This window comes from Poecile atricapillus, chromosome 1, assembly GCF_030490865.1.
Source record: "Poecile atricapillus isolate bPoeAtr1 chromosome 1, bPoeAtr1.hap1, whole genome shotgun sequence".
NCBI lineage: Eukaryota > Metazoa > Chordata > Aves > Passeriformes > Paridae > Poecile > Poecile atricapillus.
In genome coordinates this window covers 116,159,892-116,448,249 of record NC_081249.1, presented here as the reverse complement: position 1 = coordinate 116,448,249, position 288,358 = coordinate 116,159,892, and the positions used below count along the sequence as shown (strand labels likewise).

At 44.5% G+C, this 288,358-nt stretch overlaps 5 protein-coding genes and 1 long non-coding RNA gene across 20 annotated transcripts; 2 read left to right on the top strand and 4 right to left on the bottom strand.

The window, feature by feature from the left end:
* Window positions 1–116,119: 116,119 nt before the first annotated feature.
* MIS18A (MIS18 kinetochore protein A) lies at window positions 116,120–120,043 on the bottom strand. The gene is made up of 5 exons (XM_058844878.1): window positions 119,288–120,043; window positions 119,144–119,210; window positions 118,378–118,500; window positions 117,161–117,254; window positions 116,120–116,434 (listed from the first exon to the last, which is right to left on the bottom strand). The coding sequence occupies exons 1-5, from the start codon at window positions 119,532–119,534 to the stop codon at window positions 116,354–116,356; spliced, it is 612 nt and encodes a 203-aa protein (XP_058700861.1). The 5' UTR covers window positions 119,535–120,043; the 3' UTR covers window positions 116,120–116,353.
* Window positions 120,044–120,395: 352 nt separating this feature from the next.
* Window positions 120,396–128,204, top strand: LOC131582093 (uncharacterized). 3 transcript variants are annotated; one of them, XR_009278273.1, is made up of 3 exons: window positions 120,396–120,614; window positions 123,764–123,863; window positions 127,786–128,204. It is a non-coding gene; the product is annotated as an uncharacterized LOC131582093 (long non-coding RNA). The 3 variants fall into 3 exon arrangements; XR_009278272.1 differs by having other exon boundaries at window positions 120,399–120,614; window positions 127,781–128,204; XR_009278270.1 differs by having other exon boundaries at window positions 120,411–120,614; window positions 127,930–128,204.
* Window positions 128,205–129,285: 1,081 nt separating this feature from the next.
* Window positions 129,286–170,493, bottom strand: URB1 (URB1 ribosome biogenesis homolog). Its single transcript, XM_058844851.1, has 39 exons — window positions 170,347–170,493; window positions 169,986–170,125; window positions 168,630–168,781; window positions 166,983–167,115; window positions 165,458–165,554; window positions 164,234–164,319; window positions 162,981–163,106; window positions 162,164–162,294; window positions 161,675–161,870; window positions 161,087–161,224; window positions 160,515–160,688; window positions 159,811–159,958; window positions 157,379–157,495; window positions 154,551–154,663; window positions 153,584–153,703; window positions 151,238–151,354; window positions 150,454–150,592; window positions 149,591–149,761; window positions 148,457–148,653; window positions 147,690–147,914; window positions 146,977–147,156; window positions 145,467–146,328; window positions 144,361–144,562; window positions 143,993–144,170; window positions 142,801–142,859; window positions 142,463–142,656; window positions 140,647–140,757; window positions 140,494–140,557; window positions 139,518–139,689; window positions 138,892–138,994; window positions 136,107–136,267; window positions 135,624–135,735; window positions 135,223–135,329; window positions 134,530–134,673; window positions 133,790–133,899; window positions 133,030–133,206; window positions 132,460–132,701; window positions 131,029–131,625; window positions 129,286–130,439 (listed from the first exon to the last, which is right to left on the bottom strand). Exons 1-39 carry the CDS (start codon window positions 170,483–170,485, stop codon window positions 130,228–130,230), a joined length of 6,846 nt encoding a protein of 2,281 aa, XP_058700834.1. The 5' UTR covers window positions 170,486–170,493; the 3' UTR covers window positions 129,286–130,227.
* A 53-nt stretch (window positions 170,494–170,546) lies between these two features.
* Window positions 170,547–212,174, top strand: EVA1C (eva-1 homolog C). 7 transcript variants are annotated; one of them, XM_058825955.1, is made up of 10 exons: window positions 170,547–170,739; window positions 170,954–171,063; window positions 192,542–192,738; window positions 195,131–195,292; window positions 196,083–196,206; window positions 199,196–199,348; window positions 206,592–206,735; window positions 210,030–210,101; window positions 210,741–210,833; window positions 211,661–212,174. In XM_058825955.1, the coding sequence occupies exons 1-10, from the start codon at window positions 170,672–170,674 to the stop codon at window positions 212,053–212,055; spliced, it is 1,518 nt and encodes a 505-aa protein (XP_058681938.1). In that variant the 5' UTR covers window positions 170,547–170,671; the 3' UTR covers window positions 212,056–212,174. The 7 variants fall into 7 exon arrangements, with proteins under 7 accessions (XP_058681938.1, XP_058681964.1, XP_058681955.1 ...); XM_058826008.1 differs by lacking the exons at window positions 170,547–170,739; window positions 170,954–171,063 and adding exons at window positions 177,728–177,810; window positions 178,604–179,160 and having other exon boundaries at window positions 211,661–212,168; XM_058825981.1 differs by lacking the exon at window positions 195,131–195,292 and having other exon boundaries at window positions 211,661–212,168.
* A 4,320-nt stretch (window positions 212,175–216,494) lies between these two features.
* CFAP298 (cilia and flagella associated protein 298) lies at window positions 216,495–224,155 on the bottom strand. Of its 2 annotated transcripts, none has more exons than XM_058826050.1 (7): window positions 223,110–224,155; window positions 221,821–221,988; window positions 220,600–220,703; window positions 218,933–219,091; window positions 218,385–218,516; window positions 216,986–217,081; window positions 216,495–216,896 (listed from the first exon to the last, which is right to left on the bottom strand). In XM_058826050.1, exons 1-7 carry the CDS (start codon window positions 223,246–223,248, stop codon window positions 216,783–216,785), a joined length of 912 nt encoding a protein of 303 aa, XP_058682033.1. In that variant the 5' UTR covers window positions 223,249–224,155; the 3' UTR covers window positions 216,495–216,782. The 2 variants fall into 2 exon arrangements, with proteins under 2 accessions (XP_058682033.1, XP_058682115.1); XM_058826132.1 differs by having other exon boundaries at window positions 220,600–220,667; window positions 223,110–224,152.
* Window positions 224,156–224,511: 356 nt separating this feature from the next.
* Window positions 224,512–275,588, bottom strand: SYNJ1 (synaptojanin 1). 6 transcript variants are annotated; one of them, XM_058865203.1, is made up of 31 exons: window positions 275,461–275,588; window positions 272,937–273,082; window positions 266,284–266,370; window positions 265,621–265,891; window positions 263,193–263,418; window positions 261,923–262,006; window positions 261,292–261,353; window positions 260,920–261,016; window positions 259,487–259,656; window positions 257,368–257,449; window positions 255,983–256,135; window positions 252,791–252,956; window positions 248,375–248,566; window positions 247,896–247,980; window positions 246,733–246,873; window positions 246,200–246,392; window positions 244,816–244,974; window positions 242,835–242,991; window positions 242,382–242,499; window positions 242,058–242,273; window positions 241,354–241,432; window positions 240,180–240,342; window positions 239,362–239,568; window positions 238,604–238,732; window positions 237,983–238,021; window positions 235,209–235,256; window positions 233,637–233,675; window positions 233,504–233,544; window positions 230,879–230,987; window positions 229,735–229,946; window positions 224,512–226,629 (listed from the first exon to the last, which is right to left on the bottom strand). In XM_058865203.1, exons 2-31 carry the CDS (start codon window positions 273,058–273,060, stop codon window positions 225,778–225,780), a joined length of 4,701 nt encoding a protein of 1,566 aa, XP_058721186.1. In that variant the 5' UTR covers window positions 273,061–273,082; window positions 275,461–275,588; the 3' UTR covers window positions 224,512–225,777. The 6 variants fall into 6 exon arrangements, with proteins under 6 accessions (XP_058721186.1, XP_058721357.1, XP_058721271.1 ...); XM_058865374.1 differs by lacking the exon at window positions 235,209–235,256; XM_058865288.1 differs by lacking the exon at window positions 237,983–238,021.
* Between the last annotated feature and the right edge of the window lie 12,770 nt (window positions 275,589–288,358).

Genomic DNA, 288,358 nt, shown 5'->3' with positions numbered 1-288,358 from the left:
TGGTTCCTCTCTGCTGAGCAGCCAGAGCAGGCGGAGTGCAATCCCAGAACACAAAGAGAGGGAGGCACCGTGCATCTCCCTGTCAGAGGGAAAAGGCACTGAGACCCTGAGTTGGAGGGGCAAGAGACCAGGACTGATTCACAGAGATCTGGTCTTTCCTCACCACACTGGAGGGGATGGGGGTGCTTTGGGGGGAGGCACCTTCTGGGCACCCTCAGCCAGCATTTTCCAGTCTGCTTGGCCATCCCTCAGTGATGAGGCCCTCTGTCCCAGGACCACAGGGACTGTGTGAGGCACCCCAAGCACAGGGCACAATTTCAGAGGCAGTGGGGAGAAGTGAGGCTCACCTGGCCAGCTGACCCACAGCATAGTGCTGGGTGTCAGCACAGAGCAGCGTGTCCCAGCCACACTTGCATCGCATTTCCATGACCACATTGTCACACCGCAGTCGGCAGAGCAGAGCCTTCATGGCCTGCACTGCAAACCTGTGTGCAGAGCAAAGCCCAGGTCACACTAGGAGCGCTGGTGCTGGTCACAAAGGCATTGGAAGGACAGGAGGACTGGCACCTGTTGGGTTTTCTGGGAAGGCAGTATTCCTCCTGGCATGCTCTCCAGAAGCTGTCAACTTCCACTGGTGGCGTCTGCTGGGTGGTGATGACAACATGGAACAGCAGAGCCAGAAACAGGCGGGCGGAATAAAGGATGATTGCCTCGTGGCATTCAGGCACTTGGATAATCAGCCAGAGCACCAGAGTTGCCTGCAAAAGAAGCACCCAAAGACAGCGCTCAGTGCCAAGGTGTCCATGGGGCAGGGCCCGAGGGGAGACACAGGGGAAGCAGCAGGCCTGGTGTCCCCTGAGCCTGCTCCTAGCCCAGGTTTCAGCTCAAGAACTGAAGCAGGGAGAGGATGGAGAGCTGCTGGAGAAGCAACGTCTGGGTGATCAAAGGCCAGCTCCAGGAACTCACAGCCAGAGCAAAAACATCCTTGTTGTCTCCGTCAGAGGTGCAGATGCTGTGCAGAGGCCAATCCTCCATCACACAGAGCAGTGTTGGCAGCACTTTCTCTACTGTTGGTCCCGACGAGGCTATGGCTTGCCACATCATTGCAGCAGCTCTGTGGGATCAGAGCTCTGTGTCAGGGGTGTCTCAGTCACAGTGCCATGCCCTGTGCAGCTGTGGGGTCCCAGGTGACAGAGCCCCAGTGCCCTGAGGGGCAGGGAGGGAGCATTGGCAGCAGCCTCAGGAAACAGAGGGGCCCGAGGCTCCTGGATCTCTCTGCCTGTTGGGCAGAGCCCATTGGACAGGCTGTGCAGGGCGATGGGCCCTAAAGGCTGGTGAGCCCTGAGCTCTCAAGGCACGTGGGCCCCATACCTGTCACATGATGGGGCGCAGCGCAGGAGGGTCAGCACCACATCAGCAGGGTGTTCTTCAGCCAGCCTTATAATGTCAATTTGCTGCCTGGCATCCGCAGTGACATGGGACAGCAGACTCTGGTAAATATTCCTTACAATAGCTGGCACCTGGAGGAGGCATGGGGAAGACTTGGAGTGCTGTCCAAGGCAGCAACTTCCCCAGCTTTCCCCAAGAAGTGCTTCCCTTCCCACCACACTGTGCTGGCCTCAAAGGCTGAGGGGGCCATGTGGATGTGGCTGGAGGGGGCACAGAATCCTGGAAGGTCTCCAGTTCTGGCCCCTGGCTGGGTACCTGCTGCTCAGAAGAAACACAGTTGTCCTTGAAACTGTCCATTATGAGTTCCTGACTCAGAGCAGGAGCAGGTGTGATGTCAGCATCTGCAATGCCCTGAGACTCTCCAGTGTCATCGTTTGGAATGGCCACATCTTCAGTCACTGCCTTGTCAGAGTTTGCCCTCTCATCATTCCCTGCAGCGTCAGAGTCTTTTGAGCGCTCAGCTGAATCTGGGCTGACATCAGGCTCTGCCTGGAGCTCAGTCAGCCCGCAGTCAGGTTCAGCTGCGCCCTCAGTTGCTGCTATGGTGGCGTTCTTTCTACGCCGAATATGCAGAAACTTCCGGAACCTCTGTGCAAGGAGAACAAAGGACAGGGAAGAGAGGCATGTTCCATGCAGTGCTCCAAGCTCCACTGCTGGGCTGAGCAGTGACAGCAGGCCCAGCCCAGGTGGGGATGGCTGCAGGTACCTGCGCTGCTCTTCGGAAGCGGCTACGGGCGGGCTCCTGCTCTTGTGTCTGGGCCATGGCTGCATCTGGCAAAGAGCAGCCAGAGCTGAGGGGCTGCGGGAGAGGCCGGAGAACACAGCCCAGCCCTGCACTCCCCAGGCAGGGACAGCCCTGGGGTGGCTCAGGGGATGGAGCACGGCCACTGCCAGGGGTCAGCCCCAGCCACTATTCTGTCTTGTCCATGGGCATGTCCACAGGGATGGGATGGGATGGGATGGGATGGGATGGGATGGGATGGGATGGGATGGGATGGGATGGGATGGGATGGGATGGGATGGGATGGGATGGGATGGGATGGGATGGGATGGGATGGGATGGGATGGGATGGGATGGGATGGGATGGGATGGGATGGGATGGGATGGGATGGGATGGGATGGGATGGGATGGGGCCTAGCTGGCTGCAGCCATCAGCCCTGCGGCCCAGCCCTGCCACTCACCATCCTGCAGTGGCTGGAACTGCTCCGGCTCTTCAGGAAGTTGTGCTGCTCCAGGGTCTGTGTTTCTGTTCCCCCTGAACACATTGAACAGCCTGAAGAATCTGCCTGCCATGACAAAATCTGGCCTTGAGGGCACCTTCTAGAGAGATGCCTTGGGAAATCTCTGAGTCACAAAGTCGTGCAGTTGTGCCCTGATGGCACCTGCGACAGAGAAGGCTCAGAAAGGCTACAGGACAGCAAGTCCTGCAGTCTGGTCTCGAGGGCTCCTGCCACAATGACGGGAGACTCCTCTTAAATGATACAGATGACCAAATACCACAAACTGGCCTGGATGGCACAGGCCACAGGGACAGGAGATGCCTCGGGAAAGCCACGGGTCACCAAGGCCCGCAGTCTTGCCACGAGGTCACCTGTACGAGTAACGCCTTGGAAAAGCTCCGGGTCAGACACAAACGAGAGCGCTGTGCGGGGGCTCCTCACAGCACCGCTCTGGCGCGTCCTGTCCCGTCGCGTGCGCTGGGCACTGTGGTGTGGCCCTGTCACCACCAGCTCCTATGTCACCATATGTCACAAAGGGCCCTCTGACACCCTGTCCATTTCCATCCCATGGTGACCATGTGTCACAAAGGGCCCTTGCACACACTGCCACCTGCCCTTGGGCTGCCCCCATCCCCCCCAGAGTAGCCCAGGTTGGAAGGAATCCCTTGCCCAGAGTGTCTAAGACAGCCTGACAGGATCTTTAGGAGCGTGTCAAACCATCAGCAAACGCTGCCCTGCTCTGCAGGCTCAGGGCAGCAGAAGGAGCCCCCAGGGCTGCTGATGCAGCCACAGCAGGAAGGGCACAGGGCCTTGTACAGAAGCTGGCACAGAAGCTCTCAAAGAATCAAAGTCCACTCAGTATTACAAAAGTAGTCCAAACAATTGAGTAGATTGTAAAAAGGCTAATTCTCCCCCTTGTACAGATACCTAAGTGGCCAGTAAAGTAAAGCTCTCCCCTCTTCTTTTTTGCATGAGAACCAGGACCACTAACAGGAAAAGTCACAGATGTTCCTTATGTCCTCCATAACCAAAGCGGTGTCAAACCATGGATGCTGCCGTCAAACTGACTCAAATTCCAGCCTAGACCTCTCACTTCCACACAACTCCTTCCCCAACACGCCCACCAACACAAACAGCCCCAAAACACGCTCACATAACTCCTCAACACCCCACCAGGACTCCCAGCTGTTCCTATCCCTCCACAGAGCTTTCCCGCCCTCCAGCAGCCCCCCTGGTTCCCTGCACATGCCATGGGATGGCACTCAGGAGGATCTGCTCCAAGGCCTTCCACAGCAGCAAGCTCAGGCTGCCAGGGCAATGGTTCTTGGATCATCCTTCCCACTGACCCTTCCTGTGCACAGCTGTTACATTTACACATTTGAGCTCAGCTTGGACTTCTCCCCTTAACCAGACCTTCTGGTAAAGGATCCAGAGCAGCCTGGCAAGCTCTTTCTCCAGCTCCCTCTTTACTCTTGGGGCAGCTAGAACATTGCACAGGAAACCAACTGGTGCCACAAGGAGTGGGCGACCTCAGGGGAGATCACTCAGGACTGCTAAATCCTGAGGGAACACTGCTGGGCTTGACCTTTGGGTACCTGCACAAACTTCAAGTCAGCTGCCTTAGTTTCCAGGACAGCCCTGTGTTGGCCAGCATGCTGACGTGGATGCAGGACTGCTGCAAGGCGCTGCTGGGACCCAGCAGGACAGGACTGGCTGTCTTGTTTACATGTTGAAAATGAGTTACATGATATTTAGCTAGAGATTAGTGATCCCTGAATTTGATAAGGAGCTGTGCTATTATAAGCTAAGAATTTTTTTTGGATTCTGTATTTTAGCTATTTCTTAGCATTTAATTTTATCTCAATACTGCAAAGTAGAGGTGCTTCTTTTGCTTTGGATTCTTTAGGGAATTTTTTCCCATCTAGAAGAGACTCTGTGAAGGGAGCGGTTGTCCAGGGGCAAAATACAGGTCATGAAGAAACAAGACGTGGTTGAGACCTCTTACATCCCACACTAAGGAGTCAGCCAAGGGAAAGGAGCATTTGGGAGTCATGCCTGGGGGAGGAGGGACAGGTGGTGGGGTTGTGGCTGTCTCTTAGCTGGGGGACACGGCTCAAAGGGCAAATGGTTGAGGTTTTGGCGTTGGACTGCTGCTGCCCAGAGGAACCACTGCTATTGTGGAACTTTTCCATCACTGTGTCTGTTTAGTGTGGGTGAGCCTCTGCTCACAAGTGTAGCCATGTAACTGGGTCCTTTCAATACCCAGTCACTCTGGGAGGGATCCTCACCATCTGCTTGGGTGCCTCAGGGGAAAACCAGGACCCCGACCACCTTTGAAAGGGAGCGTCTCATGGCTGCTTGTGGGAGCCCAGCAGCTGCTGCTGTTGCCAGGGCATTACATGGATGACACCCAGGGGACACCCGAAACAATCTCCCCCTCCACCTTCTTTCTCCTTCCAGGGCTGCCCAGCCCCTGCTGTTTCTGCTGCCAATGCGGATTTTTATTCCACCTTTAGCTCCACATCTCTGGGACTGCCCAGCCCCATGCTGCTCCTGCCACAGCTTCGGGCTCATTGCTAAACTGTTTGCCACCCCAGGCCTGCGTTCCTCTGCTGTTCCAGCCCGGCCCCTCGAGGTTCCTGCTATAGTCCATTTCACCAACTTTATATCGCCCCACATTCAGGTGCCAAAATGACTGTAGTGGGTCGACCCTGGCTGGGTGCCAGGTGCCCACTCTGTCACTCTCTTTCCCACTGGGACAGGGAAGAGGATAAGACAGAGAACGGCCAGCAGGGTGAGAGAAAGCACTTTTATTACAGTAAAATAAAGAAATAAGCAGAGATCTGTGCCTGCGTGTGATGAAGAGCTCCCGCCCTGTGGCTGAGGGGAGCGGCTGGGGGGGGCCGCCCGCGCCTGGGCGGGAAACGCCCCCTGCGGCCGGGAGCGGCGGCGGCGGCGGCGGCTGCGCAGTGGGGACGCGCCCGCCCCTCCCGTATCCCTCAGGGAGCGCCCACGTCCCCTCAGCGGCCCTCGGGTACCTTCAGGGAGCGGCATGTCTGCTCAGCCACACGCGGCATGCCCGTCTCCCCCTGAAGTGATGCCCACGTTCCCTCAGTGACTCCGATGTACCCTGAGGGACTCGACAGACACCCACCTCTGCACAGTGACCCCCATGTCACCTCAGTGGGATCCTGAGCACCTGCCACCCTCAGTGACCCTCATGGCCCCAGAGTGTCCTGCATGCCTTTCAGAGACCTTCATGACACCTCAGCAACACACGGGGCATCTGCCTTCCCTCAGTGATGCATGAGGCACTTACGTCAGGAAAATTAATCCACAAACACCAGAGGTTTATATCCAAAAAGAAGACACAGAAGTCTTGTTACTTTATTTGAATAAAGGGAAAGGCCATGGGGCATTCCCCTGGGGTCTCTCAAATTTTTAGTGGACGCAGACTCCTTTTTTTCCTAATTTCCTGGCCTCATTTCCCACTCTCTTTACCCATTGGTGGAGGTATTTGAGAGGTACAGGCTTCCCAAATCACCTAATACAGCCCCCCTTCTAATGTATACCCCCCATTTTTCTTATCCTATGGATCTGATGGTTCCACGCATTGCTTCTTCCATCTCTCAGTACCTAGCTTTACCCACAGTTTGTTTGTAAAGAGAAATCTCTCTCATTCCTTTCAACTGGATATCTCTTCTGAGAACCTGGTATCAGCTCAGTGACTCACATGTCCCCTCAGCATCACTTGCAGCACTCACCTTTCCCTCAGTAACCCACACGTCCCATCAGCAAATCCAGGGGCACCAGCCATCCCCTCAGTAACTCACTCACCCTGAGGACAGCCCCAGGGGCCAGCAGCAGGCAGAAAGCCACAGGGGCTGGGGAAAAAGCTCTGCCCTGCTTACAGTGTGGACTGAGGGCCAGGAAAGCTGCATGAGGGCCAGGAAAGCTGCATTTCCACCCAGAGGTTTTAGAGACAGGGGCTTTCACCCTCCTTATAGGGCTGCCCCTCTCTTCAGACAGCCAAAGGAGCACAATGGCAAAAGGCCAGCAACAGCAAAGCAGAGACCCAGCCCTGCACACAGGGAGGTCACCCAGCACAAACCAGCCGTGGCATCCTGAAGTTGCCCACTGCACTCTCATGTATCCCTGCCCTGGGAATGCCAGGAATATGCTTTGCCCAGAGGGCCTTACTGTGGCTCCTCTTGGGCTTGAAGTTGCTGCTCTTCTCACTCACTCGTGCCTAAAGCCACAGAGCTTGGTGTCCCGCATTGCAAGAAGAACAAGACTCAACAACCAGGCAGTTGAACTCACGGCCAAGCAGCCAGATGAGGCCTTTTCCCTCTCTGGGAGGCCTTGCCTTCCCAGTCCCCAGCCAGCCCAGCCTGGGCACCTCGGGCTGCCCCACCATCCTGGTGAAGCCCAGCCTCGATGGCTTCTGCCGCAGGCCGGGCAGACGCTTTGGAAAAGAGCCAGATCAGCCAGGTGTCAGGAACAAGGTGGCTGTCTGGGGGCTGCTAATGGCCTCTGACACCCAGTTCCTCAGGGCTTCTTATTGCCCCAGCCCCTCAGGGGCCTCCTGACCCTTGGAGCCTCCAGCCTCCACACATCCCCCACATACCTTCCCACTGCCTTGTCCCATCAGAGCCTCTGCCGCCCCTCACCCCTTCACGGCCTCCAACCACCCCATCCCCTCAGGGTCTCCTCCAGCTTGGCCTGGCAGCAGAAGTGCAGCCCCACAGAAGCTCCAGAGGAGCTGCATCAAGAGGCACCTGGGAGCCCTCAGCAATCCAGGCAGCAACACACAGTCAAGAGGACACAGATGGTGCTTCCTGGCTGGGACAGGGCTTGTGGCTTCAGCAAAACTACCAAAGGCCAAGAGGCTTCTGGCCATTTTCCCCGCACCAATGCACGCCTCGGCAGCTTGCAGAGCATGACCACCTTTCCCCTCTCTTTCCCTATGCCCTGTACACCATGGGCAGCAAAAGAAAGGTCTTGGGAGACTGCCTATTATAACGTATGCTATATTTATATACATAAGGAAAACAAAAATAAAGGAACAATGCTGGAGGAAAGGAAAATCCCTGCTGTCTCATGTGGCCCCAGCAGACAGAGCCTGCCAGATCAGCTCTCTGCAGAGCTCCAGCAGCACAGCCAGCCTAGGCCCGACAGACGAGGCCGTGTCCTCCATGCCCTGCGGAGCTGATCTTGCAGGTTCTCAAAGATGGAATATCGAGCCCTCTCAATTGCCTGTAGGATGTACAGTGTTTGAACTGCCAGGTTTACAATGGCAGGGCTGCTGTCATCCACCATGTTCACAAGGGCTGGAAGAGAGACGAACAGAGCCACGGTCAGATCCCAGACCTGCAGGGGCCCATGGAGAGCCTCCTGCCAGGGCCATCCCAGCCGGCTCTTGCCGTGGCCAGCAGGGAGCAGGGACCAAGGGGATCAGCCCAAAGCTGCTGGCCACAAATACCCCACGTGCCCCGGAAATCTCGCTGTGCTCTGCCCACGCTGCCCCTCATCGGCACAGGGAGCAGAGCCCTCCACAGCCAGGCCAGGACTTGCAGCTCCCCCCGCCAGCCCCGCTGACAGCCCGCTGCCGTCACTCACATTGGTAAATGAGCTGCAGCTCTTTCTTCTGCCCCCTCAGGAGCCGCCCGGCTATCCCTGGGAACACAGAGCCTGTCAGCGCCCCAGCGGCACAGCTCCCTGCCAGCGGCGCTGCCAGCCCTGTGGCCACACGGCCTCCTGCCCCGGCAGGGCTCAGCCCGGGCCCTTGCCGCATCCTGACTCAGCCCAAGGGCACGGCTGCCAGAGGCCGGCAGCAGCAGCCCCGAGGGCAGCCGGGGCTCCAGGGCGCCGGGCCCGGGTGCCGCTGCCGGGGCAGCAGCCGGGGCTGGGGCCGAGCCGCGGCGGGGCGGGGAGGGAGCCCGGGTTCGTGGCTCACCGATGAACCTGATGGCCGCCGCTCGCAGGGGCTCCTGTGGGCTCTGCAGGTACGGCAGGGCTCGGCGCAGGTGCTCGGCCGCTCGCCTCTCGTCCTGTCCCAGCTGGAGAGAGCGGCAGGAGGGAAGGGTTGGCGTGGGCTCTGCCCCTTGGCCGGGCGCTGCCTGCGGCCAGCCCCGGCCTCCCGTGCCCGCCCAGCCCTGAGGCACCGGGCAGCAGCCGCTGGCACCGGGCTCTGGAGGGGGCAGAGGGCCGGCTGCTGCCCGGGGAGCCGCAGTGTCGCCCCTGCCCGGTAGCCCCAGTTGCTCGGGGCTCCATCGGCAGCCGGCTCGGGGCCACAGGAGCCTGGAGAAGAAGCCGTGCGGCCCCTGGGTGCGGCACTGCGCGGGGCGCAGCTGCCAGCCCCACACACCGAGCGCCGGGGACAGGGGGCTTCTCCAGGCTGAGGCTGGGCCTTCCAAGCCATCCTTACCAGGCACTCGGTGATCATCCACAGCTTCTTCTTCTTCACTGGTCTTTCAAGATCTCTCCTCTTCAGGAACTCAGCTGCACAAAGCAGCGTTGCCCAAGAAGCCTGGAGAGCAGCAGAGACCCGCAGATGGTCCCACAAGCCAGGACACAGGACCCGCCTCTTGTGCCAAGGCCTGGAGGAGGCTGCAGTCGGCAAGGTGCCAGGGCAAGAGGCAGCCAAGCCCCCTCCCCGGGTGACAGCAGCAGCCCGGGAGTCCTCACCTCTGCCACCTGCTGGTTCTCGTCATGGCAGTGGAAGAAGAGTGGCAGCAGGCTCTGGTGCATGTGTGACTTCAGGGCCCTTTTTTCCTTTTCCATTAGAACAGTCATCAGGGATCGGAAGAATAATATGGACACCAGCTGCACCTGGCTATTATCCTATATGAAAGGAAGGAAAAAAGATCTCAGCCCTGTCTGCATGGGGCTCAGCAGGGCGCAGGCCTGTGAATCCCCAGGGCACCAAGTGTTTGGGCAGCACCCAGTGGCCTTGGCTGGGGGCACAGAGCCTTACATGGTCAAAGAGTGGCAGGAGCGCCTCAGCCAGCTGCAGGGCAATGGGGCTGGGTATCAGCATGTCCTTGTCCAAAACTATAAAGCTGAGCACCATGATTGTCTTCCTAACTATCTCTCCATCTGTGTCCCACAGGAGCTCCACAAGACTTTCAGTCAGGCTCTGCATTTTTTCAGCCTGTGTGGAAGACAAGTCTGTGAAACCCCACCCTGCTGCCCCAGGGCCAAGAGGCCAAAGGCCTGTCCCAAAGCACTCAGGCAGCTGAAGCGGGAGGCAGGAGAGCTCGGAGCAGCTGCCTCGGTGCCCGAAGCCCAGCCGAGCCCAAGTGACTGCATTCCCTGGCGCAGCTTCAGCCACTGCCCACTTCTCACCATCGAGGGATCATCAATCAACTTGAAAAGGGCCCTGAGCGCCAGGTGACGCTTGTCCCTGCTCTCGCTCTGCAGGTGCCTTGAGAAGATTTCCAGGACTCCGTTAGCACTGTGTTCACTCAAGTCCAGGTAGTCCAGGATCTGAAAGGCACAGGGCAGTGACAGGGGAGCCAGCCAGCAGGAGCCTGGAACCAACACAGGGCTGGGCCCGGGCAGCAGCGCAGGGCATGGGCACCGTCCCAGGCAGCTGCAGCTATGAGAGGGCAGAGGTGGCAGGCAGCTCTTCAGGGAGGCACTTTTGGCCATCAGGCTCACCTCCACAAGGAATGCTAAGGCAGGCAGATCCCAGCGTGCCTCCTGTGTGCTGAGCAGCTGGAGCAGGTAGGGAACGATGTGGGAACACAAGGGGATAGAGGCAGACGACATCTCCCTGCCAGGGTGAAAAAGTAGCCAAGACTGTGAGCCAGGGGGACAAACATCTCCCAGGACTGATTCACAGAGTTCTGATCTTTGACCAACATCCTGCAAGGGGACCTGGGCCCTTTGGGAGGTGACTCCTTGTGGGCACCCTCCTCTCCCAGCCTTTTCCAGTCTCCTTAGCCATCCCTCGGTGACGAGGCCCTCTGGCCCATGACAGTGGGGACTGTGTTGGGAAACTTCAGCACGGGGCACAAATGCCAGAGGCAATGGGGAGAAGGGGGTCTCACCTGGCCAGCAGACCCACGGCATAGTGGTGGGTGTCAGCACAGAGCAGCGTGTCCCAGCCACGCTTGTGTTCCATTGCCACCACCACTTCCTCACAATGCATTTGGCAGAGCAGGGACTTCAGCGCCTGCACTGCAAAGCTGTGTGCACAAAAAAGCCCAGGTCACGCTGGGAGCACTGGGGACATGGCAGGGACAGGAGGAGTGGGATGGAGCACCTATTGGGGCTGATGGCAAGGCCGTGTTGCTCCTGGCATCCCTTCCAGAAGGCATTGAGATCCTGTGGCATCTCCAAAGTGCTGAAGAACACTTGGAAGAGCAGATGCACAAAGAGGCGGGGGAAATGCACTGTCACTACATGTGGGACACAGGGCATCTGAAGGATCTTCCACATCAGCACTGTTGCCTGCAGAGGACAGAGAGCCCAGAGACAGCGCTCAGTGCCGAGGTTTCCAGGTGGCAGGGCCTGAGTGTGGCAGGGAAAGGTCAGGGGAAACCCTTGGGGAGCTCCACGCCTGGTGCCCCTGAAGCTGCCCCTTGGCCAGGTTTCAGCCCAGTGCCAGAGGCAGGGAGATGCAGTGGGGGAAGGAGGAAACAGCAGCTGGAGAGGCAGCTGGCCATGGGGTGAGCAAAGGCCAGTTGCAGAAACTCACAGCCAGGGCAAAGACAGCCGTGTTGTCCCCATCGGAGGTGCACGTGCTGTGCTCTGGCCAGTTCCCCAGCACATCGAGGACCATCAGGTATGCCTGCTCCGCTGTCCTGGGCGAGCACAAGATCGTCTTCCACATGGTCATAGCAGCTCTGTGGGGCGACAGCTCTGTCTCACGGGGGTCTCAGACACATCCCCGTGGCCTGGGCAGCAGTGGGGGGAAGCTGAGCTGGCTGCCAGCTCTGCCTCTGCCCACTGCCCCTCGCCAGCAGCAGCACCCAGGCAACCCAGCCCTGTGGGGACAGGGCCCAGAGGGCCATGGCATGGCAGCAGGCTCGGGGGCTGTTGTAGCAGGGCTGGGAAGGGTCCCAGGTACACAGGACCCTGGAAGTCTCTGTTGGTCAGACACCTGGGCCAGGCTGTGCAGGCTGATGGGCTGGGGAGCCCTGAGCCCTCTGGGCACGTGGGTCCCGTACCTGTCACATGTTGGGGCCACACGCAGGAGAGCGATGACCACGTCAGCGGGCTGTGCCTCGCTCAGATCCAGCAGGGTCCTGTTCAGCCTGTGCTCAGAGAACTGATTGGCCATGAGCCACTGGTGGATGTACCTCACCATGGCAGGCACCTGGAGGAGGCACAAGGGGAGACTTGGAAAGTTGCCAGAGGGAGTCAGGAATGTCCCCAGCTTCCCCAGAGAAGTGCTTCCCTTGTCACCACGCTGCAATGGCCTCAAAGGCTTAGAGTGATCAGCAGGTGTGGCTTGGGAGGCCAAGCGATCCCTGGAGGATCAAACCCTGGCCACAGGCTGCTTACTTGCTTTTGACTGTAAAAACCCTCCTCTACAAGCATATCCAGCAGGGCAGCAGTGGCCTTGGTGTTGAAGATGTACGAATATGGTCTGACCCCAGTGGCCATGGCGCTGGTCCCTTCTTCCCGAATTCTCTTGATGAAGTTGCAAACCAGCTGTAGGAGAAGGGCAGGAGACAGAAACATTGGGGATGTTCCACGGAGTGCTCCAAGCATGGTGCTGGGCTGAGCAGTGCCAGCAGGCCCAGCCCAGGTGGGAATGGCTGCAAGTACCTGCGCTGTTCTGCGGAAGAGGCCACCGCCAAGGTCATGCTCTTGTGTCTGGGCCATGGCTGCATCTGGCAAAGATCAGCCAGAGCTGAGGGGCTGTGGGAGAGGCCGGAGAACACAGCCCAGCCCTGCACTCCCCAGGCAGGGACAGCCCCAGGGATGCCCCAGGGGATGGAGTGTGGCCACTGCTGGGGGGGCAGCCGCAGCCCCTATTTTATCCTGTCCATGGGTGTGTCTCCAGAGGATAGGGTGGGATGGGATGAGATGGGATGCAATGGGATGGGATGGGGCCAAGATGGCCGCAGGCACCAGCCCTGTGGCCTAGCTCTGCCACTCACCCTCCTCCAGCGGCTGAAACTGCTGCACCTCTTCAGTCTCTGGTGCTGGGGCAGCTCCAGGGCCTTCTTCCTCTTCCTCCTCCTCCTCCTCCTCCTCCTCCACCCAGGCCAGCTTGGGCACTCTTGGGGGTCGCTGCTCCATATTTTCTTCAAGACTCTCCCATCCTTTCCATAGGAACAGCACCAGGGGATGGCATGGCATGCAATGGGATGGGGCCAAGCTGGCAACAGGCACTAGCCCTAAGGCCGAGCTCTGCAACTCACCCTCCTGTGGTGCCTGGAACTCCTGCACCTCTTCAGTCTCCTGTGCCAGGACAGCTCCAGGGCCTTCTTCTTCCTCCTCCTCAACCCAGGCCAACTTGGGCACTCCTGGGGGTCGCTGCTCCATGGCAGGGACTGGATTTGTGGTACTTGCAGGAGAGATGCCTCAGAAAAGCTCGAGTCAGCAAGTCCTGCAGTCGTGCCTGGAAGGCACCTGCAAGACTGAAGTCCTGGCAAGACTGCAGGACAGCAAGTCCTGCACTCGGGTCTTGAGGGCTCCTGCCACAAGGACAGGAGGTTCCTCGTCAAGGATTGTGGTCTGGTCTCAAGGGCAGTGACTGCAGGGATGGACAATGCCTTGGAAAAGCTCCGGGTCACCAAGTCCAACAGTCTGCCCTCAAGAGAACCTTAAGAAAAGAACCCTCGGCAAGGCCACGGGTCAGCAAGTCCTGTGGTCTGGCCTCGAGGTCACCTGTAGGAATGATGGCTCAGAAAAGCTCCGGGTCCGACACAAACGAGTGCGCTGTGCGGGCGCTCCTCACAGCACTGCTCTGGCGCGTCCTGTCCCGTCGCGTGCACTGAGCACTGTGGTGTGGCACTGTCACCACCAGCTCCTATGTCACCATATGTCACAAAGGGCCCTCTGACACCCTGTCCATTTCCATCCCATGGTGACCATGTGTCACAAAGGGCCCTTGCACACACTGCCACCTGCCCTTGGGCTGCCCCCATCCCCCCCAGAGTGGCCCAGGTTGGAAGGAATCCCTTGCCCAGAGTGTCTAAGACAGCCTGACAGGATCTTTAGGAGCGTGTCAAACCATCAGCAAACGCTGCCCTGCTCTGCAGGCTCAGGGCAGCAGAAGGAGCCCCCAGGGCTGCTGATGCAGCCACAGCAGGAAGGGCACAGGGCCTTGTACAGAAGCTGGCACGGCCTTCTTGGGACACGGCCCAGCTGGTGGCCATTCTAAACTCACAGGTGTGACACAGACAAGGAACATCTGGTCCAAGGCATGAAGAGTCCACTAAAATGTATTTTAGCACGTTAGAAAGACTTGGGAGGAATCCCAGAGGGTCATTTTTTGAAGCAAAGTGATCTGATTAAATACTGTAACCAACGGTAGGCTTGGTAAAAATTAGAAAGTGGTAAAAATGGACTGCCTAATGGAACTTTAAATGATCATCCACTGTTACAGTTGATGTTATTTTTAAGAAAAAAAGACAAATGAGACCAAGTGATATGTGCAGACACATTTTTTTACCCTGAAGAATAAACCTGAGTGGCACAAAGAATATGGCTTTGATTTGGACCCCCAGGAGACTTTGGTCCTTCCTTTGGAAAGAGATAACAGGTGGAAAATAAAGAGATGTTGTTCAGCATGTAGTTTAGGGCAGAGATGTTTGAAATTGGCAAAAGAATGCGAGGAAGACACTGTTATAGATGTCCAAGATTCACAGCCGAGTTATTCCAGGCCAGCTCTACCTTCCCCCTCAAGCAACCAGTCCTCTCCCTCAATTAAATGAAAGTGAGAATGAGATGAATAATCCTGGTGAGGGGACAAGTTTGGGGATGCCAGTGACAACATGTACAAGGAATAAAACCAAGAAAGCTTTGCCTTCAGTCACCCCCTTAAGGCAAGTAGTGGGTCCCACAGGAGAAGCTGTGTGGGTGAAGATCCCCTTTTCTACTGGTGACCTGAATAACTGGCAGGAAGAAGTTCATAATTATAGAGAAAACCCTAGCAAAGTGGCAAAAAGATTGGAGTTAATAGTCAAGAACTGAGACCCAGACTGAGGTGATTTCATGATGACAGCGCTAAGAAAAACAGATAAAGAGTTGGTGAAGAAGATGGTCAGAGCACATGTGCAGGGAGAAATTGCTAGTGGACCAGTTGTTTCCTATTGTAAACCCTTTGTTGGACCCGAATGATGCAAAGAACTGTGCAATGTTAACTAGATACTGGGAACTGTGGGGGCTGAGGAAGCAGCCAATACTGTAGCCACTCTCCCCTGGAGGAAGAGCCCATAGTAGGCTTTCACTTACCACTCTCCCCCAGAGGCTAAAGGCCTCGATGGGAAGCTTTTATTTTTACAGCCACATGTTAAGTGGTTCCAAACATGTCTTTCCCGCTGTATGCATATTATTTTTACCCTGTTGGCCCTTCCCCTTGTTCCGCCCCTGAATCCTCAGACCATTGTCCCTGTTGCTCCACCCTGCCCCCTGCTTTTCCTATATAATCCCTGCTCTCACTGAGCCCAGGCCAGTTGTTGTCTTTGGGACCCTTCGGGAGAGATGAATAAAGACTTCCTTGGAACCCCACACAGTGCCTCCCGTCTCTTTTCTTTGGCAGCACCTGAGGAACAGCGGCCATTCCAAAAGCCCTTTGAAGGGCTCGCAGCTGAATCACGGGGGCAAGGCAAGCGTGCCTGTGTGCCCAGGGGAAGTACCACAGGAGACACTTCCCTGGGAAGGTCGCGGCACCTTGACCACCTCCGCTCGCCGCGACAAGCGGGGCCCCAACAGGGAGCTCTGCCAGCGGTTCCCTGGAGAAACATCTCCTGCAACACCAGCTGCAGAAAGCAAGTCGCTCTCGGGTCTGTCACTTCCCTGGGGAAACCCCCTTGCGTTTTAGCAAGGGCTATCCAAGGGGTGACTGGGACCCTCCTAGGACCATCTGGGGAGCGAGGAGAAGATTTCCCCAAGGACCAGTCGGTGGGTGACACTGCGCCCAGCAGTTGTTGTTCGCCCAGTGGAGGTGGAAAAATCTGCTAAAATCAGGATTTGGCCTTTCTGGGAGCGTTTTGGAGCCAGTTTTATTCCCACGGGGAACAAAATCCTTCCTAGTTTTAACCAATCCCTTTGGAATGCTGCACATGGCTCACCTGGGCTGGGAAAACCTGGGAAAATCCTGGAACACACACCTGAAGGAGGGGTTTGTTAATCCTGGCTCATCCCAGGAACTTCCATTCCTCAATCCAGAAAGGATGGATTAGGGAGTCCCCCAGTCTGGGAGTGCCTATGACACCTCCTAAAAAAGTGTTTCCTTGCTTTTCCAATTCTAGGAAGGAAATTCCTGGATTATTTTCCATCAGGAAATGGGGTTAATTAAAGTGCAGGCTTTTCCACCAGCATTCCAGTCCTTGTCATCCTGGCAGTTCCACCAGTCTCTCCCAGGTGCGATTCAGAGGGTTGGGATTTCCTGGTTCTGAGCAGCAACATCTGCAGTGGCACAGGAAACTCACAGCTCATGGGAACAAACTTTCTGTGTGACTTCAGAGGCCACGACAAACCTGAGTGGTTTCCCTCTCATCCCCCAGCCCTTCCTGGCCCCAGGGGCTGATGGCATTTGTGCTCCCTCAGGTTCATCTCCCCACAGCAGCACCATGGGGGTGCTGACGCCTGCTCTGGGCAGTGCAAACAGGGGCTCCTGAGCCAGTGCTGCCGTGTCTGTGCCTGCAAGGATGCGGCACCTCTCTGAGCTGGGGAAGAGGCCAGGGCTGCACAGAGGGGGGATGTTGTTGGCAGCTCCATGAGGATGCTCTGGGATGCTTCCCTGGGGTGTCCAGAGCAGTGGGGATGGATCAGCCCCTGCTCTGCTGCTCCTTCCCGTCTCCCCCAGGGACCTTGCAGAGCCCCAGCCCTGCTGTTTGCCCCCAGCCTGCCCACGGCCACCCTGGGGCTGCTCATGGGGGTTTTCTGTGCTGACCTTTGGCCTGGGCGTGTTCTTGAGAGAGCCTGGGCAAGGAGCCTGGAGCCCCCAGGCCCTGCCCTGAGGCGTCAGCACTGCCCCAGCAGTGCCCATGGCCTGTCCCTGCTGCAGCCCCGGCACTGCCACCCCCAGGGCTGTGCCCGGCCCCGAGAGCACTCAGGCCCTGCAGCAACACCAGGGGCAGGAGGGCAGTGGGGCAGTGGCACAGGAGCAGCACTGGCAACACCAAGTGCTGCTGCTCCTGGGCACAGCTGCTGTGCCAGCACTGATCTGCCCCCAGCTCTGCACACAGACACTGCTGCTGCAGCTCCAGAGAAGGGAACAAAAGGGGGATCTCTGGAGAAAACTTTGCTCGGAGATCCTTTATTTCATTTAAAGTCAACAAGAGCACAGCTCCTCACTGATATAGGGAAGGTGGAGAGAAACAAAATAAGAAATGGCACAAACAATGACAGTTTTTTGTAAAAAATTTAAAGAGGTAAAACAAAGAAAAAGAACCTCCAAAATGGAACCAACAAGAAGTATGAAAGGTGACTTTTATTACAAGTGATTTGCAGAAATTGGCCAGCAGTTTAATGCTTCTGAAACCATCCAGTCATCAGTGTGCACACTGCAGCCTTGATCTCCTGGTTCCTCAGGCTGTAGATGAGGGGGTTCAGGGCTGGAGGGACCACTGAGTACAAAACTGACAGGGCCATATCCAGGGATGGGGAGGAGATGGAGGGAGGCTTCAGGTGAGCAAATGCTGCAGTGCTGAGGAACAGGGAGAGCACGGCCAGGTGAGGGAGGCAGGTGGAAAAGGCTTTGTGCTGTCCCTGCTCAGAGGGGATCCTCAGCACAGCCCTGAAGATCTGCACATAGGAGAAAACAATGAACACAAAACAGTCAAGTACTAAAGAGATACTAACAGCAAGAAGCCCAAGTTCCCTGAGGTAGGATTTGGAGCAGGACAGTTTGAGGATCTGTGGGATTTCACAGAAGAACTGGCCCAGGGCATTGCCATGGCACAGGGGCAGGGAAAATGTACTGGCCGTGTGCAGCAGTGAATAGAGAAAGCCACTGGCCCAGGCAGCTGCTGCCATGTGGGCACAAGCTCTGCTGCCCAGGAGGGTCTCATAGTGCAGGGGTTTGCAGATGGACACGTAGCGGTCATAGCACATGATGGTCAGCAGGGAAAACTCTGCTGAAATGAAGAACACAGAAAAAAAAGTTGGATTACACATCCTGTGTAGGAGATGTCTCTGGTGTCCCAGAGGGAATTGTGCATGGCTTTGGGCACAGTGGTGCAGATGGAGCCCAGGTCAGTGAGGGCCAGGTTGAGCAGGAAGAAGAACATGGGGCTGTGCAGGTGGTGGCTGCAGGCTACGGCGCTGATGATGAGGCCGTTGCCCAGGAGGGCAGCCAGGGAGATGGCCAGGAAGAGGCAGAAGTGCAGGAGCTGCAGCTGCCAAGTTTCTGCCAATGCCAGCAGGAGGAAGTGGCTGATGGAGCTGCTGTTGAACATTTTCTGCTTCTGGACACGAGGATCTGTAAAAAAAGTAAACCTGGAATAGTTAGGTTTGGAGAGGAATTTAGACATTCCAGCACAGCTTTGTGGCACTTTCCCCCCACTGCCTGCCCAGGGCTCTGCTGCCTGGAGCTGTCCCTGCCAGCAGCTGCTGCCCTGTGCCCAGGGCTGGGCCCTGCCAGTGGTGCCCCAGCCCAGCCCAGCCCTGGGAGCTCAGCTCTGCCCTGCAGAGCCCTCCCAGCTCAGGGCACTGCCCAGGAGAAGCTCTGTCTTTGTAGGCTGTGATGGGAATGTCAGAGCAACCCTGAGGAGGCAGGAAAAGTGACACTGATGCTGTCTGTGAGGGGCCCTGTGCTGATTTCTGTCACTGCCTGGTTAAGTGTTGGAGTCTGGCATACAGAGTGTGTGCCCTTGTTTCTGATACTTAACTCTAAGATCCAGAAAAACACTGAATTTCATAAGCATGTTTTCATGGTGATACATGAAAACAACTGTTAAAGTGAGATAGAAAAAGATAAAAGTGCAAGTGTGTAGATTAGAGAGTTTTCTTCAGTCACTGGGTGAAAAAGTTAGTTTAGAGAACAGAAGACAAGATGGAGGATTTAGGGTGTTGTCTCTTGTCCTTTTTCTTTCTTCTTCATGTTCTTCCTCTAGAGGTTTTGGGTGATAGTAAGTGATTGGATAGAAAATGCCACAGTGCAGCATACAGATGGTCATTGGGTTATTAACAAAAATAATATACATGTCTATTGTTAATTGGGTAAGAATAAGTATAAAGATAAAAGAACTGTGTATTTCGAGGCCATTTTGTGCTTTCAAACACAAAGTGAGCCACAAGGCCATTGTGTACCATCAGAAGAAAGAAAAATACCAGATTGAAGTGATTCAAACTTGTGCAGCCAGTCTGGACAGACCTGCCAAGTTTTGTAATGACCTTCCAATAAACACAAGATACAAGATTCTAACCAGCTCAGGAGTTTTCTTCAAACCAGACAACAGAGATAAGCTGGACTCCCCACGAGGGAGGATCTGAAAGGAGTTCAGCTCAGAGGAGACTGAGAAATCCAGGAAGAGAAAGAAAAATACAAAAGAAGTATAGAAGAGAGAGAAAAAAAAAGAATAAGAAAAGTTACAGTTAAGATCTGAGAATTTTGGGTTTTTTATTTATCTCAACCTGTCATCAGAGGTTGAATAGAGAAATGAAATGAGAGCTCAATATCAATGTGCAATTTCCCATCCAGGCAACCCAGAGCACTAGACTAATAAAGCAGGATCTTCCCTTTTATGCAGCCCCTGACATGCCATGCTCCCTGTATAATTTACATGGTGCAGTCCATGGGCAGAGTGGCTGAAAGCACATTAGGAATCTCCTGTAAACCTACTGATCACTAAAAATAACAGTTCAGCTATCTCAGGCATTGACAAAATTCATAATACCTTTAATTTTATCCCCCCTCCCTGCCATTCTCCAATAGCAGGAAACTGAATACAAAGTCTTAGAAAATGTCCTCATTTTTATTAAATCCTTGTCTTGGAAATATTCTATGATTGATCAGAAACCCTCAGCATGTCAGAGCTTCATGAGCATTCACCTCCCCTCCACCAGAAATACTCAGAGTTGTACTCAGAGTCTGTAGGCACTGGCATGTTCCAGCTTTAGGAGATGCCTGCAGGAGCTGCAGCTGCATTGTCCTGCAGCCAGAGGTTTCCTGTGTCAAGGGCTGGCAGTGATTCTGCCCCAGGCACTTCTCAGCACCTTCCCAGCCCTGACTGATTGAAGTTCTCTGTGCCTCTGGGCTGTGCCCAGGGTGGCTGCAGGCAGTGCCCCAGCCCTGCTGGGCTGGCAGAAGAACTGCTCAGCAAGAGAAATGTGCTTCTGAAGTTCTTCTTGGTTTCCAGGAGCTGCCTCTGTGCCAGGAGCCCGGCCCGGCTCAGCAGCACAGACACAGCAGCAGGACTTTAATGAGCCTCTTGGGGCTTTGTGCTGAGGCCCTGAACATCAGTCCCTGAGAGGGAGGAGAAGAAAGCTCTCAAGAACTCCAAGTCAGAATCCAACTCCAAAGTTTCTTTTCCTTTTAATGGGTCTCACTGAGGGATGTGACTGAGAAAGTGTCCCCAGGCCCCAGGCAGAGCAGAGAACTGGAGGCACTGATGACAGCTGGGGACAAAGAGAAGCCAAATCTCGGTGCTCTGGGCCACAGCAGCCAATGCTGTGCCACCAAGGGCTGTGAGGAGACACCTTGTCCTGGGGCCCTGGGGCCTCCTGGCACAGCCCCAGCAAGGCTGGCCACTGTCACCCCCTTGGCCTGCCCTCAGCACCCCCCGTAGCCCACATGCCAGTGGCCTCAGGGATCTGCTGGAAGGAGTCCCTGGGGAGCCTTGCTCAGGAGTGGCCCTGGGAGGCTCCTTCATGCTCCCAGCAACTGCAGCTTCTTCAAAGGACTTTGGCTTTTGTCTTGGAGTCTTTGAGAGCTTTGTGCAATCCTGGCCTCCAATTATCTGCTGTAATTAGTCCCTTGAGAGGCTTTGTCAGCAACAGCACTCAGTGGGGCTCATTAATGCTTCAAGGTACTTCAATTATTTTAAGATACTTGCTATCTCCTTTTGATACAGACTCTAAGAGAAGTTTGTGCAATCATGGCCCCAATTATCTGCTTTAACGAGTCCCTTGGGAGCTTTGCATTGACACTCAGTGGGGCTCATCGATACTTTCAGATACACAGGGGTTTTTCAGCTACTTTGGATTTTCCTTTCCACACTGAGTCTCTGGGAGGTTTCTGTGCAATCCTGGCCTCCAGTTCTCTCCTCCAAGGAGTCCATGAGGAGCCTGTGTTGGGAATGGACCTCAGTGGCACCCATTATTGCTTGGAGACACTTTGAGTTTTTTCTCTGACTTGGACTCCTGGAAAAGTTTTTGCAATCTCCTCTCAGGCCCTGAGGTTCAAGGGCTCAGCTGCAAATGCACCACAGGGCTCGTTAGGATCAAACAAATCCTAACAATCCATGGCTCTGCCTTGATTTCCCTCTGGTCTGGTGCAGTTCTTAGGAAAGTTTCCTACAATAGTTATGGAGAAGTAGTTCAAAGAGCTTCTAAGAAATATGTATTCCTGTTTAAAAGGGTATCTTTTATTTCTGTTCTCTTTAGAGCAGAGGTGATTGCAGCATTCAGTGATGGATATTGATCCAGGGTCTCTCCTAAGGAGGTCTGGCCAGGTCAGAGAAGCTGTGCCTTGAGGTCTGACCCAGTGGGGACAACCTTGCTCCACATTCCCCAGCCCCATCCTGTCTCTCCTCACTCCCCTGGGACCTGCTTTGCTCACAGAACTGGCTGTACTCCGGCAAAGAGGGGTTTTCCTTATTTTATTGTAGCAATCTAAAACTCCTGAGTTGCCCCATGGAAAACAGACACCCTCCGCAAGTGTGTGCCAAGCCCAAAGTGCCACCAAGGTTCCCCTTCCCCAAGGCAGAACCACACAAGGAATGTTTCAGACACACAGGGAGTTCTACAATAAACACAACCCCAGAGTTGGCTGAAGGCAGAATTAGAGCAGCTGCAGAGGGACAGAGAAGCTTTGAACTCCTTGCAGCTGAAAGCACCAAGTGTGTTGTTGGGAGGTGTGTGAGTGAGGCAAGAGTGAGGGAAGGGAAATGCAGAGAGCCCTGGGCCAGCTGTGAGGGTGGATTATCATCCCAACCTGCACTGGGCCATTGCAAGGGGCTGTTGCCATGGACACTGCACTGACCCCACTGCTGGGTTTGGGTGCCACTGCAGCCCTCATCAGATTTGAAAACTTAAATTATTTCCAGAGGTTTGGCTTGTTAAGGTGTTCTGAATGTTAGTGAGCCCTGGGACACTGAATTTCTGACCTGAAGAGCTGAAGGCTGAACAAGCCTCTGGAGAAGTAAAACTCAGCAGCAGCAGCAGCCTCCAAGTTGCTGAGGATGTCAGCAGCCCCCACTGAGGCCATCCCTGCCCAGAGACCATGGGGGGAGTGGACAGACAACGAGAGCGTCCCTGGGGCTGGGGAAGCAGAACTCAGAGGCACCAGGGGCTCCAGATGGGAAATGGAGTGTGGAATGGGGCTGTGAAAGCCCTGCCTGGGTTGTGCCAAGCAGGACAGACAAGCCCTGACCCCCATCCCCCAAAAAACTCTCTCAAGAACATATTTAAAAGGAATTGCATTTGTTTGTGTCCTCTGAGTTGGATGCACTGGAGAAATACTGATAAGAGATCTTGAAGAGGTCAAAACCAGAAAACCACCTTTACCGGCAACTTCAGAAAATCAGAGAAAGTTTGACAAATGGTTTAATACGACATTCAATCAACAAAAAACACTTCTCAAAGCATTAACTTGGCCCATTCAACTTCATGAACTATAAACCCATTCAATTTTAAGTTAGTCAAAATTTGCAAGAGGACAGAAATAGAAGACACAGAAAGGAAGACAAAGATGATACAAAGAAGCACATACAGAACTACCAACTCCTGGATTCCAGCAGTGTTGAGGTAGAAATCCAAAGAGGTAGGGTCAAGATGTGTGCTTGCCTTGTGGTCAGCCTTAAATACCTCTTGGTCTTCCTGGGCCCTTCCCCCAGGTGGGATTTCTGATCATTTGGTCACTCAGGGGCTGGGCTGGGGGCTCCAGAGGTGAGTGTGGAGCATTGCCTTTGGTGTGCCAGGGACTGGCAGATGGTGCTGGGCTGGGATAGAGGCTCTGGTGGGATTGGGGTTACAGGGCAGTGCAGTGCTGGGGTTACAGGGCAGGGCAAGGCTGGACCTGCCCCTTCCTCCCCTTTGAAACACAAAATGTTTCCAGCCAACAATCTCCTCCAGTCTCTCACAACAGGCAATGTTGGAGGTGGAATCTCAATTTTGGTCATGGGCACCTGGCTGAGGACAGTTCTTTTCCATAGGAAGGAAAGCACAGAGGCCCAGGGTTTGGAAAGCAGGTGAGAGCTGGACATCAGGAGGCCAAGGCCAGCCCGACTTGTCAGTAATGGCAGAATTTGTCTGGGAGCAGTCTTTGGATGTAGGGAATGTTGGAGTTGGAATCCAAATTTTGGCCATGGATGCTTGGAGAAGCAGGACAGTTCTTTCCCATAGGAAGGAATTCACAGTGCCTTAGTGAATTTAGTGTTTTACTAGCAGATGAGAAGAGACCCTCAACATGTCAAGGTCAGTTGGACCAGTCAGGAGGCCCCTGGGAGGCCAAAACAGCCAGACCTGTTCTGTGTTCCCTTGATTTTGTGGGGCCCCATAGAGTCAAAATGGACCCTTACTTCCATGGGGCCCTGCAATGTCATAATGATGCTGTGATTCCATGGGATCCTGCAGTGTCATAGTGGAGCGCTGATTATAAGAAGACCTGTGGTGTCACAGTGGACTCTTGAGTCCATGGAGTACCACAGTGTCACAATGGCCTCAGGATCCATCAGGCCATGCAGTGTCACAATGGTCCCAGCGATTCCATGTGGCCTTGCAGTGTCACAATGGTCTCTGTGGTTCCACAGGCCCCTCAATATCACGTTCCATGCAGCCTGAAATGTCACAATGGACCTTAGTTTGCAGCGTCACAAAGGTCTCCTTTGGCTCCACAGTGTCACCATGGACCACTGATAACAGGAGGCCCCTCTGTGTCATCCTGGACCTTTGGTTCCATGCAGCCCTGCAGTGTCACAAAGGCCTCTTGGTTTCACGAGGCCCCACAGTATCACAATGGTCCTCTTGGTTCTGTGGGGACCACAATGGTCTCACTGGTTCCATGAGGCCTCACAATGTCACAATGCTTTGTTTATTTCATGGTGCCCCACAATGTCACAGATGTCCCTTGGTTCCATGGGGCCCTGTGCTGGTGCATTCCCCCCTCCCCTTCTCAGGCCGCCCTGCCAGCTGAGAAATGCTCCTTGGGCCTGGGCCTTGGCCAACAGCCCCTGGGCTCAGCTCCTGTGCAGCTCATCAGAAACACTGTCTGCTCCCAGGCACTGCTGCTGCCAACCAGCTCCTGCTTGCTTCAGGAGCAGCCCTGGGAACTGTTTCTGTTCCCTGCATGGCACAACATCCCTGTTCTCAGCCTTGAAAGAAAGCTGTTGATGCCAAGTACGGCCAGGATGAAACATTGCTGTGCCTGAAGCCCCTCTCTTGGGGCCCTACAAACAGCACTCCAAAAGGAGCCCCTTGCATCTCTCCTAGGCCAGCCACCTCCCTCTGAGTGGGGCCTCTGCGAGCCGGGAACTCTCCCGTTTGCTGCACTTGGGGCATCCCAGAACAACGATGGAGCCTGGGCCAATCCCCCCACTTCTCCAGACTCAGCCCTTTGCCCGCTGGGGAGATGCCAAAGCATCCGCAGGGAGCATTTCCCTGCCCTGCAGGGGAATTTCTCACAGCTGCCTTGCACTGCTTCTTTGTGTCTGTGTGCACACACCAGCGCTGTGCCCTGGCAAATGTGGCAGAAATGCTGCTCTCGGAGGGGTTGGAGTGCCTTGGAGATCTGAGTTAGTCAGGCCTGTGAGTGAGGATAAGTCACGAGGTATAAGCTAAGTTAAATGCTGCCTAGTGTTCTTCTTTTGCTCCACTGTTATGTTTAATATAAATTATAAGCTAATTTAAATACTGTTTAGTATTATTTCTCTGTTAATTTGCTAAGTCATAGGTTATAAGTTAGGTTAAATACAGTAAATGCTGTTGTTTTGCTAAATTGTGACATTTGAGGTTTCAGTTAAGGTTAAGGTATAACTGAAGTCCTGTTAAGTTTGAGCTCTGTTTACTGAGCCAACTCTGGGACGTTATCATGTGTTGTCATACAGCTGTACTGTGATGTCACAGAAGACTATGATGTCAAAAATTCAACCTGTGTGTTGTAGTCTAGGGCATAGCGGAGCGGAAGACACCGGGATGTAACAGAAAGATAGCAGACCCCCTCTCTGTTAGGATAGTAAAGTCTTCTGCAATTAGCCAATAGCACCTAGGTGTGACGTATGTACATGGGAGTAACACAATGACCCAGGCTATAAAATGTTAAGTTTCCCTGCAATAAATCGCCATTATACGCCATCCATCACATTGATGTTGTGGGATATGGCCCGCGCGGCTGAGAGTGACCGTCATGCTAGAGCTGATCAGGGTGCTTTTCTTGCTTAAAACCCAACACCTGTGATGTCACAGTCTGTTCTGTGATGTCACATCCTGGTCTGTGATGTCACAGAGCCACCCTCTATGATGGCAGTCTCTGCTCAATGGCCACACAGCGTCCTTTATGATGTCACAGTCAGCTCCGTGATGTCATAACCCCATCAGTGATGTCACACAACCATCTCTGTGATGTCATACAGATACCCTGTAATGTCACAGCACACACTTTGACCTCAAAACCAGGTCTATGGTGTCATACAGCCATGCCATGATGTCACAGCCTTCTCTGTGATGTCAGACAGTCCCCTCTATGATGCCGTAGCTGCTCAGTGACATCACACAACAAACTCTGTGATGTCACAGTCCCATCTGTGACCTCACACAACCCACTCGGGGCTGTCACACAGCCCCTTTCTGACATCCCAGCTGCTCTGGGGCTCCAGGACACAGCCACAGAGGTGCCACTGTCACACAGCCCCCTCTGGGACATCCTGCAGCCCCTGCCAGTGCTGAGCCCCTGGGAGCTCTGTCTGGGCCTGCTCGTGTCCCTGAGATGCCCTGGCAGGGCCCCAGACCTGCTGGGCTGTGCTCAGGAGCTGCTCCTGGCCAGAGCTGTCTCTCTGCTGTGGTCTGTTCCCATGGCAACATCTGCCCCATTGTTATGGTCTGTTTCCATGACAACCATCACAGCCCCTGTTGCTATGGTCAGTCCCTTAACAGCTCCATGGAGACCCCATGCCAGGGGTGGTTGCCATGGACACCAGCTCAGGCCTGGAGCCAGAGTCCATTGCCATGGCAACCATTTGCAGTCCCATTCCCAAGCTCATGGGATCATAGAGCCACAGAATTGGCTGAGTTGGGAGTGAGCCATGGGGATCCTCCAGTCCAACTGCTGGCCCTGCACAGGACACCCCAACAATCCCAGCCTGGGCCTGGCAGCGCTGGCCAAACGCTGCTGGAGCTCAGACAGCCCTGGAGCTGGGAGCCTTCCCTGGAGAGCCTGTTCAGTGACCCAGGAGCCTCGGGGGAAAAACTTTTTCCTCACATGCAGCCTAAACCTGCCTGCCTCAGCTCCAGCCACTCCCTCCACTCCTGTCCCTGGACACCAGAGGGAAGAGATTCCCACAGCCCCCAGCCAGGGACCCGCTCCCAAGGTTGCTGCCATGGCAAGCAGGCCTGGCACCAGCTGGGATGCTCGGTTTCCACGGGCTGGGCTTCAGGAATGGCATTCCCCAATTTCCTGCTCTGGCTGAAACCGCGCTGCCTCTCGCTTCCCTCCCACCTCGCATGGAAAGCACAAAAGGCAAAGATCCCAGGCTGGGATAAGAACAATTTATTGAGAACAGCAACGGCATAAGGAACAAACAGACACAGAAATAATTTTGGTAACAGAAGGGATAAGACAAACCATTCACAGGGAAAACTAAAACACCACCGACAGGCTCATCCTGGCCACACATTTCCTCCTGCCTGCAAAGGACACTCTTCTCCTCTGGTGACAGAGAGGGAGTCCTTTTCCTGCCCCTGGACATGACCAGAGATAGGATTGAATATAATGACAGGGCCATGATCAGACTCTCACATTCTTTAATCCGACATCATGACATTGCCATGGACAGGAAAAGTGACAGGTGTCTTCCCAGCATGGATCACAGGGAACATGGATCACCAGGCCTCTTCCCAAAGTTGGTCCTTTAAGGGGGGATGAAGCTGGAGCAGTGCACAAAACTCTTCCTGCACTTCGGGGCATTTGCAGAGCTTCCCTTACCGATGCCTCCGTTGGTGTTTGGTCAAGTGAGAGCTCTGGGTGAAGCTCTTCCCACACTGGGGACACTCGTAGGGCCTCTCCCCAGTGTGGATGCGCCGGTGCCTGACGAGGGCGGAGTTTCTCTTGAAGCCGTTCCCTGCACTCGGGGCAGCGGAAGGGCCTCTCATCCGTGTGAATACGCTGGTGCACAAGGAGAGTGGAGCTGGTCTGAAACCTCTTCCCACACTCAGGACACTCGTAGGGCCTCTCCCCTGTGTGGCTGCGCTGGTGGGTGACGAGCTGGGAGTTGCAACTGAAGCCCTTCCCACATTCCCCACACTCATAGGCCCATTCCCCAGTGTGGATCATCTGGTGGCAGATCAGGCTGTTGCTCTGGCTGAAGCTCTTCCCACACTCCAAACACTTGCAGCGCTTCTCCCCATCCTGAAGCTGCTCATGGACCACCAGCTCAGAGCCCCGGCTGGATCTCCAGCCACCTTCTCGGCACAGGGTGGGTCTTTCCTCCTCAGAGCACCCTGGGATGGGTTTGGAGCCCCTCCTCCTGCATGATCTCTGCAGCTTTTCCTCCCCGTTCGATTCCTGTGCCGTGGAGCTGCTCAAAATGTCCTCTTCCACGAGGTTCTGCTGTGGGGATTTGTCCTCCCTGGTCTCCATCCTCAGCTCCTTGTCTGGGGGAGGAAGGACAAGGAGAGGATGGGATTTGCCTCCGTGCCAGAGGGAAGGGGAAGGAGATCCCCCCAGTGCGTTCCCAGCAGGACGGTGTCGGCAGTGGGGTTGTCCTGCAGCCGGGGGCCATGCTGGGCTGGGAGATGGAGCAGGAGAGAGGGGGAAAGGGGCACTGACTTGCTCCTCACCTGCCTTGGTGTCCTGGTGCATCTTCCTCTTCCTCACAGCCTCCTTCTCCATCTGGCCAAGGTTTGGAAATGGGAAATCCTGTTTTGGGGAAATACAAGTGATGAACACATTGAGTTTGAAGGTCCCTCTGTCCAAGTCCATCTCTAGAAGTCACCCGGGCATCTGGGATGTCTTGGTTTGAAAGGAAAGGTGTTTGCTAAGGAAAGCAGAAGCCTCCATTGAAATTGATAAAAATGTAAGCAACAGCCCCCTCCAAATTATTATAATCTTGCTATCAAAGTGATCTCAGATAAAGATACAGGAATAACAGTTCTTTACTAAAGAAAAGAAAATGAAAATTCAGCAGTACAAAAAATAAAACAAAAACCCACCAAAAAACAACTTGCTGACAGAGTCAGAGTACAACCTTACACCCTGTTGGTCAGGGTTTTGAAAGTAGTCCAATTAAATGGTGGCTGCAGTCCTCCTGGAGTGACAGATGTGGTTCTGATGAAGCAATGATCCCATAGAAGGGTGTACCTTACCTCTCAAGTTCCGGTGCTGTAGATGGGTCTGGTCTCTCCTCTGGGAATCCAGTGGAGAATGGCTGCCTGTGGTGTTCTGATTCTCAGTTTATATCCATGCAGAAATGCTTGGCTCCTCCCCCTGGGTGGAGCATCTCACAATGGGATGATGTTATTTTATCAGTCATGCAGTGAGACTCAATGGCGTATTAACAGAAGATATCCCCCTGGAGGGAGGATGGGTGGTGGAAGAGATAAAGAACACTGCCCCACCTGGTTTTAATGGCTGTCCCATTAACAGAAGATGTCCCCCAGTTATGAGGGATGGGTCATGAAAGAGATAAAGAAAACTGCCCCAGCAGGTTTTAACAGATGGTGATAGAATACATAGTTTTCGTTACATTTTGCATTGCAACCCAAGACATGGGGTCCATTTTACATCACCAAAATTTGGCCCTGAAAATGCTTTCCAGGACTTCCCATTTCTGTTCTCTCCTTTTTGGTGTTCAAGGTTTCCCCCCTGTCCCAGCTCCTGAGGGTCACGTGTATATGGGGGTCCCCCATCTACTCAGTCCCTGCCCTGCCTAGGCTGCTGGGAGTGCCAGGAATCTGAAAAGGTTCCCCCATTTCCATCTCTCCACTTAGGAATGCTGGAAGTTCTTGGGGTCCCGGGGTTCCTGCTCCCCTTATTCTCTTCTTGGGGGTCCAGGGAGTCCATGGAGACCCCCCTACCCCACTCCAGGCAATTGAGGGTCCCGTGATTTGTGTCACTCCCCCTCTCTGGGTTCCCCACTTTGGGGTCCTGGGGGACACAGGGCTCTGCTCCTCCAGGCTGCCTCTGCCAGCAGCTGCCACTGGGAACCCCCAATGTCCCCCCAAAGGGCATTTTCTTCTCAGCTTTGGAGTTCTTCATTCTTCAATTATCACCCCCAAAAACCCAACCCAGGACCCCCGCAGGATATCTGGGCCGAGCTCCCCCTTCCCGGTCACCTGTGGGATGGGGGGGGTGATGATCCCACGGATGGGGGCTGTGAATTCAGGGACTGAATCCCAGCTCGACTGGGATATACTGGGCCTGAGATCATAGTGGAAAACAAGCACTTGACTAGGATTGCTAAGAGTTTCTGGGAATGACCCTGGACATGCTGAAGGCAGCTGGGATATACTGGGAGTGTCTGTGACCATACTGGGGGTGACTGGGAACACACTGGGAACAATGGGAACTGTGCAAGGGACAACTGGGACCTCATGCTGGAGACAACTGGGAACAACTGGGAGTGACTGGGTCTGCACTGGGGGCAACTGGGCATGACTGGGACCATGCTAGGAGGGGCTGGGATCATCTGGGCAGGGACTGGGACTATACTAGGGGCAACTAGGTGCAACTGGAATCACACTGGGAGGAACAGGGAGTACCTGGAACTATGATGAGGGCAATTGGCATCCTACTGGGATCACAGTGGGAGCAGCTGGGCCATGCTGGGCAAGACTGGGACCATACTGGCAGCAACTGGGACTGCCCTCAGGGTGACTGGGAGTGGCTGGGAGCAACTGGGATCAGCCTGGAAGCACCTGAGGAGTGACTAGGAGCAACTGGGATAGACTGGGAGAGACTGAAACCACAGTGTAGGTAAATGGGAGCAACTGGAAGCACACTGGATAATCCTGGGAGCAGCTGTGCCCATGCTGGGGTCATACTGGGATCCTACAGGAACAAGCTGGTATCATACTGGGAGTGACTGAAAAGGTGCTGGCTGTGACTGGAACCATGGTGGAGGTGACTGGGAGCAACTGGGCCCATCCTGGGAGTGCCAGGGAGTCACTCTGGCCATGACTGGAACTATACTGGGAGGATCTGGGAGTGACTGGAACCATACTAGGGGTGATTGGGTGCAACAGTACATACTGGGAGTGACTGAGATTGTAGTGGGAGACTGGGATCATCCTGAAAGTATCTTTCTGTAGATTTTTAACCTCTCTGGTCTCTTTTTCTTCTCCTTCTTATCCTACGTACCTGTAACATTTTTGGATATCTTAATGTTACCCAAAATCTTAAGGGTTAACACTTTTTAGGTTAAGTCAGCTTAGTTTGCAAAGTTAATGCTATGGTAAGAGTTTTATGTTCAATTGGATGTTGTATTAAAATCTTTGTCATAATTCCTTAAAGGTCTATATTTTGCCAGCTAAATTTTGTGCCATTTTGAACTCTTAGCTAAGTTGGTCAGAGCATGGTGCCAGCATCACCGAGGTTGTGGGTTCAATCCTTGTGGGGCCATTCACTTAAGAGTTGGACTTGATGGTCCGTGTGGGTCCCTTCCTACCAAGACTATTCTTTACATCTGTCCATGTTGAGAAGGTCTGGTTGGTGTTTCTCCTGTGCACCAAACTCAAGCACAGGAACCTTTGGTTACCATCAGCACTGAAGTGTTCTGGGGTATTACAGCTCTGCAGGCTCACAGTGGCCACTTGTTTCCATGAGGCCCCAGAGTGTCCCAATGGTCCCTTGGTTCCATGGGCCCAAAAGTGCCACAATGATCCCCTTGGTCCCTTGGTTTCACAACTGCCCCTTGGTTCCATAAGGATCTGGAGTGTCACACAGGTTTATGGCATTTGTCCTTGCTGCCCCTCACATCCCACTGCCCCACAAAGAGCCCCGAGCCACCCACGAGGGACAGGCCCTGCTGTGCCAGGCCTGGGCTCAGGGCTTGGCCTTTCTGCTTCCTCCAACCCAGCCAGGGCTTGCTCAGCATTGCAGTTCCCTGCTCAGAGCCTTTGGCTCCCAGCAATCCTGGCCTCCACGATCTGCTCTCACTGGTCCCTGGGGAGCATTTGGCAGTCCCTGCCCTCAGTGGGGCCGATTGAAGCTCCAAGAGACTTGGAGTTTTGCTTCTGACTCCTGGAGCTGCTTCTTCAGCCTCAAGGAAGGACAAAGGAGGACCAGGGAAAGGAGAAGGAAGCATGCTGTCAAGCACTCCCTGAATTCACAGGCCCCCACCTGTGGAATCATCACCCCCCATCCCACAGGTGACCAAGGAGGGGGAGCTTGGCCTACATATCCTGAGGGGTTGGGTTTTTTGGGGGGGATGTTTGGAGAATGAGGAACTCCAAAGCTGAGTGGAAAATGCCCCTTGGGGGAATACTCGGGGGTCCCAACATCCCTAAGTGGGGAGATGGAATTGGGGGAAACTTTTTAGATTTCTGGTCTCCATGGACCCCCTGCACACCCAAGAAGGGAATAAGGGGAGCAGGGACCCTGGGACCCCAAAAACTTCCAGCATCCCTAAGTGGAGAGATGGAAATGGGGGAAACTTTTCAGATTCCTGGGACTCCCAGCAGCCTAGGCAGAGCAGGGACTGAGTAGATGGGGGACCCCCAGTACAAGCATGATCCCCAGGAGCTAGGACAGGGGGAAAACCCTGAACAGCAAAAGGGAGAGATCAGACATGGGGAACTCCTGGAAGGCATTTTCAGGGTCAAATTCTGTTGATGTAAAATAGACCCCATGTCTTGGGTTGCAATGCAAAATGTAACGAAAACTATGTATTCTATCACCATCTGTTAAAACCTGCTGGGGCAGTTTTCTTTATCTCTTTCATGACCCATCCCTCATAACTGGGGGACATCTTCTGTTAATGGGACAGCCATTAAAACCAGGTGGGGCAGTGTTCTTTATCTCTTCCACCACCCATCCTCCCTCCAGGGGGATATCTTCTGTTAATACGCCATTGAGTCTCACTGCATGACTGATAAAATAACATCATCCCATTGTGAGATGCTCCACCCAGGGGGAGGAGCCAAGCATTCCTGCATGGATATAATCTGAGAATCAGAACACCACAGGCAGCCATTCACCACTGGATTCCCAGAGGAGAGACCAGACCCATCTACAGCACCGGAACTTGAGAGGTAAGGTACACCCTTCTATGGGATCATTGCTTCATCAGAACCACATCTGTCACTCCAGGAAGACTGCAGCCACCATTTAATCAGACTGCTGCCAGCACCCTGACCAACAGGGTGTCAGGTTGCATTTTGACTCTCTCAGCGAGGTGGTGTTTTTTTTGCTGTTTTTTTTTCTTTTATACTGCTGAATTTTCATTTTCCTTTCTTTAGTAAAGAACTGTTATTCCTGTATCTTTATCTGAGATCACTTTGATAGCAAGATTATAATAATTTGGAGGGGGCTGTTGCTTACATTTTTATCAATTTCAATGGAGGCTTCTGCTTTCCTTAGCAAACACCTTTCCTTTCAAACCAAGACATCCCAGATGCCCGGGTGACTTCTAGAGATGGACTTGGACAGAGGGACCTTCAAACTCAATGTGTTCATCACTTGTATTTCCCCAAAACAGGATTTCCCATTTCCAAACCTTGGCCAGATGGAGAAGGAGGCTGTGAGGAAGAAGAAGATGCCCCAGGACACCCAGGCAGGTGAGGAGCAAGTCAGTGCTCCTTTCCCCCTCTCTCCTGCTCCATCTCCCAGCCCAGCATGGCCCCCGGCTGCAGGACAACCCCACTGCCGACGCCGTCCTGCCAGGGATGCACTGGGGGGATCTCCTTCCCCTTCCCTCTGGCATGGAGGCAAATCCCATCCTCTCCTTGTCCTTCCTCCCCCAGACAAGGAGCTGAGGATGGAGACCAGGGAGGACAAATCCCCATGGCAGACCCTCATGGAAGAGGACATTTTGAGCAGCTCCACAGCTCAGGAATCCAATGGGGAGGAAAATCTGCAAAGATCCCACAGGAGGAGGGGCTCCAAACCCATCCCAGGGTGCTCTGAGGAGGAAAGACCCACCCTGTGCTGGGAAGGCAGCCAGAGATCCGGCCAGGGCTCTGAGCTGGTGGTCCATGAGCAGCTTCAGGATGGGGAGAAGCGCTACAAGTGCTTGGAGTGTGGGAAGAGCTTCAGCCAGAGCAACAGCCTGATCTGCCACCAGATGATCCACACTGGGGAATGGGCCTATGAGTGTGGGGAATGTGGGAAGGGCTTCAGCTGCAGCTCCCACCTCATCACCCACCAGCGCAGCCACACAGGGGAGAGGCCCTACGAGTGTCCCGAGTGTGGGAAGAGGTTTCATACCAGCTCCCATCTCCTCAGGCACCAGCGTATTCACACGGATGAGAGGCCCTTCCGCTGCCCTGACTGCGGGGAGGGCTTCAAGCACAACTTCACCCTCGTCAGGCACCGGCGCATCCACACTGGGGAGAGGCCCTATGAATGTCCCCAGTGTGGGAAGAGCTTCACCCAGAGCTCTCACTTGACCAAACACCAACGGAGGCATCGGTAAGGGAAGCCCTGTAAATGCCCCAAGTTCAGGAAGAGTTTTGTGCACTGCTCCAGCTTCATCCTTTATCAGAGGACCGACACTGGGAAGAGACCCGGTGATCCATGTTCCCTGTGATCCATGCTGGGAAGACACCTGTCACTTTTCCTGTCCATGGCAATGTCATGATGTCAGATTAAAGAACGTGAGAGTCTGACCATGTCCCTGTCATTATATTCAATCCTATCTCTGGTCATCTCCAGGGGCAGGAAAAGGACTCCCTCTCTGTCACCAGAGGAGAAGAGTGTCCTTTGCAGGCAGGAGGAAATACGTGGGCAGGATGAGCCAGTCTGTGGTGTTTTATTTTTCCCTATAATAGATTTTCTTATCTATTCTGTTACCAAAATTATTTCTGTGTCTGTTTGTTCCTTATCCCGTTGCTGTTCTCAATAAATTGTTCTTATCCCAGCATGGGATCTTTGCCTTTTGTGCTTTCCATGCGAGGTGGGAGGGAAGCGAGTGGCCGTGCAGTTTTAGTGGGAGCAGGAAATTGGGGAATGCTATTCCTGAAGCCCAGCCCGTGGAAACCGAGCATCCCAGCTGGTGCCAGGCCTGCTTGCCATGGCAGCAACCTTGGGAGCGGGTCCCTGGCAGGGGGCTGTGGGAACCTCTTCCCTCTGGTGTCCAGGGACAGGAGTGGAGGGAGTGGCTGGAGCTGAGGCGGGCAGGTTTAGGCTGCATGTGAGGAAAAGGTTTTACCCCCGAGGTTCCTGGGGCACTGAACAGGCTCCCCAGGGAAGGCTCCCAGCTCCAGGGCTGTCCGAGCTCCAGCAGCGTTTGGCCAGCGCTGCCAGGCCCAGGCTGGGATTGTTGGGGTGTCCTGTGTAGGGCCAGCAGTTGGACTGGAGGATCCCCATGGCTCACTCCCAACTCAGCCAATTCTGTGGCACTGTGATCCCTTGAGCCTGGGAATGGGAACTGCAAATGGTTGCCATGGCAATGGACTCTGTCTCCAGGCCTGAGCTGGTGTCCATGGCAACCACCCCTGCCATGGGGCCATAGCAACAGGGGCTGTGATGGTGTCGTGGTTTTAAAGCAGTAACTAAAAAATTACTTCATGCTGTGAGATATAGATTAGAACAAGAACAAAACAGGCTTAAAACTTGAAAGCAAATAAAGAAAATTTATTAACAGAACTACAAGAATAAGAACACCAGAATAAACTTCCAGAAAACCCTTTTATCTCCCACTACCCACAATTCCCTTGTTCACATGACAATATAGAGACAAAAAAACTTTGGAACTTTGGTGTTTAGAATAGTCTCAATTCCTGCTAGAGTCTTTTCATCTGCCTTTGTAGAGAAACAGAAATCTTCTGCTAATCTATGGAGTTTCTCACAAGAAAACTATTTCTGTTATAGCTTTCTATTTCTCTGATGCCAGCTGCCCGGAAATCCTGCCATCAGTTCACTCCTCCCATTTCACATCACTCTGAGGTGTGTATGGGTCAATGAGTCTTGGGATATCATTTTTTAAGGATGAGTTATTCAAAGGCAAAAGTCCTCTTCATCTGTCTCTGTGAGCTTCGCTGAAAAGTTTTCTCATTGCCCTCAAGGCCTCAAATCTTCGCCTCACTCTGTTTCAGCACTTCAATGTATCACAATTAGTCTACTTTTTGCTCAGAATTCACACTTTGAACACTCCATTCCTCCCAATATATTCTGTCATGAATTAAAGGGGTTTTTTTCAAAACACTATTGTCCATCTCCATAGCTTTAACAGATAAATGTTTCAGCTTATAAAGCATCTCCTTATTTTCTCTTCCCCATCTAAAACTTAACTCTTTTCTTCACTGTCATCTTCATGTTGATTGTCTCTCTCTGGGAAAAAGGAGTAATCTGTATGTTTCATCCAGATAGTAAAAGAATTAAAGTCTTGGAAAAGCTGCAGATATTCATGGTGTCAAGTTTCAGTCCAGCAGCAGAAACTATAAACTAAGCCAAGCTGGCCGGCTCCGTTTCTCTTCCCCCCACCCCCTCACCGCCCTCTGCGGCCTTGTCCGGCCTGGAGAGGGGGGTGGGGGGGGGGAAGGCCGAGACAGAGCCTTGTTACCTTTCCAGAAGCCGGAAACCAAAAAGTGAACAAGAGAACTCTGGTTGTACATCTTAAGGTGGTGTTCACAAGTTGATCTCACTTTTCAATGGTCAAAACTGCTGTCAATTCTTAGAAATGACCGATAATTGGTCAGGAGAAAAGACTCCCATCAGCCACCAGCAGCTTCAACTTCCTTAGCTCTCAAAACTATCTTAAAGTCACCCCATGACACGGTCTCAGTCCCGGTCCCGGAGCGATGCCGGTCTCGGCGCCGGTGCCAGATTCAGTCCCAGTCTCAGGCCCAGCCTAGGTCTCAGTCTCGGTCTCAGTCTCGATCTCAGTCCCCCTCCCAGTCCCGGTGCCGGTTGAACCGAGCCCTTTTTGGGTGATTTCAGGTCCCTTTTGGGCGTTTCAGGCCAGGTTGGGTGATGTTGGGGCCCTTTGGGTGATTTGAAGCAAAACCAGCGACTTTCAGGGTGGATCTTGCACCCATTTGGGAGATCCAAGGTGATTTTAGGCCATTTGGAGTGGGTTTGACACCAGTTTGGGCATTTTTATGCCCTTTTGTTTGCACTTTGGACCCCTTGGAATGATTTTAACCTCATTTGGCTGATGTTAGGCCAAACCATGCGGATTTAGCGCGGAGTTAAGGTCCCTTAAGGCAATTTTCGTTTTCACCATTATTTACCGAAATTTCAGCAATTTTCCCCCTTTTATTTTCCTGTTTTTTTCATCAAAATCTTCATAAAAATTACCCCAAAAGCACTCAAAATCACACAAAGTTCCAGAAAACATCCAAAAAATTTGACAAAAATAAAAAAAGTTTCCCTAAATCTTCGGAAAATCCCACCAAATTACAGTAACATCCCACAATATCTTCACAAATTTCCACATTCCACAAAATCCCACAAAATTCTTCAAGTCTCCTAAAAATCCCACAACATACCAGAAAATTCAATAACATTACAAAAAAAAATCCCACATAATTCATTCCCAGAAACATCCCACCAAATCTCCACAAATTATCATAAAATCTAAGAAAAATCCCACAAAATTTTTCAAGTCTCAACAAAATCCATCAAGCTTCCAGAAAAAAAGCCCACAAAATTCCCTAAATCTTCCCCAAACCCTACCAAATTCCAATAACGTCCCACTAAATCCCCACAAATTTCAACAAAATTTAAGAAAAATCCCTCACAATTCTTCACGTCTCCACAAAATCCCACAAAATTCCAGAAAAATCCCACAAAACTGCAGAAATCTTCTCAAAACCCTACCAAATTCCAGTAACATCCCAAAAATAGCCACAAATTTCCACAAAATCTAAGAAAAATTCCTCACAATTCTTCAAGTCTCCACATAATCTCCCAAAATCAAGAAAAATCCCACAAAATTCCAGAAATATTCCAAAAAAATAAAAAAAAATCCCACAAAATTGCAGCAAAATCTCACAAAATTCCCCAAATCTTCCCAAAACCCAACCAAATTCCAGAAACAACCCACCAAATCTCCACAAAATCTAAGAACAATCCCTCAAAATTTTTCAAGCCTCCACAAAATCCCACAAAATTCCTGAAAAATCTCACAAAATTGCAGAAATCTTCTCAAAAACCCAACAAATTCCAGAAACATCCCACCAAATCTCCACAAAATTCCACAAAATCTAAGAATAATCCCTCACATTTCTTCAAGTCTCCTCAATATCCTTCAAAATTCAAGAAGAATTTCACCAAATTCTAGAAAAATGCCACAAAATTCAACAAATCTCCTGAAAATCCCACAAAATTCCAGAAAAAAATCCCACAAAATCTCCTCAGAAATCTTCTCAAAATCCCTTAAAATTCCACAAAACTCCCACCAGATCTCCTGAATATCCTTCAAAATTCAAGAAAAATCTCACCAAATTCTAGAAAAATGCCACAAAATTCAACAAGTCTCCTGAAAATCCCACAAAATTCCAGAAAAACATCCCACAAAATTGCAGAAATCTCCTCAAAACCCTACCAAATTCCAGAAACGTCTCACAAAATCTCCTCAATATCCCACAAAAATCAAGAAAAATCTCACAAAATTCTAGGAAAATCCTACAAAATTGCAGAAATCTTCCCAAAACTCCACCACATTCCAGAAACATCCCACCAAATCTCCACAAATTACCACAAAATCTAAGAAAAATCCCACAAAATTCTTCAAGTCTCATCAAAATGCATCAAGCTTCCAGAAAAAATCCCCCCAAATTCCCTAAATCTTCCCCAAACCCTACCAAATTCCAGTAACGTCCCACTAAATCCCCACAAATTTCAACAAAATTTCAGAAAAATCCCTCACAATTCTTCACGTCTCCACAAAATCCCACAAAATTCCAGAAAAATCCCACAAAACTGCAGAAATCTTCTCAAAACCCTACCAAATTCCAGTAACGTCCCACCAAATTGCCACAAATTTCCACAAAATCTAAGAAAAATTCCTCACAATTCTTCAAGTCTCCACATAATCTCCCAAAATTGCAGAAAAATCCCACAAAATTCCAGAAATATTCCATAAAAATCAAGAAAAATCCCACAAAATTCCTGAAAAATCTCACAAAATTGCAGAAATCTTCTCAAAACCCCAACAAATTCCAGAAACATCCCACCAAATCTCCACAAAATTCCACAAAATCTAAGAATAATCCCTCACATTTCTTCAAGTCTCCTCAATATCCTTCAAAATTCAAGAAGAATCTCACCAAATTCTAGAAAAATGCCACAAAATTCAACAAATCTCCTGAAAATCCCACAAAATTCCAGAAAAAAATCCCACAAAATCTCCTCAGAAATCTTCTCAAAATCCCTTAAAATTCCACAAAACTCCCACCAGATCTCCTGAATATCCTTCAAAATTCAAGAAAAATCTCACCAAATTCCAGAAAAATGCCACAAAATTCAACAAATCTCCTGAAAATCCCACAAAATTCCAGAAAAAAATCCCACAAAATCTCCTCAGAAATCTTCTCAAAATCCCTTAAAATTCTACAAAACTTCAATCAGATCTCCTGAATATCCTTCAAAATTCCAGAAAAACATCCCACAAAATTGCAGAAATCTCCTCAAAACCCTACCAAATTCCAGAAACATCTCACAATATCTCCTCAATATCCCACAAAAATCAAGAAAAATCTCACAAAATTCTAGGAAAATCCTACAAAATTGCAGAAATCTTCCCAAAACTCCACCACATTCCAGAAACATCCCACCAAATCTCCACAAATTACCACAAAATCTAAGAAAAATCCCACAAAATTCTTCAAGTCTCATCAAAATGCATCAAGCTTCCAGAAAAAATCCCCCCAAATTCCCTAAATCTTCCCCAAACCCTACCAAATTCCAGTAACGTCCCACTAAATCCCCACAAATTTCAACAAACTTTCAGAAAAATCCCTTACAATTCTTCACGTCTCCACAAAATCCCACAAAATTCCAGAAAAATCCCACAAAACTGCAGAAATCTTCTCAAAACCCTACCAAATTCCAGTAACGTCCCACCAAATTGCCACAAATTTCCACAAAATCTAAGAAAAATTCCTCACAATTCTTCAAGTCTCCACATAATCTCCCAAAATTGCAGAAAAATCCCACAAAATTCCAGAAATATTCCATAAAAATCAAGAAAAATCCCACAAAATTCCTGAAAAATCTCACAAAATTGCAGAAATCTTCTCAAAAACCCAACAAATTCCAGAAACATCCAACCAAATCTCCACAAAATTCCACAAAATCTAAGAATAATCCCTCACATTTCTTCAAGTCTCCTCAATATCCTTCAAAATTCAAGAAGAATCTCACCAAATTCTAGAAAAATGCCACAAAATTCAACAAATCTCCTGAAAATCCCACAAAATTCCAGAAAAAAATCCCACAAAATCTCCTCAGAAATCTCCTCAAAACCCTACCATATTCCAGAAACATCTCACAAAATCTATTCAATATCCCACAAAAATCAAGAAAAATCTCACCAAATTCTAGAAAAATGCCACAAAATTCAACAAATCTCCTGAAAATCCCACAAAATTCCAGAAAAAAATCCCACAAAATCTCCTCAGAAATCTTCTCAAAATCCCTTAAAATTCCACAAAACTTCCACCAGATCTCCTGAATATCCTTCAAAATTCAAGAAAAATCTCACCAAATTCTAGAAAAATGCCACAAAATTCAACAAGTCTCCTGAAAATCCCACAAAATTCCAGAAAAACATCCCACAAAATTGCAGAAATCTCCTCAAAACCCTACCAAATTCCAGAAACGTCTCACAAAATCTCCTCAATATCCCACAAAAATCAAGAAAAATCTCACAAAATTCTAGGAAAATCCTACAAAATTGCAGAAATCTTCCCAAAACTCCACCACATTCCAGAAACATCCCACCAAATCTCCACAAATTACCACAAAATCTAAGAAAAATCCCACAAAATTCTTCAAGTCTCATCAAAATGCATCAAGCTTCCAGAAAAAATCCCCCCAAATTCCCTAAATCTTCCCCAAACCCTACCAAATTCCAGTAACGTCCCACTAAATCCCCACAAATTTCAACAAAATTTCAGAAAAATCCCTCACAATTCTTCACGTCTCCACAAAATCCCACAAAATTCCAGAAAAATCCCACAAAACTGCAGAAATCTTCTCAAAACCCTACCAAATTCCAGTAACGTCCCACCAAATTGCCACAAATTTCCACAAAATCTAAGAAAAATTCCTCACAATTCTTCAAGTCTCCACATAATCTCCCAAAATTGCAGAAAAATCCCACAAAATTCCAGAAATATTCCATAAAAATAAAAAAAAATCCCACAAAATTCCTGAAAAATCTCACAAAATTGCAGAAATCTTCTCAAAACCCCAACAAATTCCAGAAACATCCCACCAAATCTCCACAAAATTCCACAAAATCTAAGAATAATCCCTCACATTTCTTCAAGTCTCCTCAATATCCTTCAAAATTCAAGAAGAATCTCACCAAATTCTAGAAAAATGCCACAAAATTCAACAAATCTCCTGAAAATCCCACAAAATTCCAGAAAAAAATCCCACAAAATCTCCTCAGAAATCTTCTCAAAATCCCTTAAAATTCCACAAAACTCCCACCAGATCTCCTGAATATCCTTCAAAATTCAAGAAAAATCTCACCAAATTCCAGAAAAATGCCACAAAATTCAACAAATCTCCTGAAAATCCCACAAAATTCCAGAAAAAAATCCCACAAAATCTCCTCAGAAATCTTCTCAAAATCCCTTAAAATTCCACAAAACTTCCACCAGATCTCCTGAATATCCTTCAAAATTCAAGAAAAATCTCACCAAATTCTAGAAAAATGCCACAAAATTCAACAAGTCTCCTGAAAATCCCACAAAATTCCAGAAAAACATCCCACAAAATTGCAGAAATCTCCTCAAAACCCTACCAAATTCCAGAAACGTCTCACAAAATCTCCTCAATATCCCACAAAAATCAAGAAAAATCTCACAAAATTCTAGGAAAATCCTACAAAATTGCAGAAATCTTCACAAAACTCCACCACATTCCAGAAACATCCCACCAAATCTCCACAAATTACCACAAAATCTAAGAAAAATCCCACAAAATTCTTCAAGTCTCATCAAAATGCATCAAGCTTCCAGAAAAAATCCCCCCAAATTCCCTAAATCTTCCCCAAACCCTACCAAATTCCAGTAACGTCCCACTAAATCCCCACAAATTTCAACAAAATTTCAGAAAAATCCCTCACAATTCTTCACGTCTCCACAAAATCCCACAAAATTCCAGAAAAATCCCACAAAACTGCAGAAATCTTCTCAAAACCCTACCAAATTCCAGTAACGTCCCACCAAATTGCCACAAATTTCCACAAAATCTAAGAAAAATTCCTCACAATTCTTCAAGTCTCCACATAATCTCCCAAAATTGCAGAAAAATCCCACAAAATTCCAGAAATATTCCATAAAAATCAAGAAAAATCCCACAAAATTCCTGAAAAATCTCACAAAATTGCAGAAATCTTCTCAAAACCCCAACAAATTCCAGAAACATCCCACCAAATCTCCACAAAATTCCACAAAATCTAAGAATAATCCCTCACATTTCTTCAAGTCTCCTCAATATCCTTCAAAATTCAAGAAAAATCTCACCAAATTCTAGAAAAATGCCACAAAATTCAACAAATCTCCTGAAAATCCCACAAAATTCCAGAAAAAAATCCCACAAAATCTCCTCAGAAATCTTCTCAAAATCCCTTAAAATTCCACAAAACTCCCACCAGATCTCCTGAATATCCTTCAAAATTCAAGAAAAATCTCACCAAATTCCAGAAAAATGCCACAAAATTCAACAAATCTCCTGAAAATCCCACAAAATTCCAGAAAAAAATCCCACAAAATCTCCTCAGAAATCTTCTCAAAATCCCTTAAAATTCTACAAAACTTCAATCAGATCTCCTGAATATCCTTCAAAATTCCAGAAAAACATCCCACAAAATTGCAGAAATCTCCTCAAAACCCTACCAAATTCCAGAAACATCTCACAAAATCTCCTCAATATCCCACAAAAATCAAGAAAAATCCCAAAAAATTCCAGAAAAATCCCACAAAACTGCAGAAATCTTCTCAAAACCCTACCAAATTCCAGTAACGTCCCACCAAATTGCCACAAATTTCCACAAAATCTAAGAAAAATTCCTCACAATTCTTCAAGTCTCCACATAATCTCCCAAAATTGCAGAAAAATCCCACAAAATTCCAGAAATATTCCATAAAAATCAAGAAAAATGCCACAAAATTCCTGAAAAATCTCACAAAATTGCAGAAATCTTCTCAAAAACCCAACAAATTCCAGAAACATCCCACCAAATCTCCACAAAATTCCACAAAATCTAAGAATAATCCCTCACATTTCTTCAAGTCTCCTCAATATCCTTCAAAATTCAAGAAGAATCTCACCAAATTCTAGAAAAATGCCACAAAATTCAACAAATCTCCTGAAAATCCCACAAAATTCCAGAAAAAAATCCCACAAAATCTCCTCAGAAATCTTCTCAAAATCCCTTAAAATTCCACAAAACTTCCACCAGATCTCCTGAATATCCTTCAAAATTCAAGAAAAATCTCACCAAATTCTAGAAAAATGCCACAAAATTCAACAAGTCTCCTGAAAATCCCACAAAATTCCAGAAAAACATCCCACAAAATTGCAGAAATCTCCTCAAAACCCTACCAAATTCCAGAAACATCTCACAAAATCTCCTCAATATCCCACAAAAATCAAGAAAAATCTCACAAAATTCTAGGAAAATCCTACAAAATTGCAGAAATCTTCCCAAAACTCCACCACATTCCAGAAACATCCCACCAAATCTCCACAAATTACCACAAAATCTAAGAAAAATCCCACAAAATTCTTCAAGTCTCATCAAAATGCATCAAGCTTCCAGAAAAAATCCCCCCAAATTCCCTAAATCTTCCCCAAACCCTACCAAATTCCAGTAACGTCCCACTAAATCCCCACAAATTTCAACAAACTTTCAGAAAAATCCCTTACAATTCTTCACGTCTCCACAAAATCCCACAAAATTCCAGAAAAATCCCACAAAACTGCAGAAATCTTCTCAAAACCCTACCAAATTCCAGTAACGTCCCACCAAATTGCCACAAATTTCCACAAAATCTAAGAAAAATTCCTCACAATTCTTCAAGTCTCCACATAATCTCCCAAAATTGCAGAAAAATCCCACAAAATTCCAGAAATATTCCATAAAAATCAAGAAAAATCCCACAAAATTCCTGAAAAATCTCACAAAATTGCAGAAATCTTCTCAAAAACCCAACAAATTCCAGAAACATCCCACCAAATCTCCACAAAATTCCACAAAATCTAAGAATAATCCCTCACATTTCTTCAAGTCTCCTCAATATCCTTCAAAATTCAAGAAAAATCTCACCAAATTCTAGAAAAATGCCACAAAATTCAACAAATCTCCTGAAAATCCCACAAAATTCCAGAAAAAAATCCCACAAAATCTCCTCAGAAATCTTCTCAAAATCCCTTAAAATTCCACAAAACTCCCACCAGATCTCCTGAATATCCTTCAAAATTCAAGAAAAATCTCACATAATTCCAGAAAAATGCCACAAAATTCAACAAATCTCCTGAAAATCCCACAAAATTCCAGAAAAAAATCCCACAAAATCTCCTCAGAAATCTTCTCAAAATCCCTTAAAATTCTACAAAACTTCAATCAGATCTCCTGAATATCCTTCAAAATTCCAGAAAAACATCCCACAAAATTGCAGAAATCTCCTCAAAACCCTACCAAATTCCAGAAACATCTCACAAAATCTCCTCAATATCCCACAAAAATCAAGAAAAATCCCAAAAAATTCCAGAAAAATCCCACAAAACTGCAGAAATCTTCTCAAAACCCTACCAAATTCCAGTAACGTCCCACCAAATTGCCACAAATTTCCACAAAATCTAAGAAAAATTCCTCACAATTCTTCAAGTCTCCACATAATCTCCCAAAATTGCAGAAAAATCCCACAAAATTCCAGAAATATTCCATAAAAATCAAGAAAAATGCCACAAAATTCCTGAAAAATCTCACAAAATTGCAGAAATCTTCTCAAAAACCCAACAAATTCCAGAAACATCCCACCAAATCTCCACAAAATTCCACAAAATCTAAGAATAATCCCTCACATTTCTTCAAGTCTCCTCAATATCCTTCAAAATTCAAGAAGAATCTCACCAAATTCTAGAAAAATGCCACAAAATTCAACAAATCTCCTGAAAATCCCACAAAATTCCAGAAAAAAATCCCACAAAATCTCCTCAGAAATCTTCTCAAAATCCCTTAAAATTCCACAAAACTTCCACCAGATCTCCTGAATATCCTTCAAAATTCAAGAAAAATCTCACCAAATTCTAGAAAAATGCCACAAAATTCAACAAGTCTCCTGAAAATCCCACAAAATTCCAGAAAAACATCCCACAAAATTGCAGAAATCTCCTCAAAACCCTACCAAATTCCAGAAACGTCTCACAAAATCTCCTCAATATCCCACAAAAATCAAGAAAAATCTCACAAAATTCTAGGAAAATCCTACAAAATTGCAGAAATCTTCCCAAAACTCCACCACATTCCAGAAACATCCCACCAAATCTCCACAAATTACCACAAAATCTAAGAAAAATCCCACAAAATTCTTCAAGTCTCATCAAAATGCATCAAGCTTCCAGAAAAAATCCCCCCAAATTCCCTAAATCTTCCCCAAACCCTACCAAATTCCAGTAACGTCCCACTAAATCCCCACAAATTTCAACAAAATTTCAGAAAAATCCCTCACAATTCTTCACGTCTCCACAAAATCCCACAAAATTCCAGAAAAATCCCACAAAACTGCAGAAATCTTCTCAAAACCCTACCAAATTCCAGTAACGTCCCACCAAATTGCCACAAATTTCCACAAAATCTAAGAAAAATTCCTCACAATTCTTCAAGTCTCCACATAATCTCCCAAAATTGCAGAAAAATCCCACAAAATTCCAGAAATATTCCATAAAAATCAAGAAAAATCCCACAAAATTCCTGAAAAATCTCACAAAATTGCAGAAATCTTCTCAAAAACCCAACAAATTCCAGAAACATCCCACCAAATCTCCACAAAATTCCACAAAATCTAAGAATAATCCCTCACATTTCTTCAAGTCTCCTCAATATCCTTCAAAATTCAAGAAGAATCTCACCAAATTCTAGAAAAATGCCACAAAATTCAACAAATCTCCTGAAAATCCCACAAAATTCCAGAAAAAAATCCCACAAAATCTCCTCAGAAATCTCCTCAAAACCCTACCATATTCCAGAAACATCTCACAAAATCTATTCAATATCCCACAAAAATCAAGAAAAATCTCACCAAATTCTAGAAAAATGCCACAAAATTCAACAAATCTCCTGAAAATCCCACAAAATTCCAGAAAAAAATCCCACAAAATCTCCTCAGAAATCTTCTCAAAATCCCTTAAAATTCCACAAAACTTCCACCAGATCTCCTGAATATCCTTCAAAATTCAAGAAAAATCTCACCAAATTCTAGAAAAATGCCACAAAATTCAACAAGTCTGCTCAAAATCCCACAAAATTCCAGAAAATATCCCACAAAATTGCAAAAATCTTCTCAAAATCCCTCAAAATTCCACAAAACTCCCACAAAATCTCCTCAAAATCCGACCAAATTCCAGAAAAATCTCACAAAATTTTTCAAGCCTCCACAAAATCCCACAAAATTCCAGAAAAATCTCACAAAATTGCAGAAATCGTCTTAAAAACCCAACAAATTCCGGAAACATCCCACCAAATCTCCACAAAATTCCACAAAATCTAAGAATAATCCCTCACATTTCTTCAAGTCGCCTCAATATCCTTCAAAATTCAAGAAAAATCTCACCAAATTCTAGAAAAATGCCACAAAATTCAACAAGTCTCCTCAAAATCCCACAAAATTCCTGAAAAACATCCCACAAAATTGCAGAAATCTTCTCAAAATCCCTCAAAATTCCACAAAACTCCCACAAAATCTCCTCAATATCCTACCAAATTCAAGAAAAATCCCACAAAATTGCAGAAAAATCCCACACAATTCCCTAAATGTTCTCAAAACACTACCACATTCCAGAAACATCCCACCAAATCCCCACAAATTTCTACAAAATCTAAGAAAATCCCTCAAAATTCTTCATGTCTCCTCAAAATCCCTCAAAATTCCACAAAACTCCCACAAAATCTCCTCAAAATCCTACCAAATTCCAGAAAAATCCCTCAAAATTTTTCAAGCCTCCACAAAATCCCACAAAATTCCTGAAAAATCTCACAAAATTGCAGAAATCTTCTCAAAAACCCAACAAATTCCAGAAACATCCCACCAAATCTCCACAAAATTCCACAAAATCTAAGAATAATCCCTCACATTTCTTCAAGTCTCCTCAATATCCTTCAAAATTCAAGAAAAATCTCACCAAATTCTAGAAAAATGCCACAAAATTCAACAAGTCTCCTGAAAATCCCACAAAATTCCAGAAAATATCCCACAAAATTGCAGAAATCTTCTCAAAATCCCTTAAAACTCCACAAAACTCCCACCAGATCTCCTCAATATCCTTCAAAATTCAAGAAGAATCTCACCAAATTCTAGAAAAATGCCACAAAATTCAACAAATCTCCTCAAAATCCCACAAAATTCCAGAAAAAAATCCCACAAAATCTTTTCAGAAATCTTCTCAAAATCCCTTAAAATTCCACAAAACTCCCACCAGATCTCCTGAATATCCTTCAAAATTCAAGAAAAATCTCACCAAATTCTAGAAAAATGCCACAAAATTCAACAAGTCTCCTCAAAATCCCACAAAATTCCCGAAAAAAATCCCACAAAATCTCCTCAAAATCCTACCAAATTCCAGAAAAATCCCACAAAATTGCAGAAAAATCCCACACAATTCCCTAAATGTTCTCAAAACACTACCACATTCCAGAAACATCCCACCAAATCCCCACAAATTTCTACAAAATCTAAGAAAAATCCCACAAAATTCTTCAAGCCTCCACAAAATCCATCAAGATTCCAGAAAAAAAATCCCACAAAATTCCCTAAATGTTCTGAAAACCCTACCAAATTCCAGAAACATCTGTCTTGGTTCTAGAAGACAGGTGTCTGCTAGGGAGAGCAGGAGCCTCCCTTGGGATGAAAGAATGTAGACCCCCTCCCTCCGAATTATTATAATTTTGAAATCAAGGGGGTTTTCAGGCAGAGATCTGGGGATAGGAATAACAGTTCTTTACTAGTATAACCAGGTAAACAAACAAACAGTAACTACAGCAATAACAAGAAAACAGAACCAGGGACCCCGGGACAGCTTTCTCGGCTGAGACGGGATGGAGGAGAGGCTTTGTTTTCACAAACCCCTCGGGCAGTCAGTCCCGGTGCTCCTGCAGGGCTCCGAGGAAACAGTCAGCTGGAACAGCAGGGACGAGCTGCGATCCTGGGCTGGTGGATGAGGTGTATCAGCAGCTCCACGGCGATGCCTGGCAGGACAGCGGGTGCGAGGCCACCAACCAAGAGGGGAGAAGGAGAAGAAGCAGCTCCGTGACCCAGCGCACGAACGTCCTTCTTCCCCGAAGCCGAGGAAAAAACCAGCTAAAAACTGTCCCCACCCTTCTTTTTCTGCCCCCTTCCCCGCCACCCTGGGCCCGGCTATTCTTTGTCCTTTGTGAGCACCCTTAAGTACCGGTAGTTAGGTTTCCCAGCACATAATGGGTAAAAATTCCCACCTAACCCTCAACACTATCCACCCCGAATTTTTTCCCATACCAAAATGTTACATCAAATATTAAACCTTTAAATTATACACTAACACATACTACTTTAACTATATACATATGTACATGCAGATACAGATACAAGCACAGTGTCATGGGTAGTTCACCCTAAAACCAGGTCCCCTTGAGGTATGCACCGGGTCTCTCCATCTTTTTGCATCACCCACCAAGTGCAACCCGGTCCTTGAGCAAAGACAACCCCACGGATTGGATTGTCTTTGCTGGAGGCAGAATTAACCCAAACAGTTTTTCCCAGCATACCTCTCATATGTACCACTGGAACCTTATCTCCATCTGTCGTTCTAAAGGGCTCAGATTGGGCAGGGCCTGCTCGGTTAGTGGAACCTCAGGTGTTCACTAACCATGTGGCTTTTGCTAAATTAATCTCCCAGTTCTTGAAAGTTCCCCCACCCAGCGCCTTCAAGCTGGTTTTAAGCAGGCCATTGCACCGTTCAACTTTTCCAGCAGCGGGTGCATGGTAGGGGATATGATACACCCACTCAATGCCATGTTCCCTAGCCCAGCTGTTTATAAGGCTGTTCTTGAAATGAGTCCCATTGTCTGACTAAATCCTCTCAGGGGTGCCATGCCTCCAAAGGACCTGCTTTTCAAGTCCCAGGATGGTGTTCCGGGCAGTGGCATGAGGCACAGGGTAGGTTTCCAACCATCCAGTGGTGGCTTCTACCATGGTGAGCACGTAGCGCTTTCCTTGGCGGGTTTGGGGCAGTGTGATGTAGTCAATCTGCCAGGCCTCCCCATACTTGTATCTGGACCACCGCCCACCGTACCAGAGGGGCTTCAACCGCTTGGCCTGCTTGATCGTGGCACACGTCTCACAGTCATGGATAACCTGAGAAATACTGTCCATGGTTAGATCCACCCCTCGGTCTCGTGCCCACTTATAGGTGGCATCTCTACCCTGATGACCTGAGGCGTCATGGGCCCATCGAGCTAGGAACAACTCTCCCTTGTGTTGCCAATCTAAGTCTGTCTTTGACACCTCTATCTTTGCAGCCTGATCCACCTGCTCATTGTTTCGGTGCTCTTCATTAGCCCTACTCTTGGGGACATGGGCATCTACATGACGGACCCTCACAGACAGTTTCTCTACCCTGGTGGCGATGTCTTTCCACTCATCAGCAGCCCAGATTGGCTTTCCTCTGCGTTGCCAGTTGGCCTTTTTCCACCTTTCCAACCATCCCCACAGAGCATTGGCTACCATCCATGAATCAGTGTAGAGGTAGAGCTTTGGCCACCTCTCTCTTTCAGCAATGTCCAGGGCCAGTTGAACAGCTTTGAGTTCAGCAAGTTGGCTTGATCCACCTTCTCCTTCAGTGGCCTCTGCGACTTGTCGTGTGGGGCTCCATACGGCTGCTTTCCACTTCCGGTTCATCCCTACGATGCGACAGGAACCATCAGTGAACAGAGCGTAGCGTGTTTCTTCTGCTGGCAGCTGGTTATACGGTGGAGCTTCTTCAGCCCGTGTCACTTGTTCCTGCTCCTCTTCATCAGTGAGACCAAAGTTTTCACCTTCTGGCCAGTTTGTAATTATCTCCAAAATCCCAGGGCGATTTGGGTTTCCAATACGGGCGCGCTGCGTGATGAGGGCGATCCACTTGCTCCATGTAGCATCAGTGGCGTGGTGGGTAGCAGGAACCTTTCCTTTAAACATCCACCCCAGCACTGGCAGTCGGGGTGCCAGGAGGAGTTGTGCTTCTGTGCCAATCACTTCTGAGGCGGCTTGGACTCCTTCATAGGCAGCTAAGATTTCCTTCTCTGTGGGAGTGTAGTTGGCTTCGGACCCTCTGTAGCTTCGGCTCCAGAATCCCAGTGGTCGGCCTCGAGTCTCCCCAGGCACTTTCTGCCAAAGGCTCCAGGACAAACCATTGTTCCCAGCTGCAGAGTAGAGCACGTTCTTCACGTCTGGTCCTGTCCTGACTGGGCCAAGGGCTACTGCATGAGCAATCTCCTGTTTGATCTGAGCAAAGGCTTGCTGCTGTTCAGGGCCCCAGTGGAAATCATTCTTTTTTCGGGTAACCAGGTAGAGAGGGCTCACGATCTGGCTGTACTCAGGAATGTGCATCCTCCAAAAACCTATGGCACCTAGGAAAGCTTGTGTTTCCTTCTTGTTGGCTGGTGGAGACATTGCAGTGATCTTATTGACGACCTCAGTGGGAATCTGACGCCGCCCATCTTGCCACTTTACTCCCAGGAACTGGATCTCTCGAGCAGGTCCTTTGACTTTGTTCTTCTTGATGGCAAAGCCGGCTTCTAGCAGAATCTGGATGATCTTTTCTCCTTTCTCAAATACTTCCACTGCTGTGTTCCCCCACACAATGATGTCATCAATGTACTGCAGATGTTCTGGAGCCTCACCCTTTTCCAATGCAGCCTGGATCAGTCCATGGCAGATGGTGGGGCTGTGCTTCCACCCCTGGGGCAGTCGGTTCCAGGTGTACTGCACTCCCCTCCACGTGAAGGCAAACTGAGGCCTGCATTCTGCTGCCAAGGGAATGGAGAAAAATGCATTAGCAATGTCGATAGTGGCGTACCACTTCGCTGCTTTGGACTCCAGCTCATACTGGAGCTCCAGCATGTCCGGCACGGCAGCGCTCAGCGGTGGAGTCACTTCATTCAATGCACGATAGTCCACAGTCAATCTCCATTCTCTGTCAGACTTGCACACAGGCCAAATGGGGCTGTTGAAGGGTGAGTGGGTTTTGCTGACCACTCCTTGGCTCTCCAGTTCTCGGATCATCTTGTGGATGGGGATCACAGCATCTCGATTTGTCCTATACTGTCGGCGGTGCACCGTCGAGGTGGCAATTGGCACTCGCTGTTCTTCCACCTTCAGGAGTCCTACTGCAGATGGGTTCTCTGATAGTCCAGGCAAGGTGTTCAATTGCTTAATGTCCTCTGCCTCCACAGCAGCTATTCCAAAAGCCCACCTGAGTCCCTTTGGGTCTTTGTAATAGCCATTTCGAAGGAAGTCCATGCCCAGAATACACGGGGCCTCTGGGCCAGTCACAATGGGATGTTTCTGCCACTCCTTCCCAGTCAGGCTCACCTCAGCTTCCAACAGAGTCAACTGCTGCGATCCCCCCGTCACCCCAGCAATGGAAACAGGTTCTGCCCCCACATGTCCTGATGGCATTAGGGTACACTGTGCACCAGTATCAACTAAAGCTTCGTATTTTTGTGGCTCTGATGTGCCAGGCCATCGGATCCACACCATCCAAAAGACCCGGTTTTCCCGTGCCTCTTCCTGGCTAGAGGCAGGGCCCCTCTAGCACTGGTCATCCTCTCCTCCCTGGGCATACATGCTAGAGGTTCCTTCAAGGGGATCATCCTCTTTTCTGTAATATCTGGCAGTTTCGTCACGGGAGGCTGAGGCTACCTTCACTTTAGTGGAACCTTTCTGGTTACTGGTTCCCTGCCTGAGTTGACGCACTCGTGCTGCCAGGGCAGAAGTGGGTTTCCCATCCCACTTTCCCATGTCTTCCCCATGGTCACGTAGAGAGAACCACAGCTCAGTTCGTGAGGTGTACCCTCTCTCTCTAGCTGGGGGATGTGGGGCTTGGAGTTTTGGGCTTGTGACCCGCACTGGTGCCATATGGGAACTGCTCTTCCTCATCTCTTCCCTCATTTCCCTCATCTCCTCTTTGAGTTCCTTAATCACAGCAGAAATCTTAGCCTGATGTGGGCCATGGACCATACTGTCATAATTTCTAAGCCTGGTGGCAACAGAACCCACCGTCTCTCGGCCGTTATCGGCATTAATCGTTGCAATATAGGTGGTGTAGTCACGTGGCCCTAGATTTGCCAGACTCCACAACATCTGCCCAGTGCACCTGACTTTGTCGGGGTCATTATCATGCTGTCCACCCCTTCCAAAAAGGACCTCTAATATCGCCACTTCTCTCAGCTGTTGGATCCCTTCCTCAATGGTTTTCCATTCCCTTCTATGATAGTGCTCCTCCATTCTCTCTCTATGGACAAACCTTTCTCTTACACTCATCAAAAGCCGCTCCCAGAGGGAAAGGGGCCCTTGCTCCCTGACGAATATCTGATTCACACCTGAGTCCTGCGTCAAGGGTCCCACATTCCTTGCCTCACCACCATCCAGCTGCACGCCTGTACCCATAAGGTCCCAGACCCGAAGTAACCAGGTGGTATAAGGCTCACGCCCCCGCCTCACAATGTCTTTTTGTAACTTACGGAGACTGTCATATGTCAGAGACTCAGTAATGATTTCAACTTCTGGCTCCCCTGTGGGTTGTGAGGACCCTCCTTTCTTATCCTTATCAGCAGGGTGCTGTGATTTCATCTTAGACTTCCTCGTTTCCACAGGGGCAACAGCTGCTGGCTGTGACTGCCCTTGTGGTTCAGCTGGAACCTGGACGGTTGTAACATCTGTGGGTTCCACTGCTGCACCATCAGACTCTCCCTCTTTGGGGCAGGGGAAGGGTTTCCCAGCAGCTGAGTAAATGCACTCCTTTAGCATCTGGCCCATCTCATGCATCTCCTTCACCAGCACCCCCACCCACCCTGGGTGGTTCATTTCTGAGATGGGCTGTGGGGCAGGGGCAGGCTCTGGAGCAGCACTCCCTGGGGCAGGGGCAGGCTCTGGAGCAGCACTCCCTGTCTCTGGGGCAGGGGCAGGCTCTGGGGCAGCACTCCCTGTATCTGGGGTTGTGCCAGGCTCTGGAGCAGCACCCCCTCGCTCTGGGGCTGTGCCAGGCTCTGGAGCAGCACCTCCGGTCTCTTTCCCTTTGTCTCTGAAGGCTAAGTAGAACAGGCCTATCAGCAACACCAGCCACTGTATGATGTCATTAGCATCCAGAGATTTTAGCCCTTTGAAAACTGGCGGGGTAGGCCCAAGGAACTGGGTGAAAGGTTGGGAGAAAATTTCCCCAGCTGTCTTTTTCTCCCAGTAGGTACCATTATTAAAGTAACCTGAAAACCATCCAGTTAGTGTGTGACAGCTCTGAATCCATGAGCCCGCCATCCAGAGGACGTTAAACATCCACGAATTCCTCACCTTATCAACCCACAAAACAAGCTGGATAATAGCCACAGTAGCCTTAGTTATAGGACCCATATTTAGGTAAGGTGCAGCAAATGGGAGAAATATAGCTGTGACCACATGGCCCACGAACCTGGGTAAGCTAAACAACATGGTTCTACCTAACAAGGTTTCTAAATCCAGCACACAAAAGTTAGGTTATTTAAGAACTGTTATTCCTTTTTTGCCCTTTTTCTCTCAGTGCCCCACGATGGGCGGCCAAAATCTGTCTTGGTTCTAGAAGACAGGTGTCTGCTAGGGAGAGCAGGAGCCTCCCTTGGGATGAAAGAATGTAGACCCCCTCCCTCCGAATTATTATAATTTTGAAATCAAGGGGCTTTCAGGCAGAGATCTGGGGATAGGAATAACAGTTCTTTACTAGTATAACCAGGTAAACAAACAAACAGTAACTACAGCAATAACAAGAAAACAGAACCAGGGACCCCGGGACAGCTTTCTCGGCTGAGACGGGATGGAGGAGAGGCTTTGTTTTCACAAACCCCTCGGGCAGTCAGTCCCGGTGCTCCTGCAGGGCTCCGAGGAAACAGTCAGCTGGAACAGCAGGGACGAGCTGCGATCCTGGGCTGGTGGATGAGGTGTATCAGCAGCTCCACGGCGATGCCTGGCAGGACAGCGGGTGCGAGGCCACCAACCAAGAGGGGAGAAGGAGAAGAAGCAGCTCCGCGACCCAGCGCACGAACGTCCTTCTTCCCCGAAGCCGAGGAAAAAACCAGCTAAAAACTGTCCCCACCCTTCTTTTTCTGCCCCCTTCCCCGCCACCCTGGGCCCGGCTATTCTTTGTCCTTTGTGAGCACCCTTAAGTACCGGTAGTTAGGTTTCCCAGCACATAATGGGTAAAAATTCCCACCTAACCCTCAACAACATCCCACCAAATCTCCACAAAATTCCACAAAATCTAAGAATAATCCCTCACATTTCTTCAAGTCTCCTCAATATCCTTCAAAATTCAAGAAGAATCTCACCAAATTCTAGAAAAATGCCACAAAATTCAACAAGTCTCCTCAAAATCCCACAAAATTCCAGAAAATATCCCACAAAATTGCAGAAATCTTCTCAAAATCCCTTAAAATTCCACAAAACTCCCACCAGATCTCCTGAATATCCTTCAAAATTCAAGAAAAATCTCACCAAATTCTAGAAAAATGCCACAAAATTTAACAAGTCTCCTCAAAATCCGACAAAATTCCAGAAAAAAATCCCACAAAATTGCAGAAATCTTCTCAAAATCCCTTAAAATTCCACAAAACTCCCACAAAATCTCCTCAAAATCCTACCAAATTCCAGAAAAATCCCTCAAAATTTTTCAAGCCTCCACAAAATCCCACAAAATTCCAGAAAAATCTCACAAAATTGCAGAAATCTTCTCAAAAACCCAACAAATTCCAGAAACATCCCACCAAATCTCCACAAAATTCCACAAAATCTAAGAATAATCCCTCACCTTTCTTCAAGTCACCTCAATATCCTTCAAAATTCAAGAAAAATCTCACCAAATTCTAGAAAAATGCCACAAAATTCAACAAGTCTCCTCAAAATCCCACAAAATTCCAGAAAAAAATCCCACAAAATCTCCTCAGAAATCTTCTCAAAATCCCTCAAAATTCCACAAAACTCCCACAAAATTTCCTCTATATCCTACCAAATTCAAGAAAAATCTCACCAAATTCTAGAAAAATGCCACAAAATTTAACAAGTCTCCTCAAAATCCCACAAAATTCCTGAAAAATCCCACAAAATTGCAGAAATCTTCTCAAAAACCCAACAAATTCCAGAAACATCCCACCAAATCTCCACAAAATTCCACAAAATCTAAGAATAATCCCTCACATTTCTTCAAGTCTCCTCAATATCCTTCAAAATTCAAGAAGAATCTCACCAAATTCTAGAAAAATGCCACAAAATTCAACAAATCTCCTGAAAATCCCACAAAATTCCAGAAAAATATCCCACAAAATTGCAGAAATCTTCTCAAAATCCCTTAAAATTCCACAAAACTCCCACCAGATCTCCTGAATATCCTTCAAAATTCAAGAAAAATCTCACCAAATTCTAGAAAAATGCCACAAAATTCAACAAGTCTCCTGAAAATCCCACAAAATTCAAGAAAAAAATCCTACAAAATTGCAGAAATCTTCTCAAAATCCCTTAAAATTCCACAAAACTCCCACCAGATCTCCTGAATATCCTTCAAAATTCAAGAAAAATCTCACCAAATTCTAGAAAAATGCCACAAAATTCAACAAGTCTCCTGAAAATCCCACAAAATTCAAGAAAAAAATCCTACAAAATTGCAGAAATCTTCTCAAAATCCCTCAAAATTCCACAAAACTCCCACAAAATCTCCTCAAAATCCTACCAAATTCCAGAAAAATCCCTCAAAATTTTTCAAGTCTCCTCAAAATCCCACAAAATTCCTGAAAAATCCCACAAAATTGCAGAAATCTTCTCAAAAACCCAACAAATTCCAGAAACATCCCACCAAATCTCCACAAAATTCCACAAAATCTAAGAATAATCCCTCACATTTCTTCAAGTCTCCTCAATATCCTTCAAAATTCAAGAAGAATCTCACCAAATTCTAGAAAAATGCCACAAAATTCAACAAGTCTCCTCAAAATCCCACAAAATTCCAGAAAATATCCCACAAAATTGCAGAAATCTTCTCAAAATCCCTTAAAATTCCACAAAACTCCCACCAGATCTCCTGAATATCCTTCAAAATTCAAGAAAAATCTCACCAAATTCTAGAAAAATGCCACAAAATTTAACAAGTCTCCTCAAAATCCGACAAAATTCCAGAAAAAAATCCCACAAAATTGCAGAAATCTTCTCAAAATCCCTTAAAATTCCACAAAACTCCCACAAAATCTCCTCAAAATCCTACCAAATTCCAGAAAAATCCCTCAAAATTTTTCAAGCCTCCACAAAATCCCACAAAATTCCAGAAAAATCTCACAAAATTGCAGAAATCTTCTCAAAAACCCAACAAATTCCAGAAACATCCCACTAAATCTCCACAAAATTCCACAAAATCTAAGAATAATCCCTCACCTTTCTTCAAGTCACCTCAATATCCTTCAAAATTCAAGAAAAATCTCACCAAATTCTAGAAAAATGCCACAAAATTCAACAAGTCTCCTCAAAATCCCACAAAATTCCAGAAAAAAATCCCACAAAATCTCCTCAGAAATCTTCTCAAAATCCCTCAAAATTCCACAAAACTCCCACAAAATTTCCTCTATATCCTACCAAATTCAAGAAAAATCTCACCAAATTCTAGAAAAATGCCACAAAATTTAACAAGTCTCCTCAAAATCCCACAAAATTCCTGAAAAATCCCACAAAATTGCAGAAATCTTCTCAAAAACCCAACAAATTCCAGAAACATCCCACCAAATCTCCACAAAATTCCACAAAATCTAAGAATAATCCCTCACATTTCTTCAAGTCTCCTCAATATCCTTCAAAATTCAAGAAGAATCTCACCAAATTCTAGAAAAATGCCACAAAATTCAACAAATCTCCTGAAAATCCCACAAAATTCCAGAAAAATATCCCACAAAATTGCAGAAATCTTCTCAAAATCCCTTAAAATTCCACAAAACTCCCACCAGATCTCCTGAATATCCTTCAAAATTCAAGAAAAATCTCACCAAATTCTAGAAAAATGCCACAAAATTCAACAAGTCTCCTGAAAATCCCACAAAATTCCAGAAAAAAATCCTACAAAATTGCAGAAATCTTCTAAAAATCCCTCAAAATTCCACAAAACTCCCACAAAATCTCCTCAAAATCCTTCCAAATTCCAGAAAAATCCCTCAAAATTTTTCAAGTATCCTCAAAATCCCACAAAATTCCTGAAAAATCCCACAAAATTGCAGAAATCTTCTCAAAAACCCAACAAATTCCAGAAACATCCCACCAAATCTCCACAAAATTCCACAAAATCTAAGAATAATCCCTCACATTTCTTCAAGTCTCCTCAATATCCTTCAAAATTCAAGAATCTCACCAAATTCTAGAAAAATGCCACAAAATTCAACAAATCTCCTGAAAATCCCACAAAATTCCAGAAAAATATCCCACAAAATTGCAGAAATCTTCTCAAAATCCCTTAAAATTCCACAAAACTCCCACCAGATCTCCTGAATATCCTTCAAAATTCAAGAAAAATCTCACCAAATTCTAGAAAAATGCCACAAAATTCAACAAGTCTCCTCAAAATCCCACAAAATTCCAGAAAAAATCCCACAAAATTGCAGAAATCTTCTCAAAATGCCTCAAAATTCCACAAAACTCCCACAAAATCTCCTCAAAATCCTACCAAATTCCAGAAAAATCCCTCAAAATTTTTCAAGCCTCCACAAAATCCCACAAAATTCCAGAAAAATCTCACAAAATTGCAGAAATCTTCCCAAAACTCCACCACATTCCAGAAACATCCCACCACATCTCCACAAATTACCACAAAATCTAAGAAAAATCCCACAAAATTCTTCAAGCCTTCACAAATTCCATCAAGATTCTAGAAAAAAAATCCCACAAAATTCCCTAAATGTTCTGAAAACCCTACCAAATTCCAGAAACATCCCACCAAATCTCCACAAAATTCCACAAAATCTAAGAATAATGCCTCACATTTCTTCAAGTCTCCTCAATATCCTTCAAAATTCAAGAAAAATCTCACCAAATTCTAGAAAAATGCCACAAAATTCAACAAGTCTCCTCAAAATCCCACAAAATTCCAGAAAAAAATCCCACAAAATCTCCTCAGAAATCTTCTCAAAATCCCTTAAAATTCCACAAAACTCCCACCAGATCTCCTGAATATCCTTCAAAATTCAAGAAAAATCTCACCAAATTCTAGAAAAATGCCACAAAATTCTACAAGTCTCCTCAAAATCCCACAAAATTCCAGAAAAACATCCCACAAAATTGCAGAAATCTCCTCAAAACCCTACCAAATTCCAGAAACATCTCACAAAATCTCCTCAATATCCCACAAAAATCAAGAAAAATCTCACAAAATTCCAGAAAAATCTCACAAAATTGCAGAAATCTTCCCAAAACTCCACCACATTCCAGAAACATCCCACCAAATCTCCACAAATTACCACAAAATCTAAGAAAAATCCCACAAAATTCTTCAAGTCTCATCAAAATACATCAAGCTTCCAGAAAAAATCCCCCCAAATTCCCTAAATCTTCCCCAAACCCTACCAAATTCCAGTAACGTCCCACTAAATCCCCACAAATTTCAACAAACTTTCAGAAAAATCCCTTACAATTCTTCACGTCTCCACAAAATCCCACAAAATTCCAGAAAAATCCCACAAAACTGCAGAAATCTTCTCAAAACCCTACCAAATTCCAGTAACGTCCCACCAAATTGCCACAAATTTCCACAAAATCTAAGAAAAATTCCTCACAATTCTTCAAGTCTCCACATAATCTCCCAAAATTGCAGAAAAATCCCACAAAATTCCAGAAATATTCCATAAAAATCAAGAAAAATCCCACAAAATTCCTGAAGAATCTCACAAAATTGCAGAAATCTTCTCAAAAACCCAACAAATTCCGGAAACATCCCACCAAATCTCCACAAAATTCCACAAAATCTAAGAATAATCCCTCACATTTCTTCAAGTCTCCTCAATATCCTTCAAAATTCAAGAAGAATCTCACCAAATTCTAGAAAAATGCCACAAAATTCAACAAGTCTCCTCAAAATCCCACAAAATTCCAGAAAATATCCCACAAAATCTCCTCAGAAATCTTCTCAAAATCCCTTAAAATTCCACAAAACTCCCACCAGATCTCCTGAATATCCTTCAAAATTCAAGAAAAATCTCACCAAATTCTAGAAAAATGCCACAAAATTTAACAAGTCACCTCAAAATCCCACAAAATTCCTGAAAAATCCCACAAAAGAAGAAGTGGAAGAAGCTGTTTATTTAATGGAAATTGAATAATATTAAATAATAAAACCTCTTGCTGTTTGATGAGATGGTAAATCTAGGAAGAAAAGTCCTTTTCATGTGGTGTAGCTCGGCTTGCTCAGGTTCTTATCAGTCCCTCTGGCGCTGGAAAGTGCCGAGGCCCAGGCCCCGGAGGGCCACAGGCGTGAGCTCCTGGGGTTTGGCTGGGTGTTCAGTCCGGAGCAGGCTTGCACAGATCCAAGAAAAAAAGGAAAAAAACAAAGGTCCAGGGAACTCTTCTGCCTCAGCTAGCTAAAACTAACTAAAAACCAGAGAGAAGCTTTGTCCCGCTGTCTGTCTGTGCTGCAGACACCACAGTCCAGGAGCGAGATGTGTGGGAGTGATGTTTTTCTTTAACACAAACTGCGCGCTTCTTCTTCCCCCTCTCTTGCTCTCAAAGCCAGTCTTAAAGGTGCAGAACTTAATATATAACATAAACCAGATGATTGGGGATACCAGTATCATAAAGTCACCCCAGGACATTCCACCCCTTATCTCCATATCGTCAACTTATTATTAAAATTAATATATATATATTTTAACTCTACAACACATACATTATATATAGATAAGGGAATTAATTCATGATTTTCACTCAACTATCAGATTTTCCTGAGGTATACATTGTGTTGTTCTATCTTTCCACATTATCTACTTGTCATAAAGTTCCTTTACCTTTAAGAAAGTTAAAGTTGCTGGGGTCTCCTGGGAGTCTTTTCTCTTGACCAATTATCGGTCATTGCTGAGAATTGACAGCAGTTTTAGCCATTGAAAAGTAGAATCAACTCGTGAACCCCACCTTAAAGTGTACACCCAGAGGTCTGTGGTGCTCCTTTGTTTTCCTGACTGTAAAGCGTGGCGGAGCTCCGGCTGGCCTCCGGTTCCCTGCCCAAGCCATGTGGCCGGGCAGGGGCCGGGCCGGGGCCGAGCCGGGCCCGCCGCGTCTCTCGTCTCCCGGCCGGGAGATGAGGCTTGCCCCGAGCTAGGTCGGGCTGGGCCGGGCTCGGCCCGATCTCTGGTTCAGCTGGAGGTTTTGCTGTAACTACATTCACTAGAAAACTGCTGAGTGAAAGAGGAAAGGAACTCTGAGCCTGCAGCAAGCAAAGACAGAGACCACGCTCTCTAAAAGCAGCTATGAAGAACTTTCCAGCGCAGACGGCTCTAGCTCCTGTTCAGCAGAGATCACCGAACCATCTACAAAAGCTTGGGCAAGATTTTAACTCTTTCTTATCCAGATGAGACTTGCGGATTAATCTTTTCATCCAGAGAGAGAAAAGGAGAGTGATCAACATGAAAAGAGACTTTATAAACTACTAGTGGCAAGAAAGAAAAGAGACTTCAAGAAAGGTAGAGAATTAAGGAGATGCTTTAATTAAGCTGAAATATCTTTCTGTTAAAACTATGGAAATGGACAATGAAGTCTTGAGAAAAACCCCTTTAATTCATAATAGAGTATGGAGAGGAATAAGGTGTTCAAAGTGTAAATTTAAGTAATAAGTGAAGTAATTGTGGTATAGTGAAGTGCTGAGAAATTTGAAGCCTTGAGAGGCAATGAGAAAAACTGTTTCTTAGTGAAGCTCACAGAAGCAGATGAAGAATACTTTTTTTGCCTTTGACTAACTTATCCTTAAAAATGCTATCTTCAAACTCATGACCCATAACACATTTTCAGAGTGATGTGGAATGGGAGGGGTGGGCTTTAATAACAGTAGCTCTGAGCAGCTGATATCAGAGAAACGAGAAACTATAACAAAAATAGTTTTCTTGGGACAAACTCCATAAATTAACAGAAAGGAACTTCTGTTTCTCTACAGAAACTGAGGAAAAGACTATGGAAAGAATTAGAACTGTTTAAACCATCAAAATTATACAGTTTTTGTCTCTGTTGTCATGTAAACAAAAGAATAGTGAGCAGTGAGAAATGAAAAGGTTTTTCTAAAAGTTTATTCTGGTGTTCTTATTCTTGTAGTTTGTCAATAAACTCTTCTTTATTCCTTTTAAGTTTTATGCCTGGTTTGCTCTTATTTTAATCCATATCTCACAGCAAGAAATAAATAATTCCTTTTTTCCCCTTTTTGTTAATTACTGGTTTAAAACCACGACACTACTATGTGCAACCCGGTCTCTGAGCAAAAACAACTCCACAAATGGGTTTGTCCGCACTCAAAGTAGAATTGATCCAAACTGTCTTTCCTAACAAACTTCTGAGATGTACCGCTGGGACTTTGTCTCCGTCTACTATATGCAGGGTCTCGGATTGGGCTGGGCCTGCTCGGTTGGTGGAACCTCGGGTGTTAACTATCCAGGTGGCCTTTGCTAGATGCTGCTCTTAATTTTTGAAAGATCCCCCACCCAACGCTTTCAAGGTAGTCTTTAACAGTCCATTGTACTTCTCTACTTTTCTCGCAGCAGGTGTATGGTAGGGGATATGATACACTCACTCAATGCCATGTTCTCTAGCCCAGGTGTTTATAAGGTTATTCTTGAAATGAGTTCCATTGTCTGACTCAATCTTCTCAGGGGTGCTATGCCTCCAAAGGACCTGCTTTTCAAGTCTCAGGATGGTGTTACAGGCTGTAGCATGAGGCACAGGGTAGGTTTCCAACCATCCAGTGGTGGCTTCTACCATCATGAGCACATAGCGCTTGCCTTGGTGGGTTTGGGGCAGTGTGATGTAGTTAATCTGCCAGGCTTCCTCATACTTATATTTGGACTAACGCTCACCGTACTATAGCGGCTTCAACCGCTTGGTCTGCTTGATCGTGGCACATGTCTCATAGTCATGAATAACCTGAGAAATACTGTCTATGGATAGGTCTACTCTTCGGTCTCGTGCCCACTTATAGGTGGCATCTCTACCCTGATGGCCTGAGGCATCATGGGCTCATCGAGCTAGGAACAACTTTCCCTTGTGTTGCCAATTTAAGTCTATCTTTGACACCTCTATCTTTGCAGCCTGATCCACCTGTTCGTTGTTTCGGTGCTCTTTATTAGCCCTACTCTTGGGGACATGGGCATTTACATGACTGACCTTCACAGACAGTTTCTTTACTCTGGTGGCGATGTCTTTCCACTCATCAGCAGCCCAGATGGGCTTTCTTCTGCATTGCCAGTTGGCCCTTTTTTACCTTTCCAGCTATCCTCACAGAGCATTGGCTACTATCCATGAATCAGTGTAGAGGTAGAGTTTTGGCCACTTCTCTCTTTCAGCAATATCTAGGGCCAGTTGAACAGCTTTGAGTTCAGCAAGTTGGCTTGATCCACCTTCTCTTTCAGTGGTTTCTGCGACCTGTCGTGTGGGGCTCCATACGGCTGCTTTTCACTTCCGGTTCATCCCTACGATGCGACAGGAACCATCAGTGAACAGAGCGTAGCGTGTTTCTTCTGCTGGCAGTTGGTTGTACGGTGGAGCTTCTTCAGCCCGTGTCACTTGTTCCTGCTCCTCTTCATCAGTGAGACCAAAGTTTTCACCTTCCTGCCAGTTTGTAATTATCTCCAAAATCCCAGGGCGATTTGGGTTTCCAATACGGGCGCGCTGCGTGATGAGGGCGATCTACTTGCTCCATGTAGCATTGGTGGCGTGGTGGGTAGAGGGAACCTTTGCTTTGAACATCTACCCCACGTTGAGGGCCAAAAACTGTATTTGTCCTAGTTTAGGGCAAATTAGGAAGGAAAACTCCAAATGGGGATTTCCCCAGGGAAATGCCCCCTCCCCACCAACTGGTCCGAGAAAAGGAAAAAAAATTCCTTGGAGAGAAGTGGAAAAAGCTGTTTATTTAATGGAAATTGAATAATATTAAATAATAAAACCTCTTGCTGTTCGATGAGATGGTAAATCTAGGAAGAAAAATCCTTTTCATGTGGTGTAGCTCGGCTCGCTCAGGTTCTTATCAGTCCCTCTGGCGCTGGTCCCTCTGGCCTAGGCCCCGGAGGGCCACAGGCGTGAGCTCCTGGGGTTTGGCTGGGTGTTCAGTCCGGAGCAGGCTTGCACAGATCCAAGAAAAAAAGGAAAAAAACAAAGGTCCAGGGAACTCTTCTGCCTCAGCTAGCTAAAACTAACTAAAAACCAGAGAGAAGCTTTGTCCCGCTGTCTGTCTGTGCTGCAGACACCACAGTCCAGGAGCGAGATGTGTGGGAGTGATGTTTTTCTTTAACACAAACTGCGCGCTTCTTCTTCCCCCTCTCTTGCTCTCAAAGCCAGTCTTAAAGGTGCAGAACTTAATATATAACATAAACCAGATGACTGGGGATACCAGTATCATAAAGTCACCCCAGGACACCCACAAACTGGGTTTTAAGGAGGGCTTGTCCCACAGGTGTAGTAGAATCAATGCCTGAGTATAATTGCACACATTTTTGGAGACATTCCAACCAGTCTGTTGGGGTCTCATCCTTCTTTTGCTCCTCCTTAAATGCTTTATTAATGTTTTGTCCTCTCGGGACAGATTCCTTTACTCCTTGGATTATTATGTCTGTTGAATCAGCCATGTTATTACGCCCTGCCAGTTCTTGATGATTCCAATGAGGATTTTGCATGGGCCATTTGGTGTCCGCGGCAGGTCCGGCCTAATGTGTTAGATCCCAAACCAGTGTCCCTGCCCTTCGTATCGTGTCTTGCTCCTCGGCCATAAATAATATGGCAAGGATGGACAGGTGTATATGTTGGGACCCAAAAACTGATCTAATCGTTCAGCTACCCCTAAAGGATCCTCCAGTAGGTTACCCATTTCCTTCTTGAAGTCCCTGGCATCCTCAGTATTAAGGGGGACTGACATATACCCAATTCCCTGGTTGTTCCTGCCAGGCATTGGCACCTCCCTCAAGGGATACAGGTTCTACCTATCCTGACTCCGAGTAGCTGGTCTGTGTGGTTTGTGTGGTAATGGTGCTTGTGCTTGTACTTCTCCTTGCCCTCCCTTATCTTCTTCCTCGGGGGGGGGGGGGGGGGGATAGGGAGGTGGGTATAAAAATTCATTGCTCCCCCCTTTTCTTTTTTCCTTATCTTTTAGAGGATACAAGGAGACACTTTTACTGGTCTCGTGTGCATCCCTAGGGAGCCAAAGGGAAGCATACTCACTTTCCATTGGGTTCACGGGGGTCTTACTATTTACCCAGAGGTTCAGATCCTGTTGGACCCATTCATCAAATTCATCAGAGCCAAATGGGGGTCATGTTACTCCTGGCCCATGAATTGCTTTTCCTCCCCACACCTCAATACTATAATAAGTCATCTTTTCTCTACTCTTTCCTCTTCTCTGGGGTTACTTGTCCCAATATTTCAACATTAGCCCTAACGGGCTATCAGGGGGGATCCTCAGCAACTTCCCCTTGTCCTCTCCCATGGGCTCAGAAGGCTTGCTCTTCTTCTGTCCCATCTTCCAGAGTCCCCTCATTCACTCACACACTCGCTCCCCTTGTTTGTGGCCCAGGTCCTCGCAGACGGAAGGAAACACACTATTTAAGGGCCCACACTTGCTTGGTCTCCAGGAGACCTCTCAGACACCAAACTCTGGGATCACCAACCCCAACCAAATGATTCCCAGTTCTATACTTACCCCATCCAGGGTCCTTGCTTGGTCTTTGTGCACAAAATTTAAGGGGTTACGTGGGTTTCTTTCCTTGCTCATCAAATTTGAGCAGGGTCGGGAATACCAGGTCTGGGGATAGAAACCTTCCACACCAGGGCTATCCGAAGGTAGGGTGCCTCCCTGGCGGGGGTGGTTTGGAACCACAGATACATGGATCCAAGTCACTGCACCAAGATTTTCATAAATTGTAGTGACAAGATCAATGAGCCAAATTAAAGGATCATTAATGAAAATCAAATTATTAATTCAGCAAGCGGTTGAGCAAGCAAACAAGTCCTGGGGTGGCCAGGGAGTCTCCGCTCCACCAATGGAGTGCGCCTTAGCTGACAAAGCTCCCCCTTTATATACAGTTCATATTTCCTATATACATGTCTTCATTACTCTTCCTTGGTTGCATCTGCGCTTGTGCTGCTAGTTGCTAGGTGGTCGTAATCTCCCTCCTGGTGGCTGTGGGACGAAGGCTTGTAGTCTTCCTCGGTCAGGAATTCATTCTTGATGTGAGCGCACAGGCATTGGTTCTCTACCCATTATGCAACTTACAGTATATATCTACTAATAAGGAGATGTTCTAGTTCCTGTTTGTACAGTCGGATGCTGCGGTTTGGCCTTCTGCAGTTTCAGCAACCACATTGTAGTAAATTTGATTAACAAGGCGTATCAGTGTTCTAGGATCCTACCCCAGAAACCGTTGCCCAAACCTAGTGACCGTAGTACTACACAACTCTTGGGGTACATACTGTCAAAATGACCGGGGTTGGGACCGAAAAGCTTGGCCCAGAGTGTTAACTGGAACAATTGGTGAAGAAATTAAGGTAGGATGCAGAAAAGTGGAAAAATCTCCTTATGAGAAAGCTTCCACAATTGCAATCACTGGAAATTTTCTAGAATCAGATGTGACAAGCAATTTGCACCCCAACATCGTGGTGAAACTCTGCCCCACAGCAGTGTGGTCATGTAACAAACAATTCCCACTCCTACTGTGTTGTCATCAGAAAAATGTCGGTAACTATACCCTGGACCCCAGTACCAACAATGTGGAAATTACGAAGCTTTGTAAAAACCAATCTACTGACTGTTGGTACAATTTCACTTGAACCAAATCAACCTATGTAACACGTAATTGGCAAAATGACCTGACAGATCAGTCAGTTCTGAAAGGTCTAATTTATAGATTCAAAATCTATAAAATTAAAAAGCAATTAAAATTAAAATGGCAAAACCCATGCTGAGTGCAGTAATCACATACGATGGTGTAAGCATCCCCCTAGTGTTGGATGACAAATGTAATGTTTTCCCTCCCTTTATGGGAATGCAAGGTGATGATGTGACAATAACCTGAAAATTAATTGCTGAATCCTCATTGAACCTGTATACAGTTATGGCACAGGACCTCATGGCCATGTTCTATTTTGTGAAATTCAAAATCAGAATTGTTGGCTAAAGCTAACTGACGTACAATTTTCCCATAAAATCATGTGTGGTAAAAAACAATACAAAATACTGGGGAGAACTTGATGTTAACGTTGTAACACTGACACCTGCCACCACCCAACCACTGGTTATACTGAGCTCGAGAATTTTTGAAATCGGGCCATATATCATCAGGAAAACTGGCCAACAACAAATATTGTTTAATCCAGTGTGGTCTCTTAAACAAGTCAAATTGCTAATGCAAAACAATGTCTCAGAAGTTCAGCCAGCTTGTTCACCTTTTTTGCAAACTTCTTTTGAGAGGTGGACAACCTGTTTGTGAAAGCGTGGTCCTTCTAAGGAACGAATGACAAGAGTCGTAACCGGTGTTGTGGGAACAGGATTGGGAATTTTGAATAGTATTGATTCAGAAGTGCTGATGAACAAATTGGCTACCACAACTGGGGATGTAACCAAATTACAGCAACCACTGCAGTCATCCTTATCGGCTTTGGGAACCCAACAGTGGTTACTATCAAACATGTTATCAAATTGGGAAAAGGCAAATGTAAATGATCACAAATTGATAATTGACACACTTGGTGCTACACAAAATAACATCTCTTTGGCTCTTCTTAGCTGCATTCAGGCTCAATTGTGGATGCAGTCAGTTACTGCCTCAATTATAAAAGAAGGCAAAGAAGGCACTTTTCTGACTCAAAGTCAAAAAATAATTTGCAACAATGCCACTGATTTTGAAAAAGAATTCCAGTCCTGGTGGAACCTAGTAAATTTTACCTGTGACCCCAGCACAAACACAGCCACAGCCTTTGTATTGACTACACGGAATGCTTCAGTGCATTCAATATTCCCTATCATTGCATTAGGGCTGAAACATGATGGAGCTGTTCTCTATCCTTTTGAGCATAGGGAACAGGCCCGTCAAATTGGTGAGAAGCTGCAAACTGTTAATTCGGAAATTTGTATTGTCTGGGAACAACAAGGGTTTATCTGTGAAAGTAATGCAATCAGAGCTCAAGATATTTGTTTGGACACACAACAAAATATCTGCAACTTTAAAATACATCCTACCGAGACTTCTGAAACAGTACTAGTGCATATAGGCCGTGGATGTGCATGTTTGAGCACTGGTTGTGATAGTGTACTTATAGAAAACTTAATAGTGAATACAAAAAAATCATTCAAATTTTTGTGTTTGTAATTTTACTAAGATTGCAGGATGTGATTTTTCTTATGTAGTCCCAGTTATTTCTTATCACCTCTTACAGTCCAATTACACACTGATCCACCATTTATTGCCTACCCCCATTAGGATGAACCTCACTCTGGTAAAGCAATTGTTGCTTCACCAGGATTGAATTGAAATTTTGGAAAAGTAAAACTAGGAAATTGGCCCTCGTGATAAAGAAATTGCCTGAAATTGTTTATTTGGATTGCATTGGATTAATTGAAATTGCTTATTCTTTGTAATAACAAGTTGAATGCATATTTTAATTGAAAATTGATTCTTTGCACTTGTTTTTCCTTTTTTCTTTCCTTTATCTTTTTCCTATCTTTCTTTTTCTATCTGATTTTCTGTCTCTGTTTTCCGGGGTATGCTACCAACCTTTGACGAGACCTGAAGACTTCATAACAACACTACAGAGGACCCCTCCTGATGATGATGGTGAGTCACGGGGAGGTGTAAGAGATGGTCTGAAGTTTCCCTCATTTACCTCATGACCATCGCAAGAACAGAAACCGAGAACCTGAAGAGCCCAGGGGACTTTGTGCAGGGGTTCTGGCCTGGTTGAGGTGGATGCTTGCTAAGCGATTGTTTGAAGGTGTGCTCGACCTACACCACAAGAGTGATTGTTTGCAAGTGTTTGCCGTGCTGCCACCGTACACTGCCTTCATTCCTGCTGCTGAGCAGGGACTTGTAAGGAGCGGCCTGTTCAGTACCTCACACCTGTTTCTCAGAGCAACAGGTCACACCACAATAGCCTATACATCTCCCCACCTTTTGGCCAACTGCCCCTCGCCTTCAAACAGACTATAAAGGTGACTTTCCTAAGTTGCTTTGGGAGAGAGAGAGAGCTCCCCATGGAAGAAGACACTGGCAACCCCATCTCATCCATTGGTAGCTATAACCCCCACCCCCCATTTTTCTCTCTTTGCCTCTTTATTTCTCTCTCTCTCTCTCTCTCTCTCTCTCTCTCTCTCTCTCTCTCTCTCTTTCTCTCCTTCTCATCCATCGCATAACCTATGATGCTGGCACAAAAAAAGAGGTGAATTATTGCTGTTGTGATTTAAACTGAAATCCCTTGGTATTCTTTTTGCACTCTGAGATCAAACGAACCTCTCACGACTCCTGCCTGTGTTAGCAGATTGTGACACATGTGTACTTCAGTGTGTGCACAAAATGATGAAAAAGACAATTTCTAGCATCTATGTTGTTCATCAGGCCGGAGGAGATGTTAGGAAGAATGAGAATTTAACAGGGAAGTTTTACAGATATGAATGCTTACCAGAAGGTTCTCTAGAAATGAAAGCAAGCTTGGATATATAAAAAGATGTTTTTAGGGCCAGTTATTGCTGAAACCACTGAGAGAACAAAGGTTTAGTCAAGTTGGATGGTTTAGAACAAAGGTTTAGTCAGTTAGAAGGAGGTTTTATGGCTGAAGTCCAACAGCTTTAAGTGGTCTTCAAACAAAGCATGTTTTCTACCAAGTAAAAAAGCATAGGCAGACAGAAAGAAGATTTTACCAAAGCAAAAAGAATTTTCCACTGCAAAACAAGTTTCACAGTTTAACATGTAATTACTAACTCAAATGATTAGCTGGTCACTAACGTAGTATGGTAATTTTAGCAGTTTTGATAGGATGTATGTACATGTAAAGGTATTGTGTATGATGATGATTGGTTGTTATGTAATGATACACACAGCAAAAGAGATATAATGCACTGTAACCAGAACTAAGTGGGCTTCAGGACACAGGGCTTGCCTATAGCCAACAGCTGTAGGCTGACCCACGACCCCCTGCTGTAATCTAGTCTATAGAATAAACAGCATTATAAGGGAGAGCCATGTGAAGTCCCCATCTCTCTGCTGGCTCTAACAGTTCTGCCCTCCTCCTGATCCTGTACAGGGATGGAGCACTGTTGTGCTTTCAAGAAGATATTCTAGAAAGCTTCAGGCATTCCAAGCTCCTTTACCCTCTGTGGATGTTTGCCACAGAATCCCTCACAGCCGAGTTCAGGACATACTCAGCTTGGCTCTTCCAAAATCCAAAGCCTTCAAGGTGCTCAGTTAAACCTTTAACTCCACAATGCTGTGGAAGGACCTTTCCAGTCTGATCTGCACTCGTTCCTCTGCATCTCTGCACAAAACATGGCGCAGGAGAGAACGGCAGGAGGGGCCAATGTGTCAGCTCCACAGAGATGCGGGTTAAGTGAAAAAGCCAAACTGTTTATTGATGGGGTGTGAAGCAAAGGGATGAGCTGAGGGGCAAAAAAGGCGATGGGCATGGTCTGAGGGCTGGAGGGAGGGAGCTGTCAAAAGGGAGGGAGAGTGGAGGGAAAAAGAAGGCATGGACAGTGACTGAGGGCAGCAGGAAGGGAGCTATCGAAAGGGAGGGAGAGTGGAGGGAAAAAGAAGGGATGGGCAGTTTCTGAGGGCTGCAGGGATGGAGCTATCTAGAAGGAGGGAGAGGGCTGAATCCATGCGAGCTTCCCACAGGCTCAGCTGTGCCAGTTGTCAGCAGTGCCTGGAGCTCCAGCTGGTCTCTTCTGGTCTCAGCGTAGTCTCATCTTCCATGGCATCTTAAACGAAGACTGGATTTCTAAGCCAGCAGATGAGCATACCTCTGCAGCTCTTTCAGTTAATATCTCTTGAAGAACTGTGTTTTTCTGAGAAGGGTTGTCATCTCTTCTCAGGGCTTGAAGTGTTAGAAGAGAGGGGAACAGAGCCACAATCAGAGCCTGGATCTGTGGGAATCCTGGAAGAACGTCCTGCCAGAACCATCCCAACCTGCTCTTGCTGTAGCCACAAGAGGGGAGGGGCCAACAGGACCAGCTGCAAGGTCCTGGTCACGAATCCACACCTCACCCAAATCCCCGCCCCGCGTCCCTGAAATCTCTCTGTGATACTCCCACACCAGCCCTTGTCCACACAGGGAGAGACGCCCTCTGCAATTGGGCCCGGGATTGGATCTCCCTTGTCCGGGCATTGCAGCTCCCCCAGGGCCAGCCCCTCACTGCCAGCCCTCACTCACCCTCGATGAGGGCCTGCAGCTCTTCCTGCTGCCCCCTCAGGTGCTTCCTGGCCATCCCTGGGAACACAGAGCCTGTCAGGGCTCCGGCTGCCAGCCTTGGGGCCACACGCCCTCCCGCCCCGGCAGGGCTCAGCCCGGGCCCTTGCCGCACCCTGACTCAGCCCAAGGGCACGGCTGCCAGAGGCCGGCAGCAGCAGCCCCGAGGGCAGCCGGGGCTCCAGGGTGCTGGGCCCGGGTGCCGCTGCCGGGGCGGCGGCCGGGGCCGGGGCCGGGGCCGGGGCCGGGGCCAAGCTGCGGCGGGGCGGGGAGGGACTTCGGGCTCGTGGCTCACCGATGAACCTGATGGCCGCCTCTTGCAGGGTCTCCTGTGGGCTCTGCAGGTACGGCAGGGCCCGGCGCAGGTGCTCGGCCGCTCGGCTCCTGTCGTGGGCCAGCTGGAGAGAGCGGCAGGAGGGAAGGGTTGCCGCGGGCTCTGCCCCTCGGCCGGGCGCTGCCTGCGGCCAGCCCCGGCCTCCTCTGCCCGCCCAGCCCTGAGGCCCGCAGCCGCTGGCTCCGGGCTCTGGAGGGGGCAGAGGGCCGGCTGCTGCCCGGGGAGCCGCGGTGTCGCCCCGGTCCGCAGCCCCGCTGGGCCGGGGCTCCATCGGCAGCCGGCTCGGGGCCACAGGAGCCTGGAGAAGAAGCCGTGCGGCCCAGGAAGGGAGCGGCGTGTGGGGCGCAGGCTGGAACCCCTGGGTGCAGCACTGCGCAGGGGCCACAGCTGCCAGACCAACACATTGAGCGTCCGGGGCTGGGGGGCTTCTCAAAGTTAAGCCTTCTCCAGGCCGTCCTTACCAGACACTCGGCAAACTTCGACAGCTGCTCCTTCCTCACAAGTTGCTTTAGATTTCTCCTCTTCAGGAACTCAGCCACACGAATCAGCGTTTCCCGAGAGGCCTGGAGAGCAGCAGAGATGCAGAGATGGCACTGCAGCCGAGGGCACAGGACTCTTGTCTGGGTGACAGAGCCCAGAGGAAGCTGCAGCCTTGGAAGTTCCAGGGCAGCTGGAAGCCGATGCCCCTCCCAGGGATGCACCAGCATCACACAAAATGACCTTCGCCACGTGCCGGTTCTCATCATGGCAGTGGAAGAAGAGTGGAAGCAGGCTCTGGCTCAAAATCCTCTCCAGGGGCTTCTTTCCCTCATTCACTACCAAATCCATCACCTTGAAGAAGAGGTCAAGGGAGAGCACCTGCACATGACTGTGGTCCTGGAGGAAAAGAAGAGAAAAAGACTTTAATACCAATTACTCCAGGCTCACCTGGGCAAAGGCCCAGAAATCTGTAAGACACAAAGTTTCTGGGCAGCAGCCGGTGCCCGTGGCTGGGGGCACAGAGCCTTACGTGGTCAAAGAGAAGCAGGAGTGCTTGAGCCAGCTTCGGGGCAGTGGTGCTGGATATCATGATTTCTTTATTCTTGAGCATGTTAATGAACACACGGAGGGTCATGCCAACCACATCTCCATCTGCATCACCCAGCAGCTGCAGAAGGCTTCGAGACAGGCTGCACATTCTTATGGTCTGTGTGGAACACAAGGCTGTGCTGGGAAGCCATCAATGGCTGCAGTGCCAATTACCGCCCTGGCACTGCACCAGGGCACCCTGGTGCTGCTGGGCCCAGAGGTCAAAGGCCTGTCCCAAAGCACTCAGGCAGGTGAGGTAGGAGAGCTGGGAGCATCTGCCTCAGCTCCTGAAACCCAGCCAGCCCAAGGGGCTGCTTTCCCCAGCACAGCTTCAGCTGCTGCCCCGTTCTCAGCATCGAGGGATCCTTGCTGAGCACCTCGAGGCCTCTAAGTGCCAGGCGACGCCTCTGCCTGCACTTGCTCTGCAGGTGCCTTGACGCGATCTCAAGGACACTGTCACCGTATTTAGTCAAGTCTAAGCACTCGAGGACCTGAAAGGCACAGGGCAGTGACAGGGGACCCAGCCAGCAGGAGCCTGGAACTGAACAAGGCTGGGCCCAGGCAGCAGCACGGGGCACGGGCACCGTCCCAGGCAGCTGGGGCTAGGCATGGGGACAGGGCTGGCAGGCAGCTTAGCGAGGTAGTGCTGGCCATCAGGCTTACCTCCACAAGGAATGCCAGGAAGGACAGATCACAGCATGGCTCTTCCCTGCTGAGTGACTTGAGCAGGTGGAGTGCAATGCGGGAACAGAAGGGGATCAAGACATGGCGCATCTCCCTGTCATGGGGGGAAACGGCACCAAGACCCTGAGGTGTGGGGAGGCAAACCTCTCCCAGGGATGACTCACAGAGATCTGGCCTTTCCCCAGCATCCCTGGAGGGACCGTGGGCACTTTGGGAGGTGGCTCCTTTTGGGCACCCTCCCCTCTCAGCCTTTTCCAGTCTGCTTGGCCATCCCTCAGTGATGAGGCCCTCTGGCCAGGACCACAGGGACTGTGTGGGGCACCCCAGGCACAGGGCACAAGTTTCAGAGGCAGTTGGGAGAAGTGAGGCTCACCTGGCCAGCAGACCCACAGCATAGTGCTGGGTGTCAGCACAGAGCAGTGTGTCCCAGCCACGCTTGCGTCCCATTTCCATGACCACATTGTCACACCGCAGTTGGCAGAGCAGAGCCTTCATGGCCTGCACTGCAAACCTGTGTGCAGAGCAAAGCCCACGTCACACTGGGTGCACTGGTGCTGGCCACAAGGGCATGGGAAGGACAGGAGGACTGGGACCTGTTGGGGTTTCTGGGAAGGCGGTGTTGCTCCCGGCATGCTCTCCAGAAGCTGTCAACTTCCACTGGTGGCATCTGCTGGGTGGTGATGATGATGTGGAACAGCAGAGCCGCAAACAGGCGGGCGGAATAAATGATCATTGCCTCGTGGCATTCAGGCACTTGGACAATCACCCAGGCCACCAGAGTTGCCTGCAAAAGAAGCACCCAAAGACAGCGCTCAGTGCCGAGGTGTCCATGGGGCAGGGCCCGGGGGGAGAGGCAGAGGGAGCAGCGGGCCCGGTGTCCCCTGAGCCTGCTCCTAGCCCAGATTTCAGCCCAGCGCCTGAGGCAGGGAGAGGATGGAGAGCTCCTGGGGAAGCAACCTCCAGGTGATCAATGGCCAGCTCCAGAAACTCACAGTCAGGGGAAAAACGTCCTTGTTGTCCCCATCAGAGGTGCAGGTGCTGCAAAGTGGCCAGTTTTCCATCACACAGAGCAGTATTGGCAGCACTTTCTCAACTGTTGGTCCTGACGAGCCTATGGCTTGCCACATCATTGCAGCAGCTCTGTGGGATCAGAGCTCTGTGTCAGGGGTGTCTCAGTCACAGTGCCATGCCCTGTGCAGCTGTGGGGCCCCAGGTGACAGAGCCCCAGTGCCCTGAGGGGCAGGGAGCACTGGCAGCAGCCTCAGGAAACAGAGGGGCCCAAGGCTCCTGGACCTCTCTGCCTGTTGGGCAGAGCCCATTGGACAGGCTGTGCAGGGCGATGGGCCCTAAAGGCTGGTGAGCCCTGAGCTCTCAAGGCACGTGGGCCCCATACCTGTCACATGATGGGGCGCAGCACAGGAGGGTGAGCACCACATCGGCTGGGTGTTCTTCAGCCAGCCTTATAATGTCAATTTGCTGCCTGACATTCACTGTGATATGGGACATGAGACTCTGGTAAATGTTCCTCACAGTAGATGGCACCTGGAGGAGGCATGGGGAAGACTTTGAGCGCTGTCCAAGGCAGCAACTTCCCCAGCTTCCCCCAAGAAGTGCTTCCCTTCCTGCTACACTGTGCTGGTCACAAAGGCTGAGGGAGCCCTGTGGATGTGGCTGGAGGGGGCACATGATCCTAGGAGACCTCTAGTTCTGGTGCCAGGCTGGGTACCTGCTGGTCAGAAGAAACACCAATCTTCTCAACAAAATCCGAAGAAACACACGGGTCCTTGAAACAGCCCATTATGAGTTCCTGGCTTATAGTGGGAGTGAGTGTGGTGTCAGCATTTGCAATGCCCTGAGCCAGCAGATGAGCATAGTTCTGCAAGCTTAGGGCTTGAAGGGCTGGAAGAGAAAGGAACAGAGCCACAATCAGAGCCCAGATCTGTGGGAATCCTAGGGGAAAGTCCTGCCAGGGTCATCCCAGCCTGCTCTTGCCATGGCCACAAGAGGGGAGGAGCCAACAGGATCAGCTGCAAGGTCCTAGTCACGAATCCTCCCCCCGGCCCCTGGCATCCCTTAAAGGAATGTCATGGGTCACCCCCCCTTACCCAGGTAATATTTGATCCCCTAGACCTTCCCTCCCATCCCCTCCTATGAACCCCTCCATTTTGGGTTTCTAGTTCAGATGGGATTCCCCCTTATGAACCCCATTCTTTGGGGTTCCTGGCTCAGGGATTTGGGTTCTAGGTTAGGCCAAATCTTCCACACGACCATCCTTATAGGAGGATGGGAGCCTAAGCGAGTAGGGGCAGTGTAAGGGTAAAGTACTGTCCGTCTCCCACTAGCTCCCTACAAATCCCCTAAAGTGGATTTTTAACTTGGGAGTTTAGGGGTCCCTAGGTGTCCACTCACTGAAATCCCAATTGTTTCCCTCTTTTCCCGGCCAGCCGCCCTCATGGGAGTCTGGAAACGTGGTCCTAGGAGGTCCACACTTGTTTCTGGGGTCTGTATTAACAGCCCCCGTCTCACTCACACTCACACTCGCTTTGCACCCCCCTTTACCTTAAACTCCACCCACAACACCTACCTGTGTGCCATGGGCCTCGCTCCCTCTTGAGGGGGGGTCCTCACTGTCTGAGTTGCTGTGAGGAAAAAGACACAACTTTGGGGGTTCAAATAAACAAGGGTGTTTATTAAGGGAAAAGAACAAAGGGGAGGAAGGGATAATGGGTGAGGGAGAAAAAAAAAGAAAAGAAATTTTAAAAAGTCCCGGGTCTGAGGATTAAGGAATCCTCTTGCCAAAACAGCGTTTGGGTCCCAAAGCAAGAACTCAGCGGCACTGCAGTGAATGCAGCTAATCTGCACTCAAATTTCTATAAAAAAGTCTCTAAAAGAGATGTAGACCGAAGTCTGCAGTGTCGGGTCCTCAGCTGCAGCTAATCCACAGTTAAAGGGCAGTTCTTCAAATGTCACAGGTCCTTTTATAATCTCTGTCCCTCGGCTTGTTGCTGGCAGTCCAACCCCTATAGTTGTTGTTGATTGGTGCTGGTAACATCTTCTCCTCCAACAGTTTGCTGTCATTGGGGTAACTGAGGTTTTGGAAGGAAAGTTCCTCATTAGTATTCACCGTTGCCGTGGTGTCAAGTTACAAGTCTTCTGGGGCAGGTTAAAAATTCTTTGTAAGATGCTGCTGGTGAGGGGACTTGCTTTGAAAACCTCGAAAGTAACAAACTTAAAAGGGATTATTAAACTTACAAACAATGCATCAATAGCAACAAACAAATGAGTAAGGGACTACAAAAATAAGGATAATGCTTATGACAATTAAAGATTCAATTGGAACACACAAAAAACACAACCAGTACAATTCTACAATGAACACTTCTAAACAACAACAACAAACAACTCCACATGCAAAAGCCAATCTAAGGTTTTATAGATGTGTCAGGTTTTTTAGATGTGTTGCCATGCCTTCACCAGTCTTTGGGAATAATCAGCAATCCTTTCCATGATTCCGACGTAGTCCAGGGGCCAATAAAAAAAAATAGGCGCATTTTCCCAAATCTGTCCTATGCCGGGACCGCTTTCAGGCGTGACTATCCCAGACAAGTTCCCAAAAATTGTTATAAATGAAGCTGGACGTTTTGGTTAAAAACAAAAGTCAACTCGTTTATTGAAAAAACAAAACAGCACCAACGAAGGCGGGTGCAGCCCAGGAGAAGCCCGAGCCCCACTCGGCAAGTCGAACACCAACAGCCGTACAGTATGCTTAGTGCGTCTCCCTCACGAGTCAGAGTACATATTCCAAGTGTCTCACTGGAGGTGATCAAATTCGACTGAGAGAACAGGAATCCAGTGGGTACTGGGGACATGAAGTATTTTTAACAACAAGAGACATACATAACCCATGGTCCCTAACTCAGCACGCAGCTTATTGGGCAGAGGGGCTTAACCCCTTGGAAAGGGGGGACTTTATTGCTATAGTTTGTACCCCCAACCAACTACTGAAAAATATTCAGAAAGCTGCCTGCTTACAAATGATACACAAAAGAAAATTAATTGTTGGTTATGAATCACCAATGTTGTTACCTGTGAAAACGGAAATTATGGACCTGTAAAAAATCCCAGAAGGAAAAAATCAGAGAAAGCAAAGGGTGTTAGATACATTGGTTCTCTTAATGAAAGCCCAAGAAAAAGAGAAAACAAATCTCTAATTGCCAGTATTGGTGGTCACTAGAGATAAAGAAAGGGGTCTCGAAAAACATAATGGGTGGCTTATCACTTAAAAGTTGAGTAAAGTAGTTTCTAATTGGCACTGTCCTAGGTTCATTGTATCGAATGCCCCATTGTATAACCCAGCACACCTCCACAGGCTCTGGGCTGTGAGCCAAAGCAGTCTCCTTCTCAGCTTCTGGGAGTGGAGCCCAAACAGCTTTAGAATCAGGGAAACTGGTTAACTCTGCCTCTCATGGGTGAGCAGAGAGGGGGAAGTTAGTTGTATTTAAAATGCTCACTAGAAATAACAAAACTGGAGACATACTGATTACAGCAATAGTAAGTCCTAAACGTGCACCTATTGCTTCTGTAGTTAACAGTAGAGCCCAAATTTTTGTGTTGACCAATACAGACTAGTATAGGATTTGACAGCAATAACAGAATAACTAAAGATATTTACCCAGTGGTAGCTAATCCTTGCACATTGTTAACATCCGTAAAAGAGAAATAGAAATGGTTTACTGTAATCGATTTAAAAGATGCCTTTTTCTGCATACCCCTTGACAAAGAAAGTAGGAAACTGTTTGCCTCTGAATGGGAAAATCCAGAAAATGGAAGGAAAACTCAGCTCACCTGGACACGACTCCCACAAAGATACAAGAACAGTCCAACACTATTTGGAAGTCAGCTGGCGAAGGAGCTGGAGATTTGGACCGAGAATGGGCAAGTACCGAGAGAACAATACCTGCTGTTACAGTATGTTGATGATATGTTGACAGCTACAGAGGAAAAGACAACCTGCATAAAGGTAACAATTGAAAATTTTAAATCAGCTAGGAATGGGAGGATATAAGGTGTCTAAAGAAAAGGTACAAATTGCCCAACAGACTGTGATTTACCTGGGGTGTGAAATCTCACAAGGGCAATGAAAGCTGGGTACTAATTGTATTCAAGCTATTTGTGCCATTCCAGAACCCTAGAACCTACATGAGATACAAGTTTTCCTTGGGATGACAGTGTGGTGCCGTGGATCATGGACTATGGACTAATTGCAAAACCCCTGTGTGAAGCCCAGAAGACACAGCTGTTTTCCTGGAGCAAACCATAGAAGGAGGCCTACCCCAAACTAAGGGAGTCATTGGCAACTGCTCTGGCGTTAAGACTGCCTGATTCATCCAAGGATTTTCACCTGTTTGTGCATGAAAGACTACACCTAGCACTGGGAGTACTGACCCAATGTTTGGGAAGCAGGAAAAGGCCGGTAGGCTGCTTTTCCAAACAACTTGACAACGTGAGTGCTGGATGGTCTTCATGCCAGCGGGCAGTTGCAGCCACTGTGATGCTGATCCAAGAAGCTAGAAAACTCACGATGGGTAGACACATAAATGTCTACATGCCACATATAGTAACCACTGTTTTAGAACAAAAGGGGGGCCATTGGCTATCTCCAAGCAAGATGATAAAATTCCAGGTAGTCCTGACTGGGCAGGATGATGTCACACTAAAGACAACTAACCTTTTGAATCAGCTTTGTTCCTAGGTACCACAACTGAAGAAGGCCCATTAGAGCACAACTGTGTAGAAGTAATAAAGTGCACCTATTCAGCAAGAGAAGACCTGAAAGACATCCCACTAGAGCAACCAGAGTTGGAGCTATTCACAGATGGAAGCAGCTTCACGGAGAATGGGACCAGATACACTGGATATGTGGTAACAACAGTCAGTACAGTAGTGGAGGCAAAAGCATTATCACCAAATACATCTGCCCGGAAGGCAGAACTGGTTGCCTTAACCAGAGCACTAAAATTGAGTAAAGGGAGAAAGGGTAAACATATGGACTGACTCAAAGCATGCTTTTGGAGTAGTACATGTACACGGAGCACTGTAGAAAGAAAGAAGACTACTGTCTTCTCAAGGTATGCACATTAAACATCAAGATGCAGTCCTGCAATTAATAAAAGCAGTATAAAAACCTAAACAGGTAGCAATTATACACTGTAGAGCACACCAATCAAGAAACTCCAAAATTTGTGAGGAAAATCGAAAAGCAGACTGGACAGCCCGACAAGCTGCTCGAGAAGTGCAAACAACAATGGCATTGATACCTTTGAAAGTTAATGTATTTCAATTTAATTTGCCTCCAAAACCAAAATATTCAATAGAAGATGAGAAATTGGGACATTTGCTAAATGCACAAAAGGATTCAGAAGAGTGGTATGTAACTGCACAAAGACAAATAGTATTAACCCCCTTGATAATGAGAGAAGTTCTACAAATTAAACAGAACAAATGTCATTGGGGTGCAGAGGCATTGGTAAAATTGCTAAAGCAAAAATTAATCTCCGTATGGATGCTAACAATGGCAAAATCAACGCAGTGGCTAGACACAGGCACAGCTAGGAAGGATTAAGATAGGAATAGAATCAAGATAACACTTGGCAAGAACCTTCTAGTAGAGTAGAATTTGGATGGGCCCTAGAGCAGATAGCAAACTATCAGAATGGAGAAACAGGTCAGGTAGATAGACTAGCAAGAGTCACCCGGGAAAGATTTAAAGAACTAAATGTACAATTACAACTTATTACTCCTGAAAGAGCATGGAGTGTGTGAGTTTTTTTAAGGGGACGGATTGATCATTGCTGCATCCACATCCCAAATGTGACTGCAGATGTAGAATATGACATCAATTAGTTGCAACAAATAGAGCATGGAGCACAGGAAGAGCAAAAGGATTTGACTATAAATTGGTTATGCAAAATCTTCAAAGGGTTAGGGTAGAATGTGAGTTTATGGATTAAATCTATCATTGAGAGTGTGATAATCTTACTAGTTGTATTCTTAGCAATTTGGTTAGTTTACAGCATCTTAAAAGGAGAAATACAGAAGAAAACGTCCTGGAACCAGAAAATAATAAAGGCACTGACGCGAGATCCACACCTGTCGCCCTGAAAACTCAGCTTCTGAGCTTGCTAACATAGTTTAATAAACTCTGCTCTTCTCTTCACCACACCTCGACCTGTGTCCGTGTGATCTATTCATCTTCAGCGGCAACACACACCCACCGTCTTCTGGTTCTCCAGTTCCTGACAGCATCCAGGACAACGTTTACATCAATCAAGGATTCGAAGAACACCAAGTACCAACTCAGAAACAAAGGACTGTATCGAGTGAAAACATTTGCACTTACAATGAAGTGAAAATGCTTTCAAAGGGGGGAATGATAGTAAAAGGTTCTGAAATCTTAGAAAATTTGGAGACTTAGAAAGAAAGTTAGGTTTAGAAAGCCCTGGGAAAAGTAGGCCCTGAGAAATGTTAGGCCTTGTGCTTGCTAAAGATCAGGTCAAACTGTACCTGTGTAGTCAGTATATGATAAATGATACAATTGTTAGATGTGATTAGATATAATTATTGTTTAAAGAACATGAGGAACAATGTTAGGGGGCTAGGGGGGATCACGAGAAATTCATGCTTGGGTAAAAACCATGCTTACAATAAAACAATGTAAGTTTAATAATTAATATGTAAGTTGCATAACGATAGAGTATAAAATATGTTCAACTCAAAACCAAATTGGGTCAGATTTGGGTATGTGTACCCCTGACACCCAGAGCTCTTCAATAAAGCACCTTCGTATGATCATTCGTGATTATGTGTGTTCTGAACGCTAACAGCCCGAGTGGCAGCCCCCGGTGCTCACTGTCTGGAGCTGGCAACTTTGCCTTTATATCCCTCTTTCTGTCCGTGCTAAGTCCATTCTTGATCCTCTTCCTGATTATCTCATTTCTAGGGTTCTCATTGGTCCTTATCAAGGTGCATTCCAGACCAATCGTTTCTCCTGGGCGTCAAGTGATTGGTTAACCCTTTCACCAATTGCTGTCCGAGGTATTGATGTCACTCCTATGAAGTCATGTTCTGGAATGTTCCCTCGGTTTACTGAATCCTCCATGACATTAAACAGCATCCCGTTTACTTTAAGTTAACCTTGATTCCATTAACGCATACCCACACTGTAAGAAATACGTACACACAAGCTGTTGTTTAATCAGAGTTGTTCACTGTTGCTCAGAATTGATCTTTGCTTGCTGTTGTTGTTGAAGTTCTTGTACATTGTCTATGCCCTTGGTCACTTTCTCCCTGCCTTGTACCTATATCCCCTTCATGTCAGGTATCGCCTCCACTGCTCCCCAAAATGGCACACGGGATTGCGCGTGAGACTACATGCAAATGAAGAGGCATTAAGTACTGCTAAGAGACAAGAACCCCTAAGAACAATGAGCCAACATGTAAATAGAAGAGCGAAAAGATACATCTCAGCAGTCAAGAAGAAAGACTACCTTCCTACACGTGAATTATAACTTCAAAATAACCTAGACAGAACTGGGTCAGAGTGACACCCCTGGACCATCAGCCAGCTAAACAGGCTTTCCTGCAGACTTACACAAGGACGGAAGCCCCAGCTTTACCGCTTGGAAAAGCTGCTCATCTCCTACGCATCGCAGTGGCAGTGTGCACGACCCATTGGGTTCCCCACCTGAAGCTGTCCTAATAAAGGCATCAAACAGGAGTCCGTCTCCTGGTCCTTATTTTTAACAACACCGAATACTAGACTTCACCCCCTTCCCCACAGAGCCAGGAACCCACTAACAATAGATACTAACAATTAATTAGGAACATGTATTAATTAACAGTCACCTTATAATTAAACATTAACAATTAATCAACTTGTTTTAACCATTGATTTACAGATAACACTGTGTTTCTCTGGGAAGGGTTGTCATCTCTCCTTAGGGCTTGAAGGTCTGGAAGAGAGGGGAACAGAGCCACAATCAGAGCCTGGATCTGTGGGAATCCTGGAAGAACGTCCTGCCAGAACCATCCCAACCTGCTCTTGCTGTAGCCACATGAGTGAAGGGGCCAATGGGATCGGCCGCAAGTCACAAATCCACACCTCCCCAAACCCCCCCACTCCACATCCCTGAAATCTCTCTGTGATACTCCCACACCAGCCCTTGTCCACACAGGGAGAGACGCCCTCTGCAGTCGGGCCCGGGATTGCATCTCCCTTGCCCGGGCATTGCAGCTCCCCCAGGGCCAGCCCCTCACTGCCAGCCCTCACTCACCCTCGATGAGGGCCTGCAGCTCTTCCTGCTGCCCCCTCAGGTGCTTCCTGGCCATCCTTGGGAACACAGAGCCTGTCAGGACCCCGGCGGCACAGCTCCCTGCCAGCGGCGCTGCCAGCCCTACGGCCACACACCCTCCCGCCCCGGCAGGGCTCAGCCCGGGTCCTTGCCGCATCCTGAGTCAGCCCAAGGGCACGGCTGCCAGAGGCCGGCAGCAGCCCCGAGGGCAGCCGGGGCTCCAGGGCGCTGGGCCCAGATGCCGTTGCTGGGACAACAGCCGGGGCCGGGGCCGAGCTGCGGTGGGGCGGGGAGGGACCCTGGGTTCGTGGCTCACCGATGAACCTGACGGTGTCCACCCATGTAACAATCTGTTCAGTCCTTCACAAGCAACATGGCTGCAGGCCTGTAATAAATCCATTGGCCTTTCTTTTTTTTTCTCCCTCACCCATTATCCCTTCCTCCCCTTTGTTCTTTTCCCTTAATAAACACCCTTGTTTATTTGAACCCCCAAAGTTGTGTCTTTTTCCTCACAGCAACTCAGACAGTGAGGACCCCCCCTCAAGAGGGAGCGAGGCCCATGGCACACAGGTAGGTGTTGTGGGTGGAGTTTAAGGTAAAGGGGGGTGCAAAGCGAGTGTGAGTGTGAGTGAGACGGGGGCTGTTAATACAGACCCCAGAAACAAGTGTGGACCTCCTAGGACCACGTTTCCAGACTCCCATGAGGGCGGCTGGCCGGGAAAAGAGGGAAACAATTGGGATTTCAGTGAGTGGACACCTAGGGACCCCTAAACTCCCAAGTTAAAAATCCACTTTAGGGGATTTGTAGGGAGCTAGTGGGAGACGGACAGTACTTTACCCTTACACTGCCCCTACTCGCTTAGGCTCCCATCCTCCTATAAGGATGGTCGTGTGGAAGATTTGGCCTAACCTAGAACCCAAATCCCTGAGCCAGGAACCCCAAAGAATGGGGTTCATAAGGGGGAATCCCATCTGAACTAGAAACCCAAAATGGAGGGGTTCATAGGAGGGGATGGGAGGGAAGGTCTAGGGGATCAAATATTACCTGGGTAAGGGGGGGTGACCCATGACATTCCTTTAAGGGATGCCAGGGGCCGGGGGGAGGATTCGTGACTAGGACCTTGCAGCTGATCCTGTTGGCTCCTCCCCTCTTGTGGCCATGGCAAGAGCAGGCTGGGATGACCCTGGCAGGACTTTCCCCTAGGATTCCCACAGATCTGGGCTCTGATTGTGGCTCTGTTCCTTTCTCTTCCAGCCCTTCAAGCCCTAAGCTTGCAGAACTATGCTCATCTGCTGGCTCAGGGCATTGCAAATGCTGACACCACACTCACTCCCACTATAAGCCAGGAACTCATAATGGGCTGTTTCAAGGACCCGTGTGTTTCTTCGGATTTTGTTGAGAAGATTGGTGTTTCTTCTGACCAGCAGGTACCCAGCCTGGCACCAGAACTAGAGGTCTCCTAGGATCATGTGCCCCCTCCAGCCACATCCACAGGGCTCCCTCAGCCTTTGTGACCAGCACAGTGTAGCAGGAAGGGAAGCACTTCTTGGGGGAAGCTGGGGAAGTTGCTGCCTTGGACAGCGCTCAAAGTCTTCCCCATGCCTCCTCCAGGTGCCATCTACTGTGAGGAACATTTACCAGAGTCTCATGTCCCATATCACAGTGAATGTCAGGCAGCAAATTGACATTATAAGGCTGGCTGAAGAACACCCAGCCGATGTGGTGCTCACCCTCCTGTGCTGCGCCCCATCATGTGACAGGTATGGGGCCCACGTGCCTTGAGAGCTCAGGGCTCACCAGCCTTTAGGGCCCATCGCCCTGCACAGCCTGTCCAATGGGCTCTGCCCAACAGGCAGAGAGGTCCAGGAGCCTTGGGCCCCTCTGTTTCCTGAGGCTGCTGCCAGTGCTCCCTGCCCCTCAGGGCACTGGGGCTCTGTCACCTGGGGCCCCACAGCTGCACAGGGCATGGCACTGTGACTGAGACACCCCTGACACAGAGCTCTGATCCCACAGAGCTGCTGCAATGATGTGGCAAGCCATAGGCTCGTCAGGACCAACAGTTGAGAAAGTGCTGCCAATACTGCTCTGTGTGATGGAAAACTGGCCACTTTGCAGCACCTGCACCTCTGATGGGGACAACAAGGACGTTTTTCCCCTGACTGTGAGTTTCTGGAGCTGGCCATTGATCACCTGGAGGTTGCTTCCCCAGGAGCTCTCCATCCTCTCCCTGCCTCAGGCGCTGGGCTGAAATCTGGGCTAGGAGCAGGCTCAGGGGACACCGGGCCCGCTGCTCCCTCTGCCTCTCCCCCCGGGCCCTGCCCCATGGACACCTCGGCACTGAGCGCTGTCTTTGGGTGCTTCTTTTGCAGGCAACTCTGGTGGCCTGGGTGATTGTCCAAGTGCCTGAATGCCACGAGGCAATGATCATTTATTCCGCCCGCCTGTTTGCGGCTCTGCTGTTCCACATCATCATCACCACCCAGCAGATGCCACCAGTGGAAGTTGACAGCTTCTGGAGAGCATGCCGGGAGCAACACCGCCTTCCCAGAAACCCCAACAGGTCCCAGTCCTCCTGTCCTTCCCATGCCCTTGTGGCCAGCACCAGTGCACCCAGTGTGACGTGGGCTTTGCTCTGCACACAGGTTTGCAGTGCAGGCCATGAAGGCTCTGCTCTGCCAACTGCGGTGTGACAATGTGGTCATGGAAATGGGACGCAAGCGTGGCTGGGACACACTGCTCTGTGCTGACACCCAGCACTATGCTGTGGGTCTGCTGGCCAGGTGAGCCTCACTTCTCCCAACTGCCTCTGAAACTTGTGCCCTGTGCCTGGGGTGCCCCACACAGTCCCTGTGGTCCTGGCCAGAGGGCCTCATCACTGAGGGATGGCCAAGCAGACTGGAAAAGGCTGAGAGGGGAGGGTGCCCAAAAGGAGCCACCTCCCAAAGTGCCCACGGTCCCTCCAGGGATGCTGGGGAAAGGCCAGATCTCTGTGAGTCATCCCTGGGAGAGGTTTGCCTCCCCACACCTCAGGGTCTTGGTGCCGTTTCCCCCCATGACAGGGAGATGCGCCATGTCTTGATCCCCTTCTGTTCCCGCATTGCACTCCACCTGCTCAAGTCACTCAGCAGGGAAGAGCCATGCTGTGATCTGTCCTTCCTGGCATTCCTTGTGGAGGTAAGCCTGATGGCCAGCACTACCTCGCTAAGCTGCCTGCCAGCCCTGTCCCCATGCCTAGCCCCAGCTGCCTGGGACGGTGCCCGTGCCCCGTGCTGCTGCCTGGGCCCAGCCTTGTTCAGTTCCAGGCTCCTGCTGGCTGGGTCCCCTGTCACTGCCCTGTGCCTTTCAGGTCCTCGAGTGCTTAGACTTGACTAAATACGGTGACAGTGTCCTTGAGATCGCGTCAAGGCACCTGCAGAGCAAGTGCAGGCAGAGGCGTCGCCTGGCACTTAGAGGCCTCGAGGTGCTCAGCAAGGATCCCTCGATGCTGAGAACGGGGCAGCAGCTGAAGCTGTGCTGGGGAAAGCAGCCCCTTGGGCTGGCTGGGTTTCAGGAGCTGAGGCAGATGCTCCCAGCTCTCCTACCTCACCTGCCTGAGTGCTTTGGGACAGGCCTTTGACCTCTGGGCCCAGCAGCACCAGGGTGCCCTGGTGCAGTGCCAGGGCGGTAATTGGCACTGCAGCCATTGATGGCTTCCCAGCACAGCCTTGTGTTCCACACAGACCATAAGAATGTGCAGCCTGTCTCGAAGCCTTCTGCAGCTGCTGGGTGATGCAGATGGAGATGTGGTTGGCATGACCCTCCGTGTGTTCATTAACATGCTCAAGAATAAAGAAATCATGATATCCAGCACCACTGCCCCGAAGCTGGCTCAAGCACTCCTGCTTCTCTTTGACCACGTAAGGCTCTGTGCCCCCAGCCACGGGCACCGGCTGCTGCCCAGAAACTTTGTGTCTTACAGATTTCTGGGCCTTTGCCCAGGTGAGCCTGGAGTAATTGGTATTAAAGTCTTTTTCTCTTCTTTTCCTCCAGGACCACAGTCATGTGCAGGTGCTCTCCCTTGACCTCTTCTTCAAGGTGATGGATTTGGTAGTGAATGAGGGAAAGAAGCCCCTGGAGAGGATTTTGAGCCAGAGCCTGCTTCCACTCTTCTTCCACTGCCATGATGAGAACCGGCACGTGGCGAAGGTCATTTTGTGTGATGCTGGTGCATCCCTGGGAGGGGCATCGGCTTCCAGCTGCCCTGGAACTTCCAAGGCTGCAGCTTCCTCTGGGCTCTGTCACCCAGACAAGAGTCCTGTGCCCTCGGCTGCAGTGCCATCTCTGCATCTCTGCTGCTCTCCAGGCCTCTCGGGAAACGCTGATTCGTGTGGCTGAGTTCCTGAAGAGGAGAAATCTAAAGCAACTTGTGAGGAAGGAGCAGCTGTCGAAGTTTGCCGAGTGTCTGGTAAGGACGGCCTGGAGAAGGCTTAACTTTGAGAAGCCCCCCAGCCCCGGACGCTCAATGTGTTGGTCTGGCAGCTGTGGCCCCTGCGCAGTGCTGCACCCAGGGGTTCCAGCCTGCGCCCCACACGCCGCTCCCTTCCTGGGCCGCACGGCTTCTTCTCCAGGCTCCTGTGGCCCCGAGCCGGCTGCCGATGGAGCCCCGGCCCAGCGGGGCTGCGGACCGGGGCGACACCGCGGCTCCCCGGGCAGCAGCCGGCCCTCTGCCCCCTCCAGAGCCCGGAGCCAGCGGCTGCGGGCCTCAGGGCTGGGCGGGCAGAGGAGGCCGGGGCTGGCCGCAGGCAGCGCCCGGCCGAGGGGCAGAGCCCGCGGCAACCCTTCCCTCCTGCCGCTCTCTCCAGCTGGCCCACGACAGGAGCCGAGCGGCCGAGCACCTGCGCCGGGCCCTGCCGTACCTGCAGAGCCCACAGGAGACCCTGCAAGAGGCGGCCATCAGGTTCATCGGTGAGCCACGAGCCCGAAGTCCCTCCCCGCCCCGCCGCAGCTTGGCCCCGGCCCCGGCCCCGGCCCCGGCCGCCGCCCCGGCAGCGGCACCCGGGCCCAGCACCCTGGAGCCCCGGCTGCCCTCGGGGCTGCTGCTGCCGGCCTCTGGCAGCCGTGCCCTTGGGCTGAGTCAGGGTGCGGCAAGGGCCCGGGCTGAGCCCTGCCGGGGCGGGAGGGCGTGTGGCCCCAAGGCTGGCAGCCGGAGCCCTGACAGGCTCTGTGTTCCCAGGGATGGCCAGGAAGCACCTGAGGGGGCAGCAGGAAGAGCTGCAGGCCCTCATCGAGGGTGAGTGAGGGCTGGCAGTGAGGGGCTGGCCCTGGGGGAGCTGCAATGCCCGGACAAGGGAGATCCAATCCCGGGCCCAATTGCAGAGGGCGTCTCTCCCTGTGTGGACAAGGGCTGGTGTGGGAGTATCACAGAGAGATTTCAGGGACGCGGGGCGGGGATTTGGGTGAGGTGTGGATTCGTGACCAGGACCTTGCAGCTGGTCCTGTTGGCCCCTCCCCTCTTGTGGCTACAGCAAGAGCAGGTTGGGATGGTTCTGGCAGGACGTTCTTCCAGGATTCCCACAGATCCAGGCTCTGATTGTGGCTCTGTTCCCCTCTCTTCTAACACTTCAAGCCCTGAGAAGAGATGACAACCCTTCTCAGAAAAACACAGTTCTTCAAGAGATATTAACTGAAAGAGCTGCAGAGGTATGCTCATCTGCTGGCTTAGAAATCCAGTCTTCGTTTAAGATGCCATGGAAGATGAGACTACGCTGAGACCAGAAGAGACCAGCTGGAGCTCCAGGCACTGCTGACAACTGGCACAGCTGAGCCTGTGGGAAGCTCGCATGGATTCAGCCCTCTCCCTCCTTCTAGATAGCTCCATCCCTGCAGCCCTCAGAAACTGCCCATCCCTTCTTTTTCCCTCCACTCTCCCTCCCTTTCGATAGCTCCCTTCCTGCTGCCCTCAGTCACTGTCCATGCCTTCTTTTTCCCTCCACTCTCCCTCCCTTTTGACAGCTCCCTCCCTCCAGCCCTCAGACCATGCCCATCGCCTTTTTTGCCCCTCAGCTCATCCCTTTGCTTCACACCCCATCAATAAACAGTTTGGCTTTTTCACTTAACCCGCATCTCTGTGGAGCTGACACATTGGCCCCTCCTGCCGTTCTCTCCTGCGCCATGTTTTGTGCAGAGATGCAGAGGAACGAGTGCAGATCAGACTGGAAAGGTCCTTCCACAGCATTGTGGAGTTAAAGGTTTAACTGAGCACCTTGAAGGCTTTGGATTTTGGAAGAGCCAAGCTGAGTATGTCCTGAACTCGGCTGTGAGGGATTCTGTGGCAAACATCCACAGAGGGTAAAGGAGCTTGGAATGCCTGAAGCTTTCTAGAATATCTTCTTGAAAGCACAACAGTGCTCCATCCCTGTACAGGATCAGGAGGAGGGCAGAACTGTTAGAGCCAGCAGAGAGATGGGGACTTCACATGGCTCTCCCTTATAATGCTGTTTATTCTATAGACTAGATTACAGCAGGGGGTCGTGGGTCAGCCTACAGCTGTTGGCTATAGGCAAGCCCTGTGTCCTGAAGCCCACTTAGTTCTGGTTACAGTGCATTATATCTCTTTTGCTGTGTGTATCATTACATAACAACCAATCATCATCATACACAATACCTTTACATGTACATACATCCTATCAAAACTGCTAAAATTACCATACTACGTTAGTGACCAGCTAATCATTTGAGTTAGTAATTACATGTTAAACTGTGAAACTTGTTTTGCAGTGGAAAATTCTTTTTGCTTTGGTAAAATCTTCTTTCTGTCTGCCTATGCTTTTTTACTTGGTAGAAAACATGCTTTGTTTGAAGACCACTTAAAGCTGTTGGACTTCAGCCATAAAACCTCCTTCTAACTGACTAAACCTTTGTTCTAAACCATCCAACTTGACTAAACCTTTGTTCTCTCAGTGGTTTCAGCAATAACTGGCCCTAAAAACATCTTTTTATATATCCAAGCTTGCTTTCATTTCTAGAGAACCTTCTGGTAAGCATTCATATCTGTAAAACTTCCCTGTTAAATTCTCATTCTTCCTAACATCTCCTCCGGCCTGATGAACAACATAGATGCTAGAAATTGTCTTTTTCATCATTTTGTGCACACACTGAAGTACACATGTGTCACAATCTGCTAACACAGGCAGGAGTCGTGAGAGGTTCGTTTGATCTCAGAGTGCAAAAAGAATACCAAGGGATTTCAGTTTAAATCACAACAGCAATAATTCACCTCTTTTTTTGTGCCAGCATCATAGGTTATGCGATGGATGAGAAGGAGAGAAAGAGAGAGAGAGAGAGAGAGAGAGAGAGAGAGAGAGAGAGAGAGAGAGAAATAAAGAGGCAAAGAGAGAAAAATGGGGGGTGGGGGTTATAGCTACCAATGGATGAGATGGGGTTGCCAGTGTCTTCTTCCATGGGGAGCTCTCTCTCTCTCCCAAAGCAACTTAGGAAAGTCACCTTTATAGTCTGTTTGAAGGCGAGGGGCAGTTGGCCAAAAGGTGGGGAGATGTATAGGCTATTGTGGTGTGACCTGTTGCTCTGAGAAACAGGTGTGAGGTACTGAACAGGCCGCTCCTTACAAGTCCCTGCTCAGCAGCAGGAATGAAGGCAGTGTACGGTGGCAGCACGGCAAACACTTGCAAACAATCACTCTTGTGGTGTAGGTCGAGCACACCTTCAAACAATCGCTTAGCAAGCATCCACCTCAACCAGGCCAGAACCCCTGCACAAAGTCCCCTGGGCTCTTCAGGTTCTCGGTTTCTGTTCTTGCGATGGTCATGAGGTAAATGAGGGAAACTTCAGACCATCTCTTACACCTCCCCGTGACTCACCATCATCATCAGGAGGGGTCCTCTGTAGTGTTGTTATGAAGTCTTCAGGTCTCGTCAAAGGTTGGTAGCATACCCCGGAAAACAGAGACAGAAAATCAGATAGAAAAAGAAAGATAGGAAAAAGATAAAGGAAAGAAAAAAGGAAAAACAAGTGCAAAGAATCAATTTTCAATTAAAATATGCATTCAACTTGTTATTACAAAGAATAAGCAATTTCAATTAATCCAATGCAATCCAAATAAACAATTTCAGGCAATTTCTTTATCACGAGGGCCAATTTCCTAGTTTTACTTTTCCAAAATTTCAATTCAATCCTGGTGAAGCAACAATTGCTTTACCAGAGTGAGGTTCATCCTAATGGGGGTAGGCAATAAATGGTGGATCAGTGTGTAATTGGACTGTAAGAGGTGATAAGAAATAACTGGGACTACATAAGAAAAATCACATCCTGCAATCTTAGTAAAATTACAAACACAAAAATTTGAATGATTTTTTTGTATTCACTATTAAGTTTTCTATAAGTACACTATCACAACCAGTGCTCAAACATGCACATCCACGGCCTATATGCACTAGTACTGTTTCAGAAGTCTCGGTAGGATGTATTTTAAAGTTGCAGATATTTTGTTGTGTGTCCAAACAAATATCTTGAGCTCTGATTGCATTACTTTCACAGATAAACCCTTGTTGTTCCCAGACAATACAAATTTCCGAATTAACAGTTTGCAGCTTCTCACCAATTTGACGGGCCTGTTCCCTATGCTCAAAAGGATAGAGAACAGCTCCATCATGTTTCAGCCCTAATGCAATGATAGGGAATATTGAATGCACTGAAGCATTCCGTGTAGTCAATACAAAGGCTGTGGCTGTGTTTGTGCTGGGGTCACAGGTAAAATTTACTAGGTTCCACCAGGACTGGAATTCTTTTTCAAAATCAGTGGCATTGTTGCAAATTATTTTTTGACTTTGAGTCAGAAAAGTGCCTTCTTTGCCTTCTTTTATAATTGAGGCAGTAACTGACTGCATCCACAATTGAGCCTGAATGCAGCTAAGAAGAGCCAAAGAGATGTTATTTTGTGTAGCACCAAGTGTGTCAATTATCAATTTGTGATCATTTACATTTGCCTTTTCCCAATTTGATAACATGTTTGATAGTAACCACTGTTGGGTTCCCAAAGCCGATAAGGATGACTGCAGTGGTTGCTGTAATTTGGTTACATCCCCAGTTGTGGTAGCCAATTTGTTCATCAGCACTTCTGAATCAATACTATTCAAAATTCCCAATCCTGTTCCCACAACACCGGTTACGACTCTTGTCATTCGTTCCTTAGAAGGACCACGCTTTCACAAACAGGTTGTCCACCTCTCAAAAGAAGTTTGCAAAAAAGGTGAACAAGCTGGCTGAACTTCTGAGACATTGTTTTGCATTAGCAATTTGACTTGTTTAAGAGACCACACTGGATTAAACAATATTTGTTGTTGGCCAGTTTTCCTGATGATATATGGCCCGATTTCAAAAATTCTCGAGCTCAGTATAACCAGTGGTTGGGTGGTGGCAGGTGTCAGTGTTACAACGTTAACATCAAGTTCTCCCCAGTATTTTGTATTGTTTTTTACCACACATGATTTTATGGGAAAATTGTACGTCAGTTAGCTTTAGCCAACAATTCTGATTTTGAATTTCACAAAATAGAACATGGCCATGAGGTCCTGTGCCATAACTGTATACAGGTTCAATGAGGATTCAGCAATTAATTTTCAGGTTATTGTCACATCATCACCTTGCATTCCCATAAAGGGAGGGAAAACATTACATTTGTCATCCAACACTAGGGGGATGCTTACACCATCGTATGTGATTACTGCACTCAGCATGGGTTTTGCCATTTTAATTTTAATTGCTTTTTAATTTTATAGATTTTGAATCTATAAATTAGACCTTTCAGAACTGACTGATCTGTCAGGTCATTTTGCCAATTACGTGTTACATAGGTTGATTTGGTTCAAGTGAAATTGTACCAACAGTCAGTAGATTGGTTTTTACAAAGCTTCGTAATTTCCACATTGTTGGTACTGGGGTCCAGGGTATAGTTACCGACATTTTTCTGATGACAACACAGTAGGAGTGGGAATTGTTTGTTACATGACCACACTGCTGTGGGGCAGAGTTTCACCACGATGTTGGGGTGCAAATTGCTTGTCACATCTGATTCTAGAAAATTTCCAGTGATTGCAATTGTGGAAGCTTTCTCATAAGGAGATTTTTCCACTTTTCTGCATCCTACCTTAATTTCTTCACCAATTGTTCCAGTTAACACTCTGGGCCAAGCTTTTCGGTCCCAACCCCGGTCATTTTGACAGTATGTACCCCAAGAGTTGTGTAGTACTACGGTCACTAGGTTTGGGCAACGGTTTCTGGGGTAGGATCCTAGAACACTGATACGCCTTGTTAATCAAATTTACTACAATGTGGTTGCTGAAACTGCAGAAGGCCAAACCGCAGCATCCGACTGTACAAACAGGAACTAGAACATCTCCTTATTAGTAGATATATACTGTAAGTTGCATAATGGGTAGAGAACCAATGCCTGTGCGCTCACATCAAGAATGAATTCCTGACCGAGGAAGACTACAAGCCTTCGTCCCACAGCCACCAGGAGGGAGATTACGACCACCTAGCAACTAGCAGCACAAGCGCAGATGCAACCAAGGAAGAGTAATGAAGACATGTATATAGGAAATATGAACTGTATATAAAGGGGGAGCTTTGTCAGCTAAGGCGCACTCCATTGGTGGAGCGGAGACTCCCTGGCCACCCCAGGACTTGTTTGCTTGCTCAACCGCTTGCTGAATTAATAATTTGATTTTCATTAATGATCCTTTAATTTGGCTCATTGATCTTGTCACTACAATTTATGAAAATCTTGGTGCAGTGACTTGGATCCATGTATCTGTGGTTCCAAACCACCCCCGCCAGGGAGGCACCCTACCTTCGGATAGCCCTGGTGTGGAAGGTTTCTATCCCCAGACCTGGTATTCCCGACCCTGCTCAAATTTGATGAGCAAGGAAAGAAACCCACGTAACCCCTTAAATTTTGTGCACAAAGACCAAGCAAGGACCCTGGATGGGGTAAGTATAGAACTGGGAATCATTTGGTTGGGGTTGGTGATCCCAGAGTTTGGTGTCTGAGAGGTCTCCTGGAGACCAAGCAAGTGTGGGCCCTTAAATAGTGTGTTTCCTTCCGTCTGCGAGGACCTGGGCCACAAACAAGGGGAGCGAGTGTGTGAGTGAATGAGGGGACTCTGGAAGATGGGACAGAAGAAGAGCAAGCCTTCTGAGCCCATGGGAGAGGACAAGGGGAAGTTGCTGAGGATCCCCCCTGATAGCCCGTTAGGGCTAATGTTGAAATATTGGGACAAGTAACCCCAGAGAAGAGGAAAGAGTAGAGAAAAGATGACTTATTATAGTATTGAGGTGTGGGGAGGAAAAGCAATTCATGGGCCAGGAGTAACATGACCCCCATTTGGCTCTGATGAATTTGATGAATGGGTCCAACAGGATCTGAACCTCTGGGTAAATAGTAAGACCCCCGTGAACCCAATGGAAAGTGAGTATGCTTCCCTTTGGCTCCCTAGGGATGCACACGAGACCAGTAAAAGTGTCTCCTTGTATCCTCTAAAAGATAAGGAAAAAAGAAAAGGGGGGAGCAATGAATTTTTATACCCACCTCCCTATCCCCCCCCCCCCCCCCCCGAGGAAGAAGATAAGGGAGGGCAAGGAGAAGTACAAGCACAAGCACCATTACCACACAAACCACACAGACCAGCTACTCGGAGTCAGGATAGGTAGAACCTGTATCCCTTGAGGGAGGTGCCAATGCCTGGCAGGAACAACCAGGGAATTGGGTATATGTCAGTCCCCCTTAATACTGAGGATGCCAGGGACTTCAAGAAGGAAATGGGTAACCTACTGGAGGATCCTTTAGGGGTAGCTGAACGATTAGATCAGTTTTTGGGTCCCAACATATACACCTGTCCATCCTTGCCATATTATTTATGGCCGAGGAGCAAGACACGATACGAAGGGCAGGGACACTGGTTTGGGATCTAACACATTAGGCCGGACCTGCCGCGGACACCAAATGGCCCATGCAAAATCCTCATTGGAATCATCAAGAACTGGCAGGGCGTAATAACATGGCTGATTCAACAGACATAATAATCCAAGGAGTAAAGGAATCTGTCCCGAGAGGACAAAACATTAATAAAGCATTTAAGGAGGAGCAAAAGAAGGATGAGACCCCAACAGACTGGTTGGAATGTCTCCAAAAATGTGTGCAATTATACTCAGGCATTGATTCTACTACACCTGTGGGACAAGCCCTCCTTAAAACCCAGTTTGTGGGTGTCCTGGGGTGACTTTATGATACTGGTATCCCCAGTCATCTGGTTTATGTTATATATTAAGTTCTGCACCTTTAAGACTGGCTTTGAGAGCAAGAGAGGGGGAAGAAGAAGCGCGCAGTTTGTGTTAAAGAAAAACATCACTCCCACACATCTCGCTCCTGGACTGTGGTGTCTGCAGCACAGACAGACAGCGGGACAAAGCTTCTCTCTGGTTTTTAGTTAGTTTTAGCTAGCTGAGGCAGAAGAGTTCCCTGGACCTTTGTTTTTTTCCTTTTTTTCTTGGATCTGTGCAAGCCTGCTCCGGACTGAACACCCAGCCAAACCCCAGGAGCTCACGCCTGTGGCCCTCCGGGGCCTAGGCCAGAGGGACCAGCGCCAGAGGGACTGATAAGAACCTGAGCGAGCCGAGCTACACCACATGAAAAGGATTTTTCTTCCTAGATTTACCATCTCATCGAACAGCAAGAGGTTTTATTATTTAATATTATTCAATTTCCATTAAATAAACAGCTTTTTCCACTTCTCTCCAAGGAATTTTTTTTCCTTTTCTCGGACCAGTTGGTGGGGAGGGGGCATTTCCCTGGGGAAATCCCCATTTGGAGTTTTCCTTCCTAATTTGCCCTAAACTAGGACAAATACAGTTTTTGGCCCTCAACGTGGGGTAGATGTTCAAAGCAAAGGTTCCCTCTACCCACCACGCCACCAATGCTACATGGAGCAAGTAGATCGCCCTCATCACGCAGCGCGCCCGTATTGGAAACCCAAATCGCCCTGGGATTTTGGAGATAATTACAAACTGGCAGGAAGGTGAAAACTTTGGTCTCACTGATGAAGAGGAGCAGGAACAAGTGACACGGGCTGAAGAAGCTCCACCGTACAACCAACTGCCAGCAGAAGAAACACGCTACGCTCTGTTCACTGATGGTTCCTGTCGCATCGTAGGGATGAACCGGAAGTGAAAAGCAGCCGTATGGAGCCCCACACGACAGGTCGCAGAAACCACTGAAAGAGAAGGTGGATCAAGCCAACTTGCTGAACTCAAAGCTGTTCAACTGGCCCTAGATATTGCTGAAAGAGAGAAGTGGCCAAAACTCTACCTCTACACTGATTCATGGATAGTAGCCAATGCTCTGTGAGGATAGCTGGAAAGGTAAAAAAGGGCCAACTGGCAATGCAGAAGAAAGCCCATCTGGGCTGCTGATGAGTGGAAAGACATCGCCACCAGAGTAAAGAAACTGTCTGTGAAGGTCAGTCATGTAAATGCCCATGTCCCCAAGAGTAGGGCTAATAAAGAGCACCGAAACAACGAACAGGTGGATCAGGCTGCAAAGATAGAGGTGTCAAAGATAGACTTAAATTGGCAACACAAGGGAAAGTTGTTCCTAGCTCGATGAGCCCATGATGCCTCAGGCCATCAGGGTAGAGATGCCACCTATAAGTGGGCACGAGACCGAAGAGTAGACCTATCCATAGACAGTATTTCTCAGGTTATTCATGACTATGAGACATGTGCCACGATCAAGCAGACCAAGCGGTTGAAGCCGCTATAGTACGGTGAGCGTTAGTCCAAATATAAGTATGAGGAAGCCTGGCAGATTAACTACATCACACTGCCCCAAACCCACCAAGGCAAGCGCTATGTGCTCATGATGGTAGAAGCCACCACTGGATGGTTGGAAACCTACCCTGTGCCTCATGCTACAGCCTGTAACACCATCCTGAGACTTGAAAAGCAGGTCCTTTGGAGGCATAGCACCCCTGAGAAGATTGAGTCAGACAATGGAACTCATTTCAAGAATAACCTTATAAACACCTGGGCTAGAGAACATGGCATTGAGTGAGTGTATCATATCCCCTACCATACACCTGCTGCGAGAAAAGTAGAGAAGTACAATGGACTGTTAAAGACTACCTTGAAAGCGTTGGGTGGGGGATCTTTCAAAAATTAAGAGCAGCATCTAGCAAAGGCCACCTGGATAGTTAACACCCGAGGTTCCACCAACCGAGCAGGCCCAGCCCAATCCGAGACCCTGCATATAGTAGACGGAGACAAAGTCCCAGCGGTACATCTCAGAAGTTTGTTAGGAAAGACAGTTTGGATCAATTCTACTTTGAGTGCGGACAAACCCATTTGTGGAGTTGTTTTTGCTCAGAGACCGGGTTGCACATAGTAGATAATGTGGAAAGATAGAACAACACAATGTATACCTCAGGAAAATCTGATAGTTGAGTGAAAATCATGAATTAATTCCCTTATCTATATATAATGTATGTGTTGTAGAGTTAAAATATATATATATTAATTTTAATAATAAGTTGACGATATGGAGATAAGGGGTGGAATGTCCTGGGGTGACTTTATGATACTGGTATCCCCAGTCATCTGGTTTATGTTATATATTAAGTTCTGCACCTTTAAGACTGGCTTTGAGAGCAAGAGAGGGGGAAGAAGAAGCGCGCAGTTTGTGTTAAAGAAAAACATCACTCCCACACATCTCGCTCCTGGACTGTGGTGTCTGCAGCACAGACAGACAGCGGGACAAAGCTTCTCTCTGGTTTTTAGTTAGTTTTAGCTAGCTGAGGCAGAAGAGTTCCCTGGACCTTTGTTTTTTTCCTTTTTTTCTTGGATCTGTGCAAGCCTGCTCCGGACTGAACACCCAGCCAAACCCCAGGAGCTCACGCCTGTGGCCCTCCGGGGCCTGGGCCTCGGCACTTTCCAGCGCCAGAGGGACTGATAAGAACCTGAGCGAGCCGAGCTACACCACATGAAAAGGACTTTTCTTCCTAGATTTACCATCTCATCGAACAGCAAGAGGTTTTATTATTTAATATTATTCAATTTCTGTTAAATAAACAGCTTTTTCCACTTCTCTCCAAGGAATTTTTTTTCCCTTTCCCGGACCAGTTGGTGGGGAGGGGGGGCATTTCCCTGGGGAAATCCCCATTTGGAGTTTTCCTCCCTAATTTGCCCTAAACTAGGACAGTGGGTAAATCTTGGCCGGATATAAGAAAGAAATTAGAAAAAACAGAAGATTGGCAAGAAAGACCCCTGGATGAGTTGTTGAGAGAGGCTCAGAAAGTGTATGTAAGGAGAGAGGAGGAGTCCCAGAAAAGGCAGACTAGGTTGCTGGTGGCTGCAGTACGGGAGGTGGTCAGTAAACCGGGAATAAGAGGGTTTACTAAAGGACCCCAAAGGCCTAGAAAACCCGTTGGAAGAAGATTGGAGTGAGGTTGAATGTTTTTACTGTCACAAGAAAGGGCATTTGAAGAAGGATTGTATAAAGAGGATTCAAGAAGAGAAGATATTTGAACAGGATTAAGAGGGGTCAGGGGCTGTATTTGCTGGGGATCCATAGAAAATCATCAGAGCCCTTGATAAAGTTGTAAGTGGGTCCTCAGCAAGAAGTACTCGAATTTTTAGTAGATTCTGGGGCAGAACGGTCCACTGTCCAACAAGTGCCTAAAGGATGTACACCTTCATCGAAACACATCCAAGAAGTAGGGGCAAGTGGAGAACCATTTTTGACCCCCATAATATAGAATGTACAATTAGAGTCAGAATGTAAATTTGGAGTTGGATCGTTGTTATTAGTTCCAGAAGCAGTTTATAATGTGTTGGGATGGGATTTAATGATAGAATTAAATATAAGTTTGGAAATAAAAGATAAGCAATTAGCAGTAAAATTATGTCCTTTAAGGACAAAAGATGAAGAGAAAATTAATCCAGAAGTATGGTATACTCCTGAAACCGTAGGAAAATTGAATACTGAACCTTTTGAAATAGTAATTAAGAATCCTGAAATCCCTGTAAGAATAAAACAGTACCCCATTTCCCAAGAAGGGAGAAGAGGGTAGAAACCTGAAATCTAGAGGCTGCTGCAAAAACGTCTCTTGGAACCTTGCATGTCCCCGTACAATACCCCGATTTTACCAGTCAAAAAGACAGATGGCAACTATAGATTGGTGCATGATTTGCGGGAAATAAATACACAAACTGTGTCCCGCTTCCCTGTGGTTGCAAATCCACATACACTGTTAAGTCAACTAAACCCAGAATATCAGTGGTACTTGCTTATAGACTTAAAAGATGCATTTTGGTCATGTCCTCTTAAAGAAGAGTGTAGAGACTATTTTGCCTTTGAGTGGGAGGATCCTGATACCTATAGGAAACAGCAGTTAAGATGGACTGTACTCCCTCAAGGATTTACTGAGTAACCTAATTTGTTTGGTCAAGCTTTGGAACAAATTCTTCGGGATTACGAATTAGGCATGGGGGTAGTTTTACTACAATATGTAGACGATTTATTAATTGCAGGGGAAAATGAAGAAAGTTAAAGCAGAAAGTATTAAATTGTTAAACTTTCTGAGTTTATAGGGACTTAAAGTATCCAGATCAAAATTGCAATTTGTGGAAGAGGAAGTGAGATATTTAGGACATTGGATTACAAAAGGGTGTAAGAAATTAGATCCCAAACGGGTAAAAGGTATTTTAGCATTGGAACTCCCCAAAAGTAAGAGGCAAATCAGACAAATGTTGGGGTTGTTGGGATATTGTAGACAATGGATTGAAGACTTTAGCACAAAAGTTAAATTTTTGTATCAGAAGTTAGTGGGAGAAGGAGCGATAAAATGGAGCCAAGAGGATTGTCAGGCTTTTAAGAACCTGAAAGGAGATTTAATCCAGGCTCCAGTGCCTCCTGACATTAGAAGACCTTTCTATTTGTTTGTGGATAGTCAGGAAGGGACTGCTTATGGAGTATTGACCCAGGTATGGGCAGAGAAAAAAAGCCTGTAGGATATATCTCCAAATTGTTAGACCCCGTAAGCCGAGGACGACGCTCATGCTTACAAGCAATTGTGGCTGTAGCCTTGTTAGTAGAAGAAGCCAACAAACTTACTTTTGGGGATAAGCTGAAGGTATTAACTCCACATAATGTCAGGGGAATTTTACAACAAAAAGCTGAAAAATGGATTACAGATGTACAGTTATTAAAGTATGAAGGAATCTTAATTCAATCCCCCATCTTGGAAATAGAAACAACCTCTACAAAATCCAGCACAAATTTTGTATGGGTAATCTGAAAAAGACATATCTCATGATTGTATCCAGTGCATAGAACAACAGGCCAAAATTAGAGAAAATTTAGAAGATAGTGCGCTGGAAGAGGGGGAGAAAATTTTTGTAAATGAGTCTTTAGAATAGTAAATGGGGAAAGGAGGTCAGAATATGCATTAGTTAATGGAGAGACCCTTGAAGTGATTGAATCAGGTTCGTTAAGTCGGGCCTGGTCTGCACAGGCATGTGAATTATATGCAGCACTACGGGCATTAAAACTATTGAAAGGGAAGAAGGGAACTATATGCACAGACTCAAAATATGCTTTTGGGGTGGTACATACATTTGGAAAAATTTGGGAAGAGAAAGGTCTTTTCAACTCCCAAGGGAAAGGATTGGTGCATGGAGAGTTAATAAGGCAAACTTTAAAGGCCTTAAGAGGACCCGTGGCAATTGCAGTGGTCCATATGAGAGGACACCAGAGGGGAGTAACCACTGAAATTAGAGGTAATAATTTGGAAGATGAAGAAGAAAAAAGGGCGGCAATACTGTTTTTCAAACTGCAAGAAAATAAAAATAGATCCTTAAATAGGAACACTTATCCATTTAAATTATCCTTTACTAAACAGGATGTTGATATATTTTATATATTAGCAAAGGCCTGTCTGCACAAATCAGTCTTTGAAATAAGTCATGATATTAAAGGCTAAAGTTCTTGAAATCTTCCTGCAGAAGAGAGAGTAAAGTAAAACAATATCCTTGTGTATAAGAGAAAGAATGTAAACCTGTGTGTATTAGCCAATAGTAACTTGCTTAGCCAGTGGACCCTGTAGAACCCTATAAAAGGTGTGTTAATAATAGAAATAAACGGTGTTCATGTTTACTTCTGTGAAGGCTGGTGAATAGCTAGCGGACTCTCAGTAACAGGAGGAAGAAATATTTAAGAAAGAAGGATTTATTAAAAGGAGAAGTCAGTGGTTCCTCACAGATGGTAAAGAAGTCCTCCCAAAAGGGCTCACTTGGAAAATACTCAAAGATATTTATCATAAAACACACGCCCATTGGTCGGTAAGAGCATTAGTGGATCAGTTTACCAATAAATACATGTGTACGGGTATTTATAATTTGGCAAAACAATTAGTAGGGGCTTGTATGACATGCTAAGAAGTGAATAAACAGCACCTAAGAGACAAAGTGCCGGAAGGACAAGAGCTAGCAATCAGACCCTTTGCCCGAGTACAGGTAGATTTCACCAAACTCCCCAAAGTGGGAAGATAACGCTGTTAGTCATAGTTGACCATCTCACCCACTATGTAGAAGCAGTTCCCACGGTCCGTGCGACTGCACAGACAGTAATAAAAGCCTTTTTAGAGCAGATAATTCTCCGATATGGGATAGTAGAAGTTATAGATTCAGACCGGGGACCACATTTTACTTCAAAAATAATAAAACAGACTCTGGAACCTTTAGGCATAAAATGGGATTATCATATTCCTTATCATCCCCAAAGTTCCAGGATGGTAGAGAGAATGAATGAAGAAATGAAGAAGCAGCTAACTAAGCTGATGCTAGAAACCTGACTGTCCTGGGTAAGATGCATGCCGTTGGCCCTTTTAAACATCTGCACTCAGCCCAGGACAGATATGGGAATTTCACCCTTTGAAATGACATGTGACATACCATAGGACATGGAGATACCTCCAGACCATCCAGTATTAGAAAACCAGCTGCTAATTGAATATGTTTTAAGTCTAATGAAAAGAAGGAATGAACTGAGAAAACAAGGACTGATTACCCAGAGATCTCCCCTGAATGCACCTATTCACTGTGTACAACCTGGAGACTCTGTCCTCATTAAAACTTGGAAGGAAACCTCTCTCACCCCTAAATGGGAAGGTCCTTTTCTTGTTTTGCTTACCACAGATACAGCTGTACGGACTGCCAAAAGAGGATGGACACACGCCAGCCGGATCAAGGGTCCAGTCACTGATGTGTGGGAAGTTGTTCTTCAACCTGATGAACTGAAAGTCCAGTTAAAACGTAAAACTAATGAGTGACGTGTTTTGCCCTGAGCTTGATTGTATTTGATACCCTTTTATTTTAGGTTTTAGGTGTAAGTTGTGTAAGGATAATTGGTGGGGACATTGTAGAACAGGGTATCCCCCTAGAAAACTTTGTGGAGAATGTTACAACTATGAAAGGTTATTAACTTCAACCTTTTTAGAGCGAGTAGTGAACATTGGGCAGCTTAAAAAGGGGTCCCCTGAGTGGTAGAAAATACACGCACACGGAATCCATCCAGGAAAAGAGTGTGTACATCCTAATTCATCTGAAAGTGCACCTAGTAAATTAGGGGAATTGGAAACCATCGAGGTGGTGTGCAGGAAACGCATACCCTGGGTACTGTGCTTAGCACCGCAGGTAAAAAATAAAAGTTGGGAAGCGTATGTGGCCCAGTACCAAGCCAAAGGGAGAGCCCCTGAAGAATACGACTGCTGCCAAGAAGATGGGATACCTTGCTGCTCCAAGCAAAGGAGTAGGCAGAGGAGGCAGAGATGTACAGAAACTGTGAGGAACCAGCACTCCCAAGGCAGTGATCCAGGAAGCTCCCAAACCTGTGTCATACATGTGTCCCTCTAAAATACTACCTCAAATCCCTATTGCAGAGGTAAAACACCTCATTATTGCTCTCCGCTGGTACCCACCAATTCTCCTGGAATATATTTTGTGGATTTATTGTCTAGCAGTTGTAATCGCTCAACATGCCCACCAGCCTTTTAAATGGTCTCTTATTAGATGGAATGATGAAACTGTGCTCCAAAGCTATGTAGCAGCGGGACCTCCCTCCTTCACACCACAGTTGTGCCAGCTACTGCCTACGGAGATGTGCTGGAATCAAAAGAGTTTTTACATGTGTCCTGGCACTGGGCCTTCTTATTGTAATTATCCCAGGCATTACTATTGTGCCTACTGGGGGTGTGAGACTATAGCATCTAATTGGAAAACAGTAGCAGATAAATTTCTAACTGTGGGGTGGGGGCCAGCTGGATGCAAGCCTCCCCGGCCAGATCCCTCCAGGGGCATGCAATTGGGCTGCCAGCAAGTGGTATTTCCGGATGGAACTTGCACACACCTTTATCTCAATGTAACAAATCCTGAGGACGGAGAATGGATTGTGGGAAAAACATGGGGAATGAGATACTGGGAATCAGGAACAGACAGAGGAGGCCTCTTTCTTATCAAAAAGGAACCTGCTTTAGAAGACCCCCAGCCAGTGGGTCCCAATCCTGTGATTAGAAGCAGCTCCAATCCTGTTATCAAACCGGTTATCAAAACCAATCCCAATTCTGTTACCAAGAACAAGCCCTGCAAAAGAAAAAAGCTGACACCAACCGAGGGGTCCCCTAGAACTATGACACCTCCAGCATACTGGACAGAAGCCCTGACTCCAGAGCAAGGCTTTATAGGTCCTTTATGGAAAATTATGCAGGCTAGCTATGCCTTTTTAAATGCTACTGTCCTGGGGTTACTTTACCTTAAAGAAAGTTATAGTTGCTGGGGACTGCCTGAAGTCTTTTCTCATGACCAATTATCGGTCATTGCTGAGAACTGACAGCAGTTTTAGCCATTAAAAAGTGGGATCAACTTGTGAACCCCACCTTAAAGTATAAAACCAGAACTCTCTTGTGCTCTTTGTTTCCTGACTGTGAAGGGTGGCAGAGCTCCAGGCCTCCCGTTCCCTGCCCAGGCCATGCAGCCGGGCGGGGGCCGGGCTGGGCCTGCCGTTCTCCCAGCCGGGAGATGGGGCCTGCGGGGGCTTGCCCCGGGCCAGGTCGGGCTGGGCCGGGCCCGGCCCGATCTCTGGCTCGGCTGCAGGTTTTGCTGTAACTACATTCACTAGAAAACTGCCGAGTGAAGAAGGAGAGGGGCTCTGGGCCTGCTGCAAGCAGAGACGGTGACCACGCTCTCCAGAGCAGCTATGAGGAACTTTCCATCGCAGACGGCTCCAGCTCCTGTTCAGCAGAGATCACCGAACCATCTACAAAAGCTTGGGCAGGATTTTAACTCTTTCTTATCCAGATGAGACTTGCGGATTAATCTTTTTATCCAGAAAGAGAAAAGGAGAGTGATCAACATGAAAAGAGGCTTTATAAACTACCAGTGACAAGAAAGAAAAGAAGCTTCAAGAAAGGTAGAGAATTAAGAAGATGCTTTAATTAAGCTGAAATATCTTTCTGTTAAAACTATGGGGATGGACAATGAAGTCCTGAAAAGAACTCCTTTAATTCATGACGGAGTATGGGGAGGAATAGAGTGTTCAAAGTGTAAATTTGAGTAAAAAGTAGAGTAATTATGGTATAGTGAAGTGCTGGGAGATTTGAAGCCTTGAGAGGCAATGAGAAAACTGTTTTCTAGTGAAGCTCACAGAAACAGATGAAGAATACTTTTTGCCTTTGAATAACTTATCCTTAAAAATGCTATCCCTAAACATCATGATCCATAACACACCTCAGGGTGATGTGAGATGGGAGGAGTGGGCTCTGATAACAGCAGCTCTAGGCAGCTGATATCAGGGAAACGGAAAACTATAACAAAAATAGTTTTCTTGTGAGAAACTCCATAAATTAACAGAAAGAAACTTATGTTTCTCTACAGAGACTGATGAAAAGACTGTAGAAGGAATTGGGACTGTTTAAACCATCAGAGTTCTAAAGTTTTTGTCTCTGTTGTCATGTGAACAAAAGAAATGAAAGGGGGGCAGTAAGAAATGAAAAGGTTTTTTCTGGAAGTTTATTCTGGTGTTCTTATTATTGTAGTTTGTCAATAAACTTTCTTTATTCCTTTTAAGTTTTATGCCTGGTTTGCTCTTGTTTTAATCCATATCTCACAGCAAGAAATAAGTAATTTTTTTTCCCCTTTTGTTAATTACTGGTTTAAAACCACGACAGCTACCCATTCTGAGCTGGCCCAGCACTGTTGGTTATGCTATGATGTCAAGCCTCTTTACTATGAAGCCATCGGGACCCCAGAACCATTTAATCGAAGCAATGCAAGCAATCCAACACAATGCAATTGGAGAGACTGGAAGGTCGGACTTACTTTACAAAATGTAAAGGGAGCAGGAACATGTGTAGGAAACATACCAAAAAGAATAAAAGGATTGTGTAAAAACACTCTAAAGGAACCTGAAAAGGCCTAAGGGAAATGGCTTATTCCTGTCAGCGGAGCAAAGTGGATCTGCTCTCGCGTAGGCCTTACACCCTTTTTATCTTTGGATGCATTTAATGGTTCCAGGGAATATTGCTTACAGGTAATAATAATGCCATGAGTACTATACCACCCAGAGAGAGAGGTCCTTGACAGAATTGAAAACAACAATCATAGAATACAAAAAAGGGAACCCTTGATAGCAATTACAATCACCACACTTTTTGGGGTTGGAGCAGTAGGGGCAGGAACTGAGATTGCATCCTTAGTGAATCAACAACAAGGGTTAACTAGCCTTTGGGCAGCAGTAGACAAGGATTTAGAAAGAACTGAAAAGTCTACTTCAGCCTTAGAAAGATCTCTTACATCATTATCTGAAGTAGCACTCCAAAATCAAAGAGGAATGGATTTGTTGTTCCTACAAGGAGGATTATGTGTAGCCCTTGGGGAGGAAAGTTGTGTTCATGTGGACCACATGGGAGTAGTAAGAGATACTATGACAAAACTGTGAGAAAGATTAGAAAAAAGATGCAAAGAAAGGGAACAGCAACGAAGCTGGTATGAGTCTTGGTTTTCTCAGTCACCCTGGTTAACAACTCTGCTATCCACTTTGATGGGTCCAGTAATTGTAGTACTGCTAAGCCTCACTCTTGGCCCTTGTATAATCAATCGGGTAATATCAATAGTGAAAGGAAGATTGGAAGCAGCCCATCTGTTACTAATTCACCAACAATCCGAAAGGGAAGAGCCTGAAAGTGAGGTAATGTTAAATAGAGCAAGAGAGGTGTTAAAGAAATTTGATAAACAAAATGGAAAATAGAAAAGGGGGGATTGTAATAGATTGCTATTGTTTGTTAATCAAATTTAATATGATTGCTAAATATAATATGATTGCTGAAGCTGCTTTAGGAGCTAACACTGGAAGCTAACCACAATAACTACAATATCCGGCTGTAAAAGCAAGAAGCTGAAGCTGCAGAATGGTATTCAGTTGCACGAACAAGAATTAAAACATCTCCTTATCAGGAGAAGGGTTGCCTAATTGTTATAAGACCAATGCCCAATCAAGGACCGAGGAAGACTACAAGCCTTCACCCCACAACCATCAGGAAGCAGAAGAAGACCCCCTAGCAACAGGTGGTGCGGGTGCTGACGCGATCCAGGAAGATACAGATGCAGAAACTATATAAAGGAAAACCTCCTCAGCTAAAGCGCCCGCCGTGGGTGGAGATGCTGAGCTGAGTGGAGCAGTGTCCCCCGTCTCACCCCAGCTAGCTGGATTTTGCTTGTTTTACCACTTGCTAAATTAATAAAATTGTTTTTTATGAATGATAATTTAAATTGTCCCCTTTTATTCAGTCATGACAATTTATAACAGAAGCCTTCGCCAAAAGACCACCAAAAGAAGACTGAAGACCCCCTAACAACAAGAGAGGCATGTGCCGTGAAGAAAAGTGATGTAAAGTCAGAAAAATCGGAAATAGGAGGAAACTTATGGGAAACATTAATGAATATGTATAAGCATACAGTATGTAAGTTTAGCTTGAAGTGCTTGTTTTGTATGTGAGGTGGGGTGAGAAGCCCCCCCGCCCCGTACCCCAGCCGGTTTTGCTTATGCCTTAACCATTTGTAACCACTGGCCAATTATATTCACATATATATATATAGAGCTATATCTGAATATAATTACTTAATTGTACCTTTTTTTACTAAATTGTATTCCTTTTATGTTATATTGTTATTTACTATTTTTTTTGTATCCAATTTATCCAATTTATTAAAGTGTACTATCAGTTAATTAGACTTGGTTGTCTGAAATTTGAAAGTCATTTATAACAATTTGGTGCTGAAACCCAGGAACTCCAATCTAGCAGAAGAACGGCTAATCACGGGAAGGAGCTCCTCACCAATCTTTTAAGGTGGTTCCAAGGTTAGTTCGTACTCTCTTGGAAATAGGAGTTCCAATTAGGATAAAGCATAAGCAAAAGAAACTAACAGTGAGAAGCGAGCAGAAGAGCTCCCGTAGAGTGCCGGCCAGAGATAAAGGCACCTGTAAAAACATCTTGTGCACAAGAACTGCGTGGGAAAACGAACTGTGTGAGTACCACGGGGTTGGGCAGGGGGGCAGCTGTGTGCCTGTGTGTGTGTGGAGTGTCTGAGACAGGGGCTGGGTAACTCGGACCGCCAAAGCGAGTGCGGACCACTGACCGTACCGTGTTTTCGGCTCTCCGCAAGGGGACCAACCAGGAAAGGACGGAAGTAAAAGAGAAGAACGAGTGAAAATCCCCAGGAGGGAGAGTCCCAGTCTTAAAACTCACAGGAAAGTCCTTGGGGAGAAGGGAGCGATCTGATTGCTGAGTAAAGTGACACAGGAGGAGAGTGATTGAGTCAGGTGCAACTTTCTTTAAAAAGAAAAAATAGTTGGCAACTTTAGCACGTAGTTAAGAGGAATTGTGAAGGGAAGTAGCCAGAAAGAAGTGGTCGAGGTGGGGGAAACAAATTGAGAAAGAGAGGATGAATTAGGTGAGAGGCAAATAGTTGGCAAAAGACAGAATAGTGCAACAGAATAATATTGAGGGAGGGGGGAAGTTGAACCACGGAATGAGTGGGATCAAGATTCTCCTGGTACCAGAGATTTCTTGGTTAGTTGCTGCCAGAAAAGGGTTCAAGGGAGAGTAAGTCCTTGAACCCAGGGGCTGCGAATTATAAAGGGAATTTGCAAGAGCCCAGAATATCTGAGAACCGTGAGGGGGTTTCTCAGGAGGAGAGCCTTCCTCAGGACAGTCCACTGGGGATGATGTTATGATTTTGAGATACAGGGGAATCCCGGAGAGGAAAAACTAAACAGAAAATGATTAATTATTGCATGTTTAAGTGGACAAAATAAATGATCCGAAAAGATAATTTATATTGGCCGAAGTTCGGGTCATTTGAAGATTGGATTTGTCAAGCTTTAAATCAGTATGTAAATTCAGAAGAACCTTTTAATCAGGAAGAGAGTGATTATGCTGCCCTGTGGCTTCCCTGGGGGAAGGATGAATTGATTACTAGGAAGCGAGGGTTATCTGTTGTATCCTTTACAACCTAAAGGGCAAGTAGCCAAAAAAGATAGACAGGAACCATGGGACCAGTTAGATCACCTTACAAGCAACCTGATCAGCCCATTCAGCCCCAAGCCCCCGAAATTCCTCCTGTAAATGCAAATGCACCCCCCCATTCAGGAGGAGCCAGTAGCACACAGAACTAGGGGTAGAGCAGGAGGGGGAGAAGAAAGGGATGAGGGAGACAGGGAGACAGAAAGGGAAGATGGGCAAGTTGTTAGAGGACCCTACTGGAGTGGCAGAGAGGTTAGATCAGTTCTTGGGGCCGAACATATACACCTGGGTAGAACTGCAGTCTGTTCTAGGAATCCTATTTACAGTGGAAGAGAGAGAGATGATTAGACATTCGGGAATGCGAGTTTGGGATAGGGAACCTCAGGGGCCAGACCAGGGAGACCAGATATGGCCTATGCAAGATCCAAACTGGAATAATCAGGGCGCGAGTGATAGACAGAATATGAGTGATCATTGGTGGATGATTATCAGGGGAATCTGGGAGGCGATGCCTAGGGGACAAAATATAGGGAAAGCTTTGAATGAGCATCAAGGAAAGGATAAATCCCCGGCAGACTGGTTGGCGAGACTGAGAAAAACCTGCAATTATATTCAGGCATAGACCCTGATACTGCAGCAGGGCAGGTCCTTTTGAAGACACAATTTGTAGCTAAGTCCTGGGGGGACATTAGAAAGAAGCTGGAGAAATTAGAAGATTGGCAGGAGAGGGGGCTTCAGGAATTGTTAAGGGAAGCACAGAAAGTGTATGTAAGAAGGGATGAGGAAAAGCAAAAGAAGAAATCATGGATTTTGATAGCAGTAGTTAAGGAAACACAGGCAACTATGAAAACAGGGAAGCTCACAGAAAAGTTTAAACAACAGAAAAAGGTGGGTTCCACTTCTGGAGACACAAGACCAGTATGTTTTTCCTGTCAGCAAAAAGGACACTTGCAAAATTCCTGTCCTGCCTCAGGGGGTACAGGACCCACCTGTTTTTATTGTCACAAAAAGGGACACCTGCAGAAATCCTGTAAAAAGAGACAACAGGATGAAAAAATGTTTCAGGAGAACTAGGGGAGTCAGTGGCTCTATTTAGTGAGGATTGAAACATCAGAAGAGCCCTTGGTAAAATTAAAAATAGGTCCTCATAGTGAAGAAATTACATTTTTATTTGGGACAGAAGCTTCTAGGTCTACAGCAAATGATAACCACAGGGATGTGAATTAAGTCATGAACGCATCCCGGTAATTGGTGTTAAAGGAGAAGCTTTTCAAGTTCCTGTAATTAAGAATGTGCAAATAGAAACATATAAAAAGGTTGAGTTGAATGATTTGTTGTTGATACCTGAGGCTGATAGCAATTTATTAAGAAGGGATATAATAATAGCCTTAGGGATTAAAATAAAACCCTATGAAGGAAAACTTCGAATCTAGTCTCTAACCGAAGAAGATAAATTGGAGATTAGCGACAACATGTGGTATTCTGGTGAAATAGGAAAGCTGAACATTCAGCCCATCAAAATTGAAATACGGAACCTGAAAATTTCTATTCGAGTAAAACAATACCCAATATCATTAGAAAGTCGGAAGGGATTGAAACCGGTAATAGAGAATTTAGTTAATCAAGGGGTTTTAAAACCTTGTATGTCACCACATAATACCCCCATTTTGCCTGTAAAGAAGCCCGACGGTAGCTACCAACTATTTCAGGATCTCCGAGCAGTAAATCAAAGAACCATCACACACACTTTCCGGTAGTAGCCAATCTATGGATGCTAGCTTTGGAGCAGGGAGCCTGCAGACATGGCAGGCCCCATAGCTTTCTCAAGTCCAGCCTGAGAAAGTAGCCTGGGAAGTTTTAAGGAGGAATCAAAACAATTCTCAGAGACAGAAAACAGCCTTCCAGGTGCTGTTTGTCTGCCCAGTGTTTTCTTGGCAAGAGAAGGTCAGAGGGTGTTATACACCACTGACCAATGATGGTGATGTAGTGATTTACTAACCAATAAGAGTTTTCTTTCTGTACTTTCCACGTACCTGTCTATAAAACTAGCCTGAAGCAATAAACTAAAGGTTTTCTCCTGTTCTGACTCCATGAGAGTCTGTGTCGCCTCTTTCCAGCTGTTCCTTAATAGAGTGACAGCCAATCCATACGGTACTTTGGTTATTTGATTTGTAAGGGGAAGAAAAAACTAGACCCCAAAAGAGTTTCAGAGATACTAAACACGGGACCCCCGAAGTCAAAAAGAGAAATAAGACAGTTCCTGGGTCTTTTGGGGTACTGTAGACAGTGGATAGAAGGGTTTAGTGGAAAAGTGAAATTTTTATATGAAAAATTAACAACAAATCACTTAAAATGGACTAAAAAAGACCAGGAAAGCTTTGAGCAAGTTAAAGAAGCCTTATTGCAAGCCCCTGTACTAAGACTTCCCGATTTAGACAAGCCTTTCCAATTAATATAACTGATCAAATGGCTTATGGAATATTGACTCATATTGGGTATATGGGAATATTGGGCAGGAAGCTGAAAACCTGTGGGATATTACTCCAAGTTATTAGATACAGTTAGTAAGGGTTGGCCAACATGCTTACAAGCTCTGGTAGCAACTGCTATGTTAGTGGAAGAAGCCTGAAAGGTAACCTTTGGAGCACCGCTAGAAGTATACACCCCCCACAACACAACATTAGGGGAATTCTTGCTCAGAAAGCTGAAAAATGGTTGACTGATAGCCAAATATTAAAACATGAAGCTATTTTGATAACTTCCCCAGAACTGGAACTAAAAGTGATAAATGTACAAAGCCCCACTCAGTTTCTATACAGAGACCGAGGGGAGGCATTAATACATGACTGCATAGAAGTTATAGAATTACAAACAAAAATATGCCCAGACTTAAGAGAACAAGAATTACAAACAGGAGATAAATTATTTATAGACGGATCATCTTGAATAATAGACGGAAGAAGAAAATCTGGGTATGCTATATTTAGTGGACAAAAACTGGAAGTAAAAGAATCTGGTCCTTTTAGCCCCTCTTGGTCAGCACAAGCCTGTGAGCTCTACGCACTATTACGTGCATTGCAGTTATTAAGAGATCGGGAAGGGACTATTTATACAGACTCGAAATATGCCTTTGGAGTAGTGCATACTTTTGGAAAAATCTGGAAAGAAAGAGGACTTATAAATACTTATTAAGGATTAATAATTCAGATACTCGAAGCTTTGAAGGGTCCAAAAAAGATAGCAGTAGTTCACGTAAAAGGCCACCAGAGGGGGAGAGATATTGAGACACGAGGAAATAATTTGACTGATGAAGAGGCAAAGAAAGTAGCCCTGAAGGAAAACAAAAGTGTAATTATGACTTTTCAGGAAGCAGAAATACAAAATGAAACACTGTATTTTTCTGGGGCAGAAGTAGAAGCCACGAAGAAACTAGGAGCCACTCTTAAGGAAGGAAAATGGATTCTTCCTGATGGTAGGAATATGATACCAAAGCCTCTGGCCCAACAGACCCTTGACAATTTATATCAATGAACTCACTGGGGAACAAGGGCACTTTGTGATCAATTCCTAAGATTTTATGGGTGTACTGGAATATTTGAGATCAGAAAACAAGTAACTCGGGGATGCATAACTTGCCAAAAAGTGAATAAAAGGGTGTTAAGGAGTCGTTTTCTGGAGGCTGTCAGACGGCCTACAGGTCTTTTGAAAAGATTCAAGTTGATTTTATGGAACTACCCAGAGTGGGCCGATGGAAATATCTATTAGTTATAGTAGATCAATTAACTCAGTGGGTGGAAGCATATCCTGCAGCTCCAGCTCAAACAGTAGCAAAAATTTTGTCGGAACATATTCCAAGATTTGGATTAGTACAAGCTATTGATTCAGATCAGGGTACGCACTTCACCTCAGGGGTAATCAAAAGTTTAAGTCAAGCATTAGGAATTACTTAGGAATATCATACCCCGTGGCATCCTGAAAGTTCAGGAAGAGTTGAAAGGATGAATCAAACTATTAAACAGCAACTAACGAAATTAATGATAGAAACCAAATTGCCGTGGACCAGGTGTCTTCCCTTAGCCCTGTTAAATATTAGAACCAAAGCCCCACTCTGAAACAGGGATTTCACCATATGAGATGTTATATGGACTGCCTTATCCTCAAGGAATGATGATGAATCCCTCACTAGTCGCTAGTCGGGGACAAAACTATCCAGGGATACATTACAACCATTGCCAGAAATTTGAGAAAGTTGAGAGAAAAAGGCATTTTAGTTCAGAAAACTCCCCTCGACTTTCCGATACATTCTATTCGACCAGGACAATGTGTGTTGATAAAACACTGAAAAGTCTAGAACCTCAGTTCATTCATTCATTCAGGACCATTTCTTGTTCTTTTAACCACAGAAACCACAGTTCAAATGGCAGAAAAAGGCTGGACTCATGCTTCATGAGTAAAAGGACCTATACCAAATAAAGACTGGAAATTATTTTGACACCAGGAGACCTAAAAGTAAACTTGAAAAAGAGTTAAAGTAGATTGAATCACTTTAATAAAGTCTGAAAACAGTCTAAAATGAACTTGTAATTGATCAACGCATGGCTGAGGAGAGTGCTTGGTGCCCACCGACCATAGGTCATATGGAAAATCGTTTTTGGCTATGGATTTCACATAATCCTGCAGTATGTTCAGCATGCCATCCGCATGTAGGAAGAAAAACACAGCCCCAGGATATCCAAGATATCCTTAGTACAGAAAGGTCAGAAAGTGTCATCCCACAGAGAGTGGTTTCTTTATTTCAACAGGGTTGCAGCAAACACGGTCATCGGTGTGCCCCTGTGGGGAAAGCTGGAGGTCCGGCAGCGTCGGGCGGTGTTTTAACCTGTATGGGGACAGCGGCCGAGAGGGCCAGTCCCCGTGTGGGGCCTTGCGGGGAGACTGGGGGGCGCCAGGCTCCGGCACTGTGGCCTTCACCCTCCGGCGCCCCAAGCCCCGCGCTACGGGGGCAAGAAGGAGAGGGGAGGACGGGAATAGAGGAGGGATAGCAGGGTATGAGGTGGAGTAGGGAGGGGTGTTGGGGTGTGGAGGGAATCGGGAGGGGAAGAGAAAGGATGGGTGGGGAGGAAGAAGGAGGGTGGACGGAGGAGGGGGAGACGAGAAATAGAAGGCGGTAGCGGGGTAGGGACAAGACAGCAAGGAGCGTGGGTTTGGGGGGAAGAGGAGGAGAGGCTTCTGGGGAGAAAGAACCGGAATACTGGGAGGAGGAAGGGTTCAGGAGGAGACAGCAGGGGAGGCCAAAAGGGGAGGGAAAGAGGTCGACTTCGGTGAGGAGAGGGGAAGGGGGAAAGGGAGAGAAAGAGTAGGAATACGGGGAGGAGGAAGGAAGCGTAGAGGGTGGGTAGAGGAGGGGAAGCCAAAGCCCGACCTGTCCCAGGCTGCGGGGCCCGGAAAGGAGGGACCCCGTCTGCACCGTGCTCGCAGTGAGCAAATAGCGGCCGAGGCGATTGGCGGGAATTACATCACCTCTGCCCTGCACCGCGCAGCCGCCCTGGGGCCCGAGCACCTCAGCCAGCCCCGCTCCCTGACACCGCCCGGTCCCGCCCCCGGGCCCCGCCTGACAGAGCCCCGGCTCCGCCCCGGCGCCCCGCCCTGTCTGGGGTGGGGGCGGGACCAGCGCTCGTGGCCCCGCCCCTCACACCTGGGCCGGTCCCGCCCCTCACTCCCTGGGCCGAACCGGGGCTGCTCCCGGCCCCGCGCGGAGCCCGGGGCGCTGGGGCGGGGCCGGGAATGGCACCGGGGGCTCCGGTTCGGGTCCTGTCGGTGTCCGCTGGGGTCTCGAGCGGTGCCGCCTCGCCCCCGGCGGGATGCGGGATTCGGGTCTCAGGGCTGTGCCGGAGCCGGGATCGGGAGCGGCATCGCCGCGGGCGGCGGGAGTCGCTCCGGGATGCGCCCCGGGGCCGAGCCCGGCGCTGCCACTCCCGCTCCGGCTGCAGCCGGCGCTCCGGGCACGGCCCCGCTGCGGGGAGCCCCCGTGCAGGACCCAGGAGCCCCCAAACCTCGCCGTTCCCTGCGGCGCCCGGGAACTTTTGTTCCTGCGTAGGCAGAAAATTCTTTATGAGAAAACTCAGAACTCAAGGATACGGGATCTGAGGGGGGAGGAGAGATTCTGGTATAAATTCAAAACGCATTGGGAAAAATAAATCTATGGAACAGCTCATTTCCTCTCCCAAACTGGTGTCTGTGTGATCGTCTGTGATTCCAGCTGTTCCGATGGGGTTTTCAACCTGCGGGGTTATAATGACCTGCCAGGTGCTAAGCACGACAGAAAAGAATGGGAAAACTCTCTGCATCAGGCAGTGGAGCCTCTCAGTAGTGTCCCAAAGGTCTAGCAGGGCCCAGCATGTCTGGATGGAATTTGAGGGGTCCCTGCACAGCCCCTCCGTATTGTTCCTCTGGAGCTGACACTTCCCAGCATCCCTGACCAGGCTTTGGGGGCCCCAGCACAGGCCCCCTGGTACATCCCACTGCTTCTTCAAGTCCCCTTTAAGCACGATTATTTTTTGGGGGGCAGGAGCACCCAAAACCAGCAGAACTGGTCTTAACTATTTTTGGGGGTATCTCTCCTCTTTCTTCTTCACCAAACTCCCACCATGAAAACCCAGTCTAAGGCTCAGCTCCCCATCCCCTCAATCTCTCCAATGAATTGGGCTTGGATTTCCCAATAAAGCAGGGCAGAAATGCTGTTATATATTTTGTTATATATATATATATGTTGATATCCTTATCATGTATCCTAATTGCAGTGATTGGTGAAGAAACAATTGAAAGAAGTTAAAGGAATGAGGAGAAATTGAATAAGAGCTGCCAGCTCCAACCAAGGGATGTTCAAACCCCCTATCAATTATTTGCTTTAATTAACCAACTCCAACAAAGTCATTAGCACCATATTGATGCAGTAGGATTCTTTTTAATTGAGTTATAGATAAATATTGCAGAATGTTAAAACCTTTCTAAACCCAGAAACTCTTTTAAGAGATATACAGGGCACAGCTGCAGAGAGAGTCTTGGCATTCAGGGCAAAAATCCCAAAGTTTTCAGTCTTTAGCATCTTCCACTATGTCATCACTGACAGCAAACACAGCTTCAGCCTCAGGAAGACACAGTTGGAGATCTTGGTCTCACCTCAGCCTTTCAGCAGGCACAGTCCTCAGGGAGAGAGAAGAAAATGGGTCAGAATAGGCAGCCTAGTTCCAGAAAATCAGCATTAATTCATAAAGCATTAAGTAGAGCTGTAAGAACTTCCCCAAAGGTTAATTTCCCTGCAGACTGAGGGCTCCAAGTTGAAGCACAGGCTGGACCTGCCATGGACAGACTACAGAAACCTTTGAAGTAAAAGCTATTCAGCCAATTCCATAAAACATTCGAAAATCAGGCTCCCGGGATGCAACCAGCTCTTCTCTCACCTTCAGACATACAGAATGAAGTCTATTGCTCTTAAGCAGCATTTGGAAACTTGTTAGAGCAGAAACTGCCCCACAAATGGCACTGCAGTAATGAATGGAAACCTCTGGCAGGTCTGTCAGTAACAAAACATTGAACAGAAAACGATGTGACCCATCACAACAGGCTGAACTGGAGCACGACTTCAAAACAGGGCAGTGAAGGTGGAAGGTAGAAGCTTTTCCAAGAGAAGCAGCGCCTACCAATGGGATAGAATGGGGAAATTCACTCGCAGTTTTTGGAGAAAACTTTAAAGCTCACAGTTGTAAAGCCAAGTAGTGATGGGTAACAAAGAAAAAAAACCCAAAAACAAAATCCAAACCACTTTTTGAGATTATTCTTGCTTTATACCACAACTGCTTGCTCTTACTGAAAAACACTAGGTGGAACACTCATACTGTATGAGAAGCACTGACAATTAGTCAAATGCCGAGAAAACCAAACACAACCGAAATACCAGCATTAACACAACAAAACTGCTGAATTACTTGCTCAAATATATAGCAAACCTTGCTTAAAGGAGTGTCACCATCAGCCTGGTTTGGCTTCCTCCCTTTGGAGATGTAAAACAACTTACCTTCAACACCTCATGGAAAAGCATTTATCTAATGGTGCAAAAAAAGCTTTTCATCATATTTTAGCCCTGAACTTGCAACAAACCCCCACCAAACTAACAATTCACCACATACAGTTTATTGAGTCATTCCTGCTTTTGAGCACAAATCAAGCTAAAGCTATGGAGACAAGAAAAAGAAAAGTGACTTCATGCTGTTCTTTTGGAAATTACAGAATTACAGGGAGGTTTTTGATTTGCTTAGGAAAATGCATACCCAGTTCAGCAGATACTGAATAGCAGGGAAGTCAGGAGATAAACGCTTTGCTTTCAGAGACAAAAATTTAAATAAACCACAAGTCTACAGGTTGACTGGTCAGAAGTCTTTATTAAGAAGAAAACCCCTGGTGTATCATCTTCAAGGATAGAAGAGGAACTCCTTGGCTGGGACACAGTCTCAGTCAGCACTGCTCCCCCACAGGACATGCCACCCATGGCTTTCAGCTCTCTCACAGCCTTTGCAATGTTCCCACAGATCCCAGAGGATTACAGGGCCAAGTTTCACATTTGCCATTCTCCTACAGTTCAAGATGTATTTCCTCTCAGACCTGCCTGTGCAGAGTAGCCACACGGGACTCAATCACGGTCAGTCTTGTCTCCAGGGCATTCAGTATTGTATCGACCTGCAAAAGAACCAGGGAAAGGTACTTGGTTACACACAGAATTTGACAACACAAAGAGCATGTGTGGATGTCAGAAAGGGCTCAAATCTGATCTCACATCACCAATTCTTTTCATATGATCCTTTCCCTGCTACTTCCATCCTTTTAAAGCTGACCCAACTCTAACATTCACTGTGTCCACACAGTAACTTTTGCCAGCCTTGGTAAACGTCAAAGCCAAACACTCAGCTTTTGTTGGACAACCTTCAACTTCCACAGTCAACTTCCTGCCCCTATTTGCTCCCAACTCTTCCTACCTGCAGTCACAAGATTTTAGGAGAGTAAAACATCAACTTGGTTTATGATGTAGTATTTCAAGACAAAGTTACAGCAAAAGCATTAAGTCCATTTGCACAAAAGGCAGAAGAAACATGACTAAAAGTGAACTGAAGATCTGGAGAAGTGAATCAGAACTAGCTAGAAACAATATATCAAATTACTGAGACATAAATAGGAACCTAATGCTGTGCTTGATAAACAGAAAATGCTAATTACCATGGAAACTGACGGAAAAGTTACTGAAAATCTTGCATAACACAAGACACCAGTGACATGAAGCAGTCCACGACATGTTACAATGCACTGAATTGCTCTGGGTGAAATAAGTTGTTCTGCAGAAACTATTGAAGCATATTAAAGTTTCACAGAGGCAATTTAAACAAAAAATGATATAAGGTTAAATCTCACCTTCTGCAGCACCTCTTGCAAGACAGCTCGACTTTCAAGAGTAAGCGGTTCCTCGTGAAGATCAGCTTGCTTCTCTAGGTTTCCTAGAATATAGCTATAGAATATATATAGAATATAGCTACAGAATATATAGAATATACCTGAGATGCCACAGTTTAGATCATGCACTTGCTACTCTGAAGCTAAAAATCCAAACATGGGACTCCTCCAGTACCCTGAGAGACACCAATGGACTCTGGGGCTACAGAATACAGTGAAAAATTGCACAGAGAACACTGTAGTGCTGGCTGGGAGAAGCAGCATTACTCTCCAAGAAAGTGCTATAGGCTGCAACCAGGTTAGTGCTTTAGAGGATTTTACTACCATGGAAAAAACAAAGTATCATAGCTGTGGAATGAAAAAAAAAACCCCAAAACCACTGTCCAGAGCGCGACGGTGAACATTCACAGCAATACAACAAAATTAATGGGAACTTCAAAAAAACCTGAGAAGACATTAAAAAAAAGACATTAAAACTAGTCCAGATGAACAATCACTGTGTATTAGAACAATGCTTGCATAAAAGAACTCTGGCATGAAGCCTTAATTCAGGATATAGCTATTGAAGAATACTTTAAGACCACTTTTAAGTACTATAAACCAACTAAACCCAAGCATGCTTTCATTTTCTAGACAGATTTTAAGATAGCTGAGTGAGAGTCTCAAGCACAGACTCAGCTGTCAGATTTGCCTTTGCCCACCTTAGCAAAGACAGAGCAGATGTGGCCAGTACAGGTCAGAGACACCCCGAGTTCTGCCTGAGCCACTCTGGCCACACTTCCTGCTGATAATGCTGACTCCTAACAGGCTCCAGCCAGGCCTACTTGGCGCTTGGTTTCTCTGCTCTTCCGATCAAATGAGAAGGAATCCTCCTGTACCCTGGACCTGGTGATATTTCCTTGGCTGGAATGTAATTTCTCACACAAAAGGCAGGCCTGGTTGTTTTGTTTTGCTTTTTTTTTTTTTTTTTTTCCCTAGGATTTTCCTTACACAGGTGATTTTCTTCACAATTGAGCACTATGATAACAACAGCAGCAGTACAGAAAACCACTCTGGGACAGAGCAGAGGAAAAAAACTACCTCTAGACTTGCCAGAGATATAACAGGAGCAGCCTGAGTGCGATGCCTGGTGAGTGAAGTGGAGCTGGCAGACTGACTCATAAACATTCTGCATTTACCTTTCAATAGAGTCAATACTGAAACAGAACAAATCTCTCTTGTAGTCGAGATGCCTTGGGGTGCACCTGTAGATGCTGCCAAGTGTTCTTGAGCAGCCAGAGCAGAATAAGGTTTCTACCACGCTGTAAGTAAGAAATAACATTTCTTCAGAAGAAAATAATAGGAAGCACCTCTCTCCATCCATTTTCTAAAAATAATCATGCATTACAATTTTTTTAAGCATACATTCTGGCTTTGCGCAGTGTGAATTATGAGTACTCATCTTTCAGCCTGAGTTTGCAACAGCCCCTCAGGCTGACTGACCTCAGCAAGACCATCAGAATCACTAAACTGGGGAAGGGACCTTAAAGCTCATCCCATTCCACCCCCTGCCATGGGCAGGAACACCTCCCACTGTCCCAGGTTGCTCCAAACCCTGTTCAACTCAGCCTTGAACACTTCCAGAGATCCACGGGCAGCCACAGATTCTCTGGGCAACCTGTGCCAGGGCCTCTGCACCCTCACAGGGAAGGATTTCTTCCTGATATTTCACCTAAACTCTCCTTCCTTCATCTTAAGGCCATTCCCCTTGTCCATCACATGTCCTTGTGAGAAATCCCTCTCCCTTAGGCTGTAAGCCGCTTGCATAGACCACCCCAAAGAACTGTTCCAGGCGCTCTCGGAGGCACACGAGCACTCCGGGCCCTTCACCGGCCTTATCCTCAGCGCCTTTCCCGGGAACCCCCAACTCCCCCGGGACTGTGCCCAGCCAGTACCGGCGCTCACCATCCGCTCTCGCCGGGGAGCTTGGAGACCTTCCGCTCCGGGTCCACGGCCACGCTGCCGGCCGCACCTGCAGCGGGAGGGAAGGAAGGAGGGATGGCGGCAGTGACCGCGGGGACGCGCCGGGGTGGCAGGGCTGGCACTCACTGCGCAGCAGGATGCAGCCGCTCTCCTCGTCATTGACAACCCAGCTCGAGGTGTCGCCCACGGGCCGCCTGCAACCGGAGCACATGAACACCATAGGCATGAAGGCCGCGCCCGCCCGCCGCTCTCGCTGCTGCTGCTCGGGGAGGCCGCCGCCCGGCTCCAGCAGCGACAGCGAGTTCTCCAGCTCCGGGCACAGCTCCATCGTGTCCCGCCTGCCCGACGTGGGACCGGCATCGGCCTCCGACATCGCCTTCGAATCGCCCGCCGAGGAAGCGGCAGTGACGCCGGGAACCGTCCGGGGAGCGCCCCGGAACTGCCCGCCCGCCCCGCCTTTGAGGTCCCCCGCACCGCCCGGGGGGCGTTTCGAGATTGTAAGGTCATGGAATCGAAGCAAAGGATATGGTTATTCCAGTACATCCTTTTCATATGAAGCGTTTTATCAGGTCACGCCTAATTCAGAGAGTCCAGGGTAGCCCCTGTCCCTGCCCAGACCCCCCAACAACCCCACCCTCGGCATCCCTGGCAGCGCTGTCCAAAGGCTCCCGGAGCTCTGGCAGCCTCGGGGCCGTGCCCATTCCCTGGGGAGCCTGGGCCGTGCCAGCACTCTCTGGGGGAAGAACCTTTCGCTGACCTCCGACATAAACACCCCCTGGCAGAGCTCCAGCCCTTCCGTGGCTGCTGTCCCAGGGAGCATAGACTGGAGCTGCCCCTCGGGAGGAGCTGCAGCCGCCCGTGAGCTCTTCCCTCAGTCTCCTCCAGGCTGAATAGGCCAAGTGCCCTCAGCCACTCCTGGTGCGGCCCCTCCAGACCCCAGCCCTTTCCATCCAGATACATTCAGGAATGTTTCTCAGCCCAGCTGTGCTCAGGAGCTCTCAGGAATAGTGCGCTGCTCCGAGAGAAAGGTTTCTGACCCAGCTGGCACTTGTCCACCCTGTCCCTAGGTTATGGGACACCCATCTCACTTGAAAACACCCTGAGGAATAACATGAGTGTCTGCAAAGAAGTGAGAACTGCATTTTCAGGGTTGCTCTTACATCTCTGCCACACATTAATGCTCATTGCCACTATCTTTTTTCAGTCCTGAGGCAGTCCTTGAGCTGCAGGACCCCAGAGTGATTGGCACAGGCATCAGTTGTGCAATTCTCTTTCCGAGGGCACTGAAGAACAGTGAAGCAAAGTAGTGGGTCGGAGTTCTGAGCTGGCTTAAAAGGCACCACTGACATGGCTAACAGAACAAACTCCTCTGAGTATTTCTGGTCTTACGAATATTACTGGGATTACATAGATCCAATTCCAGTAGATGGAAGCAAGTTGAAGATTAATAAATGTAAGTACTGTGGAGGAGTAGCTGCTAATCTATCTAGCACAGGGAAATTGTTACATAGTTTGCGTCACTGACCTGGTTCTGTTTCCTTGCAATAGAGTCCATGCCAGGGCATGGTTTGGGTGAATGGGTGTCTGACTCTGGGCTTTATCTTAAAGTATTTGAAGCTTTAAGACTGCTGACACTAATTCTTGTTTACAAGGACAGATTTTTTTGGAGTCATTTGCTAAGGGAAAATTTGATGACTTGTGAATCTGTAGTGTGGGATGCTAGTTACCTGTGTATTACTGTCACCAAAGTTCACTGAAAGAGCAGAGGTTTTCATAAAAATATTGTGTTTTCATCTTGGGACAAGGCTGACATTGCAACTGGTAAACATTCAGACTTTTTGTAAAGGAAATGTATGTTTTCACTAGCCAGGAACAATAAGCTGCAAACATATTCTTTGACCATTCCTCCTTTGATTTAGTGCTGCTGAACTAATAAAGTAATAAAGCACCACACCTTAAAGAAAGTGGTGTGAATATCCACATCCTTCCATACAGAAACTCTTGCTCTCTAATGCTGTAGAGCACCATTTGGTGCTGCTGGGACCAGGTGAGTTATGAGCTGCTCTTCTGATTCTCTTAAAGTTAGGGCAGATTATTACCCCCAAATTCCACCAGGGAAACCACAAACTGCTTAGCTAAGCTAGATGTAAGTCCCTGGCACATGGCTGGTGTAGCAAACCCCAAAAATCAGGAAGAAACTTTTCCCCTATTTTCTCCTTAATAAGATTTTCCTGACATTTGGATCACCTGGTGCATAACAGAGGTGGCATTTGTGTTATAGCCCTTCCTTCCCTGGCAATTGATAGGGCATTTCTTTTTCTTCAGCTGCCTGTTTTCTTGAAATTTGAAGAAACAGTGCTTATGAGACAAGATGCTCTCCCTCTGTTAAATTTAATTTAAATTTGTTGACAGTTTTTCAGAGGAAATTACCCCATGTGTGCTTATGAGTGATCTCAGCAGCCTTATTTCCATTAAAAATCAGGGTAAACTGATCTTGCGTTGACTTTTTTGTCCCATTTTTATATTCTAAGGAGATGAAAATAGACATTTTTCCATGTCAGCAGCCCAGGAGGAATAGAGGCTGCATCCTCTTGGTACTATTATTCTTCTCCAAATATCAGGGGGAGAACAGTGGGTTACAAGTTCTAATGAAAACACCAAGGGAAACAATTCCACAAGTGGTTAGTTTTTTTTTTCTTGTTTTGACTAAAAGCACCAGTCAAGCAATGCAATACTTTGCAGGTTTTCCTGTCTTTGCATAATATTTATATTCTTACACCTCAAGAAGCTGCTGCTGGGATTATTTGCTTTGTGTGCTCAGGGCCATTGCTGGGACAGCCCAAGGGAATTAAAACAGTCGCCATAACCCTGGGATGGGATTGCAGCTCCCTAATTCAGCTTTTTACCCTGCTAGGTTTTTTGATTTTTTTTAATGTGAAACAGAGGCCTGAATCTCTGCACTTCTTTTCTTCTGTTAGGTGGCTGGTCCCTGAAACTTTGTGAGACTGAATTTGTCGCATGAAAATGAGTCTAAACCCAGATAAAAAGCTATGGTCTTGCTTTCTATTTGTAATGTTGTGCATCTCTCTCCATTTTGTACGAAAATAATGAAAAACCTTAATTGGCCCATGAACTAGTAGGCTATTTAAAAACAAAAATAGGCAATTGAAAAATGTGCACAAAAGGTGATGGTAAAATTTAGCAATAGGAAAGCTTTTTATAGATTGGTAAAATACAAAAATATTTTATTCCAGTTTTAAAAAAAAATAAAAATACTAATTGCAGAATTTAAACCCAGGACATTTTGTTTCAAGCTCTACCTGAGCCCTGGAGCCAATTTATTTGGCTTAAGTGAATTCCATGAAATGTATTAAAACTGTTTCTAAAAGATGAAGCCAAAATAGCTCTGATAGGGAATTCTATAAATGCAAACTCTTAAATTTCTGTCCCAATGGTGTAGAACACTTCAAAACTTTGGGCTTTTCCAAATGATGTCCCTGGGCAAAGGAAGAATAAAATAAGCTGCCCCTCCCCACTGATATTTCTCAGTAGCCCAGCCGAAACTCAGGTTTCTGATAAGGGTACAGCTGGGCCAGCTCCAGTTTTGGGTTGAAAAGGAGCTGGGCTAATTCCCTTAATTCTCTCCTTGTGGCTTTGATGCCAACACATACTGAACTTTTTCACAGGGGAAACAATCAAACATACTGGACCCGTTTCAAAGAACACAATGTTTTCTGTACTTTCAGAGGGAAGATTTATTTTATCTTGGTCAATATTTGTCTCTGGAGTCAGTGACCCTTCTTTTTCCACCTCCTCTAAAGCCAGTCACCGGCTGTGAATCCAGGGCAGAGCACCCAAACTTCCCAAGGCCACCACCACAGTGATCCCAGGAAGGAGTATTTTTGAAAGAGTGGTCAGATGTAGTGTGGGGGCGGGAGCAGATTCATCCCCTCCCTCAGTAAGCCCAAGGCTCAGGCAATAATTGGCACAGAACTGTAGCCTTCATGAAAGAGCAGCTCCCTTTGCTCTCCCAGCCAACTCACCCTCCCAGCCTCTTGTTCCTTAAATAAACCATTTGCTCCTGGCAAAGCAGGCAACATCTTGCACTATTTTATGGTGGTTGCAGGGGCACTGCAGCTGAATAGGACAAGGGGCACAATCCCTTCACTGCACTGATGTGCTGGGAGGGTCTTGGGACACTTTGCAATAAACTTCCCTTGCTATTTCTCTTGGTATAGAACGCTTTCAAGGCTGGAATTCCCTTCCTGAGAGCCTCTCCATAAAGATCCTGCAGGACTGGGCAGTAACCACTCAAGCTTCCTGCACCGTGGTAGTGTGAAAAGAGCCACAGTCAAATATCTACATAGTTCTAGTCACCAGAACACTCTCTGGAGGCTTTTCCCAACCCCTCCCTCATTCCTGTTGCCATACACTGTTAGGAGGCTCCCAAGACCTTTAACAAATTGGCACTTAGATTCCTCTCTCTAAAAGAAGAAACTGAATCAAATGGCACACCTTTACTAGAGATGATAAATCTTTTTGCTGTGTTTTATTTTTGCCATGCAAAATGCATGTGACAGAATTACCATGCTGTGTCCACAGACTCCATCGTCATTGCCTTTTGGGTTGGCCTTGCTGCGTTTGTGACGTTTCTTTTCCTTATTTTACTGTGTATGTCCTGCTCTGGATCAACGCCAGCAAAGTAAGTATAACTAGAGCAAAAGTAAGTTAGATACTGGTGTGAAAAAATAACCTGCAGGAAATATTCACTGCCTCAAGTGATCCAGTGTTTAGAAACAGAATGTTTATCACTGCACAGAAGCAATACTTGCTCTGTCATTATTTAGTTGGAGTGCCTCTTGACCCACTAATATTCTCATTTATTGGCACCCTAGGGCCTCTGGCATGCTCACAAGAGGTAACAAAAACAATAAAAAAACCACCATGCAGTTTACTCAAATAAACCACAAAGCAGGAGGTGGAGTAACAACACAACAGACATGGAAATGGATATGAAATTGCAGGGTAGCAGAGGCATGTTACCAAAAATTTCCTGTTCCTAAAAAAGTGTCAGGAGAAGTGGGTGTACATGAAAATCTCAGAGTGTTTGGAAGACTTAAACAAAGTATTGATTTTTAAAGTTTTTCACTTCTACATCATGTTACTGAGCAAAACACTTGGGTGAAAAATACACATATTTATCCCTCATGTATTTCAATTTTTCTGAAGTGCCCAGAAATCATCAATTAAAAACAGCATTTGATTAGATTTGTTTAGGCTTTGAAACCATCTGATCTTATAATTTTTCTAGGCGCGAAACATACTGTAAGAAAACCATTTTAGGACTGAAGAAACTGTTAAACCCAGTCACACACAAAACTTGTCCTTTTCGGTTGAGTTCTGTTTGTTTTTTAAGCCCCACTTCAAGTCCACTTCTCCCAGTTCCAGCACTGAAACCCAGAAAGTGCCAGAAAGAAGCCAATGGTGTAAATTTCCACGCCCCTGCCCTGTCATCCTCTCTGCTCTGTCACCCGCCCACTACCCTTGGCATGACAATCATCCCGTATCTGTATGGAAACCTCATGTCTCTTTTCTTATGATAATCCCGACACACCCACCCAACAAATGCACGCTCACGTCAAGGCTGGAGAACTTTTACCTTCGTCATTTCTGTGCTCCAGATCCATCTCTGCCAAGCCCAGGGACATGCAGGACATTGTGTGCTCTCTGAGCTCGGCTGTGTCCTGGTGAGAGGTGGCAGCTTCTCTGGGCAGCCTGTGCCAGGGCCTCTCCACCCTCACAGCCAAGAATTCCTCCCCAATATCCAATCCAACCCTGCCCTCTGGCAGTAGGAAGCCATTCCCTGTGTCCTGTCCCTCCATGCCTTGTCCCCAGTCCCTCTCCAGCTCTGCTGGAGCCCCTTCAGGCCCTGCAAGGGGCTCTGAGCTCTCCCTGGAGCCTTCTCCTCTCCAGGTGAGCACCCCCAGCTCTCCCAGCCTGGCTCCAGAGCAGAGAAGCTCTATCCTTCAGAGCATCTCCACGGCCTTGGCTGCCTCTGCACTTGTTCCAACAGCTCCAAATATTTCTTGTGCTGGACCCCAGGGCTCGGGCAGCTCTGCAGGTGGGCTCTTGCCTGAGCAGGGGAGAGGAGCAGAATCTCCCCTCTACCTCTGCTGGTGCATTGTTGATGCAATTTTGGCTCTGCATGACACCCATATCTTCCCCCACTGTGAAATAGCAAGGGTTAATTCTCTTGGCAAGGGCACACTGCCCTCCTCAGCAGAGTGCCTTGTTCTTACCTGCACATCTGCACAGAAACAAGTGTCTTCTAAAAGGCATATGCAACAGCTCTGTTTACTCATGCCACAGCTTAATCCTTAGATACTGGAATCATGGAATCCAGTCATGATTCTGGACCAGGAATCATGGTCCAGATTCCTGGACCTGAATCCATGATCTGGTTGCACCACACACTTCTCTGCAGTACCGAATGGTTTGGTGCCAATTTTGATGGGTGAGTTCGGGAAAGGGGGGAAGGCTGATGCCTGTACAAGCCCCGCAGTGAGGTGTCTGTGTCCCAGTCCCTTTTGTCAGCACTGCACTATCCCACAGAAACACGACAAAAGGTCTGGAGCATGGGACTATCAGGAAAATTAATCCACAAACACCAGAGGTTTATGTCCAAAAAGGAGACAGAGGAGTCCTTCTTCTTTATTCGAATAAAGGGAGAGGCCATGGGGCATTCCCCTGGGGTCTCTCAAATTTTTGAGGGCGCAGCCTCCTTTTTATCCTAATTCCTGGCCGCTTGTCCCTTCTCTCTTTCCCCATAGGCTGAGGTACTTGAGAGGTACAGGCTTCCCGGAACGCCTGATACTGCAATACCTTCCCCCCCCCCCGCCCCCGCCCCCCCCCCCCCCCCCCCCCCCCCCCCCCCGGCGCCCATGCATTATCCCTTCTTAAATCTTAACTTTTGTGGAATTCATGGTGCTCTTTCAGTGCCTCTTTGATCTTTCAGTGGAATCCATCCCATTGTTTCTGTTGTCTCTCACTAATAGCTGCATCTTATCAGCAGACCCACAGCTTGTTTGTAAAGACAAACCCATCATTCCTCTCAGGACCAAGGAATTCAAACCCATTTGCCTGCCAAGGCAGCTGATGATCACACTGCTGGGATGCAGAGCATTAACAATCGCTTCAATTATCTGTATTAACATCCAAAATTACACAGAAAAATAAAGGTTAGTGGCTGGAGATAGTTCCTGGCCAAGGCTGGAAATTCATGCCATGGAAAGAGGACAGGGCGAGCTCCTTCCAGGTCTCCCATGCATTTCACTGGAGGCTGTGAAATCTTCTAGCTATCACTTTCCTACCAGACGGTGTAATGTTGGAGAGAAACCCAAGCTGCATGCCCAGGGTGTTGGAAGATCTGTGTGTTTCATCCCTCATCTGTGTTTCTTGCTCTTGGAGATGCTCAATCCAGGGCCTCGGGGCTTCCTGCTGGCTCCAGGCAGATCTCTTGCACTAAGAAACTCCATTCAGTATTTGGATGTGGTGCATGACCACCCTCACACTAAATCACAGATGTACAGCTGCCTTTACCCTTCAAATCACACTTCCCTCAAAAATGACATCAGATATTGCCACTGCACTTTTGTCCAAACACAGTCTGGAATTAGCTTCCCTGTCCTTTGAAAGACTTTTTCAGTTGTATCTTAGCTTAAGTTCTGTGATTCTGCCTGTGCCGAGGCCAGTCGCAGCACTGCCTAAGAGTGATCTGGCTTGACCAGGTCAGTCTCTTTGGGTATTGGGACACTGGAATTCTTCCAGCCTCCTCCAACCTCTCTGATGTTCCAGGGGTGCTTAACAATTAACAGAGCTGGCCAGAGTTCTCCTCAGACAGTCCCCAGGTGTTGGGGATGCAAGTTCTCCAGCTGATTTTAAAATATGGATAGCTAGGTGGTGGTATTCAGCTAGTTGACAGACTGGAAAGAAAACATCCCGTTTGGTAAGATTTTTTTTTTTTTTTTTTTTTGGTCTTGCACCTGTCACAGAGGAAAGATATCTTGAATACACCTGCAGAATAGCAAAGGAAAGGCCAAACCTGCCTACCTGTGCTGGGCCGGCTGCTGAGACTCTGGGAGCTTGTTTCTGCTTTTTAATTACTCGGCTCGGTTCGGGGGAGCTCGGCTCGGTTCCGCCGAACTCGGAGCCGCCCTCTGCACTCCCCGGAGCTCGGCTCCCTAAGGGCGGCGCGTTAAAGGCGCCCAGCTCGGGGTTTTCCTGCTGCTGCGTCCCACGGGCGGCCCGGCCACCGCACGGACAGGAAAACTGATCCACGAACACCAGAGGTTTATGTCCAAAAAGGAAACTGGGGAGTACTGTAATTTTATTCGAATAAAGGGAGAGGCCATGGGCATTTCCTATGGGTCTCTCAGGTTGTTGGGAGGACGCAGTCTGCTTTTTATCCTCATTTCCCGACCGCATTTCCCTCTCTCTTCCCCACTGGTTGAGGTACTTGAGAGGTACAAACTTCCCGAATCGCCTAATACAGATCCCCTTTCAATGTGCATCCCCTCCAGCCCCTTGTTTTTCTTTGTGTCTCTGTTCTTTTCCTCTAAGTCCAGGAATTTAGCACGGCCTTGGGTGAGCAACGGAATTCCTCTGGAATTTATAGTTCCATTCATTACTTCTTTCAAGTGTCGGTATCTAAGTTTATCTACCAGCAGGCCCACAGTTTCTTTGTAAAGACATCTTCTCATTCCTTTCAGCACGTCTGCGAACGGGAGAGCGGGGTCGGGCAGGAGTTCATTAGGCAGTGACAGCACTCGTGCTAATTAATGGGCACGAGAGCACCCAGAGCAGCTCCCGGGACGGAGCGCTTGCCACCCCAATGTTTTGGAATCACTGTTCGATCCCAGCGGTTTGAAGTTTGGGAATGCTGTGGGACACGTCCAGGGTGTCAGTAATGTTTTTTTTAAAGAAAGCCTCCAAGGAGCGGTGGAAGAAAACAATAAATAATATTGCCTACCTACTGTCCGTGTCCTTGCCTTTTGTGATGTTGGCCCCTTCCAAGGCATAAATTAACCTCACGTGGAGCTTTTGCTGCTGTTGTTGCCCGTATGCTGGAATTCAGCAGAGTCTTTGTCACTTTACACATCGGGAAATAGTTCAGCAGAATTTCAGTTCGGTTGAGCTTGGAACTGCCGACTGCATTACCCGGACCTCGGCTCGGTTCGGCCGAACTCGGAGCCGCCCTCTGCGCTCCCCGGAGCTCGGCTCGGCTCCCTGAGGGCGGCGCGGGCCGGGCCGAGGCGCCGCGCGGGAAAGCGGGGCCGCCTCACATTAAAGGCGCCCAGCTCGGGGTTTTCCTGCTGCCGCGTCCCACGGGCGGCCCGGCCACCGCACGGACACGAACGGGAGAGCGGGGTCGGGCAGGAGCTGACGAGGCAGTGACAGCACTCGCGCTAATTAACGGCCACGAGAGCCGGAGGCTGGGTTCGGCAGAACTCGGTTAGATTCGGCCGAGCTCATAACGTTTGCGGTTCGGCCAAACTCGAGGGATTCGGTTGATCTCGCTTCGGTTCGGCCGACGTCGTAAGGTTGGCCGTGGTTCGGCCGAGCTCGGCTCGGTTCGGTTGAACGCGGCTCATTTCGTCTGAACCCAGCTACGTTCGGATGTATTTAAATGAACTCGGCTAAAGCCGGCTAAACTCGACTGGGTTCGGTAAATCTCGGGCAGTTTCGGCTCTTCGGCTAAACTCGTCAATCATCGGATGCACTCGGCTATTATCGTCTGTTCGAGTAACCTCGGCAATTATCGATAGACCTCGACCATTATCGGCTGTTCGGCTAATATCGGCTATTACCGGCAGATGTCGCCCCACTTCGGGACAGCTCGGCTCGCTTCGGCCGAGCTCGGCTGCACTGAGCTCAGCTAGGCTACATGCGGCTGAGCCAGATTCGGCTCACAGATTCCCTGATGTCAGCCCCTAGGAATTCTGCATGACAGAAAATGGAGCCACTAAAGGGCTTGCGGGTTTTTAAAAAAATAGAATTTTTAACTCCAGTCTTGGTACAGAGCTGATGACTCCTTTAGGACAAGAATGTAGTAGCAATGCCCTCATTTTAATCTCATTCTTATTTAACCCCCCCAAAATTCAATACATATCACAAGGAATGTACAGTTCTGGTTTTTCCCTGTACAGTATTTGGACAAGGGACCTGGGGACAGCATGCAGTTGTGAGTCCATTGAATAAATTCTGATTTACACGTCAAAAGCTCTCATTCTGGCGCTGCATGTTCACCTACCCTCTTGGCCACATTTGAGAACAATGTTATCAGATTTCACAGGGAATTCCCAAGAAAACTCACCTATAATCAATGAGCAGAAAATCTTTTGGGGTTTATTCCCATCTCTCACCTGTTCCAAGTGGAGGGAAGATGGACCTTTGTCGCACACCGTGGCAGCAGTGATGGATCAGGGTGCTTTTATTTTTTTTAATTAGAAACATAAGGGTAATAAAAATAAACCAGGTCTGATATAAATGTCTTTAAAAGCCACTAAAGCTTTTTAAACTAAACCCAAGAAGACCATCATGATTTCCAAATTCAGGCTCCTATTCATACTGGTTGCGGTATGATGAAATCAACCAGGCTCTTCAAGAAACAGGAAATCATCATGACCAAACCTCTGACTGGCTCCTTGTTATTTGCACTTACACCCCACTGGAGGAAGCTCTGCATCCTTTTTTTCCCATCCTATATTGGTGTGAGGATGGGTATTAATGACACACACATGCACATACAGACTTTCTGGTTCTTCAAAAAGTTAAAAATGCCAGTAATGAAAACAACAGAAATAATACTGTGTTTCAGAGTGTTCAAGAAAAGGGAATTAGAACTTTAATGTCCCACTGAGAGATGCTGAATAAAGTCTTCCCCCTGAGTTTGCACACAGTAATAAAATACTGTTTTTTTTGACCAAACAAGTTAAGTCTGTATGAGAACAGCTCAGGAGGCTTTCATGGCTCACAGTGATGACGGCAGAGCGCAGAATGTTCAAGTGTTAGTTCCCCAAATTAATGCCCTGGTGTAGCCAAATTTTTTTGCAAAAAGACATAATAGTTTCCTCTTCTTGTTTCCGAGTTCCCAAGTCATCCTGTAATTCATAACCTGGACTAGTGCAGACCAATCTGACATGGGTAAGTAACATATCCGGCTTCTGTGCTCCAAGCCACATGTCCCCAATGTAAACGGAAGTCAGGAATACAGAAATAGCTGTGGAAGATGAGAGAAAAATCAGAACAGATATTCTTCTATTTCCACACAGCAATACCAAGCCAAGCTGTTTACCTCCAGGACTATGTTTTAAAATAGTTCCCCAACTCTTTTCCTAGATGGAAAATCTGGAGTGCCTTTGCCCATACAAAGCCAATGATCCTACTCTCAAGAAGGAACAAACCAGTTTCCTGTTAAATCTGGAAATCAGTTGGAAATCTGATCTGCCAGATGCTACCCTTGACCAGCAATAGGGATCAGCAGCCAGGCCCATGTGGACTTGTTTTTTGCAGACTATTCTCCCTCTTGGAATTATATTTTTTTATACCTTTTATTCCATTTTAGCCCTTGAAAGGGAAGTTTCTTAGAGGGAGTGTGAGTGTTGTAGTGTCAGAAAACCTCAGTGTGACCATGCTCTGTGCTGCCCACCCCTGCCGACATCCCACCAAAGACACAGCTTCTGTTTTGGGAAGCCATGAGCCTGGGCGGATATGGAAAAACTAGTTAAATGGATTCAAAAAGCCCTGGAATTTCCTAGTTCCTCCCACCACTGCCTTGTAACATGAGTGACAAGAACGAGACAAGTCACCTGTCTTGTCCGCATCCTCTTCCGTTGTCGCTGACAGGCACAGGGATTTCACAAGCTCGTGGAAGGTGCTGGACAGGCCCTGTTCCTCCATGAGCTGGAGCATGATGGAGCTGAGCACACCAAGCTCCCTGGAGAGCCCAGCTGAGGTGCTGCTGGCCTGGCAGAGCCTGCTGTAAAGCTTGAAGAGGTTGTTCCTTGCTGTCTCATCCCTGAGCATCTCCTGCGTGGCTGCCAGGTGCGGTACGACGCGGTTCTGCAGCCACCTCAACACTGGTGACACATCCTGCTCCCTGAGGAGGCTCTGCCCAGCCAGGGACCTCAGCAGCCACTTCGTGACAACATGAATGGATGCACAGGTGACAGCCACGGCCTCAGCCACAGGTTCACTGGGTCTGAGGGTCTCCCCTCCTTGTGTGGAGGGTGATGCTGGGAAAACAGGGTCCCAATGGGCAAGTATGGAATTCAGATGTTCTCTGCATTTCTCCAGCTTAGACACTTCCACGTCTGCAGTACTGTCATCTTCCACCTCGTTCTTTTTCCGAGTATGACGATACACATTAGATGAGGCTTGAGGTCTGTTCTTGTCTCTAATATTTTCTGTAAGAAGAAAACCACCACCAAGACAAAGGTCAGATACCCCAAAGGATTCTGCTGTTACAAAACCGTGCAAGTAAAGTGCTCTCCTGCCTTGATTCAGTTGTTACAATTGCAAGCACGAGCCTCCTTTGGCAGCCTCCCAGAGCCTGCCCTGTTCCAAGGGGCTCCTGGAGCTCCCAGGCACTCCAGGCTGGAACCCTATTCCAAACTGGATCACCCAGCCTGGAGATGAGAGAAGCTCCTGAAGCCTGGAGCACACAACCCACACAAGACAGTAAGTTCCAAAAACTCTCCTCATGTCTTTCTGAGGAGTTTTAAAGGGTGAGAAAAACTTTAGAAAAGTTCCCCAGGTCCTGATCTTACTTTTCCTTTCTTCAAAACTGATGACAAGAAGAATCAACTATTTAATTTTCACTTGCTTTATTTATTTATTTTTTTTTACTTACACATTGCTTCAGACCCCCATCCACACTCAGAATGATTCAAACCTTTGAGCACAAGCCTCCAGCACTTTTCCTTTTACTGTTTCATTAAAGAACACCATTTTTCAAAGCCTGATACGAGCTTTGCAACTAAGTTTAATTTTAAAACTCTTTCCCTTTTTAAACTGTGTTTCTCCAAAGCTTCCAAACTGTTAAGATTAGAAAGGTTAGAAATCACTTTAGGATTAGGAAAGGAAGATCTGAAAAACACCTTTCCATTTCCTTTCCTCCTCCCTGAAGCTGTCTGACAGAAGGCATTAGTACTGTCTCCAGAGAAGTTTGCCTCACTTGTACTGTTGGTCTGTAACAGCTGCCACAAAAGATGCTTTCCTTGAAGTATTTTAGCACTTACTGAGCAATTCTTTGTTTTGGTACTTCTGAGCCAGGGCCTGCAGATCCTCCTGTAGCTGCAGGTCTTTGCTGACAAGGCTCCACTTGTGCAGCAGCAGCAGCAGCTCCCTGCTGGAGAGGATGCTGTTGTTGACTGTGAAACGCCCCATCTCCCTAAAAGCCTCAACAACAACAGCACGGTATTCCAGCACGGAGCTGAGGGTGCTGAAGAACTCAGTCAGCTTGTCCAGATCAACATTAGTCCTGTCAAAAGAAAACACAACTGCCATGTATTTTCCTGCACACTAATTAATAAGTGCAGGTTTTAATCCTTACTGTCAGAACGGCCAGGAATTAAGGACTTGACAGCAACAGTACATCAAATTTTACTTTATTCCCCATGTATTCAAACACCTAAATACTCCTGTCAAAGAAATCTCATCCAAATTCACTACACAACACACAAACTGAAGGTGAAAAAAGGCATTTATCTGCCAGAGATAAAGAAATCCTCCTGGCCTTAATAAAGTTCAAACTGGACAGAGGATGAAATGCAAACCCACTAAAGCAAAAAATAAAACAAAGGACTTACCTAATATGTTTGATTAACGTGACCAAAACATACAGAAATTCATTTACAAACTGAATAGGAAGAAGTTTCCTGTTCTCCTGGGACTGATTCTTGTTTTCTCTCTTGTCTCCTAAATTTGTTAGCCAAAGAGTATGGAGTAAAGAAATAATTCTATTTATCACCTTGTTTTCCAGAAACCTGAAAAACAAAACAAAACAAACAAACAAAACAAAAATCAAACCAACCAAACAAACAAAAAGACGAAATCCACATTTGGAAGGCAGATTCTCACCAGCAGCTCGTCCATCACCCACAGGGGACCATATTTTAGGGCACTTCTGGTGCACTTGCCTGAACCTGTTAGGACACTCTATGCAGAAGAGATTTTCTGTGTATGTGCTTAACATGTGAGGGAGAGGCAAGGGGAGGAGGCATGTTCCAGACAGCTCAGATCCATTACTGTGCCACTTCCTGTGCAGCAGGTCCTGTGACAGGATGTGAACGGAGGGGGCTTGAAATTTAAAAGGTAAAGACACCAACACAAGGTGCCATTTTGCTTTCTCAGTTTTTCAAGGAAATGTTTTTGAAATCCTTCCTACCACAACTTGAAAGGTTGATTCTGTTTTCAAAACCACGAGGGACCCCTCAGAGTTCAGCAAGTTCTGCCAGTACAGCTCTTGGTGTCCCCCTGTCTGTCACCTTTTCTTTCATACTCAGCCACACAATTATTCTAATATGGACAGTAAAATTGTTCCCATTTCTCCTGTACTTCTCTGGTTACCTTTTCTCTAAGCTTTGCAGGACCCACGTGAGGAGGCTATGATCCTGTATCAGCTCATAGGCAGCTCTGGTGACACGGGCAGCACTTTGCAATATCTCCAGAATACGACTCTGAAACAGAAAATAGAACTTGTTCTTTTACAGTCAGGATCTAATTATCTAACACAGAATTAGCAACTTGACTGGTATCTGATCAACTTCAAGGTAAAATGCACACCACCTGTTCTCAAAAACTCCAGGAAAGGAAAGACATTCTCTGTTCAAAGCTTCATACCATAGGTGCTACTCTTAGAAGAAGTCTTCAGGTAGCAAGACAATTTTATCTTTCTGTCCAAGGTTTTGATACCTGAAATACTCAGGGTGGATGCTCCCAAACCTGAGAGCTCCTGGCATGTGAGTTTCCCTTCTGCTGAAGCACCGCTCAGGTAACAAATGTGCTGCTCGGGGAATAGAGACCCCCAAAAAACAAAAGACCCTGACTGCAGGAGCAAAACCACAGTACCCACATGAGGCTCCATGATGGCAGGAACCTGGTCCAATTTCAGGGGATAAGGATGTGACTGGTTTAGACAGAAGCAATTATTTCCCCCTCCACACATACACAACATAAACAAGGAACAAATTTTCAAGAGGGCAAAGGCAGAGTCAGCTGCTCCTTTCTGTTTTGTACTTGTGATGTCAAAGCTGTGCAAACATCTGTGGTTTGGGGATTTTTTTTGTGCTTTCATTTGATATTCTTACCTGGGAGCCCTCATCACACAAAGGACTGTTGAAAAAGGAAAGAATGATCTGGAAAATCCTCTGGTAGTCATAAAGCTCATAGCAATGTCTGTCACGTAGCCCTTGCCCAAGAAATCTGAGGATCCACACACGCTCTGTTTTGTACTGGAAGCCATAAAGAAAAATACCACCATCAGACATTTAGACAATTCCAAATATTACCTGCTCCTAAGAGCACAAAAGCCTGGTTCCTTGTGAGTGCCAGCTCAGGGCTTACCATAGCTTGTTCTGGACTTCTCAATTTCCACTCCTATCAAATTTAATCACTAACATCCACCAGGAACAGTCAGTCTGCAGCCCAAACATGCAGTGAAAATGGAACTTTATAAGTTGCTGTTCCTAAAACACTTCAGTTGAACTCAACGTTACTAATCTAAGCTCAAAGATGAATGTAAGCTAGTTGGGGAAGAATATTTTGTTTATTGTGCTCAAAGAGCAAACACAGCACAACTCATTGTGTGTTATTAAGAAACACATTAAGTATTAAGGAAACAACAAAAACCCCACAGAAATAACATTTTTAATTCCAGCATGAAACAAAAGAAACATGCTTCTAATTAACCACCTCCAGGAGAATAAGATTTCATTGTATTTTTATGGCTTTTTTCTATAAATTTCTGAAGAAGTAGTGGATACCTAAAATGGGACTCTTACCTCCAAATCAAAGCTGTAGAAAAGCTGGAAAAATCCTGGTACTTTCCTCAGGTCCAAATACTGGTGTGACAGAAGGAATCTGTTTACCTTTATGTACATGTGCTCTTCTGTGAAGAGAAAAAACCGGCATTGTGGAGGAGGACAACATTCCCAATCCACAACCACGGACAAGAATAAATGGAAGCTGTACTGTGCAGTGTTCCAAGCTGGGAGAACAGCCCAGAAACTGCAGAAGGCCTTCGCTCTGAGGTTCATTATGTTGCTGGCCATCCCTCCCCTTCTCTTCCCCAGAATGAAAAGCTCAGTCAAGAGTGCATGAGCACAAAGCAGGCGAGGAGATCAACATTCCCCAAGGCCCTGTTTTTCAACCCAGCAGTGACACACACAGGAAGTTCCAGTACCTGGCTTCAGGATCTGCTGTGCCACACGAGCGATGTAGAGGCTCAGGGAGAAGGTGAACCTGAGGTTTGGCTGCCCGATTCCATTCTGCACAGCATCCAAGAGATACAACAACTGCAAGAGCCCAGGGAGAGAAGCCTGAACCACAGCCCAAATGACCACAACAGGAGCATGAATACATAAATCAGCTTCTGGGACATTTCATAGACCATACAGGTCAAATATCAATTCCACCAGGATTTCCATCCCTACAAACAAAATTCTCAAGAATTTCTAAAACACATTTCCCACTTTCTCTGTCCACTGATTGTAACAGGAGGAAACACAAAGCAGTAAGGTAGAAACAATGGGAGGTAGGATAAAAAGCTTCTTTTAGCTCTCTCACAACATGCATGTAGGTGGATGAGCAAGGCACTATCTCTCCCACACATGCCTATGACCTACAAGGTCTCACCTGCCAAACTGGCAATGGAGCTGAGTCTTACCTGGCTCTTCTCTCGAAAGCGAGCCCCTTCCAGATGGGAGCGGAAGGAAGCCAAGACAAAATATGCAGCCGCTCTCATGCTGGAGTCGTAGCTGCTCAGGGCAGCCACTGTGAGACCCAGGGCATTGACTTCCACAAACTTGTGACATGCCACCACACACTCTGTGAGGGGAAAAGAAACAGAAAGCACCTGCTGTGTCCCAGGGTGTGTAACAGCACTATAGTCCTTAACATTTCTGGTCATGAGCACCCATTTCTGGCTCTACCCCCATAAACAATGACCTCAGTGCATGAAGGCTCCTCCAGCTGACAAAGGGCTTCAGCAAGTCACTCTGAACAGGAATTCTTTACCTGAGCTGAAATTCACAGGGCTGTTCTCATTTATGTGAGACAAAGATGATCCTGCCCACTAGGCCATGCAAAGTTAGGGGTAAATTCTGTAAAGACATCTTGTACCTCACTCTTTCAGGAAAGTTTGAATACAAAGAACAACAAGAGAGAAAATTCATCTCTCCTAAACATTTTTGGATGCCTGAAAGACCAGCACTAAAGAACTTTTGTAACAGAAAGGGCACGAGAACAACAACATAAATAGCCCATAAACCACAGCACTTGTCCCTGTGTAGGCACAAGTGACTCTGCTGGTAAGGCCTGCTCTGAGCCAAGTACTCAGCTGTACCCCTGAGCCCTTCTGGGTAAAACAAAATCCAGCAACGACCAGAAATCAGCCTAACAGAAAACAGGAAACACACCCTTCAATGTAGCATTTCTCTTCCACAGCATTGTGCCATCAGGATTTGGAGTTTCTCCTTGAAGGTCTTCTGTTCTGTGTGCTTTGAAGGGTTGCTGCCATTTCTACCCACCGATGGCTAGAAGTGACATGCCAACCTTCCACCATCTCCAGAAATGGAGCACAGTGATACCTCAGTGGTATTTACCAGCTACAAATATACTGTGAGTTTAGCGATAATATTCATGTATTTTCTTGTCATTCACACTGAAGGTCAAGAGGAGGTTTCTAGAAACAAATATTCCTATTTAAGAAGGGGCTGCAATCTTACTGCCAACTACCTACATTTGGTCCACTAATTTCCTCCCCTATGACTGCCCACGCAAAATTGTGTGTGTGTGTGTGAATATATAGTTATGTTTAAAAAATCACAGATTATTTCTGTCCCAGAGCCACCACTCTGCTCTCCTTCAGGCTGCAGCTCTGGGGAACTGCTGATGTGCACTAACCATTCACACTGTGGAGAAGTGCCACAGAGTGAAATCCAAGGTTCTCACTTCAGCAGCCCACAAGAAGATTTATTTGGAAAACCTTTCTTCACTGAAAACATGCAGTGGTAATATTTTCCATCCTGCTGAACCTAGAGAGTGTGTTCAACAACTAACATAAAACAACAAGCTCTTATTAGAAAAGCATCCCAATTTAATTCTATGTCTGACATACAGCTTGTTTAAAGGACCTTGAGAATCATGATGGAAAAGCTGATCCACAAGATGCGTATCAGAGCTAAAGATAGATAGAACTTGCTATCTGCCCAACCCCAGACCTTTTCCTCAGCAAGCATTAAACACTGTGCAAATCCATGTTTATGTGTTTTGATGGCACTGTGCAGTCAGGACAAAGAGCAAATAAATAAAGAACTGAGAATTCCAAGAGCAGCCGACATGGTTTAAAAGCACTGTGGGACCAGGACTCATAAATCACTTGGGCCCTTTAAAAATGCCCCTCTTAGGACAGACTCTCACACTGTGTGGAGAAGCAAAGAGGGCTATTTCCTCCTCTCCAGGTTCAGATTTAGGACAGCCACCATCTCTACAGCTCCACAAGAACATGATGTACAGCCATTCCCTCAACCTTGGTGCTTCCCACATCAGCAGCCACTGACTGGCTGCAGTGCTGCTGGGGCTGCCACAGACACCAAATCCCTCCCTCCACGGGGTGGGTGGTGCTGGAAGAGTGTCCTTTTTCCAGCTATCAACACTAGGTTCCAAAGACACCAACCATCCATGCTTTTCATCCCTGTGAACCTCAAAGGCCCAGCATTAACTGGATTGTCTAAGATCCTTCCAACTGCAAAATGCCAAGTAGTTCTGGTACCTTTTCTCCTCAGAGGACTTAAGGACAGCTCATTTCCTGCCGCCAGGATTACACAGAGCAATTCAAACCATAGCTGATGGCAGGCTAAGCACATTCAAACAGGTGCTGAACTTGCAGGGGTCTGGGTAAACAAAGGACTGTGAGTGTGATTTCACTGACAGACACTAACAGCCTGCCAACTGCTTCTAACATTATTGCTGTGGAAAGCCAAATCTAGCTGTAACTACAGCTTAACCATGCTTAACCATGTGCTTAACCATAACCAGTGTAGGGAGAGAGCTGCTCAGGAAAGTCCTTAGGCTTCTTGTCTCCCTTTGACCTCTGACGGCTCTCTCTATGGACAGTGTGTCCATGAAGCACAGCAGGGATGTGCACATGCAAAGCCGAGTCATGTCAGACAAGAAACTTGCTGACAGTTCAGAGCACCAGCCTATTTGTGAAACACACTGGCCTCACGTCCAGCTCTCTGGTGGAAAATGAGTTGGCTGAAAAACATTGTCCTGTTCTATAACCACAGTCTAGATCTCCAACCAGTTCAGTCACACTTTTACTCAGCGTAAAAGTTAGGCACAAATTCCTTGCAGTATTAGCTCCTGGATCAGGGATAACAGAGCTCCAGGTGCAGCTCCTGCAGCAGAGCAACCTGACACTAAATACCAAAGAGAAACACTCATTTTACCTGGTCTGGTCAGTTCACTGAAGAGCTGAAGTAGAAAACAAGGATCATAGAAGTCATCAAGGCTCTTGACTGTTTCATCTTTATATAGTGACTCTTGTATCCCCTGAAACCAAATCCAAACCAGTATTTGTATGAAACAACACCAATTTCAAGCTTGGTTTCAACTTCCACAACCACCTCACCCCACTATAAACCATTTGATAGTACACATGTAAAATATGACGCAACGCAGGGCAAGACATGCTTGTGTTTAAACACGGCTTTCACTATGAGAATATATCAACAACTATCTCCCCTGACCAACAGCTACAGAAGCAGGTCAGCAAAGTGTAAGAAAGGCTGGAAAGCCCATTGCCAGTGGATCCCTGGGCTGTCCAATCCTGGTCGCACATATGTGACAACCTCTGCAATGCACAATCACCCCTGCTGACAAGATGTGGCCCGTATCTTGCAATTAATTTGGGAAGGGCTCCTAAAGAACTAATTCCAGCCTTCCTATGAATTGAAATTACTCTCCTGATGGAAACAAACTGCAGTGTATTATATGGACACAAGAAATGAATGGCTCAAGGCTCTTTCTGTATATCCAAAGAAGGGTAACCATGGACAGGCTAAACCAAAAGCACCTCTGATGGCAGCAGCCGGCGATGCTGAGGGAACGACAGAATCGTTTTCATCATCTTCTCTCGATCCAGCAGACACAGAATCTCCTCCATGCTTGGCTGCTGCCACAGGGACTTCCCCAGACTCTTGCAAGTCTTGTGATGCTCCACAGCAGCTGGACCCCACAGCAAGATCCTTAAACATTGTTAAAGGTAAAAGCATTAGGCAACAGAGCCAAAAGAAATTACAGAGGAGATAAATCAGTACTGAAGTTTTGTCTTCAATTGCAGTTATTACCCTGTAGGACTTGAAACTAGAACTCATTTCCCTGGCAACACCTTTTCCATCCATTGCAAAGCTTTTCAAATTTAGTCTGAGGGATTTAGTCTGAAGGTATCTCATTCACCCAAAGAGAGAGAGAGACTCTGCTCGCCCCTGTCCATCCAAGTCAGAATGTACTCATTTAGAGGCACCTATGGATTTAACCTGTAAGTGCAGGTAAGAATGACAGCAGCTGCATGACAGGGGTCCAGACCTGACTCAGCTGCCTGAGCCAGTGCTCTTGCACTGCTAATGGTATTTCTGCTCCTACCTCCAGGACAGAAAAAAGCTTGGGAGGAAGGCAGACTGACCCACAACTGTTGGCAACAGACTTTCCTGTGTATTGCTTGGGCACAGGAAAGGGAAAAGTCCACTACTGACTTATGTTTCAGCCTCCCATCTATGAAGAGACCCCTATAGTGAGTCCAAATGATGGAGAGTGAGTGACTCCAGAAATGAGTCACCCCATCTAACCCACAGAGACACAGACGTCTGGGCAGCATAAGAGAATTACATTAAGAATAGGCAATACATAGTAAAAATGTTTACAAAAGCAACATTCACCTTTAGGTTTGGCCTTGTTCATTGTTTCCTTCATTTCAAAATAAGACCCTGGAAAAATATCAGTTGTTGAGACTGTTGTGTAGTTTGCCCAACAAAGTAATGTGTTCAGCTTACCTGGAGTTTATCAGACTTTGATTATTCTTCTCATACAACTGAAGCAACAGCAGTATCTTCTGATCTAAAACCCAAGATTGAACCCACAGTTAGTGACCTGTGGAGACAAGAACGAGATGCAGAAGGAAGTGCCTTTGCCAGGCTGACACTCACCCACGGTGCTCAGTGTGGCCCCATAGGCTCCCAGCAGCACTGGGAGGTGACTGCTCCCACAGAGAGAGGGGCTGAGCTGCACAGCTGTCAGCAGAATGTCCACCAGCGCCTCTGGAACAAACACAGTTTGAGCTCTGCAGCTCTGTCACATAGGGCACAAATTAACACCCCAAGACCCACTCTAAGTGGATGCACACAGCACCGGACATTTTACATCAGCACCTATCTCCAGAGACACCACAGCCCACTTCCCCAATGCACTAAAGGGTGATTATGAAGCATTTCATTCAAGGGAACACCTTAAAACAGTATTCCCAAGCTGAACGCACAAGTCATTCAGCCAGGTGAGGTCCCCAGTGTGGAACACACTACTCTGCAGAAGCTTTCCATGCTTACACACCCGCTCTCTGGTGAAAAAGGAGTGCTGTAGCCTATCTTGCCATAGCTCCACTCCTTCCTCCCCCAAGAGGGCATCTGGAATGTGCTCAGGAGTTGCACAGAGAAAGGCAGACATGTCAGCAACCTCCCCAAGGACTTGAGAATTCACAGCAAAAACTTCTAAGTCTGCATCCCAGCTGCAGTAAATATCAAAATGCTTCAGCACTGTGTGTTCCAGCAGGGCTCAGCACTGCAGGTGGTTTGTGAGCCACAGGAACTCTGTCCTGTGGGGTACAGAAACTATCCACCTTTGCTCTGTAACCAACTGAGAAGCAGAAAATAGAAGTGCTTGGATTCCTCAAAAGCCAACAGGTTGTCTACAGCACACTCAAGACTCGACTCGATTTCTCTACTCCTAGTATCTGAAAAGGCCTGGGCTTTGACCCTAGTTGTGTGCAGGAATATAAAATGCATGTCAAAACTAAAGAGCTCCTAAAGTACCAGCCTGAGTGAACGCACTCATGACACCAAGCTTCTGCAATACTGCAGCTGGTCTCAAAGAATTCATCCTGCTGACCTACAGAAATACACTCAAAAAGTAAGACACATACATACAGTAAGCAGCAAAATCTATTCCTTACTTTTAATTTCACTAAATCGGTGATTTCACAAGAGCTTTTTTTTTTCTCTTTTCAGGTGTTTTAAAACTCAAAAGCTTGTTTACATGTTGCTCATCAATAAATACAAAACTTGTTATCAACATGCTGGCCTGAGAATTTCCCCCCTTTTTCTTACACAGCTCCTTCAATCACTGCATCTCAAACCCCTTTACAGTGGAGAAAAGCTGAGGTCTATGTAGATTAAATGTGGTTCAAGGTCAGGCAGGATTTCAGTTGCCAGTGAAGAAGATACAAAGCCAATCCTACACATGAACTAGCATCCAATTTATATTCCTCTGGAAGGGTATTCCTCATGAAAGATTGCAATATGAAATACACATAATTTGTGATTTTTGATAAAACTTGCAAAATCAACTTTAAACCTCCTTTATCAACCTATTTTAAAACAGGTTTAAACATCACAGGACCTATGTGCTTCAGTGATCTTACACTAACTGCTTTACAGAATCCACGACTTCAACTGGGTTAAAAATACCAGAAAAACAAACACAACCACAAACCAAAATAAAAACCCAAACCCATCTTTCCAGTAGTTTTAAAAACAGTTTTGAAACAAGTGTTTCAAACCAGCATAAAATGATTGTAACATTTGGATCTAAGCACAGATACAATTTAAATGCCAATATTCTGGAACTGTTAATACTGTTAATAACTCTGCAAATATGAGTGGGTGTGTGTTACTGGATGGAGAGAATACAATGCAAGAAAGACAAGATTAACTGTATCTAGTACTAGGGAAAAATATGATTAAAAAATACCTCTTGTCTGGATGTTCGTGCCATCATCTTCTCTTGATCTCAGGATGCTTGACAGAAATAGAGAGTGCTGTGTGACCATCATGTGAAGTTTGGAGAGCTTGATTAAGCGCTCACTAAGTGAGGATTCTTTCTTGTACAGTAACAGGATGGCAAAGTTCAGGACCTTCAGAAATGTTTCATCTCTGTAACGGTACCTTTGGGAGAAGGATCACAGAGAAGTTAGATCCCAACCAAACCCAAGGAAACCTGCTTGAAATTAAAAGCTGTTTAAGAAATAAGAACTTTGCAAAGAAAATTAACTTAGTAAAAGCAAACCAAATTCAAATGGAAACACTTACTTGAGTCCTGTCTTCACAAGGCTGCACCAGTCATCTGGGTCCACTCCTTCAACCAAACACTGTGTGCAGCAAGTAAAAACAGGTGCCGGTTTACATTTGGCACAAGGAGCTTCTACAGCAATTTTTGTTCACGGGACACACTAAGAACATGCAAGCCAAACACTCACATGGCATGATCAGAGGATAACAGGGAAAAAAAAGCTCTTGGATACAACAATCCTAACTTCTGGTTCAAAGAAAACTGCAAGTGTTTTGTTGGTCTGGGAGCAGGGGAACATATGGGCTGTATGGAATTAAAAAGCAAACTGGGCATAGGTTCCAAAAACTCAGTGTCTCAAAACTCCTCAAACTCCTTAAGTGCGGAAGGAATCACAACTTGACAAGTCAAAGCCAGAGACTGGGTACCAAGTATCTTGTGGGTTAGCTAAGCAAGCTTTGCACGTGGCACAAGGGATGGCTGGGTGTACGTGTTCCTTACAACTGATGTGCCCTGAGGAGCTGGGAACTACAACAAACCTTGGTCTGGAGAAGACTGACAGCTGAACACAGCAACAGTCCTGGGAATGCAGGTGCCAACCTCGCCAGGCTGGAAACATCCTCAGGATGGGATGGACACTGTGAGGTGGCCCCAGGGCCTGCAGAGTTAGCCAGGTCCTACATGGAAGTCTCAGCAAAAGCCAGTGAGAGGGCAAAGGCATTCAGTGCTCAGAGACCTTCAGTGTTATGTGTCACAGGGATCTGTGTTTAATGTACTCAAACCAAGGGAACAGTACAGAGGGAGTGATCAAGTAGTGTTCTTCAAGATCAAAATCTGGATTTCTATTTACGATCAACCACATTTTTGCCCCAGACTTCAGATGGCATGGCAGGTGGGTCTTGGCAGAAGTATCTCTTATCACTCTTTTTTAATTTAAAAAAAATAATAATAAAAAAATCCACCGTTAACCTTTGATTTCTTACTCCTAAATACCTCAAACTCCTATCTTCAAAGGGAATTCTTACCAGAAAGTCATCATCAAGAACATAAAACTGCTTTATATAAAGCATTATCAGGACTAAGTTAACTCTGCAAAAGCTATTAAAGATTCCATAAAACAGGAAATCAAGCCCAATCTATATTTACAAAATCTCCTGCTGCCCTATCATGCATATACATATAGTCCACTGTGGCAAAGCAGATAAGAAGTCTCACCAATAATTCCTCTAGCCTCAGCAGCATGGATCTCTCCACTTCTTGCTTGCTTTCATCTTTATTGCTGCTGTACATGGAAACTAACCCCTTCATGCAGGCTGACAAGAGACATCTTCTCCAGGAATGCAGCTCCTCTGAGTTTTCCAGCACTCTGGATATGGCATCTGCCAAGGCCCAACTGCAGAGAGATAGTTATTGATTTTTTTATTGCTATTTTCACTTGTTTTTGTATATGTTAAAGATGTCTTGCTGACAAAGTGCAAAGCAACGTATCCTCTCAGGAGAGGGTGCTGTTACTGCTCCCATTCCTATCCCACAACTTCCCAGGACAAACTGAGCCCTGAGGGAGGTGCACACACACTGCCCACCTCTCTTCATTCCCTGCTCTCTCCAGAGCAGCAGGAAGCTGGTCCATTAGGTTGTGCAGCCCTTTGCTTTCTGAAGGTGGCAACAACTTGGAAAGAATCTGTAGTTTCACAGCGGCCTCGTGCGACACTCTGGTGTCCTGAATCCCAGTGCAGAGCTCCTTCCACAGGGCTTTCCTCAAGACAGGTGTGACAGCTGAGACAACTGTTGGCAGAGCAGAGGGCACAGGTTCCACCACCTGCAGGTGTTAAACAACACCACACTAATCCCAAATCACTTTCTAATCCAGGCCCAAATGACTCTGTTTCTAGGAAATGATGCTACAGCAGCTGCTCATCTGTTACAGAGAGGTGCTACAGAGAGGCTCGCTTCTTTACCCACCCTCTACTTCCCAGGGTGTTGACAAGGTCTTATCTTACTGCTTGACCTTGCAGGTAGAGCTACAGCCCCAGTCAGCCTGTCTCCTCTGCTATTTACATGTCTGGGCAATAAGAGAAATGAAATGAAAGTGATCCTGTTCTATCCAGTTGAATCCTAACTCATAGTTTTGCTGGTAGAGAATTTAATGCATTTGTCCATACATGTAACGCTGCTGTGGGCTTGGAAAGTTCTCTGGACTGCCATCTTAGGAGGCATTACTGTGAGCCAGCCCACAGCTGGAGGTTTGTTTTAGAAGAAATTTTTTGGACTCCGTGAAAGCTCAGATTCTGCAAAAACCATCTGGCTGTGGCATTGCACACTTCAGACACTTCTATCTATCTGTGCCCTAGAAAAAGATTTTACCTCCTGGACTAAACCAAGAGAAGCACAATGACAGATTTTCACATGCACTAAGCATTAAAAAGAGCTTCCAAAGAGAAATCTGGGCAGCAGGAATTGTAAGAGCAGTTCAGTCTAACAGCTGGCTTCAGTCTAACAGCCAAGCCTCAGAACAGCTCTTCACCTTTAGTGCTGCAGAGGTACTTTTTAAGACAGTCATTAGAAGTCAGACATCTAAGTTTTATCACCCTTATCTATTGTGTGAAGATTCCAAGACCTTAAGGCCAGCAGACCCTGAACAGGGAATGAGGCCTCCTGAATCACAAGCAGGACTCAGCAGTGCCTTTACCTGTGGAAGGTCGGCTGAAATCATACTGGTCTCTGCATTGCAAATACACATTAACGAGTGGAAGAAAGCTCTCCATGTGTTTCCTGAGGTACTTCCCAGTGGCACTGCTCAGACACCAGAGCTCAAACTGTAGCAGATGAGTCCTGGAGTGCTGGATCAGCATGGCCACAATGGCCAGGGAGGAATGTGAGCACTGGGCAAGGCAGTGAGCCTGCACCTCGACACCAACTGTGAGAGCAAGGACTGGCTCACTTTGGAGAGCCTGAAGGAAAACTTTCTCCAAATCTTCGCTGGCCGATGCTGACATCAATATCCCCAAAGCTTTCATGTGTTCTCTGGATAGCAGGAGCTCTCCTTGCTGGGGGTGCCTTTGGTAGCTCTCTGTAAGGAGCTGCACCAAAATTTGTCCATAGAAGCTTAACTGTTTCTCTTTTTTAGGGGAGTTCTCAGATTTCTGAGCAGTCAAGCTCATCTCAGGAAGTTGCAGCATGGTTAAAGTGATCTCCTTCAGCTGAGCTGAAGTCATGTACATGTGCAGCTCCTCCAGAGCCTGCAGCTGGTGAGACTTCCTGGGACAGACCTGGGTTCTGTCCTTCCCCACAGTCTCCAGCTCTTCCAGGACACTTTTGGTGATAGTTTCGAAATACTTGGACAACATGTGTCTGTGATCCCTTGTTATGCTCTGCAGGATGGGGGCACCTGTTTTCAGCAGCTGGAGCACCCCGGAATTGAGGTGAGCTGACAGGAGCTTCACAGTGACAGGGTTCAAACCAGGCTGAGGAATACAGCGCAGTTCCAAGGCCAGGAACCAGCTCTCCAGTGTAGGATGTCTGAAGATCAAGGTGAATGTATCCTCCAGTGTCTGTAACAAAAAGAGGTAACAGTATCACTGAACAGATAATCACAATGCAGGGTCAAAAGTAAACTCATTAATCTGCTTATTTTCCACAGCTTGTCAATTACAATTATAGAATATGAAATTGTCTGTTAGCTGGCTAGAGGATAAAAAATATTAATGACTTACAAGCACATCAACATCTTTCTCCCAACATTTATCCTGTGGGATTTATGCTGTTATACTGAACATTCTAGACATGTCTCAGCTCATCTCCAGAGGAAAACTGAATATTCTGGGGTTCATCAACACATTCTAATCTCCACAACATCACAGAACAGATGAAAGAGGAGGAAAAATTCACTCCTCAACTACTTAATTTTCACAACAAGGCTTTACACAGAGCTGAGGGAATACATTTCTTTCTGCAAAGGTGATCTCTTTCAGGACCTCTCATGACTGTGTTCCAGCTCAGGGGGTGAGACTGCAGGTGAGGTAGCTGGGTCGCATCTCCAGACAGTAGTTTTGCAACTGCTGGACCACATGCTCTATGTTCCTAAGTTCTCCTCCAAGACCTTAATAACACCTCTGTGTTCAGCAAAACTACTCCCTAGAGAATCAATCAAATTTTATCAATTTTATCAACAGGTGCCTCTGTATCAAGGGATTTGGTACCTTGTCATCTGAAGACACTTCTGTCATCAGAGACTCCACATCCACAAAGAGATCCAACTCAGCATGATGATCTTCCCGTTTCTGCTGATGATCCAGCCTTATTTGACTGCTCCGGCACAACAAGATGTTCAGCATGTCCACATAGAGGTCAACAAGTTGAGGACCCAAAGTTTTACCAAGCTATGAAAATAAAGACATCTTGGAAGTGAAGAAAGGAGAAGGATGGGAGCAGAAGGGTAATTATCCAACAGGAAGAGGACTTAACTAAGAACTACTTAGATTACAACCTCTTCTAGGGGAAGGAACCGCTTCCCTATGTAGAAACCTGATTTCAAGAGAAGTCACAGGCTGCCAAATAAATATTGATAGATTTTCATTTATACTGGGACATTTGGAGTTACACAGGCCAGTGAATTTCATTCTCTGGAAAGGCTTCCTAGGAAGATCCAGGAGCTAGATTAAAATTTGAAGTTTATTTGCACTCACAGCTATCAGTAAGGTAACCCATGCAAAGTAAATCCAAGACTCCTCAATAATCAGAAGAACTGACATTTGTTTACAAATTAGGTGCAGTTTTGTATGGTGCTGTGTAGCCTCAGAGCCAAATACAGAAAAAAGAGCTGGAACCTAAGTTTTAACAGCCAAGTCATTTGCACCTTCTACATTAAGATAAACAGAATATAACCATAATATTATTACAATATTGCTCTTACACTGCTGAAGTTCTCCACTGTGGATTTCAGGTATAGTAGCACTTGCTTTACTCCCAACACAAGCTGGTCAGGTGGGAGCCAGGAAGCGAAGTCTCTCAATTTTGTCTGAACACCATCTTCCAGTAAGGTATTGCTTCCTCTCTCATAGGCTCTCTTTAGCAAAGTAGCAAATACAGAATCCAGTGTCACCATAGGTTCTTCCCTTACCTCCTTGTGGTTTTTAAACTGTTTAAAGTGGAAAAAAAGCAAAAGAGAAAAACCATAATGAGTACGAAATAAAAATCTCTTCAGCCACCTTTGTTTTGAGATGAGCTGAGCTGAACCAGGACCAAAGCTCCAGGAGCACAAGTGTGCAGTCCTGCTAGAACTGAGCTGTCCAGTAGTGTCCCCGGGGGAATCTGTAGTGTTCACTGCTGGCCTTGCAGAAAAAGTCACCAAACCCAGCCCAGGGGGTCTGTGATCCCAAACCCACCTGGGGGAACTCCAGGCACTGTGAACTGAGGCCACAGCATGCACCAGGCTCAGCTGTGCCTGGTGAGGAGTCTGTGTACGAACCCTGAGCCCTGGTATCACCTCCCAAACACCACAAACATCTTGTGTCGTCAGAGAAAAGCCCTGGAGCAAATTTGCCTCCCAAAGTTTTCAACAAGAAATATACAATTAGCTCAATAAAAATGCTCTTTCTGATGGAAATGTAACCTCTATAAACTGTGAGATTTTTATAGGAATACTGGCTCAAGAATTCAGTGACTTCAGGCATTCCATACCACAGCTTCCTGAGATTGCTTGGGTATCCAGAGTTTATAGTATCGGTTAAACCGGTAGAGCTGAGGATACTTAGCAACTTGCAGGGACTTGAGATCCTTATCATAGAGCTGGAACATCAAGCAGAGGGCAAGGGGTTCTCTCTGAGAGTGCAGAAGATCAGTGAAAACAGCAACAAGGTACTCCACGATGTGGGCTCCTAGAAAAGCAAAAATAAATTGAACTGTTGCCATGAGCAGACACTGGGGCAACCCTCCTTAACTTTGGGCCTTGGCAGCAGCCCACAGAGCATCACTCAGAAAAGTACTGAATAAGATCAAAAAGTGTTTGTAGTGACCTAGACAAGTGTTCCTGACCACTGAGGTACATGAAAAATCCTCCACACTTGCTGAAGTCAATAATCCACCTTCATTGTGCTGTGCTAGACATGCCTGCACTTTAACAGAAAAAGAGCCCTGCCAAGCACCACCTCAGAGAAGAACTGATTTGTACTGGGGGGACACACCCTGGTTAACGTGTACAAGTTAAATTGAATTTTCTTTCAGAACTGGGACTTTCAGTCCACCCCAGGTGCTACTCAACCATCAAATACACACAGAGGACTTAGTGAGGTGCTGTGGGGTTGGCAAATCCTGCTCCAAGCCCACCTGATTCCTCTGCAACTCCAACACTTTCCTCAAGGAGATGGCAGAACTTTCCAATATTTGACATCAGAGCTTCATTCCTGAAGAAGTTTTCTTTGGATAATGCATCCATTTCCTACTTAACAGTGCAGTCCTCTCTCCCTCATCTTGCAAGAAGCTGCTGACAGCCATGGAAATCACTTCTCCTGATCTCCACACTACACCCTTAAAACACTGTAACTGAAACCAACTACTTCAGACCAAGATTGTTCATGCAGGGACAGTGTCTCTTCTCTTTAGGGTCAGGGAAAAAGGGCAGAAGCACCTACAGAGCTTCAATGCCTCTTTTGAGTGGGAAACACCATGGATCTGCACCTCCTGCTTGCAGAGAAGATAATAAAATGTCTCAAGGTAAAAAATTATAAATGGTAAAAAAATATTAAAAATGGGTAAAAATGATGCCACTTTCACTCCACTGGTAGAAACAACACATAAAACCAAAAAAATCTGTACCTGTTCCATTTTCAGACTGAAGCAACAGTATATTCCTGGCTTCTAACGCAGCAGGGACAACAGCACTGAAGGGAAATGTTTGGATAATCATGTCCTCATTTAAAGAGAGGCCAATTTCTTCATCTAAGCCATCACTACCCTCGATCAGGACATCCACCATATCCAGGACATCTAATAAGTGAAGAAAAAAATCTAAGCAGAGGATCCAGACTAACTGGAAAAACAACAGAGGTAGAATGCAACACTCCAGGAATACAAGGCATCTTTTTAATTCCTCCAAAAATAATCACTAAAAGGACGAAACCGACATTTGTCACACAATACAATGCTAACACAACACAAAAATCACAGCTGAACTTCACTCTGCCTTTCAATGCTGCTGTCCAGCATAGGGTGCTCAGAGAAGCTGTGGCTGCCCCTGGATCCCTGCAAGTGTCCAAAGACAGTCTGGACAGGGCTTGGAGCACTCTGGGCTACTGAAAGGTGTACCTACTCATGACAGGGGTGGAACTGGATGAGCTTTAAGGTGCTTTCCCACCCAAAGCATTCTGGGATTCCATGGCTCTGTGAACAGCACCAGGCAGAAGGACTACATTTCCATTTTAGTTTGAAAATGCTGCTGCAACAGCATGAAGACAGATTTCAAATACTGTTAAAGTGGCACAACCACATCAGAAATTACTTCTGGTGATGAAGTGGTAACTGCAATTCTGACTTCTGATACCAAGTACATGTGGAAGGCTAAATCCTGGAGGTTCTTACTTAACAGGATTTCTATAGTTTTCCATCCCCAGTTTGCTCATTAGGGCTAGAACATGTAGCCCCACGTCATTGAATTCTGTTGCTGAGGGGTTACCACATACCATCTATGTGAGAGACAGGGATGCTGATGTTATCAGAGTCCTGTTTAAACATAGTGACCTGGAGCACGCTGGCTTCCTGAAGCAGGTCTGCTGCCTTGTCAGTGTAGGGATAGGGGTTTGTCACCAGCTTCAGCAGGATCTGTCAGCAAAGGTGGAGAGAAAGGTAAGTGCACTGGCTGTCAAGGGTAGGGGAACCATATGTTGTTAAGACCATGTGCTAAAAGTGGTTGGAAGCTGGGCAGGTTTTAGGAGGACAACTTCCATATTGCTTCTGCAGGATTCTGTCTATGGTTCCTGCTCTACAGAGGACACTGATGGGAAAAAAAAAAAAAATGTCCACTGCAATTTGGCATCTAGATTGCTACCACAGACTGGGTCCCTGGGGAGACCACACTGGAAATGAAGCACTGGGCATTCAACATACTGAAGAGTAAACAGGAAGTGTCAGCCTTCCTTGTTAAAAATCGCAGTTTACTGAGGTTTGATAACTTTGGCACCTAAAGAGGAGATAAAAGCTACCCCCACATACAACACTCTACCCTTACAGCAACAATGCTGTAGTAACAACTGATCTTTTTGGATTTCATTTTCCTACAAATCATTTTGATGTCCTCCCATTCAAGACAAGAACGATGCCATCTCTGTATAAAGAATCCCAAACAAGACTTTTCTCAGAATTTATTCACTGGTCCTTGACAGGTTTCTCAACAATAGCAACAAAATCTCTAGTTTCCACTAGCACTATTCTTTGCATTGTTTATCCAGCTAATTTGAACACTGTTACCCTTTCCAAAAACCGAATCACTGCTTCCTTTTGGTCTTCTTTCGTATTATCCAAGTGTTCCAGCCAAATTGAAAGTTCCTTCCATGTGTACTCAAACACTCCACTGTCACGTAAAACCTGTCCAGGAAACAAAGGGGGAGGTGTGTAAGTAAACCTCAAAACACCTTAGATACAAAATCCCAAGAGATACAGATCTTTTTGTATAATATCTTAATGATTTCTTCTTTTGGGAAAGAAAAGAAGAGCAGGTAGATGAACAGAAGTATCTGTCACCCTCCTCACCCCCTCAGTTCAAGAGGATTCCCACCCACTAGGGGGACTCCAACTGCATAGTGGACAATAAAAATCTTACTTCTATAATTTCTGGAAAGCAGGTTATACTGCTTTCAGAGGGTTGTACAGCTTTGTATCATCACAGGCAGAAAAAAACAAAGTGCTTTAAAAATAGCCTGCAGGGGAGTTTTAGAAAACTACTGATCTAACATAAAAGACTTAGTTTGTATTACTAAGTTAAACCTAAATCAGGCTACTTGTAACTAAAACAATTAAGCAGATGGATAAACAGTCACATAAATGAGCAGTGGGTTGTGACCACAGCAAAGTCCAGAGATAAGTGCAAGTTGCTGGGAGCAGTGAGGTAGACCCAGATACACCACAAACAAGAGACAGGCTTTGACATATCTAGAAATTTCCCCCCACTTTCCTGCTCTCTAAATTCAGACCCTGACCTCAGGCACCCAAACTAGGAACTTGGTGCTCCAGCTCTAAGCAAGAAAGCAGGAAGGAGAAGAGGAAGGAATCGGAGTGACACCACGGATAAACTCCCTGCCCCTAACTCTCAACAAGAGAGGAAACCTTGCCCAGCTTCCTGACTGGCACCTACATTAAATGACTGCAATTACGCAGGATGAATCTGTGCCTTTGCTCCTCTCTACACATAAAAGGAAGCTATAGCAACTCATTTGTTCTACATTTATTCTGTGTACAACACCAGCAACTCTAAAAATAACTGCTGCTTACATGAATCTGACAGGGGAATTCATTTAAATAAAAATAAGGAAAAAGGATTCATTTTAATATAACTGACTATTTTTGGCAGAGTCTTGAAGTAGAAATGCAGCTCTCACAAAAACAGGCAGGAACAGAATGTCAAATCCAAAAACAAGCGTTCAGTTACACGGCACTGTGTAGAAAAAGAAGTCCTTACCATCTATTCTTAGCAGCCTTTTGCTGACATAACTGCACTAACTTCCCTGTTCCTGCATTCCCTTCAGAGAAAATGCAATGGACTGAAGTGGAAAGTGGACACAAGAACAAGTCAGGCAGTCCATGTTCCCACTTGGCAAAAGAAATCCAAAACTACCAGAAAAATGGCACAATTTGAGCAGCTTTTGGTTGAGACATTCATTACTGGAAGACCAAGTGAACCTGCCTTTAATCCCTTGCAATGATCAAGGGCAACTAAACCCTAATTCAATCACTGTAACTTTGGTCTGATGGGCTGAATATTATCATAGCACTCTGTGATTGGACCTAAATGCAAAAATTCAATGCACAAAGCTGGGAACAAACTTGTGTGCCATGAAGACTGCAGGACATGGCATGAGGAGCCTTATTCAGGGCCAGCAGAGCTTCCTGGATTTCCCTTGGCAGTTTGGTTGTATTTATCCCTAATGTAAATCTCTACCCCTACTTAGATAACTGAGAGATGTCTTCGTTTAATAAAATGCTAAAAACAACAGCCTCTGGTGTCTTGCAGACTTGGAGTTGACCAGTTTTTCAGAGAAGTTAAATAACTAATTTAAATGTACAGAAGGGGATTTTAATTAATTTTTTAAGACAAAAAGTACTCCTTGCATCAAAGCTTGCATCAGACAGTAACGCAGAGAACTATTCTGCAGGGCCAGAGCAAACCAGCAAAGGCTTACGCAAGGCTGGAGTGCTGAAGTACAGATTAAATAAACAATGATAAAAAATAAAAATCAAAAATAGTATCTTCTTGATCGATGTCAAGACCTTTGCAGGCACAAACTACATTGATTTATTACAGTGCCAGAATTAATTCAGCCTTGGGGCATGGGCAAACATTAAAGACATTTTCCTTACTCTTTCATCAACTGCTGCAGGAAAGTCAGTTCACATCATTTATTGCCATAAAATATTTAGTTAATGGCCAGTTATCTGACAGCAAATTTCAACCACAGTCACAGGAAACAGGAAAGGAGACTCTGTTGACTACACAGCCATGCAGTAAAGGCATCTGCTTTAAGAAAAAATTTTACAATCCTGAAATTTCAGACCAGTGGGATATAGTGAATATCCTGATATTTCAATTCAAATGCTTACCTTGATGATTAATTTTTTGGTGGAAATTTTCAGTTGAGGATGGGTACTTGTAACAAACATTTTCATCAGTAAATAGAAGACTGATTTTTCACCATGAATCTTCTCTGTCTCAGAGATGTCCTACAAGAAAAATATATTAAAATTTCTCTGCTACTGCAAGACTGTACAGGACTATGTTGCACTGAGACTCATATGTAAGGTAAGTATGTTATTTTATAGACCTGCCCAAAAATCCCAAGGCCACAAATGAATGGGATGATTTACACTGCTTTGCATTCAATGAGCCAGGATCATTGTACCCACCTGTAAAATGCTTTCCTGGAAAGTAAGCGCTTTTCCTGGAAAACTAGTAAGAGAAACCCCAACTACTACAAGGACCCAAGACAAAGCCACCTCCTTCATCAATCGTATTTTACTTCCCAATCATTCCACATCTATCCCTACTACCACACCCCACGGGTGTCTCTGCTTCTCCTCAAAGCCAGGTCCACTCCTTTCTCCTGACATGACAAGTAAACCCTTGACAGTTCTTATTTTACAAGACTGCAGTAAAAAAGAGAGCTGGGGCCCTGATGGTTTCCACTAATTATGGAGAGCATTAAAAAATGTTGGAATTTTTCTTGGGAAGGGGTGGGACAGCTCCCATCAGTGGCTCATTTCCCTGGTTTGCAATTTCAGGCTTTCCAGACAAGTGGAAAACAGCACATTCTCACTTGTGCTCCTCTCCAGAGACACAAAGAGCTACAGGAACCTTCTATGCTCATCATAAATGAGAAAAAAATGTTGTCCTTGTAAAAAACCTTTCAGCTCAAATGGGATTTTTCACTATTGCTAAGACTGTAATTCCTGCTGGTTTTACAAAAGGGTCACCTCCTAAAATGATTGGAGTAATGTAAAACTAGGCCATACCAAATGGAAAGATTTGAGGACAACAGACCAAGGAAACAAATTTGCATCAGCCTCTTACCTGTACTCTGAACCAGGCAAATTTGTTTGCAGGAAGTTCCAAAGCCACTTTCAGGATATGGTGCTGCAGAAGAGGAGGGACCTCCTCCCGCAGGCCCTTTTCAGTGACTATGCCTGAGGTGTGAAAGCAAGAAACCAACTTCAGTTTGGTCCATCTTCATGAGACTAACATGTTTTAGGGTTTAAAATAACTGTGAGACAAGCTGGCAATTCACAGATCTTCATATCATGGCATCCCCAGACACACTGCAACTAAGGTTGGCCTACCCAGAGGGAGATTCCATCACCTGACTCCAGCAGAAACCATTGGTCATACATGGGAATATAAAATCTCTTTGATCAGTCTTAGCAACCCTGAAAAGCTGTAACCTACAGGCAGTACAAAGGATAGATAACTCAAAAGTAAAATACAGAATTTAAGTCAACAGGAAATCTTAATGCTTACACTACGACAATATTTGCTCCAGACAATGGAACTTCACACTCATGTCTCTCCCTGCATCACTGTTATCACCAGCTCAGGCATAACCTCACTTATTCTGTCACAGGGCAAGGAGCTCTGGCAGTGCGACCAAAACTTGAACTTGAGCTGCCCACAACTGACCTGCAGGTAAGTTACATAGAGATATCAGCTGCACAAAGCACTGGTGCCCAAGCTTCTCAGAGCCTGTGTAGGATCTTCGTGGTTCACATTAGAGAAAAAACATTACATTTTAAACAGTCAACACCAAGGCAATCCAACAGTAAGACCATACAATAAAACTCCACCAGCTATTTAAAGAACATACTGCTACAAGCTAGAAAAACATGGTGCCTCTGGTGTCCAGGTTTCCATCAGGGTGATCAGAAGGAGCAACAGAACTCCCACACTGACACATCTGAGAAAACAAAATCTTATGATTCTTTTACACCATCATTATCTCTCTTCAAAATCAATATCCAGACTCATTTCATTACATTTGTTTGAGAATGACACTTTGTTTTCCAGCCTGTTTGACTTTATTATTTCATAATGTACCCAACAGACCCACAAAGAGATTTCTGCCTCACAAAAACGTGTCCTGCTTTTTGTCCAGTTTGAAGTAAGCAGGCCAGTGAAAGAAATAAAGGGATAAACAGGGTTTATGTGATCTGGTGAGTCACCAAAAATCGATTAAACGTGCTTAGACAGACGGAGGAAAAACCTCATGCATGAGACAGTTGATTTAGAGAGGGATTTTGTTTAAAGTCCCTTCTTCTCCGACAGGTTAATTAAGGCATTTATGTAAGTCACATCCTTACACATCCCAGGCCCTGCCTAACACAGAGATAGTTGATCGAGCTGGGTGGTCCACAGAGAGCAGTGATGCCAAATCAACCCTTTGCTTTCTCCCTCAGTCTCAGCTGTACATGGCTGTATCGATTGCACAAGCAGTACTGGAGGACTTTCCCAAATTTGTCAGGCATGATTTGCCCTTAGTGAAGTGTTGGTTGTCACCAACCACCTCTGTGTTTTCCATATTCCTTAGCAGAGTTTCTAGGAGAATCTGCTCTGTGACCTTGCCCAGCACAGAAGTGAGACTGACTCGTCTGTAGCTCCTTGGGTCTTCCATTTTCTCCTTTCTAAAAATGAGGGCTGTGTATCCAGTGGGAACTTAACCAGACTGCCACAAATTCCCAAGTATGATAGGTAGTGGATTAACCACTTCCTCTGTCAGTTCCCTCAGGGCCTGTGGATGTATCTAATCAGATCCCATGGACCTGAGCACATTCAGGTTCCTAAGCTTGGATTGAACCTGATCCTCTCTGACAGTGGGCTCAGGATCTTCAGTCTCCCAGTCCTGGCATTTGCCTTTCCCAACATGGGAAGCTTGGCTAGAGAACTTGCCATTGAAGGCTGAGACACAGAAATCATTGAGAACCTCAGCCTTCCTCATGTCCAGGGTAGTCAGCTTACCTGTTTCCTTCTGGAGAGGGCCCACATCATCCCTGGGCTTTCATTTGTTGGCAATATACCTATCGAAGCCCTTCCCGTTGTCTTTGACATCCCTGGCCAGACTCAGCTCTAACTGAGCCTTAGCATTCCAAACCCTGTCTCTAGCTTCCCATACAACTTCCCTACATTCCTCCCTCCCAGGCCACCTGTCCTCACTTCTACCTCCTCAAAGCATTTTTTTTCTTTCCCTCTGATTTTGCTCATCAGCTCCTTATCCATCCATGGAAACCTCCTGGCATCTTTTCCCCAATTTCTTCCTCTTGAGAACTTGCAGCTTGGAGGCAGTGGTCCTTGGATATCAGAGAGCATTTTAAGGCCTCTCTGCCCTCCAGGGCTCTGTCCTATTGGACTCTACCAAGCCCAAATCTCTATTACAAGATCTTTCAGAGGACACTGGCAGACTGGAAGGTGCTGCTCCTCACCCCCACCCCAAACTTTCTGTGAACTATCCTGTTCAAAAAACTCTTTACTGCTGCAGCTAGTAAGAGTTTGGAAATAACTTACTGACAGTGGACTGTTGGTAGAGGGCTAGAAGAAACCTCATTAAGAGCTGGACATAAGCCTTCCTCAGAAAAATTAGAGCTCAAACCCCATGAAGGCCAAACACTTCCAAGAATATGACACACAGAGAGGAAGACAGGAGTACAGCTGAGTGTGGCAAAGCAGCTATGGAATTTAACAGTGCCAGAGCACTGCAGAAACAGCAACAATAAATGCCAACACAATGGAGAAACTAAAATGGGCTACTTTTAGAAAACAGCTCTTTATCTCCACAGAAAAGCAAACATTCCTGTTTGCTGTGGACTTGGCAGACAGAGAAAACAGTGGAGGCAATACAAATACCCATCACATACCTTTCAGCAGCTTGCTGAAATCGAAGTTGCTCTGTGCTACCAAGTGGGGCACAACTTTCTGATAAAGACATATGACCTGAAGCAGTGCAGCTTTCAGAAGCAGCGTCTCAGCATCATCTGAACCAAAACAAATTGTTTCCACAATTAGCTTCTTCTTCCTTCATAGTAAGAGTGCACAGTGTCACACCCTCCACTACCCAGCATGAGAATTAATAACTGTATTTCCAGCAGTTTCATTTTGCTTAGAAAATGACCTGCTATCTTCCCAACAAGAACACCCATAGAATTTCCAATTTCCTTCCCCAGCATTCCTATATAAATACTTTAAAACTAAATCCACTTATTCAGTGCTTAGATTGATAGCTGCTGTTTCTAATTCAACTCAGAAGTGCTCACATGTATAAAACACAATCTGCACATCTGAATACTCACTGTAAGTTTCCCACCAGTCCCGCTGATGTTTAATTAAAGGCTGAACAACAAGAAAATGTGAAGGAAATTATATGCTGCTGATTTCTGGGGACACTACTTTTAGGTAATATCAGGTAGGCTTGGCTGGGGAAGTGCAGGAGACAGTACGCTACAGTTTGTTGCAAATTTATTATTTCAGTTAAAAACTTCTTTCTCTCCCTCTCCCCTTTCAAAATCATACTTTCTCAGTATGCTCTTGACAAAAGGCAGACAACAAATACATGTATGAAAGAAACACCAATAGCACTTAAGACAACTGTTTACTTCCTAGGAAAAGCCATCTCAAATTACAGTTGTAACATGAGGAGGCATAAAGGCTACTTTTTATCCAGTCATTAAGGAAAGGAAGCAAAGTACATAGGCCAAAACATTTAACACCTGATTTTTTCCTGTTAACTTGGTCTCCCTCAGGGAGTTAGGAAGAACTGGATGAATGCCATGGATGAATTTTGTTTGCCTGAGTCTCAGCTGCCATTAGAAAAGAATTCTCATGTGGCCACAATGCAAATAAAGCTGTAAAAGGTGAACTGGGAGTAAGTGACACAGCATTACCACCCCAGAATGCTGAGGAACTACAGCTACAGTCCTACAGAAATTAGCTGCTCCACTGGCTTCCAAACCTTGGATTGTCAGTGCCTACAACATTTTGCTGCCCAAAGGGAGGCACAGAAGGATGTCCACTGAAAAGCCTTTTGTTCCAGCAAGTCTCTCTTTGGAATATGCCCTGTGAAGGGTAAAACTGTTGCAGATTTAACTCTAGCTTAACAAGGAAAAATTCACAGGCCATTGGCCAAGATGCAGACAATTCTGAAACTTCCTGTTCCCTGCAATGGGACTGAGGAAGCAAACCCGTCAGGAGGGACACTGGGTTTCAGAGAGGAAAACTGAAGGCTTCACTCCCTTCCTCTCCCCCTCGTCCAATACTCATAACTCCACTACTGTGTTACATCAATACAAGCACTTGTGTAGCCACAGTAACTAACTGCTAAAAAAAAAATGACCCCTTGCTAGAAGAACTTGAACAAAAATCTCTCCAAACATTATTTTTCAGGCGTATCAGTCTCCCTGCCAGTTTTATTTTGTGACTGTGAAACAACTGCTAGCATGGAAAGGTCAAGGGCAGGAAGGCTTAGTTCAGAGGAACAGCACTGCCCTGTGCCTGAGAAGGAGCAGCCCCATTTACCACTACATCCTGGGAGCCACCCAAGCAGAGAACAGGTTGCCAGGGAAGGATCCAAAGGCCTCAGTGTCCTGGTCCCTGGAAGCTGCTCCTTCCCCTCATCTCAGAACTGGGGAGGCCAAATCAGGCCTGGACTCCCCACAACACAGACACACTGGAGAGAGTCCAGCAAAGGCTCACAAAAACGGTGAAGGGACTAGAACATCTCTCCTGTGAAAAATGGCTGGGAGAGCTGGGACTGCTCAGACTGAAGAGAAGGCTTAGGGGCATCTCAGCAATGCGTACGAACACCTGAAGTGGGAGGGCAAAGAGGATGGGGCCAGGCTCATCCCAGAAGCACTCCTGTGCCAGAAGGTGAAACACAGGAACACTCTGAGCCTCGGGAAACACTTTTAGACTATGAGGGTGATCAAACACTCACACAGGTTGCACAAAGAGATCCTTGGAAATGTTCAAAAGATGTGTGAACACGGACCTGGGTTACCAGCTTTAGACAGAGATATCAGGCAAAATGATTTATAGAGACCCCTTCCATCCTCAATCATTCTGTGATCCTGGGACAGCGAAGTCAAACTGCTTAACCTTCTAGTAGCAGTGGCAGCCTGTATGTTAAACTGTGTTCTCAGGCAATTCTAACAGCCTGAAGAACTGAACAAAGCAAAGGTGAGTAGCAAATACACAAGTGAGATCTGGATTCTGCTGAAATTAAGGGTGGGATGAGGGTTTCACAACACCCATTCCCATAGAGATAAGAAGCTTTAACTCCACCTGCTTTACCTACCATGCTGCTCAGCAACTTTCGTCTTGGTCACTGCCTTCACAGTGGAGACATCACCCTCCTTCTTCTCTGCTGGGATGTCATTGTGCTCTCTCTCTTGCTTCAGAAGGGACTGCCAGACAGCCACTATATTATTCATGTCTGGTAAAACCTTAAAGCAAAAAGGGTAAATTGTAATAGCTCTCCTTTTTAAGACAAACCTCCTGTGATAAATACATTCCCAAACACCAAACAGGGAGATCTGCTGCTTTTCACAAAGGTTGGAATTGATCTTGTGTGCAATCAAGCACCATACTTCCACTTCTGCAGAATGTAAGTACTGGAAAGAACATTTTATTGAAAAGATTTCCTGTGAAAAATTTGTTTGGTTCCTCTTCCTTATGGTATATTTTTAACTCAAGTGCTCTCCTGTCTAGTAACTGCTGATTAACGTCTGCTGGCTACATTGACTTGAACCAGGAAGAGAACTTGCTTCCTGCTCTTGGAAGCCATTTGCAACACACAGAATGTTACAAATCTGTCTCACCACAGAATTTTATTTGCATTCCCACCGAACACAAATGGTTCCTACCTCACCATTTAATCCTCCCCCAGGATACCATCTCCTGGCTCCTGGGCTGCAATCACTTGAGGAGAAAGTATAGAGGAAAGGAGTTGTCTGCTGCCTGCAAAATGCCTCCTGTCAGCCCCCAATAGTTTCTTTCTACCTTGCTGACAGCTTCTCTGTAGAGCTGCACAAACTCCTGCATTGCCGGCAGCGTGTAAATTTGTGACCTTTGCCAGGTTTCTTCAGACAAACAGTGCTCAATGTTCCTCAGGGCTCTTCTCAGCACCATGGATACCAGTGACAGGATGCTGTGCTTCACCACTGTGCTGGGCAGCTAAAAGAAGGAGGTGAATTAATGACATTTCAGTGATTCCTGTTATGCTTTGCACAGAATCTGGTACTCCGAATCTGTGTTAAAATTTGTCAGCGAATTAATTCCTTTCTAGATCTTGGCTATCAGTAAAGAATCATTAGATTTTCAGATTCCCAGCCTAAACGCAGAACTGGTGCTTGTGAAGGCACCTGGAATCAATATTAGTGGTTTTAATTCATTTCCCAGTGCTTCTCCAAGCCAGAATGATGCTGGGACAGACAATACAAAACACAAGTAATTAACCAACTTAAGGAATTTCTTGAATGATCACACACTAAAATCAAACAGTACTAACTGCGACAGAAAAGTCACTGAAATTCTGAAGTAATACTAATGCCATGAAATAATAATGCTCTTACCTTTAACCCTTGGCTGAACATCATTTTATTGCACACTGCAGGCACTGTTGTTACCATCACCATAGAAAGCAATCTGGGAAGAGGAATAAATTCTGAAGTCTTGAAAGAATTGGAGATCTCTGGTTGAGCCTCATAGATCTGAAAGAAAAGAAAAATTTAAGCCCCACTGATACAGTCCCAGAGATGGCTGCTTCTGGGGACCATTTTACAGGAGGATTTTGACTTTCCTGAAGTAATGGCAATATTAAATGTCAATTTTCATGCAAAAATGCTACAGAGCATCCTCCAGACTCCTACTCAACTAAATGGACCCTCTGTATGCAAACAGCATCCCTGCTAAAGGCCATCCTCTTTCAAGAGATTGCAGATCCCCCTTGCCCATTTTAAAACAAAGAGGCAGTGGAACATTCACAAAGGACAAAAGGTTTTTCTAGCTCAGCTTTGATGTTGCTGCATCTCAAAAAATACATCACTGACTTGATGTTTTCCACTGTTTCTTACACCAATTCCTTCTTTCCCAGTTTAGTTTAAATGTTTATAGAGCCGCCTGCTCCGAGTATGGTTTTTTACCAACATCCATACTCTTACCTTCTTGAGTAACTTTATGTTGTCCATCCAAGCAGACTTCACTCTAGGAACAAAGGAATACTGGGTCTCCTTGAAGTATCTAGTCAATAAATCTGGGCATACTTTGAGAATATTCACCATGAGATCAGCAACCATTTCATCTTCTGTTGCAGTTTTTAAACCAAGCAGGAAGTGCAGAAGTACCAAATTTCCTCCCCTGTTGAAGACAAAAAAAAATATTTTAAATAAGAAATCCTTATTTTAATACTTTATATGGAACGTGAACTCTGCAGCTTCTCTAACTGTTAATTGAAGGCAAGACCTCTCACCCTCCTGGCATAATTTCTGAGTTTATACTCAGAGAAGTAAGCAATTAATTTATCTCCACGTTTTCTGCATGACAAACAGTCAACTAATAACACACATTTCAGGGCAGACACAATAATTAATGAGGTGTCTTTCGCTTCTAACAAAAAATCCGCGTCCAATTCCAGCTGTCCAGTGACTTACTTGCCAGAAATTCCAAGACTCGGATCATGGAACGTTATGCCATGTTTCAGAGAGCAGCAGAGGTCCATTAAGAAACTATGCACAAGTTGTCGTACCATTGCTTTTCCCACCTCTTCAGAACCCTGAGCCACCTATAAAAACCAAAAAGGAGTAAAAAAGTCATGTGAAATCTAGCATCACATATATCAACTACACTCTACATTTTATATGGCTCCTCTTAGAGAAATACTGAAAGCAAGTTTGGCTTTTGTTCAGATTAAGAAGAGAAGCTTCAGGACTAGAAGGTCCCTTCCAACCCAAGCCATTCTGTGATTCTATGGTTCCATTAACCTTCTAAATCTGGAACAACTCAAGATGCCTATGGGCGAGAAGACTTGACAACTGTCAAGGCTGGGAAAGCATGAATCATATGATTTACAGGTTCTGCCAGGAATTGTAAGAACATAAAATTATTCAGAACTGAAATGCATGCTTATGAATGGGCTCAGAGACTTGTACAGATCCAAGCAGACACCTATGAGAAACAGATCTCCTCCAAAGGGTGTTGACAGTATATCAGGGTCAGAGTGGCAGGGTCATAAGCATCTGGTAGAGGAATACAAGAGGACAGACATAAAGGTGAAAAATCTGTAGCCAAAACCCAGTGAGAAGAAGCAGAAATTTGGGGGTTCTTTCAAAATAGGCTCATTAGGTTCCTCTTTTTGATCTCATCAATCTCAGAGCAATTGCAAGGTGTTTCAAAAGCTGTGGGCTGAGAGATGAGGGGGAATAAAGGCAGCATGAGGACTAAGAGTAACAAAGAAATAAATGACCAGACCTTCAAATCCTCAGAGCTGACATCAGTAATCCCATTCCAACAGTACAGTGAAGCGATGCGAAGCAACACGTCCGCAGTGAAAAAGCGTACCTTCTGCGTTTTGCTGACATTTTTGTTATGAACCACCTGAAAATGAGAAAAAAGCAAACTCTTCTATTTATTGCAAGTTATCACAAAATCATGGCAAAATAGCAACACACTTCATTCTTCCAGTACACACAGAGCTGGCTCTCCTCACCAGGGCAGAGGAAACATTCTGCCTGTCCTGCTAACACTTCTCTCACATGCTCCTCCCTGACCCTACACCAACCTCTGCAAACCCTGCACATGCTGGAACAGGATAGATGTTCACGTTCAACTAAAGAGCACACATCATGTTTAGAGCATCACAGCCACTGACTAGAACCATGGGAACCTGGGCATAGACATGGCAGAGCCTACTACAAATCAAGTTTGAATGAAATAGCAGAGGAAGTTCCTCAGTTCTTCTGCTGCATTTTACTGCTTAGCAGTGTTTTAATTCTCATTTTTCTTGCTAAGGTGAAAGAGTTGCACAGTGTGCAGGGGTCCACCAACAATGTAACAGTTCATGATGTGGGATTCCCACATCGGAAAAGCTTCATTTGAAAAACAAAGTTTTAAGGAGGTTTCTTTTACATTTAATTAGTAGCTTCTTTATTCTCCTTCTTTTTTGTGATATTGCAACAGCAAAATAAAAGAATTAAAGTAGTTTTTTGGCTTTAATCGGCCAGTTGTGAAAAGCCCGAATCTGAGGCAGGCTCTTAAGGCTACACTCTAAATTTTACACTATTTTCTCTTCATTCTCTCAACTGTTCATCCAGTAGCTTATGCAACATTGCTACAGTAGTTCAGAATAGATATTAAAAAGTCATAGACACTGGAGCTAAAATAATTTTTAAAGAAATAAGATACATCTCAGGTGCAGCTGCTCTACAAGCAACAAGTGCATCCCATGGCAGAGGCTCAGAAGGTGACAGAGCACAGGAAAGGCAGCCACCACTGAACAAACTCTCATGACTTTCAGCCATTCCAGCTTCCCTTTATTTTCAATCCTGAGACAGTAACACAGCCAAGCTACCAACCTCTAACACATATCAGTCACAGACACTGCAGCACCACATTGCCAGCAGCCCTAAGAACTGAACATTGTGTGAGAAATCACTGCAGAATGGTTTCCGGCAGTGAGGAAAATAGAAAACATGAGACAACACAGTTTCAAGGGTGTATCATACCTTAGTTCTCAGTGTGGAAAGTAGAAGATTGACAGTAGAAACTCTGTCTTCCTTGATTTCAGAACGAAGAATATCTGGAATGAAATCTAAGAGAACATTTCAAATGTTAAGTCAAAATGTGAAACCTCTCTTCATCCTAAAATGCTTCAGGGAATTCATACCTATTCCTCTTCCATGTCACATTATTTATCTTGCTGTTATATTCCAGGATGAACCAAAAGACAGCAATCAGAGTCCAGAAAGATGATGCGTCTGTGACTATGGTGATAAGCAAGTGATGCTGCCAAACTCACTCTCATCTTGATTGGCTAATTTGACAACTTGCTAATTAACACTGGTACAGCATCTGTCAACTTTAAATACATTTTGGGCCCTAAAATGCCATACTAAAATTCAAGCAAATTCATATTCTTCCCATTGAAGCATGTGTAATTGTTTCACTGAGTGATTCTCAAAGGTCTGGAGGTTCCATCTCCAAGCACATGCATCATCTTTTGACTCACCTGTGCATCCCAAAGTTAGACAACTTCAGTTTATAGAGAACTTGGGGCTCTTACAGGGGAATGACAGCCAGCTGTACTGACTGGACCGAGGTGTGCAATCCCCAGCCTGAAAGAACTGAACAACTGCCAGCAACTAAAGGAAATCAGCAGCCCCGGGTTAGCAGGAGCAGGAGAAGTAAATAATTACAGCTAGTTCTCAGTCTCCAGCCACAGGAGAAATGACCTGCTGCCAGCTAATGGCTTAAGGACTTCTTTTTAAATAGTATATCTAGATCCCTTCTGAATTCTCTCATAACTTCACCAAGGGTCACAATTAACAGGGCAGAAAGGCAACTGAAGTATACCCTTTTCAAAAGAAAATTAACACAGCATAACCACTGTTACTGTCTTAGAAGAAAGACTGGAGACCATGAATTTTTTTTATCTTTATTGACTCTATATCCTCAAAGTTCTATATTAGATTTACTTTTTTTTAATCTGTGTCACCAAAGGCTTTCTATTTTTGCAAAGTTTTAGCAGACAGCATATTGTTCTCAAGCAGAAGAGGCTTATTTACTATATTACCAAAGAAGTTTAAAGCTTTTCAGTTAATAAGATTAAAATACATATATTTTGCTTCTTATTAGTGCTCTCTACCTGGTTCACATTTTTAATTAGGTCATATTTATTATCACCTATAAATGACTGAGCCTTAAAAACCCAACAAGCAATTATGAAGTACCTTTTAATTCCAGCACCTGTGCCAAGATTGCATTGTCACCCGCAATGAGAAAAGACAGAGCAAACTGAATATAGGCCATGCGGACATCTGCTCTCCCCTGGAAATATAAAAATGTAAATATAGGAGAAAAAAATGTTGTTAGCACACAGATTGTACCCAACTGCAGAATCAATACTGCTACTGCTGATTATCCCTAAAAGTGCCATAAACAGGTAAATGAAGCAACTTCTTTAAACGTTGCATGCAGCCATAGACATACATTTACATGAAACACATCCACAGTGTGTTCAGCTAAAAAACTTCTTGCATTAAGCAGATCACTTTTACATAAAAAGGAAAATGTACTAGTTCACACACTTTTGAATTCTCAGTATATGAGACCAGGCCACAGATTTAAAGAAAAAGGAAACATTAACAGCAGTTTCATGCCAAACCCTGCATCACTGAACTTAGACACCTTCCACTATCCCAGGTTGCTCCAAGCCCTATTCAACCTGCCCTTGGACACTTCCAGGGATGGGGCAGTGACAGCTTCTCTAGGCAACCTGTGCTGGACAGCATCTCATCACCATCATGGCCAAGAATCTCCTCCCAATATCTAATGGAAATATACTCTCTTTCAAAAAAACTCACCCCTCGTCCTATCACTACATTCCCTGACAGAGTCCCACCATGATTTACAATTTTTTTTTAAACTGCTGTGCAAAATTAAGCTGCTTGTAAAGAAGCCTGAAAGAAGATTCTGAATAGGCAAAAGATAAGGCAGCAAGGACTCATGAAATGGTTGAAAGAAAAAATAAGGAGAAACAAACAAGATTTTTCTGTAAGCTTTGAGCCTGGTATTTTTGCATTAAAAACTCACCTCTGATAGCCAGCTGTGACATAATTTTACTGAAAGCTGTACAAGAGTAAGACCTTTTAGATGCCTGTTTCCTTTTATCTTACACATTTAAGCAGCTTGTGGTCAAAAGACTACACCCAAGCATTTAAAATTAAGGGTGGAGGTACTCCAACAGACAACTCCTGCAGTGAGGTCAAAACCCATGGAATCTGACAATTCCAGAACTATAAAAGGTGGTTCCAGGGAAAAAGGGATGTGTTTGGTTTTTTGCCTTCCACTTGATTGCTTTATAAAGAAAAAGTCTGAATTTTCATCTCAGATAACACAAATCCAACACAAATGTACACATTCACTCTGCAAGTAATTTCTAAAATCCAGAAACAATATGTCAACATTGCAAACAATATTGGATTTGTTATACACTTGCATTTGAAATGGCACATAAATATTATTGTTCTAAAGCACTGTTTTGGATAAATCCTGACTATTTTTAGCAAACACGTGTCTGCAAACGTGTTAGGCCCAATCAAGGACCTCAGCCTGACACAGGAAAAGAAGGGAGAGTTATGCTCTTGCAGATAAAAATACAGGAAACATTGGCAACAGCTTTGTTCTAAATAGTTAGCTAAAAAAGCCGGTGGAGCCATGGCATAGCATTCCATGGCATGCAGCACCTTAATTTACCTGCTTACAGCTCTTTTTCAACAATCCAGGCAGGTATTTGTTATTGAAATCAAAATGACTATACACATCCCTTGCTGAATCTGGGCCCTGGGCCACCATTGCCGACAACAGCGTAAGGCATCCCCGGCTCATCCTAAAAAACAAAGCAGAGGTAAACCCGCAGGTTATTTCCAGGATGATGGTTATACAAAACACCAAACCAAGAGATTAAAACTTAAAAGAGAAAACAGAAGGGAAGATAAACAACGAAAATAATTATTTTAGGCAGTAATAACAGCAGCTGGAAAAGAGGGGCGAGGGAAGAAGGGAGAAGGAAATGCCTTTTTATATTCTTCCCCAAAATTAAGCTGTAATGTGAGGCTGGATATTCCCTTTATAAAGTAGTTTAAAAGGGAGAAAGTGTCAAAATTAATAACTTGAAGATGACCTGTTTATGGCAGTGGGGTTGGACTAAACAACCCTTCATTATTCTATAGTTCTATGGACTCTTCAATTTATAGAGGTTTGCCATTTATTTCAGTGGGAATATGTCAGGGCCACTGCACACGAGACTGCAGACCTCCACCATCTGATCATAACACCACTACCATGAACAGATTTATAACCTGTCCATCTTGTTTCTGTCATGAACAATGTGTAAAAAGTCATGTGATTCAAGGAGAGATCTCATCTAGACATACAGTAAAGAAAATCCCTCTGTACATCAAAGTGGCTGCACAGAAAATGCAGAGCATCTCCCATCAGGAATCTGCAAGCCTCCTCTGTGCAGGTTCAAGAAGGATATCTCCAGAACCTACAATCTTTAAACACTTAATCAGAAGTGCAGATTGTGCACAGCTTCAAAATTTGTTTCTGGTACACCTACTTAAGATTCTTTGTCCAGTTAAAATGCCTGCTGCAATAAGATCAACTGTGCAGTGCGGGAAGCACTGTCTATGAACTGGGAAAGCAGAGAAAGCTTTTCCAGTTCTGCTCAAAGACTGAAAGATGAGTCATTTGGCTTGGACAAGCAAATTTCAGTCTGTTTCTTTCTCCACTTTCCTATTCCTCCAAGGTTTGCACTGAAACGTCTCTGGCATTTGCAACTTCTTTCCCCTTTCCACATAAGCATGAAAAATGGTTTGTTCTGGACTAGACAACACAGTTATTCAACAATCTAAAACTACCTCAGATTTAAGAGACTGAAAAAAATTACAAAAGAAAAGCCAGTCTGAAAGACATTATAAACATGGAAATCTGACTCCAAAAAATACAGGGAAATAAAGCACTCAAGAGCAGCTCTTTTTGCCATCACAGAAAGACTGCCCAGCCCTGTTCTCAACAGTACATTTTACCCCACAAATCAAGTAGCATTAAAATAACAGGACTCAAGGTACCACGCATGCTAGCTCTCACCAGGACAGGCCCAACTGATGGAAACTACAGCTTCAGGAAAGTATCCTACAGCACTGGATTGTTTGACATATCAGAGCTTCCACTTTGCAAAGACTTCCACAAGCATTCTTTTATGACAAGTGGTAAAGGATTATTAAATAAAGGTGGATTATTAGCAATAACATTATTAGCAAGATGAATTTTGCAAGGTCTAGTACAGTCCCTCCAGATCAATTGACAGAGATTCTCCACCACAGCACCAAGAAGACTTACCTGTGATTTTCAGAATACAAAGCAGCATAGACCAGTTTCATATAGGAATGAATCAACTTTTTGACAATATTCATTCCAACAACAGAAAAATGTGAGAGGTCACTGGCTGTCCTCAGTAAAATGGCTTCTAGAGCTTGAAAGATTAACAGCATCTGCAGGATAAAAAAGTATGTTAATATCTGATAGTATCAGGTAAGACTTGAAATTATTAGCTGAGCACACAGTAATAAAAGCCAAGCACCATTAATAAAAAGAGTAACCCCACACCAAGAGGAAAGCTTCTACACATGAAAGTGATGTTAACTTCTAGATTCTCTCTCAAATTAATGCCTCCTCTTTGAAAAGATAACTTCTGAGAGCATGCAGTTTGAAGGAATCAATGTTTCAAGAGACAATTGCTCCTAAGTGGATGGCGAAAAATGAAATATGCTGGAGAAAAACATCGTGGCTCTTCCAGTCTTGCAATTAATTCCTTCCAGAAGAATCCAGAAGCCATACTGCACTGGGGCTGTGCCCATTACAAACAGCACACTCCATTAGCAATGGGATATTGAGGAAAGACAGTCACCAAACACAACACAGGTTGTCATTACACAGATAGAAATGATACTGAAAGGCAAAGAACAGCCAAATGATGGTTAAAAAGCCACACAATATAATACTACATTGCAAGTGGATAGCAGTGCTGCACCAGCATTCACAGTGAAGTTATTGAACTCTTTGCTTATTCATCATATTCTGATGAAGATAAATTGCCCAGCTGAAATATGAAAAATGAGGTCAACTTTACCAGTGGCTTCCTAGAAATACTGATGTATCAGGCAGCTATCTAAAAACATTTACTTTCACTAGACTACTTTTGTTTTGCTTTCTTAACTGCTTCTATTGATCCCCCTAGTCTTTTGATAACATTTAAAGAACCTTAACAGCTTGATTTGGACAGGACTATTGGTTGTGTGTGTCCTTAAATCCAGGAACATCTATGAACTGAAAAGAGTGTCTCCCACTTGGTAGGTCCTTCTGCCACTGGTACTTCCAGAAAAAAACCAAAACAAACTAAAACTGTATTAAATTATCAGAGTTATTTACATCACAAAGCACTTATTCAATAGAACCACAGAATAACCTTAATTGGAAGGGACCCACAAGGATCGTCCAGTCCAACTCCTGCTCCTGCACGGACACCCGAACAATCCCAGTCTGTGGCTGAGAGCGTTGTCCAAACGCTCCTGGAGTTCTGGCAGCCTTAGGGGCTGTGACTGTTCCTCGCCGACCTTTTGTTGGTTCTTCTTCAGGGTGGGATTGCTGGGATTGTAGCAGCCAGTCCCTGAATTACAAACCCCATGTCCAACTTACTTCATTTTCAGGCTTCCTTTCTCCATCGAGAAGTTTGAATATCTCAGCACACTCCATGGAAATTTTCACGTATCCCTCCACAACATCGTACACGTGGGGGGATGGCAGCGTTTTGGCGACGGACACGAAGGTCTCCAGCCCTGCAAAGCCACAGCGTCACCCGGGGCACCAGCGCCACGTGTGGGGGCCGCTCCGAGCCGCCCGCGGGCGGGACTCTGAGGGGCCGGGCCGTGCCCATGTGCGCCATCCCCACCAGCAGCATCGGTGCCACCCCCACGACGTCTCCCGGGCCGGCCGCCGGGGCCGCCTCACCCCGGGGCCGCCTCAGCCCCCGCCTTTCCCGCCCTGCAGAGCCCCTCACCCTTGGCGGCGGTCGCGGGGTCCCGCAGCAGCGCCTTGAAGCGGACGCCATTGAACTCCTCGTCCCGCGAGCCACAGGCGCGCTTGGCCGCAGGCTCCCCGCTCCGCTCTCCGACCTCGCTGCTCCGCTTCCCGGCCATGCCCGACTCGGCCCCACCCCGGAACCGCCGCCGCTCCCGCAGGAAGGGGCGGGTGGAGGGGGCCCAGCTCGGGGCCGTCCTGCTCCCGGGAGGTGGGGTGCTGATGCGGCCCCCGGCCCGGCCGAGCGGGAGGGCTTTCCCCGGGAGCAGTGCCCAGGTGGGCAAAAAGAGTTAAAAGTAGTTACCATGGAGCGGTTTGGAAGGGACCGTAACGATCATCTCGTTCCACCATCCATTCCCACTCCCTGCCATGGGTAGGGACACCTTCCACTAACCCAGGTTGCTGCAAGCCCCATCCAGCCTGGCCTTGGACATTCCCAGGGATCCAGGGGCAGCCACAGCTGTTCTGAGCGCCCTGTGCCAGGGCCTCCCCACCCTCACAGGGAGGAATTCCTTCCCAATACCCCATCTGCAGCAGTTTCTTATCCATCGCTGCTTGCAAGGCCAAGGAGGTTTTTGTCATCCCAGTTTCCCAGGACTGCAGCCCGCTGTGATCCTAAACCATCACGGCTTAAACTTCGGAGTAGAAGGGGAAAGCACGGAATGCCGGGAAGCAGGGAGAGGAGACAACTTCTCAGGTACTCCTCTCTTTCCGGGAAAGGGAGAGGCTTCGGGGTGACCTAACTGTGGCTTTCCAGTACCTGAACGGGCCCATGGGAAAGACAGAGAGGGACTATTTACAAGGGAAGGAGTAATAGAACAAGGGGGAATGGCTTCCCACTGCCAGAGGGCAGGCTTAGATTAATTAAAATCTAAACTCTTGCCTTCCTTTCAGCAAGAGTTATTCCAGGACAAGCACAGTGATAAGGAGGAATGGAAAAAGCCTTGTTCTAATAAACTTGTACATATGGAATGACAATTGAAGCAGTAGTGGAAGATAAGGAGATCATTTCAGTAAGAAAAAAATGAAGGTAAAAGATCTATCCAAATCCAAACCGAATTTTTTTTCATATGTGCAAGTAATAAAGGCAACATAAGTATCTGCACGGGCTTTTTCAAACTCGGTTTGTTGGGGTTTTTAGCAAAATACTGTAAAAAAAAAGTGATCCAGAAGAGGGCAACATTCACAGCCATTCTAAGACTTAGGATGCATAGGAACAAATGCTTTCATATAAATGGAAGATGCTGCGATGATTTGAGAACAGAAGGTAGAACAAAATAAAAGAAGGTGAAGTTAGAAGACAGAAAAGGATAAAATGAGTACATGAGACTGGGGAAAAAAAATGAAATGGGAAAATATTAATTGCTAGACACTAGGTACAAGAGCTTTTTACAAATAGTTTATAAGAACAAAGCTAAAAACATATGCTAGTGATATCATGCTCCAAGCTCTGCAAATAATTCCTATTTCTAGGAATACTTAAACTTAACTCACTACATTCCAACTATTTTTCTGCTCGTTTAGATGGCAGTTCCGTTTGGAACTCACCTCAGTACAGCAAATTCTATGCAAAGATACAGAGTTTTCAGTTCTTCCATTAAACATTTTTGGTGGTTCTTCTGGATGATGGGAATCCTTCGTTTCAGCCTTACAGTTTTCTTGAAGCTTAAATTTATGCAGGTATCCAAATACATTTGCAATTGCAGAAATTGATAGGCACATAATATGAAAAGTAAATAACATTCTCAAGAGGAACTTGCTTTGCTATTGAAGGGATTAAAAGGAAGGCTAGAGCTAGTAGAACTAGGAAAAATATTTGATTTAACACAGTTTTAAAAGGCTCAAAGTACCCATACTGAGATCTTCAAGGTAAAAGTCCTTGTTACCAGACTTACAAGCCTGATAGCTATCAGCACACCATATTTCATAGATCTAGTATTTTAAAAAGTACTGCAGAATTCCACCAAAAATTATTTTTATTTTAACTTGAAATTCAATTATTTGCTCCCTCACTGCCTGTGTAGCAGTTAGAGGCTTCAAGGAGGCTGGGGAAGAAGACTGCTGGTTTCATTTCCAGCCAGGTCACTTCCATGTTGTGCTGGAATGCACTTAGAAGCTCGTGTCCTTTTCTTTCTCTATTATATCTGACAACTTTCCTCCCCCAAGTCTGTTTTTTGGCAAGCAGCATTTATGGAGGGCCAGTCCGTAAATGTCTCAGGCTCAGACAAAATTCATCTGCTCTGTTGTGCTTAGGTGTCCAACAGATGGGAGCAGCAAATGAGTCAAGTAGTAGCTTCTGGGCTGCCCAGTTTTTCAGTAAATCAAAATAGTCTTCTGTGATTCTTGTCAGATGTACGTATCATCACGTCCAAATTACACACTGCCCCTCTGGCATTTTCAAGTCTGAAAAACAATTCCTGGTCCCTTGCATGAAGCTCAGCTCTTCGCCTTGTTCAAGGAACAGGTCTAGATACAAGACTAATTGAGCCAAGTGACTCTTTCCTGCCTCAGTTACGACCTCTGAAGCCTTTACTGCCCCAGTGTGTAAACAGCCAAGCCCCAGCCCTGCCGTCCTGCCTAACTTGCCTTTGCCTCCCAATCCTGAACCTTTTCCTGCGCTGTGGGATCCTCACTCATGCAATCCTGAAGACAAAAATCTAGTTTGACAGATGAGGCCATTTCTAATGCAAAAGCTTCACCAAGGTTCCTCTCCTGTCCTTCTCAGCCATTCCCTATCTCCAGCCTTTAGCTATAGATACATGCTGTTCTATAGCTAATACTTGCCACCCCTCAAGATTAAGTTTTTTGATATGCATTTACACCACTCCCTAACCAGGTCCTCGCAATCTTTCCCAAACTCAGCCTGATCTCCAGGCCTTCAACCTCTCCCTACAGATGAGGGACTGTCTCTGAGTAGGACTGCTAACAGACCTGTGCATGAGCCCAGCTATATAGCCCATGCTAATCCCAGCCCAAATCTGTCCTTTAAAGCCACTGGTGTTTGGGTACTGGAGCCCCAGTTACAGTAATCCCTGTGGTGGTTTCACTTCAAGGCTGCCCATGAGTTGTGATCCCCTATCCTACACTACTTTAGTAAGAAATGCATTTGTTTCTTAAAATAATTTTTTCATTTTATGTAGAAATTAACTATAGAAAGCATTCAGAGGGAATGGATTGAATCCAAAATTACGTCTTTAAAACTGTAGTTCTCAATGTTTGCTCTAAGTTTACTCAATTATTCTGCAGAAAAGTTTCCTTCATTTTTTCCCAAAATTTCAAGTGTGACATAGAGCTCTTTGTCAAATCTTCCTGCTTTCCAGCCTTTGACACCCTGAGCCATGGGATAACGGAGAGAGGATGGATGCTGCCAAGACATGGGCTATCAGTACCAGTTCCTCAGCACAGCCTCCCGAGAAGGGAACATTCCCAATCTCTGTCCTCGCATGTCTGAATGCCCTGTACCCCACACTCCCATAATCCTTGCTTGGATCAGCCCAGTGCTAACTCATACACTTGGAGACACAGTCATTTCAGAGCTTGAATTCCTGAAGTTTGGCATTGAGGAGTCCAGGTGATGTGCAAGGTCAGTGTATGGATCCAGGAGAAGAGTGGGCTAGCAAGGCTGAAGTAAAACCACAACTTTTTTTACTCTAGATGCTGTAAAACAAAATCACCTCTCCTCCTCTTCCCTCTCCTCCTCCAATCCCACAGTTATTCCAGCTGGAGTGCAGGGAATGCATTTTAAGAGTGACTGATGGCAATTTACCTTCCTCCCATGAGAATATTAGAGCCTGTCGATATGGAAGGATCTGCCAACAAGGCATTATGAGCATCAGGGGTTTGAGTCAGAGCATGGTGTGAATCTAGAACTGGACTGTATGCTCAGGTGCTGAAGATGGGTGGAAACACCAGAAAAGAGGGGAAGAGGACAGGAAAGTGGGGAGGTCAATGAGCAGGCCGTGAAGAGCTAGAGGAGGAATATGCTGAAAGCACCTCTGAATATCTACTGCGATACTCAGGATATCTTCTGTGTATTGAAATCCTTCCCATGTTCTACACATGGAATAATCTTCAAGCATCATCCAGTCTGAGTTAGTTTGACACAGTCACTGAGTCACAGAATTTACCAGGGAACCCTTACAGTCCTGATGGGAAAAGCAGGCATTTACAAACACTGCAATATTATTTTCAAATGTTGTTATTTGCTTCTAATTTCACAGTGCTCAGGTCAAATTAGTCTAAAGTCTGGATCTCCAAACTATTAAGTCTCACTGATTTCACAGATATTGATATGGGCTACTCTTTTCTGAAACACTACGCGTTTTCCATGCCTTTGCATACCTGACTTGAGAGATGTTGAAGCCTGATTTTTTCAAGGCTCTTGGAAAAGCCACAGTTTTTTCTGTTTTGACATTGATTGTGTGGCTTTAAAAAGCTTCAGTCTTGAATTTCAAATACATAATCATTAGTCATTTTGGAAAATCTTAGCTCAAATACTCATTAAAGGGGAACAGTGACAACAACCCATCAAAGGCAGGCTCATATAACTGTAATAAAGCACTTTCACAAGGAGGTTGATTTCCAAGACCATGGTCCACCCAGCAACTCTGTCCTAACGTCCTTCCTAAACTGAGGCAAGACACGTGGTGTCTCTCCCAGTGTGTCTTTGAAGCATCATGTCAGGAAGTGACCAGGGACAACTTGGGTGCTTTAAGAGGGCAATAACAACAAAGCCAGAGCCTTTTCCTTGGTGCATTTGTTCTGCCTCCACCTTAGGTCATGTTTTCTCTTGTTTCCAGCAGTAAGCTCTGTCAGATGGGACATGCCTCTTACTTCATGTCTATACAAGTGCCAGGTGCACTGCTAGGAAAAAAATAATCTGTGTACAGGACTAGTGCCAGCAAGACCGGCAGCATTCGGGAGGGTGAGGAGTGGGGACTTTCTGCTGCATCTGGGGAGGAAATGGAGTGAGGTTTCTTTCCAAATGAAATGTGAGAAGATTGGCTTTACAGACTTCATGGGTCACATCTTCTGTCCTGTGAAGCGGTCAGGGTCTCTATGATGTTATCACAAATTTGGCCAAGGAGCAGCTCATGACCACAAAACTTAAACCTTGTTTAGTTGAGTTTGCATGCTCTGAAGCGAGTCAAAAAATAGCAGAAAACAAATATTTCCAGAAAATATTTCCAAGAAATATTTCCACTCCTTCTAAACCTGCTGGGTGGAATACTGCACTCAGTATTCATTCAAATTTCTATTTACACACACGAGAATGTTTCCTAACTCACAGAATTGGTCTTCTCAAGTTCAAATTGCAGCACACTTGAAGGTCTTGTTAGATCTTATTATCAGTAGTACCTTGTGAGAACTTAGAGCATCCGAAAAACATTTAGTTAGGAAAAACTATGGAAAAGGCTTCTCTACAACTATTTTCAGTTTGTATCCATAGAAATAGAGGTTGGATTGGGAAAAATGTGCTCTGTTATTTTAAATAATCACCATATAGTGATTACTGTAAAGTATGTGCTTTGTTTTAAATGGCCTGACACTCATTTCCATAGAAACAGAGAGAGGATAGCAACCCACTTGTTTGAACTGTCCTGTAGATTCTGTCTGTGTCAGAATGCAGGAATATAAAGCTTTTAAAAATGTGGGAAAAGCCTGGGGGTTTGTTTTCAAATTTTTTTTTTTTTTTTTTTTTTTTTTTGTTTTTTGTTTTTTGTTTTAATCCTCAAAAGCCAAAAAGAACATTAGGGAACTTATTGGAAACTTTATTCTGGGAGAATAGAATGAAAATTATGAATATCGGCTCTTAAAAACTTATAGGGGAGAAAGCAGGAAGAAAAAGCAGTAGCAGGTATAGTGGGGAGAAGTGTACACACACAGATGTGTGTGTGTGTGTGTGTGTGTGAAGAAGTATTTCTGTCATATTTTTCTGACAATTTTTTGTTATTGTACAATAGATCTAGTGATTTTTTTCACTAATAGAAAATCTAAGGCTGTCTAACTCAACCATCTATTTTATTTCACATTCTTTTTTTTCACATTCACTTTTATTTCACATTGTTTACTTCTTAACTGATGTACTAATTTTATTGGAATTTCCATAGACTAAGCCATGATATGAGTTTATTGGCAGTTTGGCTGAAGTTCAGGGAAAAATGAATAATATGGAGAAAAAGAAGTTAAGTACTCAGATTTTGGCTTTGCTTTTGCAAAGCTTCCATTTAACAACACAATTCCTGTATTTCTGGCACTGTGAAATAATTTATTTTCCCCCCAGGTTCAAAAGAGAAACTGTCTGAAGCAGATGTGATATCTCTTCTGGATATTCCAACTTCTGGACTTTCATGTGATTTTTTTTCTTTGGGAAAAAAAGGGAATCTAATTCCTGTTGCTCGTGAGGAAAGGACAAGGCTGAGATTCTGTAATTCTACATGCTGAACATGTCTGGATTAGTTGTATTGTCTTCCAGCAACTGAGCAATGCCAGCTTGTAGGAGCTGCTTTCAAGGCTGCTGCAAGGAGACACATTTTACACATCATGATTAACACTTTCCCCCTTCTTGCCTTTGTGTTTTACACTATCGTCCCCAAGTTTACTATTGAAGCACTACCCATCACAGGGAATAGCAGAGATTTGCAAAAACACTTTATATATTTTAGGTTACTTGGTTTTAGGTGAATGTTGAATAGCAAAGTAGCCCAAATTCAGAGGGGAAAGAAAGAAAAAAAAGTATATCTATATAAAAAAATATCAATGCCATTCTACTGAAAGCATGTCCTCAGTCTGTCAGCCACAGTGTCCAGAAGTTTTCCTTCTCCATAGGAAGGCTTCCCTTGAAGGCAGATGTCTACAAGCAGAACCACCCAGCTGCCTCTTTTGCTGTCATTCCACTCTCACTGCTTCACCTCCCTGGAGGTTACCTGCATTTCAAACTTCTCCTAGTTCAGCCATTCCACTTGGAAACAGCCTTTGGGTTATAACTGCACAGTGCCAAAAGCATACCAGGCCCAATTCCTGCGCTTGGGATGGTCTTTTGCTTACAGTACCACCAGGCTAGAAAAAGCTGTGTTATCTCACTGGGAAGAGAAGATTCACAAGTGCGCTCAGGCAACAGCCCTGTCAGGAATTCAAAGCCTTTCAAGCACAAGTATGGGATATTTCCCAGTTATTTTTGATGCTTATAAATTGTTCTGCATTGATTGTGTACTTGTCACAGATCCACTGCCTACCCAGTCACTCACAACAGACTGGTAATTATTGACATTAACGTTACAGGGATTAAAGAGCAGATGTGGGAGAAGGAGGTGAAACACTTCCTGTTCGAGCTGTAGCAGGTGGCCTGAATATGAGATATCTCTCCATTGGCTGTATAGAGAGTGGAGGTTTGGCATCCTGAAGCCAGAAATGGTCTGACTGCACTCACATGAAGTTATGGCAGGTATGTAGTTATGGCAACTAGGAAGCTGGGATAGACAGGTAAGTTCACCCTAATCATCTAAACACCTTTCTAGAGGATCCAAGTACAGTCTCCAAATGCTTTCTTTGTAAAAATCTGTGCTACATGTTCCCCAGCGTTCATTTCTGCCTTTGGTGGGACTGACCTGAGACAGCAAGTGTCAGGTTGAATGGTCAGGTAAGGGAAGGTCTAGGGGGAAAAGGAGGGGAGTGGGGGAGATTCCCACAAGTCTCCTTCCAGTTCCCCACCTGGAAGGCAGAGGGTAACTGGCTCAGTTCAGAGGCAAACACTGTCCTTATCTGAAGCAGCCAGAAGCCAGGGCTTCACCTGTAGAGCTACTGTTCTCTCCCTGTCTGTGTTTGCGGTTGCAGATGTTTCAGAGTGATTTTATACTGTTACTTCGGAACCTTTGATGCCATTTGTCTGAGTTCAGTAACACTTGATGGAATGTCCCTGACCTCGGACAGGTTCATGTGAAACCTGTTTTGCTCTTATCTGCCCAAGACTAAGGAAGCATAGTCTAATAAATGTGTTAGCCTGTCGTTTTTCTGTGTGTGAAGAGGGAGAGGGTGAGGAACAAAAATGGATTCAGATTCAAATGTGAAGATCAAGTTGGTCAAAGTTCAGTGTAACCTCTGAAAAGAGGTGCCAAATGTTAGAAATTCAAATCTGGATGTGTTCCAACTTCGGTTGGAACAGGAGGAGAGGAATAGATTTAACACAATTCGTTTGGTTCCATTATCTTTCACCTACTCACTTGTGTGGTTTTTTTCAGGAGAAAGATCAGTGTGAACATGCTTGGCAGGATGTGAACAGCTGGATATTCATGTTTACACACTTTACACCCCAGCACAGCCCCAGGAAAAAAGATGCTTTCATGCCCCATTTCCCAGTGTTGGTTCTAAGCTCTCTTTCCTGAGGACAGCTCTTACAGGAACTGGGAAATGAGTATCCTGATTTATTCCCTTGAGTCCCTCATATCTTAAAAAAGCACCAAATTACATTTGAAGGTAGTTTAGCAGGTAGTAATGACAATTTGTTTGAACTTCTCGTTGGTTCACTTTTCTGTATCACAAAAGATTTCAGGGAACAACTTGAACTCTCTCAAAGTAACTTCAAGATGTTTCCTCACTTTGCAGTGAAAACTTTAAGGCAAGCCTACACACTTCAAACTCAAGGCACGCTGAACTAGAGTCGTAAAGCTGCGGGGCTGTGAGAAGGTCCTTTTGCTACGTGGAAGAGTCGGTGCTGTTTACCTACTGAAATCCCTCATCCAGAGATCCTGCCAGGCGTAGGTCCCAGCTGTGTTCCCTCAGAGACCCGTGAGCCGAGGTATAAAGGCAGGAGTGGGGCTGCAGCAGCAGACTGGCAGAGTCTAGCACGAGGGCCGAGGGCATCTGGAGTAGGGAAAGCAGGGAAGCTGGGCTGCGGGGGACGGGGAGTGATGGGGCAGCACCTTGCACCTGTCTCGGGAAAAACACAAGCGGGGAAATGTGGTCACGAGTGGCGGTGTGTGTGTGTAAGTCAGTGACAGTCCTCCAGCCGTTGCCAAACGAGAATGAGGGGCGAGACGGTGAAATCGAGCAGCTCGACCGGGAAGGAGGCGCGGTCTGCTCGGGGAGGGGTGGGGAGAGCCGGGGAGGGCGGGCGAGGTGCGGCCGGGTCTGAGTCAGCCCGGCCGCACGATGCGCGCCGAGGGCAGTGCCCGGCGCGGCGCCGCCGGGAGCCCGCGTCCCTTCCCGTCCCTTCCCCACCGCCCCCGCGTCCCGAGTGTCCGAGCCGGCTGGAGCCGCTCCCGCCGCGGCCGCTGGCAGGGCTGCTCCGCCCTCGCCCTCCTTCTCCCCCTTCTCCTCTTCCTCCTCCTTCTCCCGCGCGGGGCAGGGGCAACCCCGAGGGCGCCCGGCGGCCCGGGGGGGCCGCACCGCCAGCCGGGACCGGCTGCACCATGTGAAGCGGCGGGGCTGCCCCCCGCCCCGAGCCGCCCTCTCCCGCACCATGAGGGACGGGGATGCGGGGCAGCACCCACGCCGCGCACAGGTAGAGCCCGGGCAGCTCCTCCGCCTCCTGTCCTGCGTGGTCCTTGTGTGCGGAGCGGAGGTCGCGGCTCTCGCCGACTTCTCAGGTACGGAGCGCGCTCCGAGTGACGGGCCCCCGGGTGCGGGGGGCTGCGGAGCTCCAAGGGGCCGGGCGGAGGCGGGCACGCCGCGGGCAGGCTCTGGCGGGGGCTGTCAGCCCCCCGCAATGCCCCGGGAGGACCCAGCACAGCCAGGGCGCGGGCCGCGGGCTCCCGGCCGGAGCGCCGCACGGAGCCGCGCGGTCTCCGAGGCGCTCGGCGTTCCGTAACCCCTCGGCGGGGCCGTGTCCCGGGCCTGCACCCCGGGGAGCGCGGCTCCGATGGGCCGTGGAGAAGGCAGGAAGGAGGCGAGGGTTTAAGGGCTTCCAGAGGGGCCAGGTGGGAAGGGACACTAGGAGCTGAGCTGTCGCTGCGCGGTGGGAACGCTGTGCGTGGATCGGTCAGGGCCTCACCAAAAGTGCGTGGAAGTCCCTGGAAAGGTTCCCACTTTCTCCTGGAGACTTGGAGTCGGGCCCTGAGAGAGCGAGCAAGTGCCGCACTTCTCTCTGCTAGGAGGGAAGCCTCGTAGCACCGGGACCAGGGGAGTCCCTTCCCAGGGAGCAGAGGCACCGGCTGTCACCCAGAAATCACAGACGTGATCCCTGGGAGGGTGTTGCATCACTGCAAAGTAACTGCAAGAACTGGGAAAATATCCTTGTTTCCATCAAGATGAGTTAGCAGTCTCTATTCTTTGTTTGTGAAAACTGCACTCTTGTACGTTTTCTACTGCTCCGTGACATCCCACTGCTTTTAGAAAGTTATTTAGAAGAGCTGTTTTCTCTCCTTTCTATGTGTCACAGTGAGCACAGCATATTCCTGGCAGTTGGAAGCTTAAGGAACTGCCTCTAGGGCAGAAAGCAAACCTTACCCATATGGAACAGAGCAGAACTTCCCAAAAGCCAGTCGAGAGCACTGGAACAAAGTTAATATATAATTAATAGCCAAAATGTGTTGTTATGCATTTTAATATAGTTTGTGTTGATGCAGTTCAAAATGCTGGTCATTATTCTGTAGAAACTATTTCCTCAGCTACAGAAAAATACAATTTGTAATTTTTTAAAATTGTGTCCGGCTCCACATGCCTGAATATTTCTAAGCATGTAGCCATGAAATATAAAAAACAGAATTATGTATTTCGATAAGCTACATTTCTCATATTAAATTCCTTTCACGTGTAAAAGGCTTTTAAGTGCTTGCTGTCTCATTCCTGGATGGTTTTTGTTGGTTTTTTGTTTGTGTTTTTTTTTTCTTAAATGTTGGTTTGGGATGTTAGTTTTGGAATCACATGGTGGTTCTCCACAATAACATAAAACAAATGTTCAAATTTTCCCTTTCAACTAGCCACTGAGTTAAAAATTATCCCTTTATGTAGGAAAGTTCCTTTCACAGAAGTCTGTTCATTTTTCAAATGATGTTATTTAGATAACGTTATCCAAGATTAATTTCAGGAGTACAGCTGTCTTCAGTATTCATTGTGCACTGTGCTTTCCAAACAGGTAGAATGACCATAGAAAAAGCTATCTCACCCCAGAGATCATTATTAAACATGATATGCAGACATTTCAGTAAGTAAGATGGAGAAAAGGAAAGTGGATTCCAGAATTCCTACCAGACTGGGAAGTTCCCAGGCCTGAACAAATTCTGCTCATGTTTTACTTTTAACATGGAGATCTAATCCAAAACGACAGAAAAGACCAAAATGTTACTGTATCCTTTTTTAAAAATGTATGCAGAGTATAGGGAGAAGTTTTTAGCTGCTTCAAAAGCAGGAGCTGTGGACCAGGAGCTGCCAGAGGTGAGACGACACCCTGCAGTGCCATCCCCAGGCTGTTTAACATTGTTAAAGAATTACAAGCTCCTTAACAGAAGTTTCAAGATGAGTTTGTGAAGTTGCTGATTTCCCTCATTTGCTCCCTCCCCCGGCAGGAACAACAACTCTATTTTCCTAAACTGCTGAATATACATGGCTACAAACCTGGCCCGTTTAAAGTGCCTTGCAGCTGCCAAGTGCAATGAGGCCTTTACCCCAACAGCCCAAACTCTTTTCCTCTCTCCTCCTTTCCCCACCATTCTGACAGCTTTCCAAAGTTCCTTCCCAGACTGCTGCCAGGTTCCAATACCTGCCCACGTAATCTCTGTTGTTCCCTTAATGCAAGTGTTAAATTGTGCCAGCAGTTCCACCCTGCCAGAGCCCATTTGTTCACCACCAGACCTCACTGTTTGCTTGTAACAACCCAAAGATGCTCCCTTGTAGGATCTGTTTGATGTTCTGGAAAGGGGAGCAGGGAGCAGTATATAGTGAAGGGTTATTATAACTATTCATAAGTTTGATTTGTATTTGTGGTCTGTGTCCTTTCTACTACCTAGAGCTGCAGGTTCTTGCTCTCATCTGTCTAGCTTTTAACTATGAGAAAAAAAAATATTGGTCTATTTTGGTTTTTTTTAAGAGAGACATTTCTTCACTGTGCAATAATAATTTGTGGATTGGTATTTTTTAGGGAAGAAAAATGTTCTGAAATAAGATACCAGCAGCAGTTCAAAATTCAACTCTGTGAGAACTCAATAGTTTCTCTTATTGGAAGTGTTGACACAATGAAGATCTGCATAATTTATGTTTCTCTAGCAACTTGAAGCAACAAAGAAATTTAAAGGTTGGACTTGATGATCTTGCAAGTCTTTTCCAACCTTAATGGTTCTGTGAATCTATATTCTTTAGTTTCATTGGTTACTGAAAGCAGAGGTGTGCTTTGAGGTCTGCAGTCCTTTGTGTGATTAATTTTTCAAAGTGGAATCATGCTCAAATAGAAACTGAAAGCTGAAGATTTGGAAGGAGAGAGATTTAACCCAGTTCTTTCCTTAGACCATCATGATCCTACAACTGCAGAATTTTCTTCCCCTCATGCCTGTTCTTCAAAACACCTCTTTTAACTAAAATATTTCTTTATTTTCTCAGTGATCACTTGTAGCTTTCACATTTTGGATTAGGTCCCATTCCAGGGGGCTGCTGTGAATTTTGCTGGTTCTCCAGTCTCTGAATACTCTGGGCTCCCAGGACAGTGTCAGAAGAGCCATTTTTCAGGACATCAAGGTCTCGTGACAGCCATTTCCTCACAACTCTTCTATGTTCAAGGACTGGTTCCCAAAACAGGTGAAAGAACGAGCTGGCAAAACCAGCAAACTTCTTTCCAGTATTTCACACTGTGGGTGTCCTGGTGCTATAAAAAGCCCATCTGCTGGGGGCTGGAGAGCTGGGTTGGCCGGGGATGGTGGCATTTTGTGGGTACCTTCTCTACAGCAAGGATCACTATTCTTCATCTGCTCTCATCCTCTTGCTCTCCATGCTGGCAGTGGGAAAAGGCCTCATCCTATCCCCACTCCTTCTCCCACCTTTTCCCTGTCTGCTGACAAAGTGAACTGACCCATCTGGGAACAAACTTCTCTCTGGCAACACTGAGAAACACCCATTCACCATTTTTTAATGCTCCTTCCTTCTTTTTCTGTTCTCCTTGCTGCTTTGAGCTCAGGCTTGACCTCGCCTCCTCAGCTCACTCACCAGTCTCTCTTTCTTTACCTGAGTCCCAGCCAGGTTTTCTGGGCAGCTTTCAAGAAATGTGGCTGTAACTGAAGATCAAAAATGAAGTAATTGTGATTGCATAACTGGAGTAAGAAATGACTTTCTGGATGTGAACAGAAAACAGAAACTGCTTAGGGGTAGAACCTTTTAATCTCTGTCCACTGGTGTCAAGTTTTCTGTCTTTTCCTTCAAAACAGTTCAGACAGAACTGAGCATCACTCTAACTCCATAGTCTTGGTCTCCTGACCCAACCACAGAAATAAGTGGATCTAATGAAAAAGTAAACCAGTTCACCCAAGAAATAACATCTGCTCCTGTGACCTTTCTGCATTAAAAGTTTCCATTAAGTTCTGTGGCATTCACCCATCCCAGATTCCCCCAGGTAAAAGGAAAGCAAACAAATGCTTTGAGCAAATGCTTTGTTTGTAGTAACGTGGCAGGATCAATCACTACCAACCACAATGATGCAGAGGCTTTTTTTTTGTTGGCTTTTTGTTGGTCAGATAAAATTCTATATAAATTTTCTCGAGTCAGTTTTGTTGACTCACTGTGGCAATTGTAGCATGTCCTTCAACCAGGATATTTAAAGAAGTGCTAGAAGGAGTGATGCAATGATGCATCTTCTCAATACTGCCTTGTAAAAGTCAAGTGTTCATTGATTTATTTAAAGAAAAACATTTCATTTTAGAAATGTGTTTAATTTTAGTAATGTGTGAGTTAAACCTCAAAGTCTGGTTTAAAGTTTCTCCGAGTGAAGTGGGCTTTGGTCTGAGATTTGTTCTGTGGAATAAAGAGGTGTGTGTCAGAACTGAGATTTTAGTTTAGATCATGATGCAGAGACCCAAGGTTTTGTTTCAGGCTTGTCCCTGCAGTTCTTTTTGCCTTTCTGAGGAAGTGTAATTTACGAAACCACATTTTAGATGTGCTAATATTTTTTTGTTAAATCCACTGATGAGATTTATCCTTGTTAGAGAAGTAAAAGCTTTAGTCCTTTCAAGTTCTTACACATTTTGTGAGGCCTTTAAGTAAGCTAGGTCTTCATCCCCAAGAAGGGATGCTGCCCCCAAAGCTCTCCCAAAATGAATTAAAAGGTAGTGTGATGCTTTTGCCCCTACAGACACTGGAGAATTCAGACACGAGACACAAAACTTGAGTTCCTGGGCTTCACCACTTAGAGACCAACATGTTTGAGTTCTATCAGATTTTCACAACTTTGGGGCAGGAAGTTTGGGGAAGAACTCTCTCTGTTCGCCCTGGGCAGATCGCTGGCACCTGACACACGGTATGCTATTTTTATTTAAAATAAATAGCAGGGATTAGATCCCCCCTGCCTTCCTGTTCCACCTGCTGCTGATATCATTCCCAGTTAGGCAGAGCTTCCAGTCTCAGCTTTATTGGAGAAAGGGACTACAGACTTTTTCTATATAAATATTCAGCTTTTGTTGGAAGTGTCCCCAGACAGAGAAGGCACTGTCTGACCAGTCACCACTTAGCAGAATTCTGTCATCTGCCAGCCATAATCTACAATTAAAATTGAAATATTTTGCTATATTACCCAACACAGAGAAAATAGTGTCTTAAGAAAGCTGAAGAGCAGAAGGAGGCGTGGTTGCGCCTTATTTGTTCAGCATTGGTGAGTCATTTAATCTGAATTTCTAGGCATTTTAAGAGTGTTGCTTCAAAGGTCTATTGTGTGGCTTCTGGCAACAAATTAAATACCAGTGAGGTTTGGCTCTCAATTTAGAATTAATTTTAAAACATCACTCACTATATGAGACTTAAATGAAAGCCTATGGTCACTGGAAGCATTCCCAAGGATTTCACTGGGCTTTGGATGAGGGTCTCAGTACACAAATATCTGTTTATTTTTCTTTATTGTATTTAATCTTGGATGGGAAGACAAGAATTATTATTTCAGAATAATTTTGTGGTTTTTAACTTTTTAATTCTTCAGGCTAGTACTGAGTTGAGGACAAAGAAGTGTTGTTAAGAAAATCATCAATCACTGAGAGTGAAGTGGGGGGATGTATTTTTGTTTTTCTAGTTTGGACTTACTGTACTATAAACTATCATAGCACTGCAGGTCTGCGAGCTGCCAGATTTCTGATTTTTTATTTTTTTTCTATTTTTTTCTGTTTTTCTGATTTTATCTTGAATGTCAAATATAAGTTGGGATACAAAAAAAAAAAATGCAGAACTTGCATCAAAGTTCTGTTTGCAAAACAAAACCTGTGCTTAGTTTTCTTAGCTGGCAATGAACAGCCCCCTGGCTCTCTTGGGGAACATGAACATGGAGGATCATAATCATAACCCTGAGTTTTCAGACAAACATTTTCCTCTAGTTCCTGAGGTTCTTCTACTTGCTGTCTTTGGGAATATTACAAGTTTTTTGTCTTTGGTCATAAAGAGCTTCTCATTCTGTCTCCAGAAACAGTTGCTGCCCACAGAGCCTTTCTCTTATTACTTCTTGTTAATGGCACTAGAAGAGGCTACTCTTTCTCCAGTTAAAAGAAGGATTTTTGGCAAGGGCAGAAAAGATCCTTAAAGTCTCCCTTAACCCATGCTTCTTGTCAGCTTCTGTAGATGGGATGGAGCAAATCTTCCTTTTCTACTGGAATAGTTCCATATTAGGTCCCTGGATGAGTGTTTGCCCTTCTGGCTTCATGGAATAGCTGAGAGAAGTATAACTGACTGTAGGGTGGAGTTTATTACATACCCAAGATTTGGGATATGCCTAAATATATTTTGCCTCTTTCTGACACAAGAAGGAAATAAAAACAGAAAGCAAATGAGAAATGAGTGCACAGGGATCTCTCCAATTTCCTCAAGAAGCCATTGGGATGCAATAAACCAGGCATCACTCCTAGGAGACAACACAAGGGAATTTGAAAACGTAGATCTGAAGGACAGAGAACACCTGTGGGAGGATGTGCGAAACAGAACAGGCATGTGGTGTGTAAGTGCAGGATTCATGGGCTTTCCCACTCTGGAAAAATGTCACTCACTTAACTGCAAGTCTGAGCTGAGTGGCACAGAGAGAGGAAGAGGCTGTGTGGTTCCTGGAGAAACTGGGACCAAAAAGTTACAGGTGTGTGCTTTATTCATATGTCTTGACTTTGTTATTCTAGGAAGAGCTCACAGCTTGGCTTCTTGTGTGTGCTGCTGCTTTCTGAATAAACCCTGTTTAAATGGGAGTGTGAATAAGGTTTTGCGCTGAATTACCTGCTGCTTACCTGGCCTTTTCTCTTGCTTAAGTGGAGCCAAGCTCTTGCTTAATTTGCTTAATTTCTTAATTTGACCCTCAGATTTAACATACTGTGGGAATTAGATTCAGTAAGACGGTTATGATTCATGTTGTGATCCATGAGGGGGAAAAAAAAATGAAGGTAACCTCCTTAGGAAAGCATACACGTGGATAAAACAGTTCATGGAAAACCTGACTGATATCTCGACCACTGCTTTGATTGCCATACTATCCCGAAAGCATCCTCTCTACTAACTTAAGCATTTTGTTCTTGCAGGCTTAATCCTTCATCTGTCAGTAAGGCCAGTGGAAACAAATTGCTCCATTGGCATCAGGCTGATGGCTCTCCAGGATAACAGTTCTGTCTCCAGCTGCCAATTCACTTGCAGCTTTAGTCATTGAGACTGAATTGAAAGTCACAGCTCAGGCTTCAATTTCCATGAAACTTGTAGGAACTTTATTTCGTTGAGCCCTGCATCCTTCAGGTTTGAAACTGGTCATGAAGCTTAAAAGGTGTTGATTATGGGAATGGCAGATGGACAGAGGTCAGGATCTCATAAGCTTAATTTCCTTTAGAAATGGGCACCTGAAAACTCTCAAGGACCAATTCTAAGAAAAGCAACAGCTCTGAGTGCTCTGAAACCAAAGTAGGCATTTGGAAATGGAACAGGGTTTTGTGGTCACTATCTTATTAGTGAAATTAGATTATCCCTAGTTTTTCCAAGTAAACATCTAGGTTTGCTTAAAGAAAGATTTAGATAGTACAAGAAATAGAGTGATTATAGGAAAAAATACTTTCCTTGCACAGAAAACCAACTTTTCATGCCATCTTTGCAGTACAAGTGAAAGGTTGAAGTGGGTAAGATAGTAGTCACTAGCAAAGAGAGCAAGAGTTGAGAGGAAGAGTGGAGAAAGGCACGCTGAAAAAAACAAGCCATGGAAAGAAATTAAATCAGATTGGTGACTACACAAGAAGGCATATATTAAGGTATTACAGATTTTTATGTGCATCTGCTGAGTAAAGCTGTCGTGCGAATTTCTGAACAGCAAGAAGAATAAACAATGCTTCTGTCTAAGTGTATTTCTTACTGATTAAAGACTGATACGGAGTGTGGCTAGAATGAGTCAAACAGGATGTTTACAAGGCACTTAGATAAAAATGAATAAAATGATGAAGCAAGAAACATAGTGTCATGAATTCTAAAAACAGTCTCTTTCCTGGGTAACATTTTGCCCTCCTCAATTACTAATCCTGAAGAAGAGCTGCCACGGGCAGAATTTGCAGACAACCAGGTAAAAGGGAATGCTAAGAGGCAGATCCTTGTCCCTATGGACAGAGTAATCCTGGCACAGTATGATCTGTGGCATAGCTGCGTCAAAACCAGCAGAGGGTATGGCAGATAGGATTGGGGCTGAAACTCTGGAGTTAATTTCTTCTCAATGCTCCCTTCACAAACGAACAGAAAAAATATTGCTGGAGAAGTACTGCAGCTGGATCCCAAACACCAATCAATATCAGAGTTGTGCTTCTAATGGTGTTTTGTATTAGAGTTTATTAACTATTCTGTTATCACTGCATGAAATCTCTTCCTTCAAACTCACCAATATGGCTTGTGTATTTTTAATGAGTGTTGGCACAATTCTTCACAGAACTGTGGGAGCTGATGGAGATTTACCAGATGGATTAGCCTTCCGGGACTCCCACAACAATATGTGTGCTATTTTGATCTATTTTGATCTCAAATAGATTGGTATGTCTTTAAAATGAGCTAGCAAATTTCTGTGCTAATTAAACTAAATTGAACGATGCACAGGAATTGATGTCACTAAATCTGTGTATGAAGGCCCAGTTCTGAGAACCTTCACAACTTGACTACTCAGCCTCAGCCTCTGCCTCTAAAAATACTGCATTGCAAAGCTGCTTTCTTACCCAAAAGACATTACCTGAGCCAATGCTGGGATTGCTTTTAGTGTGTACTGGGCATTGGGCTCACAGCCTGAAATACTCTTCTCCTTGATCCATGCATCTGGGGAGCTCATGCCAGGGCAGAGAAGTTGAATTGAACAGAACATACACAGAACTTTCTAAGTTCCCAGATTTTCAGTGGTTTTAAGTGGGGAAAAAAAAAAAATAAATCTGGATTTCCATACCTTCAGGCCCACTGCTACCCTTATCATTGCTATTCATTATACCAGGAGTAAGTGGTTAAGTATGAGAAGCTATAACCTCTTCAGAATTCTTTTTTCATATAAAATCAATCTCCTATGCCAGTTATTTTTGTCAGTCATCTTTTTAATCATTTATCAGTCCTTCTTTTCAGTAAAAAGTGATCAGTAAGGCTCAAAGTTTTGTTCAGCTTTTCAGCCTCTGTTTTGTGTGGTTCTGTGGTGCTCTATGTTCTTTTAGATAAAGTTCTTTGTCAACACAGTGGATGCTGTGACTAATTTGGCTAATTCAGGAAGAAAGGATTATACTTGGATTCTGTGCTGGTGTTTTGAGTCTCAGTGAAAAATTACAATGAATGTGTAGTCTGCATTAGACAGCTGGGTGGGATGATACCTTCTGGCCTCCAAATCAATGGGATCTTTTTGTTCCTGTGTGCTTTACACTTAACTTCTGAGCCATTCTCTAACATCTTGTACATGATTCTAGATGCAGAGCACCCCATACTTCATTGCTTATGAATGGGTGTCCTGGATAAATGGGAAAGCACCTAGCGGGGCTTTCACACAGAGGTGTAGAGATGTTAATGGAACACTGCAGTATTGCCAAGGTTTTCTAATTTAGACAATTCTCATGGTAGTTAACTTTTTTGGTATAGTTTCATATTGTTTTAAAGAGTGACATTTATTATTAATGAAAAAAGAGTAACTTTATAGTCTTCCTCATTACAGAATGACGCTTGGAAAAGTAATTGGTGCAACTGAATACCATCTTCCCCTCCATTACCTATCCCAGAAAACAATGAAAAAACCCCAATATTAGGTTTAAAACACTAAGTCATCTAAGGTTTTGCATAGGGTCTGGTTTAGATTCTCTTTGCTCAGGATAAGAAACCCCAAAACTCACAAGTCTTCTGATTGCCCAGCCCAAGTGCACATAGAACCATGACTTCACTCCATCCGTGCGAGTTGTGCTCCAGCGCTCCCTCTGCCCTGCTCTTCAGGGAAAGGGAATCTCCTTGGCCATCCAGGAGCTAGTGAAGACTTCCCTGACATGCAGGGGTCCAGGACTTGGAGGTCTGCTGTCATCCAGGAACAGCCTCCAGCTCCCGTATTTAGATAGTAAAAAAAAGTTTTCCCCAAAATTCACAGCTACTAGGTACTGATGAAGTAAACACAAAAGGAGAGGACAGGAAGCTCAACCCTCAGTCCTGATCACTATGGCTGTTATTACTGGTAGAGATCACACTTGATTTCCCCCCAACTTTACATTGTTGTTTGGCTGAATTTGCTCCCTCCAGGAAAATGTGTTTCTGAACAGAAGTCAGTACACAATATAGACTCGTGGTCTCAAGAAGGTGAAGCTTCTACAAGCCACACTACCCAGGAAAGGAGGAGAAGCAGCAGCTGCTGAGAAAACTGCTGAGTGCAGGGCAGGCAGTGCCCCGCTACAAGGAGAGGGCCAGCATGAGGTTTTCAGCATGAAAACCCGGAGGTTTTCAGAGAAGGGTAAGAGGAAGTCGTGACTTTTGGAGTAGGAATCCTTCCTCAGCATGGGCTGTGAGCTGCAAAGGACTGACTGTTTCACGTGTGTCTACATGTGCAGTAATGAAAAATGCAGGTTTACATGGTCTGCCTTGTGAGATGAGCAATTTAGATACTATGTCACCACTCCTCTTATCAGAGAAGATTAGGATTCAGCAATTTCCATTACTATTTTTATCCTTTATTGTGTGCAAATACACAAGGATTTTAGCAACAGCACAGTCATGTTTAAGCTGCTTGGAAGGCCAGAGAGCAAGATACCTTATTTTCACCAGTCCATGTAATGTAATTTTTACAAGTGAACCATATTGCTCCTACAGAATCAGAGCAAGTTTTTTCTAAAGACATTTTCTTAAAGGATTGAATAGTTTCAATTGTTGGAGAAAGGTGCTTAGATGTTGGATTAGGAATTTGCAGGATCAAAGTAGCAGTTAAAATGCCAGGGAACTCATCCAAATCACAGCATAGCTGATATTCTTTAGGGAATACTGGACTGTTTTGTATACAGCACTCTTGGGCCCAAGTAACTTAAAACCTGAAGAATTGGAATGATTAAAAATATTGGGTCATATCTTTGAGGGTGTTGAGTGCCCACAACTCATGTAGGACTGAGTACTCTGACACTGTGGCCCTTTATGCCACAATGGTGATGCCAAAGACATTTAGCAAATGCCACAGGAGGCCCCTCTGCAGCACTGGCCATAGCGAAGTCACTTGGGTGCAATTGGGCACTCAGCCCATTTTCCTGGCGGCCCTCAGCATCTCTCAGGAGCAGGCTGACAGAGGAGGGGTTCTGGCAAGGAACTTCAATTATTTGAGATCTCAGTTACACAGAGAATGTAGGGGATGGATTTGGCTGTGGGCTTAGTTATTCTTTTTAACCTGTGAGAAGCTGTGGGGATTGCTGCTGGACTGGTCTCCTTGAGATCCAGAGTAGAAAAGCAGGGCATAAATTTTTTTCTGTCCCAGCTCCAGTTCCAGCACTCAGACTGAGGTTAGTGAGGTGGGGAACTCACCTACAGCTCTGCTGCGCTGGAAGGTGCATCTGCCTGACTCCTGTCCTCCCCTGGGCTCTAGATGGGGAGCAGTAAAGATAATGGAGTAGGCTTCTCCTTCCTCAACACTTAATAACTGATAGGGAAGCTGATTTTCTTTATCCAGATGCACAGCTGGAGCTGGAAAAGATGCCAGAGAACTGAAATATTTGACCCATCCCTGGAAGTGTTCAAGGCCAGACTGGCTGGAGGTCTGAGCAACCTGTTCTAGTGGCAAGTGGCAGGGGGGTTGGCATTGGGAGATCTTCAAGGGACTTTCCAACCCAAGCCATTCAATGATTATATGATTTTCCTATCTTTTGCTTGGAGTACTAAAGTTTCTGTTTAAAAACTTTTTTGAAAATTGCTTGTCTTTGGTGAAAGTTTATGAAGGGCAAAAGTGTGAAAATTAGATGGCCCATTTTATTTAAAAGACAAATTTTAATTAATTAAAAGGAGTGAGGTCTTTTTCAGTATTTTCTTTGAGAAAACTAATTATTGTTTTAACAATACAAAAAAGCCCCTGGTTCAGCCACAACAAGAAAATGTTCCCACAAGAAAATGTGAGGGTTTTTTTTTTTCCTCAATTATACTAAGAGTGTGTGAAACACATCTGCCCACGAGTCCAAAAGTGCAGCAGATTCTTTCAACAAGATGTATATGAAATAGCTTAGGTAGCTGGAATGCAAGAACCTGGCCCAGAAAACCCATTAATACCCCTCTGACTGCTGCAGACACGCCCTGGCATCGTGAGCAGCCACGACTGGCAAGGACTTGAGCCCACATATTGTCTGTACAACACATCCTGCTGCTGCTGGAGTGCTGGGAGGGCTCGCACTCCCTGCCACTAGACCTCATGTTTTCCAGCCCGGAGTGCTACGAGCACGTAAGGGGTGACCCATTCAGAGAACTGGGTGGCTGCAGGCCAGACATATAACCTTGACTACAATGCCCTTTCCGGAGACTGATTGTGGTTTTCTTATTATCTAATGAGCTTGTCATTTCCTGTGCTAGTTGTAACAGAGCTGAATATTTTCTAGGTTACCTAACGAAGCTCCTGCAGAATCACACTGCCTATGCCTGCGATGGGCAGCACCTGAGCCTGCACTGCCCTCGGCACTCAACCATCAGCGTTCAGTCAGCATTTTATGGGCAGGACCCCCACATGTGCAGTGCTTGGGAGCCTGAAACCAGGATGACAGAACCCAGGAACTGCGTTGCACCCACCTCTTTGCAGGTACCGCATGTTGAAAAGGTTCTTAAGGTACAGAATGTTTTTGTTGGTTTCCCTGCCATTTCTGTGCAAGTGCTCTCATCCTTGAATGAGACAACACTGTAGCTATGGCTGTTTACCACCAGAAGTGTTATAGCTGGAAGGGCTTGTCTGGACAGCAGGGCATTACTGTAGGCTTGTGAGAGCTTTGAAGATTGCCTTCCATTGTGATGAACCTTGCTTTGGAAACCCCATTCTTAAAGCTTCCTAAAATAGCCCACTCCTTTCTATTCAAGGGCTGGTCGTGACTCAGTTGACCAGTTTAAATCTATCACACAGGCCCTCCTTGACCCCAGGGGAGGATACAAGCACTGGACAGAGTGGGGTTAAAAATCCAATGAATAAGTTGACGTCCTGGTTGGCATTTGGCTTGTTGCATGCCTGTCTTCCCTCACTGAAAAGTCACAGCAACAGCTAAACAGCAAATCCCAAGAATTTCTGCAGATACCTGCATTTCTGTGACTACCTGATTTGTATCAGAAACATCCTACAGTTGTTTTTTGGGCCTGCTTCAGTATAGCTTAAAATTATTTATACTTCATTAATTATTACTTTCTGCTATAGAGACTTTTGTAACAAGGTCTGACTTATACTGCTGTCAAAGACTTGTTTCATCTTAGTGAAAAATACCCAGTGTTGTTCCAAATTCAGTAAATCATTGCAAAAATAAGTAGTTGGAATCTGAACATATTCTGTTGATTAAACTTGTAAGTGCTCTACAGAAGTTTTGATGGAGTTTGCAACATTTGTGTCTGTAGACCACATGTTCCTTCTTGACATCAGAGAATGTCTGTTCCCACTACTACTGAGTTGAAGGGTATTATGAAGTGGTTTGGCAGCAATATTCTCTCTCTAGAAACAGTATTAGGACAGTTTTTAAAGTGTGGCTTGCCCATGATGTACTGCAATTTTTGAGGACATTCCAGACATGACCTATGGGCCATGTGAAAGTACATCCCTCCACCAAAAACTGCAGGCAAAAAGCATCCTTAATGTTATATTACTGACTGCAGCAAAGTGGCACCAATGATTATTTTGGGCTCGTGAGTGCCTTTGTGAGGTCTCCATGAGCAGTTTTTTCCCTTGAATATAATAAACGCAACATGGGGTAACTTTTATAAACTACCATCATCTTTTGGGCACTGTGGCTGATCACAGGCATGAAATTTTGGCAAGGCCATGAATTTGTGTGAGACACAAATGCTCTGCATCTCAGGGAGTTCCAGTTCTGTTAAGGAGAAGAGACACATTTTGTAAACAGATTTCTTAGGAAAGAGCACCAGTGACCTCAACCCTCCTCCCCTTCCCTTTGGAAGTGGATCTGCAGTCTGCACAGGCAGGTGAAATGATGCCCTGTAGCTGGGTGGAAGCATCACAGGCACTTATTACAGAGACCTCCTGTCAGAGGGATCACTGCAAAGCTGGATCTGCTTAGAGACAGTAACTGCCTGGTGCTATTTTGAGTACCGTTTGCTTTTGTGGCTGTGTGCTTTTGCACAGCATCATAATAGAAAATGTGACTACTGTCTACATTAGGCAGGAGAAAATATAAACAGATGCACAGGAGATGATTCAGGTCAGGTGCAAACAGAAGGTGACTCAGTAGGGAACAGCTATCTCTATTTACTAAAGATGGAAGTCTATTTCACTGGTCCCCTCCAGAACTATCCCAGTTAGGGAGGAGTTATTTGCTTGACTTGCAACTCTGTAAAAGGAAAATTGACAGATAAAATTAAGTCTGCTGTGCTTTCCTTCTCTTTTAAACTCTTTAGAGTGCACTTAATGCTCAAAAAGTGTTGAATGCATGTCCTCTTCATCTCCCAATGGGAGCTGTAGGTTCACTGCAGTGTGCTGCCAATGTGTGTCATTGCTGCTTGGGAGGGAAGATTTCCAGTGATGACAGCAGAGATCCAGCCACTGCCAACTCTCTCAGCCGGGAAACAGGAATGCAGCTTGTGCCACCACAGTGGTAAATTTGTGATTTGGTCTCTTGATATGACTGAGACCTCTTCTGATGAGAAACAAAGTAAAAACTCCCATAGATTTTGAGGGACTACCTAAAACGATCAGAATGTTTTATTACAGTTACTCCTGTTAAGAGTGGGGTGACCTGGTGATAACACCCTCCTTTGTCACAGCCTGCTGTGATTTTAAACAACATGAATCCCGTGCACAATCACACAGACTATCCAAAAGCAGTGTCAGAAAAGCCCTCTCTTAACTGAGTTTTGGAGGTGAATAAGAATATTCTAAATACACTGCTGCATTTAAACTGGGTGTTTTTAGGTGGTTTGGCTTGTGACTGTGTTAAAAACTGGACAGACTGGCCCTGGCAATGTCTTCATATTTTCTGCAGCTACAGTTCCAAGAGCACAGCTGGAGTGGGAGCACCAGTATGAGCAGTATGAGCACTCAGTCCTTTTGCCAGACTGGGAGAGAGTCCACACGACCCTTTGTGTATAACACTGCTGACCTGTTGGCTGTCTTCCTCTGTTGCCACTTCCAGAGAAGCTGCACAGTAAGAACCAGGATATATTGCTGGGCCAATAAATTTGGAAGAGATATGGCCTTAGAACAGCATTAAAAAACACCCCACAAAACAAGACAAGGAGGCTGAGGATAGACTTGCACACCTGTGCTATCCAATCAAACCAATTCTGAAATTTGCCCATGGCAAGTCAAGTAAATATCTAATAATGTGTGCAACTGCAAGCGAGAAGGAAGTGTCCCTTGAGCAGAAGGTCCTACACATGGCTTAAAGTGCAGGCTGTGCTTGTCATTAGGCAGAACTCTTTCAAGTGAAGATTATTTAACAGAGCATGTTCAGGTACATGTAAGCAGTTCAAGAAGTGGTTAAAAATACACCTTTTTGGTTGCCATGTTTTCCCTCGACATTGCACTTCCATAAATGTGCTCAGGAGTGTACAAGTGCCTCAAGCATCTCAGTAAGACAGCTGGGGGCTTAGTGTGTTCCCACATGCTCTGGGCTCTGCACCATCGAGGCTGTGGTGGCACTCAGGGGAATTTGGCCAACCTCCCCAGGGGCAGAGGGAAAGTGACAAATAACAGCAAGTTGGTAACATTCTAATTCGCTGTGAGCATGGCTGTGGTGAATGTGTTCCCATAAAGTTGGCCATGACTCCAAGTCCAGTAGAGCCTAGATGCAATGATACAGACGTTTCTTGCATGTTTATAGCCAAAAAGTTATGATTTCTCTCCTGTGTAGAACAAAGTACAACTAAGTGTTTTCATTGCTGTGTAGCTTCATACCTTGTTGTCAAGACTATCCTTTTTGCCCATTGTTCTAGAAAGTACTGGATGAATGCCAAAACCTGAGATCCTGCCAACTCCTTGTCAATAGTCGGGTTTTTGGGCCTGATCTGTGTCCAGGGACCACTAAATTCCTCCTTGTCTCCTTTAAATGCAAACCTAGTAAGTAATCTTTATCAGGCAAATGTGTTTTTCTGTGTGTTTTGTTGCTTGTTTTCATTAAAATGCCACTGCACAAAGCTTTGCAAAAATCCATGTGAAGTTTTGGGGCTCTTGGATTGATAACAAATTGTTCTTTTTGACTTTACCTTAGCTCTCTGCTGTGTCTGCAGCTTCAGGGTGCTTGCTGCCAGTTTAATGACCACTGTACTTTGGCAGGGGCAGATGTCAGATATCAGACTAGAAAGGAAAAATCTTATGTCAATTCTTTTTAGTGAGATAGCAATGATAATGTCATGTTAGAAAGAGCTGAACAGGAAAACCAGATGCTTGGGCTAAGGATCCAAATGAAGAAGGCATCCTAGGAAGGAATATGCAGAAATACTTAAGGAACTGGGCCCAAAGCTTTCAAAGATTCAAAAATACCTCCTGGTATATACCTCCTATTTATGAAATAATGGCCAGAAGATACACATGCTGACTTGGTTAGAGGCTTTTACTGTAGAATCACCTGTGCTTTGTGCAGGTATTTGATGCTGATATGTGAAGGGACAAATCTTGCCTCAAAGAAAATCCACTTCGTGAGCATGAGAAAGGGGAAGAACGATGAAGACAATCCTCATGAGGTTTCCTTTATTGGTGGTTTTTAATTGTTCTCCTTGTTGCTATGGTATATGAGAACAAGCTCCAGTAGCCTGGGGGCTCAGCTCTTTTGACAATGAATTCCCAGTGTGGCTGAAATGGGTCCCAAAGAAAACAGCTGAATGATGATTTATGGGTAGGTTCACCAGCCAACGTAGAAATACCAACCCACAAGCAAAGGAGAAAGCACTAAGGGAGTTTTTTTGATCAGAGCACTAAGACAGACATCAGTGATAGAACAGGAGTAGGTGGCAAGCAAACTGAAGAGCCAGCTCATACAGGAAAGAGGAAATCAGAGCCGAGAGATGGAATGGAGTAGACAGATGTTACCTTTGGTAAAGCACTGACTCAAGAACTCCCAGGGAGATAAGCTGGGCCAATCATCAGAGGGAAAAAAATGCTTGAAATTTAAAATTTTAATTACCTGTTTTATTATAACAATAGTTTAATTCTTTTTGCATATTGCAGTTAGTCCATTATTAATAGCAGATGGATTTGAATATCATAGCAGTGTCTGTGTCATTAGAAATTTCTTTTCGCTAATCAAAAGCGAATTGGGATCCTGTTAATTACTTTCAGAAGCTGCTTAATATTTTTTCCCATGGGAGATGAGCTTCTTTTAGTATATAGTATTTCCTGTGATCTGAATTTTGAAAAAGCTGGTCAAAAGCATATTCAACAGCAACTGCCACCTTCAGAATTCAGGAGTAGTCTGATTCCAGTGCAAATGACATGATTTCTTGTGGCAGGAAATTTATGTTTGTAGGTAAGATACCAATATTGTTAGTCTTGGCAGTGGAAAACATCCTAACTCAGGAAATCACTTCAGGATAACTTTGTGTTTTATTTGTGTTATATTTTGCAGTCTCCTTGCCTTCAAGCAGGCACTTAAGCAGTTGCCTAAGTCCCTTTCTTTTTCATCTATTTAGAATTATTGTTGCTGTATCTTTGCAGAGGTTTATGTTGGGCTCTTCTCCTTGTCTGATACCACATTGGGTTATATATACTTCCAAAGCCTCTCCAGCACAGCCAGGCAGACTCAGCTGTATGCTGTCAGTCCTTGGGCACAGACCCCAGCTTTTTGGCCTATTTGTGTGTGCACAGCATGGCAGGTGCTTCTGCACAAGTCACAACCTGCAGTAGGTCAAGTACCTTTCAAAATGTTTTCAAAATATTTTTCAAAATCACTCTTTTTTACACTTAAGCTTGTGGCTTGTTGATGAGCTTGAATGGAAGAAACTGGACTGTTACCAAGAACATTAGCCCATTGCTTTATCTGTTCTGTTTTGGATGAAACAGTAATGATTTAATTCATGAGTAGATAGGAGGTTTTACTCTTTCCAGTTCCCGAAGAACCAGCATCCACCCTCCACTCACAGGGACACCACTCGCTAACAATAAGGTTTCCCTTTTTTTCTGCTCAGCTCAGGATTCTCCTTTTCCCATTTTCACATTTTTGAGGACAAAAAAAATTGGAGGAGAATAAACTCTTCTCCCTGGCCTTACCTGCCATAAAAAGGTTTGGCACCACAGCTCAACCAGGAACACTTAAGAAGGTAATATGCCACGAACAGAGTGGCTGCTTATTCCAGGAAGAGCCTTGTTGGCCAGGTGGCACATTTAAAGGGATTCCCTAGGAGGGATAAGCCATGAAGATGAGCTCAGTGCCTTCCCCACCTCTGCTGAGGGTGCTGCCAGGGTTCCTTGTGCCAGCTGAGCAAGGGAGGGGGCAGATTTTTCTCAGGCTGATAATTCACATGACTTTGCCAGCCAAAGTTTCAAATGAGCCTTTGCTGGATAGTGCCATCCAGGGAAACCCACTGACCTTGGTGGAGCAGTGCAAATACAGCTGAGAGCACTGTCTGGCTTGGGATGGGGACCCTGTCCTGGCCTCTTGTCCTCCCATTATCCATGCCTCGCCCAGGTGCTGTCACTGAGCAGTGCCAGCCCTGCCCGTGATTGATGAGTGTGCAGAGGCAGCTGAGGCACACACAGAATGCAACCGTGTCCTGAGGAGAGACAAAAGGGAAGGATGAAGCTTCTCTTGCTGAGAGGGAGTGGAAAGAAAGTCAGGAAAGCAGGGAAGCTGCTCCACTGGGAAAGAAGATTGGCAAAATTAGGATTTTCTCTTCTGTTCAAAATGGAATCACAGGCTCCAGAAAGTCACTTGGGCACAATTCATTTGGAAGAAACACTCTGCTCTTGACGTTGTGTCTGTCTGTACAGGTGCCACGTGTCACTTACAACAGCACTTGCAGGAAAGCTGGTTTCTGTCCTGCTGCTATTTGCTATTAACAGTCCAGCTATTTAAATTGCCTCACTATCATATTGCTGTTTGCTTCTACTTTAGCTGAATACAAAACCAAATCAGCATGTGAAAACCAGGAACTGAAGCTCCACTGTCAGGAATCCAAGTTCCTTATCATCTACTCGGCCACCTACGGCAGATGGGCACACGAGGAGAGCGTCTGTTCAACAAAGGCGGAGCACACACCCCCCTTTGGTATGTTTGGGACCTTCTATAGGCAAGAGCACAGGGAAGAGCACAGATTGGGAGAAATTTCAGGTGCAAGAGCAATGGTGTTTTGAAAGCATCAGTGATGGAAATGTGAGAGATTATTTCTGAAACTCAAACAAACTGCCCAGTATGAGGGAGGAACATAGACTAAGAAATGCAGCAAAGTAATAAACTTTAATATAGTTAATTAGTTTTTAGTATGATTATCATCAAAAACTAGTTCCCTTGCCTGTCTTGAGTTTAGGTGACATATACTAAATATCAGCTGTTTGCCTCTCTTCTTCCTCCAGCTTCTGACAATGACCAGACGACCCGAGTGTCATGATACTGTGTCTTACTGCTCCTTCTCTGATACCCGTTTCTGCCAGATATTCCCTGCCTTAGCTGCAGACTGTACAGAGAGGAGAGTCTGCAGGGCCATTGTTTTAGATGTTGTTGTATAACCATACCCCAAGGCTGTGGTGGCACTCTAGAAAGTTAAATGTACCTGGACTTCTCTTTGGCACCAAGTCAGGAATGTCCTACGTATGTAGTACTAAACTGAATGATATGTTCAGTGGTGACACTAAAGGCATGAAGGGAACTTTTCATGCCTTGAGAAGGCCAGCACAAGATGACTGTGCTCTTCAATCCCCCTGGTACTACACAGGGAAGGGCTTGCATGACTGATGGCAGCCCTGTGCAAAGGCTTAACATTGCTCCTTAAGAAACACGCTTTATGTGTCATCTATGAGAAGCATCTCTGAACATCAAGAAGAGATCAATAATTAATCTTAAGAGTCCTTTGTCCGCAAGCCAATGTTTCTATTTAGTTACATAGATATTATTAAAAATTTATTGGCTGAAAATTGCAATCTGTTCTTAGACAAGAATCTAGTATTTCCAGGTCTGTGTTTCATACCAGCTCTCTTGGGCTGTCACAGAGGCTTAGCTGTGCCTGTCTGTTCCACGGAGAAAACATTTTAGCAGGTCTCTGTCAGGCCCCCACACCCCTTATAACAGTGGCATAAGCAGGTGACACAAGGCAGGGCAAAGATGTCTCAGCTGATCAACTTACGTCTTGCACTTCACTGACCTCTCAAATCACTCCTTCGCCTCTGTCAGCACTCACAGTTCACACATCAGAATTCTGCAAACCATTCCTAATGGATAAAGTTTCCCAGGATAAAGAGAAAGACTTTGCAACAGCAACAAGCTCTGCTGTGGCCCCTGTGTACAAGCACCTGTGCAGCAACGCCCTGGCTGGCACTGGTTTTGTGTTCTGTAGAGCAGCCCAAGGCACTAGTAACAGGAGAGAGCATAAAACCTGAGACAAACACAAAGTAGATCTACAGAAGGTAGATCCTTGTATAGATTTCCTACTACTTAATGGAAATGCTTGGCCGCTTCCTGTGTGGTACTAGTGACTTTCTGCAGGCGGTGGAATTTCCAAAAGCCCCTGTGTGGCATAGGAGTTCACATTCAGTTATCACAAAAGACCTGGCACTTAGGAGTCAGATCCAATTGACTCCAGACCTCTCTCTCAAGCATGAATCTTATTTGTGTGGTTATTTAAGCACCTACAGATGTAAGTGGGTGCATGATTAGATTTCTGCAATGACTGCGTACCTTTCTCTGAGGGAAAACAATGGTAATTTGAATGTAATGACTTGAGACAGCTCTTCCTTCCTGAATCAGACCCATGTACTTATTTATGTTTGCACCAAAAGCTGAATTGGCTCCAACATACATCCATTATTGTTTCTGCTCACATTGGTGCAACTCAGCCGATGGGCAGCGCTCAAGCCATTCCAGTTCTTTTACTGCATAACAGAGAAACTGTGATTTTTTTAGCACTATGCAGAAGAGAAGTCACCCAAAGGTCCTAATGGCAAGCCCAGAAAGTCTCTGGTGATCTCAAAAACTTTGTATCTCTCCATACCTGACATGGTCCTGCCAGGTGTACTGGGTATTGAACTGGATACTCACCAAGATCTTGGCTACCTGATGTATTATAGCAGTGACAAACAGCAGCTTTGGGTTGGGACAGATGGGTTCTCAAAGCATTGCTTTTCTGTGAGCCAACTGTCAAATCAGCTGACAGATTTTGCTTTGCTTCAAAGGGAACCCAGGAAAACATAACATTTCTTTGGCATAAAGGCTCTTCTCCATAGAGGAATAAATTATATCAATCCATCTCTGCTGTGGGAGATATCTGTGTGGCCTGGAACACTTCTAGGATCCTGAGCATCACCTCCACATTTAGCATGAGTATCTACTCATGCAACTGGTTTTCTGAGACAGTTCAATGGTAAAAGCCACCTTCTGCAGCTTTTGCATTGCAGTCCAAATGCCTGGCACTGTTAAGATTGTACAGAATTTCCAGCAAGCAACTTCCCTCTTTTACTAAGACTATCAAAGAAAGACTGTCTGAGTGTCCTTCTGTAGCAGATGGTTCTGCCTAGAGGAATCCATTGTGCCCAGCACCAAAGCAGGAAACCATAGCAGTTTTGTTCCAGTGTGAATTACTGCCTTTTCTGACCCATTATCTCTTTCATATTTGTACTAATATATGCATGAGGAAACAGAAAATTTATTGGTCAGAAGAAGTTAAAAGAATTGTGCCAGAACAGGTTACCATAGAGAGCAACAGGAAGATTCAGGTCAACAAACACCTCTCAAATAATAAATTACTCTTCTTAATACATGAAAATACTTGAAAGAAGGCTTGGTAGTCTCTTAGTAGGGTTGCCTCTAGGTTAAATTTGCAAGCTTAGAACACTGAAATATCTTTCCCAAAAATTCCTCTGGATGCACATTGGCTAGTCAGATGTGTGTTCCCTCAAGCACCAATTAGCAGCAGAGCCCTGAATTACACCCCTGCCATGGTTCTCATTGCTGGAATGTGGGGTTCTTTCCAGTACAGCCCTCTCTTTTACCTGGTCCCACTTTTGGAGTGTTGAGAGGGGAGGTGGAGAATTCACAAACATTCATCACATCTTGAACTATGCAATGACATACCCTGGGGTTGGACTTTGTCCTAGTCTGATCTTCCCAGTGGAATTCAGATAAGAGGAAGGGATGAGAAAGTCAAGCAAGGGGGATTTTCAAAAACCTATAGGTTCTTTCCAGTCCAACTAGGGGTCACAATTTTTTTAATGTAACAGGATTCTGTGATGCTGTGATTATTTTTGTCTGCTTGTTGGATATTGTAGGCAATTCAAAGGGTCTTACACCTCTTATTCACTGACTGATTGAAGAGCTTTTCGTGTCTGCCTCTTACTAACAGATGTACTCATTGCCTGGTGTAAGCCTGTCTCCTGGGAAGGTCTCTTGAGAACAGAAGTAACAGCAGTGAAGGCAAAAACATTTTTAGGCAGCTCTAGAAATGTTTGCCACTGTCTTGGCACTTTGGGCGTGTGAGACAGGAGTCATGAATTTTGTGGATACAAAAGTAAGGATAAAATAGTTCAATTTTGCTTCCATCACAAAACCCCTAAAGTCAGTTCTCTATGTGCAGACATCAGATATGAAAAGGTACTTGCCTGTGTCAGCCCAAGCAAACTGGGAAGCTTAATAGGTGCTTTGGGCCCCAAGACGTGCCAGTAGGAGCCATGGCACCCCTTTGCCCCTTGAAGGTTGTCAAGACAAAACTCCCTTAAAAGAAGAGGTTTTCAGAGCAGTGGCAGGCTTAGGAGTGATTGAAGGGAGGAAGAGACCAGCCACCATTTTTAGAGTCCAAATAACTTTCTTCTGAGATGAACAGGGAAGATCAGATTTGGCTGGTGGAAGTTGCTTGGAGAACATTAAAACACAGATCACTTCAACCAGTAATGTTTTATTTACCAGCAGTTCAGGGGTTTCTTGGGTATATTTTTTCATGGCTCACATTTGTGAAAGGTCTGGAAAAGTACACTTGGCCCTTAAGTCTAAAAGGAGCCAAGGAACTCCTGCCTGTTCACATGCAGGAGCAGCGAGTCTGGTTCCTGCTCTCAGGAAATGGAGAACCACATTTGTCTCTTGCCCTTGGTGTTTGGTGGGATGGATCCCCCTCTCTGCACATGCATGTGCAAGGAGGAGAGAGAGATACCAAGTGTGGGGGTTTTTTGGTACAAAAGTGCTGCTGATCACACTGTGTGTTTCTGCTGGAATCAGCAGTTCAAGTGGCCCTTTTCTGATGCATAGGCAGGACCCTGTGTGCCATGCTCCTGCATAAATTACCATATTATTTCAGCAACTTTCTTTAGAAGTCTGCAGCCTTAGCTTGCTCCAAACTCCTTAGTTTCCCCTTGTCAATTCTTGTCCCCACAGCTGAGATCTGGGCTCCACAAAGCACAAGCCATCCTGATTTGGAGGTGTGAAATCTTTGCTTTCAGTTGATTTTAATAGTGAGCTCCTTATTCTTCTGTGGGTGGGCACAGCCCAGAACACATAAAGCAGCACAAGGAACAGTTGGGGATGAAAGCAATTTGAAACATTTGGAGAGGGTGGGACAGGATGCTGTCACTGGAGCCTGGCACAAGATGCTCCATCACCTGCAGGTTTTGTGTGGTAGGGTGGAAAGAAAGGGAGGGAAAGCTCCTCCTGTCTGAATTGAGAGAAGCTGTAAAAAACAGAAGACAAATTACTTCTCATTAAAGCCTGCATGATTTATGGCATATCATTTGCATGCCAAAACTTTCCCAAACAAAGCTAATTAGGGAGCTGAAGGAGCCTTTCCTCCAGAAACAAGGCTTTCTACTCCAACTATTAAATAGCTGCAGTCAGATTGGATAGTTTATTACTGCATTAAGAACCTCGTCTTGACACCCGTGTCCCCGTGCCATCCATAGCAGTGTCTCGTACAAAAGATCCACCGACAGTCTTGGTGTCTAACAAGCAACTTTGGGAGAAAAGCGTGGAGAATGGAGTGTTTTCCCAGCCATACACTGCTGCCTTGTCCACCACTGCCGGATGCCACCAGCCTTTTAGCACTCTGGGAATGTGCCTTTTCCAGAGGCAGGTTATTGAAAATGTATGGTACCAGTCTAACAAGCCCCAGAAATATCTGTGTAGATCAAACAGCACTTAGTCAGAAAGAAGCCACATTGTGTATTTAAGTTCATCTCCCAATTCATGGTTTCTTTGGGGCCATTCCATGGGATTCCTTTACTCAAAACACAGCACTAATCTCTCCTCATTCAGTCACTAGAAAAAGGTGTTTGACCAGGAGGAGGATAAGTTATTCAGGTTAATCCCATCATAGCTGCTGGGAGAACTAGTGGGAAGGTAGCAAGGCCACATGTCAACCAGACAGGATTTTTTATTGAATCACAAAAAACCAAAATCTTTTCAGAATGCAGGAAGTCTTAAATAGGTTGTTTTCTTTTTTAAGACTTTCCAGGTAACATCTGTCCTGTCCTGCAGAAGAAACGGGCCACGGTTTGCATTTACTCACCTATGACACCAAGGCAAGCATTGGGAGGTTTTCCAAAAACTAGCCTGCCAAGATCCTGCAGGCATATAACAACTGGCTCCTCAGGTAGAAGAGCCAAATCCCACATGGATAGAGATGACAAGAAGCTATTAAGTCCCAGAAACATAAGCAAAGGCAAAATGAAGCATACACTTGCCATATCACTGAATATGTCAAAGACCATCAGCACAGCATCTTCCTGATTTCATAAGGTATCAAGAGTAGCTCCCAGGGCAGGAAATTCTATAGAAAACATAATTCAGTTTGCCAGTGTGCTGTTGTGCTCCCAGTCCATTCATTTCTCAATCACCCGACAATTCCTCCTGATATTCTCCAGCTAGTTTTGTACTTGCCAAAGTAAGCTACTGGCTGCCTAAAACATCCACCCAAATATATCCTTACTCATCTGAAATTGCCAGGGAGGGAAACTAAAACTGCTGAGTTACTTAATCAGAACTACCCAATGCTTTAGGTCAGCCCTTCCCTGCCTTCCCAGCAGTCTCTTGGGACACACAGGTATTGGGATTTTAGGTCTCTGAAAAGTCAAAGAGCTCTCTCCTAAAATCTATGTCCAAAGCAACCCATGAGCCCTTTGCCAGACAGATCAGCCCATTATCTCCTGATGGCTCCGCCCAGGTATACAACTTGTTTAGTACTGGTGTCAGGGAGTTAACTGTAAAAATTACAAATCTGCCCCATTTTCACATATTAAATGCCAAGAACTCAGTCTCAAACCTTCTCTTCTTTTCAAACACATTTGGGGAACCTTTGGAGTGTCTTTGCAAATGGTGTTTGTCCTTCCTCTAAAGAGGCACAAATGAACTTCAGCAGTTGGTAGGTGACTGGAGGTCATCCTTTATTCTAGGAAGAGGGACTATTTTAACCCCCAGAAAATGATGTTTCAGACCTCTAGAGCACCCTTGCCTCCGCAGCCTAGAATGAGACATTTCTGTCATACACAGAAACCCGCAGTGTGTGGGGTGATGCAGAAAGGTTCAGAGAAGTACTACTTGCTCCAAACTTGTTCTTTCTGCATCCTTTTGGTTTAGAAACCAAAACTACAGGGTGTTTTTTGCTTTGTGGCTTGGAGTTTAGCACATGTGGATACAGAGAACTTAATCACATTTAGAGACGTTCTTTTTTTTTTAAAGCAGAGGGTGACTCACACACTTTCCCACTCAAATAATTTCAGCTCCAGTGCAAAACCCATTTTTGGAAGCCACATGTTTCCCTGGTTAAATATTTAGCCCATTTTGACCTCTTCATAGTAAATGAAAAGCTACTTTTTAATATCCTGAACTTCCCTGTAGCCTGAGCTGTTGCAACACATAAAAATTGATCTCACCTGACTTGAACTGAACTTGGCTATCCAGTTGACTCATCTCAGTAACCCAGGGCCGAGAAACAGACTTGGAAACAGCATTTCATCTCTCTTAATTTGGGATGGAATAGATGGAGAGCTATTTGGATGTGCTTATTTTTTCCAACACATCCTGAATGGAACATTGAGACCTTTTATTGGGCACCTGTTTGGAATTTGATGAGACTCTTCCTGCACCCTTGGAGTATGCACCTGTAAGGCAACATGGGAGAGTTACCTCGCTGCAAGTTCACATTTATTGCAGCTGACTTCCTTGCATTGACAAATCTTAATATTTAACTCTGAAATCCTGCTAAGGCGAAGTTATACCTGAGATCAGGTGCAGATTTGTATCTCTAGTCATGCAGCCAGCAGTTCTCATTTCAGATAACACCAGGGTATTGTATATTTATTGCATGTATTTTTTCTTTCAGACTGTTTGTCTTACACAGCGCTGGAAGTGTTATCCAAAAGGTGTTATGGGAAACAGAGATGCAAAATTACTGTCAGTAGCCGGGATTTTGGAAGTCCATGCCTACCTGGAGTGACAAAATACCTAAATGTCAGCTATGCATGCGGTAAGAGCAAACGCACAATCATTTTCATGCCCTCATTTCTGCTTGCAAAGACACACACATGTCCACATATGGGCACTAAGCCTTCCTAAATATCCACTTCCCTTTACCACAGGAAGTTTGTGACAGCCATACAAGAAACAACCCCCTAGGCACAGCAGCACCTAATAAATACTCTAGCATTAAGGGGTCTTTTTGCTATAAAAAATGCAACCAACAATAAAATATCAACTATATAGTTCAATATTTTTGAGAAATACTATCAAGATAAGAGTTTGTTCCACAGAGTTCACCTGCAACAGAGCTAGGAAAAATCAACACTGCCTGGCATCAGTGCATGTAAAACAGTCCAGCATAATTGAAGCACTGTGTACAAGCTCAGTCCTGAAACCTGATTCACGTGAGTACATCTACAGCTTCTCCCTCACAGAGGAGTTTCCTTTCTCATGGAAAGGGAAGTGAAGGTTTATGGAAAGTAAAAGCTTGAGGTTATAGATCCCTTGCAGGATTGAAATGTACTTCAGCTCATTCCTCAGACAAGAGGGAACAGTTTTCCATATTGCTTGCTATAGACATATAATTTCCTAAGAGGCGAGCAGAATTCCCTAAAATACTTCAAAAGGAGCAGCTCCATGGGTACATACTGCAAAGTCCTTTGGCTGCATCCCTAGTGAGTAGTGGTCAAAGGGCACAGGTTACCTGAGACATGCTTTGAAGAACAGCAGTGTAAGATTGATGGCCAGATCACCTCTACCTGAAGATCAGAGGAAAATGAGCCCTGAGAGATTTTCAGTCTCCCCAGGAACTGGTTGTCAGCTCTGAAAGGTGGTGCAATAATTCAGCTTCCTATTATTGGAGATATCTGGGAATCTGCCATTGCACCAGTACATTATATTATTGTGCAGCTGCCTTTATGAATGAGTTAATGTAATTCTCTCTAATTAGCATGAGCGTAATTACAACAAGTCGCTCAACTTTGCATGTCTGTGTACCAGAAAAGCAGAGTGAGTTTGTTGGCACTGGAGTTACACGTTCTGTTATTTAGGGATGTGGTTTTGCAAAAACACACGGGTAACAAATAGTGTTCTTTTCTGTTACTGGCACATTTGGAAGAGTTTTTCTCCTGCCAAATCTTACTGGGCTGTGCTATCTGAAGCATTAGCCAATGATTTGCAGGTCTGATTATTTTACAGCTCATCTAATGAACATGGGAAGAATTTGGCATATTCCAGAATGATATTTTACATTCATTCTCCTCACCAGAGGATGCCAGCTAATCTGATGCTTCCCAAAATAATGCAAATAGATCTCCCCCTGTAGTGACAAGAACTCAGCAGAGCACAGCACTTTCGTCCTCAGGGCTGTGCCACACTTCAAAGTATTTCTATCATGGTCAGGAATGTGAGAAAACCCCATACTCCCCACACAGTGGTCAGCAGCTGTTTAGGGGTAGTGAGTCTGGATGCATTTTTACATTTGCAGATCATTTCTGACAGTAAAAACATGACAGGAGCTGGGAGGTGCTGGTTCCTTGAAGTCTCAGTGCCCCCAGTGATCTGCTCAGCATCATCTCCTGTCTGCATGAGGTGGGACCTCCTGGCTCTTGCTGAGTCTGCACTTCAGGATCACGGAATCCTCTCTCATGGCTCCTGCAGACCCGTGGTGTATCCAGACTCCTTGGATGCCAGAGACCCTTTGTGGGCTGCCTTTGGCAGTCTGTAGGAGGCGACTGACTCCTGCTTGCCAAAGTAGTGCTGGCACAAGTTGTAATACAGATGTGATTGTCTTAATAAAAATTCCTATGCTGGTACCAGCTGTTCTGTTCAGCAGCCTGATGTAGCCTATACCAGTTAAAGTCCTTGCATCTGAAAGGCACCATATTGAAAACAAGCAATGCAAGCAGCCAGAGGCTTTCTCTCCATGCCATTTTGAATTAAACATTCCCCTACAATAAATATTTGGGGATATATAAAGGGAAATATAAAGGGGAAAAGACCAAGTGAAGCACTGGGGAGCTTCCCCTGGGAGGGGAGCAGGAGGAACATCAGCACAGGAGCACAGGTGAAGGAGTCCCAGGCCATGTGATAGGAGCTTCGGGTCCCGTATGGGCGCTGGAGATGGCGCATCCTCCCAGGACGTTGTTCATAACACAGACATGTTGTTCATAACAGCCAGGCCTGCAAATGCAGACTGCAGGCTGGAAACAATCCTGCTCTCTGTCTGTCCCACAACCAAGGAAAGTATTCTGCCACTGGAAAACAGCTACAAACTACCATAAGGTACAAGACAAAATAGAAATGAGCTTATTTACCCCTGTATCTGTTGGCCTTCCACTGCAAACAAGAGCCAAGGCTCCCAAAAGGATTCCTTTATCAGGAAAGGAAACAGCTCTGACTTTGTGCCCACACAGAAAGAAAAGTTCTGCTCAGAAAGAAGTGCTATTTTTAGTTGTTTTCCAAATGAAAACTATGCTAAGCTGCAAACCTCAGTCTCCTCTGTTCTATTTAACTCTCTCAACACTATTTCTTGGCAAATGTTTATATGGACAACAGAGGTGAGTGTCATACTTGAAATTTCTTCCTTTTTACCCCCATCAGTCTGAAAATCAATCAATGTACCTTCACATAGTATAGGAACAGGTGCTAAGATCTGGGCAGCTGAAGGGTCCATCCATCCATTACAGAATATGTGATCTTTCAATGTCTGTACAATGCACCTGCTTGTAGTTCTTTTAATTATTTGAAGAAGACTGTGAACACATACCAAGGGAATAAATTAATGAAATTAGAAAGATGCAGCTCATTTATTCCCATCCTCCCCATCTTCCTTGGCAACCATCCATCTCAGAAGCTTCGCAAATGACATCACACAAGACTTTAACACTTATCTTAGAATTACAGTGAATCATTCTCATTCAAACCCAGTATCTAGATGCAACTTAGCATCTGGCTGTATCCCAGTTTATACTGAATTTAGAGGCCAATTTTGTCTCCATCCACTGGTTGGCACACCCTTGAGGAGTTGAAAACAAGGGGCAGGTTGCCAGGCTGTATGGAGATGCACTGATGTTCCTGGAGCAGGCTGGTGCATAGACCCAGCCACAGACCCAGAGCTGCCCTGACTTTGCAAGAACCACACAATCATTAAGGCTGGAAAAGACCCCCAAAATCAGTCCAACCTTCAATACCACTGTCAGAAACCCAGTTAATAAACGCAGGGTTAGCAGTGGGATTCGTAAATAACTGGGGAGAGGGTTCTTAAAACTAACAGAACATAATTTGTCTTTTGTCTTTGCAGTTCCTAAATTTATCCTCACGGCTGTCAACCCCCTGGTCCCTGATAACAAGTCTTCCGTCAAACAGAACAATGGTATGTAGCAGCACAGACACAGGGTTTGGGATGAAGTAGTGGAAACCCTGCTGAACGAGCTGGTCTTTCTGTTGGAGAGCAGAGGACAGGCTGGGAGTGGGATGTGAGCACAGTCCTGCAGTCATAGCAACGCTGTTGGAAGAGTGACCTGCCCAGCCTGACCAGAGCCAGCATGCTGGGAAGACTAAAAGTGAAACTGTAGTTGTTTCAGAGTGAAGAATCTTTTACAAGTTATGCTAACACCAGCTCTTCTCAAAGGCCACAAAGTTAAGGACGAGGCTGATGTGTGTCCCCAGTAACAGGAGTACATGGAATGGTTGGGCTGGGAAGGCCATTGGAGAAATGCAAAGCTTCATGAAGTAAAATTATTTCAGAAACCCCAATGGGAATAGGCACAAGGGGTTTCACTTGGCAACAGACTCTTTTAAATTAATTTGCAATTTTCTACATGTTTGATATTTTCGATAATTTATTAATTATACTTTAACTTATCGAGCATTGTTTGCTCTAGTGTTCTGCAGCTCCTTCAGCATGGCATGGGCCTGCCTGTGTTTTGGGTGGACTTGTTAGCTGGAAAGTTACTGGGTGAATATTAATTTAGTAGCTTCACTGAATTTACTTTACCTCCTCGTGTCACAGGTGTCGACCTTGATCCAAGGGAATCGAGACTTCCAAAGAAAGATGGAACTATAGTTAGCTCTAACTACTTGGCTACATTTGCATACATTAAAGGTAGGAAAATGAGGCTGAGATTGTTTTGCTTGCTAGATCATGGCATTGTGGGAAAAGGGAGGATCAACTCCAATGGTTACAACTAGTAATCCCAAGTTTATGGTAATGATATTACAATATAATCACAATCTTGTGGATGGGACAATCCCAGCATAATTCATATTTAGGGAATATTCCTTGCCTTGAAGGACTCAAACACTTAGCAACTACAGCCAAGATATTTTTAAACTTTTGATGGTGACTGTTGGTTGTTCAGTAGTTTTGAAAACCTGGCCCTGACATGCGTGAGCACTGGAGACATCTGTCCTCAGGAACATTGGGTTGCATACATACACAAGGAGTATCAAGGAGTAATAAAAAAAAAGAAAAAAAGTCACCAAACCCAGTCGTCTCTGCTGCAAGACAAAGTAGGTTTTGTGAATTAGCAGCACTAAGTGCGAAGGAAGAAAAGTGCTCCCTCCTCAGCCTGGCCTGAAGATGCTGCTGAGGCCCTGCAGAGCCCAGAGTCACTCTTTGCATGCCCTGTTGGTGAGGGCAAAGCCCGTTTTGGTAGGATGGCTGGAAGGACCAAACAAGGCATGCAGAGTAGCTGGTAGCTTGTTGACAACAGCACCAAGCTGCTCATAAAGGGTTGGGGCCATGTTGTTATTTTACAGTGTTATAATCAGACTGGATTTTTGCCCAACAGTTCAGAGGCAGAGCTGGTGGGGTTGGGCTGTGAGTGTTGGGAGGTTTGGCTATGGAACAGTGTGGGAATGGCAGCTGGGGGTTTGTAAACAGCCTTGGCAGTTTGTAAAGTGATTAAGCCCTGGCTTTCTTGCCTGCAGATCACCTTGAAAGAGCCGCTCTCCTGTTTGTGTCCAGTGTTTGTGTGGGATTAATCCTCACACTGTGTGCCTTGGTGATCTGCGTATTGTGTCCTAGTGACATCCAGAAGCTGCACAGGAAGAGGGATCAGCTGGTGCCAGAGAGTGCCAGAGCCTACGAGAGCAGTGAACAGGAGGAGGAGGAGGAAGAGGAGGATTCCTCCCTTTCAAACACCCAGGATGAGACAGATGGACTTTACAGACCCTGTTACTCAGGTTATAACTCAGCAGAGGCAGCAGAACTGGCCGAAAGGATTGAGCGCAGGGAACAGATCATACAGGAAATTTGGATGAGCAGTGGTTTGGATATGACACCCCCTAGAAATATGAATACATTTTATATTAATGAACAATAAATGGCTTATTTTGGATGACACTCTATCCCTTTTTTTTGAAAAAAAAAAATGTACCTTCTGTGAAGGAACATTTGTATCAGTGAATATAATTATTTGTAAAATAAAAAGAAATATATGCAATAAAAAAGGGTTTCATATCTTTGACTGTCTATAAACCCTTCTGTGAAAAACACTACAGTTTTAACTCATGGTACAGATTACTTTTCACTGTAATTTGGGATCAACTGCCAAATGCACGTTTAGGAATATTAAAAAAGGTGAAAAATATTTAAGCAGATGTATTCAACCATCAGAACAGACTGATGTGCACCTGTGTTGGCAAATGTGTGAAGGACAAGCTCCAAAATGGCTGCTTCTTTCATAAAAGACTCTTGACGTTGCCACACGCTAAGAATACTTTACTTAAGGGAAAAACTGGTTAATTTTTCTGATCCTAAAGCAGGGTTAGAGCCAGTACCTGAATGCAGGTCATATTCTCAGGATTTTTTATCAGTTCACAATCTTCACTCAAAAGTTGTTAAGCTAGTCAGATTTGGTTTCAGTTGGAGAGAAAATTAAACCAGTAGTGTATCTAAGCTGAAACCACAACAGCCTTCCTGTCTTAAAAATGTCTCCAATATTTTAGCTGCAGCCCATAGGGAATTTACTGAACAAAAGGAGGAAAACTGTCACTTCCTATTGGTAATACTTCATGGGCTCATTGTGCTTCCCCACTCAGATGCTGTGTGTCCAGGTAGAGCATAGTATGAAACACTTGGAAAGAAAACAGTGACATGACTTGTCATTTCCTACTGATACAAAGTCAAATTAAGCCTGGAAAAACTTTAAAGGGAGGAAGGGAACTTGCTCAGATGACTAAGGCACAATCCTCTGCTCAACTGGAAAAATCTCACCAGCAATTAGCATCCTATCAGCGGAAGGAAGAGAGGCTAAGGAGATGGATGGAGGGTTGAGGTCACCCAGAGCACTGGGAAATTGCAGGAGAGGCTGGGCACAGGCCAGGAGCCTGGCTGCAATCCTGCTGGGCCACTGCTCTCCCCTTTCCAGTAGGAAGTCATCATAGCCTGTGCTATGTGCAATGTTGATTAAAAGGTTTCGGTCTGGAGGAGCCCATGCCTTGGTCCTGAGATTGGAAGAAGGCAAGTTTGCCTTTGGGGAGGGCTCTGGGCCAGAGCTGGCTCCTTCCTCCTGACTCATGGGGCAGGTGCCACCCATTTCCCAGTCAGACAGAAAGGGACTGATCTACGTCCCAACAATTCCTCCTGCTGACAGACCCTACTAGTGAAACAAATCTGACCCTCTTCCTTTTACTGGAGCGGGCTGGGCCCTGGCCTGCAGGGCTGAGGGCAGGGGCTCCAAGGGCCCCTGCTCTCATGGGCTCCCCAAAACTCTCGAGTCCTGGTGAAACTCCCTTCTGTTGAGCCTGGGGCCCACAGGCCAGCTGATCTCCAGCTGATCTTTTCTAGTAGTTATCTGTCTGGCAGTTAATGTTTATAGTCACTAAAATTTGTGCATTTTCTTCCCTCATTTTTTATTGGGAAGCCTCAGCGGAGTTTTAGCCCATAAGCTGACATCCTAACAAAAGCTGGGAATTATCTTTCCTTCAGACTCCACTTTGCTCGAGATTAGGTAAAGTCAGCGTGCCCTAGGGGTGGCCCCCTGGAGAAGACAGAAGACCTCGACCAGCCAAAGATGGGACTCCACAAACTTTCCAGGCAACCTGTGCCAGTGCTTGGCCATTCCCACAGTGACAAAGTGTTCCCTGATGTTCAGAGGGATCCTCTTGTGTGTCACTTTGTACCCACTGCCTTTGGTCCTGACACTGGGCACCCAGGTCCTTTCCCCAGTTAGTTCACTTCATCCACACATCTGTCCATCTGATACCCCTCGCGGGGATTCCCAGCTGAAATCAGGGTCTTCACTCCTGGTGGCAAAACAACTGCAGTGGCAGAAGATCAGCAGAAAGCAGTTTGCAGCTTAAGAAGTAAGTCCCTTCCTTAGGGCAAAACGCTTCACTTTTCCCAACTCCCAGTCCTCTTCTTGCTTTTACAGCCTTGGAGGAAAAAGACCTTCTGTATTGAAATAGTGATTTAACTGATGACTTGATCCCCTCCTGATTTTCCTCCCTGCCTGGCACCACACACTGGTGGGCAGATAGTAAAAAATTCCTGCAGGTGCCAGAGAAGAAGCTGGTTCCCAGGATGGAGCATTGCACAGCCACTGGGAATGTGCTTGGAGGGAAAAAAAAAAAAAAAGAAAACGTGCAGTGCTTAATGATGCATGCCTGTTTAAATGGATCCTCAAACATAGTGGCAAACCCTGTCCAAACCCCAGCACCAGAAGAAACTCAGCAGGGCAGGGGAAGCAGCATTTTCTCCAGGCTGGGAGGTCAGGCTTCACTCAGCATCTGTTCCTTTGAACTATTTATAGTCTGAATTTGGGTTGCTATTTTATTCTTTTTGCATAAACTTTCCAAGTCTACCTGGGGAAAGCTGTCACTTAGTGGTTCACCTCACTTCCAAATGTTCACTGTTCACAGCAGAATGAAGACAAATATGGAAAAACCTGATAAACAGACATTGAATTATTTGGATCTTTCTGAAACAACACCCAAAGTATCCAGAAGACAAAACAGAAAATTAATGAGGTATGCACTTATCTGTCCCAAGCCCTGAAAAAACCAGCAGCTGAAGTGCCATAGCTGGAATCTCTCCAGGCTGAAGATGGAGGTATCCACAGGGAGGGCGCCATGAGGCAGCAGCAGCAATGCTATGGGAAGGACACTCAGGGCTGGCTGTGGGATGGAGTTTCAGCAGTCAAACCCTTGCAATTTCCCAGAAGAGCAGCCTAAGGAGAAAATACTGCAAAGGAGAGCTTGCAAATTGTTTGGACTATTTGGTTCATGCCCCACACACAGCTGTGGGCAGGACAAACTGGAAATTTGCTGGAAATTATATGACCCAGCATCAACATCTGAACTTGCTGGAAGGCAACATGTAGCGCTGGTGTGGCTATTTGAACTCCCCACTCCTCCCTTGAAGTTAGCCTCAAGTTTGTCACCAGGAACACTGGGTGAGGTTGTAAGAAGCAAGAAATAAATCGTTCCAAATCCTAGGTGAGGCAGAGAATGGAGCAAAATGTGGGAAAGCAAAGCCATGAAGAGGAGAAAAGGAATGAAATCAGGTGTGGAAACCATTTTCATTCATCACGATGGTGATGGCCACAAACCAAACATTTTAGTAATGTTCTGCTGTGTGTCTCCTTTGAGAGAGAATGGATTTTCTCCTTGGAAGGGCATGGCTCCTCTCAAATTTCCAGAAATAAGTGGTTTAAAAGAAAGGCAAAATGCTTTTGCAAAGTTGAAAAGTGTGGTGTTTCTATCTCATTATCTCCTTGGATAGCTAAATACCCATAGGCTTTCCTGGGTTCCGGTACTCTTTAATAATTTTCCAGTGAGTTCATTCAATTTCAGCCACAATGAATCAATCCAGCAGATCCACACTGTTGTGAGAACTCTGAAAACGGTCAATGCTATGTAAAGTCTGCTCAACTAAAGACAAAACCAGCACCAATTACAGGAGAGAACAGCAGTCAAATGAGTGCAGAAACTGTGTTAAATATTTCCTATGCCTGCTTTTCTCTTGCTTTCAGAGAGGAAATAAGAATATTATAAGCTCCAGGACACTGATTTTCCTCTTAGGAAGTGGTAGAACAAAGTGTTTTGTTAAAAAACATTTTTTTGCCATGTGAAATAATTCCAAATAAATTTTAAATGAAAATGATTTGAAATTTTTCAACTCAGAAATGCTGGTTTTCCTTTTTGTAAAAAGTCATGCTACTGTAAAGTTGAAATCCAAGAAAAACTACCAGACCCCAAAATTCCCTAACAGTAAAAAAATCAGTGATTGACGTAAAACCACCATGAATAGTTCAGAGTGGCATTAATAATAACAACCTTTTCTGCATCCAATCTTCAAGCTGTGAGTTCACCAAACACTTGACTTTTAACTTGATTGGTGTTTCTTCAACCATACTAATGCAGAAAATCATGATGATTTCTTTACTTCCATCTTAAGAGATCTATTGCTATTAAACTTGGGTTTATCCAATCTACCTGCAAATGATGCTTATTTTTGTATACAAATTACTGTCAACTTCTACATACCAGCAAGATAAACTAAACCCAAAGAATGAAAATGATGCATTCCACAGGGATATAACTAGTGTCTATATAAAAACACTTCCTTTAAACAAATATTAAGAGGTTAACTCATTTTCAAATGACAGTTTGGAAATAGCTATGTTGAAATGTGAACAACCACATAAAAACATCCTAATTCTCCCTGGATAAGTTAAATAAATTATCTTCTCCAGAGCACACCATCTAATAGTAATGTAAGAATGAGAAAAGAGTATAAAGAGCACTCTGAACAACACCAAACATTCCTGTACATATTTACTAGATCTCTTATCTATGAAACAGATTGACATTTCCATATCCAAGTTACAAGTTTCTAATAAAATACAAAACATCAAGAGAATTTGTTCATTTCTTTGCAGAGAAAAGTGCTGTTGCAGTCACAGAGAAATATGAACATTTATTGAACACCTAAGGCCCCAGAAGTGACAATTTCAGCTGCTGTCAGAAGAATCTACCACACACAATACAACTCCTTGCTGCAAACAAGAGCATCAACCGAGCAGCTTAAGAAGGGGTTTGCAGAGCTTCATTTTGGACCCCATTTGATGTCTTTTACACCGTGAAATTGCCTTTTCAGAGCATGGTTGTCTGCCCACTCAGCATTTAGAAACGAGTCGTCGTCCTCCTCCTCCTCCAGTTTCTGCGGCAGAGAGAGGAGGGAGGCAGTGAGGGATGCAGCCTGAGCTCTGTCAGAGCAGCCCAGCTCTCGGGCACCAAAGGAACACTTACCTTCAGCTCCTCCTGCTTCCTGAAGTAGTACAGCATCATCTCTTTTTGCTCTTCATGACTGATCACAGGCTCCCGCCCCGGAGCTCCTTGTCCTTTCTAGAAGGGAAATTGTAAATGTTGCTGATGGCCTTTGTGATACAAAGGAGAAGCTGCTATACAAAGACAACAAAAACCTTTCTTCAGACAACTGGATTGCTCAAATTTAACGTGGTTCCTCTGGACAGGAAAATAAATGCGGAGAAACTGTGGCTGCATTCCCAGAATGGTTTGGGTTGGAAGGGACCTTGAAGATCATTTAATTCCACCCCCACTGCCATGGGCAGGGACACCTTCCACTAAACCAGGTTGTTCCAAGCCCTGTCCAGCCTGGCCTTGAACACTTCCAGGCATAAGGCAGCCACAGCTTCTCTGGGCAACCTGTGCCAGGGCCTGACCACCCTCACAGGGAAGTGAGGGTTATCTTTTCAAGTGAGGTTTATTTTTTCATCTCTGTATCTGAATCATGCTGTCAATTTTGTGGACATCAATGGAAGATGCAAAAAAGGATTGAGTCTATTTTTCTTAAATTTCCACTCTAAAAGGCATAATAAATCTGTTTTAAGGTCACTCTTGGTATCTTAGGATGGGCCCACATCTTTAGCTCCCCTACTAATACAGGCACAGGACGGCATAGGATTCAGTAATGCAGGGAAGTAAGGGAGTTACAAACCACTACAAAGAGAAGGAAATTTCTTATCCAGGCAACTGTGCTCCTGGAAGAAACAATGGACACAGCAGAAAACACCTGCTGTCAGCAACTGCAAACACAGCATCTTGCATGGAGATGGTGGATGCTCTCGAGAACAAACAGGGTCTGAGGCTGTTTAGGCAGAGAGGAAACCCTGTACTGCTCTTGCTCTTTGAGCAAGTCCATCAACTAATTGAAGAGACAACACTCCTGGGAACCTACACTTCAGTGGCCACTGAGATGCCATGCCATTTCCCAGTGACCCTGGAGAGGAAAGAAAAGGCAAATCTGGTCTTCTAAGTGATGAACACATAAATCACCTGACTTACCTCTCAGGGATGCACTGCAGAACCCACTGCAGATGCAAAGACTTGCCATAAGAGTTTTCAGTTTGTATCTCATCTATTCTTTAAATACCTCCTTGTTGTGCTTCACAAAGATACTATGGAGCAAGAAATAGCAACTACAGTACATAACTGACAGGCTAAGGAACTACTAAAGAAAAAACCTCAGAGTACAATCCATTCAAACCTTAAAACAGATGTACAGTTTTAAGATGCTCAAGCTGGAACTAATCTAATCCATTTTATACTCCTATGGATAGTTTTCTTCCACAGAGAACAGACAACCAAGGGTCAGGAACTTGTAGAGCCATCTCCCAGCAATACTCACTTTCTGGATCTTGACAATGATGGTTGTTTTCTCATTTTTGCCTACATAGTCAGATAGCAACTTTGTTTCTTCCAACTGCTTTCCTGCCCACCATAACTGTGCTTCCGATTCTTTTATAACTTCAGTTCCAGCCTGTGACAAAATAAACAAGGTGAAGAGTCGGGGGGTGTTGTTTCTTGCTTTTTTTTTTTTTCAAAACCAGATTTTTTTTCTGAGGAAAAAAAAATATCTTTCTGGAATTCCCAACATGAAGTGTAATTTTCCATTCTACTTCTACATCCTTCTCCTCATACTCATCTATGTTTTTTTTATTTATATTCCATTCAATCTTGATCTGATATAAACACTTTGGGCAACAAATTCTCCACACTGGAGGTAAAAACAACCTTCGTAACAATAACAAAATAATAAGATTAAGTAAATAAATATTTCATTATTTAATAATAATTGAATTATTCAATAATAAATAAACAAAACAATAAGATGAAGAACAGCATAGCCCACGTTTAACCCAGGACTACATATAGTGGGAATACATTACTGCATACATGAGTTCCTGACAAGTCTTCTTTATCTTCGAACTCCATCCTAATTGGATCATGTGGAGGCAATCCCATTGGATACACAATCATCACAGCCCCTCGGAGCTGCTCCAATGCGTCTTTCACCATCTCCATGTTAACACACACATTGGCCTGAACTTGTTTCTGAAACACAGACAGGGATCATTGGCAATACAAGCAAACGTGCAGAAAGACTTTGCTTTGTGGCCAGTTCAAAGGTTAAGTGATGGGAGATCTGAAGAGCTAACAGGCTGCACAAAGGTATTAGGAGTGCAAATTTCCTCAATGGAATACTGACTTAGGAGTACATCTCTCACTTTTGGCCCCTCTGTTTAGCCTGCTTACATGGGGTGGGAGAGGAAACAAACAAGGGAGATCACTAAACTGTGCAGAACACAACTGCCTGTGGAACACAAGACTCAAACCAGAACACATATGACCACAGATGCCAGACAGGGACACTTTGGCTCCAATCACTTGTGATTCATGAACATGATTCAAGCCAGCAAAATTCAAGCAAGGGATGGGGAGGAGACTTAAAACTCAAGACAAAAATAGAGCACATGCGAGCAGAAGTGTAAAGCTTGTCAAACTGCACAGCTCATGAAGAGATCTGTAAGACCAAGTACTTGAGATCATTGCAAACGCTATGGCAAGGATAAAAGATGAACATGACACATCTGGAAGATAAGAAATAAAGGTCTTCCCTACAGATTTAACAGTTTCTTAAGGACTAAGGTAAGGGAATGTTGCCTCCTTGTGGATGTTCTTGATCTGGTTAACATGCCAGTACAACCTCAAATACACATTTCTCCTTTTTTTTCATTATAAAGTGGTGAACCTAACAAACCACTTCCCAAACTATCCTTAACTCCATTCATAAATGTTACTAAATTTGTGTTTCAAAGTCATACAAAAGCTGAAACACAACACAGAGCACCTACAGATTTGGCAATGTGAATTTGAATGCCTGAGAGCACCGTCCCATCAGGGCAAACCTTGTGCTTGTTTTTGAAAACACATACTCAGCAGGACTGAGCATGACTCCAAGTGCTTGTCAAACCAAGGCCCAACCCCTGCCCCATTCCTGGCAGTGTTCAAGGCCAGGCTGGATTGAGCTCTGAGCAACCTGGTCTAGTGGAATGTATCCCTGCCCATGGCAGTGGGGTGGGACTGGATGAGCTTTCAGGTTCCTTCCAAACCAAACCATCTGTGATTCTGTGATAATCTAAGAGATTAGAACATATTTTTCAATTAATTACACATAAAAGTCAAAAGACTTCATTAACTCCAAAAATGGCACAGAATGTGGTTAATTTTTCACCAGAAAGCACGACAAGCATTCACACAAAGAACACATCAATAGCAAACTTCAAGGATAAAACTGAATGTGATTTAATCGTTCCACATGGGCTTGGCTGTCAGCATTCCCTTGCAGTTTAGTATCTGATTCCTTAACCTGTTGAACCACTTGCCAAAACCTTAAAGAAAATCATTAACCAAAATGTCAGGTTTTATGAGGCTATTCACTTCACTTCATGGCATTTCTCAACAACTGTGAGCCCTTGCACTGAAAAAGGCCTGATTTTTTCAGATGCCAAACTCCACAGCACTTACTAGGAAAGCCCCACAGACCACTTGAGGAAACTCACCTTTGAGATTAATGCCTTGGCTTCTTCTATTGTCTTCTTTATAACTTGCTGCATTTTTTCATTTGGAGCTATAAGTAAGAGACATATTTCATAGCCTACGCTTACTGTAAAGAAACCAAGCACACATCCTGTCCAGATTGCACTGTGAGCAAATGAAACAGTATTAAATCATACAGCAGCAGAAATACCACTAAGCTGCAGCCAATTTACCAATTAGATCACTCATTCCTATATTTCTTACTTACTTAAGAAACAAGCAGTATTTTTCACAGGGAAAACAAACTTACTTTTCCCAAAGACAGGTGACTGGTATTTGCCCCATCCTGGGAAGTGTTTCAGGCCATATTGGATGGGGCTTGGAGCAATGTGGTCTAGGGGAAGATGTCCTTGCCCATGGCAGGGGAGTGGAAGTGGATGAGCTTAAACATCCTTTCCAACCCAAACTATTCTGTGATTCCATGATCTGGAACTTCATTTGAGACAAAGGTCCTCAGTAGAAAGCAACAATCATAATCCCATACCCTCCACAACAAACCAAGTAAAGGTCCTTCCCTGCTGGTCTGTACTGGCAGACATGTTTTAACTGCGCATAACAGTTTGCAGTTTTCTGACTTTTCTAATTAAAATCTCAGTCTAACAGTGAAGACAGTTTTGCAAACATGGTGTACATTTCATATCACTTATCTATTTCAATTGCTATAAAAAGCCTGTCCTCAAAAACAAAAATCTAGCTAAAGCATACTCATTTCCATCTTATATCCCACGTGAGTGCATCATTTGATGACATTTGGTTCGGCACTGTTCAATATTCCAACTTTGCCAATATCACAAGGCTGTCCTCCACTTACAAACACATGTTCAGTGAATCTGAGTCCTAGTCAGTGAGAAAAAAGGAGAAATATTAGAAAAAAAAAATCTGTTGATGTATCTTGGAGTCCCTGGGAAAAAACAGTTCTCCAGGGTACATTTACCTATGGGGAGAGTAAACTAAACTGGAACAGTCAAACTTGCTCTTGGTGACTGTTCATGTGCTGAAGAGAGATATTGCTCTTCAGGCTTGTTAATCAGCATTATCCCAGATTCCAACCCAAGACAGAATTCCTGTGTGTGGAACTTACAGTTTGGCTATCCCATTCCAGGTTTAGAGATTTGTTGTTCCCTGCTATATTATGGTTTGTCTGTGTCTGAAGGGAAGGAAACAAGAATTGACATTTGACTTACCAAATCCATTTCTTCGCCCCATTTCATCCTTTCTGAAGACACTTCCACCACTTGGGACACACTTCTCTGCCCACTCATCCTTCAACTTCAGCTCTTTGATCTGCTCCTCCGTCAGTCCTTGCATATTGTAAGGTAAGGAAATACCATGCTCTGCCAGCTCCTCCATCTCTTTAGAGTGTTTAGAGAACAAGATTAAAAGTCTCTGTTAATATAGTCCATTTACAAAAGCCTTTCATATTATGTACATGCACATAAACCTTGCCCCTAGCTTTTAGTTTTTAAACAGGTAAATATAGAGAATAAATAATAAGGGATATAAACATACATATATAGATAGGGTTGGTGTAATTATGTTAAAATTTATACACTTTACATAGCAGTAAAACAAAATAACAAATGACACCCACAGGGATGCAAACCCTCATGGTACGTAGTGGCCATAAACCTTTTATTTTGGTATTTCCCTGATCAGATTTTTCAAACTTCAGAGCAGTGTCAGGATGGCCTCAGACACCCCACAAATATTGTGGCTATTACACAGCAGGTGTGAGTGGGCTGCACACCCAGGTCAGGTTCACCTGACAGGAATCTCTGCTCTGCCAGCCCCATAGTGGGATGACAAATGTCTTTTAAAGCTGCCCCAGAAGTGAACTCAGCACTAATTCAGACACGTCGTTAACTCCATTGCATGGCAGGGGATGCTGGTGGTAGCCAGTATCACCTCACACACAGGTTGGGTGGGGCACTGCTGTCACGAAGGAGCACTTCACAATGCCCTGAAGGACAACTTTGGACAAGGGCCTAGAATAACAGGACAAGGGAAAATATCTTCAAACTGCCAGAGGGCAGGGTTAGATGGGATCCTGAGGAAAAATGCTTCCCTGTGAAGGTGGTGAGGCCCTGGCACAAGGCGCCAGAGAAGCCATGGCTGCTCCTGGATCCCTGGAAGTGTCTAAGGGCAGGTTGGACGGGGCTTGGAGCAACCTGGGATACTGGAAGGCGGCCCTGCCCACGGCAGGGGGTGGGACTGCGGGAGCTTTAAGGTCCCTCCCAAACCAAACCATTCCCCGAGTTCCTGACTTAAGCAGCCACTACGTGCATTAGCTGCAGGCGGACGCAACGGGAGAGTTTTCAGCGGGGTGCAGTGTCCTCACTAAAACACCAAAGCCGGGAATTCACACGCGGTTGCGCTGTGCGGTCACAGCTCCGTTAAGACCGGAGGCGGCGCTTTCCCGCTGCCCGGGCGGTTCCTGGGGGCCGTTCCCGCCCCCCGCGGCCCCAAGCGGTACCTGAGCACAGGCGCTGCACCTTCAGCCGCCCGTTGTGGATGCGGGCGGCCAGCAGCGCCAGCTCGGCCAGGCGGGCGCTGCCCGGCGCCTCCAGCAGGAACTGGCTCTCGCCGCCGCGCTTGACGTGCAGCCGTACCATGGCCGAGCCCCGGCGGCCCCTCAGCAACGGAGCCGAGTCCCTGGATACCCGCGGCAGGGAAGGAGCGCGGGGACCGCCCGCGGCCGGAGCCTCGGGAGGCCCTGAGAGCGGGGGAGGGCCGCTGCCGCCTCCGCCGGTAGCACCAGGATCCTTCGGGATCCGCCGGGACGCTCCAGAGCCGCCGCCGCCGCGGCGCCTCCGCCGGTCCCGCCGCCGCTCCCACTTCCGGCCACTCCGTGAGGTGACAGGAGCCGCTTAAAGGGCCCGCGCGCCCCGCCCGCCGTTGGAAACGACAGACCGTCTTCCTAATTGCAGTTAAAGAGTTTAATTACTTTTGAATTAATTGTTTTAATTAACCATCACCTATCTGTATATAAATTATAAATAGTGGACTATTCCAAAATCATTCTCATTCAGTATTTAGCAAAGTTGTTGTAAGTTACTTTTTTGGGGACAGCTTGGGAAAAGCCCTGAAACATTCAGTTTTGATAAACTAACTCGGATATGTCCAATGAACAAAGCCCGGGAGAGAAAGAGGGATTGGTGAGGCTGGACATCTAGAATGCAGAATTTATGGATTAAAAGGACACTCTGCAAAAACTACCAGATAAAAACTCAGTATATGCACTGGAAATTCCCTAATAAATGGAAAGATATAAAAAGATGTAGAAGTATGGACTAATTAGCGTAAGAAGTAAGAAATCAATAACCAGTAAATGACAGAATACTAATTAATGAAAGATAATGATGTAATTTAGAACCAATGAACGTTAATGCCTTTGCTTACTAAAACGTATACATAAGTGAAAAAGTTCAGTATCAGTGTCTGTGTGGAGGCTGGAATTTTGTCAGCCACACTGCTCCTGGCGAAGAATGAAGTATTGCCTGACTTGTTGACACTAAAAAGACAGCTGTAGAGGGTTTTACTTATCCTGACAATTTAGTAGGATTTGGTAACACAGGGGCAACAGAGAGAGAATGACCACCGAGACCAGAAGGGTGGGAATATTTCATGCATACTTGGGTATTCCAGGTGAGCGGGAACACCGGGACAGGGAACACCGAGAGTCCAGGGACACATGGGGAGTGGGTCTCACCTCCATCCTCTGTGTTTTCAGAGCATCTACTGTTGCTCATTGCTCCTGTCAACACAGGGCAGGGCCTTTCTACAGCTCATATATATATATCTACACACACTGGAATTTTGGAGCATTCCCTGTGGTCCCCACAGTCCTGTGAAGTGCAGAGGTGCCACACACCAGGTACAGTTCAGACAGATAGTTTTTAATCACTGCAATTAAATATTTGACAACATATTTACCACGTGACTCCCACTAGCAAAAGTTCCCCCCTGAATTTGGTTTGCTAATGTAAGAATATACCAAAACATCAACCACACAGATGTTTGCAGCAACAGCAATTAAAACAAAGTAACTCACACACCGAAGCACAAGTAGTACCACTGCTGTTCCAAATGTACAACTTGAATGACCTGAACGGAAATTAGCACAATAGAAAACTCACTATCACTCCTCTAGGCAGCTGCAGCTCGTGGCTAACCAGGGGCTGTCCGAAGGAACAGTGGATTATTTAATGGATCATGTTGTGAGAGCATTTGAGCATTTAAAAAGCATGCTGCCCTGGGATATTTCACTACTTTGAATACAATCCAAGCGTGTTGTTTCACCCCCTGGCTGGCAGACTACAAAGTCTGCAACTGGTAAATACTGCTTTGTATCTCAAAAGCCAAGGGGACTTTTTCCAGAGGTTGAGGAAAAGCTTGCTATATCAGCTGTTTCCAATTTGTGGAAAAAAAAAAAGAAGTACAGTTAAAATAGTAATGAATAAATGGATGATATGGAACAATTATTCTGAATTAGTGCTAGTGAGTGTATGTCACAATAGGATTTAGTAACTGAAATGTACTGACGCAGGAGATTAATTGAATATATTAATATGCAAAGTTTTGTTTCTATTTTGAAAGTAAACTATTTTTGTTGTGCCTCAAATTCAAATATAAGCCTTACAAATATCCATAGCCTCTGTTATAAATTAAACAGCTTCTAAACAATACTTGTCAACATTCAAATCTCAATAAACTTTGGCAGCTCTTTGGTAAATACTTATAAATATCAACCAACAAAACAGTCAAAAGGGAGAGGGAAGGCTACCAGCAGGGAGCCTCTTCTTGTAAAATTCCACAAAGGAGAACAGAAATGAAAGAGCTCCCTAATCAAAAATCTGTGTCCAGGATTGATAGGTTTTAGTGAGACAGTAGCTCACCCTTCTTCTCTTTTTGTCTATTCAAATACTATTACATTGAGATTTTAATAAACTTCAGACCATTTTTTGTGCTCTACCATATATACACATTCAAAATTTATACACAAGCAGAAGTGGCTGTTTATGAGCAGAGTTAAGTTTCAGTGCATTTAACAATTAATTATTGCACACAGAATAATCTCAAATGCCCAATTATTCTACTGAATAAATGTAGCAACAAATATAACCTTTTGTATCTCCGACCATCTATCTTTCTGTAAAATCATGAGTTGGTGACACCTTGGGAGCCAGGGAGGGGAAGGGATCTGCAGGGGACCTGTTGCTGGTTGCTCTGGATGGAACAGGGGGTACAGGTGGTTTTCTTGCTGGCATCGTACAGAAGCAATCAGTAGAACTTTTATTCCAGTCACCATCAAAGTTGAAGTCTGAACCAAGGAAAGTCTTTTGCTCAGTTCCCAGCAAACCTGGGAATCCAGCTGATTTCCCGGAGCCAAGTCGCTTAAAATCCGGAACACTCGCAGATGTCTTTAGCTTTGTGTGAAAGCTTTCATCCTCATCAAATGTCACCCACCCTTTGGGCTGTATGTTTTCTACCTTGAGAGATTTACTTCGCAAGCAAAATGTATTTTCAGCTGCATCCACAGGAAACACAGGCTTGCTTGTGTTACAGCTGGGGGGGGGCAGAGGAGGGAATGGGTAGGAAGCAGCAGGTCCTACCAGTACCTGTGAGATTATCCTGGACTCCCGTGTTTCTGTCCTAAACGGGTTCCCAGCATTAAGAGTTCTTTCAGTAAATGGATTTGAGCAGCTCAGCCCAGTAATAAATGGATTTGGAGAGCTGTGCTGATGTTCCTGGGATGAGTGAAAGGTTGGAATAGGAGGCATTGCTGGCATGCAATTTACAGTATTTGAATTATCTGCATTTCTTTGCCTTGCTGAAGGCAACTGTATCAACTCCTTTTGGTTTAAGATTGGAGCAGGTGATGTTCGGACAGACGTCTGCATCTTGGACACGAGCAGCTGAAATGACAGGTCTTCAAAAGGGTCACTGCTGAGCTGGGGTTCAGGGTTAGTGCCGTATGTCCCGTTGGGATTCAGCTGCAAAGGAAACAATGTGCTCAGGAATCATGCAGCTGGTTCCAGGTTATTCCTACTGCCCCCCTTCTCACTCCTCAACTAAAACTTCAACCCAGTTTTGTTTTAACTAGAATGGAAACAACGGCCTGAACCCCCTGTCTAACAAAAAGCCTGTAAATTGTTGAACACCACTCCCCGCTCCTCGGTGGTTGATGCAGCTGGAACCTACTTCCTGCAGGTCACAATCCCAGCAAAAAACATTAAATGAACGTTGGTTAAGAAAATGTTGGGGAAATGCTACTGTATTCTAAGCAAGGGATAGCCCAGCACAACTATGAAATTAAAAGCTCCAGCTTACATTGTTTGGGAGTTTATCATACTGATGTTACAAGCAGCATTAAAGCACCACAATGAAAGGAAACATTAGTGTTATTAGTATATGCAGTCAGACATTTCTGTGTAGACAGGCATTCCTAGGCATCTCCAGTACTTCTTGGCATGGAAAGGGACAATCACTGATTTCATAATTAAAATAACAAGTTATCCTTGGAGAAGACTGTTTTCTCCACAGAATTTCACAGCTTTTAAAACTAAAATATTCCTATTTTTATACACTGCTTCAAACAACAACGCAACTTTTTTACCTTGTACAAACTGTCCTAAAAGGTGCAGTATCTACTTTTTTCAGAATGCACACTGATGGAACAGAGTTTGGAGCTTCCCCTTATCAAATGAATTAAGCTTAAGTTAAAACAGCTTCTAAAAATTCAAATATCACAAAAATATTTCAAGATTTTAACAGATAAACTTAATATACCCAACAGTTGAATTGACTGTCTATAGTTGAAGTTTTTTGCAGAATAATATTAAAACAAAGGCACTGAGTAACTTCAGGGAAAATATGAAAAACTGAACTGTAGAAAGAATAGAGATCAAATGCAGCCTGGCATCAACTGGTTAAGTCTTGTGGTCATTTAGAAGATCCCAAAGAAACTATGAATTCAAACTGCTCCTCATTCTAAATAAAAATTTGCTTTGAGTAACTCTAGAACCAAATGTTTTAAAAATTGTAAGAGTTTGTTTTGCTTTGGGTCATAGTAAGTTACTTGAGAACTTACTTCTGTTCCTTGAGAAATGTGATATATGGGGTTTATTTTGAAAAAAGAATTGGCAGTGCAATAGCATCAGGATTTATTTGCATTAAAGAGAACATTTATTGCCAACACTGATCTTTTTTTCCCCACACAGACTGCAGTCAGGAGGCTCAGCAGTGACTAAGCAACATAGGTGAGGGTCCAATTGTTTCATAAAAGATAATGACACAAAATAGTTGCTCTGGTCCTAATAAATGCAGTCTCCTTTTTAAATGCACTATGAAAGGAAAAAGCAAACTATGGTATGACAGTCAATCCATGAATGCAGACGGGTGGTTTTTAACAGGGATGGGACTGCAGATGTATGAAAACAACATTCATACATCTTTTCTGCTTGAATAGATGGAGGCCACATACAAGATTGGTAAATAGTCAGATACCTGTTACCCTGACGGTTGCTCCTGCTTGTGAAAGAGAAACAGACATCAAAGGAAAGAAAATTAGGAAGAAAATCCAAGTAACAAAGCAACCTCATGTTAAAAATACTTTCAGAAGTTTTCACAAAGACATTTTTTAAGCTATGAATACCAACCACAAGGATTTACTACACACTACACTAATTTTTCAATTTCTGTTGTCTTCTACTGTAAGCTCAACCATTAAGAGTCATAAAAGACCAACTCAAGTCCATTCTAATGATATTTCCATACAGACATCCATTGTGCAACTGATTGTGCTACTTTTTGGAGATGAATCACATGAATCTGAGTAGGGATGGTCTAATTCTAGTCTACTAATATGAAAAGCCCCATAGCTCTCATTCTGGAAACTATGTTGGTATTATCCCTCATCTATATTAATAGTTTTGCAAGCTGAAAAAAACATCTCTCATTCTATAGAACTCTAGAATTTCCTTTCTTTACAGTAAAGAAGATCTATTTACAGTAATGATTTCTCTTTTCCAATGTATGGATTGCATAGAGTCCTGAATATTCACACTGTACAAGCAATTATTTTTATAAGGAGAGATTTAATTTCTTCAATATGACAATCAAGATTTGCACAGAAGAATGGGCTTGGAATTCACTACCTCTCAAGAGACCTTGTATTTCTTTAAAGACCTTTATTCAGAAAACTGTATTTTTGGGTCTAAGTCTCCAAAATTAAAAGCAGTTCACAGGCAAAGAAAGAGGTTCAGGAGAAAGAAAGAAAAACATTTAAAGCTTTTTCAGTTTGAATTCAAAAATCAGCTCACTGAAGACTGAATTTGGCTGCTTCAGTGTAGTACAAAATAGGCATTAACTGTTGTAGCAAAAAAGGCCTTCAGATACAGGCATAAGAAAAATCCTGAGCAGCACTGAAAACCTGCTTCTGCCTTTTTAAGCAGTAGTAAGAAACTATGGCTTTTCCTAGAAAAAGTTGGTGATTTTTTATCATACCAGTCTAAATGTTCCCAGAGAACAGAATGTTAATGTTATTGTATGAAAGTTTCACATTATGTGGATAGGTTTCTGTATTTTAACTGACACTGGAGAATGGGGAGAATTCTATTTCTCTTAAGTATTTATTAATATACTGATTTAATTAATTTATCAATATCATCTCTCTTCAATGAATGATCACCAACATAAAGCACCACATCATGCAATAACTATTTAAAACCTGTGTTAGCTACTAACTCTACAGCTTGTCATGCACATACCATTATAAAATTAAATTTCTTAGATTGAGTGTTTTTCCATACAAAGTTGCCAAATGACAAGATTTTAAGAATGAGCTGTCCATAAGTTGTAAGGCCATTGTAAGAAATCCTAAATTCAATGTTTAGTATTTAAGATGTTAGTTATTCATGGACAACACATAAACAATTATTACTCTCCTAGACCTGCATGACCATTGAATCCAATCTTTGGACCTGTATTTTTGTTTCTGTGTTTGCTTTAAGAGTTCCTCACAAGTCTGCAGCATCCAGTACAAGATGTGTTAATTTACACAGTGAAAGAAGGGATCTACAAGGTTTTTTTTTACTTACTTGCTGCTGGGAGGGAGCAGGTTCAGAAGGCAAACTGTGAGATGAGCGGCTACGAGGTGGCGGCTGCGGGGGCTCCAGACTTTGCGGGGCACTGGCCTGAGATAGATGCGGTGCCACAGGGATCAGGGGCTCCTGCATCCTTAGCACAGGAGTGCTGGGCTGAGCAGGTCCAGAAGCCTGAGGCTTTAGTGGTTCAGGAAGCAATGGTGAGCCTGGAAGTACATTTGCAGTGATTTTCACGATACAGAGTTGTAACCAATCTTAAGGATGGTAGGATGGGAAGCACCAAAGAGAACTGCAGAGAAGGGGCTGTAAGAACAGCCGGTGTTCATGGCAACGGGCCTGGAAATCATCAAAAACTCAGTAGATTTCCATTAAAAATTGTTACTTAAGTTTAAGCTGACAGAGGGCAGGGTCAGATGGCATAACAGGAAAAATTTTTTCCTGTGAGGGTGATGAGGCCCTGGCATAGGGTGCCCAGAGAAGCTGTGGCTGCCCCTGGATCCCTGGCAGTGTCCAAGGCCAGGATGGGCAGGGCTTGGAGCAACCTGGAGAGTGGAAGGTGTCCCTGCCCATAGGGAAAGGCATGGAATTAAATGATCTTCAAGGTCTCTTCCAACACAAACAATGCTGTGATTTCACACAAACACAGAACCAGAAACCACATCACTCCTTAATGTACTTCAGTTGTACTGAAAAGTATTTTGGAAGTCACTATTATAAAACACATTTTTTTATATGTATACAGGTTTTTTTTAAACTATAAGTTTAAGAAGTTGCTTTAAGAGTCAGACATAAATGCTATTCCAAATGTTATGGATGACAGAACTACCAATGCATAGAGTGATCAACATCCAGAATGGGACACATCAGTGTGCTCAGACCAAACACTGCAATCTTTACTCAGTTTCTTTGATACCATGAAATCTATGGGTCAAGATCTCAAGTGATCTTGAGATTAGCATCTAGAAAGGGTCTGCAATACTTGTGGATGCTTAACACAAACTACCAAATGCTATTTCATCCAAGAATCTTTATTTCTAGTGAAAAGTGGAGAGATTTGTTGAAAACAAAGCATTCAAACCATAGATTTTAGCACTTGACTGAATAGTGACATTTGTATTAACTTCGAAAGGAAACTTACCCCTTGGTGGCTCAGTTGGTTTGGTCTGAGTTTCAGGTGCTGGTCTTGCCCCTGAGGGACGGACATGGCTTTGTGGGGCACTGATAACTCCAGCTCGAGGAGGAACAGTCTGACAGGAAAGTTAATAAAAAGAAAGTATTTTAGTTAACTTTGAATCTGTAGTCATCTACTGCTAAATGATTCAGGATAAGCAGGATTCTGTGAAAAATAAATTCTTTGATAACAGCTGCTGAACTGACTTTTTATGCACATGCAAGAACAAAGAATATATTTTCAAAACATTATGATGGTTCAATTCAAAGCAAAGGATTTTTACAACTATTTTCAACTTTATATAAATATTTACCTGTGCAACGATGTTAGAAACAGTTACTATTCTGCTGGTATTAATAAGATAATTTACCTATGCCTATGAATTGTAAGCAACAAAACCAACAAGAGCAACTACTTTATCTGAAGGTCTCCTGTTTCTCAACAAACAGTATTAATGAAACACGCATTCTGCCTCATCTCAAGGCTGAAGTCTTGCTGAAGTTGATGGAATAGAAGTTAATATGCTGGGAATGTAAATTAAAAAATCTACATCAGTATTTAAAGAGACATAGGAAGCTATTCCAGATTACAGCTGAAGCAGAGTAAATTACAAACACCACACTGAAAGCTGAATAAAAGGCCCGGGAAAAAAATTTCAAGAGTTCAAGGGAGAAAGGATTGTGAGACAAGATAGTTTGTAACATTTGTTTCCTGTGAAATGTTGTGTACCACAGGACATTCCAGAAATGGTTTTCAGAGCAAACTCTACTGAACAATGCTATGTAAAAATTAATTACAAACAAGCAAAGGAACTTCACTATAAAAACAAGTATCATTCCTGCTCTAAGTTTTCTAGATACATGTCCCTAACTTGTATATCAGATGATTCCTTATGCTTGGCTTAGTCCATTTACCAAGTTCTGAACTCTTTCAGCCAACTGATCTCATAAATTCCTGTCTGGTCTGAGACTGCCAAATGCATTTTGTTATTTCTTTGAATATTCTGATAGTAGGCAGGAGGATGATTGGATTATACACCAAAACGTACTTTAAAAAAATTAAAAATATATCAAAAAGGAACAGAAAACAAAGTTAAAGAAATTGTAAATCAGACCTCAGGATCCCTCAGCAAGAAGCAGTACCCACCGTAGCTACTGTCCCTGGTCCTGAAATGCTTGAAATTAAATCCAAAAATCACCCATGACAAAAGCAAGAAACATTCCTAGAATCACAGAGTGGTCTCAGTTGGGAGAGACGTTAAAATCCATCCAGGTCCAGACATGGGCAGGGACACCTTCCACTATCCCAGGTTGCTCCAAGCCCTGTCCAACCTGGCTTTGGACATTTCCAGGCATCCTGGGGCAGCCACAGCTTCTCTGGACACCCTGTGCCAGGGCCTCATCCCCCTCACAGGAAAGAATTCCTTCCTGGTATCCCATCTAATTCTGCCTTCTGTCAGTTTCAAGTCATTCCCCCTTGGCCTGGCACTCCAGATCCTTGGAAACAGTCCCTTCTTTCTCCATCTTTCTTGTAGCTCCCTTCAAGTCCTGGAATGTTAGTTAGGAAATCCAAGTAAGGGTTGAGCTAAGGCATCTTAGGAGATGTTTTTTCAGGCCTTCTACTATGTTTGGTGTTTTCTGGGTTTTGGAGGCTTTTTGGTTTTGCTTTTTCTATTTTGATAATATGGAAAAAAAATGTTGCTCTTATGCCAGTACCAAGACACTGGTGAAGTCTCTTCTGTACATATTTTCTTCTGATTTAGAAATGGCAAACCCTGCGCTAGCTCCAGATTATGAAGAAAAAAAAAGGGAAGCAGGCATTGAAAAATGAATATATTCTTTCCTATGTACCAGTTTTTCTTTATGCAAATTTTAGAAGAGGCCATTTTACATTTCCAGGAAAATAAAAAAAAGAGCCAAGATCATGAATTGTTCACTGTTAAGAATCAATCTCTTTGAGAAAAATGAATTGGTAAAATTTATTTCAATGGAGACTTTCAACAGCAGTTTTCAGGAGTTCCAATACTGGAATATGCTGCAAAATCAAAGAATTATCAACAATCCCATAAATCAGTAATTATTTAAGAAGACCTGTTAAAACACTTTCCTCTTCCCTCATGCATGTCTCCTACTTGTTACTGTTAAAAAAATCAGGCAGATATATTTTATCTCTTGACTTCTTGTGTGGAGTGAAGCATTTAAATGCCCATAAATCCCTTCACTTCCTTCCTTCAGTTCCATTCCACAAATAAAGGAATGAAACACAGTACTAATATTTGCTGATACAGTTGAATGTTTTGTTTTTACATGAAGACCTTTATGAAAATTAGTCTTTAAAACAAGGTACACAACCCCATAACACATCAAGTAATCATAAGATGTCAATTGTTTATGTAATCCATTGGTGGGTCCCCCCCCCCCCTAATATTTTTAGTCAATAGACAAGAATTGTTGAGGTAATTAATTAACTCAAAGAAACTGTTAACTGACCAGTCAACTATGCACATTTCTTACATCTGCTATGACTAACAGAAACCTTGATGTAATAAAGAGCAGACACTTAGCAGGAAAATGATCTTAAAACAATACCTACCGGTCTGGTTGTACCCGCTGCATGTGGAGGCTGATTCCGAACTGAAACAGATATTAGAGATTACTGACTTAGCACCTATTTCAAAATCATCTTCTGTCTGTATTATAATTAGTACAAAGCATGTATCTATTACCTAAGTTATCTTTTCTTTGTGTTCCAGGGCTTTTTTGCGCTTTGAAGCATGGAAAAAAAATTAGATTATCTCTGTTAGATAAACCACAAATGGGTATTAGATGATGATGTTACATTATTACTACTGAGAATGGAAGCAAGGAGATACCAATGATTTTTTTTCAAAATACCAAAATTTATTACACATCCACCAGCTGTCACTAACACACTGCTATGCATGGCACACATGAAGTAATTTGACCCTTTTTATTACAAATTATATCAATCACATCCTATTTGCTCCAAGCTAAAGACACACACTTATACAGGTACCCTGTGCTCTCATGTTGGAAGCTGCTTTGTTTAGTGGTACATTTTGTACATGTTCAACCAGCAGTGGTTAAAACAAAGAGAATTGATATAACAGTTCCTGAACCCACTCTCTGCGTTTATGGGATAAATCTGTTAGAGCACCAGCTTCACCATGGCCATGCTGATGACAACCTCAGATGTAAACTGATTCAAACTGGGTAGTGCAAGAGGTGAAAAAATTACCTTTAGCTCAGAAAAGTGCACAATTTCTAACAGGCATGAAGGTTTGGGATTTTCGCTTGAGTTTCTGCTGCTTATTTCCCAGGAAGGCAAAGTCACCATGTCAGTGACAGTAAGTGGAAGGAACCCTGTGGTGCATCACACAGTTCATCAAATCAGCTTCCAGCTATCAGACTTCCCTGGAACCAGTCAGAATAGGTTTGTGGGTACTGTTCTCAATGAAGCAGCTCCCACCTTGAGCAAGCCGGTGCCAATTTTGGAGCATGAAGCTGGAGCTGATAACCACCAAAGATGCCTTCCAACCTCAAATATTCTACGCATAGAGTGATTTTGCTAATTTAGAAAAATGAACCAGCAATGCAGCCAAAATTAATTGTAGCATACAGGAGGAAACGCTGCCAGTGACTCTGTTAGGACTTGTATTGCTGTTTGCTGTGAAGGACATATTCCTGAGGGACAAGGAAGAAATCCAAGCCCATAACTCTGGTGGCATGGCTAAAGCAGGACCCATCCAGCTGTAGTCCCATGTACTCCAACCAGAAATGCTCCTCATAACTGTGTGTTACACACAGCTATCTATCAGAATCAAAATACCTATACTGTGCTCTTTAGAAAAGAGGCAAAATATTAAATTATAAACTAAATTGTTCAAATGGAAGTTTCTCTCCCCAGAATATATGAATGTATGTAGTTCTTTATGAAAAGTCAGGCTCCCTAGATTCCTGATTTAGTTACAGGTATAATGGTCACTCTGATGACCAGTCAGCTACAGCTTCCTCTGAGGGTCAGCCTTAAAAGCATTCTAGATTAGGGGCACTCCAAGTTTTCACTTTGCTTTTCATAAATGACCTCTGTAACATTTCCCACCACCACTGAAAACCAGGAAGCAACCTGGATGAGTGAAAGCTATGCTAAATAAAAGAAGAAAGATCCTACATGATAAATACCTTCATGAAACCACCTTTAGTATCACAAGGGCAATGATATTACTCAAGTGTTAAATTAGAAATCCGTTTCTAGAATACAAAAATTGTTATGTTACCTTCTACTTCTCTCCTAGCTACCCCAGGACTGGGAGGAGCTCCAAGACCTTTTCAGAGAAAGAAGAGAAGCTGTACATTGCATAAGAAAAGCAGTAGATTGAGAAAGAAAAAACAGAAAGAACACTGCCACAAGACAGCTTTACACGATTTAACTCTGGTCTAGATACATTACAGTCACCTGTAGGAAACAACTGTTTGTAGCAGCATGGGGAACCAGACTGGTGTGAATTACAAGTCATCGAGTACAATCATGTTTAATAATATCTATCATTTTAATTTTACATTACAGTTGAAAGAGAATTCAATTCCTTCAAAATGTTCACTCTCCACAAACTTTTGGCTATCCAGTGTGATCTGACATGCTGGTCTAGAACCTCTCGTGAAAGAGAGCACAGACCTGTACTCAAACACTACGGAATAAATAAGCACAGCACTAACCACCTGCAACATTAAGCCTGATCTGTGTCAATCAGAACAGTAGTCTATTTCTGCCACGGTACATCTGAATAAGAAATTTGATGAAAGCAATGCTTCCCACTTCCTATATGTACTGTATTCCTGAAGAACTGTATTACTAAGTTGCCTCCATGCAGCACTGTGCACCTGGGACAGCAGTACCAATTGGTTTAACAATTCAGACTGAGAGAAAGAAGATTTTGAATCTTTCATAACCATGCTGAATTATTTTATTTCTGCAATATCGTCAAGCATATACTGGGTTCCTAAAACAGTATGGCACTGCACAGGAGTAAGGCATTGCTCAGTAACATTCCACAGCTCTTGTTTTATGCAGGAGGACAAGTAAAGCCAGCTCCTTTCAGCAGAAGGGAGACATAGGCACACATTCCTATGTCAGTGCAGCAGGCAGAGAGAGCAAGATCTCTGGTTGGCAGGATTTGGCAAGTTAAAAACCATTCACAAATGGGAGAGAAATGGCATAGAGGCTGCCAGAGGATAAACACCTGAGATTTCACTTACTCATACTACTCTTCAATAGTGAGAAAGCAAAATTATCATGCTGTGATAATGGTATCACAAAGGACAGCCTAGGAATATATTAATCTTACAGACAATGAAAAACAGTTTAAACCCGAGGATAAAAGCCTTGGCTGCAACAATCAGGAAAACTCTGACTACTAGTGTTAAAGGGAAAAACCCCACAAATGTTATTTATTAACTTCAATTGACAATTAGCAGCCTTTATAGTTTTTAATGTTCTCTGAAAATTTTATCTGTAATGTATTTAAAAAATTTTGGGTAAACAGAGGGCAACATTTTAATTTTTAACTATAAACAACTGGAGCTTATAGAATCCTCAGTTAATTTTTTTTTTTATATATTAGCATACAAAAGGTCTGCACTTTGTAAAGCCCTGCAATGAGTGCAGAGTCTTGTTCACCTGAATTCTGAGTTGCTTCTGATATAAAATATGACCAAACTAAAACACTTAGATGTCCAAATCCTCCTCTCATCTTCAAAGCACACTGAGCCATTAGAAAAAGTCCCATGGGCATTAAAGGGACTAAAGCACTTGGGGAAAAAAAGGGTCAAAACACTGAGGGAAAAAAAGTAACATTTAAAAGGCACAACATTTAAAAGACATGATCAATGTCCCTTTGCATGTGCTATGGAAGTCTAAACCTAAAGTCTGATCCACTTACACACTATACAGGGATATTTCCACAGAGCTTTAGGAGCCTTCCTCCTAGGGAAGAGAAACAGCTCCCCTTTGCCCACTAAAGTAACCCATAAGGACATTTATTTTGGTTCCAGCCCCGTGCTAACTTGCTTGAAGCTGAGCTCAGGTACCTGCGAAAAGCAAAGTCTTTACGCTTATACATGTACACTACGAGTGGAAAATGGAGAGCAGAAAAAAAGTGAAAGCTTTACATTGGAATAATATATGAAAAAATATACTACAGTCTCAAATGATTGCATAAAAATCAAGTTTTATGCAAGTTACAACTCTATGGAAAGCTACGTTGGGAAAGAGGATAAAAGAAGACCATTGACTAGTCTTTGCACAATTGAGACAAACTAGGCAAACAGGATTGTGTCAGTGCACAGAAAACTACACAGGACTGAGGAACAATGAATTAAATCTCACCTTTGTTGAATGTGGTCTATCAACTGCTTCCTAAAGCTTCAGCACCTTAACTCATTTGAAATATTACATATCGGGCATAAAAACTTCCTTGTCTCACCAGTATCTAAGAGCCGAGTACATTTTTGCCTGACACCAAAGTTAGCTGATAGTTACAGACTATGTAAAATAGTTTACGTATTTTCTGAGATTACTCAAAACTTTTGAAGCATTTTGTCAAAAACCTCTCTTTCCTACCAACTGAGGGGCAATGCCTGCAAGTGCCACTAACAACTCTCACCCTCTCTCATGTATTGATGAGCTGATTTAAGTCCAAGCAGGACAGCAAAATGTGTGACAGAGAAGGACAAAGACTACTTTGAAGAAGCACTTCACAGAAAAGTTAGCTGGATATATTCACCCAGGACAAAGTAATAAAAACCTGGAACAACCTTCATCTTGGACTTTAAAATAACAACTTCTGAAGAAACACTATTTCACTGAAAAGTCAAATGTACTTCAGAGGGGAAAGAAAGAAATGACAGTGACATTTATGAATTATCCAATTCTATAACTTTGAGAATTGCCCATTTTTATACCTTTGGAAATCATCATGTTAAGTATTGTCACAACAGATCCCCACGGCAGTTTTGCTATGCAGTCATACTCAAAAACAATTAAAATCATTACCTCCAAATTCTTTTCTAGCAGGTGCAGGACTCCTACCGCCTGACAGTATTTAAGAAATGAATGCAACAATAATGAAAAATATCAGTACAGTGGGAGGGAAGAAAAAGAATGAGAAAGTTAAAAATCACAAGGGTCAGTTTGTTATTAACTAAGTTGCCCAAATGCTTCTGAACATCCAGTTTCTCTTAGTGCTCAATTGTTCACATTGTCAGATGATCCAAATGAAGTCTACATTAAAAACTTGGACATAATAAAATGCATATATACTGATGCCAAAATTAAAGGAATAGCAATGAATAAATGAATGCACAAATTTATTTCTATTTTATTTTAAAATAGATGCTATAAGAAATTAAAATGTTGAGTAAACACTGCTGTAATATATCACATTTTTAAAACTGTGAAAATAAGTTTTTATAAACTTATTCACTAATAATATTTAAGTGGTAAAAATGCTGTTATTTACCATGCTGTGATTCCTTCTAAATATACCAATTAAACATTTCAGTTCAAAACCAGTGAGCCCCCAGTGTAATATAGAGTTTGGGTTTGCACTTTCAAGTTCATCTCACATACTTGAAAACAAATATTCCAGAGCACCTGAAAAGGTCCCCACATTACCTGAGGGTGGAGGTGGCCGCTGTGGAGGAGCAGGACGTGCAGGAGGAGCGATGGGACGAGGGGGTGGAGGACGCTTTGGCTCCAGGCTCTGGGGTGGGTCCTTCTGCTGGGCACCAGTCTGGAAATCAGCTGAAGGATATGACAGAAAACAATGCAAAAATTAGTATCTTGGACATTCTAAACCCAGAAAAACTTTTCTAATAGCAAGTTTTTCTCACATAGAGGACAGTCAGTCCCCAGCCTTGGAAACAACGATCCAGAAGTTTTTGAGAGAGGGAAAACAAGAGGAATGAACCAATAATGAAAAGAAGCAGCTTTCCTAAACCAAAAATTTTGCCTCATGTGTTTTAATAAATTAATGTTTTTCATGAAATCCTGAACAATCTTCCCAATTGCAGCATTCCAAATTTAGATTTTGACCCTTACCTGTGAACTAAGTTCTCTGGAAAAAAATGCTACAAAGGGAATTCTCAAGGCATTTGAGCAGTTAAAGTAAACTAATTAGAAGCCATTCTAAACACCATCATCGTGTACACCAGTTCACTTAGTCATTTAAAAAAAGGCTGTGTTTAAACAGAAGTTTTCATATTGCACTGACAATTTACAAATGTGCTGATTACAATTTATATCTCGGAGTTGACAGGAGTAGGGATTGCCAGGGGGTGTATTCCGAGAGTGTGACTGGGCTGAAGCAGGATTCTACAGACACGCTGCGACAGAACTTGGGTGTGGTGGCAGGGGAGCCGTGCAGTACACACCGTGTGTGGAAACCGGTGGTCCAGGAGCTTTTCCTGGGGCTCGGCTGGGTCTCACTGGGAGCGTGGGCCCATCCGACAGCGTCGGCAACTGGCAGGGGCTGGAACGCGGGGAAGAGCTTGGCGAGGTTCCGAGCCCTGAACTCGACGTCGGCTGTAGGTGCTGAGGAAGGATTTCCTCTACTTCAGCACTGTAGTCATCGATGTCTCCTAAAGAACACGCCCCAGAGAAGAAAAACACATTAAAGCTGATTCTGGGCATGGGATTTTATGCAAGAAAAGCCCCAAAGTTCCAAGGAATTAGCTCAGCAACCAAAGTATGATTCTTTCATCCCAAAACTACACATGAAGAATACATATGTATTCAAGCCAATTGAAAATACTTCAAATGCTTCTATATACATATTATAAATATATATTAAAAGGAATTATAACAGTGTGGCAACTGTGAAGTTGATTAATCTAAGAACCAATTAGCTTTACAGGTTATTTCTTTGGTTTGCAATATGGCACACTTCACTTATTCTTCAGAAGGCTGGGCAGGGGATTTCAAGGCATCTTTTATTTGTAATAACTTCTGCTTGCAAAAGGTGGAATGGTGTTTAAGAAAAAGGCTCAACATGGATGTGCTCTTCAATTTGGAATAAATTCAAATGTAGATAAGAGTGAAGCAGATAGTCGAGATACTGTTGGAAATAATGTGATTTCTAATCTGTTTTAGATGGGCATAAACTTGGTATGTATTTATACATGCATTAAATTAACCACATTATTTAGGACTGTAAGCATTTCAAAGTAAGGAATGCTTTATCTCAACAAACCTTCCATATCATAGTCTGCAGTAACTTCGGCATCTTCACAAAGCAAAGTGGAGCTTGCTGATGAAGGCAACCCAATATTAATCTTCTCTAGATTCATTTCATCTTCCAAACTTCTGATCCAGTCTGGATTTTTCAAGTTGATGTTTATAATCCTTCCTTGTAGCTGAATTGCCAAAAATAAGGTATGCACAAAACAAAAGTTGTTAAGAGTAGGAATATTAAAGCTCAGCATTTTAGATTTAAAAAAATAATTCCTGAAAATATCACAAATAAGGTTATCTGAATTTCTGTGACTAAACATAAACAATTCTGATTTTCACTTCATTTAGATAAGTCACTACATTTAAGTAATTTAAACTGCTCATTACAACCATTTGAATTTTTTTTGTAGAAGAATTAGCAACTCATCTCCTACAGTTCTCCTTTTCAGTTAATCAGGAAGCTTCTGGTTTCTTTACTCTGACAGAAACACTATTACTTATACATAAAAACAGGCTTGCTTATAAACTACATTTTTAGAGGCTGGCACAGAGCAGGTCTTCATTCTGCAAACTGACATCCTACTCAGAGCCCCTTTTCTGTCTGAACTGCCAGTGACATCTCAGCAGATCCAAAGATCCATCTGTAAACATCACACATTCTAAGTCTTAACAGCCACAGACTAGCAAAAATTCAAACATTGGAAGTAAAATTTTCACAAAGATTAAATACTGACACCCTAGAAGTCAATGTAAGCTGAAATTTTGTCATTTTTCAGAGTTTGCAGTACAGAAGTGTTAAATTTTTAATAACTGCAGGCTATAAAGATTTTAAAGTGGTTCATTAAAGAAAATAAACTCTGCTTTTTCAATCATAAAAAACCCCAAACCCCTCATTTCATGAAGATGCCTCCCAGTAGGACATCTTCATTTCTCTAACAATACTCCTCCTAAAAATAAACTTATATTTGATACTTCTTTTATATGGCTTTTGAAACTTTTATATGACTGTTGAAATTCAACATGCTGGTATGTGGCTATCAAAAGAGAAAAAAAAAAGAGGATGCAACAGCCTAGTACAGAACAGAATAAACTTCTAAGAATCAAAGACAAACAAAAAATCTAACCTACTAAAGAAGACTTAAGAAAGCTGGATTTTCTCTTGCTATACAAAGGTTCAGTCATTTTTACATTACCTCAATACCATTCAAATTCATAACATTCAGAGCAGAGCTTCCTTCCAAAAATGTTACCCACATCTTGTCTTCCACAAACCTGCAAAGTTCATTGGAAACAATAACCAGAAAAATACCACAACACTTAACAGTACAATTGCTAGCCTAATGAAAATGCAACATCCTTGTTTTCTGTTCATTTAAAACTACTAACCTAATTCTACAATGCAAAATTTGTATAAAATTCTCAAAAATAAAAGTATCTGGAAAAATCGTGTCTGAAAACTGAGACACATACAGGTATGTAAAATTAATTCCAAAGACATTTAAGTTGAAATTCAAATGTTAAAAATGAAACAGATCATAACTGAAAAGGTAGCTAAGGAAATAATTTTATTCAGGAAATTGGTGGGAACAATGAAGATGAATTTTGAACTTGCTTCAGCAGGTCCAAGTCCATATAGGACAAGGGGGGAATGGCTTCCCACTGACAGAAGGTAAGATGGGATACTGGGGAGAAGTTCTTCCCTGTGACGGTGGGGAGGCCCTGGCACAGGTTGCCCAAAGTAGCTGTGGCTGCCCCTGGATCCCTGGAAGTGCAGGGAACAACCTGGTCTAGTGGAAGGTGCCCCCATGGCAGCAAGTGGGACTCCATGATCCCTTTCAACCCAAACAGTTCCATGATTCTATAAGCAGACATTAAAAGTAATAAATTTTCTTTTAACCTTATAAGTATAACTTCGCCATAGCTTGCAAATTTTTGAAGGAGATCATCAATCAAGTTATCATCAAAATAGTTTTCTTCTGCTGAAGAACTTCTGATGGAGACCATCACAGTACCATCAGGTGGTCCTTGCATTGCAATCACCTCCTTATACACTTTTTGTCTCTCTTCAGCTTCAATTTCAAATATGTCAATGTCAATCAGTGCAACCACAGGCCTTGGAAACAATAGACAAGAAAATCCTGTCAGCAGAGTATCTGAGTATCAGAGTATCTGAGCATGAATATTAAATCTTAGGAAGCAATGTATAAAATTGAACTGGAACCTATGATCAGATGTTTTCAGCTCTGCTCTTCCATAGTGCAATAAAGTGCCAGGATTCCATGTATAAGGGACGTTACTGTCACTGTGAAAACTTGCATTCAAGAGATCCAGGTCTTCAGCTACAATCAGCAGTGAAAACAAGAGGAAAAATACAGTGATTGCAAGATTGCTATTTGTAAAAAAAAAAACACAAAAAATAAATCCAAATTGAGTGTCTTACAGAAACCTCCCCCCCTAGAAGTTCCTCTTCCACTCCTCAAATGTCAGTAACTGGGATCTGATTCACGGCCCTTTCTGTAGCCTCACTGTGTTTATTGAAGGTCTGTTACAAGTGTTCTGTATCCTACCAAGCCAGGAACAGGAGTTCAGCATCACTGGCATTGTAAACATCACTAAATGGCTCCTCTAAGTCACTTAAAGAACGTTTTTAAACAATTGAAGGAAACCCTCAAACCTGATCGGTCAAATGGCCATTTTCTTCTCCTCCAAAGGATCCGATCTGTCCATGCTGGTGTGCGACACTTTTCACTGGTGTCATAGTCATCAGAGAACAGATCATATTTGTATGTAGGGGCAAAATTGATTTTCCCTTCCAGAAATCCCCTAAAAATCTGTAATAACAGAAGACAAAACCATACAGGAAACAGCTTGAAACTAATCAGAATTCTCTGTTCTAACACTGACAACCTGTATAGACAGATCAAAATAAAATAAAAAAGCCTGCTATTTGTTAAAAGGGATTCTTCTCTACATTGTGTCTGCTGAAAACATTTGACACTATGATTAAATAGTAACACAGACAATCATCAGTGAACAGAAGTATGCCAGCAGTTATATCTTTAAGCCCAGGCTTATGAACAACCTACTGTTGCTTCAATGTCATTACCAACTGGCAGTCACCCAGAACACTGATGCTGTAACACAGCATTCTAATCTGGTGCTTAGTTGCTCCTGTGTCAGCAGAAGTTGGGAATTAAGGTTTACATTTCATCTATCTGAACATGTCAAACTGTCTCACAAATTCACGGACTCACACACTGGCTTGGGTTGGAAGGGACCCTAAAGATCATCCAGTTCCAACCTCTTGCCATGGACAATGATGCTGTTCACTAGACCGGGTGGATCAGGGTGCCATCCAACCTGGTCTTGAACACTTCCAGGGAAAAGTTGACACAAGATGCCTCCTCAAATAAATAGGATTTAAAAAAAAAAAAAAAAAAAAAAAAAAGAGTCCTTAATACATTCAATGTATTCCAAGTGAGCCTCTCACTCATTAAGTGTTTAAACTGGACACAAGATAAAACCCTTTAGATAACTCAGTCAGCTCCATTCTTGAGTTCAACCTTCTATGGGCATCTTTCTTTCACTTCAGACACCTGTAAAATAGAACTCTAACTTGGATCTTAGAGTCAAATCTGCATCAAGTGACAGGCTGACCTGCTTCTTTTCATGTTGGAAATACAGTTTGCAATCCAGTCAATTTAAAAGTCAGTGTCAGAATATCAATGTCAGAATGCTAGAAGTTCCACAACTTCTGAGACAATTAATTTGTTTGCCCTCAGTAATTATTTTCTAACCTACTTTTATAAAGCAAGTTGCTATGTAAACACCTTTCCTGAGCAACAGGTACAGAGGTGAACCTGTCACAGCTGGAGAGCTCTCCCAGGGACATGGCCTGCACCTAACCAGCAGTTTCTAAATCATGGAATATCACCCCAACAGTGCAATGCTACTCCTGCTCCCCAGCCAGGAGTCCTTTTCATATTCCGGCAGTTTCCATAGATTTCTCCAACTTTATAACAGCTGGAGGTGTCTCCAAAACCTCTATACATCATGCTTTGATCCACTTAACAGACAATCAATGCTGTCTGCCCATATGAATGTGCATTTTGCTTTCTCTAGAAAACAGCTGATAAAAAAAATAAGGAGAGTGAAAATATCCAGTGTTTTGCCTTCTGCTCTGGTGCACAAGATACCAGCACAAATGGAAGGGAACTCTAAATCAGCAAAAGCACTGCTTGTGATCAAAGTGCTGGAGAGCAGACAGAACCAACAATAGAGGATTGTCTCTCTTTTTTAACCATATCCAGCCTTCCTTTGCAGAGCTGCAGAGAGAACAAGAAACCCTACCAATATAAAAAATGTAGCTTTCTTCAGACTTTGTTATTCCATGTTTTCTTTGCAAATAAAAAAGCTACCATTTGGACTACTCCTTTTCCCAACAGTAACAGCATTAGACCTATTACAGTTTAACAAAAGAATAATATTACCAAACATTACAAATATTCTTTTTAAATAGTTACATCTGACAAAAAGAAAAATACTATAATTAGAAAACTCCATGCTGAGGATACAGATTTACAGGAGCATCATAGAATTGCTAAAGCCAGTAAAAAAAATGAATTATTCTCAAGTATGGTGACATTTGAACACACCTGTCCAGAGTTTTTTTGATTGATAAGCTGGTCTCCTGCTATAAGGGGATCCCAGTTCTGTTGTCGTATTAGGTCTTTCACCTCCTCATTGGGCAAATCTATTCGATAATTGAAGTCCCCACACCAAAAAATATAGTCATGGGAAAAGAGCATCCTTCCCTGTAAAACAGCAGCACACACTGGAGTTAAAAACAACTGAACAACAAATTTACTACTTCCAGGTTCAGAAATTCAGTTTGTAGCTGTGAAATACGTATAATTTATGGGTGCTGAAGACAACCGAAACACATCCTAGTATTTAGTGTCCCTATGATTAAAACAACATGATCAACGGTGTGGTGTTTATATATGGAACACAAGAGAAGGAACATTTCCAATGGAGTTTCCATTTCTAAAGAAACACAAATCAACTGAATTGGGTTTAAAATTCTTCATCTTCCTACTCCTGGTTTTAGAAATCTGCTCAAAAGCGATGGCTGCTGCCTGTGTCAGAGGAGAATAAAACACCCCCCTGGGACTTTGTGGCACAGTCTCCTGACAAACTGAAAATCCAGAGCTTTATCATTCAGATTTAATTGAAGACTTTTCAGTTACATCTGATTTTCATCACTAGAGAGAGACATAGGGCTTTATTTGTTTAAACAAAGTCCAGGGTTTAGAGTGAGAACTTCTACTTCCCTTCCCCCTTTGTTTTCATTTTTCCACTGCCCATAAGTAAAACCAAGCAGATACACTGGCAGATTGAAAGAGCAGTATTTAGGAAACTGTTGGAAACAGCACTTACTAGGAAAACTGAAACATAACAGTGGGGACAAATTTAGAAAATAAAAAAGCCCTGTAAAAGAAGATGTAAGACTCCTGCACAGTGCCACAGAAATTAATAAATTACATTTTGATGACAAAATTTAAAACAGCTTAAAGTCTCAAGCAAGCACTTTGTTGCAGTGATAGCATTTCAACTTGGTGCTTGATGAGAACATGCTGTTTGTTTAAGAGGACACTACATAGAATCATTCCTGTGTACTGAGAGCAGTGCTGTAGATTTTTTTCTCACAGTCGATTGTCTCCTGTGCTTATAAAAGTTCTACTGCATGTCAGGGATCTATAAGGTCTCTTTCCTGTGCTAAGTTCTTGATTCCAAATGCAAGTGAACTGATGTTTCACCATCTCCATCATTGCACTGGCAAGGTCTAGTCTTCCTGCAATGTTTTATTTTAATAAACATTGTGGGAACTCAGTTATCTCAGATCTCTAACCCAAGGAAATCTGATTTCCACGGGAATCTGGGGAGGGGGAAAAATGCAAATGGAGCTTTAGGATGACACTGCTGGACCTCCAAGGGTTTCACTTTTCATTTGTTATGGAATTTGAACACCATGCTTACCATTGGAAAGCCAAGCTTGCGAGAAATTTCTACGAAGTCTTCATTTCTCTCCTTGACTTGGGATTGCCCTGCAGCAAAATGACTGCACACAAAGCAAAGGCTGGAGGTATGGAACAGCATCCGAATGGCCACTGCACCTTTGTTCCCAGTGGCTCCTCCCATGCCAGTCTTGACAGTATCGACAGCAACATCCCTGAAATAGTGAAACAACTACTAAAACTTTCAGGAGCCTGGCACAGATGGCTCTGAGTGTGACACTGGGCTGGGAGGAGCACACTGTTCTCCCAGCCACAGGGCCAGTTTAAAGAAGTTCCAACAGCCACTGAGCAGTAACAAGACAAAACCTCAGCTTTTCAAGCTCTCTGGGCGACAAATGAGGCACTTAAAAACTAAGATAAAAGAACTTAACTACCTCACAAGAAGGTGGAACAGCACTTTCAGAGCCCCACATGGCTCTGAGGCTGTTTGGTGTTATCTTCCAACACAAGGCAAGCTGAAGGTGACCCAAGCTGGAGCCAGCTGTACTCACTGACCTGATAAAGGGAGCGTGCTGGGGCCTGATGAACACAAAGAGGCAGACGCCCACCAGCTGCTCTGAAGCCAGCAGCACATACTTGTAATCTCTGGAGATGGTCTTCTGCAGCTCATCAGCCCAGAGCTTCTGATTCGTCGTGCTGCCAGGGAGATTAAAAACACCAGGTAGGAAATAAACCAAACTAAGCAGGTTTCCAGCTGGTGATTGAGCTGACTAAGCTACATCCAAGAACCTCAAGTAAACCTCGAGGCAGTAAAACAAAGCCAAGTTGGGAATGGTGCTCAAATGCCTCCCAGCAGAGACATAGGCTCTAGACTGTCATGACATCATGGTTTCAAATTCAACCTCTACAAATCCTGCCTCACTTTTCCCAACACCACAGACAACTTTAGGAGCCATGGCTATCTTCGCTGTACTTATGAACCTAGACTAGAGAAGCAAAACCTAAGAATTGTTTTAAAGAGTTACTTTCTAAACCTAGAGCTCAGTCAGTATTGGAAAACAGGTGTCCACAGTCTTAGATCTAGAAGAAACATCCTTAGAGACCTAACTACACTATGGTTTTCAGAGCCAGCACTGAGTAGGAATGAAAAATATGAGGCCTGGAAACAGCATTAACTACACAAAGGGTGAAATTAGGGGATGACAAGCTGACATGTGGTACCCAAAAGACAAAAATCTGCACAAAGGTGACAGCATTATAGGCTTTAGGTGCTCTCCTCAATGAGTTCAACCTTCCCTAACACCAGTAAACATGCAAAGCAGGCAGAGGAAACAATGGACAAAGGGAATATGGTCCTAGGACTACACATATATTTATCACTGGTATCACCCATCACCGGGAAAAATGTATTTCCATAACCAAGTCTGCTAGGAGTGAAAAATCCCAACTCCAGTAATAAATGCATGCAATACATGGAATGGCAGTGAAAACAAACAGTATGGAACAAAGCGTTCCTTTATACAGATCACAATAATTAAAGGCACACCAACAACACATGCTTTTGGAAAGATTTTCACAGGATTTGCTGTTCCCAGCAATACAAGACACAGGAACTGAAGAACACTGCAAGGACTGAAGAAACCAAAATTTCAAATAACATATGACTTGAAAAAGGCGATTATCAGCCAAACTAGTACTGTGTGGATTGGATCACCCACCTGGCATTCACAATGTTTCCTGCATTTAACTCCACCATTTCTTCAAATCCAATGGCAAATATGTCCACAGGTTTGTTTTTGCGATCTTGGGGGTAAACAGGCAAAAAGTTATTTCTTGTTTCTAATTAACTTAAGAATCAAGACCTCATATATATATGTTCATTTTAAGAAAGAAATTCCTTACTTGGAAAGAAATCCTTCCCTGTGAGGTTGGTGAGGCCCTGGCACAGGGTGCCCAGAGCGGCTGTGGCTGCCCCTGGATCCCTGGAAGTGTCCAAGGCTAGGTTGGATGGGGCTTGGAGCAGCTTGGGGCAGTGGAAGGTATCCCTGCCCATGGCAGGGGGTGGAACTGGATCTTTATGGTCCCTTCCTACACAGTTCTACACTTCTGTGATATCTGTTTCAATGTTTGTGATCTACTTAGAAAAATCCGTGTTTTCAAAAAAAAAAAAAAAGAAATGACAGAACACAAATCCTACCTTGGAATTCATGGATCCCAGCTAACTTTGGTGCATCCAGAAGCCAGTCAGTGAGGGTTTGATTTCTGAAGGCAATACTTCGAAATTGCTTCCCCCCATTAACATTCCATGTCCCAACGCAGACTCGGATTTTTTTCGGTTTTGCATACTTATAGAAATTCTCACACATGCTCTTCAGTACTTTTACAGATGCTGCAAAAACATTTGAAAAGACATTACTCTTACAGCAAGTGTTTCAGAAAACTTAGCAGTGAGATCTTTCCAATGTACGTGCACAAAGTTAAACTGTGAAAGCGCAAGGAATGCAGGTTTCCCAGGGGAAAGTACCCTTAGAGAGATTACTTGTGTGGGTAAGACACTGACTGAAAAACAGCAGCAATTTGCTCAAAATTATATAGAGAGAAATAATACATGAAGGAAACTATTCCCATGTTTTATAAATATCTGTTTTTCTTTCATCTCATCCATGAGTCTCTAAGGAAATCATCATTTTTTGTACAAATCAACAAGGATATCTACCTCATTTTCCCAGATTAAATTTATGAAATCCAATCTCTGTTACAGAACCAACATGCAGATATATTAATTTCTGGAAATGCAAAAGTTGCTGATACACTACAAGTACTAAAATAGAGAAGGTACATTATCATATCAGAATATGTCTATTTAAGCCACAAATCTGAAGTATTTTTAGGTCAGTTGAATTCCTAAAGAGCTGCTTTAGTGAGGACAGTAAACTGGGACTCAAAATTATTAAACTCACTTCTCTGTCCCATCAGCCTTTCCCTGTGCCTTGTTTTTATCTGCCAGATGAAGAGAGAGGTACGACCCATATGTAAAGGATATTGTGAGAAACACAGAAAGAAAAAAGCTGATTCAATAGTCAGGTACTTTACCTAAGTTATATTAAGTTATATTAATTTACCTATTTTGAATGTTCTCATGGTTATCAGACTCCAAAAGAAAATATAAACAATATGAGATGGAATTCTTCCCTTCACTTGTTGCAGTCTTGAAAAACAGTCAGTTCCTTGGAACAATACTTTCATTTAAATTCCCCAAATAAGATGATTAGTGAGCTGCTGCTGTCTTAAGTTTGCCATCTTGGCTACCCGGTTAAAACAAAAACCAGGTATTCTCTATCCCTACTGGGTTTGGAAAAAAGTGGAAGCAAGAGAAGAAAATAAATTGTGTTTGCTGGCTGTGAATGCTTTCCCTGCTGAGCAAATCATGCATCCATAAATGGGCTAACCACATAGAAAAGACAATGAACTGGTTGGTGTGTACTTGGGTTGCTCCAAGTTCTTGGGATTATACTTTCTTCATCAAAATCCAGGCAAATGAAGTCTAGAAAACAGTAAAGAGCTGACAGGATACTTGAGCCCTCCAAGTGAGAGCCAGATACGGGGTCTGCTTCTGGCCCATACCCCAGGTGACTCCAGCCAGGAAGTCCAGCATGCACCCAAAAGGCCACGGAGGGTGGAGGACAGGAGCTACCTCAACGCTGAAGGGAAACAACCCCAGGAATGCTGTAGCCACAACACATCCAAAAACCAAATCATCCAAAGGGTTGGCTGAACCCCAGGAACCCAAACCACCACCATAGGCAGCTGTGCAGGCCTGCAGAGATGAGCCTCTGCAGCACTCAGAGCAAGTTTAAGAGCAGAGTTTGGACATTCCTCATCTCAGGTTCCATCATTTTCTTTTGAAAATTTAGCTTCATTTCAGCTTCGTTTTAGTAACTCCAAATCATTCAGTTGCTACTGAGCAGCTTTTAAGAAAAGCAAAATTTCATTATTGCTTATTTAATTCCTGATGTTGTTATGAGACTCTAATGTGAAAAGCCTCACCAGGTTAGACTCTAACTTTAGAAGTGAACTGACAATAAGCTTATTACAAACAAAGAATTCATATCTTTAAACTAGCAGTCTTCCTAAATTGTAGAATGACTCTTTTAATAAATGTGAGTAATTAAAAATAAAAATTTCTACTGCTTTCCAAAATACTGAGTGAGCCAAGTGGTTTTCAGAGCTCCTGAAACTATGATTTTTCCCACATATTTCTAGCTATTTATCTTTACAGCAAAATTGTGCCTCACTCTAGAACACAGGAAATCAAATCAGCTACATTTTCTGTTATTTGCAGCAAAGATACTTTGACTGCTGTTCTTACTAGGCAAACAGAAATTTGGAAATCAGTTGTACAACGGGAGTTTTAATTTAATTCTGTTTGGGATATTCTGTGCAACTGAATGGAACTGCTGGAATTTGATGGAACTGTTTTACTGCAACATCCAAATTCATGTAGGACCCAGGTGAGACCCTGAAATGCTAAAAAATAGCTGATTTATAACTAACAAAAATAGGCATTCTAATAAATACTAAAAATTAGACATAAATAATACTAACAACAATAATATATAAATATATAAAAATAGTTGGCTCTTCTTCCAGATTTATAAGATCAAAGGTAACACCATCAATGAGAGTGTGACCAGTCATTCCAATAAGCACCTGGTTACACTGACAAAATGCCAGTGAATCACCTAATTTCAGACATACATTACTTGTGACTCAGATTTCATTCACTAAGAGTTAAGTAGGTAGAGTAAAACACATGCAGGAAAAGCAAAACTGGCAAATGTAAGGGCTGTTTAAATTTGCTCAATACACAGTAAAATCTGAATAGAAGAGCATTAGGAATATTTTATTTTAAATAATGGTTTCTGGGAAAAAGAACATGAAGTGCTGCACAGCTGACAAGTTCCCTGCAAGAACACAAGCATATGGAGCCTTCTAGCAGCAGTAAGATGAAATTACAAATTGTACTGAAGAATTTCACCTCTTATCCTAAACAAAGCAAAAATACAGAAGCCTCCAAATCAGATAAAAGGAAAATTCCTTTACAGCCCGAGCATGTGAAAAAATAAACTCCTGCAAATTGGTCACCTCATTTCCTAACTTGCACCCAAGCTCAACTGCAACATTTTTCACCTCTCATATTCCCGCTTTTCTTGGATTAAAGGATGTTAGGGCACAGGAATACCAGATCCAAACACCATCAGGAAAATGTGAGCCCACAGCCAAATATTACACAAACAGACACAAGAAAAGCCAGAGGACAACAATAGCTGGTCAGGTATTTACAGCTTATTTTACTGTACTATACTATACCTGATTGTAATGATTGCTCTGAAACTACGGATGCAGTAAGAGGGAAACAAGAAAAGATTAGTCAAATAAATTACTGGTTTTTAGGATTTTCCAGCAATGTGTGAGAAAACATGCTGTTAATACACAATTTATTACACATAACCATTTGCATCAGTTAAAGCACGTGTTTTATGCTGCAAAATCTACCAAGTTTCACAACAGGATTAGCAAATTCTTTTTTCCCCCTTTATTAATAATGGATTCACACATGTTGAAGTACCCCACTGGTTAACTTTCCACCTAGCAGAGAATACAGAGAGATTTCAGGGAAGAGGGATTTATGCTCCTCAGCTGTCAGGAGCTGCAAATGTGGAAAGGATACCTTGTGCTCCCAGAAAAAGTGGAGAAGAAATGAAAACAAATTTTAACCAATTTTAAGGTGAGGCCGATTTAGCAGGTTTCAGATATAGGAAAAGTCACAATAATGTGAAACCTTGTGCTAAACAAGAACAGAACCACTCCCTCAGACTCCACACTGGATGAAGATGTGGACCCTGAAACGAAGACTACAACTGGGCCATAGTTTTCTTCTTGAGCCAGAGATTTGCACTGAAGGTTTGACATTTTTCCACATTCTAGGTTAAGTGTGTCCAGGAGAAGGAGAAAAAAAAATGAAAAGGAAAATTTAAGAATGTTATTAATCCCTAAAAATTTCAGTAACTCAGAACATTATTACCTGGGATCTTGGAAAGAAGACTCAAATTTAAGTTCCCTCTTTGCCCAAATATGAGCTCCTGTATTTTTAATGTCCCAGGACAGGAATGAATACAGAGCCCCACGACTGACTCACTATTTTCCTGTCCACCAGACGTGCAGAAGCTGGGATTGACTGCAATCCTGGGGATCCCAGAGGCTACATCTCTTTGGGGATGCAGGATGCTGGGCCATGTTCTCATGAGGGTAACCACCTTCCTGGTACCAAGACCCCAGGACTCATATGGCTGCTCTGCACAAGCAAGGTTTCTTATTGAATTCTCTCTAGTTTTGATGTAGAACTTCACCCACAAATCACAAACAGGTAAAGCAATTTCTGCAGCACATTAGTTCAGCACTATTAGTAAAGCAGAAGTAACTTTCATTTTTTAATAAGCCAAGAGAACATAAAAGAGCATTTATACTTTCCAACAGTGCTTTGAAAACAAACTCTATACAGCTTTCTTACACCAAATAGTTATCAGAGATTAAAATCCTGAAAGACACATACCGCGTAAACTGCTGGTGGTTAAGAGAGCCCGTGCTTTATCTGCTAAATCACTATTTAGGGTATTTCCCAATAACAAAACATCAATCGCCTCCTGCTTGGAGCTATCAAAAAAGTTATTTTGGATCGTTCTGGTCACAGAACGAGCACCATCCTTCAGCTTTCCAGCCTGTTAGGGAGGAACACGTATAAAATATTTTATGTCGGACACTGCTCACAATACATTGGCAATATTCAGTAGATATACGTAAACTGTATTAATGATTTTAAGGGCTAAGGCAATTTTCTTCTTTAAGTGTTAATCAAGTCATCTGAGCCTACTGTGCTGCATGTGCTTTCCCCCCACCCCCAAAAAACACAGTAACACCTACAAGGCACGTCTAACAAGCAGATTTAAATTAAACTAAGTAAAATTAAATACTGCAGTGAGGGGAATATTTTTTTTCCCTAAACCCTAGGTCTTTAAAAATTAATTTGATCTAGTGCCATGTCTAGACCATGACAGAGATTTTAGGCTTTTCCCCAAATAGTGAGAGATGAGCAAGCACTCAAGTCCAAATGCCATGATACATGAATGTATATGTTTATGCACTTAGGAGTTCAGAACTCACATTCTGGAATATCCAAGTTAAAAACAGAGAGAGCTTAGATTTAAGACACCCCCCCCCCTCCCCCCCCCCCCCCAATTTGTTGAAATAACATGCAAGTCTCATGCAGCATCCCAGAAGGAACACAGACACTAATCAATGGCTACAGACACACCCAGACACTGTCTCTGCACACTCTGAACCGAAACCCAGAGAAACAGTGTCCAACCACCTGGGCTAAACAAGAGTTTCCAGAAAAACGTGCTGCTGATGCAGACATACCCCAGGGTCACAAGCACCTAAAGGATAATATAACTAACACATAATGCAGTCACATACTCGATTCCAAACCTGGCAGTGTTGATTTGGGCATACAAAAACACCTTTCCGCTTACACATGTTATTGCATGTGCTTTGCCTGTGAGGTGTCTGTGAACACACACTGCTGCAGGTATGTGAAATACAGACTGTGATCCATCAGGGATGCTGCAAGGGATTGTGCTATTGTAAAGAATTACTCCCAAGTTTACAGCTTGCATTGTCCACGAAAGCCTCTTAAATGCATGTGGAAAGAAGGCAAAAGCTTAACAAAACTACGCTAGGATTTAATTCTATGAATGGTAGTAGACAGCAAGACAGAAGCTACTCTTTTGGCAAGGCTAAGTGACTTGGGCAGACAATGGGGATCATCCATGCCGCAGGGAGCACCCTATTGCAACAGGATTTTGATAGGATGTACTCCCTTCCTGGCAGACAACATACAACTGATGATCCAAAAAAACACACTCACCATTCACATATCAGGCAATTAATTGAAAGGAACCCCGAGAAAGCAAAAGAAAGAGCAGGTAAGGAGTTAGATGTAATGAGTATTATAATACTTTAAAAAGAACTGGTTTTCAGTAGAGAAAGGAATATCAACATACTTAAAGTTAAAATAATTTTCTCCTATGTGAAATTTCTATATTTTTACTTCTAAGTACTCTTGGGCTTTGAAGAATCAAACTGACAAGCAGGAAATGGAACAATTTCAAGCATCAAACTTTTCATTTGAGAAGTGAGAATGCAACTTAAAAACTTCATTAGAGTACTCAAAAACATACTGAGTCAGTTTCAATTGAAACAAGAGCAAGTATTGTATGGCTTTGTAAGCATTAAAGATCCTCTTTGAATAGATGGGACTCGTGTCAGAGACGTTTGATTTATGAGATGTGGTACTAATTAGAGTTGTCACAGGGCAGGGACCCAGAAGTATTCCAAAGATGGCAGAGTAAATGTACTGTTGTGGTTAAACAGACTGATACCAGGACATCTACTCTGTGTTTTAAACATTAAAAATGGAAATGTAAATACATTAAATGCATTTTTAAACTTTTTTTTTTTAAAAAAAAAAAAGAAAATACAAAAGCCAAATGAACTAGATGAAACAGATAACTATCAACTTAGGAAAAGGAAAAAAGAAGGTTGAATGAGAAAGTCAAGACAAGGGGAGACACTCCATAAAATACTTACTGCAGTTTTCCTGGCAGTTTAGGTGACATTTTTGTAAGAAAATAAAACTAGACATCTTGAAACAAATTCCACTCTACAGTAAAATATAAGCAATTCCCAAATGAAGAAGTCTTGCATGCACCAGTCAAGGGGCAGAATAAGCAATACATTTATTTGATTATTTTGTTTTTATGTATCTTGATGTGATACCTCCTACATGAACAGAGAAGGACCCTGACAGAGTGTGAATGAACAAATGGTAGAAAATCCAAAACAGCTGGCTGAGTACATAGGATATAACATGGACTGAGAAGCAGCACATTCTTTAGCAGAAAGAACAGTGCGAAAAGACCTTCTTGAAGGAACTAAGGGCAAAAATTGCTACGGGTCAACATTTGTCTTGACAGGTATCACCAGGCAAGGGACAGGATTAGGGAAACAAAAAAGCAACATTGTGAGGAAAAAACTAAAAGACAGCATGAGAAAATGGGAACAACCCAGGCATCAACCCAAACAAAACAAGTTGAAGTGAAACATTGCACTGTCATGGAGCACAGAACTGTTCTCGCAGTGCTAGAAAGCAGAGTAGAAACAAAATTTGGGGTTTTTTCAGTAACTGCAGAACTAAAAAGCTGGATGAACATACAAACAAAACCCACCAGGCTACAATTAGTTTAGTATTAACACTATTAAACACTAAAAACATGAACAACGTCCTATCAAACACACTTGAAAAGGAGATATAGTGAATGGAAGTGAAGTAATAGCAGGAGAGGTACAGAAAGGAAAGTAAAAATATTCAAAGAAACTAAAGCTGATTTGAATATATATTTTTCTGAGCTATGAAGATTTCAGCCTTATCCTTTCATACAGAATGGGGTTATGTGGGACGCAGGAGCATGGCTAGGAAGGGATATACAGAAACATGACCCGCTTATCAACAGAACCAACCATTTTAAGTTAATTTTTCTGGTTGGTTGAGTTTTGTTTGGGCTTCTTTTATGATTATAAAGAGCACATCTTTTAAAGAGAAAATCTCATCATTGCTAGATTAATGGCGGAATTTATGAAAACCCATACTGAACACTGCTAAAGCACTTGAGAAGATGTACTTTACCTTTGCTTTTCCTTCAAGGGCTCCAGTTCCAGCATAAATTTTACTGACAGAATCACCATTCACAGACCACATGGATCGAAAAACTTCCTGAAAGCGAGTAACTAACTGAGGCTTCTCAGCTAATCCTAATACCTCCAGCTGTTTTGTTAGCATCTGGAACAGGTGAAGACACCATTAGCAAAAAAAAACCCCAACAAACCAAACCAAAAACAAACAAAAAAACCCCAAACCTACCAACCCCACTTTAAATACATTTCTTAAAAGGCACATCCTATTTTTCAGCATATTTGCATAAAACCCCATAGATCTTGGGTTTATATGTATCATTCTGAGCAAACTGACAGCATATGCTTGAAAACCTGCATCATACGTGTAATTTAACACCAACACTTCATTTTCCTTTGAAGAGATAGGTAGTAGTACAGGGGAAAAAAATGTAGCTGATTTGTAAATGTTTTCATCTTAAAATTCACCAAACTAAACACAAAAGCTATTTTCAAGAGCTTTTAAAAATCTTTAAAACCTTAAGGTATCTGGCAGCAAGGAGCCTCAAATTACAGACTGACAAAGGCAAAATTCTGAAGGTTGGGTAGGAATCAACAAAGATATAAAAGGAAACATGTAAATCAAAATTAAGAAGAAATATACAAGAAGTTTTAGAAATTGGGTGCTTGCTCTTATAATTTTAGGGCGTCATCATTTGGGTTCAGTACCTACTATTTTAAGTATCTACTGTGTTAAATAAAGTCAGAAGTCATATATATCATTTAATAGAATTTGAAAATTAAGTAAGCAGTTCTTCAGGATTAACCAATTCCCTTCTTATTAATTAGTTTTATGCTTTTAGCTCTCACACTTTAGCTGAAATAATTTAATTCTCATTACTGAAAAATCTGGCACACCTGTTTTTTTAAAAAAAAAGTTGTATTTATGCAGTTCTTGAAAGGATATGAAAGGAAAGAACAGAACTATATAGCTAAGCTTGACATGTAAGTGCTCTACACATCAAGAGTGTAGAAAGATATTCTTATGCCAAGAAAACTTGTGTTAATGCAGTAGCCAAGCACTACATATTCCAGAATCAGATATGTCTGTTCTACAACCAATGCCTTGTAAGCTCTCGCAGAAATTTCTCTTAAAAGGAGCATTTTAACTAAATGAAATTCAGAAAACAGCAGGATGATAATTTTCCTAGGTTTGACCTTATAGCACCCATATTTTTTCATTTTCAAACATGCTGAACATCTTCTCTCTGCAAGTCAGAACAAGAAACAGCTCACACTAGAAATCCACCCAGAAAAAGTTCATTCACCCTTCCTAGGAAAGTGCCACTGCTTTTACAGCCAAAGTGCCCCAGAAACAGTAGATGGGTGTGGGTTTCCTACCTCTAAGCCGAAGAAAGCCTGCACACTGTTTGTTCTATCCAGACAGTCCAAGCAATTGGTCCTGACAGTGCCGCTCTGGGATCTGTGCCAAGGACAACATGAGAGGGAAAACAACTGCAATAACTCCTTTAACACACATCTCCTCAGAGGCAGGGACAGGGAGATCTGAACCAGAGCAGTAAATCATGGCATTGTCAGTGCAACCTTCCTGCCCCACACGGACATTTATAAACGTGTCAGCAGCAACAGAGGGTAAGCTTCAAGTGCTCACTGAGCACAGCTCAGGCATTTTCTGCAAATAACGTTAGTCTTTCTGCTTCAGTTTCTCCCAATCCTCCTTGCTTGCTTGGTAAAAGGGTTTTGCAAGATTAAGGTTTCTTTTCAAACAACTCAACTAACATACTTCCAAAAAACCTCGGGGAGAAATAACTCTTAGTTACAACAAAAACAAAAAAGAAAAGAAGAAAAAAAAGTAGAGACAATTCTCAAATTTTATCTAACTAAAAGTAACAAGAATTTGTGATGTAACTTAAGTCAATTCCAACACCTCACTACTTGCTCATAAAAATGAAAAACTAGCCTCTCCCCTTAAGCTCAAGGGATGTTTGAGGCCCTCAAGCACTCAGAACTGCTCCACTTCCTTCAGGAGAAGCCCAGTAACTCCTGCTAGAAAGCTCTCAAAAGGATCATGTTAAGCAACATTCATGTGCTGCTTGCTCAGATAGGTGTACAAAATTCTAAGGACTCTCCCAAGGACACACATTTATTCCTTACTTTTGTCATTCCCACTACACACGTTGTCCATCAAAGTCAGTATGGTTTCAGCACCTTTAATTAGAGACCTAACCACAAACTGTAGCAAGTTCTGAAGAACTTTCTTCAAGATTACTTTTTTTAGCATTACTATCTTGGCATTTGATTTGAAATACAAAGCAAAAAGCCTGACATTTCCCAAAGGAGATGGTCCACAAACTCACAAGCATTTTAACTGTATCTTTTATTAACACAAGTCTTTGAGCTGTCAAAGCTACAACGTTTTTTTTGCTTTGGTCTGTTGCATTTTGATTTGTGATGTCATTATTTGAATCCCCCAATAAAAAAAAAAATAATGCCACTTTTAAAGCTTTTTGGAGCTCATCCCTGTTGCTAGAGGACACAAAATGATTCACACAAACATCTCTAAGTGTCAGAACAAAAAACAATGCCTTCATTCTCTGACTCCAGTATTTATAGATTCTCGACAATGACCAGGGATTGGATAATCAAGTTACCACCTTCCCAAGCACACTGGTCATGAGAAACATTCATCAAAATACGTTTCTTAGAAGGAATGTGATAAACAGCTTATGTTTATGTTACTTTCATGGGAAAGTAACTAAAACTATGAAAACATTATCAGAAGGTTTCAATTTCCAGGGCGACACATCCCCTCATCATTCAGCAACTCTTTCTCAGGGAGAACATCACTCAGCACTTTGCTCTGCATTAGTTAAAAGGAGGAAGAGTGTGGAAAGGGGAAGAGAGGGAATGTTGCCTACTTCTATCCCTGCTTCTCTTTTCCTGCTGAGAGAAGCACAGCTTTTGCTCCAGGAATCAGGAATAAGTACAGAGAAGAGCAGGAAACATGCATATCAATCCTGCTTTGAGAGAAAGCAATTTCTCAAATGGGGGATCCAGAATCATTCAAAAACACTGCCCTGAACACAAACACTTACAACACAGAGAAAATGGTATGTTCCATCACTGAGGGAAATAGTCAGCATGTTATGAAGGATGATGGAAAAACAGTCATTAATTCCACATGGCTGCCCACTAGAAAAAGGACTATTGACTATTTTTCACAAAATCCTGAGGTCAAAGGCCTGAAATTAATTCTTACCCCTTGAATGTCTCACAGAGATCTTCCTCAGAGATTTTTAGAGCATACACAGAATGAGACAAGATTTTACCAGAGTAAAACAGGTGACTTGTATTTTAGCTGTTAAGGATCACCCAGGAAACACTCAAACCACAATAACAGAGGCAACATTCTTTCTCTTATCTTCTTGCTGAGGGGTGAAACACATCTCAGGCACCACAACTTAATCTGAGGAAATGTACGGAAGTTATACATACAAACCTTTTCACTTCCTTTCCATCAAAATAAAAAAATCCACACTCCAAGAATTTCTGGACTTGAGGTTTAAGCACGCTGTGTAGTTTTTCTGCCTTTCCACCTTTAACCATCTGATGATAGTCAAAGTTCACCATTTTGATATCAGCTGAATGTTCAGATGCTTTCAAATGGCTCTGGCATTGTAAACAGAAAAAAAATAATAAATATACCAGTACCTGAACATACAGAAGTAGGAGCCAAACAAGAGATTACAAATATTTTAGAAGTTGTTTTATTAGCTTTCTTTTAGGTAAAATGAAACAACTTTTATCACCATTGAAACAAATCACTCAGAACTGATTATTTCACATGTATTTTTGTCTTCCTTGTCACAAAGCCAGGTTTTTCCCTTACTACCCCAGGGGTCACCAAGGCAGCCTATGGCCTCTTCTGCTGTACAAATGCCTTCACTTGCTAAAGGCTGTTTCAGCAAAACCCCTGTTCTCCAACAGTCACTGACGTGGCGATCAGCAATGGGGATTGGTTAAACACTTCATCAACTACTACTGACAAAAAACCCACCCAAATTATTTAGGTTGTTGTGGAGAGTGGCTGGAGCAAAAGCTTCCCTAATACTCCCTGAAAAACCCTTAAGTGCCCACAGAATGTTTGTTGGCAAAGCCCTGGGTATTGATGCACACCTAGGAACACTCCTGTCTCCTACTACAAGAGCTGGATACAGCAAATATCCCAGTGAATGCCCCAAGCTATTCAATCAGTACAATACAGAGGGAAAAGGGAGAGGGAAATAACAGATGGCTGGCTACCAACATGTTCTCTGGCTTCAGACAGAACTCCTTGAATAGTTGGTATTTATGAACTGCAACCTGAGGTTTTCTTTTGAACTAACCACTGGGAATTAATGAGATCACTCACTTAGAGTTAACATCTTCTGAACCAATTATTTCCTGCTAATCATGAAGCAGCTCCATATTTAAATTGATAAGTTGTATTTAAAAAAAAAATAATTAAGGGATATATCCATCAATTTCAAAAGAAATATCCTTAAAAGAAATATCACAGCATTAAATATCATAAAGCATAATGTATTTATTCATCAATTTTATAGCGTAGAAAAGACTTGTATTTTCAATAAGACACTAGTAAGCATGAAATATGAAAATAATTTAAAATCCCTCTGTCTACACTGTCCACACTGCTGTTATAATTTTCCAGTACAGTAACCAATCTGAACAGAATCAAACACAAATTACGCAGAGAACATTTAACGATTCATTTCACATTGTGCATCTTAAGCAGTGCTGTTATGATAAACCAAATTTTAGTTCCCAGAGCACAGCATACCTGGAGGTTTGGTTTCCAAAGGCTATGTAAAAGCTTCACTGCAAACAAGCAAATTCCAAGGATATGCACAGTGAAAGAACTGTCATACTCACCTGGAAAGCTTTGCTGAGCATGTGCTCCCCTTCTTTTGCCCCAAGTAAATTTACAATAATTTGCTTGCCATATAAATTTTTAATGGTTTGGAAATGCCTGTTAACAGAAGAAAAAAATCCAGAGTCATCTTCTGGCACACAGAAAATTAACAGCAACACCTGCAACACTGAGAAGGTGAAAAGTATTCAAGAGAAATTTTATTCACCCTTTCCAACAAAGCATTGAAAGGCATAAGCAATCCCCGGGAAGTTCCCAGCTCTGCTGAATCCCACATTTGTACAGACAAAGCCTCCCATTTGGAATAGCAAATCCCATCTCTGTGATGCAGCAGAACTTGTAGTGCATTAGCAAAAACTTTAGATGCTTTTTACCTGTCAAAAGCTGGTGCATTCGCCTCAAAACCCCTTGACATCCTGACACGATGGGATCCCACCTGCAACACCAAGATTACATTGTTTACCAAAATCTTGTTTTGAGAAAAAGGCACGTAAATGTTTCAGCAGTTCTCCTGCAAAATGCTGATATGTCTAAAGAGCCTAGAGTCCCTGTAAGGCACAAACTTCTTTTAACCTTTCTTGTAAAAAAATGTGTCACAGTAGTAGTTAGTGAATCAGTCACTCTTCCAAGAATATTGTGATGAAATTCTATTACAGTAACACTTGATCCTTACTGACTTCTTGAAAAGACTTCTCCTCAAGAAGAACTCAGAAGAGAACAGTCTCTTTGGATGCCCTTAGATAACCCATTTAAAAGAGAAAAAAGAACTTAAAAGAGAAGAAAAGAAGAAAAAGAGTGGAAAAAAGAATAGACATTCAAGTAGTGTGCAAAGCAACTTTTAGACTTGAGAGGAGCAGTCTTGGTGAGTCACAACAGCACCAAAGTGCTCCCAAAGGATCACCTCATCCTCACAGGCAACTGTGCAGAAGAGACCAAAGGTTAGTAGATGTTTAAAAGGACATGAATAAGAATTATAATGTATAATTAAATCTATCTCCTGCATACCTGCAGTCCTGGCTGTTCCCAAAATAATGGAACAGATCCTCGAATCTGTATGAAAGATGACACAGAGTCATCCAAATATATCACCTGTTAAGGAAAGTAAAGCATAGTATTAATAATTATCACAATGTAAGCTTTTAGAATTCTTAGTCTTAACTATACTTGGAGCAAATAAAATATATTTATGTATTACATATTCCACACTACAAGTTAAAATATGGTTTCTGAGACTCTGAACAATTCCTACGAAAAGTTCCGTCACTCTCTTGCTCCCTTGCAGAACCACAGTTCACAACACATAAGGAAATACAGCTTTTATTTTTTGGGCTTGAGTAACTCCTGCACTAGGAGTAAGATGTTTCAAACATCTTGGTAAGACTTTCCTGCAGGAACAGTTAATATGAACACCAATGCACAGAAAATCACCATGCAGCCTACTCATGAGAACACTGATACAGATCTTCTGCGCCAGAAACCAACGTAACATGGCCCATGAAGTATCCAGGAAAGGAAAACTGAAGTGGAGTAACACGCTACAGCCATTCAGTGACATTGACACGCTAGAAAACTTATGAGTGTTCTGATTAACTCCTGAAACTGTAGCTGTACAAGAAGAGCCCTTCCTGCACAAAGTCCTCCTTCAGTCACCTCGGTTCTGGATGGTGTCAGCCAAAGAAACCTAGGAGCATGAACACAGCGGCAGGTACAGCCCCTTGGGAATAGGCTACCATGGAAAGTGAGCCAAGGAAAGCCAGCAAAGGAAAATTTAGCAGGTTTTGCTATTTCTGTATAATGAGGGCAGAGCTATGAAATCCAAGGCAGCAGAATGACAGTGGCTTTACAAGCCGCCTTTCAGAGGACCTGCACAAAGTAGAACGCTTTTATCTTTCCTGAGCCACAAGGTGTTTCGGTATTTGCCAAAAATCCCTTTTGCCCGTTTCTTTTACTTTAGATTAGCTCAGGCCAGAAGTGACACATGCTGCCATACAGCTCAAGGGGCTCAGGGGAAGCACAGCCACCCACAGGAGTTCAGCACCTTCTTAAGCCACTGCAACTCAGACCCAGGCATGCCCTGACCATAAGCCACACTAAAAACCAAGATCATCAAATTACTTAACCTACTTAGCTTCCTAATTTAGCATCAAAGAAACTGTTCCAATATCTGCTGGTGCCAGACTTGACTTGTGATTTGTTGATTTAGTGCAAAAATCTAACCACACAGGGATTTACATTGTCTTGTCAGCCAAGCAATGGACACTGGAGCATAACATACCTGCTCTGTTTCAACAAAATTGGCAACGTGACCATCATCATTTGTTCCCCGGACATTAAATCGGGTGCCAGCCCGTTCACAGCTTAGTCGTGATATGAGACAAGCCTTCGCCTGCTTGTGAGCTGCATAAATTGTCCTGATCTCCACTCCTCCACACATAAGACGCAACAACCAGTCATCACAGTTTACACCGTAGTGCTTCAGATGTAAATGCAGTGACTGGTTCCTATCAGGAAGAAAATAACCATCAAATAACCAGAAGGAATTACAATTCAGCTCAAATTGTTAAGCCAACTAGTAAGTCCTTACATTTTACAGCTACAAACACAAACAAGACCAGGAAAATAGGCATGGTACAGTTTTGTCATATAGCTCTCCTTTAAATGTTCCTGAAATAGTAAATCGCACAATAATAAGATGGAGTGAAGCTGTGAATTTCAATGACCTTAAAATAATAAGCCCTTCTAGCCCCTGCTTGTCACCCAGCAAAAGAACAACACTCCAAGCTTGTTTATACTTCTCTGCTCAGCCTTGTTTTGAGAAGCCAAAGATTTCAGACTCTAGGAAAGCAAGACAGAATTCCAATGACAGGGTTACTTTTTCTGTAGTGTGTAAAGCACTGTTCAATCTCCCACCATCACAAAATAAAGCTAGAAAATAAATTCTTATCAATATACACTGAATTTTACTTTCATTATATGCCACCTCACCCTAACCCTATGCTGCTCACCAGACAGGCTTCCAGGAATAAATTCCCAGCCAACTTGTTCTCAAATTTCTTTAAACACCAATTTCAGGGTTAAGTGCTGGTGCTTTATATACTCCATATATCATTCTCTAATAGCAATTACTGTTCACATGAAAGGAATTTACAGTTTCAATGTACCTATGCATTTAGCAGCACTAATCAATGCTGTATTAAGTAAGTTCGGGTTTTGTGAAATTTTTTGTTTGCCTCACTCTAGTGGGGCTTGGCTTTTGGTCTTCAGAAACACTCACTTGTATAAAAAGGGAGCAAAGTTTTCTGCATAGCAAAAAAACAGAAAAGCAAGTTCCAGGAAGATGTCAGATTGCGTCTCAGCCCAAAAAATTCTACTGGAATTGTAAACAGCATGCTCATTATAATGGTGGAAGCTCTTTAATTTTAGCCTTTTCATCCTAAATCTAAGTATATAGGTACCTTATAATAGGACAGTGAAAGCAAACAATATTCTTTCCCTGGGCACTCTGAGCCTGGATGTTTGGCACAGAAAATTCCCCAGAAAGCTCACTGAAGTGCACAACCAGAATATTTCCTGCTCTTGACTTTTAGAGGTTACACTTCTAGATCTTGGAATCTGGGCATTCCACCCACCTCTTGTGGGGATTGGTTCTTACTGAAAAAAACAGAACCAGGTAACTTCTGAAGTTTTACAACAGGGGTCAGAATCAGCCCAGCTTATTTGGACAGGCACTATTTCTCAAGCCTTGCAGCACTGACTGATCAATGGGAGCCAAGTCTTTTTTCAGATGCATAGACAAACAGCAAGGTTTCTACAACCCCTATAAACCTACATCAAGGAAATAATGTTTCTGAAGACCTGAGCTTATTTCCTACCTTAATAATTTTTCCTTATACTTCACTCTGATCAGATTTCTTCACCTGACCGAAGTAGCAGCTAAGACTAGAGAAGCATTGACTCATATGCCAGAGCTCATTTGGTGCATTTTGGCCAGAAGAGGGGGACAGGTGTAGCTTTTCACCTGTTCTAACAGTGTAAACCCAAGTTTTCAGCACCCTTCCAAGATTCCTAGACACACAGAGCATTTTTAACAAAGGCTGAAGGGAACAGAATTTCTGACATGTCAGTGTGCATTACTGACATTATTTAGGCTGCTGATCAGCAGAAGCAGTATTCTTCTAACCAAAAATTCTTTGTGTGAAAACCTATACTTTATTAAAAAATATCCAGTAAAAGGATAGCAACTGCAGCAGCCAAGCAAAGTGTACTTTGCAGCAGAGCCTACCTGCTGTCTCAACAAAACCAGCAGCATCACAATTTTCTGAGTAACAAAACTTTTGAATTGCTTTCATATGTTGTAAACCCCTTGGAATCTATCTATAAACATTACACCATTTTAGAATCCAGAATGTTCTAAAAAATAGTAGTTTTTTTTCTTTGAAGCTTCATAACCACACCCATTTAAAAAACTGACACAGTTGATGAAGAATTAAGAGGCACCAAACTGAAATGAAACATCACAGGAGATATTCAGATGAAAATACAATATAAGCAGTGAAAAATCTGTGTCTTCCAATGAAGAAACTCCCAAGTGGTCATGAAAGCATCCTGTCATTAGTAACACACTTGTCCCCTTAGAGTTCAAGTAACGCTATTCTAGAATTCATTACTCTATGTAATGCCTGCTGCACCCATTCTGAACTCACCAGAAGAACCTATTGTCAGTAGTGGTGTGCTCCTGCATGCTGCGGTGAGCACTGAGACTCAGGTCTAAGCTGATGCCAGTTGCAGACCACGCAAAATAAAAGTTTCCGGAGTTCAACACTTTGCGCACTTCTGAAATGCGATCCTCGTCTGTTGGGTCAACTCGCAATGACACGAACTCGGTGGAAGTAACTCGAAAAACTTCGGAGTCCTGAATCTTTCCCACAGACATGCATCCCGTTACTAGAACCAGATAATGTAACAGTGTGTCGCCTGCAAAACAAGAAATGGCTCAGGTAAGAGAATGGATCTTAGCAGAGTAGGTTGTTGATTCATTTATGTGCTGGAGGCATGGAAGCCCATCCCAGTTTGCCTGAAAAACATACAAAAAGAACCAATGCCGAAGAATGCATTCTCAAGTTCTACAGAAAAAAAAAAAAAGAAACCACACTGCAAAGAACAGGGATTGCAGAAACAGAAGTTATTTTTGTCCACTCCCTCATTTTTGGGAGTGCTCCAAACTTCTAAGTTACTCTGCAAAGAAAAAAACAAACCAAACAAAGAGAAAAAAGTAAGCCCTGTTCCTGTTGCAAAGATCCAGTCTTACACAAGCAGCACAGTACTCTGCCCCAAATGAAAAATTCAAGTTTTACTATTTGACTCACCAAGGTTCAGTCTTAACACACCCAAGAGCCCATATGCATCCATGACTTTGGAGTACGTATTCTTGATTGTGTCTTTTTCTGCAGAAGCTGTGGAGAGAAAGGAAAAGATTTGCTGATGTAAAAGCCCCAATACTACAGCAGTGAGAGCAGTGACTCCAAACCAAAAATCTGAGGGATTACAAAAGCAGTGCTTACGTGACACTCCTGGAAAGAAATCAAAATGTATGAGCATATGGCACTTTAAAATGGAAAATGAGGGTTTGATTCTGTGACAGAGTATGATCACGCTATGTTTTTAAGCAATAAAAAAAGCAAAACTCCAAGTGATAATAAAGGAGAACACTGACATTTTTAACAGCATCATTTCTTATTATAAAAAGCATCTACAGCACAGGCAAATATGATGCCTGAGAATGCTCTCCTGTATTAAAATTCGTCTTTAATGTCACTTTTTATTTTAAAAAATTACCCTTTTTCTCCAAGAATAAAACCATGATGTGGCAGTATTATCCCTGAGCAAGACTATCTCATATATTCCAAGCAGATCAAAACTCTTGCAGGTCCACAAAAACTGGTATTTAAAAGCCATGTTTCAGATGAATTAGGAAGACACAGTTTTCACAGACAGTTTTCAACAAAAAAACAAAAACAACCTTGTCATATAAAGTATATCTGCCGTTGCTCTCCTGGGAGTTAAGTGTGCACTTCAGCCCTTTCATCAGCACTGTAACAGCCAGGCCCACGAGCCTGAGAGCTGAGAGATGCTGCAGAGCAGCTGGATCCCGCCCATCCTGAGCTTTTGCTTATGACCAAGACTGCACTGGAAGGGCAACATCAACAATTCCAGCTTTGCCACTGGATTTACAGGGATCAAGGTTCTGTGGTTACCAACAATCAACACCATCTTGCTTTCACACTAAAAACCTCAGAACATGACATGAAGAGGAGTAAATTATAATGCCTATAATGCTGTGCTCTCTCACATTAGCTATGCCATTTAGATAAAATCCCTATTTTATTTAGAATAAAATAAACCCCTATTTTATTTAGAATTGTTCTTCCTAACAAGTATTCCCTAAGATTAGTATAGCTCTGCCTGTGCTCAAGCCTGTTGCTACTGTTCAAATATATGCCAGCTCTTTTATTAAAGTGAATCAGACAATTTAATATAGATGAAACAGTTATTTAACCACAGCTTGAAATCCAACCCCATTCAATGTTTTATTAAGTGGATTTTAAAAAAGCTTCTTTACCTTATTGCACTGATACCTATTGCACTAATATTCCTGTAACATAGATGTAATACAGAGTTTTATAGCAGCATGAGGATTTACTTCTAAAGTCTTCACCCACGGTGAGTGTTAAGAACCTGCAGCCAATCTAAAACCATTTTGTCAGCATCACCAAACTGTGTTTTCCTTAACCAGAAAACCACTGGGCTGGAAAGAACTTTTAAACTTCAGACCCTGGTTCTTTCAATCTGTCTTTTACAAAGAGTTTAATAATACCAATGCACCCTTCTAAACTCAGCTTTCCATAACCAGAAAGCTGCCATGTTCTTCCTCCACATTTGAAATTATTATGGACAGATCAGGTTTTGTTTCAAACTTCTTGCAGGATTTTTCTTAAAGGTGCCTGCTGGGATTTAATGACATGGCAGAACAATGGCTTTTCTGTCTTCTATGGATTTATTCTCTTTTTCCATTGCAGAGAAAGCTGGATATCCTTGTTAAGCCTTAATAAGTAAATGCCCAAAGTAAATTAAGTAACATGGGCTTTGCAAATTCAGACCAACAAGGCTAATAAAGCAGCAAAGGGTTGCAAAACCAACCAACTAACCAAATAAAAATAGAGAAAGTTACTGTGGCTAGTCAGTGTTTTCTTAAAGTGCCCAAGAACCAACCAAAAGCATTTCATGCCATATTTTTCATTTACATTGGACCTAATTCAGTGTGAACTCAAAGCTTTTCCACAGTAACCACCTAAGCGTTTCTCTCTCACACTGCCCGCACTTTTCCCACCTCAATTTGTTTTTTAAGGCAAAAATTCACATGGGAAAATGTCAATATGGCATCACTTCCCCCATCCTGCCCTGGTCCATGCTCACTGATCCCAGGCTTCTGCTTTCATGGCAGTGCCCAACAAGGAACTTCATGTGGTCAGGAGCGCTACAACATCCAGAAAGAGCATTTGAAGCTACTGAAAATCAAGATGAAATCAGGAAGATACAGCTTCACTGCACTCTTTTTCATTCTCTTCCCAAGGGACTCTTATCCAGTCCCCTTAACAGGCCAAACTCTGCTCTCCAGAAGCCCAAGGCACCAGTCCTACTGACCCCTATCTTTAGCCATCCAAAACCAGAAAGATTCTGTCCTTTCATGTTCACTATAAATCAGTGTCAAGAAACCAAACCAAACTAACAAAAAACTCCACAAAACCACAACACATATGGAGTGATTTTCAAACCAATTTGTAATGTACATCTGGAGAAAGCCAGAAAGCCCCATTTGCAGTGTCAAGGAAAAAAACGAACAAAATTTCAGGTCACTGTTTATTAAGGATGAACAGGTACCAGCATTTTAAAATGTCATCTGTAATAAGCACACCTTATTAATCACAGACTCATATAAACAAAGGTGACCATTCAATTATTTTGAAGGGAATATGCCAGCCCTCCCAGTGTTACACAAATGGAACCCCATCAACAATCCTGTTTTCAGGATAATCTGGTTCAACACGTATTCCGCTTCATTCCAGATCCAGAAATCAGTTTCCCAATTTTAACAATTAAAAAGTCAGGATCCCAGTGAAAGTCACCATGTAGGTTTTCTACGGCTGGGTTGTCTTCTTGGTGAGCTCACAGGGTGCCATGAGACAATACATTTCAAATTACAGTTCTACAGTTTCCAGAGCGTATGGAATACAGGTAGAATATGGGACTCTAAGCAGGGAACAAAACCACAATCCTGAAATTATGTGCATTTCCTTCAGCCCCAAGACTTCTAACTTACATTAGAGGAGAAAAAGTCCACACAACTGTCACTCTAAAAGGTTTAGAATCTGAAAAACCAAAAAAAAAAAATCTGAAAAATTTATGAACACAATTTGGTTTTGATCTTTTAAGCCTAAAGTTCTCAAGGGTTTTGTCAAATTATGACAGTTAAATTTTTGGTCTTTAAATTAAAGCCAACACCTGAATACTACCACAGAGGTGATATCAAAATCAGAATACAGTCACTACCTACATTTATTAAATTAACCAAAGAATTATTTTATTACTTTTGATACCTCTTTTTCTGACACACCCCTAGTACTGGCTCAGCTCAGGATGCAGGGGATGAGGAAACACTGCCAGATTGCTTTTCAAGGCCTGTTGAGACCACCTTGACTTAACTGCATGGAAGAATTTTCTTACTAAGAAGTGGTCTGAGTAGCACTGCTAGCCTTGGTGGTGAACAGCTACCAGAATGCCTGCTGCACACGAGTTACTACAGCCCTTACTTCAGCTCCTGAGAGCCCAGGTGGGCACGGCTCCTCCTCCTGCTCACACCTGCTCTCTCCTCAGCTTTACTATGACACTGCAGTCCAAGGATGCGCACGATGCTCCTGCATCTTCATGGCTCAGTGTTTTCTCAGACAGAATGTTCTCCACAGCAGACGACAGGAGTAAAGACAGCTTACCACTCACTTGGGATGACTCACCAGCAGGAAGAGGGAGAGAGCACACTCCTGCCCAGTCAGGGAAACCTCTCCAGTTAAGACATCTCAGAGAGCCCTATTTCAAAGAATAAACATACTGCCCATTTCATATGGAAAATAAGAAAAATAATTCTATGACACTCTCCCACTAAATTCTAAACAAATCAGCAGTGAAGCTGCTGACATTTAAACCCAGGTGCTCTCACCAGGCTTTGAGAAGGATCCCCTCAGACTCCAGTGTCTCAGGCTAATCCAATACCAGGACCACGTGGACCAAAAAGGTGTTAAATGCACAAAAGAAAGCAAAGTAATGCTCAGGTGTTTCAGTCACATCAGTTAATCCACACAGAAAACCTCCAGCAGAAGGATGGCCTGGGCTGCTCCCACGTTCAGACTGAACTGTTACACAACCATCACCTCTGAACTATCCCTTCGACCCTCTGCCTTGCTTCCCTCCAACTTGGCTGACTGGAACAGCACATGGCACACACACTGAAAATCAGCCACCATCTGAGCCCTGCAGCATTTCCTACCAAGGCTGAACGAAATCCTCTGAATCATCTTGCAGTGCCTCACCGAGGGCATGGCAAGGAAGGTTATCCTTCCCTCAGCAAAATGACAGATGTTCTTCCTTTAAGATGACACTGAAAGGATCAGTAAGCTTCCATTCCTTTCTCTTAGCCCATTTCAAAGCCGAATTTCTGTACGTGGATATTCCAGGAGATGCAGTTCACTAAGGCTTTCAGAATTGAGCCCCATAAATCAGTTTTAATGCTAAAATGTATTTCACTAGGCTGTGCATATATTATCCACTCTACATACAGGTAAGAGAACTATGATCAGGTATAAGGCTAAACAGGTTACTTAATCTCCAGTATTTAGTAAAATATTTGGAAAACTGTCTAACAGTATTGTCAATTTTTGTAGTTTAAAAAGTGGTAGCACCATCATCAAAACTCAGAAGTTTTTGACAGTTTAAAGTGATGCTGTTCTGACATGCTTGATCTGACCATTTTTCTATCTATTCACACAGATTTCCAAACATGGGAAACCTTCCCCAAGGGACAGTAATATTTCATTAACTTTGTCTATTATTTGTACAAATACCTGTGAGTTTGTACAGCTACTGACTGGAATCTTCTGGCTGGATTCTGTGACATGGCCAGTGAAATGGAGAAGTAGCACTACACAAATCTTCCCCCAGTGCTAATAATTCTACTCCTTTAAATACGCATTAAAAACAACTGATATCAGATGGGAACAGCAAGCAGAAAAAGAGAAGAAAATAAAACCTGACCTAGGGAATTTCTGGGCTTTTTCTGCTGTCAGTTTAAGATTGTGATCTTTTAACCATTAAGAAAAGTATCAGTATCTAAAGAATTTAGGGAATTTTATGGAAATAAAATCGAGGGAATTAAAGAAAAATGACACTGCTAAATATTCAGTGGAAAACTATGCCCCTGTACCAGACAGAAAAAGAGTAAGCAGTTTCCTGATTAAGCTTACTAAAAACAATACTCACTAACTAACTACTTCCAGCCGAGTATGAACATTTGCTATGATGTAATCTACCAATTAGAATTGCAAGGACAGTGCTTTGCAGATTAATAATGAGCTATCACTAACAGAAGTACAGAACCCAAGAGGAGAGAGGCTTTCAAACCTCCTTTAGGTCTGGCTTCCTCTGCTAGGCAACAACAAGGGCAGGAAGTGGGCATGAACTTTGACGCGGGTTTTACTTTTTAGGGAAGGATGTTTATCCAGGTGCCTGCAGTGTATCCCAACATCAGAAGTGACTTACTGCCCTTTCTGAGCATAACCTTCAGGAATAAATTATTTTTCATCTGTCGGCCCTTAAGTAGCTCAAGTATGTTCTGTAACTACTAAACATAGCTGAAACAACCTGTTCCACGAATCTTCAAAACATTTTATGGCTTGCCTTAAACCTGTTCACTGCCTTTATGAGTGGAGACTTAATCCACACTACAGTGCCTTATGGATACTGCCACCTAAGTCAAGAAGATTACTTAAATACATAGTATGAAGAAACTGTACCAGAAAAAGAAAGAATTTCAAAAATAGGAGAAAAACACCCACTGTTCACCTGGACCATCATACAGCTACAGCAACCACATCAGTCATTGCCAGGCCTCTAGCAGGTGCTGGCTAAGGAGAAAACTAATTCCATGGAATGAAAGCTTTCTATAAAAGAACCAAAATCAAGCTCAGAAATGCTGAGCAACCAGGTGCTTAGACTTCCTAAAGAACACAAACATATGCTATAATTTGACATATTTTAAAAGCCTATGTATAGGCCTTATGGATCTCTTCAGCACTTCTCATTTTAGTGTCCTCCAATAAAAAAAAGGGGAAGTGGGCAAAACTTTAGGAAAATATCTCATGCAGTTTTTACTTAAAACATGTAAAAATAACTCTGCAATGCAATCTTGCTCCAAATATTATTCATTTTATGACAAAACAAATCAATACAGAGTCTTGAGGGAGGTTAAAAATACAGGGATAAAATAAAGCTAAAAATCAAAAAGCTATCTAAAATCACACAAAATTAGATAAGACCAAATTATGATATAACATTTAAGAATACAGAATTTAGTGTTATGAAATGGAACACAGATAATTAGTTCATCAATGAATTATCATGTGTTCAAAATAGTGTTGTTCAGAATCAACGAAACAAGATGATGTTGGAAGCAACTGTAAGAAAATTTAGTGGACATGAAAATATAGATGCATAAAGAGATGTAATTAAATATGTAAAATTCTCTCTCAATATATGAAGATAAGAAAATGCCTATTTTCTCATTTAAATCAGAAGCCTCTTCATTAGCAAACAGAAAAATAGAACAGTTGCTTCTTTACACTCCACAAATAAATGGCTCACACAATGTCTGCCACCTTTCTAACACGGTAGTTATCAAAACAGGTCGACTTACAGAGGACAGCCACAGCTCCGGACTCAAACATGAGACATTCCTCTCTGTTCCTGGCTTCCACGATCACACTGAAGGGAAGCGGATCCAGCTTGTGATAGACACGGAATCCTTTACTGAAAGCCATTTTGCCTCAAACACAGGCAGCCCTGTCCAAAACAAGATGATGTTAATGAAACCTCCCTGTGCTTCCAGACATCTCCCACAAAGCAGGTTTAACTCATGTCCTTTCCTAGAGATTTTAAGTGTTCAACAAATCGAACAACAAAACCCCCTGCTCCCTCATTCTACCTCACGAGACTTAGTTTATCTATGTTCCAAAACAACTACAGGGATTACCTAAAGATGATATAAGAGTGTTTCAAAACCAGAACAAGCCAGAGAAACACCTTTCAAAATATGTATTTATTTAAAAGCTTCTTTGAGACAACTAGAATTTTACAGAATCCCACACTGGTTTGTGTTGGAAGGGATCTTAAAGTTCACCCAGTTCCACCCCCTGCCGTGGACATTCCAATATCCTAGGCTGCTCCAAACCCCGTCCAATCTGGCCTTGGACACTTCCAGGGATCCAGGGGCAGCCACAGCTTCTCTGGGCACCCTGTGCCAGGGCCTCACCACCCTCACAGGGAACACATCTAAATCTAATCCTATTCTCTTTTAGTTTAAAGCAATTTCTTTCCCAGTACTTAATAAACTGGATTTCTTCTTAGGGAAATAAAAAACGAAAATGTTTTCCAGCTACCAGCAATATGGGAGAGTAGCAATCACCTTAATGGTAAACCAGTGCCAAAAGCAGAGGGACAGCCTTCAATTTTTAGATCTATTTTACTAATTCTGACCTTGTACAAAAGGACAGCAGATTGTAAACACTGAAGCCGTCAAGACATTTTAAAGGATGGTACAAAAAACGTCAGCTTATTTTCGGCTCTTTTTCCCTCCCCTTTTTTTTTAACAAAAGCAGGGCTTGATTTTGATTTAAACCCTGCCCTGCGGCGGCTGAAACATCGCAGTGTCGTACTGGTGACGCTGCCCGCCAGCCACAAACGAGCGAGATCTTAAACAGCCCCACAAAACTCTCACACTGCAGCAAACCATAAACAAACGCGAGAGCAGCCAAATTTTCCCTGCTAAGGCTCGGGAAAATGCAGGGAAGGAGGATTGCTCCGGAGCGGGGTTTTCCGCCCTCCCTTCCCGGCAGCTCCCTGACCTCCGGAGCGGATACACACTGCCCTCTCCGGCCTCTCCCCGAGCCTTCCGTGGCCAGGCGGGCTCAGGGCACGGCCAAGCCGCGGGGCTCCCACCGCCGGGCCGCCACATTCCCGGCACAGCGGGACACGCCTGGAAGAGCCCGCCCCATCTCGCCTGGCGCCCGAGCCTGTACCGGCCACCCCGGAGCTCAGGCCCGGCCCCGCGGTAGCGCTCCGCTCACCGTCCGTCCGCCCCACCCGGTGCCGCGGAGCCGGCGGGATCCACCGGGATCCGCTTCCTCCTGGCCCCGCGTCCTTCCGCACTGCGCCGCCCGCCCCGGAAGGGAGGGGAATGGGGGGCGGGGGACAGGTGCTGGGGCCGCGGTGGGGCGGAGCTGTGCTTTAAACAAACCGAGCCGTGTGTGGAACACAGGCAGTCCCAAATCCCGCTGCGGGATTATTACGAGGAGCGAAACCCAAGGAACAAGCTCAGGAACAGCCGTGCGGACTGAGCGACCTCTGAGTCACCACGCTGGGCAAAGGGCTGCGATACTCACAGCGCCTCGGGTCGGGTGGGAGCCGGCTAAAGCCGGCAGCTTTCCGATGGCAGTCACGGAATAGAACCGTGGAATATCCTGAGTTGGAAAGGACCCACAACCTCGGGTCCAACCACAATCGGGTCCAACCTCTGTCCCTGCACAAACACCCCAACAATCCCAGCCTGTGCATCCCTGGCAGCACTGTCCAAACGCTGCTGGAGCTCTGGCAGCCTCGGGGCCATGCCCATTTCCTGGGGAGCCTGGGCAGTGCTAGCGCCCTCTGGGGAAAGAAGAGCCTTTCCTGATACTCAGCCTAACCCTCCCTTGACAGAGCTCAAGCCGTTCCCTCGGGTCCTATCACTGTTCAGAGAGAGCAAAGATCAGAGCTGAGTGTCGGGAGGAAGCTGCAGACCCCTGAAGAATTATCAGCTCAATCTCTTCCGCAACTGAACAAGCCCTGTAGCCTCAGCCACTCGTGCGGCTCAACATAGTCTTGTTGAAGAGTGCTCAGCTTCGGAGGCAGACTCCACGAGCCAAGGGGATTTATCCCGTTCGGCACAGCTGCCGCTGGCACAGCAGGAACAGGGAGGCCAAAGGCGAGCGAGCCCCGCGTTCTGCGCTGCTCGAGCGTACCGGAGGTGGGCAGGGCGGAACTGCAGCTCCCGGTGCGGCAGCTGTCCCGGGGCCCTGCCCCTGCGGGTACGGCCCGCAGCTCCCGCTCCATCGTCCCCACAGCCCCCGCGCTCCCTGCCCCTGCTGTTTTTTGGGGTTTTTTCCCCCAGCTGGGTTTTTTTTTACCTTGGTCCTGCCCGGTCTGCAAGGCAATGCTCATCACCAAGGGTTGGGTGCAGACCGTGCTGGGGCCGGGGTTTTGTCACGCAGGAGGGTTTTGGTTTTTTTTGAGACTCCTGGGAACTACGTTACCAGAGACTGCTGCAAATCTGTGCTGATGCCCCTCCAATAAGAGGACCCCGCTCCCACCCCTCGCCCAGCAGCACCTGTCACTCACGCTAAACCCCGCGCACCCACCCACCTCCACGCGAGCCTTGCCCCGGCACCGCCCCCGCTCTCCTCTCCTCGCACCGGCCCCCTTGCGTCATTTACGTCACGCGACCACGCCCTCTCGGCAATATAAAATGGCGTCGCTGGTGTCGTTTTGACCCCTGTAGTAGTAGAAAGTATGGGCGGCGGTTTTTGCAGCGCTCAGAGGGGGACAACGCCAAAAGAAAAAGGGTAGGGACCGCATCCAGGGGGGCAGCGCAGCACAAAGAAGGGGTTGCTAAGCGGGTGGGCTCGAGGGTGTCACAGGCTGAGGAACAGAGAGGAGTAAAAGGCTTTAGGACTAGAGAGCACACAGTGAAAATAAGGGGTACAGCTTAGGATATAAGGTAGAGTAGAGGTGCACCAGCTCTCACCCCTCCCCTAGCGCTTACCTTAAACACCCTACGAGTAACTAAGAGGCAGATGGGTATCTTGAACAGCAAAGCAGGTGCTCGTGGGTGACACACACATGCCAGGGGCCAGAAACAGGAAAATAGAGGCTGAGAGCTGAGGAACAAACGGGGGGTTGGCAGTGACACAGAGAGGCTGAGGGAGGGCTAGAGACAAACAGTGAAAATAAGGGGTACAAGTTGGGATATAAGGTAGAGTACAGGTGTACCAGACCCCTAACCCAAACCCTAAATAGGAGCCCTAACAGCACCCTTGCTTCCCTGAGAGCAGCTGCAGGCAGGAACCGTAAAGCAGCAGAGTGCCAGAACCCCTGAGAGATGCAGGCAGTACCTCTCATGCTGGGGCCACCCAGGAAGCGATAATGGGGAGACAGGTCCACAGGGTTAGGGGTAACTGGGGCTTTCCCGGCCCACCCTGGGCTCTCTGTCCCTCCGCAGCCAGGGATTGCTCCCACCCCTCCTCGAGGAGGCGTTTCATAAGGCCCGGCCACTGCAAAGAGTTCGGCTCTGCAAACATCAGTCGACTAGGAGGGCTGAAGCGTGTGGCCCAAGGACCCAGGCATTCTCAGGAGACAGTAGAAGAGTTGTCGAGTTTTGACCAGTGTGCCGCTGAGCTCACACAATGATGTTTGGTTTTCTTTTTTGTAGCTGACCAAGAGACAACATCCTGGTGACGGCAGGGACTCACTGGATGGTGAGGCAGCCTTCCCTCATGCCCCATGTGGATTCTCACCCCCGGGCATCTGAGAGCTAAGTCAAGGGCTGCAACCCGCAGAGGGGATGAAAGCGGGGTGCTGGGTCTGGGACTCATGGCCAGGGATTTTTGAGTCAGCTTTGGAGATGGGGCGGTCCCCGCTGTGGCCCCTTAGGCCACGTCAAGGGAATGTGGCACTATTGGGAATGGCGAGAAGCACGACACAGACTCTCTTGTGAGTTGAACAGGAGAGTGAGGTTTATTACCTCAGATCTTCTTTTATAGACTGACACGCAAAAGTACAGAAAGGTAGAATTCTTATTGGTCAGTGAACTAACACATTACTATCATTGGTTAGTGGGGTACACTACCCTTTGACTTTCTTTTGTAAGAAAACAAGAAACTGACAAACAGCACCTGCAAGGCTGTCTTCTATCTTTAAGGATTGTTTTAATTCTTTATGATTTCTCAGGCCACTTTCTCAGGCAAGACTGAGAAAGTTATGCGGCCTGCTTTTCCACAGGCACTGTGCTCCTTGCTTTTGCTCATATTTAGCATCCATAAAGGAAAGCCTCACTTTGGCTCACAATGCTGAGGTGCACAGGGCAGAGCAGGCTTGGGGTGTGCCGTGTCACTTGTCTACCGTGCCTTCTGCATCTCGTGTTGTGTGTGCCTTGCCTTAGCTCTTCCAGGGGCTTACAGGAAACCATGGTGTCACTCTTGGCATCTCTGATCTCTGTGTTCCTCGGCCCAGTGCTGATGCCATGGAAGCTTGGGAGCTCAGAGGGGCCTTGGAATCGCATCTCTCTTTAGATGCATCTGATCAGATGTCTCTTAAGGTCTTGTTCTGAGCTGTATCGATAGCTGTGCGCCACAAGGATCCGTTGTTGCGTATTAGGACTTGTACAAATGCAAGGATAGGTGGAGGATTGTGGCTATAAGATTCTCGGGCATCCATCTTGGCACTTCCTGGAGTAAGTCGTACTGTTAGCATCTTCTTCCTCCCAGGTTCTGCAAGCCTTGTGGGCTCGCCGTCTTTCTCACCTGGGTCATCTTGTTCAGCATTCTCTCGGTCCTTGTGGCCATTCTTCTGGCCGAGAGTTTTGTTGCACTGTTGTGTCCCTGTATCTACTGTCTTGTGTGTCAGGGGTGTCTGGGTGTATTTGGCCCGGAGCTGCTCTGCCCTGCTGCCTAGTCTGGGTGTAGGTGTAAAAGGACAAGTCTCAGGCACCTGTAATTTGAAATTTGGAATGTAGGGTGTAGTTGGAGTCTGGATGGTATTCCTAGATTGACACAAGATGTCTGGAGCTGTGAAGTTATCCTGGAGCACTTTGACTTCTGTCTTAGCTTGCTTTCAGATGCGGGTGGATTAAATCCATGGCAGAGCGCCTCATCCAGGTGAGGGGGTTCCCCTGAGACTGTCAGTCACTATTTGTGACTGCTGCTCGTCCCTGGTTTTGTTTTGGGGTTTTTCCCCCAGTTTTTGTTTGTTTTGGTGTGGTTTTTTTTGTTTTTTTTCTTTTGCCTCATACATGTTCTTATTCTCTGTGGTGCTCCCCATGCCAAGTGTTTCCCACTAGATTCTTGTGTCCTCTTCCCTGTCACTGTTCTTTTAATCTCTTTCTGTCTTGCTGCCCATCCCATGATTTTTGTTTGGTTGTTTTGGTTTTCCCCTGGGTTTTTTGGGGGGTTTCTTTTTGCGTTTCTTTTTTGCCTCGCTCATGTTCTTTCTTTATTTCTGGTGGCCATATCATGCTCCCAGTTCCACTGTTTCCCCCTGAATCCTTGTGTCCTGTTCCCTGTCCTTGTTCTGTTTTGCTCCTTCTCTGTTGTGCTGCTCGTCCTTTTTTTCTTTTTTTTTTTCTTTCCAGTTTCATCCTGCACCCCATTCTTCCTTTGTCCTCTCTTTCTGCCTCTGGCCTGTGACTGGGGGTTCTGGGGAGGAATTTCTGGGACCTGCCCCCCTTTCTTGTTGCAGCAGAGCTCCCTTTTGGGGGGATCTACACCTGGAAAGGGTTCCAATAAAGCAAGGTGCTGCTGTCTGGGGCAGTTGGAATTGTTCTGTGCCTTCTTTGGGGGTGAGGAGCAAAGGCTGAGGGGGATGGGGTCGACACTGAGGGGATCTGGTGTCACTTGGTGCACGCCAAGGTCCCTGGGAGAGGGAGGCACACACTGCACTGGAGGAGCAGGTGAGTAGGGAAGGAGGAGGGCTCGTGCTGGGTGCCCTTCCTCAGAGGGACCCCGAGCTGCCAGGAAATTCACAGGGAGGGCTGGGTGCAGAATACAAAAAGCTGTGAAGTTTTTAGTTTTTATTGGTATTGGCAAAGAGTGGGAATTTCTTTCTAAATCCCTTTGTAAAGAAAACCTCTCTGTCACCTCTATCGTATACAGGAATGTAGGGAGCTCTGACTGGAGATGGATAGTAGTTTTGAAAATAATGCCATAAAGTTTTGTTCTGGAGTGTCTTTATGATGCTTGTATCCCTAATTGTTTGTTCTGTTTATGCTGGGTATTAAGTTCGGCACCTTTGAGACAAATTCTCAGGGCAAAGAAGAGAAAAAAGCAGCATGCAGTTTGTTTTCAGAAACAACACTCACTGCCCCACATCATTCTCCAAACTCTGTTGTCTGCAGCACAGACAGACAGCAGGATACAGCTCTCCCTTACTTTTAGTTAGTTTTTTAGCTCGCTGTAGCAAAAACATTTCCCAGATTCAGACAAACACCAGGAGCTCACGCCTATGGCCCACCAAGGCTGGAGGGACTGATAAAAGACATGCTACCCCACAACAAAAACTTTCTAGATTTATCATATCTTTGAACAGCAAAAAGTTTTATTGTTTAATATTATTATTTTTTTTATCCTTGTGACTACTTTGCATGTTAAATAAATGTTTTTATTCCACTTTTCTCCAAAAAATCATTTCCCAAACCAGTTAAGAAAGAAGCTTCTTAATGTTTACGTTCTAAAAAGACCCCATCTAAAAATTTCCTCCCAAATTTACCCTAAACCAAAACAAATACATTACTTGGTGCCCAATGTGGGGTTCAAAACAGTAAAAAAACCCTATACTGATTACATTCTATTGGTACTTACTGTGTGTTGGTATAAAGGACTCAGTAACTGTGTTACTTAAGTTCAAGAGGAGAAAAAAAACCCGCACTTACACTCATTTTACTAATAATTATCACATCATAAAAGCAAAACAAAAATAAAAAAGCCCTATATAAAACCCAACACAACAAAATTACTGAAAAAATAAACCAACTAACTAAACTCAAAACTATTCAATGAACCTTAAACATTGCTTTTTTTTTAGTAACCAAATCTCTACCTACTAATTAATAAACAATAATCAATACTCTATAAAAATAACTAAAAGAAACCTAATTAACAATAAAAAAAAAAAATACTAAAAAATAAAAAAATCACTACCAAAACAAACTACCTATAGAAATCCATCATATAAATATTTATATCCCAAAAATCAAACTAATAGAAACCACCAAAACAATAAACAGGTACATCCAACTACCAAAATAATAAATAAATGAAAATAAACATCAATTAACCACACAAAAACCAAATTATTCTTAACCCAATAAACTCATAATACCTCAAATGATCAAAATAAAAATACCAGTTATAAATAAACACAAAACCAAAAAATAATTTTAACCATAAACAATGTTTCTCATGTTATCCATAACTATAACATATACTACAATTAAATCCCTATAATATAAGAAACACAAAAATCCAGCTAGAAATATAAATAAACTGAACAAATTGACTACATTACCCCAAACACACCAAAATAAAGACTACATACAGTAATAAAAACTCACGAAATAAATAGCAGCCTTATCAACAACTAAACTAAAAACATAATATTCAATAAATATCCATATCCCCTACCATGCACCAAGTACAAATCAAAAAATACAATAAACTATGAAAAACCACCTTAAAAACATAAAATAAAAAATCTTTCAAAAATTAAAAACATCTAACAAAATCCACCTAATTAATTAATTAAAATGCAAAACTCCACCAACCAAACCCTACCCAATCTCAACCCTGACATACCATATACAAAAACAAAATCCCAATAACAAATATAAAAAATGTATTAAAAAACCAATTAGACTCAATTCTACTTCAAATAGAAACAACCCCATTCATAAAATTAACTTTACTCAAAAACCAAATTACACATAATAAATAATACAAAAAATAATATATAACTCAAAAAAATCTAATAAATAAGAAACATAGATAAACATTACTATTTACTAAATATTACTACTCTTATCTATATATATGTATATAAAATTAAAATATATAAATTTTAATACTAAACTAACAATATAAAAATAAAAAATAAAATATTCTATAGTAACTTTTTAATACTTCTGTCTCAAATAATCTATGCTAGTTAATCTAAATATAAAATTCTCCACCTTTAAAACTAATTTCCAAAACAAACAGAAAACCCTACACAAAAACAACACTCACTCCCTCACATCCTTCTCCAAACTATATTAATCTACAATAACAAACAACAAAACTCTCCCTTACTTTGAATTAATTTTTAACAAACTAAAAGAAAAAAAAATCCCCAAACTAGGTATTTTTTTCCTTTTTTATATATATACTTCTAAAATATAAATAATATTATGTGTTATTGTAATATGCTTTAATATATATTACAGAGAATTAATAGAAGAATATATATAAAATAGAACATATAAGTAAAAACTATAAATCTAAGTTTTAAAAAATTATTTAAATATAGTTTAAAATAAAGGCTTGTCTTTTATTTGGGTAGAGGCAGGGCTTTTAGATAAAATTTACAATAAATTTACAATTTTAATAAATTAATCATTTTAAACTTATTTATTTTTATATTTTTATATATTTATATTAATATATATATAAAATTTATTAATTTTTGTAAATTAAATTTACAATTTAAATAAAATTTACAATATACAAATATATATTAAATATGTAAAGATACATATATATATAGAAATAAATATGCATGTTATAAATAGGTACAAATAGATTTATATTTAATATATAATATGAACAATATATCTATAGTTGTTAATAAAAATATTTTAATATATGTTGCGTGTTACACCTATTTCAATATAGTATATAATTAGGAATATAAATTTGATAAAAATGGACGTTAGAAAATATTTCATTAACTATTTAAGGTGAAGGGGCTTTTTGTTTTTTACTTGGTTAGTGGCAGAGCTTTTAAATAAATAATATAGAAATGAAAATATACGAATCTGTAATAGATATTAATATAGGGAGATATATATATATACACATATATATAAAAGAAATAAATACAAGTAATATATACAAGTAGATTAATATTCAATATGAAAAATATATGTATAGATGTTAATATATTTTAATATATATAATGCGTTATAAATGTGTATAAATATAGAATAGAAATATGATAAAAATAGATATTAAAAATATTTATTTTAAGTGGCTTTTTGTTTTTTATTTATTTGGTTAGAGGCAGGGCTTGTTAAGTTCCGGTCGGGGGTTTTTTGGAGCGTTCCTTGTAGAGGAATTTTTGGATGGGGGTTGCACACGTTGTTTTTTGCCTCCCTTCTCTGCCCGTGCCCGAGGCGCCCCCCCAGGCCGAGCCGAGCCGAGCCGGGACCCCACCGCAGGAGCCGGGTCGGCCTCATTGCCACACTGAAGATGGCGGCCGGCCGGTAGGACCCCGGCCGAGGCGTCGGGTCCAATGCCTGCCGCCGCAGGCGCGGCTGCCGCCCAGCTACGGAGCCGGTGAACCCCGCCGCCCTCGTCCTCGCCCCGGGAAAGGCGGCGGAAAATCGTGAGGAGAGTGCGGAGTCGGTCGGCGTCGGCCGGTTTTTCGTTCAGGCAGCCGACTTCAACAGACGCATTGTGAGCAGCGGTGGCCTTAACGATGCCACAACGAAGATGGCCGTTCGGCCGGAAGTTGCTTCAGCCACAACAAAGATGGCGGCGAGAAAGGGCAAAAAGCCACGGACGCCACACACAAGATGACTGGTCGGCCGCGGTTTTGCTTGACCTTCTAAAGATGGCGGCAAAAAAAAAGGCGGGAAAATGCAAGGACCCCGAGCGGTGCGTCTACTCAGCTGCCTGACAAACACCCCGACGCCGACGCCACTCCGGCTCGATTTTCCACGGCTTTTCCAGCCGTGGGGACACGGGCTGTGGGCTCAGCACTCAGCAGAGTGACCTCCTCCAAGGAGCCCTTCTGCAGTTCCAGCAATTGCGAAATTTAGGACCAGTGTCTTTGCCTGTGCATACTGAAAAACGAGGTTTACTTGTTTAATAAGTTATAAAAGGTTTAATATAAACAAAAAGACAATTAGACAAATAAAGCAAAGGGTTAAAACGGCCGGGTGCTCTGGCACTCTGCCAGGAACACACACCTGATATCTTTGGAACACTCCTTTTACCCCATTCTGCTGTGGGGTTTTAATGCATATTCATACTTTTCCAAGACGTATTTTGCATGGCTATGCCCTGAATTCACCTTTTTTAGAGCATGCATCTTAAAGATTTTATTTTCCTTTATCACATTTTTTATTTGGGCTGGGGTTCGTTCTTCTGCAAGCGGTCAGTGTTGATAGCAGCCTGGGCCCCATCATTTGTTTCCTGGAGGTTATCTTGCTTTGCACAGACAGGACATTGCCCTAATGTCCAAAATTCTTCCTGATCTATGCCTAAAACTTGCTAGCAGGAGAAAAAGACATAGCAAAAGCATATAATATATATAGCATTCATCTTAATACTTGTGAAAGCCAATATCACAATATGGATTTATAACAATACCTTAAAGAAAGTTACCATGTGTCGTGGTTTTAAATCAGTAACTAAAGAGTTACTTACTTTTTGCTGTGAGATATGGATTAGAACAAGAGCAAAACAGGCTTAAAACTTAAAAGGAAATAAAGAAAGTTTATTAACAAAATTACAAGAATAAAAACACCAGAATAAACTTCTAGAAAACCTTTTTCTCTCCCACTACCCAACCATTCCCTCGTTCACATGACAACATAGAGACAAAAAACTTTGGAACTTTGGTGTTTAAAACAGTCCCAACTCCTTCTAGTCTTTTCATCAGTCTTTGTAGAGAAACAGAAGTCTTCTTCTGCTAATCTATGGAGTTTCTCACAGGAAAACTGTTTCTGTTATAGCTTTCTATTTTTCTGATGCCAGCTGCCTGGAAATCTGTCATCAGAGTTCACTCCTCCCATTTCACATCACTCTGAGGTGTGTATGGGCCATGAGTTTAGGGATGTCATTTTAAGGATGAGTAATTTAAAGGCAAAAGTCCTCTTTATCTGTCTCTGTGAGCTTCGCTGGAAAACAGTTTTCTCATTGCCCCCAAGGTTTCAAATCTTTGCTTCACTCTGTTCCAGCACTTCACTGTATCACAATTACTCTACTTTTTGCTCAAAATCCAAACTTTGAACACTCTATTCCTCCCTATATACTCTATCATGAATTAAAGGAGTTTTTTCAGAACACTATTGTCCATCTCCATAGCTTTAACAGAATAATATTACAGCTTATAAAGCATTTCCTTATTTTCTACCTCTTCTGAAGCTTAATTCTTTTCTTCACTGTCTTCTTCATGTTGATTGTCTCTCTCTGTCTTTCTGTCTCTCTGGGAAAAAGGAGTAATCTGTACATTTTATCCAGGTAATAAAAGAATTAAAGTCTTGGAAAAGCTGCAGACGTTCATAGTGTCAGGTTTCAGTCCAGCAGCAGAAACTACAAACTAAGGCAGGCTGGCCGGCTCCGTTTCTCTTCCTCCCCCCCCCACCATCCTCTGCGGCCTTGTCCGGCCTGGAGGGGTGGGGGGGAGGCGGCCAAGACAGAGCCTTGTTACCTTGTCAGAAGCAGGAAACACAAAGAGGACAAGAGAGCTCTGACTTTACATCTTAACTGGGTGTTCACAAGTTGATCTCACTTTTCAATGGTTAAAACTGCTGTCAATTCTTAGAAAAGACTCCCATCAGCCACCAGCAGCTTCAACTTCTTTAGCTCCCAAAACCATCTTAAAGGTAAAGTCACCTCATGACACTGTGCAACCTATAATTTCATGTTCCAGAATGGTCCCTTTCACCCAAGGCAGCAATTACCCTGGTCTTCTACCTCCTCCCACAGGACACTCAGTGCAACTCACGTTTTTATGAAACCTGAAAGAAGCAGGACCAGCAGCTCCCCAATAGTCTGATTTCAAAGTGGAGAGCTATCCCAGGAGAGCATACTTCAGTCTGTGAAAAACGAGGTTCACATATTTTTGTATAGAATTTTAAAGTTTAATAAAAAGACAATTAGGAGATAAAAATAAAGTATACAGATACGGCCGAGTGTCTCTGCATTCAGCCAAGACAGCACACCTTACTAACAAAGGATTGTCCCTTAAAAACAGAATCCTACTACATATCCATAAATTCTCATACATATTCATACATTCTTCTTAAGTTTTTGGTGCTCCTTTGTTTAGTTTTTACCTTGCCCCCTTCCCAATAGAACAATCTTCTTGGCGCCACAGGGTCTTCCACCCTCTGATAAGGATGCAATAAATCCTTCTCTTGGAGATCTTGGAGGACAAGATAATTTTAAGAATGGGGGGGGGGTTCTCTGACTATCTTTTCAGTCTCTGGGTTATATAAACAAAAAGTAGTTTGTGCTTTAATATCATGTTGTAGCCTAACATATATGTGTATTATACCACTATTTCTAAATTTCATCAATAACAAAAATTAAAAAAAACTGTATTAGTACAACAAAGTTTTCTAACCTTATACATAACATTCATTATAATATTTGCGAAAAACCAGTAACATAGTACACACTTATAACAAGTCCCTGGGAGGATGCTGGGATATTTCCGCAAACAAAGAGCAACCCGCTTCCCTCTTCAAAAGAGAAATATTTTCATCTAATCCATCCCAGGAAAAGTGTCTCTTCTCACTTCCCTGGAAAACCTGTTCCAGCCCCAGTCTGTACCAAGGTGAGCACAAGTCCAGAGAGCTCACAACCCTCACCTGACCTGCTGCGCTTGGAGTGAGATCCAGCTGCAAAAGGAATTCCAGAAACAGCCTCCAAACTGTTCTATCATCACACCTTTAAAATGGCTGCAAGGATAAGAGCTGGGGAAGCAGGGTAGTTGTGAGGGAGAGCTGGAGAAGATGAAGAACAGGCATTTTCTTGTTTAGATTCTTCAGTGCTGGGATCTTGGAAAACATGTGGTTGGATGCATCAAGGACATAATGCCCGTAGTTTGGTTGTTTTCCTTTGCTTGTGAGCTTTGGCTTCACCCCCTCTCCAGAGGAGGAGAAAATTCCTCCAGGGTAAGGGGGAGTCTGGTCCTACTCCAGGGATGTGTCCAGTAAAGCAGGGGAGTTGTTAGAGTAACTGTGTTTTTATTACACACAAAAATCAAACCCAACAAGCACTGGACTATATTTGAGCTGCAACACAAAGTGTTCACAGCAGGCAGAGGCAAGAGGTGCAGACAGGACCAAGAAGTACCATTTCACTTGTTCTTTCTGCTTACATGTATTTTAATTCTGCTTCGCTTCACAGCTGCTATTCTGCCAAAGTAATCTCCATTTTCAGAGGCCCGTGTCACATATAGCCGAGGCTGGAAAACCTCACTTAGGATTTCCATGTCACATCTGGATTTGCCAGGAAGCACATGCATACACATATGCCCATTTTTGTGACAGGTCAGAAATCATACAACCCAGCAACTTGCTCCTCACTGCACCACTTAAAAATACATTAAAAAGCCAGAGAAAAAAAACCCCAACCAAACAACAACCCACAAAAGAGAGAGCTTATTTCAGCATCAGCTTAATATTCAAACCAGTGATGGAGAGAAAGAAGAAGGAAAGCTGTTCTTCCAGTTCTCCCAGTTCTGGACCAAAAGGTTTGAAACAGCCAGTATTGCCCTCACCTGCAGCTGTGGCAGCTTCCCTCCTTCCTTCAGCCTTGCCCTAACTTCTGAGCCACCACATGACCCAAAACTTGGTCTGCATGCACACTACTAGTACAGACATGGTCATGTTCCATCTTTGGCCAAACAAACCCTAGGATGTTTTTGCTTTCCTGACAGACCTGGCAAATTTCATTTACATTTATCAAGGCAACAGACACACTGTGTGGCTCTGGGGTCAGATCCCTTTTGGCACAAAAACCCAAGAGAAGACTGGAGCAAGAATCCAACAGCAAATGGAAGTCCCAGCTATGCAAGGAAGGGCTGCTTTTGGCAGGTTTCTTTTGGCTTTCAGCGCACAAGAAAGGCCTTTAGACCATTTGTATCCATGTCAAAAGCCCACACTGAGGACATGGTTTTAAGGATGGTGCACTTAATGTTACAGACGTAGAATTGCTTTGGGATTTGGCATTTCCTGCACCCACATGCGTTAAAAGAATTAAATACAGGGTCCTGAAGTCCAGTTATTCCAAGTCTATCTTGGTAGTGTCACTTGACATACCAAAATCCACAGCAATACTTAAAAAAAAACCAAAACCAAAACAAAACAAAAAAAACCTTTCCCTACCCTCCACTTTCAATTTTACAATTTAGGGGTTCTCTTAAGAACAGGTTAAAGAAAAGAAGAAGAAAAGCCCAAGACCTACTAGCAGCTAGGGTACCAACCACCCATTTTCCATAGATTTTCATTACCTGATGGCTTTTCTAAGAAAATAAATTCATACATGTAAAAACCCATCCAGTAGGCTGGTGTTTCTAAGCCCACACTTTGCAGGTATAGGATTAGAGGAGGAGTGACACAGAGGGATCCAAAAGCTCCCAAGAGAGGTTCAAGCTGACTATCTTTGGGCAGGATTATTTGAAACCAAACTGCTCTGCAGCTGCTGCAAGCCTGGAGTTTGCAGAAAGAAAATTAACTTCCCCTCCTGCTTAATTTTCTGCCTTCTCTGATCAAGGGAGAATCACATCATGCAAATGATAATAGGCAGGATGGAAAGATCTGTCCAGTGCCCCCAGGATGGCTGGCACCAGGGTTCATTCCCTCCTCTGGCTGATGGAACTTAAAGCCAGGTGTTCTGGGATTTAAGGAGCAAAACCCAGCTCTGCCACCTGTTGTCCCACTCCCTCCCACATTTGCACAGCAGGAATATTGCTGGATTCTAGTTTATGCCCCGAAACAGCAGCCCTAGGAGTACTGCTGGAATCCAGAACACCCTCCCCTTCTCAGACACCAACCTGACTAGTCAGCCTCACACTCCTCCAAGGTCAGAAAAACTACAAACCACTAAAACATGGGTATTTTACAGCAAACATTGCAGAGGTCAAATGTCCCACGCTACATTCCTGAGAATTCCCAAGGCTTTTTGACACGAAAGTAAAACTTCCACACATAAAGGACCATTTACCCTGTAACAATATCCTCCACAAAACTACCCGCATAAAAGCCCAGGAATTTGTAACTTCCTCAGTAACACATTCCACATCAAGTATCAGGTCCCTTGTTCC

Excerpts from the sequence above, each read along its gene's own strand:
- MIS18A (XM_058844878.1), bottom strand. The coding sequence starts at position 119,534 with ATGTCGGAGGCCGATGCCGGTCCCACGTCGGGCAGGCGGGACACGATG. Across the intron at positions 118,501-119,143 it reads CTCCCCGGCGAGAGCGGATG|CGTGGTAGAAACCTTATTCT; the intron begins GTGAGCGCCGGT and ends TCTTACTTACAG. Across the intron at positions 117,255-118,377 it reads AGTATTGACTCTATTGAAAG|CTATATTCTAGGAAACCTAG; the intron begins GTAAATGCAGAA and ends TATATTCTATAG.
- URB1 (XM_058844851.1), bottom strand. The coding sequence starts at position 170,485 with ATGGCCGGGAAGCGGAGCAGCGAGGTCGGAGAGCGGAGCGGGGAGCCT. Across the intron at positions 161,871-162,163 it reads AGTCTTGGAATTTCTGGCAA|GGGAGGAAATTTGGTACTTC; the intron begins GTAAGTCACTGG and ends TGTCTTCAACAG. Across the intron at positions 144,171-144,360 it reads AGAGCAGGGAATGAAGAGAG|TTGGGCCTTGGCAGATGCCA; the intron begins GTGGGCAGTGTG and ends ATCTCTCTGCAG.
- EVA1C (XM_058825955.1), top strand. The coding sequence starts at position 170,672 with ATGGAGCGGTTTGGAAGGGACCGTAACGATCATCTCGTTCCACCATCC. Across the intron at positions 206,736-210,029 it reads AAATGTCAGCTATGCATGCG|TTCCTAAATTTATCCTCACG; the intron begins GTAAGAGCAAAC and ends TTGTCTTTGCAG. Across the intron at positions 210,834-211,660 it reads TACATTTGCATACATTAAAG|ATCACCTTGAAAGAGCCGCT; the intron begins GTAGGAAAATGA and ends TCTTGCCTGCAG.
- CFAP298 (XM_058826050.1), bottom strand. The coding sequence starts at position 223,248 with ATGGTACGGCTGCACGTCAAGCGCGGCGGCGAGAGCCAGTTCCTGCTG. Across the intron at positions 217,082-218,384 it reads TCATTGTCAAGATCCAGAAA|AAAGGACAAGGAGCTCCGGG; the intron begins GTGAGTATTGCT and ends TTTCCCTTCTAG. Across the intron at positions 216,897-216,985 it reads GGAAGCAGGAGGAGCTGAAG|AAACTGGAGGAGGAGGAGGA; the intron begins GTAAGTGTTCCT and ends TCTCTGCCGCAG.
- SYNJ1 (XM_058865203.1), bottom strand. The coding sequence starts at position 273,060 with ATGGCTTTCAGTAAAGGATTCCGTGTCTATCACAAGCTGGATCCGCTT. Across the intron at positions 259,657-260,919 it reads TGCTCAGCAAAGCTTTCCAG|AGCCATTTGAAAGCATCTGA; the intron begins GTGAGTATGACA and ends TTACAATGCCAG. Across the intron at positions 246,393-246,732 it reads CAGCACGCTCCCTTTATCAG|GGATGTTGCTGTCGATACTG; the intron begins GTCAGTGAGTAC and ends TCACTATTTCAG.